The sequence below is a fragment of the Macaca fascicularis genome, chromosome 20 (genome assembly GCF_037993035.2).
Source record: "Macaca fascicularis isolate 582-1 chromosome 20, T2T-MFA8v1.1".
Classification (NCBI taxonomy): Eukaryota; Metazoa; Chordata; class Mammalia; order Primates; family Cercopithecidae; genus Macaca; species Macaca fascicularis.
The window spans coordinates 65815602-66068425 of NC_088394.1; the positions used below are offsets into that span (position 1 = coordinate 65815602).

At 46.5% G+C, this 252824-nt stretch overlaps 4 protein-coding genes and 1 non-coding gene across 9 annotated transcripts; 1 reads left to right on the forward strand and 4 right to left on the reverse strand.

Annotated features, from left to right (window-relative positions):
• Positions 1 to 5755: 5755 nt before the first annotated feature.
• Positions 5756 to 5862, reverse strand: LOC123570725 (small nucleolar RNA U13). Its single transcript, XR_006694974.1, has one exon. It is a non-coding gene; the product is annotated as a small nucleolar RNA U13 (small nucleolar RNA).
• A 1052-nt stretch (positions 5863 to 6914) lies between these two features.
• NQO1 (NAD(P)H quinone dehydrogenase 1) lies at positions 6915 to 25691 on the reverse strand. The gene is made up of 6 exons (XM_005592390.4): positions 25562 to 25691; positions 15897 to 16061; positions 15653 to 15783; positions 12535 to 12648; positions 10590 to 10691; positions 6915 to 8786 (listed from the first exon to the last, which is right to left on the reverse strand). The coding sequence occupies exons 1-6, from the start codon at positions 25566 to 25568 to the stop codon at positions 8481 to 8483; spliced, it is 825 nt and encodes a 274-aa protein (XP_005592447.3). The 5' UTR covers positions 25569 to 25691; the 3' UTR covers positions 6915 to 8480.
• Positions 25664 to 240153, forward strand: WWP2 (WW domain containing E3 ubiquitin protein ligase 2). Of its 4 annotated transcripts, XM_065537108.2 has the most exons (25): positions 58351 to 58424; positions 83402 to 83486; positions 94954 to 95101; positions 95446 to 95567; positions 137870 to 138007; positions 139783 to 139879; positions 171330 to 171457; positions 186374 to 186584; positions 206647 to 206736; positions 215754 to 215928; positions 223948 to 224382; positions 224501 to 224657; positions 227994 to 228075; positions 228669 to 228797; positions 229692 to 229767; positions 230049 to 230120; positions 230340 to 230428; positions 232497 to 232656; positions 234348 to 234481; positions 234807 to 234947; positions 235615 to 235735; positions 236054 to 236158; positions 237457 to 237553; positions 237771 to 237843; positions 238271 to 240153. In XM_065537108.2, the coding sequence occupies exons 14-25, from the start codon at positions 228670 to 228672 to the stop codon at positions 238368 to 238370; spliced, it is 1296 nt and encodes a 431-aa protein (XP_065393180.1). In that variant the 5' UTR covers positions 58351 to 58424; positions 83402 to 83486; positions 94954 to 95101; positions 95446 to 95567; positions 137870 to 138007; positions 139783 to 139879; positions 171330 to 171457; positions 186374 to 186584; positions 206647 to 206736; positions 215754 to 215928; positions 223948 to 224382; positions 224501 to 224657; positions 227994 to 228075; position 228669; the 3' UTR covers positions 238371 to 240153. The 4 variants fall into 4 exon arrangements, with proteins under 4 accessions (XP_065393179.1, XP_065393180.1, XP_065393181.1 ...); XM_065537107.2 differs by lacking the exons at positions 58351 to 58424; positions 224501 to 224657 and adding an exon at positions 25664 to 26308 and having other exon boundaries at positions 223948 to 224002; XM_065537109.2 differs by lacking the exon at positions 224501 to 224657.
• NOB1 (NIN1 (RPN12) binding protein 1 homolog) lies at positions 42254 to 55747 on the reverse strand. 2 transcript variants are annotated; one of them, XM_045381511.3, is made up of 9 exons: positions 55670 to 55747; positions 55416 to 55548; positions 52461 to 52591; positions 49867 to 49938; positions 49524 to 49649; positions 49229 to 49429; positions 48544 to 48641; positions 45216 to 45360; positions 42254 to 42984 (listed from the first exon to the last, which is right to left on the reverse strand). In XM_045381511.3, the coding sequence occupies exons 1-9, from the start codon at positions 55730 to 55732 to the stop codon at positions 42715 to 42717; spliced, it is 1239 nt and encodes a 412-aa protein (XP_045237446.2). In that variant the 5' UTR covers positions 55733 to 55747; the 3' UTR covers positions 42254 to 42714. The 2 variants fall into 2 exon arrangements, with proteins under 2 accessions (XP_045237446.2, XP_045237447.2); XM_045381512.3 differs by lacking the exon at positions 45216 to 45360.
• Positions 142422 to 143418, reverse strand: LOC135968838 (protein-L-isoaspartate(D-aspartate) O-methyltransferase). Its single transcript, XM_065537110.2, has one exon. The coding sequence runs from the start codon at positions 143281 to 143283 to the stop codon at positions 142600 to 142602; it is 684 nt and encodes a 227-aa protein (XP_065393182.1). The 5' UTR covers positions 143284 to 143418; the 3' UTR covers positions 142422 to 142599.
• Positions 240154 to 252824: the final 12671 nt, after the last annotated feature.

Genomic DNA, 252824 nt, shown 5'->3' on the forward strand with positions numbered 1-252824 from the left:
GTTATACATTGTTCTTTATGTAAATTCAGCTTAACCTGGTTATCTGTAATCTTTTATTGGCAAAGATAATTTATTCTCAGTACTGCCTATAGATAGTGTATTTTATGTACATACACAATTAGTCTAATTCTTGATAATTCAGTTAATTTAGTTTGGCATTTTCCTACCACTTACTAAAAAGTTTACATTAAATGACTGATTTAAATATATAGGTGCAGTGTTCTATGTTTAATTGTTATGACATTTAAGTAGCGAATATAATTGACCGGTGCTAAAGTCTCCTGTTTATCCATAAAATGGGTACATTATGGGCAGTGTAATACAAGCTTTGTTTTCATTGCCTAGTACTTTACCAGCAGACCACAGTTTTGCTCTGGCTAGACCAACCCTCAGAACAAAATCATCATTCCTTGTATTTATATTTGTATCTGAGATAGTAAACGAGATGGCTGACCAGGTCAACATGGCACCTTATTTTTTTAATAGGTAAAACTTCTTCAAAAGTAACTTGCTTTGTATAAGAACTAAGCTATCAGTAGAGATTTAGCTATCCTTGGAGCTTATGTTTCAGACAAGAATTATTTACTAAAATAAATAATAAACAAGATAATGCATTATACAATTTGGGCATTTCTCCTTTCTCAAGTGTATGCATCAATATAAAGTAACCACCAGATAGGTAAATTGATTCATTTCATTTTAATCTCCTTGTGTAATTCAGTACCTCCATAATTGTTCTAATCTTCTTCCCACTGTTTACAAATTACCAGTTAGTTAACTCATGAAAGAAAAATTCACATTTCAGAATAAAAATAAATGTATACTCACTTTATAAAAATCACTGCTGTCTTTCCTTAATACTAGCAGTGGAAATGTAAGTGGCTTACTCTACAAATTTTGGTGCTGGCAAATACATAGGCAAACTGTTGGGAGCTGCTCTAGCTACATTCCTCCCTTCTTATTCCCTTTTTCTCTTCCCCACTTTATTACATAATATATTCCTGTACCCAAAACATTCTACCACAGTTCTGTTTGACTCCCACTTGTAATACCTCCTTTTAAAAATTCTGTGTTTAACCATATGACCCTGCTTGCTTGCTCATATTCTCCCTCCCTCTGCCCTTCCTTTCTCTCTCTTCCAGAAGTCATCTGCCTGGTTTGAAATATTTTGCAGGGATTGCTTATTATTATTATTTTAGCTGATGAACCTCAGGACAACATATACACACACTTACACACATACATACACACACACAAAAGCTGTTTGAAGAGTGGGCTTGGAATCAGATTTCTGTGTCCAGTAAAAACCTTTCCTGCACAGAAGTCATTGTGACTTAAGTAGTTACAGACTGATTCCAGTGAACTTGATCTAATTTCTTTTGATCTAATGAATGTATCTACTCACATTGTTTCCTTTTAATTGATAAGCTCCAAGTAGTTGCTAATTTTTTGACAACTTTAACTGAGTTTCATTCACTTCTTTTACTTAGTGTTTTAAATATACTATCAATAATTTCATTAACCTGTTCTCAAGCGGTTTAGCTACCATTCTGCCATTTTTAATTTTTATTTAATTTTATTTGCTTGAGCACACTGATCAACCACTGAACTGCCTTCTTCCATTGTCCTGCAATGATATAAGGGTTACATTTTTGTGTATATGGCTTTCATAGTTGGGATTTCAGAGCACTGATACCAGATATTTTCAGTTTGTTCTCTGGGGGAATTTCATTTGCATCTATGTTTTTAGCTATCTGTGATAACTTGTTAAATATTAAAAAGATATTTTGCTTCTATTGGAACATTTGTATACTCGCAACTATATTTCTGTAAACAGCTGCAGTCAAAAATAAAACACTGAAAGTTTTCATTTTGCAGTGGATAGCTGTCTTTTTTTCCTCAAACTTTGTGAATGGAATTGTGTGCATGAATGACAGTTTTGAGCAGCATGAGTATGTGGCTGAAATTATAAAATCATTAGGAAGGAGGTGTGAAATATCGACATATTTCTAAGTAGTTATTTTGTGCCTACCATTTTGTCAGGCAGAGTATAAGTGACTCAGTGTGACAGAATTTTTGTTTTACTTAATTTAAATGTTTCATGTTTAGTAAAGCAATACATGTACATGGAGGTGCTTTTGATGAAAACCAAGTCTCCCCATCCCTCAGTCTCATGCCTGGAGACAATCTCTGTTTATTCTTTTGGTGGTATTTCTACATCTCTAACTTAGTGCATATCAGAGTGTGGTACACAACTAACTGTGGTACATGGATAAACACTATTTTTAAACTTACATGTATAAGTGTTTTGATGTGTAATAGAAAAAAATGTAGGCTGGGCGCAGTTGCTCACGCCTGTAATCCCAGCACTATGAGAGGCCGAGGCAGGCAGATCACCTGAGGTCAGGAGTTCGAGACCAGCCTGGCCAACATGGTGAAACCCCATTTCTACTAAAAATACAAAAAATAGCTGGGCACAGTGGCAGGTGCCTGTAATCCCAGCTACGTGGGAGACTGAGGTAGGAGAATCGTTTGAACCTGGGAGGTGGAGGTTGCAGTGAGCGGAGATCGCACCATTGCACTCCACACTGGGCAACAGGGCGAGATTCCATCTAAAAAATAAAGAATAATAATGTGTCTACCTACCAGAGTGAAGGAAAAAGTGAGTCAAATTAAAGAAAAATATTAAATCACTGGGCTCGGTGGCTCATACCTCTGTAATCCCAGCTACTCAGGAGGCTAAGACAGGAGGATCACTTGAGGTCAGGAGTTGGAGACCAATCTGAGCAACATAGCAAGATCCTGTCTCTATTTTTTTTTTTTTAATGTTTAAATGAAAGGAAAAAGGAAGAAAAATATTTAAAAAGAAAAATAATAAATGCTAATACAGATACATGGGTATCATGAAAATTGTGTCTAACTGAATCTTAAAAGACATTGCTTTAGACAGTATACTTATACCTTCTTATCAAATATAGACAGTATCTGTTGATTCTATGAAGGAGTGACAATTTTTAATACATTTAAATATATATATATCTAAATGAGTTATGATTATATATATGTTTTGTTTTGTTTTGTTTTTTAACAATGCTGCTGTTCTAAATACAGTATTCTTTGCCAAGCATGGTGGCTCATGCTTGTAATCCCAACATTTTGGGAGGTCGAGGCAGGAGGACTACTTGAGCCAGCCTGGGAGTTCAAGACCAGCCTGGGCAACAAAATGAGACTTCGTATATACAAAACATAAAATGATTAGCCAGGCATGGTGGCACGCACCCATAGTCCCAGCTACTCAGGAGGCTAAGGTGAGAGGATCATTTAAGTCCAGGAGTTTGAGGCTGCAGTGAGCTGTCATCATGCCACTGCACTCCAGCCTGGATAACAGAGACCCCGTCCGAAAAAAAAGAAAAGGAAAAAAATAATAAAAATTGTCTTTTGGTGTTTATTGACTTCAACAGCACTGGAAATGAGCAATAACCAAATGAAATGTAGTAAGTATAAATATCAAATTATATATTTTGGTTCAAAAAAACAGCTTATGTGGGCAAAATACTGGTCTGAAGATGGGACTACAATAGTATGGGGCTGCCAGAAAATCTGATGCAATCTCAGTTACATAATTTAAGTACAGTGTCCAGAATAAGAAAGGAATTGTCCTTCTCTACTCCAAGCTGGTAAGAGCCTTACTCTATTAACTTACAAGAAACAAATTCTCTGCAGCCATCTAAGCCTAGAAGAGAACCAAAATATCATTTATCCCTGCTGAGAACAGGGTAGGGACTCTAGAAATCAAAAGATAGCTATAGTTTCTCAACAGCAACACTAATGGTCTTATTCTCAGAAAAAGAGGTGTTGGTTGCGACTCTCATGCTCTATTTCATGGTGCCATCTCTGCTTCTACTGAGGCAATATAACAGTGTTTAAAAGCATAGGCTCTTGAGTTTGCCTACAATATAACCTCCATTCCTCAATTTCCTTTGCTATAAAGTGAAAACAGTAACAGAACCTTCCTTGTAGAGTTGTTGAAAGGGTTAAGCAAGTTAGTCCATGTAAAATTACCTAGTTCCTGGCACAGTTAGTGCCTCCTAAGTGTTTCCTTGTATTAGTATTACTAGTCTTGATACTACTCTGCTCTTCTAGCTCTTGTGCACTACTTCTCACATCCTTCTGTGTATTAGTCTGTTTTCTGTTGTTTTTAACAGAATACCTGAAGCTGGGCAAATTATAGAGAAAAAGAATTTCTTACAGCTATGGAGGCCAAGAAGTCCAGGTGGTGGGGCTGCATCTAGTGAGAGCCTTCTTGCTGGTGAGGACGCCCAAGAATCCCAAGGTGTTGTAAGCTCTCATGGCTAGAGGGCTGAGCACGCACTCCAACCTGGGTAACAGTGAAACCATCTCAAAAAAAAAAAAAATCATGAGGAGGGCCCTGTCCTCATGTATAGATTAACCCACTACTCATGGATTAATGAGTTATCATAAGTGGGCAACCGGCTGAGCATGCAAAGGACTCAGGTCTCTCTTCCTATTTTAAAGTCACCAGTTGCCCACTTATGATAACTCATTAATCCATGAGTAGTGGGTTAATCTATTCATGAGGACAGAGCCCTCCCTCATGATTTTTTTTTTTTTTTTTTGAAACGGTTTCACTCTGTTACCCAGGTTGGAGGGCAGTGGCACAATCACGGCTCACTGCAGCCTCTTCCGGACTCAAGCAATCCTCCCACCTCAGTCCCTACCCCGAGCAGCTGGGACTACAGGTATACCCCACTACACCTGGCTAAGTTATGCGTTTTTTGTAGAGATAGAGTTTCACCATGTTGCCCAGGCTGGTCTTGAAGTCCAGGGCTCCAGTGATCTGTCTGCCTTACCTCCCAAAGTGCTAGGTAGGATTACAGGTGTGAACCACCATGCTGGCTCTCAGTCACCTCTTAAAAGGCCCCACCTCTCAATTCTGCCACACTGGGGATTAAATTTCAACTTGAGTTTTGGAGGGATAAATATACAAACATAGCATTTTGACTTTTTCAAAGATATCCCTTTGTCGTCAGCATCAAAACTTTTCCTCTCTCTGAGTCATTTCTATTGACATATAAATTTGTTGTAATGTCTCTGATCTCTTTTTAAAAATTTGTTCTTTGATCACACAGCCTCCTCCACCCTATTTCTATTCCTCTCCTTCCATTCTCTCTTAAACCCATTCAAATCAGGCTTTCATCACGCCACTCTACTGAAATGGTGCTTCGTCAATGTCATCAATGAATGGGTTCCACACGGCCAAGTCCAGTGGTCACTTCCCAGGCATTGTCTTGCTTGACTTGTCAGCAGTATTTGACACACCTGATCATTCCCTCTTTCAAACTTTTTTTTTTTTTTTTTCTTGGAGACAGAGTTTCACTCTTGTTGCCCAAGCTGGAGTGCAATGGCGTGATCTCAGCTCACTGCAACCTCCACCTCCTGGTTCAAGCGATCCTCCTGCTTCAGCCTCCCTAGTGGCTGGGATTACAGGCACGCACCACCACGTCCGGCTAATTTTTTCTATTTTTAGTAGAAACGGGATTTCACCATGTTAGCCAGGCTGGTCTCGAACTCCTGACCTCAGGTGATCCACCCTCCTCAGCCTCCCAAAATGCTGGGATTACAGGCGTGAGCCACTGCCCCTGGCATCTTCAAACACTTTCTTCGCTTGGCTTTCAGGACACCACACTCAGCTCTCCTGCATCCCTGAACACTGGTTTTTTGTTTGTTTGTTTCATGTCAGATGGGAAAATGTACTGACATCATAACAAGGTTCAAGGGTGGCACATCTCACACATGCACGTGAACACCCAAACATCTCACACTTAGGAACTACAAAAGGATCTGACCACTGCTTTTCAGTCTCATCTTCACCTCCTAACATTGTCGAGCCCCAGAGGTAAATCATCAAATCTCTTCTCTCAAAACTCAATGAGATTGATCCCAGCCAATCTCATTGCTTTCAACACCATCTATATGTTGAAGATTCCCAAATGTGCATCTCCAGCCATAACTTCTGCCTTTTTTTTTTTTTTTTGAGACGGAGTCTCGCTGTGTCTCCCAGGCTGGAGTGCAGTGGCGTGATCTCGGCTCACTGCAAGCTCCGCCTCCCGGGTTCATGCCATTCTCCTGCCTCAGCCTCCCGAGTAGCTGAGACTACAGGCGCCCGCCACCACGCCCGGCTAGTTTTTTGTATTTTTAGTAGAGACGGGGTTTCACCGTGTTAGCCAGGATAGTCTCGATCTCCTGACCTCGTGATCCACCCGCCTCGGCCTCCCAAAGTGCTGGGATTACAGGCTTGAGCCACCGCGCCCGGCCCATAACTTCTGCCTTAACTCCAGGTTCCTCCTATCCAACTGCCTACTTGTCAGCCTCACCTGGCTGTCTTAATAGACGTCTCTTATTTTTTGGAGACAGAGTCTCACTCTTATCACCTAGGATGGAGTGCAGTGGCACGATCTCAGCTCACTGAAACCTCCACCTCCCAGGTTCAAGCAGTTCTCCTGCCTCAGCCTCCTGAGTAGCTGGGATTACAGACAACGAGCCACCACACCCAGCTAATTTTTTAAATTTTTAGTAAAGATGGGGTTTCCTGACGTCTGGTGATCCACCCGCCTCAGCCTCCCAAAGTGCTGGGATTATAGGCGTGAACCATTGCACCCGGCCTGTTTTTCTTCATTTCTATACCACTATCTTTCCTGGCTCTCTTTTAAATTCCCTGAGAGGACTGAATAGGTTGTTCTGTTACCATTTAGTAGGAAGCAGCCCTGCTGGGTGAGTTGTCAAGCCACGTCACCAAGGGGCTTCCAGCTGCAGTTTACGATTGAATCCTCTGATCTGTCTCCCACTAGATTCCACTATCGTTAGCTTCACTGTTACCAATGAGTGTGGGTCTGTTTTGTAGAAATGAATTTTATTTATTCGGATCTTTCAGAAATTGACACAAAATTGCAGTGAAGTTGAAGGCAACAGAAAATATTTTCAAACTGAAACACCCAGCCATCAGCTATTGTGGATACTGTCGAGAGCAAAAACCACCAGTGCCAATCAGCATCTGGTAAAGGAGGTTCTCCAGCTCGGTCCATTCCCTTCCTTTTTCTTGGCAAGTAAGAGGCTGTCTCCCATTTTTCAGGCAACGTTTTCATTATTTCTCAGCTCTTCTTTCAATGCACCACAAGAGGGCAGTGTTTTATCATAGTCTCCTTGAATTATATAATACCAACAGTGGGACGAGATGACTTCCAGAAGTAGAAATTGACTATTATGCCAAAACTGTTCACCAAAGTTGATAAAACTCAAGTTTACAATTGTACCCCAAAGTCATGGGACTGGACCCCATCTCGTGGTAAGTCATCAGTTTAGCAATGATAAAGAAGATAACCTTCCGAAAGTTTGTGTAGATCAGAAATAAAGTATTTTTTGTGGAAGGCTGTTTTTAAGTATTGAAGGTAGTATTTCCTTTCCTGAATTCACATTGCAGATGTACGGTGTGAATTTACTGGTTTATCTCTGCAAATCTTAAAGTAGAAGATTGCAAGGGCCAGGTGCGGTGGCTCACGCCTGTAATCCCAGCACTTTGGGAGGCCGAGGCAGGCGGATCACCTGAGGTCAGGAGTTCGACACCAGCCTGGTCAACATGGTGAAACCCCGTCTCTACCAAAAATACAAAAATTAGCCAGTCATGATGGCAGGCGCCTGTCATCCCAGCTACTAGGGAGGCTGAGGCAGGAGAATCGCTGGAACCCGGGAGTCAGAGGTTGCAGTGAGCTGAGATCATGCCACTGTATTCCAGCCTAGGCAACACAGCAAGACTGTTTCAAAAACAAATTTTTTTTAATTAAAAATAAAGTAGATGCAGTAAAGAAGAGGTTTATTAGCTCTTCCTTTCAAGGTATCTGTGTACTGTATAGAAACAATGAAAGTTGAAGAACAGTGATACTCGTGCTAGGCATATTAGTCACCGCATTGTAATTGAAAGCAAGAAATATCATAAGCAAGTGTTAGATTACTAACAAGTTAAGTCCCTTAGGGCAGGTAGATTCAGTCTTTTCTTTCTCAGAGCAATTCCTTTCTGCCATAAACTACAGAGAGGTGATTAATAGAACATCGGAGAATTGAATGATACCTAGCTAGACTTCACCCTAAAATTTTAGCCCTAAAAAGAGGAATTAAATTGTGTAGATGCCTTTAAAGAACATTTTCTAGCATCTTTCTACATCTTCCCTAAGTGGCCTCTTGAGCCCAGTTGGATTTTGGTTATATGCCATGATAGTAATCATAAGAATCAGTTACATTGAATAATAAAATGATCCCAAAATGCATGAATACAGTCGATTCCCTCTCCTATTTATTCCTTGTGGAAAAAGAAAAACCCAAATCTTAAAAACTAAAGCAAGTCAGGGAAGCCTGGAAAGACACCCAGATTTGATAACATGTTAGAAGGAAATCCAGTCTTAGGAATCTCATTTTCTGGCTTTGATCTGGTTGTCCGTTGGGATGGACTTGCCCAAGTGATGGCCCACAGAAAGGCCAAATTTCTTGTTTTTCTCCTCATCCTGTACCTCTTTTTTCATTAAGAATCCTGCCTGGAAGTTTAGGTCAAAGAGGCTGCTTGGAGCAAAATACAGTGGTGTCTCATCCCAAATATTCTCCAGGCGTTTCTTCCATCCTTCCAGGATCTGAATTCGGGCGTCTGCTGGAGTGTGCCCAATGCTATATGTCAGTTGAGGTTCTAAGACTTGGAAGCCACAGAAATGCAGAATGCCACTCTGAGGATACAAAAAGCACAGAGAGGTAAGTCAACCAATTCCGTGCAGTTGTACTATAAACAACAGAAGTTGGTCTGGGCTTCCCAGTAAGACACTCTGATGAGGAGGCCTCAGGCACCCTAGAGAATCAGTTCAGAGCTGGCGTCTCTCTCCTACCCTATACCTAGCTGTTACCAATTTTAGCCTTCTCAGGTGTGCTCTTCTTTAAATGCATAAACCCTTGAAACTGTGCCAACCTGAATCCTTTGCCAAGAAGGCTAGAAGTTTTCTTACTTTAGGGAGTCTCAGTTTCTTGGCAGGTGACTCACCAAGACCTGCGGTGGGTGCATTTCTCCACCTCTCCATATAACCAGATGGGTCTTTTTTTTTTTTTTCTTTCTTTTTCTTTTTTTTTTTTTTTTTTTTGAGGCAGAGTCTCGCTCAGTCGCCCAGGCTGGAGTGCAGTGGCGCAATCTCGGCTTGCTGCAACCTCTGCCTCCTGGGTTCAAGCAATTCTCCTCCTGCCTCAGCCTCCTGAGTAGCTGTGACTATAGGCATGTACCATCATGCCCAGCTAATTTTTGTATCTTTAGTAGAGACAGGGTTTCACCATGTTTACCAGGCTGGTCTTGAACTCCTGACCTCAAGTGATCCACCAAAGTGCTGGTCTCCCAAAGTGCTGGGATTACAGGCCCAGATGAGTCTTGATAAATGATTTTCATAAGTGGCCTCTCATTGGCTCTTCTCTCCAACCTCCCTCTTTATAGAAATTATCCTGAGGGTCTGGTAACACCAATAAGCCCACCCCAGGCTTCAGTTTTATCCAGTTTTATCCATGTATAAACTGGCTAGACAAATTATTTCTTTTTTCTTTGAAACAGGGTCTCGCCCTGTATCCCAGGCTGGCATGCAGTGGTGTGATCATAGTTCGAGGCTCATCATACTGCAGCCTCGAACTCCTGGGTCTGTCGCCTTAGACTCCCAAGTAGCTGGGACCACAGGTGTATGCTAATTTTTTTTTTTTTTTTTTTTTTTTTTTAGAGAGGAGTTCTCACTATGTTGCCCAGGCTGGTCTCAAAGTCCTGGGCTCAAGCGATCCTTCTGCCTCAGCCTCTGAGTAAATCATTTCTTAAATTGTCTTGGGCTCTAATAGTCTGTGAGACTGTATCAGCAACCTGGAGAAGGACAGGAAGGCTGGAGAGAGATGTCAGTCATCTGGCGAGACCGGGGCCCACGGCTAAACAAATCAAGGGTAGTGATTCACACTAGTCCTTGGCTGGGAGAGAATGCTGTTTGAACACACGCACGTGCAGGTGTATTTCACACACACAGGCACCCGGGAAGGCAGGCAAGTTCCTAAAGGAAGCTCCCGTCATTCTGAATCATGACCACGCTTTCATCTTCACAACTCAAGATCTATTTTCAGATGCTATCTTGAGGTTTTGAACCCCATAGAAGGCTCAATTAATGAATTCCCCTGAAGGTTCGTTGAAAATGAGGTACCTGGCCGGGTGCAGTGGCTCATGCCTGTAATCCCAGTACTTTGGGAGGCTGAGGCAGGAGGATCATTTGAGGTCAAGAGTTTGAAACCAGCTTGGCTAACATGGCAAGACCCCGTCTCTACTAAAAATACAAAAATTAGCTGAGTGTGGTGGCGGGCGCCTGTAATCCCAGCTACTCAGTAGGCTGAGGCAGGAGAATCGCTTGAACCCAGTGGGTAGAGGTTGCAGTGAGCCGAGATGGTGCCACTGCTGTCCAGCCTAGGTGACAGAGCGAGACTCCGTCTCAAAGAAAAAAAAAAGAAAAGAAAAGAAAATGAGGTACCTGAATTGGCCAGAGAATGACATTCATGTCCCCATGGATCCCTTGCAGAGAGTACATGGAGCCGCTGCCACCAGTGGTGACAGAAAGCACTGCCTTCTTACTCTGCAAAAGAAAAAAACAATAACAAACTTCATTCCCCTCCACATCCCCTTGTGACAAGAAGTTAATGAAACAGCTCCAGGGACAAGAACACACAAGTCTGTCCTATTTGCTGTTTATGTTACTTCATACTTTGGCTCCCCTGAGCTACACAGTATGACTCTGCAGACTAGACGGTCTACAGACCAGCGGCCTGGGGCAAACCAAGGATTCCAAACCCCCACGTGTGACTCAGGGCGAGGCTGTCACCACATCCAAAATCAGTGCTTGCTGCTGGCTGCCTAGGTGGAGTTACTGGGCGTTCTCATCCATCCTCCCACGGGCTAGGCATGGCGTAGGACAAGCTCTTTCATCTGGAAGGTCTTGAAGGGTTCCCTATGCAGGATTTGGGCCTCCGAAAAATGAAGACAGGCCTTCTTTTGTTTTTATTATGGAAATTTTTAACACACGTAAATGAGAAAATAGTACTGCATCTATCACTCATCTTCATCTCTCAGTATTTTGCCATTCTAGTTTTAGCTCGACCCATGACCCCCTTTTTCTCTGGAGCATTTTATTTTATTTTATTTTTTCATTTTTTTTTTCTCTGAGACAGAGTCTGGCTGTCACCCAGGCTGGGGTGCAGTGGCACCCTCTCGACTAACTGCAAACTGTCTCCCGGGTTCAAGTGATTCTCCAGCCTTAGCCTCCCAAGTAGTTGGGATTACAGGCACTCACCACCACATCTGGCTAATTTTTGTTTTTGTTTTTGTTTTGTTTTTTTTGATATGGATTCTTGCTCTCTCACTCAGGCTGGAGTGCAGTGGTGCGATCTCAGCTCACTGCTACCTCTGCCTTCCGGGTTCAAGCAATTATCTTGCCTCAGCCTCCCAAGTAGCTGGGACTACAGGTGCCCACCACCACGCCTGGCTAATTTTTTGTATTTTTAGTAGAGACGAGGTTTCACCGGATGGTTTCGATCTCCTGAACTCATGATCTGCCCGCCTTGGCCTCCCAAAGTGCTAGGATTACAGGTGTGAGCCACCACGCCTGGCCTTTTATTTTATTTTTTTAAGACGGAGTCTTGCTTTGTTGCCCAGGCTGGAGTGCAGTGGTGCGATCTTGGCTCACTGTAACCTCCACCTCCTGGGTTTCAAGCAATTCTCCTGCCTCAGCCTCCCAAGTAGCTGGGATTATAGGGGCCCACCACCACACCCAGCTAATTTTTGTATTTTTAGTAGAGATGGGGTTTTGCCATGTTGGCCAGACTGGTCTGAAACTCCTGACCTCAGGTGATCTGCCTGTCTTGGCCTCCCAAAGTGCTGAAATTACAGGTGTGAGCCGCCATGCTCAGCCTCTGGAGCATTTTAAAACAAATCCCAAATATCATGTCATTCCATCTGTAAAAACTTGATCATGCATCTCTGCCAAAGGACCCGGAGCCTAGGCTTAGGATCTAATTGTGCTCAAAACCCTGCATCAGAGCCGGGCGCGGCGGCTCACACCTGTAATCCCAGCACATTGGGAGGCTGAGGGGGGGGTGGATCACCTGAGGTCAGGAGTTCAAGACCAGCCTAACCAATGTGGAGAAACCCTGTCTCTACTAAAAATACAAAATTAGCCAGGTGTGGTGGCCCATGCCTGTAATCCCAGCTATTCAGGAGGCTGAGGCAAGGGAATCGCTTGAACCCAGGAGGCAGAGGTTACAGTGAGCCGAGAATGCACCATTGCACTCCAGCCTGGGCGACAAGAGGGAAACTCCATCTCAAAAACAAAAAACAACAAACAACAAACAAACAAACAAAACCTGCATCAGGACAGACCACCCAGAAGCCGGCTGTCAGAGCATTCAGAACCATCTACCTACCTGGAAGGGTCCTTTGTCATACATGGCAGCGAGCGTGTAAGCAAACTCTCCTACGAACACTCGCTCAAACCAGCCTTTCAGAATGGCAGGGACTCCAAACCACTGTAGGGGGAACTGCAGGACAGAAGACATCATCAAGTTCAGACCAGAGGCTCCCCAAGCCCAGAAGGCGACTCGGGGTGCTGAGCTGCTCCCCATTATGGCTCTGTGGGGGAGCCCCTCTTCACGCCTTTCCCATTCCTCCTGGGGAGTTAGCACTTTAAGGAAAGAGATCATTATTGTCCTTGGTCAGCCAATTGGACAGTCTTCTTTTTCCCTGAAAATGCAAATATTGAGTGGGTCCAAGAAAGCTACATACACAGAAGACTTATTGATATGAAACTTGTTTGTATGAAATCACATTTGTCAGCAAAGTCTAAATAGCAAGGATTGCAAACAAGGTCTGCTTCAGGGTGTCGCCTCAATCAGTATTTTCCCAAGAGTTTGCTTTAGTAGTGTGGTATCAACAATATGACTGTTGGCCAGGCGCAGTGGCGCACGCCTGTAATCCCAGCCCTTTGGGAGGCTGAGGCAGGTGGATCACTTGAGGGCAGGAGTTTGAGATCAGCCTGGCCAACATGGTGAAACCCCATCTCTACTAAAAATACCAAAATCAACTGGGTGTGGTGGTGGATGCCTGTAGTCCCAGCTACTCAGGCTGTTGAGGCAGGAGAATCACTTGAACCTGGGAGGTGGAGGTTACAGTGAGCCGAGATTGTGCCACTGCACTCCAGCCTGGGTGACAGAGTGAGACCCCATCGTGGAAAAAAATGAAGATAGGCCTTCCTCCTTTTATGACTGTCCCTTGTTATCATGGATGAAAAATCGTATCACTTAGAATAAACACAATCACTCAAAAATGCAAACTAATAATCAGTGTGATGGCTGAGTGCAGTTGCTCATGCCTATAATCCCAGTATTTTGGGAGGCCAAGGTGGGAGGACCACTTGAGCCCAAGAGTTTGAGACCAGCCTGGGCAACAAAGTGAGACTCTGTCTCTACAAAAAAATTTAAAAATTAGCCTGTTGTGGTGGTGCACATCTCTAGTCCTAGCTATGTGAGAGGCTGAGGCAGGACGATTGCTTGAGCCCCGGAGTTGGAGGCTACAGGGAGCTGTGATCACCACTGTATCCCAGCCTGGGTGACAGAGCAAGACTCCACCTCTAAATAATAATCATCATCGTCATCAATGTGGCTAGGCGCGGTTGCTCACGCCTTTAATTCAAGCACTTTTGGAGGCCAAGGTGGGTGGATCACTTGAGGTCAGGAGTTTGAGACCAGCCTGGCCAACGTAGTGAAACCCTGTCTCTACTAAAAATACAACAGTTAGTCAAGCATGGTGGCACATGCCTATAGTCCCAGCTACTTGGGAGACTGAGGCAGGAGAATGGCTTGAACCCGGGAGGCGGAGGTTGCAGTGAGCCGAGATCACGCCATTGCACTCTAGCCTAGGCAACAGAGCAAGACTCCATCTCAAAAACAAATAAATAAACAAATACATAAATAAATGAATAAAATGTTAAAAAATAAAAATAATAAATAATAATTAGTGTAACTAAGGTTCATCAGGGACTTCCCGTGAGAAAGTCTTGTCTGACCTCTTATCCTAATAAAAGCAGAGCACGGACTCTACCAGGAGGTTTTCTTATCCTTGATTCATGATTTAAAGATAATCCCAGCCCTTTGGGAGGCCGAGGCAGGCAGATCACTTGAGCCCAAGAGTTTGAGACCAGCCTGGACAAAGTGGTGAGACCCTATCCGTACAAAAAAAATTAAAAGATTAGCATGGCATGGTGGCGTGCACCAATACTCCCAGCTATTCAGGAGACTGAGGTGGGAGGATCACTTGAGCCGAGGAGGTTGAGGCAGCAGTGAGCGGAGATCTTGCCACTGCACTCCATCCTGGGCGACCGTGAGACCTTGTCTCCAATTTAATTTTTTTTAAAGGCATCCTTTGGGGTACTGGCTAGTGGCATGTGGCTTTAATTCCTAGCAACAGGCCTGTGGGTAAAATAAAGGACTTCAAGGATTGGATGTTTTGTAGCTGACTGAGTAACTAAAAAAAAAAAAAAAAAGAAAAAAAAAAAAAAAAGCCACAGCCTATACCACCCTGTTCGTGGTTTCCAGGATCATATACATTCTATGTTCAATATCAAAAGACTGGCTGGAATTGGTAAAAGGAAAGTCATTGAGTACAGTCACATTTATAGGAAAGATCACTGACGAGATTCACGCATAATCCCAGTATTGTCTGCTAAATGGTAAGGCCGCTTCCCGAAGAAGAAAGGCTGTGGTTTGCTGCAGGAACACATTCAGCAGGGTTTCAAAGCCCCCTTCAGCTGGCAGGCTACAATGGCAGAGAAGTCAATGTGTCATGGATTATTCTACAAAGTATTTGGGATTTTTATGGAGAAAGGAGGAGAACTGCAAATTTTGAGAGTCCAACAGGAATCACTAACTGAAGGAATCGCTAACTGAAGGGGAGACTAAGTACATAGAAGAAAGCAAGCTCAAGGGTTGTACATCATCTATGCAGTTGCATTTCTTTCTCTCTCTTTTTTTTTTCTTTTTTTTTTTGAGACGGAGTCTCGCTCTGTCGCCATGTCGCCAGGATGGGGTACAGTGGCACAATCTTGGCTCACTTCAACCTCCACCTGCCAGGTTCAAGCAATTCTCCTGCCTCAGCCTCCAGAGTAACTGGGACTACAGGCACATGCCACCATGCCCAGCTAATTTTTGTAGTTTTAGTAGAGACCAGGTTTTACCATGTTGGCCATGATAGTCTCGAACTCCTGACCTCAAGTGATCCGCCTGCCTCGGCCTCCTAAAGTGCTGGGATTATAGGCGTGAGCCACCGCGCCTGGCCTTGCAGTTGCATTTACATATGCAACAGTAATACAGCCAGATTCCCAATATCTGTGAAATCCATGTAATACTGCACCTTTAAAGTAATCACCCTTATTTGCAGAGAATGCAGTAAAGGGGGTGACTGTTTAAGATCCCATAGCTAATTAGGTGACATGTCTAGGACAATAAGCATGCAAATGCCCCTGACACCACTTCCAATGTCCCACCATACCTGGAATATCACAAGGTCTGCAGCTTCCAGCTTCTTTTGTTCAGCCACAATATCTGGGCTCAGACGGCCCTCTTTATAAGCCAGAGTAGATTCGGCAGCATACTGAAAGTTCGCAGGGTCCTTCAGTTTACCTGCAGAGAAGAAAAAGAGAGGCTGGGGCCAGAGGAGCCAAAGCCGGGCCAGAGGACCCACAGGCAAGGAGATCCGCAAAGAACTAATTAAAAAGGGGAGGAGGAACTCCTACCTGTGATGTCCTTTCTGGAAATGATGGGATTGAAGTTCATGGCATAGAGGTCCGACTCCGCCACCTCCCACCCTTTCTTCTTCAAAGCTGCTACAGCAGCCTCCTTCATGGCATAGTTGAAGGATGTCCTTTCTGAGTGAGCCAGTACGATCAGTGCTCTTTTGCCTACAGAGACACACACAAAGCACCCGGGGAAAACCCATTACCAACCAGCAAGCCTTCAGCTACAGGGGAGTTGCAGTCTGTAAAGGAGGGGGCGGCTTTGTTAGACATTAGGTTATTCCATTCCATCCCCTGCAGCCAGAAATGTATTTTCCCCTTAAAAGTACTGAAGATTAAAGGAAGGATTTAAATCAGTGGCTGATTTAATAAATAGTGTTGACAGCCGGGCTCTGTGACTCACGCCTGTAATCCCAGCACTTTGGGAGGCCGAGGCGGGCGGATCACCTGAGGTCAGCAGTTCGAGACCAGCCTGGCCAACATGGTGGAACCCTGTCTCTACTAAAAACACAAAAATTAGCTGGGTGTGGTGGCGGGCACCTGTAATCCCAGCTACTCGGGAGGCTGAGGCAGGAGAATTGCTTGAACCTGGGAGGTGGAGGTTGCAGTGAGCCAAGATTGCACCAGTGCACTACAGTCTGGGTGACAAAGCAAGACTCCGTCTCAAAAAAAAAAAAAAGTGTTGGCATATCTAATGAGTTATCTGCATGAAAATAAGATGATTCCCCTAGAAAACTATTACAAGTTGACCATCCCAAATGGGAAAATCCAACATTTTTAAGTGCTGACATGACCAAGGAAATGCTCATTGGAGGATTTTGAATTTGGGATCCTCAACCAGTAAATATAATACAAATATTCCAAAATCCAAAAAAATCCGAAATTCAAAACATTTCTGGTCCCACGTATTTCAGATAAGAGATACTCAACCTGCATAGGTGTTAAAACTCAGTTAAGTGGTTTCCCTTGTCTGAGGGTAGTGGCTCAAAGGACACAAAAGGGACGTTGGGGTGCTGAATACATAATTTTTCAGTTTGTGAAAATCCACTTAGAACTTGTGAGGGCTGGGTGTGGTGACTCATGCCTGTAGTCCCAGAGCTTTGGGAGGCCAAGGTAGGAGGACTGCTTGAGCCCAGGAGTTCGTGACCAGCCTGGGCAACATGGCGAAACCCTGTCTCTACAAAAAATGCATAATACAAAAAACTAGGGCCAGGCATGGTGGCTCAGCACTTTGGGATTCAGGTCAGGAGTTCAAGACCAACCTGGCCAAAATGGTGAAACCTCATCTCTACTAAAAAATACAAAAAGTAGCCAGGCATGGTGGCGCCACCTGTAATCCCAACTACTCGGGAGACTAAGGCAGAGAACTGCTTGAACCCGGGAGGGAGAGGTTGCAGTGAGCCAAGATCGCACCACTACACTCCAGCCTGGGCAACAGAGTGAGACGACATCTCAAAAAAATAATAAAATAAAAAACTAGCTGGGCATGGTGACTCACATCTGTAATCCTAGCTATTTGGGAGGCTGAGGTGGGAGGATTGCTTAAGCCTGGGAGTTCGAGGCTGCAGTGAACTATGATTGAACCACTGAATGCCAGAGCGAGACCCTGTCTCTAAAAAATGAACTGGTGCATTTTTTAATGTGTCTATTGTAGTCACCAAAAAAATTTTTGGCTTTAATTACCCCACTAATATATCACATACAACCATAATTTCTAGTAGATTAAAGATCCAAAATTTTTAAATGAAACTATTTAAATACTAAAGGAAGAATGGTAGAATTTGTATAACCTCAGGGTAGAGAATCCTTTATTTAAAAAAAAAAAAATTCTGGGTGTGGCGCAGTGGCTCACGCTTGTAATCCCAGCACTTTGGGAGGCCGAGGCAGGTGGATCACCTGAGGTCAGGAGTTCGACACCAGCCTGGCCAACATGGTGAAACCCCGTATCTACTAAAACTACAAAAATTAGCCGGGCGTGGTGGTGGCCACCTGTAATCCCAGCTACTTGGGAGGCTGAGGCAGGAGAATCACTTGAACCCGGGAGGTGGAGGTTGCAGTGAGCCAAGATTACACCATTGCACTCCAGCCTGGGCAACAAGAGTGAGACTTTGTCTCAAAAAAAAAAAAAAAAAAAAAAAAAGTTTAGCAAAAAGCGCCATAAACAAAGTCAAAAGATACCCACTGGGAGAAGAAATTTGCACTTCTCATCACAGAGTTAAACTCCCAATGAATGCCCACAAATGATTAGAAAAGACAGTGCAATGGAAAAGTGGGTCAAGGATCCGAACACACTGTTCACAGAGCAGGAAAGGCAAATGACAACAAACAAATGGAAAGATGCTCTGCGTGGCCTGTCAGGAAAATCAAAATGAAAACAAGACATTTACCCATGAGTTGACATGGGTACCATGTTTACATTTACCATGAGTTTACATTTACCCACAAAATGTTACAAATAACACCCAGGGTTAAGATTGTATCAACAGAAAAACTGGCGTGTTACTGGTGGGAATATGAATCGCCTCAACTTTTAGGGAGAGCAATCAGGCAGAATCTCTTAAAACTTTAAAGACACATAAATCTTTTATCTCGCTCTCCAATTTGGAGGAATCTGTTCTACAGAGTAAAAGCATCAGGCTATAAGAGCCAAGGATGTGTATTACATCATGCTTTTCATTGGCAAAAATTAGCTATAACCTGATTGTCTATGGGGAACACTTTAATAAATTATGGGCACATCCACACTACAGGATATTTTGCTGTTAACAAGAATGAGTTGGCCAGGCACGGTTGCTTGAGCCTGTAATCCCAGCACTTTGGGATGCTGAGGTGGGCGGGTCATACGATCAAGAGATCCAGACCATCCTGGCCAACATGGTGAAACCCTGTCTCTACAAAAATACAAAAATTAGCTGGACGTGGTAGCGGGCACCTGTAATCCCAGCTATTTGGGAGGCTGAGGCAGGAGAATCGCTTGAATTTGGGAAGCAGAGGTTGCAGTGAGCCGAGATCGTGCCACTGCACTCCAGCCTGGGCAACAGAGTAAGACCCTGTCTCAGAAAAATCAATAAATAAAAGTAAAAAAATATTTTAAAAAGAATGAGTTAAACTGGCTGGGCATGGTGGCACATGCCTGTAATCCCAGCTACTTGGAAGGCCAAGGTGGGCAGATCCCTTGAGGCCAGGAGTTGGAGACTAGACTGGGCAGCATAGTGACACCTTGTCACTAAAAAAAATTTTTTTAGAGACTGTTAAGCAGGTACAGTTGCTCAGGAGGCCAAGGTGGGAAGATTGCTTGAGCCCAGGAGTTCAAGACCAGCCTGTGCAACATGACAAAAGCGAAACCCCTTCTCTACAAAAAGTACAAAAATTAGCCAGGCATGGCGGTGCATGCCTGTAGTCCCAACTACTCAGGAGGCTGAGAGATGGGAGGATCACTTGAACCCAGGAGGTCGAGGCTGCAGTGATCTGTGATCACCGCACTGTACTCCAGCCTGGGCGACAGAGGGAGACCCTGTCTCGAATAAACAAATTTTAAAAATTAAAAAAATTAAAATGGGCCGGGCGCGGTGGCTCAAGCCTGTAATCCCAGCACTTTGGGAGGCCGAGACGGGCGGATCATGAGGTCAGGAGATCGAGACCATCCTGGCTAATACGGTGAAACCCCGTCTCTACTAAAAAATACAAAAAACTAGCCGGGCGAAGTGGCGGGTGCCTGTAGTCCCAGCTACTCGGGAGGCTGAGGCAGGAGAATGGCGTGAACCCGGGAGGAGGAGCTTGCAGTGAGCTGAGATCCGGCCACTGCACTCCAGCCTGGGTGACAGAGCAAGACTCCGTCTCAAAAAAAAAAAAAAAAAAATTAAAATGAATTTACTATATGTAGTGACTCAAAAAGATATCCATGATATATTATTAACTGATAAAAAGGCAAGTGAATATGAATCCATTTTTATTTAAAATGAAAGAAGTGAGAGGAAGGGAGAGAGAGAGGGAAGGGAAGGAAGAAAAAGAAAATACAAAAAAAAGAAAAAAAAAGAAATGACACATATTTGTATGTAGATTTGCAGCACGTTGGTATGAGGGGGAGAAATGTGGAACAATCACATTAAACTTTTTTCTTTTTTTTTGAGACACAGTCTCACTCTGTTGCCCAGGCTGGAGTGCAGTGGCATGATCTCAGCTCACTGCAACCTCCGCCTCTTGGGTTCAAGCGATTCTCCTGCCTCAGCATCCCCAGTAGCTGGGATTACAGGTATGAGCCACCGCGCCCAGCAGATCACATTAAACTATTAACAGCTCAGCTTCCTTTATAAGTAAGAAATGGCAAAGGGTACAGGTAGAAGGGAAATGGGCCTCTTTTATATTAACAAGGTTGTCAGAGGCAGCATGCTTCAATTTGCAAGAACAGTATTTAGTGGATCCTTATAATATGCTAGGCACTGCTCTCAGTGCTTTGCATTCCTTTTTTTCTTTTTCTGAGACAGGGTCTCGATCTGTTGCCCAGGCTGGAATGCAGTGGCATGATCTCAGGTCACTGCAGCCTTGACCTCTCAGGCTCAAGTGATCCTCCCACCTCAGCCTCCTGAGTAGCTGGGACTACAGGTGTGTGCCACCACACCTAATTTTTGTTTTGTAGAGACAGGGTTTTGCCACGTTGCCCAGGCTGGTCTCAAACTCCTGGACTCGAGCAATTTTGCCTGCCTCAGCCTCCCACAATGTTGGGATTTTAGGTGTGAGCCACCACGCCTGGCCTGCACTTTCTTCCTTTGTCAGGGCAACCTGCTATGTTTTAAATACGTCGCCTCCAAAATTCAGGTGCTGCCATTGTGAGAGTATTAACAGATGGGACCTGTGAGAGGTGATTAGGTGAGGGGGTCTCCTTCCTCGTGAGCGGGATTAAGGCCCTCATAAAAGAGACTTTGCCCAGCACGGGGCTCACCTGCCCTTCCACCTTCTACTTCCCACCATCCGTGTAAGGACGCAGCATTCCTCCAAATGCAGCTCTCACCAGACAACCAAACCTGCCAGCACCTTGATCTCGGACTTCCCAGCTTCCAGAACGGTGAGAAATCAATTTCTCTTTTTTATTAACTACCTAGTCCCAAGTATTATGTAGGGAGGCACAAAATAGACTGAGACACACCCTATGAGGTCAATACCATGAGTAGCCCCATATTATAGATGAGAAAACTGAGGCACAGGAGAGAAGCAAGTTACCCAAGTGTGTAGTCATTAAGTGGTGAAACTGGAATAATTTAAAAATGTAGAGAGTGGTTGGGCGTAGTGGCTCACACCTGCAATCCCAGCACTTTGGGAGGTCGAGGCAGGCAGCTTGCTTGAGCCTGGGAGTTTGAGACCAGCCTGGCCAACATGGAGAAACCCCGTTTCTACCAAAAAAAAAAAAAAAAAAAATAGCTGGGCATGGTGGTGTGGGCACCTGTAGTTCCAGCTACTCAGGAGGCTGAAGTGGGAAGATCGCTTGAGCCAGGGAGGTGGAGGTTGCAGTGGGCCAAGATCACACCACTGTACTCCAGCCTGGGCAACAGTGAGACTTACAAACAACAGTGAGACTTATAAACAACAGTGTGCAAGGGCATAGAGCGAAGTGCCAGAGAAAGGACGCTTACTCCCACAGTTGCTCCTGATAGCGTGCACTGCTACTTCACACCCTACCATGAACAGTGGGTGCAGCTGGGAGAAGAAAATGCCTGCAACTTTTTGTGGGGGCGGAGGGGGGATGGAGTCTTGCTCTGTGGCCTAGGCTGGAGTGCAGTGGCACGATCACGGTTCACATCAACTTCTGACTCCCGGGTTCAAGCAATTCTCCTTCCTCAGCCTCCTAACTAGCTGGGACTACAGGCGTGTGCCACCATGCCCAGCTAATTTTTTGTATTTTTTTTTTAGTAGAGACAGGGTTTCACCATGTTAGCCAGGATAGTCTCGATCTCCTAACCTCATGATCCACCTGCCTTGGCCTCCCAAAGTGCTGGGATTACAGGTGTGAGCCACTGCGCCCAGCTGGCATCTGCAACGTTTTTGCACCATGAATGAATAACTACAAATGACTAAAATAACTAGAAAGGCGCATTTAAGCCTTAAGCTCTCTTCCTGCTTTTATTATTGACCACACCTAGCAAGGGAGGTACCTCTTGGGCTAAATTCAGCCAAGTGTAACTTTCAGGGCCCAGTATGCCAAACCAGGGGATTTCCAAACTTGGTCCTGAGGTTTTGGACTCTTGAAACTAAGATTCAGTGCAGTAGGTGTTTGATGGTGATTTACATGCGCTGGAAATGACTGACTTGCTTTGGATAGCCTGGGAAAAGGGAAAGGCAGCTCTGAGGCTACCTCAACAAATTCCTACCTCTTAACCCATGCATTTAACACGATTGGGAGGCAGGTGAGCATATCAAGCTCTAACAGGCATTTTCTTTGTAATTTACCTCGCCGTTAGTCTTATCAGTGTTTACTGAACACCGCTCTGACAGTTTTTATTTTATTGACTTCTCATCAACGTGAACAAGCATTTTCTAAGTAGTGAGACAGTCAAGGTACTTCTCGGAAAATGAACAAGTCAGAATATCCATCTCTTGATCTTTCAAGGAGCTCAGACTCTAATAGCTATAAGCATGCCTGTGACTTTACAATTTTTCATGTAAGGCAACACACAAACAGGAATAATATATTTGTAACAAATATAACCACCAAAGTGCAGTACCTGGAATACGTAGATCCCCAAAACAACTCAAAAGAAAAATGGTCAAAAGAAGGTGGGTGGGGCGCGGTGGTTCACACCTATAATCTCAGCACTTTGGGAGGCCAAGGCGGGCAGACCACCTCATGCCAGGAGTTCAAGACCAGCCTGGTCAACATGGTGAAACCCTGTCTCTACTAAAAATGCAAAAAAAATTAGCCAGGCATGGTGGCGGGCGCCTGTAATCCCAGCTACTCGGGAGGCTGAGGCAGGAGAATCGCTTGAACCCAAGAGGCGAAGGTTGCAATGAGCTGAGATTTCACCACTGCACTCCAGCCTGGGCAGCAGAGCAAGCCTCTGTCTCAAACAAACAAACAGACAGATGGTTGTGAATAGGCAATTAACAGAAAAGAAGTTTTCTGGGCCTGGAGGGTTCATTTTCCCTTCCTGCCACTTAACTAGCTGAGCAACATGACCTGGGAGGAGTTACACTACTAGAGTTTACCCTGAGAGAGGCCACAGGATGCACACACAGATAACCTCTTCAGGGTAGAGTGGCATTAGTGTGTTAGGAGAGGTAAGGGACAAAGTTCAACAGAGGGCTGGGCGCGGTGGCTCATGCCTGTAACCGCAGCACTTTGGGAGGCCGAGGCGGGTGGATCACTTGAGGTCAGGAGCTAGAGACCAGCCTGACCAACATGGTGAAACCCCCGTCTCTACTAAATATACAAAAATTAGCTGGGCATGGTGGCGTGCACCTGTAATCCTAGCTACTGGGGAGGCTGCAGCGCAAGAATCGCTTGAACCTGGGAAGTGCACACCACTGCACTACAGTCTGGACAACAGAGTGAGACTCTGTCTCAAAAAAAACTTCCACAGAGGAAAACTTCAGGACTTCGGGGCTGGCCCGTTAGGAAAGGCCCTCAGAGGAGCTTGCCATTTGAACTGAATCTTGGTCTTGAACTCCTGGCCTCAAGCAGTCCTCCTGCCTCAGCCTCCCAAAAGTGCTGGGGTTACAGGTATGAGCCACCACACCCAGCCAAAAACAATATTTTTTAGCCAGGTTTCAAGTTCTGCTTTGACCAAAAAAATTAGCTGAGTGTGGTGGCACACACCTGTAGTCCCAGCTACTCAGGGGGCAAAGATGGGACTATCACTTGAGCCCAGGAGGTCAAGGCTGAAGTGAGCCCTGATCATGCCACTGCACTCCAGCCTGGGCAGCAGAGCAAGACCCTGTCTCAAAAAGAAAAAAAGAAGTATGTTAAAGGTAAGACTTTGTATCAGTTTCATGCATTCTCCTTCTGCCTTCTCTCTTCACTTGAGTGCTCCAGGGAACATGAGTGCGAATCAGACACATCTATTAGTTGCAAACAAAAAACCTGGATGCTTTAGTGAACCTCAAGATTTGGTTAGCCGGGTACAGCTAAAACTAATGATACAAGATCCAAGTCTTCCTTTTTTCCCTCATTACCAGCTCTCTTTTTTGTGTTTAAGCTACGCATAAATACAGAACATTCTGTAAGAGTGGAAAGTCAGGAAACAGTTCCTGCCCTAGTATTGGAGGAGAGGGTGCCTGTGCCTCGGGGAGCTTAAGAAAGAAATACAAAGGAAATAGCAACCACCGTGTATGCGGCAAGCCTCTCAGCTGTAAGAATCTATTCCCTGCTGTCTCTGCCAGCAACTCATTCTGGGCTACCAATCCCCTGCTTAGTCCCTTTCTCAGAGATTCTGATAATTTCAGTCGGTCAATTGCAAGGGCAATCTTTTCCTCCACTCACTTTGACCAAGATGGGCTTCTGTGTGTGCAGGTGCATTTTTAGAGGCAGGACCAGGTTCACAGGGAAAGAAATTACAAAACGCAGGACTGTGCCCCAGATGAGGCAACAGCTTTCTAAATCTTAGCGCTGTCCAGTCTCAGAGTGAGATTATTTGGGAAATAGCTCTCAGTCCCTGCAGTTGTCTCAGCTGGTTATTTATGCCTTGGGTGGAGCTGGGTTGACCTCTAAGTTCCCCTAGGGCTGATGGCCGAGTGGGGAGGCTCTATCACTGAAATGGACCCAATACTAGAAACGGATCCTGTACGAGCTGATCAGGTTTGCCTAATCCAAGGGCCTCAATGGAAAATACCTCCCAAGGCCAGGCACAGCTGCTCACGTCAGTAATCCCAGCACTTGGGGAGGACGAGGTGGGCGGATCACCTGAGGTCGGGAGTTTGAGACCACGCTGGCCAACATGGCGAAACCCCGTCTCTACTAAAAATATTAAAACTAGCTATGCATGGTGGCGCACTCCTGTAATCCCAGCTACTCGGGAGGCTGAGATGGGAGAATCGCTTGAACCCGGGAGGCGGAAGTTGCGGTGAGCTGAGATAGCACCATTGCACTCCAGCCTGGGCGACAAGAGCAAAGCTCAGTCTCAAACAAAACAAAACAATACAAAACAAAACAACAAAACCTGAGCCTGGCAGCTTGGAGCCGGTTCTGGTCTCTGTCAAACTAAAGGTATCGGTTTCCTCCACTCCTGTCCACCAATCACCAGATATTCTCATTTTCTTCAGAAGCTCGGAATCCACATTTTTAAGTGAAATCACCCATTTTAATGTTTGCAACTTAATTCAAATTGGTTTAAATACTATAGCCCGAAAGAGGTATGGGCTGTGACCGTAAGCCTGATTTGGCCTCCAGCGGCCAGTTTCTGACCCCAGTTTTGGAGGGAATTCCTGCGTCCAAGGTCAGGTTTCTCCTAAATGCCCACTGGAGTTCGTGGGGGTGGAGTGAGGAAGGATCCACAACTCCGGATACAAACAGAAGCTCTCCTTCTCCCGGAGTCCCATCAAGGCTCATCCCAGGACCCTAATCTCTTCCCTTTGTGGGTTTTGACTCAAGGAACAAAACTCAGGGCCAAACCCATACAACCTCCTCCACAGGCACCAGGACTCCGGAGACCAAGCGCCTCGCCCTTTCCAGCACTCACCGACCATGGCGCTGGTGCAGTCCAGGGCGCTGATTGGCTGGACTCGTGCTTGCCGGGGCGACCCTGGCCGGGACTAGGCTCTCACTGGGCCGGGCGACTCCAGCGGCAACCTTGCAGGAGTCGTGTGTGTGGTGCGCGGTGCAGTCTCTCTCATATATCCTGCGCGGCTCATTTGAGTTGGACGTCAACAAGGGCGGGACCCAACGCCTGTATCCTGAGGTGCTGGGCTAGAGGATGCCAAGGCTGCAGCTCCAGGAAGGGAGGGAGCCTGGGGGGTGAAGGAGGAGCCCCTCCACTCCCACCCGCCCCGCCTGAGCAACTGGTGGAAGTCAAGAAAAGTCTCTGGGGGCTGGAAGAGGGGTTCGTGGGGGTGTGTGACAGAGGCCTCAAAAATCTGGCTGGAGGGGCTAAGGCAAGCCCATCTGCGCACTGTGCCCTGAGGTGCAAGGGGATGCAGGGTGGAAGTTGTTCCCAAGAGAGTCCAGGGATCGAGTGGGCCTGCCCTTTGAGCCTTGGCACGAAGTGGAGCAGAAAAAAAGCCGGATGCAGATTACTGTGGTGCCCCAGGCTCAGATTCTGCTGAGTCACTGTGACTGTGGATTTGGAAGGCTGAGAGCACTGGGGAGACATGTTCCGTGGAGATGAATTTGTTTCTTCCTTTGCAAGATTCAGATTCTGCACTTGGGGGCCCATACAACACACTTCCCTGGGTGCATGCCGCTGCACCACCCCTGCTCCTCAAGGCAGGTAATGGGGGAACTAATTGGTTTTGTTTCCCATGAGCTAAAGCAAGGCTGGTGTGGAGATAGCAGTTATAGGGAGGCATATTAAAGAATAGCCAAAACGGAGCCAGGCGCGGTGGCTCATGCCTATAATCCCAGCACTTTGGGAGGCTGAGGTGGGCGGATCACCTGAGGTCATGAGTTCGAGACCAGCCTGGCCAACCTGGGGAAACCCTGTCTGTACTAAAAATACAAAAATTAGCCGGGCATGATGGCGGGTGCCTGTAGTCCCAGCTACTCGGGAGGCAGAGCAGGGAGAATCGCTTGAACCCAGGAGGCGGAGGTTGCAGTGGATCGAGATCGAGCCACTGCACTCCCACCTGGGTGACAAAGCGAGACTCCGTCTCCAAAAAAAAATCTCTATAAAGAAAAAGTTAAAGATGTCAATGAAGGAAAAAGAACTAGAGCTTTAAAGTGGTAATGAACCATCACAAGAATTACAGATGGGGAAGGTGAGGATGACACAGGGCCCTTCCATTGTCCCTCCAGTGCAAAAGTTAAGGAGGTACCAGAATACTGGTGTCCAACTCCCGACTTTAGGTGATCCTAGCAGCTCAGCCTCCCAAAGTGCTGGGATTACAGGCATGAGCTACCGCGCCGGGCCCCATCATGACATTTTTGCATTCATTTTGATGCAACAAGAGAGGACTGTGTATTTACGAATTATTTTGGGAGGCCTAGGCAGGAGGATCACTTGAGCCCAGGAGTTTGCAATAAGCCTGAGCAACAAAGTGAGACCCCATCTGACAAAATAGTATAAAAGGACCTTTTAAAAAAGGGCTAGGCAGCCCTGTCCAATAGAACTTTTCCTATCTGTGCTGCCCAAGTAAGGTAGCAGCAAGCTTCAAGTAGCTATTGAGCACTGGAAATGTGGCCAGCAGCCAGGCGTGGTGGCAGGCGCCTGTGGTCCCAGCTACTCAGGATCTAAGGGGAAAAGATCACTTGAGCCCAGGAGTTCACGGCCGCAGTGGTGCACTTAAAAAAATAGGAAAAAAAAAAAAGTGGCCAGTGGACTGAGGAAGTGAAGTTTTAATTTTAATTACATTGGTTTTTTAAAACTTTATTTTTTGAGGCAGAGTTTTGCTGTGTTGCCCAGGCTGGAGTGTAGCGGCAGGTTCTTGGCTCACTGCAATCTCCATCTCCACAAGCAATTCTTGTGCCTCAGCTTCCCGAGTAGCTAGGACCACAGGCATGTGCCACCACACTCAGCCACGTTTTGTATTATTAGTAGAGATGGGTTTCACCATGTTGGCCAGGTTGGTCTCCAACTCCTGACCTCAGGTGATCCACCCACCTCGGCCTCCCAAAGTGCTAGGATTACAGGCATGTACCACTGCGCGTGGCCTTAATTAATTTAAATTTAGATAGCCAAATGTCACTAGTGTCTGGAAAGACCTGAGCTGATTCAGATCGAGGCCGCAGTGTGCTGGCTAGTCTATCTCCCACTCTTCTAGTGAGATTGTTTTCTCGATCTCCAGTCTCCCCAACCCATCTGGAGGTGGGGCTCAAAGCCCCAAACCTCGAGTGTCATATTCGGTCTTTGGTTTGCAGCATGACCAGCTCCCATCCTCAGTCATCTTGTTAACATGAACTATATAGGGGCCCACCCCAAGTCATCTCATTTAGCATAAACTGTCAGGAGTGGTCTGAGAGGCCCACAATGAATAAGATGGACATTCCTATCATTTGGGATTTAGAGGCTCAGGGGCATGATGATAGTTCACTGCAGCCTCAACCTTCTGGGGTCAAGCAATCCTCCTGCCCCAGCCTCCTGAGTAGCTGAGACAACAGGTGCATGCCACCATGCCTGGCTGATCTTTATTTATTTATTTTTGGTAGACACAGGGTCTCACTATGGTGCCCAAGCTGCTCTCAAACTCCTGGGCTCATGTGATCCTCGCGCTTTGATCTCCCAAAGTACTGGAGTTACAGGTATGTGCCACCACTCCTGGCCAAATTTGTTACTACACAGTGGTAAAGACAGACATCTGAGGTCGCAGTGAGCCGAGATCGCGCCACTGCACTCCAGCCTGGGTGACAGAGGGAGATCCTGTCTCAAAAGAAAAAAAAAAAAAGAAACTTAGTGGCCAGGCACAGTGGCTCAGGCCTATAATCCCAGCACTTTGGGAGGCTGAAGTGGGTGGATCACTTGAGCTCAGGAGTTGGAGACGAGCCTGGACAACATAGAGAAACCCTGTCTCTACAAAAGAAAAAAGAAAAAAATTAGCTGCACATGGTGGTGCTGCCTGTAGTCCCAGCTACTCAGGAGGCTGAGATGGGTGGATCACCCGAGTCTGGGAAGTCGAGGCTAGAGTGAGCTATGATTGTGCTACTGTACTCCAACCTGGGCAATAGAGTGACACCCTATCTAAAAACAAAAACAAAAAAAAAACAAGAAACCCAAGTGGGTTGATTGGGAAGCACAGGAGCCAGAAGTTAAAATCATGAGGAAGCATCAGTGAAACCACAGGGTGTGGGGCATTCTATAGGACATCCACGCTGGCTTATCCCATGATTCAGTGCTATAAGAAAAATGAAGGAGTGCATATCAGTGAGGACTTTCCAGAGAAACAGAACCAATGGAATTTGTATAAATACATAAAAAGCAATATATTGCTGGGTACAGGGGCTCAAACCTTGTGATGGTTAATATTGAATGTCAACTTGATTGGATTGAAGGATGCAAAGTATCGATCCTGGGTGTGTCTGTGAGGGCGTTGCCAAAGGAGATTCACGTTTGAGTCAGTGGGCTGGGAGAGGCAGACCCACCCTCAGTCTGGGTGGACACCATCTAATCAGCTGCCAGTGCGGCCAGAATACAAAACAGGCAGAAAAACGTGAAAAGACTAGACTAGACCTGGCGCCATGGCTCACGCCTGTAATCCTAGCACTTTCGGAGGCCAAGACGGGTGGATCACTTGAAGTCAGGAGTTCAAGACCAACCTGGCCAATATGGCAAAACCCATCTCTACTAAAAATACAAAAAAATTTAGCTGGGTGTTGTGGTGCATGCCTGTAATCCCAGCTGCTCGGGAGACTGAAGCAGGAGAATAGCTTGAACCCAGGAAGCAGAGGTTGTGGTGAGCTGAGATCACACTGCTGTACTCCAACCTGGGAGACAGAGTGAGACTCACCTCACCAAAAAAAAGAAAAAAAAAAAAATGGCTAGACTGGCCTAGCCTCCCAGCCTACATCTCTCTCCTGTGCTGGATGCTTCCTGCCCTCCAACATCAGACTCCAAGTTCTTCAGCTTTGGGACTCGGACTGGCTTCCTTGCTCCTCAGCTTGCAGATGGCCTATTGTGGAACCTTGTGATCATGTGAGTTGATGCTACATGTCTATCTTATTAGTTCTCTCCCTCTATAGAAACCTGACTAATCCACACCTGTAATCCCAGCACTTTGGGAGGGCAAGGCAGGCGGATCCCTTGAGGCCAGAAATTTGAGACCAGCCTGGGCAACGTAGTGAGACCCCATCTCTACAAAACATAATTTTAAATAAAATTAGCCAGGTGTGGTAGTGTGTGTCTATAATCCCACTCACTTGGGAGACTGAGGTGGGAGGATTGCTTGAGCCCAGACAGTGAAGGCTGCAGTGAGCCAAAGATCTCCCCATTGCACTCCAGTTTGGGTGGCAGAGTGAGATCCTGCCTAAAAAAAAAAAAAGCCAGGTGCGATGGCTCACGCCTGTAATCCCAGCACTTTAGGAGGCTGGGGTGGGCAGATCACTTGAGATCAGGAGTTTGAGACTAGCCTGGCCAACATGGTAAAACCCCATCTCTACTAAAAATATGAAAATTAGGTGGGCGTGGTGGCATGTGCCTGTAATCCCAGCACTTTGGGAGGCCAAGGCGGGCAGATCACGAGGTCGGGAGTTTGAGACCAGCCTGGCCAACATGGTGAAACCCCGTGTCAACTAAAAATACAAAAATTAGCTGGGCATGATGGTACATGCCTGTAGTCCCAGCTACTCGGGATGCTGAGGCTGGAGGAGAATTGCTTGAACCCAGGAGGTAGAGGTTGCAGCAAGCCGAGATCATGCCACTGCACTCCAGCCTGGGCAACAGAGGGAGACTCCATCTCAAAAAAAAACGAAAAGAAAGCTATGTTTTATGAGGGATCGGCTCGTTTGACTCTGGAGGCTGAGATGTCACACGATCTGCTGTGTGTAAGCAGGAGACCAGGGAAAGCTGGTGATGTGGTTTTGGTCCAAACTCAAGAGTGAGAACCAGGGGAGCCAGCGTTGCGAGTGCCACTCCCAGTCCAAAGGCCCAAGGACCGGGAACACCAATGCCTAAGAGCAAGAGAAGATGGTGTCCCATCTTAAGAAGAGAGCGAGCCCGCTGACCCGGCCGCCTCCTTTCTATTGTACTCAGGCCCTCGGTGGCGTGGATGATGCCTGCCCACCTTGGTGAGGGCGATTTTCCTTACTCAGCCTGCCAATCCAAGTGCTCATCTCTCCCAGGAACGCCCTCCCAGACACACTAGAAACAATGTTCCACCAGCAATCTGAGCAGTCCTTGCCCAGACTGACATGTAAAATTAACCATCAGTTAATTGTGTTAAAGAATATGAGAGATGTAACAAAACAAGCACATGTCATATGCAGACATTGTTTGGATCTTGATGCAAACAAAAAACTATAAAAAGACATCTTTGGACAGGCGCAGCGGCTCACACCTGCAATCCCAGCACTTTGCGGGGCAGAGATAGGCAGATCACCTGAGATCAGGAGTTCAACACCAGCCTAGACAACATGGTGAAACCCCATCTCTACTAAAAATACAAAAATTAGCCAGTTGTGGTGGTGCACACCTGTAATCCCAGCTACTGAGGAGGCCAACACACGAGAATCCCTTGAACCTGGGAGGTGGAGGTTGTAGTGAGCTGAGATTGTGCCGCTGCACTCCAGCCTGGGCGACAGAGCAAGATTCTGTCTCAAAAAAAAAAAAAAGATATCTTTGAGAAAATTGCAGAACAGATATTAGATGATATTTAGTTAGGTATGATTGTTTTTGTTTTTTTTTTTTTGAAATCAGTTAAACATGCATATTGAAGTGTCTAGAGGTAAAATGAAATTATGTCATGGCTTTGCCTTAAAATATTTCAAAAACAACAGATTGGCAGAATGTTTCTGAGTATTGAAACAGAATGTATGGTACGTGGGGATTCATTATTTTATTCTTAATTCCATGTGTGTAAATTTTTCCAGTGTAAAACGTTTTACAGTGGTGGTGTGCTCTTGTATTCCCAACTACCCGGGAGGGGGAGATCTCTTTAGCCCAAGAGTTCAAGGCCAGCCTGGGCAACATAGTGAGACCCTGTCTCTTAAAAAAAAAAAAAATTACCTGTGCCGTGGCTCACGCCTGTAATCCCAGCACTTTGGGAGGCCGAGACGGGTGGATCACGAGGTCAGGAGATCGAGACCATCCTGGCTAACACGGTGAAACCCTGACCCCACTAAAAATACAAAAAAATTAGCCAGGCGTGGTGGCGGGCGCCTGTAGTCCCAGCTGCTGGGGAGGCTGAGGCAGCAGAATGGTGTGAACCCGGGAGGCGGAGCTTGCAGTGAGCCGAGATCACGCCACTGTACTCCAGCCTGGGTGACAGAGCGAGACTCTGAAAAAAAAAAAAAACAACACAACAAAACATTTTACACAAAGAAAAAGAAACTAGGCTGTGTATTTGAAGTTTTTAAATAAGCATTTTATTTTTGAATAGTTCAAAATGTACAGGAAAATTGCAATGCTTACATTTACATAATATTTACATAAATGTGAAATGTACATTTATCAAAACTATGAAATAAACTAAATATTTTAGTCTCACTGAGCTCTGATTCTCACATCTGTAGAAGGAGAATTGAGACTATTAGTTTTGTTTTTACTTTTTAATTTTAGTTATTGAAGTAATAGATAAATTATCTTTTAAAAAATATTTTTAATTTAATCTAAAGCTTGTATAAAATTTTAAAAGTCACATAATTTCCTGAGGCTTATGATAAACAGCATCCCATACTCCAACCTTCCTGAATTGTCTCCTTCCCAAAACTTTTTTTTTTGAGACAGAGTCTCTCTCTGTCATCCAGGCTGGAGTGCAGTGGTGCGATCTCAGGTTCAAGCGATTCTCCTGCCTCAGCCTCCCAAGAAGCTGGGATTACAGGTGCCCGTCACCATGCCCAGCTAACTTTTGCACTTTTAGTAGAGATGAGGTTTCACCATGTTGACCAGGATGGTCTCAAACTCCTGACCTCAAGTGATCTGCCCACTTTGGCCTCCCAAAGTTCTGGGATTACAGGGGTGAACCACCACACCTAGCCCCAACATTCTTTTTAGTGGTGCCTTGTGGTATTTACCTCCACATTTCTAAGTAATATGCTGGTTTTTGGCCGGGCGCGGTGGCTCAAGCCTGTAATCCCAGCACTTTGGGAGGCCGAGACGGGTGGATCACGAGGTCAGGAGATCGAGACCATCCTGGCTAACACGGTGAAACCCCGTCTCTACTTTAAAAATACAAAAAACTAGCCGGGCGAGGTGGCGGCGCCTGTAGTCCCAGCTACTTGGGAGGCTGAGGCAGGAGAATGGCGTGAACCCGGGAGGCGGAGCTTGCAGTGAGCTGAGATCCGGCCACTGCACTCCAGCCTGGGCGGCAGAGCGAGACTCCGTCTCAAAAAAAAAAAAAAAAAAAAGTAATATGCTGGTTTTTATTTATCATTTTTAGACATTATTCATATCTACTATGAAAGATGAGAATAAGCACTTTAACTTTTCTCCTTTTCCCCTCACTTTCACCTTTTCTCCTTTTCTTCCCAATATGGCAATATCCAAATTTTTGGCTAAATCAATATTTAGGTTTTATTTATGCTATTGTAACAATGAGCCATGCAGTGAATTATATTTACATTTCCTTTTTCCTACAACCTTTTGTTTTCCTAGGGTTAATAATTGCCTCTTGTTTCTTTTTCTTTTGAGATGGAGTCTCGCTGTGTCACCAGGCTGGAGTGCAGTTATGCTCTCTCAGCTCACTGCATCCTCTGCCTCCTGGGCTCAAGCATTTCTCCTCCCTTAGCCTCCAGAGTAGCTGGGATTACAGGCACACACCACCATGCCGAGCTAATTTTTGTATTTTTAGTAGAGACAGGGTTTCACCATGTTGTCCAGGCTGGTCTCGAACTCCTGACCTCAAGTGATCTGCCCACCTTGGCCTCCCAATGTGCTGGGATTACAGGCATGAGCCATTGCGCCTGGCCTTCTCATTAGTTTTCTATGCCACCAGCACTAATTGTTCCCAAACCATCTAAATTGTAAAAAACAAATAAGCACACCCTGTCCCCCAAGTTGCAGTGCAGCGATGTGATCATAGCTCACTGTAGCCTGGAACTCCCACACTCAAGTGATACTGTCATATCAGCCTCCTGAGTAGCTGGGACTACAGGCGCTCACCACCATGCCTGGCTGATTCTTAAATTTTTTTTTTTTTTTTTTTTTTTGGTGGGGAGGGGACGGAATCCCACCCTGTCGCCTAGGCTGGAGTGCAGTGGTGCTATCTTGGCTCACTGCAACCTATGACTCCTGGGTTCAAGTGATTCTCTTGCCTCAGCCTCCCAAGTAGCTGTGATTACAGGCACATACCACCATGCCTGGCTAATTTTTTTGTATTTTTAGTAGAGACGGGGTTTCACCATGTTGGCCAGGCTGGTCTGGAACTCCTGACCTCAGGTGATCAACCTGCCTTGGCTTCCCAAAGTGCTGGGATTACAGGTGTGAGCCACTGCACCAGCCTATATATATTTTTTTTTTTTTTTGAGACAGTGTTTTTCTCTTGTTGCCTAGGCTGGAGTGCAGTGGCGCAATCTCAGCTCACTGCAACCTTTGCCTCCCCGGTTCAAGCGATTCTCCTGTCTCAGCCTCCCAAGTAGCTAGGATTACATGCGCCACCACAACCAGCTAATTTTGTATTTTTGGTAGAGACAGGGTTTCTCCACGTTGGTCAGGCTGGTCTCAAACTCCCAACCTCAGGTGATCCGCCCACCTTGGCCTCCCAAAGTGCTAAGATTACAAGTGTGAGCCGCCACGCCCAGCCCTAGCCTGATTTAAACATTTTTCTCTTTTTGTAGAGAAGTTATCTCCCTAGGTTGCTCAGGCTGAGCTCAAACAGTATGCCCAACTCTGCCTCCCCACGTGCTGGGATTACAGGTATACACCACTGTGCCTGGTCTACTTTTCATTTGGCCAAACATCAGGTTTCTTATCAGTTTCATTTTTCTAGAAAAAGTCTTCCTGGAAGCCTTCTCTCCCAATGTGGGCTCATCGTTCTCTAGGTTTGCTGCACTGCTGTCTTTCTGGGGTTCTTTTTGCCTCTCTCTTATATTGGATCTTATATTTCTTCTTTGGTTTTCTCCTCCCCCACTTTTTTTTTTTTCTGGATTACATTCTCCAGTAGTTCCCTAAGAAAGAATAAGTGAGGCCAGGTGCAGTGGCTCACGCCTATAATCCCAGCACTTTGGGAGGCCGAGGCGGGTGGATCACTTGAGGTCAGGAGTTTGAAGTCAGCATGGCCAACATGGTGAAATCCTGTCTCTACTATAAAACTACAGAAATTAGCTGGGCATAGTGGCACATACCTGTAATTCCTGCTACTCAGGAAGGCCGAGGCAGGAGAATCACTTGAACCCGGGAGGTGGAGGTTAGAGTGAGCCGAGATCGCGCCACTGCAGTCCAGTCTGGGCAACAGAGCCAGACTGTCTCAAAAGAGAAAAGAAAAAAAAGGATAAGTGGAAATAAGTTTTCTGATGCATCCTGTATCTGACTGTTTGGCTGTGTGTAGAATTCTAGGTTGAAAATTGTTGCCTCTTGGAATTTTGAAGGCATCGATCTATGTTCTCTAGTTTTCAGGGAGAATTTCTTACCACTTGCTTCCTGACCATTTGGATGTGATCTGCTTTTTCTCTCCATAAGCACCAGAGGTCTTTGTATTCTGTCTGTCCTAGCTTATCAATCTTCTCTCTTTTTTTTTTCTTTTTTTTTGAGATAGAGTCTCTTTCTGTTGTTCAGACTGGAGTACAGTTGTGCAATCTCAACTCACTGCAGCCTCTGCCTCCTGGGTTCAAGTGATTCTCCTGCCTCAGCCTCCCAGGTAGCTGGGATTACGGGCATGTGCTACCACCACGCCCAGCTAATTTTTTGTATTTTTCAGTTAAGATGGGTTTTATCCTGTTGGCCAGGCTGGTCTGGAATTCCTGACCTCAAGTGATCCGTCCACCTCAGCCTCCCAAAGTGCTGGAATGACAAGCATGAGCCACCGCGCCTGCCCTATACCCCCTGCTTTTTTTTTTTTTTTTTTTTTTTTAAAGACAGAGCCTCACTGTCGCCCATGTTGGAGTGCAGTGGTGAGATCTCGGCTCATTGCAGCTTTGACCTCCCCTGGTTAAGCAATCCTCCCACCTCTGCTTCCCAAGTAGCTGGGATTAACAAGCGCCCACCACCATGCCTGGCTAATTTTTGTATTTTTAGTAGAGACAGGGTTTAACCATGTTGGTCAGGCTGGTCTTGGACTCCTGACCGCAGGTGATCCACTCACCTCAGCCTCTTAAAGTGCTGGGATTACAAGCATGAGCCACCGTGCCCGGCCTTAACCTTTGTTTTTTTTTTCTTTTTTTTTTTTGAGATGGAGTCTTGCTCTGTCACCCAGGATGGAGTGCAGTGGTGCGATCTCGGCTTACTGCAACCTCTGCCCCCCAGGTTCAAGTAAATCTCCTGTCTCAGCCTCATGGGTAGCTGGAATTATAGGCGTGCACCACCAGGCCCAGCTGATTTTTTTTGTATTTTTAGTAGAGACGGAGTTTCACTATGTTGGCCAGGCTGGTCTCAAACTCCTGACCTCGGGCAATCTGCCCGCCTCAGCCTCCCAAAGTGCTGGAATTACAGGCGTGAGCCACTGCGCCTGGCCAACCTTCTATCAGTTGTGTTTTTGGTGTCACATTTAAGAAACCATTGCCTGGCCGGGCGCGGTGGCTCAAGCCTGTAATCCCAGCACTTTGGGAGGCCGAGACGGGTGGATCACGAGGTCAGGAGATCGAGACCATCCTGGCTAAGACGGTGAAACCCCGTCTCTACTAAAACATACAAAAAAAAAAACTAGCCGGGCGAGGTGGCGGGCGCCTGTAGTCCCAGCTACTCGGGAGGCTGAGGCAGGCTGAGGCAGGAGAATGGCGTGGACCCGGGAGGCGGAGCTTGCAGTGAGCTGAGATCCGGCCACTGCACTCCAGCCTGGGCTACAGAGCGAGACTCCGTCTCAAAAAAAAAAAAAAAAAGAAACCATTGCCTAACCCAAGGTAATGAAAATTTATATGTATGTGTTTTTATAAGAGTTCTATAGTTTTTGCTCTTTTATTTAGGTGTATGATCCCCTTTGAGTTAATTTCTGTGTGTGGTGTGAGGTAGGGAATAACATCCCCATTTTACAAATAAGGAGACTGAGACAACAATTGGTTATGTGACTTGTCTGTGGTTACACAGCCACTCAGTGATGTTGTTCAGAATTTGTACCCAGGCCATTGGGCTCCACAGTCAGCTGCCAGCCCCTAACTTGTTCTCAGAGCTAGAGTAAGAATTCTTGAGTTTCATTCACAGTCAGCCGCTAATGCTCTTCTCTGTCTTCATGGTTTCTTCCAGCTTTAATTTGCTCTCAGTACTAAGACCGTACATTTCCCCTGGTCTTTTCTGAAGCAGGCCTCTATCCCAGGAGTATGTACCAGGTATTATGTATCAACTGAAAACAGTGTCCTCAGGGTCCCACTCTGTTCCCAGGGAGCAGGCCAGGACCTCATAGCTGTAGGAAGCTTTGTTGTCTTCATTATCTAGAAATTAAAAGCCGGAAGTACAATAATTCTCAGGAGTCCTCTCTCCTTCTGATGAAAGAACACAAACATCCTCATGAGCCACCTGCTAATGCATGATGTCCTCCTGGGTGGCTGCTTTTCTGCACAAGAAGTCTCCAAAGCCCCTTTTCTTTTCTCTGTGCTGTGGATGATGGACTTTGTACATTAGCTCAGAGCCATTTTTGAGCCTGTCTGGGGACCTGGGTATCTTTTGTCCTCAGTGGTTCCTGTGGATACCAGCCAAGTATTCCTGGGGGGAAAAGGTTCTTGGTATTAGGGTAGAAGAGATTCTTCTACTAGAAACCCTATCCATCCCTTCCTGTCCTCCTACCCACCACTGCTATGGCTATTTCATAGCACTCACACCACTGTGTTGGGCTTCCTGTGTTTTAGTGTGTCCTGCTCTAATTTCTTTAAGTTATGTTTTGCCTGAATTAGACCATCCTTTATTGGGCTTAGAACACTCTGGTTAAACTGAAATTTCTGCCAGGCACAGTGACTCACTCCTATAATCCCAGCACTTTGGGAGGCCGAGGCAGGTGGATCACCTGAGGTGAGGAGTTTAAGGCCAGCCTGGCCAACATGGTAAAACCCCATCTTTACTAAAAATACAAAAATTAGCCATGTGTGGTGGTGTACGCCTATAGTCCCAGCTACTCGGGAGGCTGAGGCAGGAGAATCGCTTGAACCTGGGAGACAGAGTTTGCAGTGATCCGAGATTGTGCCAATGCACTCCAGCGTGGGCAACAGAGTAAGACTCCATCTCAAAAAAAAAAAACCCCAGGCCGGGCGCGGTGGCTCAAGCCTGTAATCCCAGCACTTTGGGAGGCCGAGACGGGTGGATCACGAGGTCAGGAGATCGAGACCATCCTGGCTAACACCGTGAAACCCCGTCTCTACTAAAAATACAAAAAACTAGCCGGGCGAGGTGGCGGGCGCCTGTAGTCCCAGCTACTCCGGAGGCTGAGGCAGGAGAATGGCATAAACCCGGGAGGCGGAGCTTGCAGTGAGCTGAGATCTGGCCACTGTACTCCAGCCCGGGCTACAGAGCAAGACTCCGTCTCAAAAAAAAAAAAAAAAAAAAAAAAAAAAAAAAACCCAAAAACCAAACAAACAAACACAACAAAACCCTAAAATTTCTCTCAAAAAGGACATTCGTTTGTTCTGAAGAGAGACTTGATTCAAGGCAGCAAATTGAGTATTTTTTTTTTTTTTCCCGGAGACTTGCTCTGTCGCCCAAGCTGGAGTGCCGTGGTGTGATCTTGGCTCACTGTAGCCTTGACCTCCCGGGCTCAAGTAAATCTTTCTGCCTCAGCCTCCCAAGTAGCTGGGACTATAGGGACATGCCACCATACCCAGCTTACTTTTTGTAGAGATGGGGTTTCACCATGTTGCCCAAGCTGGTCTCAAACTCCTGAGCTCAAGCTATTTGCCTGCCGAGGCCTCCCTCCCGAAGTGTTGGGATTACAGGCATGAGCCACTGAGCCTGGCCTGTAGTTGTTTTTGCAATCTATTTAGAACCTGATTCGAGTCTGTATCTTTCTACTATTGAACCCCCAAATCAAAGATTTCATTACAGCCAAATAATATGATGTCACATTCAATTAAAATAATCATGTGCTAGAATCTTGGGTTTTTGAGATTAGTTGTTTATTTACTTATTTATATTTGAGAGATAGGGTCTTGCCCTATCATCCAGACTGAAGTGCAGTGGTGCAATCATAGCTTACTGCAGCCTCGAACTCCAGGGCTCACACCATCCTTTCACTTCAGCTTCCCAAGTAGCTCACATTACAGGTGGGAGCCACCATGCCCAGCTGGTCATTATTTTTAAAAAATTTTTATTTATTTATTTTTGAGACACAGTCTTGCTCTTTTGCCCAGCCTGGAGTGCAGTGGCACCATCTTGGCTTACTGCAACCTCTGCCTCCCGGGTTCAAGCGATTCTCCTGTCTCAGCCTCCTGAGTAGCTGAGATTACAGGCACATACTACCAGGCCTGGCTAATTTTTGTATTTTTTAGTAGAGACGGGATTTCAGCATGTTGGCCAGGCTGGTTTCGAACTCCTGACCTCGACTGATCCACCGGCCTTGGCCTCCTAAAGTGCTGAGATTACAGGCGTGAGCCACCATGGCCAGCCTGGTTGTTTGATTATTCTTATTTTTATCTCTAGCTATCTATCTATGAATGACAGTCTCGCTGTCGCCCAGGCTAGAGTGCAGTGGCATCATCTCAGCTCACTGCAACCTCTGCCTCCCGGGTTCAAGCGATTTTCCTGCCTCAGCCTCCTGAGTAGCTGGGATTACAGGTGCCCGCCACCACACCCAGCTAATTTTTGTATTTTTAGTAGAGACGGGGTTTCACCATGTTGGCCAACCGTGTAGCTAGGACTACAGGCATGCGCCATCATGCCTGGCTTTTTTTTTTGTATTTTTAGTAGAGATGGGGTTTTGCCATGTTAGCCAGGCTGGTCTCAAACTCCTGACCTCAAGTGATCCACCCACCTTGGCCTCCCAAAGTGCTGGAATTACAGGAGTAAGCCACTGTGCCATGACTTTTTTTTTTTTTTGAGACAGAGTCTTGCTCTGTCACCCAGGCTGGAGTTTGGTGGCAGGATCTCAGCTGCAACCCCGTCCTCCTCCTGAGCCCAAGTGATCCTCCTACCTCAGCCTCCCAAGTAACTGGGACTACAGGCAGAACCATGTGCAACTAATTTGTTTCACTCATTTTTGTTTGCGGGGTTTCGCTATGTTGGCCAGGCTAGTATTGGACTCCTGAGCTCAAGTGATCTGCCCACCTCAGCCTCTCAAAATGCTGGGATTACTGGTCTGAACCACTGCGTCCAGGCAGGCAGTTTTTCTTCTTTCGAGACACGGTCTCTGTCACCCAGGCTGGAGTGCAGTGGCGTGATCTCAACTCACTGCAACCTCACCCTCTCGGGCTTAAGCAATTCTCCCACCTCAGCCTCCCAAGTAGCTGGGACTACACGTGTGTATCACCATACCTGTTAATTTTTGCATATTTTGTAGAGATGGGTCTCACTATGTTGCCCAAGTTGGTCTCAAGTTCCTGGACTTGAGGGATACTCCCACTTTGGCCTCCCAAAGTGTTGGGATCATAGGCGTGAACCACAGCACCCAGTCCATGACTTTTTGTTTTTGAGATGGACTCTCGTTCTTATTGCCCAGGCTGGAGTTCAACAGCACGATCTCGGCTCACCACAGTCTCTGCCTCCCGGGTTCAAGCGATTCTTCTGCCTCAGCCTCCCAAGTAGCTGGGATTACAGGCACCTGCCACCACGCCCAGTTGTGTGTGTTTAGTAGAGAAGGGGTTTCTCCATGTTGCTCAGGCTAATCTTGAACTCCTGATCTCAGGTGATCCACCCACCTCGGCCTCCCAAACTGCCAGGATTACAGGCGTGAGCCACCGTGCCTGGTCCAACACTTTCTAAAATTACATGAGGCCTGGCGTGGTAGCTCACGCCTGTAATCCCAGCACTTTGTGAGGCCAAGGCAGGCAGATCACCTAAGGTCAGGCATTTGAGAACAGCCTGGCCAACATGGCAAAACCCCATCTACCAAAAAAAAAATCCCTGGGCGTGGTAGCACACACCTATAGTCCCAGCTACTCGGGCCGCTGAGGCAGAAGAATCACTTGAACCCGGGAGGCGGAGGCTGCAGTGAGTTGAGATCGCACCACTGCACTCCAGCCTAGGTGACAGTCTCAAAAAGAAAAAAAAATTACATATGGACTGTTGGCCAAATCCTGGCCAGTCTTACTTAGTAGTCTTATGGCTACTAAATACAGAATGAAATGGGTGGGACTAGGAGAAAGGGAAGGAATTCCAAGATGATGGTGAGAAACGGGTGCAATTAAACTAAAAGCCTTACCCTCTTGTGTTCTCTGGAGATACTCTTTTGACCTAGGCTGTTCTCTATGTCCTGGGCTCAAGTGATCCTGCCTCGGCTTCCCAAAATGCTGGGGTTATAGGCAGGAGTCACCGTGCTCGGCCTCCTAACCTTCCCTCTGTCGGACAGAACAGAGTATGTGGAGAAATGGAAAAGGCACATCGGAGTCGCCCGGGTTCTAACCACTATTCACCTCCCCTCCAGTACCCTGTGCTGCAGGTGGGTGTCAACCCATCAGTCCTCCCAAGAGCAGGAGTTTCACAAAGATGGGGACAGAAAGCGGGCAGTGTTCACCCTCCCTCCTACCATCGCCACTGGTACATTTGTTGCTTAAAAGCACAGATGGGGCCAGGCGCGGTGGCTCACGCCTGTTATCCCAGCACTTTGGGAGGCCGAGGTGGGTGGATCACCCGAGGCCAGGAGTTCAAGACCAGCCTGGGCAACATGGTGAAACCTCGTCTCTACTAGAAAGAAAAAAGAAGAAAAAAAACTTAGGCACGGTGGCACTTGCCTGTAATCCCAGCTACTCGGGAGGCTGAGACAGGAGAATCTCTTGAGCCAGAGAGGCGGAGGCTGCAGTGAGCTGAGACTGAGCCATAGTACTCCAGCCTGGCAGCAGAACGAGACTGTCTCAAAAAAAAAAAAAAGCACAGATGGACTAAGTTGTTATCTTGGTCTAGCCACTCACAGGCTGTGTCACTTACCTCTTGTAGCTCAGGACTTGCTTGAAATAACAGCAGCCATACCCTGTACTAACGTTCTATGGATTAAATGGGCTAATGTAGAGTAAGTAGTTAACAAGTCTGTTTCATAGCTCTTCGCAATGGAACAGTAGGCAGCTGAAGAAAGAACTGATACGGGGTGATTATCAGTGCTGTCATGTTACATAATAGTAATGTACCAACGTGATATTTCTTGAATTTGCTAACTCTACTGTGGTTATGTAAAAGAATATGCTTTTCCTAGACGGCTCATACTTTGTGACTGACTGTGTGTACAGAAAAAGATGAGGCAGAACCGCAGGGAATCCAGGTGAAAGGCCGTCAGGGAGCTCACCACATTGCACCTTCCAGACTAATGGAAACCATTCTCAAAAAAAGAAGAGGTTAAACGAAAAGAAAGATATGGTAGTTCTTAGTTTTATTATAACCTTGTATTTTCTGGCAAAAAGATAAATCTAAATGCATGATCTCTGGGCACACAGCTCAAGCGTCAGCCTCGAGATGACCTAAGCAGCAAAAATTTGGCCTATTTAATAAAAATGCACAGGCGCTTGCAGCCGCATTTACTAGAAAAATATTATCCTTTGGAAATTCCTTTCTCGAAGATTGGCTCCAGGGCGCTGTTCTGTTTGTATCCAATTCCCTTTCCTTGGCAGGCGGCCAGGTGCTCCAGACGCTCACAGGCCATGGGACAGCCCAGTTCCCTGCAGACCCAGCAGGGCATGGCAGGGCAGTGCTGCACTGTGAAGCCCACCTGTTATTTCCATCGGGTGGTCCTGGAGATGACACGGCTGGGGAAATGGGACACCGGACCTCCACAGTGGCCAGAACACCCATCCAGTTTGCCTGCGGGAACTCGCACTTCACCTTTTCTTCACAAACTTCTTTCTGGAAGCGTTGGGATTCAAGCGTCTCCGCCCAGCTCCCAAGGTGCTGTCCCGGACCTGCAGGGTAGCTGAGCGGCTGGAGACGTCGTTCTCCACAAAGGGCGACACCCCGGCGACGTAGTCAGGGGCGAACACGTTGGTTTTCTGCCTGGCCTTTCGGGAGAGTCGCAGCTGAGGGAAGCGCTGATCCTCGGTGAGGTGGGGGTTGACGGCGTATTTGCCCCCTTTGGGAGTGGGAAGCGAGTACTGGAAATAAGACAAGGAAGGGCCATTAGAAGGGGAGCCACAGTCACACAAGGCGCAGCCGACCTTGCAGATCCTGGTGCAGGCAGATGACAGCGGGTGGTAACTGACTGCCTACCATGTGCTACGTGGGACATGCCGCCACCTCCCACCTGATTCCCACCTCAATTCACACATGAAAGACCGAGCACGGTATTTTGACTACGTACCTTCAGCTAAAGACAATACAGAAACAGAAATACAAAACATTCCAGTGTGTATTTATACACACGTGTATATATTTCCTAGCTCTGTCCATTGGAGCCAAGACGCAATGATACCCCAGGACAAGAGACACACCCAGTCTCCAGATCTTTACTTCTAAAAACCCTCCTGCATAAAAAACCAGAGCTCCTGAGAGAAATGGCAGATTCTGGCGCACAGGCGGGAGACGGCTGAGAGGCCGGGAACTTCTTGTTACGCCAGAAAGTTGTGTTGAAAGAGTACCTGGGATCTGTCAAAAGAACACAGGCTCCCACTGGCCACAGGTTGGCACAATGCGAGGCTCAAAATGACAGTGACAGATCACAACCTGTAGACTATAACACAGATCCACAAGACCACACTCATAGAAATCAATACATGGGAATAAAAGGAAAGTTCCTCCTTACAGTAGAATACCAGGCCGTAAACATGGAAGGAATGACAGAAAATCACCATTTGGCAATCATCACTCTAATAACTGTTTCAGGCAACTTTAGTTAAGTTCAACGAGAAATAATATATACATAGTCTCAGTCTCTTTCTACAAATTAAGTATTATAAATAACTTTACAGGGGATGAAGGTAGCAGAAGCCACTGAACCAAGTGATCAAGGTTAGTATCACCAGTACATTATACAACTAATTATTTACCCACTGAAATGAAGTCCTGAGAAGGACACAGCAGGATCACTTCCGGGGTGTTCCTGCCAAAACTGCACAGCCCCAATCTAATCCAATCCCGAGGAAATACCAGACTCGCCCAAGGGGAGGGACATTCTACAAAGGAACGGGCTCATAGTTTTCAAAAGCGTCAGGGTCATCTAAGACAAAAGACTGAGAAAGGACCCCAGACGAAAAAAGACGAGATGACAAAATGCAGCGTGTCACTCTAGACTGGATTCTCCACCCAAAAAATCTCCTTTTGTCAGGAAGTTTGTAGAACAACTGGTAAAATCTGGATTTGGGTTTGCAGATTACACAGTGGTATTGCAGCAATGCTGATTTCTTGATTTAGATAAAGTCCTTGTTTCAAGGCAAAAGGGCATTATGTGCATAATTTACTCTAAAATGGTTCAGGAAAAAAATACGTACATGTATAAAGAGAAAGCAGATGTGGGTACATGATTAACCCTGGGAAATCCAGGTGATGGGTAAACAGGAATTGCTGGCCGAGTGCAGTGCCTGACACCTGTAATCCCAGCACTTTGGGAGGCTGAGGTGGGCAAATCACCGGAGGTCAAGAGTTGGGGACCATCCTGGCCAACATGGCAAAACTGTCTCTACTAAAAATAAAAAAATTAGCCAGGCACGGTGGCGTGCGCCTGTAATCCCAGCTACTTGGGAGGCTGAGGCAGGAGAATCGCTTGAACCCAGGAGGTGGAGTTTCAGTGAGTCAAGATGGCGCCACTGCACTCCAGCCTGGGCGACAGTGAGGCCCTGCCTCAAACAACAAAAAACCCCCAGGAATTGTTTATACTGTCTTTACAACTTTTCTGTAAGTTGAAAATTATTTCAAAATTGAAAGGTTTTCATGCATGCGTGGCTATTTTACTGTTGGGAGAGGCCAGTGCCACTCATGACGCTCATTTGTCCTCCAATCCTTCCCTCCCGGTTCTCTGTTGGCAGCTGCTGCGCATGTAACCCATCAGGCCCTCTCTTCTGTGCTGTGCTTTCCACACCTGTTCCTCTCTGCACCATGGGTGTCCTGAGACCCTGCCCATCCTTCAAGTCCTGCACAAATCTAACCTCTGCCTTACTCCACATGAGCTCCCGCTTCGTGAGCCACCACTGCCGCCTTTCACAGCTACTGCCCGAATGACCGGTCGCTTCTCAGGAGATGGCATGTGTGCATTCTCCCTGCTCCGTCTTGGTACCTAGGTCCCAGGCTTTCAATCCCTGATCTTGCAGAAATGACTAGACTGCTTTTCTTTTGTCCTTTCTGTTCTTTTCGACTCGGGCGTGGGGAGGGGACTGGGAGAGGCGCCACTCACCCGGAGGCCGCGGGGGTTCAGCACCTTGGGGTTGCGGGAGAAGTGCATGTGCAGGGCGCCGTCGTCGCTGACGGTCACGGACACTTTCTTCAGAGTCTTGTTCCCACAGTGAGCACAGAACACTCGGCTCATGTCAGACGTTGTCCTGGGAGACACAAAAGGAGACGATCTGTGCCAAAGCCACAGGCAGCAAACGCCGCCCCAGAGTACAAGGTGGATCCCAGGCCTCAGTAGAAGAAACAGGGAAGGGCTGAATCGCACCACACATGTCACAAAGATGGAGGCCACTGAAGCTGTCAGCAAAGGGTCGCTGCATCCCTGAGGGACAGATAAACCACAGGAGGGCGGGTAAGGAAGCGTGCCAGCAAGCAGGATGCAGTTAGGTGAATCCCGAACCCTTCCTACACACCGCCGGGCTCTGTTCTGTAGGGTTCACGTCACTAGTCCTGGGAGGATGGCACCATCTCTATTTTCCAAATGGGGAAACTGAGGCAAGTTAAGGCAGCTTGCTCAAGGTCACCCAGCTGGTCCATGGCAGATAAACCCAGGCAGTCTGGCTCCAGAATCAATGCCCTTCACATCACGGCACTTTCTCGAGGGGCACCTCGTCACACCACGAGCTACCTTCTCTCCAAATGGCAGCCTGGGTGGTAACTCGGGAGCAGCTCTGGAGGCGGCAGAGCGTATTAATGAGACAGGAAACACACTGCCATGGTTGAACGAAGCCCAGGTGCTGAGGACAGACCCAAGGCCTCCCCCGCCTACGTGCTCTAAGCCCTGTGGACAGTGGACCCTGGACAGGAGGAAGTTGCTGCTGCCAACGGCAAAGCAGTGGCCCTGGTCCCTGTTCTTCTGGAGTTCTCCATCAGTTCCCAATGGTCAAGACACAAGAGCTGGGTGGAATAGCTGGAGAAGCCAAATGCCTTACCCGAAGTCTCTTGTGAGTGAACTAAGCACCGCGTAACAAGTGTTGGGACCTAATTATTTTGTACAGCAAACTGTGCAGTCACGGGGCTAATCTGACAAGAATGAAGAACATTCCAAGTGTTTCTAAGAATTGAGTGTTAATCTGGTGAATTTAGTGCTTTTGTAACAAAGGATGTTGGAGAAAATGGAATTTTATGAAGCCAGGAGCTTTACTGTCATGAGCCTGAAACAGCAAAATGACATGAAGCTTCAGAGGAAGGTGCGGGCCACTCTGAGGAGCGGCAGAGCCACACTGGCTGGCGGGGCTGGGCCCCAAGCCTGAGTGCTGGGTTATGCTCAGGCCTTCAGGGAATGAGGCTTCACACAGGCAACTCCCCGCCCAGTGGAAGAGCTGGGGACCCAGAGAGGCACCTTTGATGATTCATAAAGTTCCTCATGGGCCTCTACAAGGGCACCACCAGATGGATCTACATGATACCCCCAGACCCAGCCTGAGCCTGCAGAGTGGCAGATGCCACCCTAGAGTAGGTCCCAGGCCACATTCCACCAGCAAGGCTGCGGCAGAGGCTCTTCCACGCCAACCAGGCGGTCTCCAGGGTCCCAGAGGCCTCCCTACAGAACACCAGCCCTCACCACAGGAACCATCTCAAGAGTCAGAAAAGCAAAGAGAGGTCAGTGGTCAAGAAACTAACAGTTCACCCGACAGGCACGCTGCTTATGTACCGGATACCACAGAGTCCTTGACACGACTGTCTTCCTAGTTCCTCACAACCACCTTCTCAATCTTATTAACAATCTGATAGGGCCGGGTGTGGTGGCTCATGCCTGCAATCCCAGTTCTTTGCAAGGCCGAGGCAGGCACATCACTTGAGCTCAGGCATTTCAGATCAACCTAGCCAACATAGTGAAACCCTGTCACTACTAAAAATACAAAAAGTTAGCCAGATGTGGTGGTGGGTGCCTATAGTCCCAGCTACTTAGGAGGCTGGGGCAGGAGGATCACTTGAACCCAGGGGGCAGAGATTGCAGTGAGCCTATACTGTGCCACTGAACTCCAGGCAACAGAGTGAGACTGTCTCAGAAAAAACCAAAACAAACAAAAATACGAAGCCGGGCGCAGTGGCTCACGCCTGTAATCCCACCACTGTGGGAGGCTGAGGCGGGCGGATCAGAGGTCAGGAGATCAAGACCATCCTGGCTACCACGGTGAAACCCGCCTCTACTAAAAATACAAAAAATTAGCCAGGCGTGGTGGCATGTGCCTCTAGTCCCGGCTACTCAGAGGCTGAGGCAGGAGAATTGCTTGAACCTGGGAGGCAGAGATTGCAGTGAGCCGAGATGGCGCCACTGCACTCCAGGCTGGGCAACAAGAGGGAAACTATCTCAAAAAAGAAAAAAAAAAAAAGAATCTGAGAGGTGGATGGCTCACGCCTATAATCCCACCACTTTAGGAGGACAAGATAAGAGGATTGCTTGAGGCCAGGAGTTAAAGACCAGCCAGGGCAACATAGTGAGACCTCATCTCAAAGAAAAGAATCTGAAGCACAAAGAAGTGAATCAGCTTTTGCAAAATCACCCTGGCAGCAGGACACAGAATCTGGATTTGAACCCATGTACACTTCTTTTTGTAAACAGAAAATCTCTCATGTATAAAGCAGACAAAACACCATAAACCCCCATGTATCCATCACCCCCCCCCCGCGCCCCGCTTCAAAAACTATCAATTCACGGCCAATCTTATTTCCTCTCCACCCCCACCCACTCCTTCTACTTGTGGATTATGTCAAAGCAAATCCCAGACATTCCAAGGACAGACATTTCAGTATGTGCCGCTAAAGAATGAGGCTCACTGTTCCAGAACCCATGTCCCTAACCTCATGCCACTGAGAGAAGGTGGGAGGCCCCTGGCAACCTCTGTCCCCAAGTTCTCGGCGCCCAGGTGGAGACAGAACCCAGGCCCCAGAGGAATGACAAGGTGGAAGAAACATACATTAACGTAGGGCACTCTTTAAATAAGTCTGTAGAAGAAACAGGAAGAGTGGGCTGGGTGCGGTGGCTCACACCTGTAATCCCAGCACTTTGGGAGGCTGAGGTGGATGGATCATTTGAGGTCAGGAATTTGAGACCAGCCTGACCAACATGGTGAAACCCCACCTCTACTAAAAACACACAGAAATTAAATTAGCCGGGTGCAGTGGTATGTGCCTCTAGTCCCAGCTACTTGAGAAGCTGAGGCAGGAGAATCACTTGAACCCAGAAGGCAGAGGTTGCAATCTCAGAGTGAGCTGAGATTGTGCGACTGCACTCCAGCCTGGGCTACAGAGCGAGACTGTGTCTCAAAACAAAAAAAGAAACTGTGTGTTCCACAGAGGGCACCAGGGCCAGGTCACCAGCTACGTACTTGAAACAGCCGTGGCAGCGCAAGATGTAGCTCCGGGCCTCGCGAATCAGCATGCCGTTCACCGCCAGCACGTGCAGCCCGATCTGCAGCAGAACATTCTACAACCACAAGTTAAAGAAGAACTCAATTTTCTTGTCATCAATTTTCTTTTCACATCAATTTTGTAATCACAGTTATGGGAACTTCACAAACCCTGCGTTGCCCATATTCCTTGGCTTTTGTGAAGGAAACTCAGCCTGGGGAGGCCTCTCAAGATGTGTAAACGAGGACGAAGACTCAGATGTCTTTCTAACACTGTCCTGGAGCCTGTGTTTGTCATTTTCCATGACCTGTCATTAGCAAGCTCTCTCAATGGACATTTTATTTTGTCTGGGGCAAATATACTCATTGCTGGCTGAAAACTGTCTCTCCCTGTCTTAAGAATCTGAATGACCACATGACATTATATACACTGAAGAAAAAAAACATAGTAAACATTAAACATTTAATGTACTATACAAATGTTGTCATCATATCACGATTGTCTAGCCTCTAAGCAAAACTAAAAATCACCAAGGGCACAGGCGGTTTCCAGAACCAGGGAAACAAGTGCTGCGCAGCACCAGCTCCGTGTACATCTGTGCAGCTCGGTAGGACCACTGCCGATGACGTGTGTGACACGTGGGCTCAGGCCCACCCTACCCACCTGCATGGCGAAGTCTGTGGTCACGCAGCCAACCCGCACGTCCTTGGGGACGTCACATTGCTCCAGCTCCTGCTGGATCTGCTTGATGTTATTGGGGGTTATCCAGCCACCCCCGTCGTCATCGCTGTCATCTTTTCTGTCTTCAAACCCGTTTTCTGCCTCCTCCTCCTCCTCGCTTGGAACATCCTCACTTCTGTCAATCTGAAACATCAACAGACCTTTCAAACTCCCAGCCCACAGGAGCAGTGGGGGAGACGTTGAGCTGTCGTCCGAAGACCAAAAGTCAAGGCCTCACCAGCAGCTCCTGCAGTTCATGATCAATGCTGGGCAGAGGGTTTCTCCAGAACATGAAGGAACTAAATTCCAGGTTCTCAGGCTCACAAGCTGGGTGTCCTTTCTCTGCTTCTTGCGGGGATTTAGGCTGAAATCAAAAGAAACAATTTTAAAACCTGAAAATCCATCTGTAGCCTTTCAGGTTACAGATGAAATCACATATGACAAACAAGTCAGATCAGACACGGCTGGACAAACTATGTTATTGGTCCATGTAAATTTAGTTCACTGTGAACACATAACTTACAGAAATGTGACATGTTTCAGAAAAGAACATGAAGAGCCTAGCTTGTCTAAGAAATTACCTTGGAGGGCAGATGGAAACCAGAAATGTGCAGAGGTGTTTCTGGGTGCTGAATCGATGAGCTCACTTTAACCTTTAAAAAAACAAAAAACATATTTTACCTCTTGTTATCAAAGTTAAAGATACCCAGTTTTTTTTTTTTTGGCTGGGCGCAGTGGCTCATGCCTGTAATCCCAGCACTTTGGGAGGCCAAGGTGGGTGGATCACCTGAGGTCAGGAATTGGAGACCAGCCTGGCCAACATGGCGAAACCCTGTGTCTACTAAAAATACAAAAAATTAGCCGGGTGAGTGCAGTGAGCCGAGATCACGCCACTGCACTCCAGCCTGGGCGACAAGAGCGAGACTCTGTCTTAAAAAAAAAAAAAAGATATCCTTTTTTTTTTTTTGAGATAGGGTCTTGCTCTATCACCCAGGCTGGAAGGCAGTGGCACAATCTCGGCTCACTGAAACCTCCGACTCCCAGGTTCAAGCAATTCTCATGCCTCAGCCTCCCAAGTAGCTGGGATTACAGGCGTGTGCCACCATGCCCCACTGATTTTTGTATTTTTTAGTAGAAATGGGGTTTCGCCATGTTGGTCAGGCTGGTCTCAAACTCCCAGCCTCAAGTGATCTGCCCATCTCAGCCTCCCAAAGTGCTGGGATTACACACATGAGCCACCGTGCCTGGCTGACATCCAATGTTTAAAAAAATCACAGAATAAAAATGAAAAAATAGCTGGGTGCAGTGGCCGAGGTAGGAGGATTGTTTTGGGCCAGGAGTTTGAGACCAGCCTGGACAAAAGTGACACCCTATCTCTATAAACAAATTTTAAAATTAGCCAGGCATGGTGGTGTACACCTATAGTTCCAGCTACTTGGGAGGCCGAGGTAGGAGGACTGCTTGTGCTCAGGAGTTTGATGCTGCAGTGAGCTGTGATCAGCGCCACTGTACTCTAGCCTAGGTGATAGCAGGATCCTGTCTCATTAAAAAACAAACAAAAAACAAGTGTGGTAGTTCATTCCTGTAATCTCAGCATTTTGGGAGGCCAAGGTGGGGGGATGGCTTGAGCCCAGGAGTTTGAGATCAGCCTAGGCAACACAGTGAGACCCCATCTCTCTTAAAAAAAAATTTGAAGGTAGTTTCAACTAGTGCAAAAATAGGAGTCCACCATAGTTTTGGTGACTTTAGGCAGAGAAGATTAAGCAATTGTTTGTCAACACTATTGAAAATGAACTATTATTAGGTTAAACTTTTTGGCTTCTAAAATCTTCTGGCTTAGAAATAGACAATGGGCACAGGCACAAATTTATCAGTCTCTTCAACCTAGCCATACTGGGTAAGACCCTAAAAGCACAACAGGAGTCAGAGTTTTGAAGGAAGCAAAGGTTTGAAAAAACACTTGCACATACTTAGTGTTCCTTCTTTTTTACCTCCAGAAAACTCTCTTTTTTTGAGATAGGGTCTCACTGTCACCCAGGCTGGAGTGCAGTGGTGTGATCACAACTCACTGCAGCCTCAATCTCCTGTGCCCAGGTGATCCTCCTGCCTCAGCCTCTCAAGTAGCTGGGACTAAAGGTGCACACCACCATGCCTGGATAGCCTTTTTTTTTTGGTAGAGATGGGGTTGCCCAGGCTGGTCTCAAATGCCTAGGCTCAAGTGATGCTCCTGCCTTGGCCTCCCAAAGCCCTGGGATTATAGGCATAAGCCATAGCACCTGGCCAGAAAGAATTGTGTTTTTTAAAAAATTATTATATACAGATATATAGATTTTTATTCTTTTTGCATTTTCCAAATTTAAACCTTTCCCCAAAACCTAAAGATCAAAAGAGACTAATCAGGAGGCTAAGGTGGAAGGATCACTTGAGCCCAGGAGTTCTGAGACCAGCCTGGGCAACACAGGTAGACCCTGGATGAAGGGGGAAAAAAAAAGGGACTGAAACACATTTGCCAATTGTAATGTATGAACCTCAAACTCTTAACATTTACAGAATAACTGAGGAATGTGAATGCTGACTGGATATTTGATAACAGGCATTACTATTAATTTTGTGTAGGTGTAATGATGGCTTTAAAGTTGAGAGTCTTGATCTTTAGAGACATACCAAGAAATAACTATCAGTGAAATACTACACAATGTCTGAGTTTAAAATACTCAGGGCTGAGGCCTGGCACACTGGCTCATGCCTATAATCCCAGCACTTTGGGAGGCTGAGGTGGGCGCATCACCTGAGGTCAGGAGTTCGAGACCAGCCTGACCAACATGGCGAAACCCCGTCTCTACTAAAAGTACAAAAGTTAGCTGGGCCTGGTGGTGGGCACCTGTAATCCCACCAACTACTCAGGAGGCTGAGGCAAGAGAATCGCTGGAGGTGGAAATTGCAGTGAGCTGAGATCACGCCATTATACTGCAGCCTGGGCAACAGAGCAAGACTCCATCTCAAAAAAAAAAAAGTACTCAGGACTGTGGATCAGTGTAGATGAATACAGACTAGCTATGAGATAACTGGAGGGGGATGATGGGGACCCTGGGTCCATTACACTAGTCCTTCTACTTTTGTGTATCTGATCGTTCCCACAATATAAAGCTTCTAAAAACCTATCCTCTTGATTTACCTTCTGTGGTTCCTGTTTTAGGTGAGACACTCCAACAAACTCTGCTTCCAGCTGGTATGTGAGCGCAAGCACTTGGATGTCCGTGGCAGACAGGCTGGGGTAGTCTCCTGTTTTCTTTGAAAACTCAGTCACTGTAAACAACAGATTTCCATCTTCAGTTAGAGGCAAAAAGCCATATGACCTTGGATAACCAGTGGAAGTATCAAAATGATTTAGAACACATCAAAACAATGGAAGTATCAAAACAATTTAGAAAGGATCACTGTGTCATGAAAAGTCTTAACACTTTCATCCATTTTCTGACCTTTCCCTACACGCAGTTGAGAAATTTGTATTCTCCACCACCAAGACTCATGCCAGTTAGGTTTACTGTAACACCCTTATCAAATGCAGAGGAAGGAGCAGAAAGTTGGCTGGGGCAGGGTGTGGTGGCTCACACCTGTAATCCCAACACTTTGAGAGGCTGAGGTGGGCAGATCACTTGAGGTCAGGAGATCAGCCTGGCCAACATGGTGAAACCTGTCTACTAAACATACAAAAATTATTTGGGTGTGGTAGCAGGGGCTTGTAATCCCAGCTAGTCGGGAGGCTGAGGCAGGAGAATCGTTTGAACCCGGGAGGCAGAGGTTGCAGTGAATCAAGATTGTGCCACTGCACTCCAGCCTGGGTGACAGAGTGAGACTCCTTTTAAAAAAAAAAAGAAAGTTGGGGTGCGGTGGCTCATGCCTCACCATGGGAGGCTGAGGTGGATAGATCACTTGAGGTCAGGAGTTCGAGACCCACCTGGCCAACATGGTGAAACCCCTTCTCTTCTCAAAATACAAAAATTAGCCAGGCATGGTGGCACGTGCCTATAATCCCAGCTACTCGGGAGGCTGAGGCAGGAGAATTGCTGAAACCCGGGAGGTGGAGGCTGCAGTGAGCCAAGATCGTGCCACTGCACTCCAGCCTGGGCAACACAGCCAGACTCCATCTCAAAAAAAAAAAAAAAAAGTTTCAGATTTAGAAGCATTCTGGATTTCAGATCCAGGATGCTCAACTTGTAATTGTAGTAGTCTATGAGGAAACAAAAAGCACTTGCTTAATGCATAATAAATGTCAGCTGTTCGACTGCTGTTATTCTCCAGTCATCCATAATAAACATTTAAAATTTCCTACTTTGGGAGGCCTAGGCGGGTGGATCACGAGGTCAGCAGATGACACCATCCTGGCCAAATAGTGGCCGAGACGGTGAAACTCTGTTTCTACTAAAAATACAAAAAAAATTAGCCGGGCAGGGTGGCGGGCGCCTGTAGTCCCAGCTACTCGGGAGGCTGAGGCAGAATGGCGTTGAACCCGGGAGGCGGAGTTTGCATGAGCGGAGATCGCGTCACTGCACTCCAGCCTGGGTGATAGAGCAAGACCCCATCTTGGGGGAAAAAAAAAATTTCCTGAAACAGGCCGGGCGCGGTGGCTCAAGCCTGTAATCCCAGCACTTTGGGAGGCCGAGATGGGCGGATCACGAGGTCAGGAGATCGAGACCATCCTGGCTAACACGGTGAAACCCCGTCTCTACTAAAAAATACAAAAAAAAACCTAGCCGGGCGAGGTGGCGGGGGCCTGTAGTCCCAGCTACTTGGGAGGCTGAGGCAGGAGAATGGCGGGAACCCGGGAGGCGGAGCTTGCAGTGAGCTGAGATCCGGCCACTGCACTCCAGCCTGGGCGACAGAGCGAGACTCCGTCTCAAAAAAAAAAAAAAAAAATTTTTCCTGAAATTAACAGAGAGATATCTCCTAATACACTGGTACAAGGAACACTAGGTATACTGCTCTTATTTCCTAAAAAACAGACATTAGCAGCAACTACAATTTACTGTCCACTTACTGTGCACTAGGCACTGCATTAAAAGCTTTACGTGTTAATTCATTTCATCCTTTGCCAATCTTCAGAAGTACTATTAGTATTTCCTGGGAAAGATTTAGTAAGTTGGCAAAGATCACAGAGCTACTAAGTTGGTGGAGAAAATCGTAGAAATCACAGAGGAGGTAACATCATCTCCACTATCAGCCTCTAACCTCTAAAACACTTCCAAACACTGAGGGGCCTTTCTTGGGTATCACCTTGATTCCCAACAAGAGAACAACGCTGACTCCTAAGCCAAGAGACAATTGTTTAATTTTGTTTATTTTTTATTTTTTTTGAGACGGAGTCTCGCTCTGTCGCCCAGGCTGGAGTACAGTGGCGCGATCTCGACTCACTGCAACCTCCACCTCCGGGTTCAAGCAATTCTCCTGCCTCAGCCTCCCGAGAAGCTGGGATTACAGGAGCACGCCACCACGCCCAACTAATTTTGCATTTCTAGTAGAGACGGGGGTTTCCCCATGTTGGCCAGGCTGGTCTCGAACTCCTGACCTCAGGTGATCCGTTCGCCTCCGCCTCCTAAAGTGCTGGGATTACAGGCCGTAAGCCGCCGCGCCCAGTTTAATTTTCTTTCACATTTAATACAATGCCTTAAAAGCACTCCCTTTTTAAAGCTCTGTCAGGTGCAGATCTTTATATCCAGTTATCAGCCTAAGCTACTGAAAAGAAATGTACAAGAGTAGTAGCAAGAGATCAAAACTCTTATTTTAAATCCAAATAAATTTATTGCGTGTCTGCAAAGTGTTTAACACTGTGCTGACTGCCATATTCCTCAGTTCATGCTCACAGCAACCTTGGAGACAGATACAATTATTATTCCCATTTTGCAGATGAGGTAAACGAGGCCCAAATTTGAATGTTATGCCCGAGGGCATACAGCTAGTTACTGGCTGACTCCAGACCCAGGAAGCCTGTCTCCTACCACTATCTCCTAGGAAGTGCTGGCTCTAAATCTACTGCTCTGATAAGGCAGCTAGACCCCAACTCGCACCCAAGTGGGTGTCATCTGCGCCCGGGACCCCGGCTTCCCATCAATGCTGGGGCAGAGGCACTCACCCAGCCGCACGTATTCCGGTAAGGGCTCCTTGAACCGCAGCTCGTAGGGCAGCACAGCGAGCCGCCTGCGTGTGGCCTTGTCCCGAATCTCAGTGACCACCTCCCGGATGGTGTAAATGTTCTTCCCGATGTCCTGCGGACAGAACGCCCCAGCTCAGACCCGCCCGCACCAAGTAACGCTCCGCCCGACTCCACGCACTCCCAGAGGGGCGGTCAACCCAGATCTTTCTTGTCCCGCAGGGAGCTCCCCGTACCTGCAGAGCCGCATCCCGCAGGAAAGCCCCAGCGTCCGCCACAACGTGCTCCACTGGAGCCATGTTGGCGGCGTGAGCAGGGAACGCGCATGCGCACGGAGCTTGCGCCTGCTCCTCTGTCCGAGTCTGGGCCTCTGGGAACCAGGAAGAGGAGCCACGATTTGGCTGCGCCTCCTGGCGGCCGCGCCAGCACCTCCCGGCTTTACCCGCGCGCATGTGCAGCGACACCGCCCACACACTCAGAGAAGTGTGGGCGGGGTCAAACCTTGGGGGACACCTGGGAAATCCGCTTCAGCATCTAGAGCTTAGCGCCTTCTTTACCTTTGAAGATAAAACCTGCCAGGTGTAGTGGTGCGCGCCTAGAGTCCCAGCTATTAAGAAGGCTGAGGCGAAAGGATCGCCTGAGCCCAGGAATGTGAGACCAGCCTGGGCAACATAGCGAGACCCTCATCTCTTCAATAAATAAATAAATGTAAAACCTGTATATATTCCTATGGTTAAAAGTCAATCAATACAGATTACCTAATTTCGTTATCACAGCAAAGTGCTGCATAACAGGCTTGAGCCACCGTAGTTACAGTAGTTTTATAAATGAGACTAATACAGGGTTTAATGTACAAAGACAGGACTGTATCTCCTTGAAAGTTAATCTCTTGGATTTGGAGTGGTACTAGAAAAAGAGACTAAGTGTCCAACCTATTTATTTATTTATTTACTGTCGCCCAGGCTGGAGTGCAATGGTGCAATCTTGGCTCACTGCAACCTCCACCTCCCGGGTTTAAGCAATTCTCCTGCCTCAGGTTCCGGAGTACCTGGGATTACCCACACCAGCCACCATGCCCGGCGAATTTTTTTTTTTTTTTTTTTTTTTTTTTTTTTTTTGTGGTTTTCGTAGAGATGGGGTTTCACCAGGTTGGCCAGGTGGGTTTCGAACTGCTGACCTCAGGTAATCCACCTGCCTCTGCCTCCCAAAGTGCTGGGATTACAGGCGTGAGCCTCCATGTCCCACCAGTCAATTTAATTAATATGCATTATAGAATCCATACAAATTCGAAGACCCAAAAATAACAGAATAATTAGTACAAGTCTTTGAGGCTAATTATGTCATTAGTATTAATTTTAATCAATGGTGATTAAACTGAGCCTTCATTCAACTTGTCCAGAACATCAGTCAAGAATGTCGATTTAAAATGTTCTTGGAGGCTGGGTGCATTGACTCACGCCTGTAATCTGAGCACTTTGGAAGGCCAAGGTGGGTGGATCACCTGAGGTCAGGAGTTTGAGACCAACCTGGCCAACATGGTGAAACCCCATCTCTACTAAAAACACAAAAATTAGCCAGGTGTGGTGGTGGGTGCCTGTAGTCCCAGCTACTGGGGAGGCTGAGGCAGGAGAATTGCTTGAACCTGGGAGGCAGAGGTTGCAGTGAGCTGAGATCAAGCCACTGCACTCCTGCCTGGGCTACAAGAGTGAAACTCTGTCTCAAATAAATAAATAAATAAATAGTTATTGGGCAGGCACAGCGGCATTCACCTATAGTCTCAGCAACTTGGGAGGCTGAAGCAAGAAGACTGCTTGAAGCTGGGAGTTCGAGCCCAGCCGAAGCAACCTATCCAGACCCATCTCTTAAAGAAAAACTTCTCTGCCAGGCGTGGTGGTTCATGTCTGTAATCCCAGCACTTTGGGAGGCCAAGGCGGGCGGATCATTTGAAGTCAGGAGTTTGAGACCAGACTGGTCAACATGTGGAAACCCTGTCTCTATGAAAAATGCAAAAGTTATCCAGGCATGGTGGTACATGCCTGTAATCCCAGCTACTGGGGAGGATGAGGCAGGAGAATCCCATGAACCGGGAAGGCGGAGGTTGCAGTCAGCTGAGATAGCACCACTGCACTCCAGCCTTGGCGAAAGAGCGAGACTCCATCTCAATAAAAAAAAAAAAAAAAAAAAAAATGCCTATCATCCATCTACCTACCTACCTACCTACCTACCTACCTACCTACCTACCTACCTACCTACCTACTTACCTGGATTGTAATTCGTTAAGCTGTCTGTGCCCTGTAGATTAAGGGAATGAGATTGGATTAGTGTGGAGGGGGGTTTTATGGATCCAAGCAGGAGTTTTTAAGCTTTTGTACTTTTACGTCACAAGGCTGAGATGTTTGTGGTTCTGGATCTTAGAGCAGTGCCTGCACATAATAGGCATAAGGTTGCCAGGAAATAGAAATACAGATACTCAATTCAATTTGATCTTCAGATAATCAACAAATACTTTTTTAGTATAAATATATCCCATTCTGTACTTGGGACATACATATTACACTGCTGTTTATCTGAAATTCAAATTTAAGTGGGTGTCCTGTACTTTATCTGGCAACCCTAAAGAGCTCAATTAAGTATTTGTTGACTTAATAGACTGAAGGTCTCGTTTCACCTGTAAAATGGGGCTAGTACCTGCCCCTGCCTCCATAAGGTTGATGGGCAGAGTAAATGGCACTCAGTGAGTCCTCAATTTATTTGACTGCCCGGGACCATCCGGTGAGCAGAAAGCCCTTCCACTTTCAAATGCAAAGACGCTAAAAATGCCTCCTCGAGGCCATAAGTGCCCAGGCCAGGCCTAGGTTGCCCGCACCTGCGAGCCTGGCCAGCCTCTTCCGGGTCAGGTGACCGCGCGCGGTCACGTGACCCGGCCCGAGTGCGGGCGGTGGAAGGCGGAAGTAGGAGAGGAGTTGGGCGCCGCTTCTGTGGCCACGGCAGGTAGCTAGCGCCGGCGCGGGGGGCGCGGCGGGCTGACTGCCTGCGCGGGGCGGGCCGGGGGCGGCGGGCGGCGCGGGGTGGGCCGGGGGCGGCGCGGCCCGGGCGCCGGGGGGCGGCGGCTTCCTGTGGGAGGGGCCTGGCGCGGCGGTTCCGGCCTCCGAGGAGGGGTGTCCCGGCTCCCGCCCGAGCGGGGTGGGCGCGCCGCGGCCCGCGCGGGGGCTGCTCCCAGATGGTCGCCCGGGCAGCCAAGGGTGCAGCTGGAGCGAGTCCTCCCGGAAGGGGAGAGGAGCTTAGGTGCCCAGGCATGGAGAGGAGCGATCTTTGTGGAGGGATCGGGACCAGGGGAAGGGGCGACTTGGAACTGAGCTGGAAGTGGGTACCTGAGAATGGGTTTATGGTGTGGAGCCAGAGGGAAGAAGATGCTGCCTGGACCCCCTCTGAGAGTTTCTCCCTTCCTTACTCTTTGGAAATGATTGTTGCCCAGACTTTGATGACGGCCCCATTCAGTTTTTAAACTTCAGGAGGGATCACAGAATCCTGGTCGCTTGCTTTCCTCGCGCCCACTTAGTCCTGCGTGGGTAGGGTTTCCACTTCTTGGGAGCCTAGCCCTTCGGCTCATTTTTCTTTGAGATTTTCCCTGAACAGGCCATCATCGAGGCTTTAAAAAACAAAAAAAGAAAATAAATTAAAAAAAGAAGTGTGCGCACTTTGCTCTGCCCGTAACATGGCTTTTAGCTTACACTGTTGACCTAGCCCAGCGTTACCTCAGCAACATAGTGACTGCTGAAATCTTGGACAGAGGAGTGTCTACCTAGACTGCTTTATGACTTTTCCTCTTTCTTCCGTTTAAATTATTCAGTTTCCCTTAGCGTGTGACTGCTTATCTTGATGAACTGTAACTAGGTAGGGTGACTGAGAGGTCTGTGTTATGTTCCTTAGAACTGTGACCTGGATCATGATTTTGAGATTGAATACTTGTGTTAAAGCCTGTTCATCCTCCTGTTTCTCATGTTTACTAAAATTTGCAGAAGCGAAGGGAGTTTCATGAGTGCAGTGTAACTGGAACGAATGTTCAAACTGGACATTCACAGCAGCCAGCGTTGTTTTGGGTTACAAGTAGGAAAAAGTACTTTCCTAATGTATTAGGAGTTCAAGTTTTTGGAGTTATTTGACAAACATTTAAAAATTAGTTTTTGTAGCAGCTTCTATGAGTGAGGTTGGGAAGGTGTTATTCTCATTTCACAAGGAACAAACAGACTTAAGAGAGACGATTTGATTTTTTAAAACAATTTATTGGTGTTTCTTGTTTGCTGGCCTCTTTTCTTCCTGCTAGATTGCAAATCCTTCAAGGGCAGGTTTCATATTTTCTTTGGCTCCTAGCCTAGTGCCTGGTATGTTGTGGGCACTTGATAAATATTTGGTGAATAAATGCATTTCTAAAAGTCACACTGGCATAAGTGGTGATAAGGGGTTGGAACCCAAGTCTTCTACTCTTTCTCTTGTCAGACAAGCTTGTGATTATCTGTGTTACTGGTCCATATGAAAATAGGCTCGAGAGAAAGACTTGGATTGGCTTCTCAGTCTCTTTCACTTCATGATTACTTTCGCATTTGCAAAGAGCATATACCAACATCTCACTTAACCTTCCCTGTGAAATTGGGGTGGTCAGTATTGTCCCTGTATCACAGATGAAGAGACTGAGGCTTAGTGAAGTCTTTACTTTAGATCCCAGAGCTAGTAAATGAGTAGGCACTCAAGCCCAGGCCCTTAATCCTTAGACCCATTCTTTTTCATTTATTGACACAATGGAAAAATTTATTTTTATTTTATTTTGAGACAGGGTCTCACTCTGTTGCCCAGGCTGGAGTGCAGTGGCACGATCACTGCTCACTGTAACCTTGACCTGCCCGGGCTCGGGTGATCCTCCCATGTCAGCCTCCCAAACAGCTGGGACAACAGGTGGGTGCCACCTCGCCTGGCTAATTTTTGTAGAGACAAAGGTTTTGCTATGTTGCCCAGGCTGTTTTCAAACTCCTGGGCTCAAGCAGTCTTCCCACCTCGGCCTCTCAAAGTGTTGCAATTACAGACGTAAGCCACCATGCCCAACTGAAAGTTTTACATAATTTTTCAGGAATAAAAAGTGTGACATTTTAAGGAAAAAGATCACACAGAAAAAGTTGTGAATGTAGAATGTGAGTAAATGAAGTTTAGAAAATGCTGTACTCTACCATAGCTTCCTCTTCCTGGGAAAACATTCTTTCTTTCAATGAATATTTATAAGTACCCCCTCTGTCTTTGCTAAGCATTGTTGTACAATTCAGTATGGTGTACACTAGCCACATGGGGCTGTTGAGCACAGCAGCTATGCTGTGAGCATAAAATACATTCTGGATTTTGAAGACTTAGCATGAAGAAAAAGTAAAATGTCTCACTGATACCTTTTATGTTGTAGTAAATGATCATATAATATGTGTAAACATGTATGGTAACATTTTGGATTTATCGGGTTAAGTACAACATAATTATAAATAGTTGGTTGGACATGGTGGCTCATGCCTATAATTCCAGCACTTCGGGAGGCCAAGGTGGATGGATTTCTTGAGCCCAGGAACTTGGGACAAGCCCGGGCAACATGGCGAAACCCTGTCTCTACAAAAAATACAAAAATTAGCCAGGTGCAGTGGCGCCCGCCTGGCTACTCAGGAGGCTGAGGTGGGAGGATCACCCAAGCCTGGGGAGGTGGAGGCTGCAGTGAGTTGTGATCGTGCCACTCACTGTACTCTAGCCTAGGTGACAGAGTGAGACCCTGTCTCAAAAAAAGAAAAAGAAAAAAAGTTTCACCTTTTTGTCTTTTTTTCCCCCACTTAACCTTGACTTGACACCAGCACTTTTTTCTTTTTAAAATGTGTTTCCTAGAAAAATAAAAAATTATAAATGTGGCTTGCACTTGTGGCTCCCATCTTATTTCTATTGGACAAACCTGTTCTGAATGCCAGGCATATAGCAGTACAAGAAAGGCAAGGATCCCCACCCTTGCGGATCTTCAATTTCATTAGAGAAGGCCACATTGATAACTAAGTAGAATATGTATTACGTTGTAATAAAGCAGGGAAGAGGGATGTAGGTTGCAGTTTAAATAGGATCCTGGCCAGGTGCGGTGGCTCATGTCTGTCATCCCAGCACTTTTGGAGGCTGAGGCGGGCGGATCACTTGAGGTCAGGATTTCAAGACCAGCCTCAACAACATGGTGAAACCCCATCCCTACCCAAAATACAAAAATTAGCTGGGCTTGATGGCACATGCCTGTAATTCCAGCTACTCGGGAGGCTGAGGCACGAGAATTGCTTGAACTCGGGAGGTGGAGGTTGCAGTGAACCAAGATCGCGCCACTGCACTCCAGGCTGGGTGACAAAGTGAGACTCCATCTTGCTTTTGTAGAGATGGGGAGTGGAGGGGAGGGGGTCTCACTGTTGCCCAGGCTGGTCTTCAACACTTGGCCTCAAGCCATCCTCCTGCCTTGGCCTCCCAAAGTGCTGAGATTACAGGCGTGAACCATTGCACCTGGCTCAGTCTCTTAACTCTAAATACTATCCACATGCTAACAGCTGCCATATGTGTATGTCTAGCCTGGGCCTGTCTCCAGACTTCTAGATCCAATTGCCCACAATATCTTCATGTGGATTCCTATCAGGCATTTTATAATCAACATCAACAAAATTGAGCTCCAACCCTGCCCGTCATCTAGCCTTCCCCATCTCAGTGAATGACAACTCCATTCCTCCAGTTGTTCAAGCCAAAGCCCTTGGAGTCACCCTTGACTCGTCTCTTCCTCTCACACCCCACATCGAACTCAGCTCGTCCACAAAGCCTACTGGCTGTACTTCAGAGTACACGCTGGATGCATCTTTCCCCTGGATGATGGCAACAGCCTCCTAACTTGTCTCCCTCTTCCACCCTGGCTGGCCTTCACTTTCTCCACACAGGACCCGGGCAAGTCTGTTAAAAGGCAGGATGGATCCTGTCCACTCCCCTGCCCAACTCAAACCCTCCAATTGTCCCAGCTTAACTGGAGTGAAAACCAATACCCTACAGTGGCCTGCAAGCCTTCCATGACCTGATCTCTCCTCCCACACCCACCACCATCCCGACCTCCTCTCTCCACTCCTGCTCACTCAATCCCCTCCAGCCACACTGGCCTCCTGACGGGTCCCAAAACCTGCCAGGGGTGCTCCTTCTTTGGGGCTTTCGAACTCTGCCTGGACCCCTTTGCCCCCATTCAGCCACACGTCCCCTTCCTTCCCTCACCTCCTCAGATCTTTACTCAGCCATCACCTTCAGAGAGAGGCTTTTCTAGAGATCCTCTATTTATTTTATTTTATTATTTTTGGAGTCTTGTTCTGTTGCCCAGGCTGGAGTGCAGTGGTACGATCTTGGCTCACTGCAACTTTCGCCTCCCAGGTTCAAGTGACTCTCTTGCCTCAGCCTCCCGAGTAGCTGGGATCACAGGCATCCACCACTATGTCCAACTAATTTTTGTATTTAGTAGAGATGGGGTTTCACCAGGTTGGCCAGGCTAGCCTCAAAATCCTGACCTCAAGTGATCTGCCTGCCTCGGCTTCCCAAAGTGCTGGAATAGTGTTTTTGTTTTTTTTTTTTAATCTTTTTGAAAACCACAAGCTAATGGGTTTCTTTTTTCTTAAGGAGGCTACTCTTCCAACTGTGCATCTTTGTAGCACCCCTGAAATCAATTTGAGTGCCAATTTCTGTAATTAGTCTGGCTTCCTGGGTTGGCATCCAGTTTAGAGGCCTCCAGGATGGATGGATAATGGGCTTTTTATGTTTAAAATATGTATTGGTTTTTTCAAACATGTATTGAATGCATGTTGTCAGGCATCCCACGATTTTATACATTTAACCTTGTTGAGGTGAAGTGACCCTCATGAGGTCAGGTAGCTAAGAAATGAAAGAGATAGCCATTTGAATCTTGGTCTTCAGAGTCCAGATCTGGTCCTTCTACCACTTACCATTAGTAAGATGCGTGGAATGGCTATAAGAACATAAACTCTCATTGGCATCAAATCAGTGAGTTGCTTTTGAGCGACTTTGAGTCCCTTAGGACTATTATGTGTCACAGGCAGAAAGGGAATTTATCAGGTAAAGAAAGGCAGATTTATTAAAGTATGAAAACACGTTGCAAGAAAGCAATGGGCAGCACAGCAGCGAAGGGACTGTCTGCAAAGAGGCAGGGGATGGAGGGAAGTTTTACAGGGTGGTGCTGGAGGGGACTATGTGGGGATCGATGTGTCTGAGGGCTGTTTGTGATTAATCATTTCTCAGAACAACTGTCCATGGTTTTCCCCCACCTGGGGCCCCTTCCTCTTTGCTGTTTACTTATCTTATTAGGACTCCACATTATAGACCCTGAAATTTCTTTTTTTTGTTTGTTTTGTTTTTGAGACAAGGTCTCATTCTGTCAACCAGGCTGAAGTACAGTGGCATGATCATGGCCCACTGCAGCCTCAACCTTTTGAGCTCAAGTGATCCTCCCATCTTAGCCTTCCAAGTAGCTGAGACTGTAGGTATGTGCCACCACGCCTAGCTAATTTTTAAATTTTTTGTAGAGATAGGGTCCCACTATGTTTCTCAGACTGGTCTTGACCTCCTGGGCTCAAGTGATCCTCCTGCCTCAGCCTCCCAAAGTGTTTGGGATTACTGGTGTGAGCCACCATACCTGGCTAGGGCTCTGGAATTTCTGAGAGATGGGAACAAAAGGGAAGATGTTTCCCCCTGGATGATGTGACAGGTTAGATTCTAACCAAAATCTTTTTAGGAGGTTGTGGTTCCCTGTTTTTCACCCCACCGCAGTTTATAGCAAATATTCAGTGATTTAAATCATTACTACTAATAATAACTATTAGGAAAATACCAGCCGGGCACGGTGGTTCACGCCTATAGTCCCAGTACTTTGAGAGGCCGAGGTGGGTGGATCACCTGAAGTCAGGAGTTTGAGACTAGCCTGGTCAACATGATGAAACCCTGTCTCTACTAAAAATACAAAAAATTAGCCAGGTGTGGTGGCAGACAGCTGTAATCCCAGTTACTTGGAAGCCTGAGGCAGGAGAATCGCTTGAACCCAGGAGGCAGAGGTTGCAGTGAGCCAAGATTGCATCACTGCCCTCCAGCCTGGGCAACGAGAGTGAAACTCCATCTCAAAAATAATTAAATAAATAAAAAAATAACAAGTACCAAGACATGGCAGTTCTGACCTAGGGGCCGTCCTCTTCCTCAGGTCACCTATGCCTTTTGCTTCTTGTTTTGTCTTCAGATCTGCCTTCCACTCGGCCTCTTTTATTCTTAGCTTATAATTCCACGGGGCTTCCAATAGTGTACCTCCCTGCTCCCTCCCGTTTTCTCTTTTTCCGTGCTTAGTCTTTGTAAGGATGTCATTTGGCAAAGTTGATTCTGTTTGATTGTTTTTCAATATGGGCCTTTGGAGAATGGAAGGTAGTAACTCAATGCTGGGCAGAGGAAGGAGGCCAAGAAAGAAGCATTAGTGTTGGAGTAGCATGAGCCTGTGAAGAAAATGAGAATCTTTTGGACAGAGCTTTTCCTTGTATATCTTTCAAGAAATGGGTACAGGCCGGGCACAGTGGCTCACACCTGTAATCCCAGCACTTTGGGAGGCTGAGGCGGATGGATCATGAGGGCAGGAGATCGAGACCATCCTGGCTAATGTGGTGAAACCCATCTCTACTAAAAATACTAAAAACTAGCCGGGCATGGTGGCGGGCGCCTGTAATCCTGCTACTTGGAAGGATGAGGCAAGAGAATCTCTTGAACCCAGGAGGTGGAGGTTTGCAGTGAGCCGAGATCACACCACTGCACTCCAGCCTGGGCGACAGAGCGGGACTCCATCTCAAAAAAAAAAAAAAAAAAAAAAAAAAAGAAAGAAGCTCTGCCTGTTTCTACAAGAGCTGGTTAATTAGAAATAAAATCTTTGTGAACCCATGGATTATATTGAAAAAAATTTTTTTTAAACAAGAAATAAAATCTTGATACTAGTGAGTAATTTCTGCTTTTCCCTGGCTCCTTCTACACCGGTCTTTTCATCTCAAGATCAGTGTTCATTGGTTTCTTGACTCAAAGCTGGGTGAAGAATTTTAGGAATTGAGGTGCTTATAATGCCAGAGCCTAGAATTTCAGGACCGAGAAGGGGTTTCGTTTGGAGTTGATATTTGAAGAGCTCTTACTCTGTGTCCTCTGCTTTACCTGAACTCATGTAGTCAGTACAATAATCTTAGAAAGTAAGTACTATTATTATTGGGTTCATTTCACAGATGAGAAAACTGAGATTTAGAGAGGGTAGGTATGATTTTGTGAAATATATATTTAGTCTTCCTCCCCTTTCCTGACCTATAACTCCTAAAATCCTTGAAATCTCCCAAGTGATCAGTGTCTTTTTTTTTTTTTTTTTTTTTGAGATAGAATCTTGATGTGTCACCCAGGCTAGAGTGCAGTAGCGTAATCTTGGCTCACTGCAGCCTCTGCCTCCCGGGTTGAAGCGATTCTCATGTCTCAGCCTCCCGAGTAGCTGGGGCTACAGGCACATGCCACCACACCCAGCTAATTTTTGTATTTTTAGTAGAGATGGGATTCCGCCATGTTGCCCAGGCTGGTCTCGAACTCCTGAGCTCAGGTAATCCACGCGCCTTGACCTCCCAAAGTGCTGGGATTACAGGTGTGAGCCACTGCACCTGGCCAGTGTCTTTTTGTGTGCTAATAATTGACCTTTGGTTGGGGACTCCTGGATAGTCTCAGGATGAGGGGGCCGGTGGCCAGGGAAGCCAGCCTTGTGGTTAGAGTGTTGGAACTTTTAGTCCTACACCCAGCCTCTGGGACAGGGAGAGGAACTGAAGGTTGACTTGATCTCCAGTGGCCAGTGACTTAATTGATCGTGCCTGCGTAATGAAACTTCCATAAAATCCCTGAAGGACTGGGTTTGGGGAGCTTCTGGATGGCTGAACACCTGGAAGTTCTCGGAGGATGGCGTCCCCAGGGAGGGCTTGGAGGCTCTGCACCCCTTTTCACATGCCTCACCCTAGCATCTCTTCATTTGTATCCTTCGTAATATCCTTTATAATAAATCAGTAAATACAAATAAAGTGCTTCCTCGAGTCCTGTGAACCACTCTAGCAAATTTATCCATCCTAAGAACTTTGATTTATAGCGGGTCGGTCGGCAGCACTGGTAAAACAACCTGGAGCTTGCAATTGACATTGCAAGTCGGGGGCAGTCTTGGGGACTAAACTTGTGGGATCTGATGCTACTTCCAGGTGGATAGTGTAGGAACTGAATTGGAGGACACCAGCTGGTGTCTGCCAGCTGCAGAATTGATTGCTTGCTTGGCGTATGGGGCTTCCGCACATCTGGTGTCAGAAGTATGCTGTGGGGCTGGGCGTGGTGGCTCGTGCCTTGTAATCCCAGCACTTTGGGAGGCAGAGGTAGGAGGATCTCTTGAGCTCAGGAGTTTTAGACCAACCCGGGCAGCATAGTGAGATCCTGTCTCTAAATATTTTTTGAAAAAATCAAAGGTAGTATTCTGTGTAGTGAGAGTATAGCAGGAAGAAACTGAGTTTGCTTTTTCCTCTCCATCCTCTCAGTAAGTAACTTGCTCAGGATCACTCAAAGGCAAATGAATGGTTCAGTTTATTAGCCTCCAGAAGATTGACAGGTGTTAAGTGTTGTTGCTGAAGTAGGGTGATAAAAGTGATCAGGTGCTTCAGATATTGCAGGAGCTGCCACGTGCTCAATCTGATGTGTGGTTGTTTTCTCCTGTCAAAAGTTCTTTTTTTTTTTTTTTTTTTTGAGACAGTCTTGCTCTGTCACGCAGGTTGAAGTGCAGTGGTGCCATCTCCGCTCACTACAAGCTTCATTTCCCGAGTTCATGCCATTCTCATGCCTCAGCCTCCCGAGTAGCTGGGACTACAGGCACACACCACCATGCCCGGCTAATTTTTGTTCTATTTTTTAGTAGAGACAGGGTTTCAGCATGTTAGCCAGGATGGTCTCGATCTCCTGACCTCATGATCCGCCTGCCTCGGCCTCCCAAAGTGCTGGGATTACAGGCGTGAGCCACTGCGCCTGGCCCTGTCAAAAGTTCTTTAAGAATTACTATTATTTTTCTTTTTGAGATGAAATCTCGCTCTGTCCCCCAGGCTGGAGGGCGGTGGTGCTATCTCAGCTCACTGCAACCTCTGCCTCCCGGGTTCAAGCGATTCTCTTGCCTCAGCTCCTGAGTAGCTGGGATTACAGGTGCCTGCCACTATGCCTGACTAATTTTTGTATTTTTAGTAGAGATGGGGTTTCACCATGTTGGCCAGGCTGGTCTCGAAATCCTGACCTCGGGATCCACCCGCCTGGGCCTCCTCAAGTGCTGGGATTACAGGCGTGAGCCTCCGAGCCTGGAGGACTGTAGCTTTGTAGTAAGTTTTGAAATTGGAAAGTGTTAGTCTTCAAACTTTGTTCTTTTTCAAGATTGTTTTGGCATTCTGGGTTCCTTGCATTTCCTTACTTTAGGGTAAGCTTGTCAATTGCTGAAAAACAATTCGGTTTTTCTTTTTGTTTGTTTTTTGTATCTGGCTTTGTGGCCAAGGAGTTCCTCAATGGTTGTTGACATTTAGGTGTGAAGTACCCATGGGCTGATCTGCTCTCTGTGCTAGGACCAGTGCAAGTGCAGAAGGTGAGTTGGGCGGGGGAAATTGACCTCTTCAGTTTATAATGTAGACTTTCACTGTCTCCCTGGGTCAGTATGGTGCCTTATCCCTATTGTCAGCTGTGCCTGAAGTCTTGAGTTTGGTTTCGCCTATTGAGAAACTAAAAGTCTTTTTATTTATTTATTTATTTTTTTCCGAGACAGAGTCTCGCTCTTGTTGCCCAGGCTGAAGTGCAGTGATGTGATCTTAGCTCACCACAACCTCTGTCTCCCGGGTTCAAGCTATTCTCCTGCCTTGGCCTATCCCAAGTAGCTGGGATTACAGGCATGCACCACCACGCCTGGCTAATTTTGTGTTTTTAGTAAAGACAGGGTTTCACCATATTGGTCAGGCTGGTCTCGAACTCCTGAACTCGGGTGATCCGCCCACCTTGGCCTCCCAAAGTGCTGGACTAAAAGTCTCTGCTTGGGATTAGGAAGGGGCAACTGCTTGGTTGAACTGGGTGGGGAGGGGACTCTGGGACTCTAATCGTTCCCAAGATAGGCTTTTGCGAGTCCTCCTGTTTTTAGCCTCACTTCTACCCTTACTTTCAGAGGTACCTGGTTACCACTGATGCAGGGCAGGTGAGCGCCAAAACTGGTGGGTTAGTCTGGCTAGGTTCTTGGCTTTGCCCTGGAAAGAATTCAAGGACAAGCTGGTAGTAGAAGAAAACAGCTTTATTGAGGCAGCGGAGTTACAGCTCCGTGACTGCTCCTGCAGAGCAGGGCTACTCCATAGGCAGTGTGTCCTGAGTAGCAGCTCAGGGACAATTTTGCTGTTGTATTTATACCCAGTTTTAATTATATGCAAATTAAGGGGTGGGCTATTAGACATTTCTAGAAAAGTGGGGGTAACTTCTGGAGCATTACCATGGCATTGGCACACTGTCGTGGCACTGGTGGGTGTGTCTTTTGGGGAGGTGCTTTTGGTGCCTCTTCCCTGTTTCAGGCAGTCTTCAGTCTGGTGCTGAGCCAAGACCTGCCTCCTGCCTCAGCACCAATTATTGACGCTTCCTGGAATTCTTCATTGCCAGTCCACTTTCCTCCTGTTGACCTCTCTCGTGGGCAGCTAAGTTTCAGTTTCGACACACTGGAACCATTTTCCAAAATTTTGCTGCTATTTCTGTTGTTTTTTTTTCCCCTCTTTCTGTGGGTTTTCACCTTTTTGTATTGCTTTCCTGTCATTTTGGTGAAGTTTGAGAAGGGAACAGACATAAATGTATGTGTAATCTGCTGTGTGTATTGAGAGCTCCTAGAAGGCTAAGGGAAGAACTGGCCTCTGGGAAGACACAAGTGCTGCTACTACTTTGTTTCCTTAGCAACAGTCCTGATTCCTGATGGGGGAGCTCCTTCATTGTATTCTGTTCCTACTGATACACATTGCTCCTTTTTTTTTTTTTTTTTTTGAGATGAGTCTCATGCTGTCGCTCAGGCTGGAGTGCAGTGGCGCAATCTTGGCTCACTGCAACCTTTGCCTCCCAGGTTCAAGTGATTCTCCTGCCTCAGCCTCCCGAGTAGCTGGGATTACAGGCACCCACTACCACGCCCAGCTAATTTTTTTATTTTTAGTAAAGATTGGGTTTCACTGTGTTGGCCAGGGTGATCTCGAACTCCTGACCTCGTGTGATCCACCCACTTCGGCTTCCCAAAGCACTAGGATTACAGGCATGAGCCACCATGCCTGGCCTCCTTTTTAAATTTATTTTTTATTTTTATTTATTTATTTTTTTAAACAGGGTCTTCCTCTGTTGCTCAGGCTGGAGTGCAGTGGAGTGATTATAGCTCACTGCAGCCTCGACCTCCTGGGTTCCGGTGATTTCCCACCTCAGCCTCCCGAGTAGCTGGAACTACAGGCACGCACCACCATGTCTGACTAATTTTTTGTAGAAATGGGGTTTCTCCGTGTTGCCTAGACTGGTCTCGAATTCCTGGGCTCAAGCAGTCTGCCCATAGCCTCCCAAAGTGCTGGGATTACAGGCATGAGCCACTATACCCGGCTGCCCCAGTTTTTCATTTGCACAATTTTCTATGCAAATTTTTTGCATCTTTTTAGTTCAGCCAAATTAGCTGAGGTCTAAAGTACTCCTTTTAGTGCAGTCACATTAGTTGAGGTTTTAACAAATTCATTAACACTAAACCAGTGGTCCTCAACTCAGCTTCATATTAGAATCACTTGGGGAATTTTTAAATAACACACCTGTCCCTGGCCTACCCCAGACCAATTAGATGGGAATCTCTGAGGGTGGGGTTTGGTGGTCAGTGTTGTTTTTTTTAATGCTCCCCAGATAATTCAGATGTGTAGGAAGGATGGAGAACCACTGCTCCAAGGCATCTGATCCTTCATTAAGGATAATTTAACCTAACTCTACACATTCAATTGCATCTGTTATCTTATTGTTATCCTCTCCATCTTACGTTTCCCGCCAACATTGACCCCTTTCCTTCCTTATATTCCCCAGATATGCTGTCATCTCAACAGCATTTGCTTATACCTTTTATTTTTTTTTGAGACAGGGTCTTGCTCTGTCACCTATGCTGGAGTGCAGTGGCGTGATCATAGCTCACTGCAGCCTCGACCTCCCAGGCTCAAGCGATCCTCCCACCTCAGCCTCCCAAGTAACTGTGACTACAGGCATGTGCCACCATGACTAATTTTTGTGGTTTTTGTTGAGACGAGGTTTTGCCATATTCAGGCTGGTCTCGAACTCCTGGACTCAAGTGATCCACCTCCCTTGGCCTCCTAAGGTGTTGGGATTACGTGCGTGAGCCACCGCAGCTGGCCATCGTACCCTTTTATCTACCTGAATGTTCTGCAGATACTCTCAGTTTCTTCCTTCAGCTTCTTCAGATCTTTGCTCAGATGTCACCTTCGCAGTGAGACCTTCCTGTTAATGCCTTTTCAATGTCTATTTTGGCCAGGTGCCGTGGCTTACACCTATAATCCCATCACTTTGGGAGGCTAAGGCAGGAGGATTGCTTGAGCCCAGGAGTTCAAGACCAGCCTGGCCAACTTGGTAAAATCCTGTCTCTACTAAAAATACCAAAATGAGCCGGACATGGTGGCATGTGCCTGTAACCCTAGCTACTCAGGAGGCTGAGGCATGAGAATCACTTGAATCCAGGAGGTGGAGGTTGCAGTGAGCTGAGATCACGCCACAGCACTCCAGCCTGGGCGACAGAGCAAGACTTTGTCTCAAAAACAAAAAAACAAAAAAACAAAAAAAAACGGTGAAAAGCATGCAAATTTATTTAATATAAATTTACATGACACGAGAGGCATTATAAGGAAATTAAGACCTGGAGAAACAGATGATGTTGTGTATGTATGTTTAGGTTTGATGAAGAGTGGACAATCGTGGAGAAATAGGATTGGACAAAAGGGGTATGATTGACTGGTAATACACTGGGGGAAATTTAACAAGTCCTATTTGTTCAGATTCTTTTCTGTGTCCTATTGTCTTCAGAGATAAGGATATTCCTTTCCTTGGGGTATAAGGAGGGCATCTCTCGAAGGAGGGTCATATGACCTGTTTCAGGGGAAGGTCAGAAAATCTTTCCTAGGCTTTAAGACCTGCTTTAGGGGAGAAGGGTGAGAGGAAGCTGAGAGCGACTTCCTGCTTTTCCTGTTTTCTTAAATGCCAAGGTGTCATGTTTTGGGGTAAGGTATCTTAAACCCCATCAGCCATGTCCTGTCTACTGATGAGCCCATCAAGGCATTCTTCTCTTCTATTACATATAAAATATGTGCATATATGATACATACATATGTGTGTATATATACATATGCATATGCACATATTTTATGTGTATATATACATATGTATATATGCACATATTTTATATGTATACATGTACATTTATTTGCTAAACTTTTTGTGAAATAATGCTTTCCTTAATGTGTGATATACTTTTATATTTTCTTTTCTGTTTTGAAACGGAGTCTTACTCCGTCACCCAGGCTACAGTGCAGTGGTGCCGTCTTGGCTCACTGCAGCCTCCGCATCTTGTGTTCAAGCAGTTCTCCTGCTTCAGCCTCCTTAGTAAGTGGGATTACAGGCATCCGCCACCACTCCTGACCTCAAGCAATCCACCCACCTCAGCCTCCCAAAGTGCTGGGATTACAGGTGTGAGCCGCCACGCTCGGCCTATATTTTCTTTTAAAAAAACTTTTTATTTATTTTACTTTGGTATACAACTTTTATATTTTCTACCCTATTTGTTTATATTTTATTTTTAAAGTGCTTGTCAAGATTTATGTAGAGGATGAGTTCAGAGGAGATATGTTAGTTGTATTTCTATTATATATAAATATGTTATTTATATTTTTGAGACCAAATATGGTGGCTCATACTTGTAATCCCATCACTTTGGGAGGCTGAGGTGGGAGGATCGCCTGAGCTCAAGAGTTCCAGATCAGCCTGAACAACATAGGGACCCCCTTCATCTGTACAAAAAATTTAAAAAATTAGGTGAGTCTAGTGGCTGGTGCCTGTAGTCCCAGCCGTTTAGGAGGCTGAGGTGAGAGGATTGCTTGAGCCCAGGAGGTTGAGGCTGAAGTGAGCCATGATTGTGCCACTGTACTCCAGCTTGGGGTGACACCCTGTCTCAAAAATATATATATATATATATACACACACACACACTTTATGTATATATATACTTTGTATATATACACTTTATGTATATATATACACACATACATAGATACACACACACACACAGATACACACACACATATATATACACACACACACTTATGCTATAGTGTGTGTGTATATATATATATATATTTTTTTTTTTTGAGAAATTTCAGTAGATCTACCAGACTTAGTAAAGGGGAACATTTTGACTTTCCCATCCCCCTCCCAATAAGTCCATTACTTTCTTCAATAATGAAATACTTTGTTCATCTGGTAACCTTTAGTGATATTTTCAACATTGCCCCCCATTCTCCCTCTTCCTGCCCCAAGCTTATGCTCACTCAGAGTTTTGGAGTGATTAGGTGCAATTTCCATGGCTATTAGCAGGGGAGAAATTACTTGAGTACATGTACAGAGTCATCTGTATGTGTTGCTGAGACAGAGTGTAAAGTCCGGGCCTCAGGTTTCCCAAGCTTCTTGTAGTGGACAGTGGGGATTTGGATCTAATATGCATTTGGAACCTTGTCTAAGATGGGAAGCAAAAGCTAAGAGGTTGAAAGTACTTTGATGGGGATGGGATCTGTTCCTTTCTATAGTTATGGTTATTTTTCTTGAGACAGAGTCTCACTCTGTCGCCCAGGCTGAAGTATAGTGGCGCGATCTCGGCTCACTGCAACATCCGCTTCCTGGGTTCAAGCGATTCTCCTGCCTCAGCCTCCTGAGTAGCTGGGATTATAATTGCACCACCACTCCTGGCTAATTTTTGTACTTTTCATAGAGACGGGGTCTCACCATGTTGGCCAGGCTGGTCTCAAACTCCTGCCCTCAAGTGATCCGCCTGCCTCCGCCTCCCAAAGTGCTAGAATTACAGGTGTGAGCTATCACACCTGGCTGGTTATTTATTTTTTTGAGAAGGAGTCTCATTCTGTCACCCAGGCTGGAGTGCAGTGGTGCAATCTTGGCTCACTGCAACCTCTACCTCCCGGGTTCAAGCAATTCTCCTGCCTCAGCCTCCCAAGTAGCTGGCATTACAGGCGCCCGCCACCACGCCTGGCTAATTTTTTGTATTTTTAGTAGAGATGGGGTTTTGCCATGTTGGCCAGGCTGGTCTCAAACTTCTGACCTCAGGTGATCCACCCACCTCAGCCTCCCAAAGTGCTGGGATTACAGGCGTGAGGCACTGCGCCTGGCCCCGGCCAGTTATTTCTCTTTATGCATCAATTGGAAAGGTTTTCTAATTCCAAATGCTTATAGTATATAATGTCAGGGTGGTATCTTGCTAATTAGATCTGGAACTCCAGACGAAGCTCTATAGAATAACATGGATTACTGTTTGTTAACGGTGGTCTGCAGTTTTTTTTTTTTTGAGACGGAGTCTCACGCTGTAGCCCAGGCTGGAGTGCAGTGGCGCGATCTCGGCTCACTGCAAGCTCCGCCTCCTGGGTTCACGCCATTCTCCTGCCTCAGCCTCCTGAGTAGCTGGGACTACAGGCGCCCGCCACCGCGCCCGGCTAATTTTTTGTATTTTTAGTAGAGACGGGGTTTCACTGTGGTCTCGATCTCCTGACCTTGTGATCCGCCCGCCTCGGCCTCCCAAAGTGCTGGGATTACAGGCGTGAGCCACCGCGCCCGGCCTGGTCTGCAGTTTTAAAAGACACTAGAGAAAGAAAACATGGTGATGTTATCTACCCTGTTTCTCCTGCCTTCCCAGTTGTCTTTGTTCCTTCTGAGCCTTCTTTAGAATTTATCTGATTGTTTTAGTTTTGCAGCCATGAAGTGTAGATGAAAAAATCTAGTGTTTTTCCTGTTGAACAGGACATGTATGGGCTTCAAGTTTCATTCTTTAAGAGTTAGGACCAAAGGCTCAAAACTGCTACAGTTCAGGAGAATAAGATAGTTTAAAAACTACCATTAGTTGAGTTGCCTTAGGAAAGAAAGAATCCCAATAGAAGTAAAGATTTCTAAAATATTCTTTTATTTTTAAAGTCTATAAATAATAGATTTCCAGCTTTTAGTGCTTTAACCCCTGTTAACTAAAAGCCCCAAGGCTCAATTTATAATTATTTATAATATTTCCTGCATTATTCAAGATACAATCTTTTGCTTCCCCTTAAAATTATTTTTCAATTATGAAAGAGATCAAACATATAAAATGGTTCAGAGATGAAGATAACAGTCATAAAAACCACCATCTGGATTTAATGAATATGAACATTTTACCGTATTTGCTCCAGAACTTTTTTCTTTGAAAGATAAAATGTTGCAGATACAGTTGAGGTTCCTTTGGTCTCTTTCCTCACTCCGATTCCCCTGCTCCCTCCTCCCTACCCTAGAGGGAACTTCTGTTCTGAACTTGGTGTGGTTCCTTCCCATCGTGCTTTTACACTTTTAAACATTTGTGTGTTCACAACAACAACATATATAGTTGTTCTGTGTAAGCTCAAGTGTACGCCGTAGATATTGTACTAAGGCTGCCATGTGCTTTTTTTTTTTCCCCCTCTTGACATTATCGTTTGGGATTTGTACATGTGGATTAAATTCATATATTTCAGGTACTATATACATAGCTTTCCATTTTAGAAATATATCACAATGGGCCGGGCGCGGTGGCTCAAGCCTGTAATCCCAGCACTTTGGGAGGCCGAGACGGGCGGATCACGAGGTCAGGAGATCGAGACCATCCTGGCTGACACAGTGAAACCCCGTCTCTACTAAAAAATACAAAAAAACTAGCCGGGCGTGGTGGCGGGCGCCTGTAGTCCCAGCTACTCGGGAGGCTGAGGCAGGAGAATGGCCTGAACCCGGGAGGCGGAGCTTGCAGTGAGCCAAGATCACGCCACTGCACTCCAGCCTGGGCGGCAGAGCGAGACTCTGTCTCAAAAAAAAAAAAAAAAAAAAAAAAAAAAAGAAATATATCACAATGTATCCATTCCCCCATTGATGGGTATTTAAGTTGTTTATAATTTTTTACCATTACAAATACTGCTATGATGAACATCCTTGAACATGGCCTCTTTTGTGTGTGTTGGAGAATTTCTCCCTCTGCAAATGCCTGGGAGGAGAATCCTGGTGGGTCCAGAATTATGTGTCTTTAACTCTGCCAGAGGTTGTCAGTCACCATCTCATGTGCGCTGCCTCCGCAGGCACGTAAGACTTCTCACCAACGCTTATTGTCAGGCTTCTCATCCCTTTCTAATCTGATGGGTAGCAAAGAGAGTTGACCTTTTTACTGTTTTGCCAAGACAAATTTAGCCTAAGGGAATCAAAACATCTTTTTGTCCTGGTGAAATGGCTCATGCCTGTAATGCCAGCACTTTGGAAGGTGGGGCTGAGAGGATTGCCTGAGGCCAGGAGTTCAAGACTGGCCTGGGCAAGATGGTGAGATCCTATCTCTACAAAAAATAAATACATAAATAAATAAAAAAGGAAAAAAAGTAGCTGGATGTGGTGGCACATGCCTGTAGTTCCAGCTGCTCAGGAGGCTGAGGCGGGAGGATCACTGGAACCCAGGAGGTCAAGGTTGTAGTGAGCTATGATCATGTCACTGCACTCCATCCTGGGCAACAGGGCTAGACCCTGTCTCAAAGAAACAGGTTGGGCCCATGGTAGTGGGTTATCAGAACTTACTAACATTAGTCTCACTGAAGTTTGTATACAACCCCTGAGTGCTAAATTTGACTTTAAAAAAGGGAAAAGAAAAAAAAACTGGATGGTTGAACAGTGAGGAGGCCTGTGTGGCAGGGTCAGAGCATGGTGAGGGTGGGGAGATACTGGGGAGCAGGAAGTGGGCCGTGAGGTCCGAGAGGTGTGTGGAGATGGGGGGAGGGTATTGCATAGGACATCAAAGGTCATTTGCAGGTTTTTGGCTTTTACTCTGTGTTTTTGTTTTTCAGACACGGTCTCACTGTGTCACCCAGGCTAGAGTGCGGTGGCACAATCATTGCTCACTGCAGCCTTGACCTCCTGGGCTCAAACGATCCTCCCAATTCTGCCTCCTGATTACCTGTGACCACAGGCACTTGCCATCACACCCAGCTAATTTTTGTATTTTTTTTGAGAGATGGAGTTTGACCATGTTGCCCAGGCTGGTCTTGAACTCCTGAGCACAAGGTGATTCGCCCGCCTTGGCTTCCCGAAGTGTTGGGATTATAGGCATGAGCCACTGCTCCCGCCGCCTTTTTTTTTTTTTTTTTTTTTTTGAGACGGAGTCTCGCTTTGTGGTCCAGGCTGGAGTGCAGTGGCCGGATCTCAGCTCACTGCAAGCTCCGCCTCCCGGGTTTACGCCATTCTCCTGCCTCAGCCTCCCGAGTAGCTGGGACTACAGGCACCCGCCACCTCGCCCGGCTAGTTTTTTGTATTTTTTAGTAGAGACGGGGTTTCACCGTGTTAGCCAGGATGGTCTCGATCTCCTGACCTCGTGATCTGCCCGTCTCGGCCTCCCAAAGTGCTGGGATTACAGGCTTGAGCCACCACGCCCGGCCCCGCCGCCTTTTACTCTGAGTTAGACAGTGTCTTAATTTCATTTTGTGTTTCCATAATTGGGTAATAGAAATGGGATAATTTATAAAGAGACTAGGTAATTTATAAAGAAAAGAGATTTATTCTTTGTATTTGAGTCTGGGAAGTCCAAGGTGCTGGGCCCACATCCTGGCGAGGGCCTTTGTACTCCACATCCCAAATGGAAGGAAAGGCAGGAGAGCAAGAAAGAAACATGGGGGGCTGAACTTGCTTTTATAACAAACCTGCTCTTGAGATAACGGCCCCAGCCCTGAAGTAGCATCAATCTGCCCTTATGACAATCACCTCTTCAAGGCCCCACCTCTCAACACTGTTAAGATTAAGTTTCCGGAGCCGGGCGTGGTGGCTCACGCCTGTAATCCCAGCACTTTGGGAGGCTGAGGTGGGCGGATCACCTGAGGTCAGGAATTCGAGACCAGCCTGGCCAACATGGTGAAACCCTGTCTCTACCGAAAATACAAAAATTAGCTGGGCATGGTAGTGGGTGCCTATAATCCCAGCTACTAGGGAGGCTGAGGCGGGAGAATCTCTTGAACCCGGGAAGCAGAGGTTACAGTGAGCTGAGATAGTGCCACTGTACTCCAGCCTGGGTGACAGAGCGAGACTCCATCTCAAACAAACAAAGGGATGGCATTCAAAGCCTGAGACAGGATGAGGTAACGGAGAAGAGGTAGAACATCGATTGCTTGAGGTTGAGGAGGGGGCAGGAACCAACCGAGAAGGCTCAGGTGGGGCAGGAGGAGGATGAGGTAGGACTGGTGTCCTGAGAGCTGAGGGAAAAGTGTTTAAAGGACGAAAGGGTGATCAGTTGTGTCAGATGCTGCCCATAGGTCAGTCATGTAAGAGGACAGGGAGATTCGCTGTGGGATTTGATAACCTGGAGGTCTCTCTGGAGCTCTTGATAAGAAGAGTTTGGTGTTGTATTCCATTTGCTAAGTACCATTTCAGAGGTTTCCACTGGAAGTCAAATGCTTATTACAGACTAGTCTAGAAAAACTAGCCACTTTAAATCTTTTTGGAAACTGGATATATCACATAAATAAGACAAATTTGTTCGAGTTTGATAAACATCTTGAAGCATGAAATTGTTTGACTTTAGCTGTGGAAAATGTCAAAATCATTGTCACTTAGCTGTAGCTACATTTATTTAAATTTAAATTTAAATTATAAAATAGAGCCAAGGTCTCACTGTGTTGCCCAGGCTGGTCTTGAATTCCTGGGCTCACACGATCCTCTTGCCTCAGCCTCCCAGTGTGCTGGGATTACAGATGTGAGCCATTGTGCCTCTCCTGTAGCTACATTTAATTCTCATATAAGGGGCTTTTGTCCATTTTTTTTTTGGGACGGAGTTTCACTCTGTCCCCCAGGCTAGGGTGCAGTGGCATGATCTCAGCTCACTTCAGCCTCTGCTTCCCAGGTTCAAGCAATTCTCCTGCCTCAGCCTCTGGATAGCTGGGATTACAGGCGCGTGCCACCACGCCCAGCTAATTCTTGTATTTTTAGTAGAGATGGGGTTTCATCATGTTGGCCGGGTTGGTCTCCAACTCAACCTCAAGTGATCTGGCTGTGTCGGCCTCCCAAAGTGCTGGGATTACAGGCGTGAGCCACCGCTCCCGGCCAAGGGCTTTCATTCTTAGAGTAATATGGTGAGTTCATAACCATGTTTTAAAGCTGAACAACTCTTTAAGATAAGTCAGGCACTGGGCTTGGTGGTCTGAACCTGTATTTCAGCTATTCAGGAGGCTGACGCAGGGGATCCTTTGAGTGCAGAAGTTCGAGGCTGCAGTGAGCCATGACTGTGCCTGTGAGTAGCCACTGTACTCTAGCCTGGGCAATACAGCCAGACCCTGTTTCTAAATAGTAATAATAATAATACTGAAGAACAAAAAAGGAAATGGGAAGTCAGGGAGAGAGGTCACATACAAATAGAATGACGGAAGGTATTAATGATGTTGAATAGAACAGGAATTTTGACCAGGCTTGGTGGCTCATGCTTATAATCGCAGCACTTTGGGAGGCTGCGGCAGAAGGATAGCTTGAAGCTAGGAGTTTGAGACTAGTCTGGGCAACGTAGTAAGACCCTGTCTATAACAACAACAACAACAACATAGTAGAGTTGTGGTGGCACATCTATAGTTCCAGCTACTTGGGAGGCCACGGTGAGAGGATTGCTCGAGTCTAGGAGTTTAAGGCTGCACTGAGCATGTTCACGCCACTTCACTCCCAGCATGGGCGACAGAGTGAGATACCATCTCTAAAAAACATAAGATACAAAGGCACAATAATTTAACAGCATCAGTTCTCAAGTGTGGTCCTCAGACATCGGGAGGCCTCCCAGACTCTTTTAGGGTTTTGCAAGGTTGAAACTCTTCTTTTTTTTTTTTTTGGAAACGGAGTCTTGCTGTTGTCGCCCAGGCTGGAGTGCAGTGGCATGATCTCGGCGCACTGCAACTGCCTCCCAGGTTCCAGCAATTCTCCTGCCTCAGCCTCCCAAGTAGCTGAGATTACAGGCACCCACCACCATGCCCGGCTAATTTTTGTATTTTTAGTAGAGGCGGGGTTTCAGCATATTGGTCAGGCTGGTCTCGAACTCTTGACCTCAGGTGATCTACCCACCTTGGCCTCCCAAAGCGCTGGGAATACAGGTGTGAGCTACCGTGCCCGGCTGAAACTATTTTCATAATGACAGTAACACTTTGCCTTTTCACTGTGATCCCATTTGCACCAGTGGTCCAGAAGCAAAGGTGAGTAAAGCAATTGGTGCTAGCACCAATTGGGCTGTTGCTGTGGCCATGGTATTCTTCACCATACATACTCTCAGTATAAAGAAAAGAAAAAGCCAGGTTCACCTGAGAATGTCCTTGATGAAGTGGTAAAATTCATTAATTTTATGAAGTCTTAACTCCTGAGCACGTCTTTTTAATATTCTGTGTGCTGGCACGTATGTTTATTGCAACACTATTCACAATAGCAAAGACTTGGAACCAACCCAAATGTCCATCAATGACAGACTGGATTAAGAAAAGGTGACACATATACACCATGGAATACTATGCAGCCATAAAGAAGGATAAATTCATGTCCTTTGTAGGGACATGGATGCAGCTAGAAACCATCATTCTCAGCAAACTATTGCAAGAATAGAAAACCAAACCGCATGTTCTCACTCAGGGGTGGGAATTGAACAATGAGATCACTTGGACACAGGAAGGGGAACATCACACACCGGGGCCTGTTGTGGGGTGAGGGGAGCGGGGAGGGATAGCATTAGGAGATATACCTAATGTAAATGACGAGTTAATGGGTGCAGCACACCAACGTGGCACATGTATACATATGTAACAAACCTGCCCGTTGTGCACATGTACCCTAGAACGTAAAGTGTAATTAAAAAAGTTAAATGAAAATGCTAGAAAAAAAAATATTCTGTGTGCTGAAATGGGCAATACTTCAAAAGCTCTTCTGCCTCCTGTTGAAGTATAATGGTGTGTTGGGAAAAAGCACGGTTGTTTGAATTGAGAGCTGAATTAATTGCTTTTTGGGTGAAGTACCATTTTTACTTAAACATCTAACAGACAAACGTGTTACTAGATTTGGGTATTTGGCAAGCCTTTTCTTGAAAACGAATGAAGTGAGCCCGACACTTCAAGGAAAACAACACGGTATTTGCTACCAATGATAAAATATGAGTTTTTTTTTTTTTTTTTTTTTTTTAAGAAAGAGTGGTCGAGTGTAGTGGCTCACACTGGTAATCCCAGCACTTTGGGAGGTTGAGGCGGGCAGATCACTTGAGGTCAGGAGTTCGAGACCAGCTTGGCCAACATGGTGAAACCCCATCTCTACTAAAAATACAAAAATTAGCCAAGTGGTGCTGGTGCCTCTAATTCCAGCTACTCAGAAGGCTGAGGCACGAGAATCACTTCAACTTGGGCGGTGGAGGTTGCAGTGAGCCAAGATTGTGCTACTGTACCACTCCAGCTTGTGTGACGGAGTAAGACTCTGTCTCAAAAGAAAAAAGGAAAAAAAAAAAGACAAAAGACAAGGTAGCAGAGATGATAGAAGGAGGGAGGAAGGGGGAGCAGATACGAGTTTTTAAGTGAAAGTTTTTAAGTGAAAGTCAGACTTTTGGAATGCTTATATCTACTACCAAGAGCTCAATGGCTTCCCAATGCTTAAAGACTTATCTGATGAGATCAGTGGTGACATTCACAAATGTGATTTTTGGATATTGCATAATGAAATGTGTCAACGTTTGGAAAATCTGCATAACTCAATGAACCAATATTTTTCAAATGTCAAATGATGATGTTCCAAAATCACATACAAGTAAAAGATCCATTCAAAGTACAAGATAGACTTGCTTCTAGCCAACACAGAATGACAGGGACACCTCATGGCTAATGATGCTGCACACCTTTTTGCTTTGTTTTTTTGAGACTGAGTCTTGCTCTGTTACCCAGGCTGGAGTGCAATGACATAATCTCGGCTTGCTGCAACCTCCACTTCCCGAGTTCAAGCAGTTCTCCTGCCTCAGCCTCCCGAGTAGCTGGAATTAAGGCATCCACTACCACCCCCAACAAATTTTTTGTTTCTTAGTGTCGATGGGGTTTCATCATTATGGCCAGGCTGGTCTCAAACTCCTGACCTCAGATGATCCACCTGCCTTGGCCTCCCAAAGTGAGCCACTGCACCCAGCCTACCCATTTAAAGAATTATATTAGTTGTCTTCTTTTTCCCTTTCCTTTTTTTTTTTTTTTTTTTTTGCATTATACTTTTAGCAAGGATTACTATCAGATTCTACTCATTTGGCCAGAGACCCTCCTTGAGGTGTTTGCAGCCAACTTGCTCCATAGGTAACACACTAGATTAGCTGTCTTTCTGCTGTGAATCTGTGATGTCTTTTTTTTTTCTTCTTCCTTTTTTGAGACAGAGTCTTGCTCTGTCGTCCAGGTTAGAGTGCAATGGCACGACCTCGGCTTACTGCAAGCTCCACCTCCCAGGTTCAAGCAATTCTTTGTCTCAGCCTCCCGAGTAGCTGGGATTACAGGCGCCTGCCACCATGCCTGGCTAATTTTTTTGTACTTTTAGTAGAGATGGGATTTCACCATTTTGGCCAGGCTGGTCTTGAACTCCTGACCTCGTAATCTACCCGCCTCTCAAAGTGCTGGGATTACAGGCATGAACTGCGCCCAATCTTTTTTTTTTTTTTTTGAAATGGAGTTTCGCTTTTGTTGCCCAGGCTGGAGTGCAATGGCCGATCTTGGCTCACTGCAACCTTCGCCTCCTGGGCTCAAGTGATTCTCCTGCCTCAGCCTCAGGAGTTGCTGGGATTACAGGCATGTGCCACCACGCCTGGCTAACTTTGTATTTTTTAGTAGAGACGGGGTTTCGCCATGTTGGTCAGGCTGGTCTCGAGCTCCTGACCTCAGGTGATCCGCCCATCTCGGCCTCCCAAAGTGCTAGAATTATAGGCGTGAGCCACCATGCCTGGTGGAGATGTCTTTTTTTTTTTTTTTTTTTTTTTTTTTTTTTTTTTGAGACGGAGTCTCGCTCTGTCGCCCAGGCTGGAGTGCAGTGGCCAGATCTCAGCTCACTGCAAGCTCCGCCTCCCGGGTTCCCGCCATTCTCCTGCCTCAGCCTCCCGAGTAGCTGGGACCACAGGCGCCGCCACCTCGCCCGGCTAATTTTTTGTGTTTTTTTTTTTAGTAGAGACGGGGTTTCGCCGTGTTAGCCAGGATGGTCTCGATCTCCTGACCTTGTGATCCGCCCGTCTCGGCCTCCCAAAGTGCTGGGATTACAGGCTTGAGCCACCGCGCCCGGCCGAGATGTCTTATTAGACTCTGCCTCCTCTAGACTTTGCTGTAACAGTCCTGTGTCCTTTCTAGTCTATCCTAAGACCGGTCCAGGTTCATTAAGTCATTATAAGACAAACTATACTCTGGTTGCAGTTGCTTGGACATTTCTATTTTTTTGCCTCTGTCTCTTTAAGCTTAAATATTGAAATTGAGTTCAACTCCTCTGTCTTCTTATCAGATGTTCTCTCAATTCTCTTTCTGTTTGTCTTACAGCTTCACGGTGATGATATGGCATCTGCCAGCTCTAGCCGGGCAGGAGTGGCCCTGCCTTTTGAGAAGTCTCAGCTCACTTTGAAAGGTGAGTGGCACTGTATAACGTCTTTATCTTGTCTACGGCCCGGGAAGAGGGGGAATCTAACCACGCCTTGGTCTGGGGAGCCAAATTTTGTGAGATAGCTTACGGGTGTTAATTATTCTCATGTCATTGTCGTCTTGTAGCTGTAATTCTTGAAGAAGAAAGAAAATAAAGGAGCAGGAAAATAAGGACCTTTTGGCTAAAATTATCTAAAATGGTGATTTCAGGCCAGGTGCAGTGGCTCATGCCTGTAATTCAGCAATTTGGGAGGCTGAGACAGGAGGATCCCTTCAGTCCAGAAGTTCAAGACCGGCCTGGGAAACATAGGGAAGACCTGTCTCTACAGAACATAAAATAATTAGCCAGGCATGGTGGTTCACGCTAGCTGGTCCCAGCTACTAAGGAGGCTGAAGTGGAAGGAGAATTGCTTGAGCCTGGGAGTTCAAGGCTGCAGTGAGCTGTGATCACACCACTGCACTCCAGCCTGGGTGACAGGGTGAGACCCTGTCCCAAAAACAAAATAAAATGAAAACAGTAAAATAAAATGGTGATCTCTTCATGCCCTGGCCCTCGTTGCTACCAACACTCACTCCCTAGGTGCCTCATCCAACCTCATGGCTTTAAATGCCACCAACAGAAGATCACTCCTCTGGGCTTTTCCTCTGAACTCCTGATTTATAACCAGTAGCCAGTTTGTTACCTTCGCTTGAATATTTACTAAACATCTAGAATTTAGCCTGTCTATAGCTGAGGTCCTGGTTTTTCTTCCTCATTGTCTGTATCAGCCTATCAGCATATCTGGTTGACTCGATCCTCAAAATGTGTCACTCAACATTCAGCCACTTCTCACCACCCCTAGGTCGCAGCCTGGTCCAGGCCACCATTGTCTCCACCCTGGGTTAAGGCAGTAGACTCCTGTCCTGTCTCTCTGCTTCTCCGCTTTGCCCTCCTTCAGTTTGTTGGTTACACAGCAGCCAGTGATCTTGTTAAAATGTAAACTGGGGCCAGGTGTGGTGCCTCATACCTGTAATATCAGCACTTTGGAAGGCCAAGGCAGGAGGATCACTTGAGCCCAGGAGTTTGAGACTAGCCTGAGCAACAGAGCGAGACCCCTGTCTCTACAAAAAATTGGAGGCTGAGGCAGGAAGATCACTTGAGCCCAGGAGTTCGACGTTGCAGTAGGCTGTGATTGTGCCACCGCACTCCAGCCCGGGCAACAGAGCAGAGCGAGAACATGTATCAAAAAAAAAAAAAAAAAAATGCAAGCTGGGTCTTGTCACTCCTCTGCTCAAACTGTTCAAGGGTGCTCCATTTCACAGTAGAAGCCGAAGGTCCCATGTGATGGGACCCTTCCCCACCCCGCATTTCTCATCACCTGTTCCTGGTCTACATTCTCTCTGCGCCAGCCTCCTTGCTTTTCAGTGAATACACTGGGCAGGTGTCTGCCTCCGGGCCTTTGCACTTGCCGTTCCCTCTGAGTGAAATGCTTTTCGCTGCCTTACTTCCTTAGGCCTGTTCTCAAAAGCCACCCTCTTCCTGATCCCCTGATCCAAAGCCACCTTCCTCATTGACTTCACATCTATTTCCCTCCCTTATTTATATTTTTCTTCTCAGCCCTTGTCCCTGTTTAATTAATTTATTTCATTTGTTGACTGTCTCCTTCAATAGAATGTATCCACAATAAGATTTTTGTCTGCTTTGGTCATTGTTAACTACCCTAGCCGCTAGAACAGTGCCTGACACATAGTGGGCCCTCAGTCAATAGGGCCTGAACGAAAGAATGTTGCTTCGGGTTCTATAGCTCTGCAGCCATCACAGATGGGAGAGTGACTCTCAGTATCTGAGCTCAGGGCCCTCAGCCTAGTCCTCCAGAGGCAAAATTGTGTCTCTTGGGAATATTTTTCTTGAGTATTTTTGAAATGTAAATGTTATTTATATAATATACTCATGTAGTTTAAAAATCTTAATTTTTAATGTTATTTTATTTTGAGACAGTCTTGCTCTGTCGCCCAGGCTGGAGTGCAGTGGTGCTATCTCGGCTCACTGCAACTTCTTCCTCCCAGGTTAAAGCGATTCTCCTGTCTCAGCCTCCCAAGTAGCTGGGATTACAGGTGTGTGCCACCATGCCCGGCTAACTTTTTGTTTGTTTGTTTGTTTTGAGATGGAGTCTCGCTCTGTTGCCCAGGCTGGAATGCCGTGGCATGATCTCGGCTCACTGCAACCTCTGCCTCCCGGGTTCAAGCAATTCTTCTGCCTCAGCCTCCTGAGTAGCTGGGACTACAGGCGTGCGCCACCACGCCTGGCTACTTGTTGTATTTTTACTAGAGACGGGGTTTCACCATATTGGGCAGGCCAGCTTCAAACTCATAACCTCGTGATCTCCCCGCCTCAGCCTCCCAAAGTGCTGGGATTACAGGTGTGAGCCACCGTGCCAGGCCTCCTGTAGTTCAAAATTCTTTCCTCCAGTCCTTCAGTGCTCCTGCTTGGAAGAAACCAATAGTATGTTTCTTGTGTGTCTTTTCCAAGATACACAAAAAGGGATGCATTTTTTAAATTTTGAGAGCCAGATTGCCTTCCTTGGAAGGAATACTCTTCTAGCAATGTGCGAGAGTGCCTGTTTCCCCACATCTTTACCAGCACAATGTTGTCAGACTTTTAACTTTTGCCTGTTGCATTGGTGCAAGCTTGTGTTCTCAGTATAGTTTTGTTTTTTTTTTTTGAGACAGAGTCTCGCTCTGTCACCCAGGCTGGAGTGCAGTGGCATGATCTCGGCTCACTGCAAGCTCCGCCTCCCGGGTTCACGCCATTCTCCCGCCTCAGCCTCTAGAGTAGCTGGGACTACAGGCGCCTGCCACCACGCCCGGCTAATTTTTTTGTATTTTTAGTAGAGACGGGGTTTCGCCGTGTTAGCCAGGATGGTCTCGATCTCCTGACCTCGTGATCCACCCCCCTCGGCCTCCCAAAGTGCTGGGATTACAGGCTTGAGCCACCGCGCCCAGCCCCAAAACTTTACTTACAGCCTACTGTTGACAGAAAGCCTTGCCAATAACAGAAACAGTTGATTGGCTGGGTGCGGAGGCTCATACCTGTAATCCCAGCACTTTGGGAGGCTGAGGCAGACAAATTTCCTTAGGTCAGGAGTTCAAGACCAGTGTGGCGAACATGGTAAAACCCTGTCTCTACTAAAAATACACAAAAAAATTAGTCAGGCGTGATGGGGGGCACATGTAATCCTAGCTACTTGGGAGGCTGAGGCTAGGAGAATTGCCTCAACATGGGAGGCCGAGATTGCAGTGAGCCGAGATCACACCATTGCACTCCAGCCTGGGCAACAAGAATGAAACTCTGTCTCAAATGAAACAACAACAACAACAAAAACAACAACAACAAAAGTGGAAACAGTTGATTAATGCGTGTTTTGTATGTTACATGTATTATATACTGTATTTCTAGAATAAAATAAGCTAGTGAAAAGAAAATCATAAGGAGGAGAAAAAGCATTTACTATTTATTCAGTGGAAGTGGGTCATCATAAAGGTCTTCACCCTCATCATTTTCATGTTGAGTAGCTGAGGAGGAGGAGGAAGAGGAAGGATTGGTTCTGCCGTCTCTGGGGTGGCAAAGGCAGGAGAAAAATCCATGTAAAAGTGGGCCCTCATAGTTCAAACCTCTCTTGTTCAAGGCTCAACTGTATGATGTTTAGCATCTTTTTTGTTTGTTTGTTTTTGAGACAGTCTCACTCTGTCACCCAGGCTGGGTTGCAGTGGTGTGATCTTGGCTCACTGCAACTTCCGCCTCCTGGGTTCAAGCGATTCTGGTGTCTCAGCCTCCCAAGGAGCTGGGCTTACAGGCATGTGCCACCACACCTGGCTAATTTTTGTATTTTTAGTAGAGATGGAGTTTTGCTATGTTGGCCAGGCTGGTCTTGAACTTCTGATCTCAAATGATCCGCCTGCCTCAGCCTCCCAAAGTGCTGGGATTACAGGTGTGAACCACTGTACCCGGCAAAAGTGTTTAGCATCTTATATATTTAAGGGCAGTTGTATTTCCTTTTCTGTGGATTGCCTGTTCATGTTCTTTGCCTGTTTCTTATTACATTATTGATTTTTTTTGTAGTCTTGAAATATTTTAATCATGTTTCTTGGAGTCTTTTGCCTGCTTCTGCCCTTTTGAGTAGGGAGATGAGTTAGAGTGAACGGATATGGTTTTAAACTGGGGACTACAGACTTTATTACCTTAGCTAATAATTAGCAAGTCTAGCTCAAAGCAGAAGTCGGCCCATTGGACCTGGTAACATCCTGAGGTCTCTGTTTTGAGGCCATGTTATTCAGCCATGCACACTCATTTCTCTTCTTTTCTTTTCGTTTTTTTTTTTTTTTTTTTTGAGACGGAGTTTCACTCTTATTGTCCAGGCTGGAGTGCAGTGGTGTGATCTTGGCTCACTGCAACCTCCGCCTCCCAGGTTCAAGTGATTCTCCTGCCTCAGCCTCCAGAGAAGCTGGGATTATAGGCTCCCGCCACCACACCTGGCTAATTTTTGTATTTTTAGTAGAGATGGGGTTTCACCATTTTGGTCAAGCTGGTCGCAAACTGTTGACCTCGGGTGATCCACATGAAGAAAGCTGATAGTGTAACCTGTGGGGTGTGACTGCGCGGTTTCCACCTCCCTTGTGCCTGCCCACAGTGTGATCCTGGTGTTTTAAGGTATATTTTTAAATGCATCGAGGCGCTTAAATGTAGGCCAGCTATTTTATTTGATATTTTACTAGAGAAACACTGAAAAATTGATCTCTGAAAAGCATAGTATAATAAAACAAAAAACGAGCTGTTTGGAACTTACTGAGAGCAGATGCCAGACTCTATTGTGGTCCCTTCTTAAGAGCTTTTTCAGTGTATAATTTTGTCATTATGTGATTTTTGCCTGATTTGTTGACTTTAAAAGCTAAATCCCACATAAAGTCGTGACTCCGTGTGTAAAGATATATTTCATGAAAGAGACTTTCTTTTTTTTTTTTTTTTTTTTTTTTTAGAGACGGAGTCTCGCTCTGTCGCCCAAGCTGGAGTGCAGTGGCGCGATCCTGGCTCACTGCAAGCTCCGCCTCCTGGGTTCACGCCATTCTCCTGCCCCAGCCTCCCGAGTAGCTGGGACTACAGGCGCCCGCCACTGCGCCCGGCTCATTTTTTTGTATTTTTAGTAGAGACGGGGTTTCACCGTGGTCTCGATCTCCTGACCTTGTGATCCGCCCGCCTCGGCCTCCCAAAGTGCTGGGATTACAGGCGTGAGCCACCGTGCCCGGCCATGAAAGAGACTTTCTAGATAAACTTGCTCATGTCTTTGTTTTGGCCTGTCTTTTAAGAACAAGAAACATTCAAAATATCACCCTGCCTGTTAACTGTAGGTTACAAATGTGTCAGAGGAGAGACCTGGCCAACTCCACATTAAGCAGGGGTTCAAACTTAGTATCCCCAGTCGCAGGACAACGTAATGTATGTGATAATAGGTACATGACATAACTTATGTTGTAGTATTCTTTCTTTTGAGTCAGAGTCTCACTCTGTCACCTAAGCTAGAGTGCAGTGGCACAATTACAGCTCACTGCAGCCTCGACCTCCTGGGCTCTGGGAATCCTCCTATGTCCCGAGTAAATGGAACTACAGGTGTGAGCCACTACACCTGGCTAATATTTTATTTTTTGTAGATTTGGGGTCTTGCTGTGGTGCCTAGGCTTGTCTCAAACTCCTGGGCTCAGGTGGCCCTTCTGCCTCAGCCTCCCAAAGTGCCGCGATTATAGGGTGAGCCACTGTGCCTGGCCTTTAAACTGAGTCTAATCATGAGGAAACAATTGTAATCACCCAGTAGATTCTTCTTGTCCACTCCACAGACAAAATAAATTCACTGCTGGGCGCGGTGACCCATGCCTGTAATCCGAGCACTTTGGGAGGCCGAGGCGGGTAGATCACGAGGTCAGGAGTTCAAGACCAGCCTGGCCAAGATGGTGACACCCCGTCTCTACTAAGCCAGGTGTGGTGGCAGGCGCCTGTAATCCCAGCTAATTGGAAGGCTGAGGCAGAGAATTGCTTGCACCTGGGAGGCGGAGGGTGCAGTGAGTGGCGATGGCACCACTGCACTCCAGCCTGGGTGACAGAGTGAAGCTCTATCTTAAAAATAAAATAAATAAATTCGCTGAGACTGTAGCATTGCATTAGAGAAAGAGTTTAATTGACACAAAATAGGCTATACGGGGGACAGAGTTATCACTCAGATCAGTCTCCCAGGAGGCTCAGAGGTTAGGGTTTTTATAGACAATTTGCCAGGCAGGGGACTAGGGAAAGGGTGCTGCTCATTGGTTGGGGATGAGATTATGGAAGTGTGGAAAACGGTCCTCCTGTGCTGAGTCCACTTGTGGGTGGGGCCACAGAATAATTTGTGTCATGAGTCAAGTCACAGGCCCAGGCAAGGTTAGTAGATTGCCAGAAAGTCAGAAAAAATCTCAAAAGACCAACCTTAGGTTCTGCAATAGCGATGTTGTCTATGGGAGCAATTGGGGAAGTCACAAATCTTGTGACCTCTGGCTACATGACTCCTGAGCAGTAAGGGATTATAAAAACTACCTACCTCTTATTAGAATTCAAGCCCCTCCCATAATCCTAACCTTGTGGCTATTGATTAGTTTTACAAAGGTGGTTTAGTTTTGGGAAGAGCTGTTATTATCCTTGCTTTTTTTGTTTTTGTTTTTTGAGACAGGGTCTTGCTCTGTCACCCAGGCTGGAGTGCATTGGCGCAATCTCAGCTTACTGCACCTTCTGCCTCCTGGGTTCAAGCGATTCTCGTATTTCAGCCTCCCGAGTAGCTGGGATTACAGGTGTGCACCACCACGCCCAGCTAAGTTTTGTGTTTGTAGTAGAGATGGGGTTTCACCAAGTTGGCCGGGCTGGTTTCGAACTCTTGGTCTCAAGTGATCTGCCTGCCTTGGCCTCCCAAAGTGCTGGGATTATAGGCGTAAGCCACCATGCCCAGCTATCCTTGCTTTAAGATTAATCTGTAGGCTGGGTGTGGTGGCTCATGCCTGTAATCCCAGTACTTTGGGAGGCTGAGGTGGGTGGATGGTTTTGAGCTCAAGCTTAAAGTTTGAGACCAGTCTGGGCAACATGTAAACCCTGTCTCTACAAAAAATACAAATATGAGCCAGGCATAGTGGCTCACACCTGTAGTCCTAGCTACTTGAGAGGCTGAGGTGGGAAGATCGCTTGAGTCCCAGAGGTGGAGGCTTCAGTGAGATGAGATTGCACCACTGCACTCCAGCCTGGGCGGCAGAGGGAGATCCTGTCTCAAAAAAAAAAAAAAAAAAGAAAAAGAAAAAGAAACTATAAACTAAATTTCTCCCAAAATTAGCTTGGCCCTTGCCCAGGAATGACCAAGGACAGCTTAGACATCAGAAGTAAGATGGATTCAACTATGTCTGATTTCTCTCTCATAATTTTGCAGAGGCAGTTTCACAATCAGAAAAATGTAGAATTTGGTGCATTCTTTAAAACAGCTGGTGGAAGTCTTTAAAAATCATTGTTGCCTTGGCAAAGCTGCTGGGATTATAAAAGAAAAAAACCAAAAAGTTAAACAAACAAAAATCATTGCCATGGAAAAGAAGGGAGGATGTTCTAGATTTTAAAAGATTAAGGAGATAGTAGCCACAGGCAATTTGTATATATTGATTAGATGCTGAATTGGGGGAAAAATAGCTTTAAAAATATGTCTGGGGACTGGGCAGTGGCTCATGTTTGTAATCCCAGCACTTTGGGAAGCTCTGGCGGGTGGATCACTTGAGTCCAGGCAGACTCCTTGAGCCAGGAGTTCAAGATCAGCCTGGCCAATGGGGTGAAACTCCGTCTCTACAAAAAAAATTAAAAAGTTAGCCAGGTGTGGTGGTGTGCACTGGTAGTCCCAGCTACTCAGGAAGCTGAGGTGGGAGGATTGCTTCAGCTGGGGAGGTCGAGGCTGCAGTGAGCTGTGATCGTGCCACTGCACTCCAGCCGGTCTACAACTTACTTTTAAATGGTTTTACCAAGGAAAAATAGTGTGGACACACACACACAAAGACATAGATGGCATTTATCTATAACCTGTGGTGTCCAATAGAATAGTCACTGAAGCCACATAGAACTATTTACACTTAAATTACAATTATAGAGCAATTAAAAATCATGTCCTTATTTGCACTAGCCATATTTCAAGTGTCAGTAGCCACATGTGTCTCATGCAATGTTTTGGGCAGCACTGAAAATGGAACATGTTCGTCATCATGGAAGTTCTCTTGGGTAGTGATGCTATAGACACATAGAACAGAAAGCAAATGTGGCAAAATGATAACAATTGCTGAAGAGTAGAAGAGTATACAGTATCTATTATTCTATTTCAATTTTTCTATAGATTGGAAACTTCAAAATCTAGTCAGGCGTGATGGGGGGCACATGTAAGAGTTTTTTTTTTTTTTTTTTTTGAGAGAGTCTTGCTCCATCACCCAGGCTGGAGTGCGGTCTCAGCTCACTGTAACCTCCGCCTCCTGGGTTCAAACAATTCTCATGCCTCAGCCTCCTGAGTAGCTGGGACTACTGTTGTGCCCCACTATGCCCAGCTAATTTTTGTATTTTTGGTGGAGACAGGGTTTTGCCATGTTGCTCGGGCTAGTCTCAAACTCCTCGCCTCAAGTGATCCACCTGCCTCGGCCGTCCAAAGAGCTGGGATTACAGGCGTGAGCCACAACGCCCTGCTTCAAAATAAGAGTACTAAATACCACATATGATCCTAGATTAGGGCCTCGACCAGAACAAATTTTTTTTTGCTATGTTGGGCATTGATAGGACAATTGGCAAAATGTGAATAAAGTCTGTAAATTAAATCTTAGTATTATAAAAAGTTAAATGTCCTGATTTTGATAATTGTGCTATTGGTTATGTTAGAAAATGTGTTTGTTGGGAAATACACCCAGAAGTATTTAGGAGTAAAGGGGCACAACGTCTGTAGCTTACTCTCAGAGTTTCAGGAAAAAATGTGTATGTGTATGAGCACGGATACTCCTCAACTTACAGTGGGGTGACGTCCTGAAAAATCCATCATAAGTTGAACATATCGCAAGTTGAAAATGCATCTGATGCTCCTAACCTGCCTAGCATCATAGCTTAGCCTAACCTACCTTAAATGTGCTCAGGACAGCTAGGCAAGATCATCTGGTGAAGGGAGTACACGGCAGAATATCAGTTGTTTGCCCCTGTGATCACGTGGCTGACTGGTGTTGCGGGTCACTGCCGCTGCCCAGTAGTACCGCATATGACTATTCTGCCAAAAGACCAAAATTCAAAATTTAAAGTACAGTTTTTACTGAATGCATATCGCTTTCGCACCATCGTAAAGTCAAACGTCCTAAGTCGTGCACCATTTGTAGTCCCTGTTTTTTTTAAAGGCATGTAGATCCATGCTCTTACCACCAGGTGGCCTCAGTTAACCTTGGTCCCTGTGTAAATCACTGCACCTCATTTTTCTACCCTGGGCCATCCCTCAGTACCACAAACCTTTGTTCCTAGTACTGTTCCTTTGTCGCTTCTGAATCTTAGCCACAGCTGATTTTTTTATCTGTTGCCTTCTTCCCTTCCGTTCCTTTGGGGCCTGGGGAAGACGTTTACTGCTATAAAAAATCTGAAGGCGAATTTGGCCTTTGCTAAGTTGTAGACACCATTGTAGGACTGTCACCTTTCAGAAGAGTCTGGGAGGGATAGATTTGCTTGTACTCAAACAGGGAAGCTCAGGCTAGGATAGACTTGCCATTAGGGGCAAGGGAGCATCAGTTGTATCTCTGATTTGGCGCAGGATGGGAGATGTCTAGATGTGTTGTACCGTAGCGACCTGGCGCTTCCATCAGGGGTAATATACACTAGGATGTCTGTCTACTTCCTCGGCATGAGGCTTGCGTGGCTTTGTGCTCCGTGAGTCTTTGGCTTCCTGGTCTCAAATGAACATCAAAATTGTCGCTACATGAAGGCTATGAGCGGAAGAAGAAATGTAGATGGCTAATGACACATGGCAAAAATATTCAACCTCACTGGTAATCGAAGAACAGCAATAGAACAAATAAGTAAAATTCAATAATGATATGCAGCATGGTGTGGAATCAGGCCGGCTGGGTGCCCAGTGTGGCTTGTAGCTCCCTGGCTATGTAGCCTGGGGCAGTGACCTCACCTCTCAAGTCTGTTTTCTCCTGGGTAAAATGGGGCGATGGTATATTCCCTGCCTCATGGGTTTGTTGTGAGGATTCAGTTAGATAATGTGTGCACATGGTAGAGGGTCTTTAATGAGTACTCATAAAATCTTAAATATTATCTTTATTTCAATTAAAATTTATAAATTGGCCAGGTGTGGTGGCTCACACCTGTAATCCCAGCACTTTGGGAAGCTGAGGTAGGCAGATCATCTGAGGTCAGGAGTTCGAGACCAGCCTGGCCAACATGGTGAAACTCCTTCCCTACTAAAAATACAAAAAGTTAGCTAGGCATGGTGGCGGGCACTTGTAATCCCAGCTACTCAGGAGGCTGAGGCAGGAGAATTACTTGAACCTGGGAGGCAGAGGTTGCCGTGAGATGAGATCGTGGCATTACACTCCAGCCCGGGCAACAAGAGCGAAACTCTATCTCAGAAAAAAAAAAAGAAAAATTATAAATTTTGTTATGTTCCCAGGCTGGTCTTGAACTCTTGAGCTGAAGCAGTCCTCCCACCTTGGCCTCTCAAAGTGCTGGGGTGCTAGGCATAAGCCATCATGCCCGGCCTTAGCTGTAATCTTTACACTGTGCGTTTTTAACTCATGTGATTTGCAAAAAGTGAACGAGCATATCCCTTAGCCCTCTGTGATGTCTGGTGAAATGAATATACTCCTGTAGCACTGATGGGAGGCTCAATGGGTTTTACCTTTCTTGGAAAGGAATGGGCAGTTTTAAGAACTTTAAAAAGTGTTCATATCCTTTGGAGGAATATTCAAGAAAGGCATGCAGATGTGTGTGTTCATGATAATTTCCCCAGAGCGAACAATTGCAAGCATTCTATTCGACAATGAAAGAATAGTTAACATATACCTATTATGAGCTTATATTGCAGTCATTTAAGAGTGACTTATGGGGGCGAAGAATTTTTAAAGAATTGAAGCAGTAAGAGATGAAAATCTGGAAGGCAGTTTATGGTGAATTGGTAATGATGGTCACCGGCAATTATCCCAGTGGTTTCAGATTAGGGATGATTTTTTTTTTTCTTACACTTCATATTTTTTTGGTGTGTGTATTCACGTTTCTTTAAAAAGTTTTTAGAATCAAGACAAAAATTAAAGTATTGATTTATTTTTTAAAGAAATAACGAAAAAGAGTCAGAACATCTGCCACAGGGGGGCATCTGGGAGCCCTGGGACTCATCTTTGACTTTTTCTTTCTTTCCCAGTGGTGTCCGCAAAGCCCAAGGTGCATAATCGTCAACCTCGAATTAACTCCTATGTGGAGGTGGCGGTGGATGGACTCGCCAGCGAGACCAAGAAGACTGCAAAGCGCATTGGGAGCTCTGAGCTTCTCTGGAATGAGATCATCATTTTGTAAGAGAAAGCCCCTTCTTCTTGAATGCAACAAGATGGGGAAAGAGAGAGGGTGCTCTGAGGGGGTTGTAGGAGGTACAGATTCCCGGTGGCACCTCCGACTTTTTCTGCCTATGGTACCCAACGTGCCTCTCTTTAGGCGTTCCTGCACCATTGAGCTCATAGAGCGTTCATTATTAGCTAGAGGGTTACAGGGTCAGCTTTTGTGGGGGAAAGGAAATATGTGGGTGTCTGCCTGTTTTGGTTCCCCCTCCCCAAGATGTCAGCAGTTTAGTTTAAATGTTTTCTTCTAAGTTATAGGAATGATCTGCTTGGATGTAATGAATCCGGTATTTGTTTTCCAGGAATGTCACGGCCCAGAGTCATTTAGATTTAAAGGTCTGGAGCTGCCATACCTTGAGAAATGAACTGCTAGGCACCGCGTCTGTCAACCTCTCCAACGTCTTGAAGAACAATGGGGGCAAAAGTACGTATGATGAAGGGGGTGCCGACGTGATTCATTGATGGGGATGGGAGGACCTGGCACATCAACCTGGTGTTGCAGTTTCCCCCAGGACTGGGGCTGCGGTACCTCTGTTCTCCTTGGATGCTGAATTTGGAGTTTTAGGAAGGCTGAGGGCTCCTCTCTGCCTCCAGTGCAGAGTTTAGCCCTCTCTGTCCAGGGCCTGTAGCAATGGGATGCAGTGGTGTGTTGCCCTTGACCCTTCCTTAGGGACTGGAAACTTTCTGTCTGCCTTTGCTGCTCTTCCCGTTGCAGGAGATGTGTGATATGTTGAATGAAACTGTCAAATGCCTCTAGCCTAAATCATTGCTTTTCTAGCCTCAGCCCTAAAACAGAACAAAGGAGCTGTGTATATACGTATATGTGTGTGTGTGCGTGCCTGTGTGCGTGTGTGCACGTGTGTGTCTGGGATAGTTTTACAAATAGTGCCCTGTGCTTACTTGGCATTCAGTAAACATTTACTGGATGTTAGAACGTGATGGACGCGCCATCTGAATTAGCCAACGTGCCTCTACGTCACAGACATATAAATCCTCATCTATTTATTGCTGTTTGTGGTCAGTGGCATGGCCCATGGCTGTGGTATTGGACCCTCCTTCATAAGGCCTCTATTCAGAGTGGTACCATATGTGGCGAATGAATGGCATGTTAAGAAAGGCTCCTTTTTCTCTTGATGTCTAGAAAGTATTTTCTGAAAGTGGATGTAGCTTAAGAGAGAAGTGGGGGCAGGGAGCATTGCGTCCTAGCGAGCGTGTTGCATTCATTTAAGAGTCTTTCTTTTCTCTCCAAGCCTTTCCTTTTAAGCAATGGGCCACTTGAAAGGTCTTTGAGCCTCCTCTGGTCTTTTCTTTTCTGCTGGGCACATGGAGATGTGCTGAACCGATTCTGGCCCGAGGAACTGTTTAAAACCAGAGATGTGCCTCCACTTTAATCCTGCAGAGAACTCCCTGATTGCTTTGTCTTCTGAGTTGGTGTTTATTTTCCCAAACCCTAGCCAGCCTTTTGTAATTTGATCATCAGGGAGAATTCTATTTATTTCAGTATTTGGAAATCTACTTGTGGATAGCCTCACATTAGGATGCAACAACCAGCATGAGGGTCCTTTTTTCTTCTTCATTTGCCCAGCCAATATGCTTTTCCTTTCAGTTAGCAAAAGTCCTCGGAGAAATTGTGAGCTACAGAAAAGCACATGGATACACAAAGAAAACAAAATTTGCCCATAATCACAGTACCTAGTAATAGTTACGGTACTGTTTTTTCTTTTCTTTCTTTTCTTTTTTTTTTTTTTTTTTGAGATGGAGTCTTACTTTGTTGCCCAGGCTGGAGTGTAGTGGCACAATCTTGGCTTATTGCAACCTCCACCTCCCAGGTTCAAGCAATCCTACTACCTCAGCCTCCCAAGTAGCTGGGATTACAGCTGTGTGCCACCATTCCCAGCTAATTTTTGTATTTTTAGTAGACATGAGGGTTCACCATGTTGGCCAGGCTGGTCTTGAACTCCTGACCTCAGGTGATCCGCCTGCCTCGTCCTCCCAAAGTGTTGGGATTACAGGCGTGAGCCACTGTGCCCAGCCTGATAGTTATTCTTAATATTTTTTTAAAAGCAATTTTATGGCCGGGTGTGGTGGCTCATGCCTGTAATCCCAGTACTTTGGGAGGCTGAGGTGGGTGGATCACCTGAGGTCAGGAGTTTGTGACCAGCCTAGCCAACATGGCAAAACCCTGTTTCTACTTAAAAAAAATACAAAAATTACCCGGGGATGGTGGTGGGCTCTGTAATCCTGGCTACTCAGGATGCTGGGACAGGAGAATCGCTTGAACCTGGGGGGTGGAGGTTCCAGTGAGCCGAGATTGCACCATTGCACTCCACCCTGGGTGACAGAGCAAGTCTCAAAAAAAAAAAAAAAAAAAAAAAGAGGGATTTTACTTTAATTAATTAATTTTTATTTTTATATTTTATTTATTTATTTTTTGAGACAGGTTTCTCACTTTGTCACTCAGGCTGGAGTGCAGTGGTGCGATCTCGGCTCACTGCAGCCTCTGCTCCTGGGCTCAAGTGATCCACCCACCTCAGCCCTCGCCCCCTAGTAGCTGGGACTGCGGGCACACACCACCATGGCCTGGCTGTATTTCATATTTTTAATAGAGAGTAGGTCTCATTATGTTGCCAGGATGGTCTGGAACTCCTGAGCTCAAGTGATCCGCCTGCCTTGGCCTTCCAAAGTGCTGGGATTACAGATGTGAGCCACTGCGTCTGGCCAATTAATTAATTTTTTTTTTTTTTTTGAGACGGAGTCTCGCTCTGTCGCCCAGGCTGGAGTGCAGTGGCGTGATCTCGGCTCACTGCAAGCTCCACCTCCCGGGCTCACGCCATTCTCCTGCCTCAGCCTCCCGAGCAGCTGGGACTACAGGCGCCCGCCACCGCGCCCGGCTAATTTTTTGTATTTTTAGTAGAGACGGGGTTTCACCGTGGTCTCGATCTCCTGACCTTGTGATCCGCCCACCTCGGCCTCCCAAAGTGCTGGGATTACAGGCGTGAGCCACCGCGCCCGGCCCAATTAATTAATTTTTAAATTGAGATGGGATCTCGCTATATTGCTCAGGCTGGAGTGTAGTGGCTGTTTACAGGCATGGTCACAGCTCACTGTAGCCTCACACTCCCAGCCTCAAGCCATCTTTTGCCTCAGCCTCCGGAGTAGCTGGAACCACAGGCGTGCATCACTATTCCTGACTATTGTTAACATTTTGACGTATACATTTTTGAGCTTTTTATCTTTTAAATAATTTTTTCCCCTCAGATCCTTGTTCTGATCTTCTTTTATGTTTGTAGACATATATTGATGTTTATGACATCAGTGAAACTAAATTGAGGTTATACATGAATATATTTTGCAATATGCCTTTTTCTCTTTAAAAATGTATCAATATATCTTTGTTTTTATTTATTTATTTTCTGAGATGAAGTCTTGCTCTGTTGCCCAGGCTGAAGTGCAGTGGCGCGATCTTGGCTCACCACAACCTTCGCCTCCTGGGTTCAAGCGATTCTCCTGCCACAGCCTCCCGAGTAGCTGGGACTACAAGCGCCAACCACCATGCCCGGCTAATTTTTGTATTTTTAGTAGAGACAGGGTTTCATTATGTTGGCCAGGCTGGTCTCGATATCCTGACCTTGTGATCCGCACGCCCCAGCCTCCCAAAGTGCTGGGTTATTACAGGCGTGAGCCACCATGCCCGGCCTATATTTATTTTTAGTTGTGATAAAATACACATGATGTAAAATTAATCTCGTTTATAAGTTTTAGGTGTAGTTTAGTAGTGTTAAGTACATTCACCTTGTTGTACAGCCGTCACCACCATCCATCTCCAGAACTCTTTTCACCTTGCAAAACTCAAATTCCGTGCCCATTAAACCATGACTGCCTCTCCTCCCGTCACACCAACCCCTGGCAGCTACCCCTCTACTTTCTGCTTCTGTGAATTTGACTTTTCCAGGTAGCTTATGTTAGTGGAACCATACAGTATTTGTCCTTTTATGACTGACTTATTTCAGTCAGCATAATGTCCTCAAGGCTTATTCGTGTTGTAACACGCATCAGAAGATTTTTCTTTTCTTTCCTTTCCTTTGTTTTTTTGAGACAGGGTGTTGCTCTGTCTCTCAGGCTGGAGTGCAGTGGCGCGATCTCAGCTTACTGCAACCCCTGTCTCCTGGGTTCAAGTGATTCTCCTGCCTCAGGCTCCCAGGTAGCTAGGATTATGACAGGTGTCTGTCAGCATGCCCAGCTAATTTTTGTATTTTTAGTAGAAACAGGGTTTCACCATGTTGGCCGGACTGGTCTCAAACTCCTGACCTCAAGTAATCTGCCCACTTTGACCTTCCAAAGTGCTGGGATTATAGGCATGAACCACCGCATCTGGCCCAAGATATCTTATTATGTATGTGCAAATATACCAAAATCTGAAATCTGAAACACTTCCAGTCCCAAGCATTTCAAATAAAGGATACTTAAGAGACCTGTACAATTTACCTTCCCATCAGCAGTGGCTGAAATTGCTGGTCTGTATTGTACCTTGGCATATATTGGATATTACTTGTAAAAAAAAAAAAAACACCTTTTTTTTTTCCTATTTGATAACTATCAACATTATGATGGATTTTCTTTTTCTTTTTCTTTTTGGATGAATTATTTTTATTTTCTTATTTTTTACTTTTTTGCTCTGATCTCCTGGCCTTTCACTAAGAAGTATTTTAAAGTATATTCTAGATGTCCTGACATATTATCCTAGATTCTTCAGCATGCATCTTGTTAAAACAGGACATTTTCTTTATTTTAATTCTACTTTTTTCTATTTTTTTTTTTACTTTGAAACATTTACATAAAAAAACAGAACATTATCTTACACAACTACCATATCATTATCACATCTAGCAATAGTGACATGAATTCCTATTTATGTCCAATAACCTGTTCATAGTTTCACCATTTTTCTCAAACATGTCGTTTTGCAGTTTTACATTTGGTTTGCTTGAACCTGGGTTTGGGAATGTCCATTCATTGATTGTTCTATCTCTGAGGTCCCCTACTTCCACCCTACTTTTTTTTTTTTTTTTTTGTGAAAGCAGATTTATTAAGTAAAGGAAGGCAGGGCGTGGTGGCTCACACCTGTAATCCCAGCACTGGGAGGCAGAGGCGGGTTGATCACCTGAGGCCAGGAGTTCGAGACTAGCCTGGCCAACACAGTGAGACCTTGTCTCTACTAAAAATGCAAAAATTAGCTGGGTGTGGTGGCGAGTGCCTGTAATCCCAGCTACTCAGGAGTCTGAGGCGGGGGAATCACTTGAACCTGGGAGGCGAAGGTTGCAGTGAGCTGAGATTGTGCCACTGTAGTCCAGCCTGGATGATAGAGCAAGACTCTGTCTCAAAAAAAAAAAAAAAAAAGAAAGTAAAGGAATAAAGAATGGCTACTCCATAGGCAGAGCAGCCTCCACCCTATTTTTTAAAGCTATGATTTGTTGAAGGATACTGAATGATTAAAAAAAGTGTTTATTGCCCTATTCATGTCCTTTGCTCATTTTTATATTGAAGTGTGCATTTTTCTCTTTTGGTGTTGAAATAACTCTTTATATGTTAAGGTTATTATTCTTCGTCTTACCATTGGTAAATGTTTTTCCCATTTTTCTTTTGCATTCTAACTTCGTATGTTTTTAACTTTTTGTAGTCCAATCTGTCACCCTTTATGTTTTCAGCATTTTCTTTCATGCTTTGGAAGGCATTCCCCCTTCTGAGATGAGGTAAATGGTCACCTCTGTTTTTCCCTAGGTCTTTATGATTTTATTTTTTCACATGTAATTCTGCATCCAAATGAGTTTATTTTTGTGCCTAGTATGAGTAGGGATCTAATTTATTTTTTTCCTTAATATGTAACTGATTGGTTTAGCACTACTTATTGAATAATCCATCTATTTCCCAAATGACTTGAGTTGCTTCAGCTTATATTAAAAACATATGTGTACTTGGGCCTGCTTAGGGACTTTCCATTTAATCTATTGTTTTATTAGCCTTTCCAAATCACTCTGTCTAAGCTGTTGTAAAATTATGTTTTAATACCTGGCAGTTAAGTTTCTCTTTTTTTCCCAAAGTCTTCTTGCTTCTTTTCTTTGCATACATCACATCACTAGATGAACCTTAACAATTTCGTCAGACTCTCCCCTCTTCATACTCCCCATGCACTCCAAAAAAATCTCTTGAGATTTTATGGAGTCCTGTCATATGTAAAGTTAATGTAATGGGGAATTTTCATACTGAATCTCCCCACCTAGGAACATGGAATGTTTCTAAATTAATTCAAATAATTTTGAAGTTATCTTTAAATAGATTCCACTTTAAATTTTAAAAAGCTTTGATATTATTTTCAGTGGGATCTTTTCTTATTCTGTCTACTAACTCAGTATTGTTGGTAGATGGCTGTTTCTGCATTTTCTTTGTAATCTGTCAGTTTACTGAGTTCTTTAGTATAGGTTTGCAGTAGTTTCTTTTGAGTTTGCTTGGTAGACTTTTTTTTTTTTTTTTTTTTTTTTTGAGATGGAGTCTCACTCTGTCACCCAGGCTGGAGTACAGTGGCATGATCTTGGCTCACTGCGACCTCCACCTCCTGGGTTCAAGCGATTCTCGTGTCTCAGCCTCCCAAGTAGCTGGGATTACAGGCGCCCGACACCATACCTAATTTTTTATTTTTGGTAGAGACAGGGTTTCACCATGAAGGCCAGGCTGGTCTCGAATTCCTGACCTCAGGTGATTTGCCCACCTCGGCCTCCCAAAGTGCTGTGATTACAGGCGTGAGCCACTGCGCCTGGCCTGCTTGGTAGACTTTTATGTGAGTTGTGACACTGATAATTTTGTTAATCCTAAGAGATAATTATGTTTCTATTTTGTGTTAGTTGCTTTGCATAAAACTTTCTGTTTTAGTGGTGATAGAGAAATGCCCTTTAGTAAATCACTTCTAGGTGTAAGGTTGGGTATTAGTAGCCTTTTTCTTTATTCTTCTTTTTTTATTTTATTTTTGGCACCTTTCTGACTGGGAATCTTTTTGACTTATTAATCATTGCAGGTTAAAAAAAAAAGTCAGGAAGGATGTTGAGTTTTTTTTGAGACCGGGTCTTGCTTTGTTGCCCAGCCTGGAGTGCAGTGGCGTGATCACCATTCACTGTGGCCTCTACCTCCCAGGCTCAAGCAGTCCTCCCGTCTCAGTCTCTGGAGTAGCTGGGACTATAGGTGTGTTACTAATTTAATTTTTTTTTTTTTAAGAGATGGTATCTCACTGTGTTGCCCAGGTTGGGTGTTGACTTTTTATCAAATATCTGTTAAGCAACTGTTGGAATGATGATATGATTTTTCATCTTTAAATTATTATATTAATTTTCACGACTGGGCACAGTGGCTCCTACCTGTAATCTCAGCACTTGAGAGGCTGAAGCAGAAGGATCACTTGAGGCCAGTAGTTCAAGACGAGACAGGACAACATAGCAAGACCCTGTCTCTACTAAAAATTAAAAAAAAAAAATTAGCCAGGTGTGATGGTGTACACCTGTAGTCCCACCTGCTTGAGTGACTGAGGCAGGAGGATCACTTGAGTCCAGGATTCTGAGGCTGCAGTGAGCTATGACTGTGCCACTGCACTCTAGACTGGGCAGCAGAGTGAGACCCTGTCTTTAGAAAAGATTTTTAAAAATCTATTGTATTAATTTCCTAATAGTAATTATCTTACAATTTCTAGAATATACCTAGTCGCTCAAGGTAGACTATTCCTTGAAAATTTTGTTAGAATTGTTTGTTAATATTTTATATTGGGGTTTTCCATCTGTATTCATTAGTGGTATTTGTCTGTAGCTTTGGTCTATTTTTGTCAGCTTTGGAATCAAGGCCAAGCTAATTTTATAAAGTAAATTGATGTGCTTTCCAACTTTGGGAACAGGCTCTATAACATGGGAATTATCTGTTCCATGAGTGCAGCAAAGAGCTCACCCATAAAACCAACTGGGTCTGGCATCTTGCTTTGAAATAATTCTTTGATGACTTTTTTTTTCAGTTTCCCCCCTCATAATTCCTGGTTTGTTCAGCTTTTTTGTTTCGTCTTAACTCAATTTTGTTAACTCATTTTTTTCTGAGAAAATCGGTTCATGAGATTTTCACATTTATTAGAATAAGGGTTTTAAATATCATTCTCAGTTTAAAAACGTCTCTAGTATTTCTTACTTTAAGTTTTTGCTATTTGTGTGTTTCCCCAGTTTTTTTCTTGACTAAGTTAAACATTTTTGGTTTTAATTTTTGCTTTTAAATTTATTTTACATAAAACAATTTCTTCGATTTGTCAGATATACCATATTTTGTAATATTAATTTCTGTCTTTAGCTTTATTTTTCTACTATTTTCTCTAGATCTGTTTTATTTATGTATTCATTTATAGCTTTTCACGTGGCTTTGTCTTTTTTTTTTTTTCTTTTGAGATGGAGTTTATCTCTTTTTGCCCAGGCTGCAGTGCAATGGCATGATCTTTGCTCACTCCAACCTCTGCCTCCTGGGTTCAAGTGATTCTCCTGCCTCAGCCTCCCGAATAGCGGGTAGCTGGGGTTACACACACATGTCACCATGCCCGGCTAATTTTATATTTTTAGTAGAGATGGGGTTTCACCATGTTGGCCAGGCTAGTCTCGAACTCCTGACCTCAGGTAATCCACCTGCCTCAGTCTCCCATACTGCCGGGATTATAGTCATGAGCCACCGCTCCCGGTCTATCTTTGTCCATTTTTGTTTAATAATGAAAACATGTTTGCTTTGTACTTGTCTTTGAATTTTCCCCCTGGATATTGAATTTTTTTTCTTTCAATGTAGCAGTGAAAACCCATCTCTACAAAAAATAAAAAAAATTAGCTAGGTGTGGTGGCGTGTGCCTGTGGTCCCAGCTACTTGGGAGGCTGAGTTGGGAGGATTGCTTTGAGCCCAGGAGGCTGAGGCTGCTGCGAGTTGTTATTGTGACACTCCACTCCTGCCTGGGCGACACAGCAAGACTCTTTCTTCAAAAAAAAAAAAAAAAAAAAGAGAAGCCAGGTACAGTGGCTAATGTCTGTAATCTTAGCACTTTGAGAGGCTGAGGTGGTAGGATCACTTGAGCTCAGGAATTTGAGACCAGTCTGGGCAACATAGTAAGACCCTGTTTCTACAAAAAAGAAATAATAAAAAAAAATTAGCCAGGTGTGGTGTTGCACACCTGTAGTCCCAGCTACTTGAGAGGCGGTGGTGGGAGGATGGCTTGAGTCCGGGAGATGGAGGCTGCAGTAAGCTGTGATCATGCTGCACTCCAGCCTGGGTGACAGAGCAAAACCCTATCACAAAGAAACAAACCAAACAAACAAACAAAAAAACAAACCCCAAACATTCTTAAGTGTTACAACTTGAGTATGTACATGGTCCACAGCTGTGTAATCATCACCCACATCAAGACACAGAATATTTCTAGCATCCCCAGAAATTTCCCATTGTCCCTTCTAGTTAATTTCTCTTCCCTGAAATAACCACTCTTCTAACTTCTATCACTATTATTTAGCTATGCCTAGTATTGAATTTCATATTAGTGAGAACATGCAGTATGTTTTGTCATGCCTGGCTTTTCATTTTCTATCTTTGAGATTAAAGATATATGACCATTTTTTTGCATGTGTAAACAGTCTGTCTTTTTTTTTAAATAGAGATGGGCTCTCACTATATTGCCTAGGCTGATCTTAAGTGATTCTTCCACTTTGGCCTCCAAAAATGCTGGGATTATAGGCATGAGCCACCATGCCTGGCCTGTCTTTGATTTTTTTGTTTGTTTGTTTTTTTGTTTTTGAGATGGAGTTTCACTCTTTTTGCCCAGGCTGGGGTGCAATGGTTCTGTCTTGGCTCACTGCAACCTTCACCTCCCGGGTTCAAGCAATTCTCCTGCTTTAGCCTCCTGAATAGTTGGGATTACAGGCACCTGCCACCATGCCTGGCTAATTTTTGTATTTTTAGTAGAGACGGGGTTTCGCTATGTTGGCCAGGCTGGTCTTGAACTCCTGACCTCAGGTGGTCTGCCTGCCTTGGCCTCCCAAAGTGTTGGGATTACAGGCATAAGCCACTGTGCCTGGCCATGACCTGTCTTTGTATTTGGGTGTAGTATTCTGTTTTATGAATACACCATAATCTATTTCTCCATTCTCCTACTGGTAGATATTTGAGTTGTTTCCAGTTTTTGGCCATCATGAACAAAGCTGATATAAACACTCTTTGGACATGTATTTTGAAGGACACACACATGCTTTTCTGTTGTGTATGTACACATCTAGGAGCTTTGGTTCATAAGGTGGTTGTATGCTTAGCTTTAGTAGACACCATCAGTTTTCTAGTGTTGTACCAATTTGCCATCTCGTAAATTTTACTGTGCTCTGCTCGTTTGTAATTACTGTTGTGATTTTATCTTCAAACCCAGAGTTATTTAAGTGGTTGTTTTCTATGTTTTCCAGTGTTTATATTGTTTGTGGTATTGGTTGTAGCTATTGCTGCTGTTGCTGGCACCAGCCGTAGCACATTGTGCGTGTGGCTGGGTTGGGTAGCAGGCAAATCAGATCAGAGTCTGTTGGAAAATGTGGATCGCAACAGGGCAGTGGGCTTTTTCTTAGAAAAACAAATCTTCTAGGACGACTGTGGCGTACGTAGCCCATGTACCTAACATTCCAGCCACGTTTCATAAAGCCTTCTATTCAGAGCAAGGTTATTTCTGGTAATTGCAAATCTTCCCTAAGATGGGGAGGTTTGAATCTCAGAGACGGACCACAGAGACCCTGTTTCCTGATGCGAGACCGTCTTGCCTAAAGGGAAGGCAGTTCTGAGATTGTTTCAGGAGGGAATTCTAGGATGAGACAAATGCAGAAGCTTTGAGGGTGTCCAGGCACGGTGGCTCATGCCTGTAATCCCAGCACTTTGGGAGGCCAAGGTGGGTGTATCACCTGAGGTCAGGAGTTCAAGACCAGCCTGACCAACATGGTAGAACCCTGTCTCTACTAAAAATACAAAAAATTAGCCAGACTTGGTGATGCATATCTGTGATCTCAGCTACTCGGGAGGCTGAGGCAGGAGAATCACTTGAACCCAGGAGGCAGAGGTTGCAGTGAATCGAGATTGCGCCATCGGACTCTAGCCTGGGTGACAAGAGCGAAACTCTGTCAGAAAGAGAGAGAGAGAGAGACAGAGAGAGAGAGAGATAGGAAGGAAGGATGGGAGGGAGGGAGTGAGGGAGGGGAGAGAGAAAGAAAAAAGAAAGAAGGAAAGAAAAGAAAGAAGCTTTGAGGTTGGTGGAGTGGGGAAGCTGTCGTTAACATGGGACATTTCAGCCCCAAGGTCCTGCCCCTTGCTCTTGGTATGGAACTGCTGGGCTGACAATGCTTGCAGAGTGGTGTCAAATCGTGCATACAGCTGTTTGGTCACAGTGCGTTAGGTAACTCCTCTCACTGTGGCCTAGTCTTCCCGCAGCATCTTTTCCTGGGGAAGGACCTGATGGACAGTGGTTGCCCTAACTGACATTCTCCTCTTCCACGGACAGAATTTGTTCTTTCATTTGCTCCCTTGTTTCCCCTGGGTGGACTTGGACATTGGCTGGGAAACTCAGCTGGCTGTTTTCTGCCTCCCTTTGGTAGAGGGATGCTGTAATGGAGGGTTTCACTCAACTCCCGCAGTGGCGGATGGTCAACCTGGGCTGTCTGTCTCTTTGGGGACATTGCCCTGGCCATGGCTGCAAAGAAGGCTTGCCCAAAAGTGCTGATTTGGCTCTTAAAGGTAGTTCTAGTCATGTCTGGGTAGAACCCAGTTTTTGATATTGCCAACTGAGTTTTTAATATCTTTTTTTTTTTTTTTGAGACGGAGTCTCGTTCTGTCCCCTGGGCTGGAGTGCGATGGCACGATCTCGGCTAACTGCAAGCTCCGTCTCCCAGGTTCACGCCATTCTCCTGCCTCAGCCTCCTGAGTAGCTGGGACTACAGGCACCTGCCACCATGCCTGGCTAATTTTTTGTATTTTTTTTGGTAGAGATGGGGTTTCACTGTGTTAGCTAGATGGTCTTGATCTCCTGACCTTGTGATCTGCCTGCCTTGCCCAAAGTGCTGGGATTACAGGCGTGAGCCACTGCGCCCGGCCTTAACATCTTTTTACTAGAGGAATTTTCTTTTTCTTTCTTCTTTTTGAGATGGAGTCTCGCTCTGTTGCCCAGACTGGAGTGCAATGGCACAATCTCCACTCACTGCAACCTCTGCCTCCCAGGTTCAGGCAACTCTCCTGCCTCAGCCTCCTGAGCAGGTGGGATTACAGGTGCATACCACCATGCCCAGCTAGTTTTTCTATTTTTAGTAGAGATGGGGTTTCACCATGTTGGCCAGGCTGGTCTCGAACTTCTGACCTCAAGTGATCTGCCTGCCTCGGCCTCCCAAAGTGCTGGGATTATAGGTGTGAGACAGTGTGCCCGGCCGGAATTTTCAAACATAATTTTCATGATGCAGCTTCAAGACTTACCAGCATGTTTCATCTGTCCCCACCCACTGGCTGCTCTTAATTTCTCCCTATATTGTTAGCAGGTAGGGTCTAATACTCAATTTCCTCTTGTAGCTCCCAGCTCCTGCAGCTCTCCCCAGGAACACTGCAGACTTTGGCTTTCCCAGAATCTCCTCTTTTCAAGGAGGTGAATGTAGCTTGAAGTAGGTTTTTTCCCTCCCCAGTTTTTTTATTTTTAAGTAATTTCAGGCTAGGTGCGGTGGCTCACACCTGTAATCCCAGCATTTTGGGAGTCTAAGGCAGGAGGATTGCTTGAGTGTGGGAGTTCAAGACCAGCTTGGGCAACACAGTGAGACCCATGCCACCCCCCATCTCTACAAAAAATAAAAAATAGCAGGATGTGGTGGCTCATACCTCCCCACACTTTGGGAGGCTGAGGTGGGAGGCCCTCTTGAGCCTAGGAGTTTGAGACCGGACTCAGTATTATAGTGAGACCCAGTCTCTACAAAAATAAAAATGAAGAAAATAGTTGGGCATGGTGGCATGCAACTGTAGTCCCAGCTACTTGGGAGGCTGAAGTGGGAGGACCGCTTGGGCCCAGGAGTTTGAGACCAGCCTCAGTATTATAGTGAGACCCCCTCTCTACAAAAATAAAAATGAAGAAAATAGCTGGCTATGGTGGCATGCAACTGTAGTCCCAGCTACTTGGGAGGCTGAGGTGGGAGGATCACTTGAGCTCAGCACTTAGAGGCTGCAGTGAGCTGTGATTGTGTTGCTGCACTCTAGTCTGGATGACAGAACCAGACCCAGTCTCAAAAACATAAAAAATTCAAATTCAGAGAAATGTTACAAGAATAGAACAAAGAACTCCTCAGTGTCCTTCACCCAACTGTTAAAATTTGCTACATTTGCTTTCACTGTGTTCTTCTGAGCCATTTTAGAGTAAATTACAAACCTCGTGTTTCTTTTATCCCTAACTACTGATGTGTCTAGTTCCTAAAGGAGAAGGATACTATAGTACAATTAACAAAACTAAGAAATTTACCATTTTTGCAGTATTGTTAATCTAATTCAGATTTCCCAGCTGTCACATCCAGGACCTCATGCAAGATGCAGTGTTTAGTTGTCCTGTCTCTTCAAATTCGGATCTGGATCAGTTCCTTAGGGTATTTATGTCTTTCATGACATTGGCATTGTTGAAGAGTACAGACCGCTTTTTTTTTTTTTTTTTTTTTTTTTTGAGATGGAGTATCTTTCTGTCACCCAGGCTGGAGTGCAATGACATGATCTTGGCTCACTGCAACCTCCGCCTCCTGGGTTCAAGCGATTCTTCCACCTCAGCCTCCCGAGTAGCTGGGATTACAGGCACCGCCATCATGCCCAGCTAATTTTTGTAGAGATGGGGTTTCATCATATTGGCCAGGCTGGTCTTGAACTCTTGACTTCAGGTAACCTGCCCGCCTCGGCCTCCCAAAATGCTAAGATCACAGGCATGAGCCACTGTGCCTGCCCCCAACCCCTATGTTTTTTTAGTTTAGTTTTTTTTTTTTTTTTTAATTGAGACAGAGTCTTGCTCTGTCGCCCAGGCTGGAGTGCAGTGGTATGAACACGGCTCACTGCAGCCTCTATCTCCTGGGCTCAAGCAATCCTCCCACTTTGGCCTCTCAGTTGGGACCACAGATGTGTGCCACCCTGCCCAGCTAAATTTTAAACATTATTTGGCAGATTCCCCTCAACTTGGGGCCGTCTGCTTTTCCTCATGGTTAGATTCAGAGTGTGCATTCTTGGCAGGAACACCCAGGAGTGACTTTGTGTTCTTCTCAGTGCAGCATATCTGGAAGCACGTGACTCAGCTTGTTTTATTATTGATGCCATTAACTTTCATCACTTAGTTAGGGTGCTGTCTGCCAGGTTTTTCTACTGCAAAATTACTGTTTCCCCTTGACAATGAAAAGGTATTATAATTTACAGGGAGATACTTTGAGACTATGTAAATATCTATTCCTCATCACACCTTTACCTGCTAGTTTCTGCATCCAGTGATTTTACTCTGATGCCTATACATTTTTATTTTTGAATTCCATCCTTCCTTCTGCATTTATTAATTGGCATAGTGCAAAGAAGGGCTTTCCCTTTTCCTGTATGCATGCGTGTAGGTATGTATTATCAGCTTCTACTTGTGGGTTCAGATTTTATTCCATGGGTTATAACTTGTTTCTGGTGTAATTTTTTTTTGTTTTGTTTTGAGATGGAGTTTCGCTCTTGTTGCCCAGGCTGGAGTGCAATGATGGCGATCTTTGCTCATCGCAACCTCTGCCTCCCGGGTTCAAGCAATTCTCTTGCCTAATCTTTCCGAGTAGCTGGAATTACAGGCATGCGCCACTACACCTGGCTAATTTGTATTTTTAATAGAGTTGGGGTTTCTCCATGTTGGTCAGGCTGGTCTTGAACTCCTGACCTCAGTTAATCCACCCGCCTTGCCCTCGCAAAGTGCTGGAATTACAGGCGTGAGCCACTGCGCCCGGCCTTTTTTTGTTGTTGTTGTTGTTTTTTGTTTGTTTTAGACAGAGTCTTGCTCTGTCGCCCAGGCTGGAGTGCAGTAGTGCAATCTCAGCTTCCTGAGGTTCAAGCAATCCCCCCACCTCAGCCTCCAGAGTAGCTGGGACTACAGGTGTGCACTGGCTACTTTTTTTTTTTTTTTGGTATATTTGTAGAGACAGGGTTTCACTGTGTTGCCCAAGGCTGTTCTTAAACTTCTGGGCTCTAGTGATCCTTCTGCCTTGGCCTCCCAAAGTGCTGTAAGATTACAGCTGTGAGCCACTGTGCCTGGCCTCTGTTGTTGATTTGATGCTAAAATGATCTCTGGCTTGGCCAGTGGCTGCCTCTTCAAGCTTGCTGCTGTATCTTTTCACATGTCGCCATCATATATTTTTGTCCCAACATAATCCAATATAGATAAAATTTACTATGTGATAAAGATGGCATTTAAAATCAGAAGAGAAAGGCATACAAGTGGCATTAGGATCATCAGCTAACCCAGTGGTTTTTGAAGTGTGATCCTGAGGCCAGCAGCACAGGCATCTCCAGGAAGTATGTCAGATGTGTAAATTCTCAGGCCAACAAGCCCTCGAGGGGATTCAGACACACACTCGTTTGAGAACCACTAAACTAACCACTTGGGAGAAAAAAAGTCAGGTACCTTCCATACCCAAATGTGGGTCTTTTTTTTGTTTGTTTGTTTGTTTTGTTTTTTTAAGACAAGGTCTTGTTCTGTCATCCAGGCTGCAGTGCAGTGGTGTGATCGTAGCTCACTGTAGCCTCAAACTCCTGGGCTCAAGCGATCCTCTTGCCTCAGCCTCCGGAGTTGCTGGAACTACAGGCGTGTGGTCCTGTGCCTGTCTTCCGAATTAGTGTATTAAACACTATGAATTTGTACTGAAGCCACCAATCCACCAATCCCAACTTAGCTCCACAGGGCTCTTCCTAACCTTTCTCCACTCTCATGAGAACCCTGGCACTCAACACTATTTATGTATTTACAAATTCCTTCACATCTGTAATGCACAGAAGGCGATTTGAGAATTGCTGTGCCCACACTGCCGTGAAAGGTGAAGTTGATTTTGAAAAGCTCCGTACTTTACGCTGTCCATGTTCTGTGTGTGTTTCTTCTCTTTCCCCATGTGTGTCTACCAGATTCAAAAAGAGAAAGAAAAAGAAAACAACCCCCTATTTATTTAAAAATCTTTTAAGCAGAGGGTTATTACAGCACTTTACATTCCAAGAACAGACGGGCCAGTCATGAGCAGTGGGCCTCCTCCCTCATCGCTCTGTGAGGATAGAGTGTTCTGGTGGATGGGCCGTGGGTCTTGAGCAGCTGTGCCTGACAGTGTACGCATTTATTTTAAAGTAAACACAGCACTGTTTTTCCAGTTTTTCAGCTGGAAGATAAATAAAACTACTGAACCTTGGAACTTGAGTCAGAGGGAGAAGAGAAGAAATTTTTAAAAAGTTGCTCTTCAGTTAAAAACAACTTTAAATTTATTTTTATTATTAGCTTTTTTTTAAAAAAATATTTATTTATTTTTAGTTTTTTGAGATAGAGTCTCACTCTGTCACCCAGGCTGGAGTGCAGTGGCACGATCTTGGCTCACTGCAACCTCCGCCTCCTGGGTTCAAGCAATTCTCCTGCCTCAGCCCCCTGAGTAGCTGAGATTATAGGCATGAGCCACCATGCCTGGCTAATTTTTGTATTTTTAGTAGAGACAGGGTTTCACCATGTTGGCCAGGCTGGTCTCAAACTTCTGACCTCAGGTGATCCGCCCGTCTTGGCCTCCCAAAGTGCTGGGATTACAGGCGTGAGCCACTGCACCTGGCCTAATTTTTATTGTTAGGTTTTTAGAGACAAGAACCTACTCTGTCACTCAGGCTAGGGTACAGTGGCTCGATCTTAGTTCACTGTAACCTTGAACTCCTGACCCTAGGCCATAGATCATGCAGTGAGCTATAATCATGGCACTGTACTCTAGCCTGGATGACAGAGTGAGACCCCGTCTCTTTTTTTTAAAAAAAGGGGGAAGGGCGGGGGCTGGGTGCGGTGGCTCATACCTGTAATCCCAGCACTTTGGGAGGCCGAGGTGGGCGAATCACAAGGTCAGGAGTTTGTGACCAGCCTGGCCAATATGGTGAAATCCCCATCTCTACTAAAAATTCAAAAATTAGCCAGGTGTGGTGGCAGGTGCCTGTAGTCCCAGCTACTTGGGAGGCTGAGGCAGGAGAATTGCTTGAACCTGAGAGGCAGAGGTTGCAGTGAGCCAAGATTGCCCCATTGCACTCTAGCCTGGGTGACAGAGCAAGACTCTGTCTGGGGGGGGAAAAAAAAAAAGGCAGTGGAATCATACATACTGTATATTATGGCCTCAACACATGGTCCCACTTTCCTTTCTCTGCTTTCTTTTCTTTCTGAGTAGCTGAGACTACAGGCGTGCACCATCATACCAGGTTAATTTTTAAATTTCTTGTAGAGTCAGGGTCTTACTATGTTGCCCAGGCTGGCAATTTTAAACTTAAATTGGATAAATTACTCACCATTCTTCAGCTGAGGAGGCAGCAAGGGACAAAGGTAAAAGGCAGCTACAGACCCTGGTGCCTCGAACAGGCTTCATGGTAGAAACTGCTAACCCAGTCCTGCATACCCAGCTAGTTTTTTCAACCTGGTAAACCACTATTTCAATCTCATGGAATGATTACAATAATACTAGATTCTGAGAGTTTTTCTCTTGCTCCCGAAATTGAACATTATTAATATTTTGTATGACTGTAAAAGCTATGTAAAATTTCATATCACGTATATTTTACCACAATTTATAATAATTACTCAGCCCAGTGCAGTGGCTCACACCTGTAATCTCAGCACTTTAGAGACTGAGGTGAGAGGATGACTTGAAGCCAGGAGTACAAGACCAGCCTGGGCAACATAACGAAACCCACCACTCTATTAAAAATAAATAAATTAATAAATTAAAAAATATATATAAAATATATAAATATATACATTTAGTGTATATATATATATACACACACTAAGTCATTCTTGAGCAAGCCAATAAAATAAAAAGTAAAAGCAATACATGCTCATAAAATTAAAAACATTATTAGTATGAGTATTTTTCTGATTATTATTATTTCATGCATATTACTAAAAAGACAATATTCTGAGTACTTAGTATGTATCATTTTTCTGAATTCTCTCATATGTATATACATATACACACATATACATATACACACATATACATATACACACGTATACATATACACACGTATACATATACACACGTACATACACACATGTGCATACACATACACACATACACACATATATACACACATACACATATATGTATAAACTCATTTATTCTTCCTCCATACATTCAAGGTAGATTGTGGTGCCATCCCCTTTGATGAAGAAATGGAGGCAGAGAGATGCTATGTAACTTGTCCAAAGTTGTCTTATAAGGAGTTCGCAGAGTTAGGATTTAACCCAGGTCTTTTGTTCCTAGAGCCTTTGCCCGTAACCTCTATACATTCTGCCTTCCAAGGAAGAAGGTTAAAATCACTTGGAATTCTGTTATTCAGACCTAATCCAGTTAATACTTTGTAATATGGCCACTGTTTTGGGGGGCATATACTCATATTTGTATGTATGCCTTTTTTTTTCCCCAAATGAGAACTCATTATACATATTTCTTTGTAACTTGATTTTTTCACCCAGTTTTTTCCACATCAGTAAAACTAGGTCAGTTTTAATGGCTACAGTAATGGGTGTGATTTGTTTTGTTTTGTTTTTTGAGACAGAGTCTCATTCTGTCATCCAGGCTGGAGTGCAGTGGTGCGATCTTGGCTCACTGCAACCTCGACCTCCTGAGCTCAAGCAATTCTCCCATCTCAGTCTCCCGAATAGCTGGGATTACAGACGTGCACCACCACGCTCAGCTAATTTTTGTATTTTTAGTAGAGACGGGATTTTGCCACGTTGGCCAGGCTGGTCTCAAACTCCTGACCTCAGGTGATCCACCTGCCTTGGCCTCCCAAAGTGCTGGGATTACAGGTGTGAGCTACTGTGCCCAGCTAGGTGCTTTGTTTTTGTTTTGTGTAGATGCACCCACAGTTTAACCAATCTTTCATTCTCGGCCCTTTCTATTTTTTTTATAATTACTAGCAGCACTTTTTGTTCAACCTTTTTTTTTTTTTTTTTTTTTTTTTTTTTTTTAAGAGATGGAGTCTTGCTCCGTCACCCAGGGGCGTGATCACAGCTCATTGCAGCCTCGACCTCTCGACCTCCAGGCTCAAGTGATCCTCCCACCTCAGCCTCCCGAATAGCTGAGATTACAGGATTGTGCCACCATGCTTGGCTAATTTTTGCATTTTCCTTCCGCCTCAGCCTCCCAAAGTGTTGGGATTACAGGTGTGAGCCATTGCACCCAGCCTAAATTCTTGTAAAGATACCTTTATGCTCCTTTTTTTTTTTTTTTTCCTATGGTAAATTCCTAGGCATGCAGTCACTGGGTCAGAAGGTGGGTGTGTTTTAAGTTTTTGATGCCTGCTGCCTGTGTCCATGGCAGAGTCTGGACCAATTTACACAGTGTAAGGGTGCCACATACCTGTTTCCCTGTACCTCCGACAGCACTGGGTGTTGTCAGTCTTTTTAACTTACATTAGTCTGTTAGGCAAAGTGATTTCTCTTTGTTATTTTACTTTATTTTGTTTTATATTTTATATTTTATTTATTTTATTTTTTTGAGATGGAGTCTTGCTCTGTTGCCCAGGCTGGAGTGCAGTGGTATGATCGCGGCTCACTGCAACCTCTGCCTCCCGGGTTCAAGTGATTCTCCTGCCTCAGCCTCCCAAGCAGCTGGGATTACAGGTGCACACCACCAGGCGAAGCTAATTTTTTTTATTTTTAGTAGAGACGGGATTTCACCATGTTGACCAGGCTGGTCTCGAACACCTGACTTCAAGTGATCTGCCTGCCTCCGCTTCCCAAAGTTCTGGGATTACAGGTGTGAGCCATGGTGCCTGGCCTCCTTTTCTTCTTGAGGAACCTCCAGTGAGGTGTTCTGCTGCTCTGCTGCATTTGCTTGTCCCGAGGTCGCCAGTGACCTCCGTGTTGCTAAACCCAGTGGTCACTTCTCAAGCTGTAATCACTGGCCTTACAGATTGGATACAATGAATTGATCCTTCCTGCTTGACATATGTTCTGCCTTGGTGTTCAGGGCACCACACTCTGTAGGTTTTCTGTCCACCTCTCTGGTCACTCTTATTCAGTCTCCCTTGCTGGTTTTCCTCTTCCCCAGTCTGCAAACATGGGGGTGCTCCATGGTGGCTTTGTCCTGTGTTCACTTGTTAATTTACCCCCCTTTCATTCATGAGCACATCCAGCCTCCTTGCTTTAAATTTGGCCTATACGCCCCAAACTCACAGCTAGGGCTTCTCCCCTGGCAACCAAAGACAGTATTTACGGCTAAATAACATCCTCAAGTGAACTGTTGAAATCTGAGTCACCTGCTTCCCACAGCTTTCTGCGTCTTGAAGCAGTGACAATTCTGTGTCACTCAGGCTAAAATCCTCTGTGCCTTCCTTGACTTCGTTTTCTGTCCCATCAGCACCTCCTGTCTGCATTGCCTTTAGGATGTATTCTGGGATCCAACCATCTGTCACTATGACTGCTGCTGTCACCATTGTCCAAGTCACTTCTTGACTGTTATTGCAAAGGCTTCTTAATGGGTCTCGCTGTGTCTGCTGTTGTCTTCCTATGGAACAGTTCTGAATGCAGCAGCCAGAATAATTCAAACCAGAAGTCAAATCGTATCGCTACTCCGTAAAAACCAAAGTCCTTCCCTATGGGCCCACCTGCCCTCTGTGATGCCTTTTTGTGTGTCTGTTACCTCTCTGTTACCTCATCTCAAACATGCTCCTCCGCTTTCCAGACCCCTCAGGCCACAGGTCTCCCTGCTGTTTCTCCAGCCCAGTGCTGCTCTCCTGCCGCTGACCCTTGGCACTGGCCTTAAATCTCTCCTGAAACTCACCCCTTCCAGTCCACTGAAATAATCACCTCAGTGAGGCCTTCTTTGATAATACTGCTTTCATTTTAATTTAATTTTATAGAGATGGGATCTCACTATATTGACTAGGCTGGTCTCGAACTCCTGGCCCCAAACAATCTTCCTGCCTTGGCCTCCCAAATGCTGGGATTACGGGTGTGAGCCACTGTACCTGGTCATGCCTTTTAAAAAAAGGCATGTAATTCAGTGATTTTAACATGATTTTTAAAAAATCATTAATTCAGTGATTTAAAAAAAAATTACTGAGTCATCCAATCATTGCCATGAATTTTTCCATTGCCCCAGTGAGATCCTTTGTGTCCATTTATAGTGAATTCCCCTTTCCACCTCCAGCCCTTGGCAACCACGAATCTACTTTGTGTCTCTATAGATATACCTTTCCTGGACATTTTATAGAAATAGAATCATACAGCTGGGCACAGTGGCTCATGCCTGTGATCTCAGTGCATTAAGAGACTGAGGTGGGGACAGGGGATGGATGGGGTTTGAGACTAGCCTGGGCAACATAGCGAGACCCTGTACAAAAAATAGGAAAATTAGCCAGGTGTGGTTATCCGCACCTGTAGTCCCAGCTACTCAGGAGGGTGAGGCGGGAGGATCATCTGAGCCTAGGTAGTTGAGGATGCAGTGAGCTGTGATCATGCCACTGTACTCCAGTCTCGGTGACAGAGTGGGACCCCTGTCTATTTTTTATTATTATTTTTTTGAGACGGAGTCTCACTCTGTCGTCCAGGCTGGAGTGCAGTGTTGCATCTCAGCTCACTGCAACCTCCGCCTCCTGGGTTCAAGCGATTCTCCTGCCTCAGCGTCCCGAGTAGCTGGGATTACAGGCACGTGCCACTGTGGTTGGCTAATTTTTGTATTTTTAGTAGAGATGGGATTTCACCATGTTGGCCAGGCTGGTCTTGAAATCCTGACCTTAAGTGATCCACCCACCTCAGCCTCCCAAACTGTTGGGATTATAGGCGTGAGCCACCACTCTTGGCCCCCTGTCTCTTAAAAAAAAAAAAAAAAAAAAGATCACATGTATCGTATATTATGGCCTTGACAAAACTGTCTTAATTGTGACTACTCCTCCCCAACATTCCCTCTTTCCCTTCTCTGCTTTATTTTCTTGTAAGCAGTTATCCCCATATACTACTGTTTATTTTGTTTATTTTTCTTATTCACTGTCTTCCACAAATAGAATGTAAGGTCTATGGGGGCAGGCGTTTTGTGAATTTTGTTCACTTTTGTGTACCTACAACACAAAACCATGAATACATGCATACATATGCACACACACACACGCACACACGACGTTGAAAGAATGACTTTCTCCTCTGATTACTGAGGATGCATGTCTTTTCCTGTGACTTAGATCTTTGTGGCCAGCGTCTGGCTCACCTTGGAGGCCGACAGCAGGACCAGTGTGGTGCGTGCCGCCCACTTGGGGGAGGCTGTGGGCTGAGCCCGGCTCCAGCCTCCAAATGCAAGCCGTTGTTTCCTTTTGCCCTGATCGAGTTGCAGTTACATCAGCCACTACTGTTTTTTTGATTGGCACCAGATGCCACGCTTTGGGATTTCAGGCTGCCTCTAGCAGTCTCTGAAAAGCCCTCTGTGTGTCGCTTTCCATCATCTGCACCTCAGGCAGATACGCCCAGGCCAGAACCTCAAGGAATTCCTGAAGATGCCAAAAGCAACCCCCTCCCTCAGCCCCACACCCTCAGCTTCTCAAAGTTACAGCCGGGGCCCATTTCCTGGCTTTGGTATCAGCTGAGAGCTGTTGGAAAGAAAAGGTCCTTTTAGCCACAAGTCTCGAAAAGTAAACACGGAGGCCCTGCAACGAATGTTCCAACAAACCTGCCCCGTGTGTCACTGAGTGCTGGCTGAGAGGCTGCCTTGTGGAGCCTCACCTGAGAGAGAAGAAAAGCTCTCTGTCAGGATTACCTTCTCCTGGTCCAGGCTGCCGCCTCCAGAGTGTTCTGTGAGGTGTCGGCTGTGGAAGTTGGTCGGCCTCGTGGGAACACATATTTGAGCAGAGGGTGATTCTGCTCCAAACGCTGAATGCTGGCCAAGGCCGTTCCTCTTACTCCTTTTCTACAGGTATATTGTGACTGTTTGTGTTTTAGTCTGCAGTAGGTGGCCAAGACATTTTTTCTCCCCTTTCTTTTCTTTCTTTCTTTCTTTTTTTTTTTTTTTTCCCTTTAAAGAGATGTAGTCTCGCTGTGTTCGTCAGGCTGGTCTCGAACTCCTGGCCTCAAGCAATCCTCCCATCTCGGCGTCCCAAAGATCTTGCATTACGGCATGAGCCACCATGCCTGGCTATATATACATGTATTTTTTAAAAATAAGAGACAGGGTCTTACTCTGTCACCCTGGCTAGCGTGCGGTGCCATCATAGCTCAGTGTAGCCTCAAACTCCTGGCCTTAAACTTTAAGGTCCTCCCACCCCAGCCTCCCGTGTAGCCAAGACCGCAAATGCACACCACTATGTCCAGCTCATTTTTGTATTTTTTGTAGAGACAGGGTCTCCCTTTGTTGCTTGGGCTGGTCTCAAACTCCTGGGCTCAAGCAATCCTTCCACCTTAGCCTCCCATAATGCTGGAGTTACAGGTATGAGCCATCGTGCCTGGCCCCTGCTTTTCTTTCCTTCTTAGACTTAAGAGTTTCTTAGTGTTGGGTCAGGGTTTTGTGTGAGAGTTTATTTCTCCTCTGTAGGGCATTTTCTTAGGATCATGAGACTTGCTTGCAACAGGGGCAGGGCCTGACGCTGATTTATCAACTTTCATGCAGTAAGCACCTTTGAGTTCCGAGCTAGAGGCTGGCGCTGAAGTGGTGAACAGTAGACAGCATCCCTGTCCTCCTGGAATTTAGGCTCTAGAGAGGAAAACAGAAAGTTGAACAAATGGTGCAAAGTATTCCAGTTGTGACAGATGTGATGGAGGAAAGTACAGGATGATCTGGGAATGCATCATGGGAGACTTTGGCCTGGGTGGGGTGTGTATGTGTGTGTGTGTGTGTGTGTGTGTACATGCATGTGTGTTTATCAAGGAAGGCTTCCTGGAGGAAGTGACACCTGGATACCAGAAGGAGAAAAAGGAATTGTCTAGGGGAACAGGAGAAAAGCATTTTAGGTGGAGGGAAGAGCATGTGGGAAGCTTTGAGGCAGGAACAAACTGGTTGCTGTCAAGTCACACAGGAGGCCAACAGCAGGGAGGAGGCAGATGCTAGATCAGTGCTGTCCAATAGAAACAGAATTCGAGGTGTGTGTATAATTTAAAATTTGCTAGTAGCCATATAAAAAATAAGTAAAAACATAGGCCGGGCACTGTGGCTCACGCCTGCAATCCCAGCACTTTGGGAGGCTGAGGCCGGTGGATCATTCATTTGAGGCCAGGAATTCAAGACCAGCCTGGCCAACATGGCAAAGCCCCGTCTCTACTGAAAGTACACAAATTAGCCAGGCATGGTGGCACGCGCCTGTTACCTTAGCTACTTGGGTGTCTAAGGCAGGAGAATCGCTTGAACCCAGGACGCAGAGATTGCAGTGAGCCACGATCGCGCCACTGCACTCCAGCTTGGGCAACAGAGCGAGACTATGTCTCAAAAAAGAAAAAAGTAAAAACAAAAACACAGGTGAAATTAATTTTAATAATGTATTTTATTTCCACATACGAAAATGTTATTTTAACATGTAATCAGTATTTTTAAAAGTACTAATGAGATATTTTACATACTTTTTGGCCTCAGGTGTGTCTTTGTGACACACAGCACATCTTAATCCATACCAGCCACCTTCTAAGTGCTCCGTGGCTGCAGGTAGCTGTGGCCCCCCTGTTGGACAGTGCAGGTCTAGAGGTTGAGTCCCTGGAGGAAGACTGGGAAACTTCTCTTCTTTTATTTATTTATTTGTATTTACAAATTTTTTATTTAAATTTTTTCTTTTTACTTTTTTTTTTTTTTGAGATGGAGCCTTGCTCTCTTGCCCAGGCTGGAGTGCAGTGGCATGATCTTATTCACTGTAGCCTCTGCTCCCGGGTTCAAGCGATTCTCCTGCCTCAGCCTCCCAAGTAGCTGGGATTACAGGTGCACACCACCACGCCCAGCTTATTTTTATATTTTTGGTAGAGAAGGGGTTTTGCCACATTGGCCCTGCAGGCCTCAAACACCTGACCTCAAGTGATCCAACTGCCTCAGTCTCCCAAAGTGCTGGGATTACAGGCTTGAGCCATGGTGTCCGGCCAAAAATTTTTGTTAAAATTGTCTTCAGAAGAAACTTTTCTTTGAAATCAGGTTACCATTAGTGTAGGGTTATATTTGTACAGTTCTAGAAACTTCTTCCATTCCTCTTGAACCTATGGCACAGGGGCATTGGGCCATCTTCTCCAGGGCCTGTGCCGTTTCTCATCAGCTGTGTAGTGTTCAGGCCCTAAATGAACACCTGCTGCAGGCCCAGAATGGTGGCCTTGACCTGGTGACAGGAAAATGAGATGGTTGCCTGAATGTGAGCTGTTTCCTTTCCCTTGCCAAAAACAAAACTGAAACACTTCATCTGGTGTTTGGGCCTCTGCTCTGCACCAGTCATTCGAACGGCTTCCGCCTGACCGTCCATTCCAGCCTTCCAGGTTCTCCCAGGGGAGGTGCTGCGGCTGCTGGAATAGCCGTGTTAACATCAGACCTCATTTATCTCCTTGTGGTGTTTGATGTTCTCTTTTCCTCCAGACTACCAGGACTCTTGGAGTATTTTTCTTAGTGTAGGAGGCTTATTCTTTGTGGGAGAGTGGTCTGTCGAAAGGGAAGGTAATCCTGGACCAGAGTAAGAGTGTCACAGTCACATAAGTGGGCAATTAGTGCTACTGTTAGGTACAGAGTGGGACTCTGACTTCAGTGCCTGACCTGGCCTGGGGGTGCTGTTTATTACATACAGGACAGTAAGGCACACACTTCTCAGAAAATAATATCCTTCCCTCCCTCCCTCCCTCTCCCCCTCTTCCCTTCCTCCCTCCCCCTCTTCCCCCTTCCGCCCTCCTTTCCTCCCTTCCTTCCTTCCTTCATTTTTTCCTTGCTCTTGCCCCTTTCCTCTCTCCCTCCCTCCCTCCCTTCCTCCCTTTTTTCCTTCCTCTTGCCCCTTTCCTCTCTCCCTCAATTAATTAATGTTTATAACACATGTATTTTATGAATTCATTCTCTCGGAGGGGGATCCCCAAACACTCATGAATGGATAGATTGCATCTGTATATGTTTGAAAAGATTCGTAGATTACAAGTGAAAAATCAAAGGGCAGAGCTTTGGGCCTAGAATGACAACTTTGCATCTGTTGTTGTTTTTCTTTTCTTTTCTTTTTTTTCTCTTTTTTTAAAAACAGATTTCACTCTCTCGCTCCGACTGCAGTGGAGTGGTGTGATATCGGCTCACCGCAACCTCCACCTCCCAGGTTCAAGTGATTCTCCTGCCTCAGCCTCCCAAGGAGCTGGGATTACAGGCATGTGCAACCATGTCTGGCTGATTTTTGTATTTTTGGTAGAGATGGGGTTTCACTATTTTGATCAGGGTGGTCTTGAACTCCTGAGCTCAGGGGATCCACCTGCCTCAGGCTCTGGGATTACAGGTGTGAGCCACCGTGCCCGGCCTTGCATCTGTAGCTTTTATATGTATATTTCTGCTTGTGTTTGCAATGACTTCATACAAAGTTGTTCAAAGTGGGTGATACTGGCCGGGTGCGGTGGCTCACACCTCTAATTCCAGCACTTTGGGAGGTTGAGGTGGGTGGATCATTTGAGGCTAGGCGTTATAGACCAGCCTGACCAACATGGTGAAACCCCATCTCTAATAAAAATCCAAACATCGCCGGGTGTGGTGGCGGGCGCCTGTAGTCCCAGCTACTCAGGAGGCTGAGGCAGGAGAATCGCTTGAACCCGAGAGGCAGAGGTTGCAGTGAGCTGAGATGGTGCCCCTGCACTCCAGCCTGGGCAACAGAGTGAGACTCCATCTCAAAAAAAAAACTAAACAAGGCCAGGCGTGGTGGCTCACGCCTGTAATCCTAGCACTTTGGGAAGCCGAGTCGGGCGGATCACGAGGTCAGGAGATTGAGACCATCCTGGCTAACATGGTGAAACCCCGTCTCTACTAAAAATACAAAAAATTAGCCCGGTGTGGTGGCAGGCACCTGTAGTCCCAGCTACTCGGGAGGCTGAGGCAGGAGAATGGTGTGAACCCGGGAGGCGGAGCTTGCAGTGAGCCGAGATTGCGCCACTGCACTCCAGCCTAGGCTACAGAGCCAGACTCCATCTCAAAAAACAAAACAAAACAAAACAAAACAAACCCCAAAAGCTAAAGTAGTGATACCATGGGAAAGGCTTTGGAATGTGTTTGTGGAGTAGGTGTCATATTTTACCTTTCTGTATTTGAATTTTTTAAATGAGCACATTATTTTTTATTTTGAAAGCTAATATTATTTATTGTAAAGATGATATTATATAGCAGAAGCAGATTTTTTTTTTTTTTTTTTCCGATACATGGTCTTGTTCTGTTGCCTAGGCTGAAGTGTAGTGGCATGATCACAGCTCACTGCAGCCTTGACCTTCTGGGCTCGAGTGATCCTCCCACCTCAGCCTCCCAAGTAGCTGGGACCACAGGAGCATGCCACTACACCTGGCTAAGTTTTTACATTTTTTGGAGAGACAGGATCTCCCTATGTTGTCCAGGCTGGTCTCAAACTGGGCTCAAGCAATTTTCCCACCTTGGCCTCTCAAAGTGTTGCGATTATCGACGTGAGCCACCACACCCTGCCTGGAAAATTCTTTTTAAACTTTTTATTATGGAAAATTTCAAACATAAATAAAAGTAGAGAGAAGGGGCCAGGTGCAGTGGCTCATGCTTGTAATCCCAGCACTTTGGGAGGCTGAGGCGGGCAGATCACCTGAGGTCAGGAGTTTGAGACCAGCCTGGCCAACATGATGAAACCCCTTCTCTATTAAAAATACAAAAATTAGCTGGGTGTGGTGGTGGGTGCCTATAATCCCTGCTACTCAGGAGGCTGAGGCAGGAGAATCGCTTGAACTGTAGAGGCAGAGGTTGCGGTGAGCTGAGATTGCACCCCTGCACTCCAGCCTGGGTGACAAGAGTGAAACTCTGTCTCAAAAAAAAAAAAAAAAAAATGTAGACCGGGCGTGGTGGCTTGTTCCTGTAATCCCAGCACTTTGGGAGGCTGAGGCGGGCAGATCACAAGGTCAGGAGTTTGAGACCAGCCTGGCCAACATAGTGAAACCCTGTCTGTACTAAAAATACAAAAAAATTAGCCGGATGTGATGGCGGCTGCCTGTAGTCCCAGCTACTTGGGAGGCTGAGACAGAAGAATTGCCTGAACCCAGGAGGCAGAGGCTGCAGTGAGCCGAGATCATGCCATTGCACTCTAGGCTGGGCAACAGAGTGAGACTCCGTCTCAAAAAAAAAAAAAAAAAAAAAAGTGGAGAGAATAATGGACTATTCAGCACCGGTTACCCAGCTTTAATGATAACCAGCACACATCTACTTGTCTTTCATCTTTAGCGCCCATCTTTTGGGGACGTATTTGCAAGAAAATCTCATGCCTTGTGTCATTTCACTTGTTGACACTCCCGCATACATGTCTAATGTTTAACGGACATGGAAATTATGGAAAAAAATCCGCTATGGAATTAATGGAAATTGACAAAGAAAATCTTTATTTCATAATCTTACTGCTCAAACACAACTTATCATTTTTCTCTGGTTCATTTCTTTCTTTCTTTTTTTTTTTTTTTTTTTTTTTTTGAGACGGAGTCTCGCTCTGTTGCCCAGGCTGGAGTGCAGTGGCCGGATCTCAGCTCACTGCAAGCTCCGCCTCCCGGATTCATGCCATTCTCCTGCCTCAGCCTCCCGAGTAGCTGGGACTACAGGCGTCCGCCACATCACCTGGCTAGTTTTTTGTATTTTTTAGTAGAGACGGGGTTTCACCATGTTAGCCAGGATGGTCTCGATCTCCTGACCTCGTGATCCACCCGTCTCGGCCTCCCAAAGTGCTGGGATTACAGGCTTGAGCCACCGCGCCCGGCCTGGTTCATTTATTTCTTTGCCCCTTTGTATACTTATTTTTACATGGTCTTAATAATAGGGTGCATTCTATAACGTCAGAGGTTGCAGTGAGCCGAGATCGCACCACTGCACTCCAGCCTGGGCGACAGAGAGAGACTCCATCTCAAAAAAAAATAAAAACTTAACATTGTGGTATGAATAATTTTCCATGTTGTTGTACGCTCTTTATAATCACTAATCTCAATCTTAGTTGGGGCACAGTAGCTCCCTTATCTGAAATTATAATTTGTAAAAAAAAAAACCCAATTTATAAAAAGGGGAATTTTTTAAAAGCAGAATTATAACTTTAAAAAATAATTTTCTAAGAGAGCTCCTACATTTTGCTCTGCAAAGAACATTTAAAAGGGGGTTTGTTCTTTGGAAGGTGTTTATAAACATGGCTTTGATACCTGGCAACTTAGAGAGTTGGTTGTGGCCGCTGCGGTTCCCTGAGGGCACAGAGCATGGGTGATCTGTTGGGGCTGGGCAGGGCCTGGGCATGGCGATTAATGGTGTGGCGGGGACTCTCCCTCCCCCTAGGAGAAGAGGAGGGCTAATGACAAGGCAGCAGTAATGATGTGAACTGATAATTTATTCTAAAGACTTAAGCTTCCAAGATCTGTATTTATTTCCCCTAAGTCCCTTTTAAAAAATTAAAATATGCTATGGCTTGAGAGATTTACCAAGATGGATGAAGTCTTTGTATCCTGTTTTAAGGGAATCCACAGCTGGTTCCCGAGACTCCTTCTGGGGTGCCTTGTTACACGGGTGACTGTGATGGATAACGTGCTGACTTGTGTGTGCATATGTACTTTTTTTTTTTTTTGTAAGTAAAGGAAAATGCATGTAGCTGCATGGGTCTTGGCTGTAGAGTACTGGGACCCTGAATCAGGAGAAATAAAGGGTGGTCGTGATTGATGAGTCTGTTATGTACCGAAATGAGGACATGAGTGCCGAATCCACCCTCCTTTCTTTCTCTCCTCCTGTGAAGGGCAGATGCCCCATCCATACTTAGAGGCCCCCCTTCCCTGCCTTCCCAGGAGCCCTTCCTGATCTTCCCTCCCACCTCTCCAGTTACTCTTCTCTGTCTTCCTTGCAAGGTCGTCATCTATTATTAATTTTTTTATTACTTTTTTTTTTGAGACAGAGTCTTGCTCTGTTGCCCAGGCTGGAGTGCAGTGGTGGAATCTCTGTTCACTGCAACCTCTGCCTCAGGTTCAAGCAGTTCTCTGGCCTCAAGCCTCCCGAGTAGCTGGGATACAGGCGCCCGCCATCACGCCCAGCTAATTTATATATTATAAATATATATATATATATATATATATATATGTATTTTTTTTTGAGATGGAGTTTTGCTCTTGTTGTCCAGGCTGGAGTGCAATGGCGTGATCTCGGCTCACCGCAGCCTCTGCCTCCTGGGTTCAGGCAATTCTTCTGTCTCAGCCTCCCAAGTAGCTGGGACTACAGGCAGCTGCCATCACATCCGGCTAATTTTTTTGTATTTTTAGTAGAGACAGGGTTTCACTATGTTGGCCAGGCTGGTCTTGAACTCCCATCCTCAGGTGATCCATCCGCCTTGGCCTCCCAAAGTGCTGGGATTACAGGTGTGAGCCACCGCACCTGGCCTAATTTTTATATTTTTAGTAGAGATGGGGTTTCGCCATGTTAGCCAGGCTGGTCTTGAACTCCTGACTTCAGGTGATCCGCCTGCCTCGGCAAGGTCATCATCTATTTAACTGTTAAATATGAGAGTTTCCTATCATTCCATCCTTTTCTTCCATGATCTCATCCTTATTTGAACTTCCTCTCTGTGCAAACCACCGTGTGCAGGTGAGCCACAGATTTGAATCACTTCTGAGCTCTCTTCCCACATATCTGACGACTCTTGGTGTCTCCCTGTGGTTATGTCAGAAGCACCTCAACACGTGCAAGTCACCTCCTCCTCAGGCTTGGTCCTGTTCCCATATTCTAGATTTCATCGTGTAGATTCTCCATTTGTCCAGTTAAGTGCGTTAGGAACCCAGGAGCCGTCTTTGATACCCGACCCGTTTTCTAATCTCTTTAGATTCTCTTGATTTTTACTTTTGCAAGTCTGCCCACTTTTTCAGCTCCACTTCTCCCGCTTTAGTCCTTTCCTGGCCGCCAAAATTTTTATCTGTGGCCTCCTGTCTGCTCTGCCTGTTTCTGTCCTTCCTTTCCTCCAGCTTGTTTTCCACACCACAGCCAGAATGATTATTAATCCAGCAAGGCTGATCTTGTCACACCTCAATTAAAAAACCCTTTAGCACTGTGTGGTGGCTCTTAGGATACAGAAAAACTCTATAACTCAGCATGTCACAAGCCACTGCAACGTCTAGTGACCACTCAGCCCTCCCACCCATTTGGATCTCATTCCAGTCCAGCCCCACTCATCTCTGCCCACTATCCTGAATGCACCCAGCTCACTGTGCACAGGGCCTTTGCACACAACATTGCCCCTGCCTGGATGGTCTTCCTCCCTGCCCTGCCCTACCCTGTTAGCTGTCTTCTCGAAACTTAGATGACAATTATCAGTTTCTCGAGAAACTTTTCCTCATGTCCTGACCAGGCCAAGGATCTGGCTGCTCAGGGGACCGTATGTTGATATCTCTTGAAACCTTTTCTTACAGTTGCAACTTTACATTTCCTTGTTACTTCCACTTCTGCCACTGAATTGTAAGCTTCCTAAAAGCAGGGACGACATCTGTTTCCATTCTTCATGATAACATAGCTTCAAGCACTGTCTGGCAGATAGTGGGCACCCAGCAAATGTTACTTGAACTTCCTGGGTTCAAGTAATCCTCTTCCCTCAGCCTCCTGAGTAGCTGGGACCACAGGCATGCGCCAGTACGCCCAGCTAATTTTTTTTTTTTTTCTGGGTAGAGTCTCACTCTTTGGCCTAAGCTGGAACGCATGGTGCAACGTTGGGTCATTGCAGCCTTCGCCTCCTGGATTCAAGTGATTCTCCTGCCTCAGCCACCTGAGTAGCTGGGATTACAGGCACATGCCACCATGCCTGGCTAGTTTTTATATTTTTAGTAGAGATGGGGTTTCACCTCGTTGCCTAGGTGGGTCTTGAACTCCAGCGCGCAGGCCATCTGTCTGTCTTGGCCTCCCAAAGAGCTGGGATTACAGGCATGAGCCACCATGCCTGGCCTAATTTTTTTAATGTTTTATAGAGATGAGGGTTTCACTTTGTTGCCCAGGCTGGTCCCAAACTCCTGATCTCAAGCCATCCTCCTGCCTTGGCCTCCCAAAGTGTTGGGATTACAGGGATAAGCCACTGCGCCCAGCCCAGGAAATGTTTCCTGAATAAATGAACAAGAAACAGAGAAAGTTTGTAAACCGGCTTTGTAAAAATGAGGCTGTTTTCTCTAGAAGAGTTCATGCAACCCCCAGGAGACCAAAACTTTCATTTAGCAATGATTCCCAGTGGTAGTAGCCCAAAGAAGAGACTGCAAGGCCAAGCCAGAGTTCTCGTTACATTCTGTGTTCTGAGTAAGACCCTGCCAGAGTGTGAGTGTTGGGGGCCGTGGGGAGGTGGAGTGAGCAAAGTCAGCATTGTCGCCCCAACAGGAATACCAGTGTTCACTGCTGGCCTAGCTGGGTACAAGAGACTTTCTCTTGTTAGGCTCTGGCTAAGGTTGGAAGCCGAAGAGCCCTCGTCACAGTAAATCCTGGAATCATCTGGCTTCCTTTCCTGCAAAGGAAATGTGAAAGAGCCTTCTCTGGAGACCTGGGGTAGACTCCAGCCTGTGTGTGTCTGAGTTTCAGGGAACTGGGGAATAGAAAGGAGACTGTTGACTCTCTGCCCTTCTGGAATTTCCCCCGGTTCCCTTCCTCTGTGTACCAGTGTTTGCAGTTATGTGTAGAATGAACACGGGCCGGTTAATGAAGGTGCTGCTTACTCTCACCTGCTTTTGATGGGCCTGTGGGATTGAGGGAAGAGGGAGGCAGGAGGAAGGAGGTTTGTTCCGCTAAGCAGCACTATGTGAATGGCCAAATCAGTCACGTCTTCGTCGGGCTTCAGAGACTCTTCATCCTGGCGTCCTTGGCCTCCCTTTAAAAAAATCCTCCTTTCTTTCTTGTTTCATGTTTCTCAAATTTCCAGGTAAAGCCTAACATTTGTATTCTGAATTAGGAAGAAAAAGAAAACAGAACTTTTTTTCCTTTTAAAACATCTAAGTGTGGACATGACCTGCACAGACATTTCGATGGTATAGGGTGGGGAGGGACAATAATGAGAAAAGACCCCAAACTAGAAAGTTCTTTCATACATTTGCAGTGAAACTGTCCAGGCAAGTGTTCTGGATTTTGTAACGGAATTGCATTATAGTAGCATGGTTTGGCAGTTACGGTTTATGTAATTTTTTTTCTTTTGTTGGAATAAGGACGGCAATTTCCATGCCCTATTTGTCTATATTTATTAGTACCACATGCAAACAACATATTTTTAAAAATCCAGGTCAAGAAAGGGAAAAAGTAACTCTTAGAAAAATATGACTCATCCTTGCTGCACGTACAAACTCTTCTCAGTAGGAAATTATTAACTTGAAGCCACTTGCAAATCTGAGGCTCTGAAGGGAGGAAAAATAAGAGTAAGAGTTATTCCCCAAACAGCTTGACTGATGTGTCTTCTACCTTTTTATATTTTAAACTATATTTTGTCAAAATCTTGCAAGTTTTTTTTTTTTTCTTTCTTTATAGTTGCTGTTAGTGCCTTGGGTGTCCTGGCATGGAAAAACACAAAAACTTCTTTTTTTATTTTGAAACAGTCTCACTCTGTCAACCAGGCTGGAGTGCAGTACCCCGATCTCAACTCGCTGCAGCCTTGACCTCCTGGGCACAAGTGCTTCTTCTGCCTCAGCCCCCCAAGTAGCTGGGACTATAGGCAGGCACCATCATGCTTGGCTAATTTTTGTGTTTTTAATAGAGACAGGGTTTCACCCTGTTGCCCAGGTGGGTCTTGAACTCCTGAGCTCAAGCTAGCCATCTGCCTCAGCCTCCCAAAGTGCTGGGATTACTGGTGTGAGCCACTGCGCCCTGCCTTCTTTTTTTTTTGTTAGTGGCCAGTTACTAGAACAAAAACTATTATAGGAAATGTGAAACATACACAGAGGTGGAAAAATAGTCGGTGAATCCCCATATGCCATTACCCAGTTCAGCAGCTGTCTATGACGGGCCATTCCTGTCTCATCTAACTTCCCATCCCATCCCCACTGGATTAATTTTATGAAAATCCCAGACATGCTTCAACTACAAATATTAATATTTTAGTGTATTTCTCTAAGAGATAAGGACTCTTAAAAACCCAACCCATGATGCCAGTTTCATACCTAGAAAACTCAATGGTAATCATTTCATATTTTGAACTATCTAGGCAGTTTTTACATTTCCCCAGTCGTAGTGTAACACTTTCATTTTATTTTTAAAAATTTTTTTAATATTTTTTGAGACAGAGTCTCACTCCATCACTCAGGCCGGAGTGCAGTGACGTGGATCTCAGCTCACGGCAACCTCTGCCTCCTGGGTTCAAGTGATTCTCGTGCCTCAGCCTCCCAAGTTAGCTAGTATTACAGATGTGTGCCACCACACCTGGCTAATTTTTGTATTTTTAGTAGAGATGGGGTTTTGCCATGTTGGCCAGGCTGGTCTCAAACTCCTGAACAAAAGTGATCTGCCTCCCTCAGCCTCCCAAAATGCTGGGATTACAGGTGTGAACCACCGTGCCGGGCCCAAGCTTTTTATTTTTTATTTTTATTTTTCAAGACAGGATCTTGCTCTGTTGCCTAGGCTGGAGTGCAGTAATGCAAATATGGCTCACTGCAGCCTTGGCCTTCTGGGCTCAAATGATCCTCCTGCCTAGCCACCCATGTAGCCACCCATGTAATCTGAATTGAGATTACAGGTGCCCGCCACCACACCCAGCTCATTTTTCTGTACTTTTAGTAGAGACGGAGTTTCACCATGTTGGCCAGGCTGGTCTCAAACTCCTGACCTCAAATAATCCGCCTGCCTTGGCCTCCCAAAGTGCTGGCATTACAGGCATGAGCCATGACGCCTAGACCCCATGTAGGTGGGACCACTGGTGCATGCCACCATGTCCAACCAATTATTTTATTTTATTTTTTTACAGAGATGGGGTCTCACTTTGTTGCCCAGGCTGGTCTCAAACTCTTGGACTCAAGTGAGCCCCCTGCCTTGGCCTCCCAAAGTGCTGGGATTACAGGCATGAGCCACTGTGCTCAGCCATTTTAAGCCATCGGTTTGTTTGAGTCAGGAACCAAACAAGATTGATATGTCTCTTCAGTCTCTCTTAACCTAGACGTTGTCCTCCCTCTTTTTACTCCTTGCATTGTGTTACTGAAGAAACTGGACAGCGTGTCCTTTACAGTTTCCCACACTTTGGATTTTGCTGTGTGTCTCCCTAAAGTGTGGTTCTGCGTGTCCCTCTGTCCCTCATGGGCAGATCTAGAGGCTGAGACTGACTTTGGTTCTTTTTTTTCTCTGGTGTGGTGATGTGTGTTTCCATCAGGAGGCACCTGGTGTCTGTATGCTGGCTTTTAAAGGGCTGTCTTTCAAAGGGCACAGTCCCTGGGACTTCCCAGAGTCTTTTTCCCTAGATTCTCATATTCAGCCTTACTGCTGTCTGTTGACCTCCATCAAGTAGTATTAGAAGGTATCGGTAACCAGTTATTACTTAGAACAGAAGGGTTCAGTCGTATAGCTGAAGAAGTATGTTTGCTGATTACTGAAGTTAGCATGAGCTCAGGCCTTTGACTTTCTCGGTGAAACCTAAGCCTGTGCCAGCTGATTATTTTCATTATATATGTTCTATTTAGTCCTAATTGAATCAGACTTCCTCTAGCCATGCTCTAAATTGGCACGGTTTGCAGCCCCTGCCTATGACTTGCCCAAAGCTTTGATTCCAAGACATCAGTGGGCCTGCGGGGCCTGGCTGATGTGCTTGGTGGGGAGTCCTGGGGCTTTCTAACTCATGCTAGGGAGGAGGCCAGGGTGGAATCTTCTTAGACACAGTGTTTCTTAAAGACACTGCCATCGCCTTTGCCCAAACCACCATCTGCTCTCGCCTGGATTACCACAGTGACCTCCTACCTGGTCTTGTGTACCTCAGCCCTTCTCCTGTAGCCAGACTGATTGTGCTGCAGCAGGAATCAGGTCACTTCCTTGCTCAAAACCCTGTAACGGAGCCGCATCCCATGTTGAGCAATTGTGAGGACCTTGCCCCAAGGCCTGACTTGGAGGCTCTGGCTACCTCTTGCCCTCATCTGCTCCTCTCTTCCCTCACTCCACTCCAGCTGCCCTGGCCTCCCTGCCATTCCCCAGACATGCTAGGCATGCTCTCATCTAGCACCTCTGGGCTTGCTTTTCCCTCTGCCTAGAATATTCTTCCTCCAGATACCCACGTGGCTTCCCCTATCCTTTACTCTTTGCTCAATTGTCACCTTCCCAGGGAGGTTTTTCTTCTCTACCCCACATCCTCTCCCAGCTTAGCATTCTTCATCCCCCTTCTTTTATTTTTTCCTATTGCACCTGCCACCACCTTCTTTTTAAATTTTTTTTATTTCATTAAAAATTTTTTTTTTTAGTTTTTTTTTTTTTTTTTTTTGAGACGGAGTTTTGCTCTTGTTGCCCAGGCTGTAGTGAATGGCACAATCTCGGCTCACCACAACCTCTGCTTCCCGGGTTCAAGCGATTCTCCTGCCTCAGCCTCCCGAGTAGTTGGGATTACAGGTGCCCGCCACCACACCCAGCTCATTTTTCTGTACTTTTAGTAGAGATGGGGTTTCACCATGTTGGCCAGGCTGGTCTCAAACTCCTGACCTCAAATGATCCGCCTGCCTCGGCCTCCCAAAGTCCTGGGATTACAGGCATGAGCCATGGCGCCCAGCCTGCACTTGCCACCTTCTAACAGATTATGCAATTTACTTTTTTTTTTTTAAAGAAGAAAAGAAAAGACATTGCTTATTGTCTGTTTCTTCCAAGTAGAATGTAAATGCTTTTTGCCTATCTTGTTCCTGTTGAATCACAGTAACTAAAATAGTAGGTACTCAAGGCACAGATGTGAACAGCACGAATGCAGATAGAACAGGGCCTGATGAGCTTGAGAGGAGCTGGTGAGCTTCCTATATGCTAAATCAGATTCCAGTTATGGAAATGGACTCACTAAACCTACTTTTTCATGGGTTTCTTGATTTTGAGCAATGCCTCTAAAGGCAGCAGGAAGACATACTGGAAGAGAAAGGGCCTCTGTAGAACCGTCTGCACAGCTGTAGTGAAAACAGAGGGCCCCAGAGGTGAGGTGGCTAAGACTGCTATTTATAACTAAGGTTCTAGTATATGTTTTCCAGCCACACTTACGCCTTCCAGCCTCCCCTGTATGCACGAATCTGTCACTCAATTAGCTAACGGTTTCTTTAGTCCCATTGTATATTATAGGGCTCCTCTGGCTCAATTTTTTAAAAAAGTGAATAATGAGGTGTTCTGTTCTCTGAAGTTTAATTTTTTAAATAACCTTGCCAATTAAAAAAAAAAAACCTTTCCCCAATGTTTAATTATGAAATTTGCAAACATACAGAAGAATTGAAAGAGTGATACAGTGAACACCCAAATGCCATCCACCTATTTCTGGCACTTGTTAACATTTTTTTTGCCAAATTTGTTTTGTCTATATGTTATTATAGTGTATGGCTGGGTGTATTTTTTTTCCTGAGCCGTTTGAAGGTAAATTGCAGATATCGTGACACTTTACTCCCCAAAACTTCACCCTATTCTTCTAAAAAGTCACTTGAAAATAAATGCGTGTATCATTCTCATCTACTCTTGCATCTCCCAGGAATGAGACATTCTCATATAAAACCAAAGTGAATTTTTTTTTTTTTTTTGAGACGGAGTCTTGCTCTGTTGCCCAGGCTGGAGTACAGTGGTGTGATCTCGGCTCACTGCAAGCTCTGCCTCCTGGGTTCACGCCATTCTCCCGCCTCAGCCTCCCAAGTAGCTGGGATTACAGGCGCCCGCCACCACGCCTGGCTAACTTTTTGAATTTTTGGTAGAGATGGGGTTTCACCGTATTAGCCAGGATGGTCTCGATCTCCTGACCTCGTGATCTGCCAGTCTCGGCCTCCCAAAGTGCTGGGATTACAGGCGTGAGCCACCACGCGCAGCCTTTTTTTTATTTTTGAGACAGAGCCTTGCTCTGTTGCCCAGGCTGGAATGTAGTGGCACGATCCTGGCTCACTGCAACCTCCGCCTGCAGGGTTTAAGTGATTCTCCTGCCTCAGCCTCCCAAGTAGTTGGGATTACAGATGCGTGTCACCACGCCTGGCTAATTTTTGTATTTTTAGTAGAGATGGGGTTTCACCATGTTGGCCAGGCTGATTTCGAACTCCTGAGCTCAGGTGATCCACCCACCTCGGCCTCCCAAAGTGCTGGGATTACAGATGTGAGCCACTATGCCTGTCTGTAAAACCATAGTACTGCTATTAAACCTAAGAACTTTAACAATTATTTCAAACATCATCTAATATTCAGTCTGTATGCAAATTTCTCCACATATCCCAAGAATATAGCTTTTTCAAACCAAGGTTTAGTCAAAAATTCGTGCATGGCATTTGTTGGTTTTCTTTAAATCTAGAGGAGTCTCCATCCTGCCTCTTTTTTTTTTTCTTTAAATGAATTTAATGACATTGACTTTTTCAGGAGTCTGGGACAGTTGTCGTATGGATGTCCCACATTCTGGCGTCTGATTGCTTCCTCATGGTATCGTTTGACGTTTCTCCATCCCCCTCTTTCACATGAAGCCTGTGGCTTCAGGTTGCCTTGCTCTCGGTGACAGTAAATTAGATCACTTGGTTATCATGGTGATAGCCAGAGGTCTCAAATAGAACAGAGGAGGGTTATGTTCTCAAAAGTTTAGTTTAAAGAAAAAAGGCCCTCCCCCTCCCTATTGGCTATTTAAATTAAAATTAAATTTATTTTTTGAGACAGGGTCTCACTCTGTCACCCAGGCTGGAGTGCAGTGGCGCAGTCTTCGCTCCCTGCAGTGTCTGCCCCAACCCAGGCTCAAGCAATCCTCCCACCTCAGCCTCCCGGGTAGTGGGGACCGCAGGTACACCCCACCAGGCCTGGCTAATTTTTTGTATTTTTAATAGAGACAGGGTCTCACCATGTTGCCCAGGATGGTCTCGAACTCCTGAGCTTAAGCGACCCACCCATCTCAGCCCATCTCAGCCTCCCAAAAGGCTGGGATTACAGGCATGATCCACCATGCCCAGTCCTATTTTATGTTTTTGAGACAGAGTCTCATTCTGGTTGCTTAGGTTGGAGTACAGTGGCGTGATTTTGGCTCACTGCAGCCTCGACCTCCTGTGCTCAGGTGATTCTCCCACCTCAGCCTCCTCAGTATCTGGGCTACAGTAGCTTACCACCACATCCAGCTAATTTTTGGTATTTTTATTGGAGATGGGGTTTTGCCATCTTGCCCAGGCTGGTCTTGAACTCCTGGACTCAAGCAATCCACCCTCCTTGGCCTCCCAAAGTGCTGGGATTAACAGGCATGAGCCATTGAGCTTGGCTGGCTCCTTTTAATTAACTTTTTTGTAGTGACAAAGTCTCACTGTGTTACTCATGCTTGTCTTGAACTCCTGGCCTCAAGTGACCGTCCTACCTCAGCCTCCCAAAGTGCTGGGATTATAGGCATAAGCCGCCGCACCCAGCCCATTGACACTTTTTGAAGGCAAAGTGTGTCTCAATGTGTTGTATGGTGGCTTCTGAGCCTTCAAATATATAATGATTCCACTGGAGACAATGAGTAGATAAACTAGATAGAAGAGCTAACTTGGATCCTTGGGACGAGACCATGGAGAGGAAAATGCAGGCTATCTCTCTGGCTTCTGTCCAAGGCCATGGCACTGTGACTGTCACAGGGGTAGAAATGAGCAGCGAGAGGCCTTGGGTTCCTCCACTCTCCTGTTGAACATTATCAGTCCTCCAGGAAGGAGGCAAAAAAGTGTCCACACTCCATTTATGAAATGACGACCTTTGAGGTATCAGGACAGGAATCAAGGAGCCCTTCTGGAATGCTCATCCCTCAGCACACTTCCAACAGTGGTCTGTGTACTGGAGCCAGAAGGCTGGGCGCCTTTAGGAGATGACCTGAAAACAAGATAAAAAGACAGTTTGTCTGCGTGATGGGTCTGTGGCTTACCTTGGAAGATTCTGTGGTCACAGCCCAAAAAAGTCTCAGAAGGACCAGAAGGATCAAGAGAAGAATGACTAAAATGAATGAAGGCTACGGTGCAGTGGCTCACTCCTGTAATCCCAGCACTTTGGGAGGCCGAGGTGGGAGGATTGCTTGAGGCCAGGAGTTAGAGACCAGCCTGGGCAACATAGTGAACCACGTCTCTATAAAAAAAAATTTAAAAATAAAACAAAAAACAAATACGGTGAATGAGAAATTAGACCAAGAGGAATTAGGACTCTTCAGCCTAAAAACAGGAAAGTCAACAGGAAGATGATAAAAATGACAGCTTATTAGGAGCTCAGTAGGTGCCATTTACTTCTTTGCAAGAGTCCTCTGAAAAAGGTGCCATGATTTCCCCTGTTTTGCAAGTAGGGAGACCGATGCTCAGTTTAGGTCATTTGCTTCTTGCTGCACAGCTCTCAGGGACTGTGAATTAAACTCAGAGTGCTTGACCACACCCCCTCTTAACCCATGTGCTTAATATCCCTACTGCCAGAGACTTAGGCACTGGATCTTGGCATAATGGAGTAGGGAAACCCTCCTTGACTTAAAAAAAAAAAAGCCCACAATAATCAACATTTATGATCACACAGTTTCAGGGGGCTAGATTTGGCAGCAGCTTAGCTGGGCAGCCTGGCCTGGGATCTCTCCCGAGGCTGCATTCAGGATGTGAACTAAGCTGTAGGGTTAGGCTCTGCTGGGGCTGGAGCAGGTGCTTCCCAAGTGGCCACTCCCAGGGATGACAAGTGGTGGCTGGGGGTTGAAAGGTCTCAGTTCCTTTCCATACTCCTTGGCTTTTGAAGGAACTCATTTCCTTTGGAAACTACAAGTGTTATTTTATAGAAACATTTAGTACTCACCAAGGCCCTTAGTGGAACTGGCTGAAAATAGCAGCAGACTCACTCAAAAAAGAGTTGGAGAGATCCATGGCAGGGAAGAGAGATTAAGGGAAGGTAGAGCGCTTAGGAGAGCTTGAAAACCAAAGGGTAACTGGTTTCTATCTTATTATAATAGATCCTTGAATTGATCTAGAATTTTCTGCTAAGTTCTTAAAGGGTTGTATCTGTAGAGGGATTTAGAGCTGTCTTTTTTGCGGGGGTGGAGGAAAGGGGGGTTATCTGTAGAAAATGCTCAAATTTACCTTAGTGTGCTTATGGAGACATTTATACATACTCTACCTTGTTCTAGAAAACAGGTAAGATAGCTTATTATCGTGCAGTAGCAACTAAGAAATAAAACAAGGTGTTGGACTGGGTGGGGTGGGTGGGGAGGGAGGTTCAGATACGTGGCACTTGCCTGGTCTGGTTTTGTAAGGTGTGGTGTGGACAGACCCTGTGGAAATCCTCATAAAGGCTGATTCCCTTTTGGTAATTATTTAACAGCCCTGAACTAAAGGCCGTAACTCCTGGCTGGACTGAACTGAAGGGAACTGAAGTATTCAGTGTGGACTAAACACTTAACTAGACAGAAGCTATTCAGCACAGCCAAGTTCAGTAGCAGGGTGGAGGGTGTGTGTGCAGCAGTTTCTAGCCTGCCTAGGGCTTGGTGCTTCTGCCTCCAGTCAGTTTGTTCTGTTTTTTTTTGCTACAGTCACCCACAGGACTGAATCTACCTGGTATCCTTGGGGACAGGGTGCTCTGGGCCACTTCTCACCTCTCTCTCCTTCAGTCAGTGATGGGGCCGATTAGCCTGCATTGAAGTTTCATTGTTGTAACTTTTTTCCCTTATTTCAAGGCAATACATTTTCAGGATTGAAAATTTAAAAAAACAACAATATGTTTTAGCACAAATAAGAAAAGAATAAGCCCCTGCAATCCCTCTCCAGATGGAGATGTCTCCTGTTGACAGTTCCTTAGGGTCTCTTTGGTTTCTATGGGCAGGGGGATATTACTTGCAACTATTTCTTCATCTGTACACCATCAGTATCCCTGTGGTTTTCTCACAGTCCTGCAAGTGTAAACAAACTAATACATCAGTAATGTGGAAATTATGTTGCTGATCTGGTGATATGAAATGTTTAGAAAGAGTACACCTTCCCCTCCAACCTGATACAACAGTGATTTCATTAGACATATTCCTTCCCACTCTTTGTTCCATGCGACGAGGCAAAATTTGAAGATGCGGGGAAAGCATTCTCAGGGAAGCCAGCGAAGGTGAAATGGGAGCTTCTAATTTAGAGAATCTTAACTTGGGGTGCATTTGCTTTAGCCCATCCATGTTGCCTTTTGTACCCCACAGTGGAGAACACGCAGCTGACCCTGAACCTGCAGACGGAGAACAAAGGCAGTGTTGTCTCAGGCGGAGAGCTGACAATTTTCCTGGACGGGCCGACTGTTGATCTGGGAAGTGTGCCTAATGGCAGTGCTGTGACAGATGGTGAGTGCCGCCCTGCTCCTCAGGGCTGTGCCGGGACGGGGTGGGGCTGGGCAGGGGCCAGGAGGTGCTGAGAGCTTGGTTCTCTACTAGGCATCTTGGTTTGATTACCACTCAGCCTGGCCCATAGCTAGCCCCGACTCTTCTTAGCACCGTGGATCAATATCACGACATGAATTTTCAAGGGCCACTTTCTGATCAAGGGCCACAGTAAATGTCCAGTCTCTGTAAATTGTGTAATTGTTTGGTTTGATAGCAGAGAAAAACATCTTTCATCCCATGTGGACTTTGGAAAATGAAATATCTTTATCAAATGTGACTTTGGCCCATTTTCCTTCCCAATACAGTTACACTTTTTGGGGAGGTTGAGGGTGTTTTTATGAGGAGTTGGGAAGGGGACCCTGTGTTTTCCTAGAGATACACACTAGCAAAATACAGACAGAGCTGGGAATTTGGAGAGTGTCCCCTTCTCTGTCCCGAATATTGGTAGTTTGTTTCTTTTGATCTAGTCTGAAATTAGTCACCTTTGGATCTAGTAGGAAATTATTTCATGAATAATTCTGAGGTCTGAAATGGGTTGGGTTTCTCCATTAATTTTTCCCATTAAATGTTTTCTTAGATGTGATGTAATCATGGCACTTTCCAGGCACCAAGTAGGATTTCTGTAGCTTCAAAGGGGTGCAGTTTGAATTCCAATTCAAGGGCAGTTGGTTGGAATCTCAGTGGCTGGATGGGCCTTGACTGTGGAGAAAAATCCAACTGCACTGATCAGTGCTTGGGGTGCTTTGGTGCTTGGAGAAAAACATGCGTCATTCACTCGTTCAACACATATATACATAATTGTATCCCTGGTATGCACTAGGTCTTAGACCAGGTGCCAGCCGGATGGCAATGGGCCAAATTCACATGGTCTCCACTGCTTGAGGTTTACAGTCTACTTGATGAGGGCAGGGGAAGTTAGACATCAAATGAGTAAACACACAGGTAATTACATAGCTGTGATTGTGACAAAAGCTATCAGTGAAAACCACAGGGTGGCATGAGATTCCTGTACTTTGTTGGGGGAGATCTCATCTAAATTGAGGGATCAGGGACGGTTTCTCTGAGGAAGCTGAGACCTGGAGGACAAGGAGTTTAGACAGGCCATGGTGGGGGTGTGGGGTGAAGGGGTGGCTTGGCCTGTGATGGGAACAGAGGCAGTCAGTGTGGTTGGATTATTAGGAGCAAGAAGGAGAGAGAATGGAGGAGGTGAGGTCGGAGAAACAGGTCAACTCAGATCGTGCAGCCTTGAAGCCCTTGGTAGGGATTTTGAACCTCATCTTGAGAAACAGAAAGTTGTTGAAGGGTTTCTAGCAGAAGACTATGATGATCTGATTTGGCTTTGTAAAAGCTCTCTGGGTGTGTTATGGAGAAATGCCCCCGATTCCTGGCCCCTACTTTGCACGGTTAGCGTTTGTTCTCTATCTCATGTTTTTGAGGCTGAGATTCATTTAATGGATAAGGCAATTTGCTTGTAAGTGCCTTGGATGCTCTTGAATGTCTTGGAGAAGAGAAGCTGTTTCCAAGGTTTGAGCCCCACTGCTCCATGGCATGGATTGGATCCTGTGTGATCGTCCCTGTTCCTCTCCTTCTGGTGGCTGCAGCTTGCTGGATGTCCGTATCCTGTGGTGGTGGCAACTCTAACACACAGAGGGAGTTCTGTTCCTAGCTGTCAAATCTCGAACATGAGTTGAGCTCCTCAATGCTTCTGTCTTTTCTTGTGATTGATTCCTTTCTAGGATCACAGCCACCTTCGAGAGACTCCAGTGGAACAGCGGTAGCTCCAGAGAACCGGCACCAGCTCCCCAGCACAAACTGCTTTGGTGGAAGATCCCGGTAAGACCCCCCTTGGCTATGAGAAAGAGCTGAGAAGATGCTTAGAGCTATTGAAAACATGTTGGGACATGGCGGGGAACATTTTATGGTAGAAACTGTTGGACATTTCCAGAGATCTTGTAACTGACTCAGTGGTGAAGGAGGCTAATAGAGGAGTCCAGAACTCAGGATCCTTTTTTTTTTTTTTTAAATTGAATTTAGATTTTTAATTTTTGTTTTTATTTTAGATTCAGGGGGTACATGAACAGGTTTGTTACATGGGTATATTACATGATGTTGAGGTTTGGGCTTCTAATGATCCCATTGCCCAGATAGTGAACATAGTACCTGATTGGTAGTTTTTCAATCCTTGCTCCTCTCTCCTTGTTCTTGGAGTCCCCAGTGTTTATTATTTATATCTTTGTGTTCATGTTTACCCAATGTTTAGCTCCCACTTATAAATGAGAACATGTGGTATTTGGTTTTCTGTTTCAGCATTAATTTGCTTAGGATAATGGCCTCCAGCCTCCGGCTATATTCATGTCGCTGCAAAGGACATGACGTGATTTCATTCTTTTGTTTTGTTTTTTGATATGGGGTCTTGCTCTGTTGCCCAGGCTGGAGTGCTGTGGCACCATCACGGCTCACGGCAGGCTTGACCTCCTGGGCTCAAGATGCAGACCCACCTCAGCATCCTAAGTAGCTGAGACCACAGGCATGTGCCACCACGCCTAGCTAATTTTTAAATTTTTCTAGAGATGGGATTTTACCATGTTGCCCAGGCTGGTCTCAAACTCCTGGACTCAACTGATTCTCCTGTCTTGGCCTCCCCAAGTGCTAAGGTTATAGGCATAAGCCACTGTGCTATAATCTAGCATAAGCTAAGATTATAGGCTTACTTTTTATTCATTTTTTATGGCTGTGAAAGAATTCAGGATTCTTAGAAGGGTCAGAGGCTCCTTGACGAAGACTGGGACTAGCTAAGTAGGTTATTGGATCAAAGGAACCGTCGAACAGGAAACTCGACTGCTCTTTTGTATGTCAGGTGCTGCTGCCACAGTTATTCTTCCAGGACACACTTAGAAATGCTTAGAGCAATGGTTCTTTGTGAGATTTTCTGTCGTGCATTCTGCTTTAGGGGGTGGCCCAGGGTTCCCTTGGAGTGTTGGTTAAGACCTCCTACAGGCCGGGCGCGGTGGCTCAAGCCTGTAATCCCAGCACTTTGGGAGGCCGAGGCAGAAGGATCACGAGGTCAGGAGATTGAGACCATCCTGGCTAACACGGTGAAACCCCGTCTCTACTAAAAATACAAAAAATTAGCCGGACGTGGTGGCGGGCGCCTGTAGTCCCAGCTACTCGGGAGGCTGAGGCAGGAGAATGGCATGAACCCGGGAGGCGGAGCTTGCAGTGAGCAGAGATCATGCCACTGCACTCCAGCCTGGGCGACAGAGCGAGACTCCATCTCAAAAAAAAAAAAAAAAAAAAAAAAAGACCTCCTACACTTAGAGTCCAAATATTATACTTGTTATACATTTTACAAATGACATAATTTAATTTACCGAAATTCCCATTTTATACCTGTGTTAGTGGTGCAAACTCATTTCCATGGTAACTGAACATCTAGGCAGGAAAATAACTCTAAGTATAGAGAGACGAGGGAGAGGGTTGGCACCTTTGTTTATTGTTTATTGCATGTGCAAAATCACCAGATATTTAAAGGACATTTTGAGGAAAATAATCTTAAAAGTACAAACTACAAATATGTTTGTAAATCTTTATTACCTGCAGAGAGTAGGTAAGTAACTGGCAGTAAAAATCTTCCTAAATGAGGCCAGGCACAGTGGCTCATGCCTGTAATTCCAGCTCTTTTGGAAGATCAAGGTGGGAGGATCACTTGAGGCCAGGAGTTCCAAGACCAGCCTGGGCAACATAGGGAGACTCGGTCTCTATAAAAGATAGAAAAATGAGCTGGGCGTGGTAGTGTGTGCCTGTAGTCCCAGCTACTTGGGAGGCTGAGGTAGGAGGATTGCTTGAGCCCAAGAGTTTGAGGCTGCAGCTGCACTGAGCTAGCAACAAGGCACTACACTATAGCCTCGGTAACAGAGTGAGACTATGTTTGGTTAAAAAAAAAAACCAAAAAACCAAAAAACTTCCCAAACAGATCCCAGGGAGGGGGAATAATGCTTTGAGAAATGGAATATGATTTTAGCCAATACCCGCAGCATCTTAAAAGATCCCTCTGAGGACAGCCGTCAGCTTCTCCTGATTTGATTGTTTTATGGGCTTATGAGGTTGCAGTGACTGGCAGGTGGCGGGAGCAAGACAAGATGTACATTCGGATCTTTTTTCCGTACCCTTATTAGAAGCAGAGATGCCATTTCCCCATTCTCTTTTTTCCAAGTCACTGTAAAGGCGTTGCCTCGCTCCCGAAGACCAGTCATGTTTTCTGTGTCTCCGTAGGTGACTTACAATAGTTGGGTCTCACGGGGTGACAAATGACAGTGTAATTGGCAAATCTTTTGTCAACAAAGCCATGATGGGCACCTGGAACTGGAGGAAACAGTTTCTTTTTTTTTTTTTTTTTTTTTTTTTCATTTTTCACATTTTTAATGTAATGAATTTCTGATGTTATAATGGAGGAGCATAAAGGTGACAACCAAAACAGCTCTTGTAATCTAATGTCTTAAAATCCACACCCTTTCACCTTGCATGTGTGGAAGAAGAAAGAGCAGAAGATAAAATCACTTCCACCTGGACCACTGCTTTTCTTTATCTGTTAAAGGCACGTATATCACCCCCATCAGAGGCTTCATTTTGACGCTGCCATCTTGTAGCTTGTCATACTGCTCCAACATTTGGTTTCCACCTGCAGGACCAACTGGCAATATCAATCTTCCTCCAGGCTTTAACTGGTCTATTAGTGCCTGGGGTACAACAGGGGCTGCAGCTCCTACATGAATGGCGTCATAAGGGGCTTCTTCAGCATATCCCATTCTTCCATCCCCCACAACAAGCTGTACTCTCCCTGAAGACAGAAGTGTTGGATCGTCCTTCCTGACATTATTTATTGAGTCATCTACTAGCTCTTTAATGTGATCAATTCCTATGACTTTTCCAGTACATCCAACCATACGTGCAAAACATGCAGTAAGGATTCCACTTCCAGATCCTACATCAAGAGCTTTAGCTCCTTCATGCAACTGATCAAATAGAAGTTCTAGTGCATATGCATGCATGTGTGGAGCACTGATTGTTGCTTGGAAACCTATTGATTGTGGAGAATCCATGTAAGGGTTACATTTTGCATAGTGAGAGCGGTCTGTAGCTAGCATCACTTCAAATACTTTATCTGTCTTGATGATTCCGTTTTTGCGGAGATTGTGGATTAGCTCCGAGTGGCTGGCGCCGCCGGATTTCCAGGCCATCGCTAAGCACACTCGGAGCAGGTACAGAACCACCTTCAGCGCAGCGACGGTGCCCAGCAGTTTTCCCAAGAGTGAGACCACCTCCCACACCGTCACCGCCCCGCTCGCGTCCCCGCTGTAGCTGCCGCTGTTACTGCCGTCGCCGGAAACAGTTTCTTAAGCTAGAACAGCAGTGGGCGAGGAATACTTGAACATTTCACTCTTTAGAGAGGGAAGAATACTTGAGTGAAATCATTCTTTAGAGAGTGATGCCTTCTCAGCTTTGGTGCTAGTAACTGCATCTTAGTCTTTTAGCTGAGTTGGAAAATTTGTCTCAGACACACCCATATCACTTAATTTGGGGCTCAAAGTCAGATTCAGCTCTTAACAAGTTTGTATCTAAATTCTTGACCTATTTACTGGTCTCTGAATTCCTCCAGTTCATCGACCTTGCAATTCAGAGATCCTGTTAAAACTTATTTGTTGTCATTGGTGTTGAGAATGACACCAGGTCATTGGTGTCGCAGCAACCAGGCTGCAACAGGAAATCGGATTCATTTTGGCCCATCACACGTGGTAGACATTCAGTGCTAGTTAGATGGTGAGCAAGGTACCTTCCAGATAGTGTAAGCCGTATCGGAGTCCTCTGCAGTCTGTTAGCTGCTGCAGGCTTTTACTACGTGTAGCGTCTGAGTTTTCCCGGGCCTCTGCCATTTAGGTAAGTATTCATTCTGCACTCACGTGGAACCTGTTGCCATTCAGCAGGAAACACTTTTGCAAATATTACCCAAAGACTGTCTCTTTGCCTCCTTAAAGCCCCCTTTCCACTCTGCTGTTGCAGGTATGAAGGTCACTGTACACACGTGCTTATGATTGTAGGTGGTGGCCGAGTAGTCTGTTGGATAACGGTGTAGGGCTTTGGAATCAGGAGATAACAGATCAAATCCTGGCCTGTCATTTACTTGCTATGTGATTTTGGATAAGTCACAAAACCTCTCAGATGCCCATTTTTTTTTTCAGGTGTAAAGTGGGGATATCACCTGCCTCACAGGGTTGTTGCAGGGTTATTGTGGGAATGAACTGAGATAAGGCATGTCAGTCAGAGGGCCTTACGCAACCAGAGCACTCGGTGGAAGTGGCAGTGGGTTTTCTTTGTGTCTGGAGACTGTCGTTTGTGCACACCTACCCCCCTCCCCGCTAAGCCTGGGAAGTGAGGCGTTACCGGTGCATTTACATCAAGGACTGTAGTTGAGAGGTGATGAATCAGACCTTTGGGATCAAGGGCAGTCCTTTGCTGTCCTTGCTTTCTGGGGGCAGAGAGAATGATGGGGCTTCTGCCTGCTGCCTCCCAGACTAAATATTTAGCTTTTGCTGTCTGAAGGGTAGGTTTTTCTTGGACTTGGGTGCTATTCACTGTGATCAAACAAAGGTGCTCTGACGTGCCCATGAAGGTGAAGACTGCAATGTCAAAGCAACCCTTTCCTCTCCTTTCCCCTGCTTGGTAAAGTGTAGAACTGGAACTGTGAAACGGTTTTGTCTGAGGGGTTCATTCCTCCAAGCTCATCCCACAGAGCACCATTTGCTTGCTAAGCAAGGTCTCACAGCTCCATTTCTTAGTAGGATCTTGCCTCCTCTTCAAGAATAATCAGATGAAGCCTGGGCACAGTGGCTCAAGCCTGTAATCTCAGCTCTTTTGGAGGCTGAGGCGGGCAGATCACTTGAGGTCAGGAGTTTGAGACCAGGCTGGCCAACATGGTGAAACCCTGTCTCTACTAAAAGTGCAAAAATTAGCTGGGCATGGTAGTGTGCACCTGTAATCCCAGCTACTCGGGAGGCTGAGGCAGGAGAATTGCCTGAACCTGGGAGGCGGAGCTCGCAGTGAGCCGAGATCGTGCCACTGCACTCCAGCCTGGGCGACAGAGTCAGACTCTGTCTTAAAAAAAAAAAAAAATTATCTGGTCTGGCACATGGAAGCCAACATGAGACTGCCACCAACAATTCATGTGGCATAAATTTGTTTGCCCACAGATTATGTTAATATGGAATCAGAGGTCTGATTGTGTAAAGAAAGAGTTTATATCATAAATTATCATATACTCCTATAATGGAATACTCTCTTATAGTAAAAATAGGTGAAAGATGGTTATATCCATATGGTAAAATCTTAGAAACATAATGTTGAATAAGAGAAGCAGGTCATAGAAAACAGTGTGTAGTATGATGTCATATGTAGAAAGATGAAAAATGCAAAGTCAAACAACACATGTTGTATGCGTACCTTCAGAGGCAGCAAAACTGTAAAAAATGGATGGGGCTGGGTGTGGTGGCTCATGCCTGTAATCCCAGCATTTTGGGAGGCCGAGGTGGGTGGGTCACTTGAGGTCAGGAATTCAAGATCAGCCTGGCCAACATGGCGAAACAACTTCTCTACTAAAAATATAAAAATTAGCTGGGCATGGTGGCGTGCACCTGTAATCCCAGCTATTTGGGAGGCTGAGGCAGGAGAATCACTTGAACCCGGGAGGTGGAGGTTGCAGTGAGCTGAGTTTGCACCACTGCACTCCAGCCTAAGTGACGGAGTGAGACTCTGCATCAAAAAAAAAAAAAAAAAAAAAAGGCCGGGCGCGGTGGCTCAAGCCTGTAATCCCAGCACTTTGGGAGGCCGAGATGGGCGGATCACGAGGTCAGGAGATCGAGACCATCCTGGCTAACACGGTGAAACCCCGTCTCTACTAAGAAATACAAAAAATAGCCGGGCGAGGTGGCAGCGCCTGTAGTCCCAGCTACTCGGGAGGCTGAGGCCGGAGAATGGCGTGAACCCGGGAGGCGGAGCTTGCAGTGAGCTGAGATCCGGCCACTGCACTCCAGCCTGGGCGACAGAGCGAGACTCCGTCTCAAAAAAAAAAAAAAAAAAAAAAGGGAATAATGACCCCTGAGTTCAGGAGGTGGTTATCTCGGGAGGAGGAAGACAGGTATAATGAGGAAAGAGTACAAAGAAAGTTTCTAAGGTACTGGTCATGTTGTTACTTTGCCTAGGTGGTGGGTCCCAAGTGTTCATTATTTTATTCTTCTTCAAACCAAATATATATTTAGAGTCTTGCTCTGTCACCCAGGCTAGAGTGCAATGGCACACTCACAGCTCACTGCAGCCTCAAAATCCTAGGCTCCAGTGATCCTCTTGCTTTAGCCTGCCAAGTAGCTGGCACTACAGTTGTGTGCCAGGCTCCACACCTGCTGCCAGCCTCTATTTATTTATTTATTTATTTATTTATTTGAGATGGAGTCTTGCTCTGTCACCCAGGCTGGAGTGCTGTGGCACAATCTCGGCTCACTACAAATTCCACCTCCTGGGGTCAAGCAATTCTTCTGTCTCGGCCTCCTGAGTAGCTGGGGCTACAGGCACATGCCACCATGCCTGACTAATTTTTGCATTTTTAGTAGAGACAGGTTTCACCATATTGGTCAGGCTGGTCTCAAACCCCTGACCTCAGGTGATCCATGCACCTCGGCCTCTCAAAGTGTTGGGATTACAAGCGTGAGCCACTGTGCCTGGCCTTTTTAATTTTTTAATTTATTTTTCTTAGTTTTTTTATTTTTTTGAGATGGAGTTTCACTCTCGTTGCCCAGGCTGGAGTGCAATGGTGCGATCTCAGCTCACCGCAACTTCTGCCTCCCAGGTTCAAGCTATTCTCCTGCCTCAGCCTCTCGAGTAGCTGCCTGGCTAATTTTGTATTTTTAGTAGAGATGGGGTTTCTCCATGTTGGTCAGGCGGGTCTTGAACTCCTGACCTCAGGTGATCTGCCCGCCTCGGCCTCTTAAAGTGCTGGGATTACAGGCGTGATCCACCGTGCCCGGCCAGGCTCTTTTTAATACCACATTCTTGCGGGTTCCCAACAGAGAGAACTCACTCACCCCCGTGAGAGGACATTAATTTTTTCATGAGGGATCCACTCCCATGACCCAAACACTAGGTCTCACCTCCCAACTCTGCCACATTGGGAATCAAATTTCAACATGAATTTTGGTGGGGACAAGCTGCATCCAAACCATAGCAGGGAGTCAAGTTGGAATGAAGCCCACAGGACTGTCTGTGAGTGGAGCTGCTCCTCCTAGCACCTCACGATTTCCTCTGGCTTGAATATCTGGTGCTTCTGTCTAGAATCTCAGTAAAATTTCCATAGTCATACAGGGAAATGGAACAACAACAACAACAACAAAAAAAAACGAGAAGAATGCATTTAATTTTCTTTTTGGTTCATAAAATTTTTCATTAATATGGATTAATGTAAAGGATCTTAGTAGAAGCTGTTGGCTGGGCACCATGGCTCAGCGCATGGACTGGGTTTAATCCCAGTACTTTGGGAGGCTGAGGCGGGTGGATCACCTGAGGTCGGGAGTTCGAGGCCAGCCTGACCAACATGGAGAAACCCTGTCTCTACTAAAAAAAAAAAAAAAAAAATACAAAATTAAACGGGCGTGGTGGTACCTGCCTGTAATCCCAGCTACTTGGGGGACTGAGGCAGGAGAATCACTTGAATCTAGGAGGCGGAGGTTGTGGTGAGCCCGGATCGCACCATTGCACTCCAGCCTGGGCAACAAGAGCGAAGCTGCATCTCAAAAAAAAAAAAAAAATAAAATAAAATAAAAAAGAAGCCGTCTACTATAGCTAGGTGCAATGGCTCATGCCTGTAATACCAGCACTTTGGGAGGCTGAGTTGGGAGGATTGCTTGAGCCCAGGAGTTTGAGGCTATAGCGAGCAAAGATGGAGCCCCTGCAATCCAGCCTGGGCAACGGAGCTAGATGCTGTCTCAAAAAAAAAAAGAAGCTATATTTAGAGGCTTGAACAATTTATTTTCCTTTCTTAACGTGTATATGTATTTAAGCTATTTTGTTTAAGAGTGCATGTGAACGCGCATGAGATAGAGTGTGTGTATATGTGTGTTTGTGTGTGCGTGTAGGGCTGGGGACCTTGAATTTGCCGGTGGCCATCATCAGCTGTCAGTGGTGGCCAATGCTGGTCACAATCTGCATTTTAACATGTCCTTCCCAGTGATTTTTTTACATGGAAAAGTTTCAGAGCCTCTTAGATAGTTTTCTTTCTCCCTCCTGTACTCTTCTTTTTTGCCCTGCTTTGATGAAAACATATCAGATTTATTGGCTCCCTTGCCTTGGCATTAAAGGCCTCTGAAGATGTAAAAGATCTGTAATCTCGGAGACTTATAAAGCCTAACCGTCTCTGGTGAGCTCTAAATAGACCATCAACTGTGTCTGCAGACAGCCTATCCCAGAAAGGAAAGAAAAATAAACTCACGCGGGTGTGAGTCCACTGTGAACACTTCAGGAAGTCCTGGGAGGGCCGGGAGAATTGGGAAGCAGAGCTAGCAGGGAGGAGGGGTGGAGGGTAGATGGGATCTGAGCCTTGGGCACTAGGCCATTCTCACAGTCATTGTCGGCTGGCGGTTGCTACCCCTCCTTCCACTGAGGTGACTAAAGGCTGCTTGATTGGGAGCTGCAGTTATTTAGAGATGTTGCCCTGTCAGCAGGAAAGCCCTCTCATGTAATAGCTTATGCTTAAAATCTGGCTATTGCCTCATTTCTGTAGCTGGGGAAGACAATGGAGTAAATCTTGTTTATTTATTTATTATTTATTTATTTATTTATTTATTTATTCATTCAATGATAATTAAGACATAGTCCATGCTTAAAGTCCCTGCTTATAGGCAGGGCTTTCTTCTGAGCAATTGGTAAATATGGAATAGTATTGAGACAGTGATCAGGCATCCCACTGCATTCTCCAAGCCAGACATTGAAAGGTAATCATGCCTGGGCATGGTGGCTGTGTGGGAAGCTGAGGCAGGAGGATTGCTTGAGACCAGGAGTTTGAGGCTGCAATGAGTTATGATCGTGCCACTGCACTCCAGCCTGGGCAACACAGGGAGACCCTGTCTCTTAAAAAAAAAAATCATGGGCCGGGCGCGGTGGCTCAAGCCTGTAATCCCAGCACTTTGGGAGGCTGAGACGGGCGGATCACGAGGTCAGGAGATCAAGACCATCCTGGCTAACCCGGTGAAACCCCGTCTCTACTAAAAAGTACAAAAAACCAGCCGGGCGAGGTGGCGGGCGCCTGTAGTCCCAGCTACTCGGGAGGCTGAGGCAGGAGAATGGCGTAAACCCGGGAGGCGGAGCTTGTAGTGAGCTGAGATCTGGCCACTGCACTCCAGCCTGGGCGACAGAGCGAGAATCCGTCTCAAAAAAAAAAAAAAAAATCATGGAGATTAATTACAAATTCATTTATACATTGGTTTATTAATTTTGCATCAATTAAAATGATACACGGTACCTTATCATACATTTATTTATTGAATAGGTATTTATTTGACATTTATTCTGTATGAGCCTAGAGAGATGTTTATAACGCCAGATGTGGTGTGCACCAGGAAACTGGTTATAAACTAGGAGTAAGGAAGACAAATCTCTGCTGTTGAAGGTAATATTCATTTGATATACATGAATGCGAGGCTCTGAGCTAGGTCGTGGTGATTAAAAGATGAAAAGTCAGGGTCCCTGACATCAGGGAGTGTCTCTAGTAGGAGACAGATGCATGGATGACACTTAGAGTCTAGTGTGATGGATCCGTGGTGATGGTATATACACATGCAAGAAGAATGTAGTGGGACATTACCTAGATCTGCCCGGGGGATTTGGGGAAGACCTCCCACACTTGAACTGTATTTTGAAGGAGTTTGCCTGACCAACGAAGTGGGGGTCAGGGATGTCACTGCAAGCAGAGGGTACAGCATGAGTGAAGGCAAGGAGGAGTAAGATAACTTGACATATTTGAGGAAACAAAAGTCATTTAGTAATGTTGACGTGTAAGATATTAGGGATGATAACATAGAAAACTAGAGTTTGCAGGTCAAATCCAGCCTGCCACCTGCTTTTTTGTTGGTGTTCTTGCTTGTTTGTTTGTTTTTGCTGGGTGAAATCTGCTGTGATTTTTTTTTTAGAGCACTTTTAGGTTACCCCAAACATACATACCCTCTTCCCCACTGTCAGCATCCCCCACCAGAGTGGTACATTTGTTAGAATGATGAGCCTACATTGACGCATCATTGTCACTCAAAGTCCATAATTTATGTTAGGGTTCACTCTTTAATTTTTTTCTTTTGGACAGAGTCTTGCTCTGTCATTCAACTGGCTGGAGTGCAGTGGCGCGATCTCAGCTTACTGCAACCTCTGCCTCCCAGGTTCAAGTGTCTCATGCCTCAGCCTCCTGAGTAGCTGGGATTACAAGCATGCATCACCATGCCCAGCTAATTTTTTTGTGTGTTTTTAGTAGAGATGGGGTTTCGCCATGTTGGCCAGGCTGGTCTTGAACTCTTGGACTCAAGTGATCCACGTGCTTTGGCACTGACATGTATCCACCATTACTGTGTCATACAGAGTAGTTTCACTCCCCTGTGCTTCGTCTATTCACCTCTCCCTCCTGTCCCCAGCCCCTTGTAACCACTGATTTTTTTATTGTCTGCATAGCTTTGTCATTTCCAGAATGTCATATAGTTGGCTCATAGAGTATATAGCCTTGTCAGATTGGCTTTTTTCACTTAGTAATTGAGATTTACATTTCTTTCACGTCTTCTCATGGCTTGATTTTTTGAGTACGGAATAATATTTCATTGTCTGCATGTACCACAGTTTATCCATTCACTTTTACATTCCTCCTTCACAGTTTATTCATTCATTTACTGAAGGACATCTTGGTTGCTTCTAGGTTTTGGCAATGATGAATAATAAAGCTGCCATAAACATCAATGTGCAGGTTTTTGTGCAGATAAAAGTTTTCAACTCGGTTGGCCACTGTGGCTCACGCCTGTAGTCCTAGCACTTTGGGAGGCCGAGGCGGGCAAATCGCAAGGTCAAGAGATCCAGACCATCCTGGTCAATATGGTGAAACCCCGTCTCTAGTAAAAATACAAAAAAAATTAGCTGGGCGTGGTGGTGTGCTCCTGTAGTCCCAGCTACTCGGGAGGCTGAGGCAGGAGGATAGCTTGAATCTGGGAGGTGGAGGTTGCAGTGAGCTGAGATCGTGCCACTGCATTCCACCTTGGCGACAGAGCAGCGAGACTCTATCTCAAACAAAACAAAACAAAGTTTTTAACTCACTTGCGTAAATACAAAGAAACATGATTGCTGGGTCATATGGTAAGAGTATGCTTAGTTTTGTAAGAAACTGCTAAAGTGTTTTCCAGAACGACTGCACCAGTTTGCATTGCCACCAGCAATGAGTGAGAGTTCCTGTTGCTCCACATCTTCACCAGTGTTTGATGTGGTCCGTTTTCTGGATTTTGGCTATTCTAATGGGTATCTAGTGATATCTCACTTTAATTTGCACTTCCTGGATGATATATGATGTGTAGAGTCTTTTTTTTTTTTTTTTTTTTTTTTGAGACAGAGCCTCACTCTGTTGTCCGGGCTGAGTACAATGGTGCAATCTCGGCTGCCTGCACCCTCCACCTCCCGGGTTCAAGTGATTCTCCTGCCTCAGCCTCCTGAGTAGCTGGGATTACAGGCACCTGCCACCATGCCCAGCTAATTTTTTTGTATTTTAAAGTAGAAACTGGGTTTCACCATGTTGGCCAGGTTGGTCTTGAACTCTTGACCTCAGGTGATCCGCCCATCTCGGCCTCCCAGAGTGCTGGGATTACAGGCATGAGCCACTTTGCCCGGCCTATGATATGGAGAGTCTTTTCATATGCTTATATTCCATCTGTATATCTTCTTTGGCAGGGTGTCTGTTCAGGTCCTTTGCCCATTTTAAAAATCTGGTTGTTCATTTTCTTATTGTTGAGTTTAAGCATTTTTTGTATATTTTGGATGGCAGTTCTTTATCAGATATATATTTTGCCAATATTTTCTCCCAGTCTGCGGCTTGTCTTCTCATTCTCTTTACCATCTGTTTTGGGAAATACAATTTTATTTTTATATGGCCGTACTCACTTATTTTCATATTGTCTGTGGCTACTTTCATGCTACGATGGCATGTTAAGTAGTTAGAACAGAGATCATATGGTCAACAAAACCTAAAACATTTATGATTTGGCTCTTTGCAGAAAGTTTGCCAGTCCCTGCTGTAGGAGATGGTTTGAAGGCAAGAGCAGTTCACAAAGGGCCTTTTGTGTTTTACTGAGGACTGTAGATTTTATTTTTTGGAGACAGGGAACCAGTGGATTTTGAGCTAAGGGTATGGTAATGCTATTTCTGCAGTGAATTATTCAGGAAAGTAGTCTAATGGATGAATTCAGAACTGTATCAGTTGGGGTTCATTGCAGGAAACAGAAACCACTCTAGGTATTTTAAGCAGAAAAAGGATTTAATATGGGGAATTAGATGCTTATAAAAGTCACTGGATGGGCTGGTGCAATAGGAGTGAGGGGTCTTCCTGAGGTCTTTGGTTTCAGGCTTACAGGCTTGCAGCTCCAGTTCACATGCCAAGAAATTGCTGCGCCCTTGTGACCACTTTACATGTATGAAGCGGGTGTCCAGGCGATGAGACATGGAGTCTGCTGGAGCCCCTGCCAGTCACCACCACCATAGGACAAATGGCTTCTGCCTTCCTTCTGCTTTCCAACTTTCCTGCAAGAACTTCTCATTGGTGCAACCTAAATCACACCCAGAGACTATCTGCAGGAGGGTCTGGAAGTCTTCTAGGCCCCGCAATGAGTCAGGGCGGGCATATAGGATAGAAGAGGGTGGGAACGTCTGACACAGTGGGGCTGAGACAAGACTCAGGGACTGATGAAGAGGACTCTTGAAGGAACTGGTGAGGTTGCAATTGATGACTAGTCTTGGGCAGTAGCGAATAGAGAGGAGACAAGAGAAATACCTAGGAGGTGTAATTAAGCAGGACTGCATGGCTGGCTAATGAGACAAGGTGAGCGTGGGGGGACTCCCAGATTCCTCTACTGTGCTGTCATTCATGAAGACAAGAGATGCAAGAGGTGGGGAGCTAATGAAGATGTCACTTCAAAACCACATCCGCCATGATGGTTGGCTTTGGTGTTCATCAGACTTTATGAAACGTTGGTACTGCCTGGCTCCGGGACAGAGTCATTTCTCTGAAAGTGCACCCATAGGAGGAGAAATGAAAACCTAACTGAAGAGACACAGAGCAAAACATTGTATTCCTGACAGTGAACCACAGGGGCACAATAAGGGCCGCCACAATTCAGGGCATGTGAGTGCTAGTTCTACTTGAACCAGATCTGTATCTGGATTCTACGACTTCTTGGTCCTAGAAAATCATGACTGAAAGGAGAAAAGTTTAGAGAGAAGCTAATAAAAAGAGTATGGGTCTTGGAGAAATGACTTTCTAGTCATGAGAGCTTGGCAGCTTGGCCACGTGCTGATGGAAGACTGGAACAGAACTACTGGCTGCAAATGCTTTGGACAGACGTGGATGGCAGGGAAAGAGGGGTGCTTCAGCCTTGGTGTTTGTGGCTGTGGTTTGATGAGATGAGGTTCGACTTTTCCTTTCGGATTCTGTTGGAACTGGATGGCTCCTTTTAAAGCGCCAAGGTCTGTGGAGGTGGTGATTTGGGGTTTGGTTTAGTGACTGCCTTTCTGATGGCATTTAAATAGCCTAAATAGAACGACTCGTTTCAAACGTCGAATCAATTCTGTATGTAGGCTTTTCTTTTTTTAAGTTTGTTTATTTTTGAGATGGAATATTGCTCTGTTGCCCAGGCTGGAGTGCAGTGGCACGATCTTGGCTCACCGCAACCTCTGCCTTCTGGGTTCAAGCGATTCTTTTGCCTCAGCCTCCTGGGTAGCTGTGACTACAGGCACCTGCCACCACGCCTGGATAATTTTTGTATTTTTCGTAGAGGCAAGGTTTCGCCAGTTTGGTCAGGCTGGTCTCGAACTCCTGACCTCAGGTGATCTGGCCGCCTTGGCCTCCCAAAGTGCTGGGATTGCAAGTGTGGGCCACCACTCTTGGCCTCTTTTCTTTTTTAAAATTTTGAGACGGAGTCTTGTACTGTCATCCAGGCTGGAGTGCAGTGGTGCAATCACGGCCCACTGCAGCCTCAACCTCCAAGGCTCAAGTGATCCTCCTGCCTCAGCCTCCCAAATAGCTGGGACTATAGGTGTGCACCACCATGGTAAGCTAATTTTTAAAATTCTTTTGTAGAGATAAGGTCTCCTCATGTTGTCCAGGCTAGTCTTGAACTCTGAACTCAAGCAATCCACCAGCCTTGGCCTTCCAAACTACTGGGATTACAGGCGTGAGCAGCTGAGCCCAGCCGGCTTTTCATTTTGTTTTAGATAAATATAGTAACAGAACTAAAATCTAGAATTTATATTCTGCTTCACATGTACTGGGTTTCATGAAGTTTTTCTTCACCCTTAACTTATTAAAAATATAGTGGAGGTATTTGTCTCAATATTCTTGGGGTCTGCCATCCTTATTTCTTAAGTATTTTTTAGTTCACTTCAGTCTGCCCTCTGCCTCTATCATTCTGCTGCAATGACAGTCACCAAAGCCCCCCGACCTGTCTGCCAGTTTAACATCGTGGACTAGTCCTCTCTAGAAACATTTTGTGCCTTGGTTTCTATAATAATGCAGAATCCCAGAATGTTCCTTTTTTCCCTTGGTTTTATTGATTTTTATTACTTAAAAAATGAGTTTGATTCATGCAAAAAATATATGTAAATGTATCATAGAAGAGCCGGTTGCAGTATTAAATAGGGCAGTCAAGAGATGTGTTGTTGAGAAGGTGACTTTTAAGCAAAGATTTGAAGGAGGCAAGGAATGTAACCATGAGGATATCTGGGGAAAGAGTGTTTGGGCAGAAGAATGGCTGTTGGGAAGGCCTTCAGTTAGGAATGTGCCTTTGGAATTGAGGGAACAGTGGAGAGGCCAGTCCCACTGGAGAGGAAGGGGAAGTGAAGTCACAGGAAGAGATGGGTAAAGGGTAGCGCCAGATCATTCTGATGAATTTCTGCTTTATGTATTTCAAGGTTATTTCATTGGATCTAGAGTACAATTTGACATACGTCTTACTGATGAATCGAACTTTTTGTCCTTATCTTGTCATTCTTTTTTTTAGTGCTTTTTCTCTTAAAATTTATTTGGTTTGAAGCCAGGCACAGTGGTATGTGCCTATAGTCCCAGCCACTGGGGAGGCTGAGCTGGGAGGATTGCTTGAGTCCAGGAGTTCGAGTCTAGCCTGGGCAACATAACAAGACTCCCATCTCTAAAAAACATGTATATTGAGGCCGGGCGCGGTGGCTCAAGCCTGTAATCCCAGCACTTTGGGAGGCCGAGACGGGCGGATCACGAGGTCAGGAGATCGAGACCATCCTGGCTAACATGGTGAAACCCCGTCTCTACTAAAAATACAAGAAAATTAGCCGGGCGAGGTGGCGGGTGCCTGTAGTCCCAGCTACTCAGGAGGCTGAGGCAGGAGAATGGCGTGAACCCAGGGGGGTGGAGCTTGCAGTGAGCCGAGATCACGCTACTGCACTCCAGCCTGGGGCACAGAGCAAGACTCCGTCTCAAAAAAAAAAAAAAAAAAAATATGTATATTTATTTGGTCTGACAAATAAAAAGTAACCTAACAATGTGAATGACTCTTAAAAGTATTAGGCTAAGCTTAAGAAGCCAGACATAGAAGCTTAAGTTATGTATGATTCCATTTATATAACATCCTGAAAAAGGCAAAATTCTAGGGACAGAAATCCAGTCTGAAGATGTCGGGGCATTGGAGGAAGGATTGACCGCAAAAGGGCACAAGGAAGTTTTGGGAGCAATGGGAATGTTCTGTGTCTCCATTGTGGTGATGGTAACATCACTATAAACATTTGGTAAAACTTGCCAAACTGTACCCTTAGAAAGGGTAAATTTTACTCTATGTAAATTATACCTTAATTTTAAAAATCATTAAAAAACCCATTTGGTGGCTAGGTGCAGTGGCTCACACCTGTAATCCCAGCACTTTGGGAGGCTGAGGCGGGCAGATCACGAGGTCAGGAGATCGAGACCATCCTGGCCAACATGGTGAAACCCCATCTCTACTAAAAATACAAAAATTAGCTGGGCGTGTTCCATCACCATGTTGGCCAGGATGGTCTCAATCTCCTGACCTCGTGATCCACCTGCCTCAGCCTCCCAAAGTGCTGGGATTACAGGAGTGAGCCACCACGCCTGGCGTTACTTTCCATTTTAAGCCTGTGTTTGGTATGCCTTTTCAAGAAAAGTCTTGATGGGTTGAAGGTATCTTTGGCTCCCTGATTATTTGATAATGGAGTGTTGAAATTCTGCATCCAGTGGTGTGAAGAGAACAAGAGCTCATTGATTGGCTCATGGCCTGAAGATTTTCTGTTTGGTCTTATGCTGAGTTTTATATACAGCATGTCTATATGTTGGGTCTACTTTGTGTGTTTTGTGTTTTCAAACGACCTTTGAAGGTCAAGTCTTTTTTTTCTTTTTTTGAGACAGGGTTTCACTCTGTCACCCAGGCTGGAGTGCAGTGGCACCATCACAGCTCACGCAGCCTCGACCTCCCAGTCTCAAGTGATCCTCCCACCTCAGTCTCCCAGGTAGCTGAGACTACAGGTGTGTGCCACCATGCCTGGCTAATTGAAAAAAAATTTTTTTTGTAGTGACAGGGTCTTCCTGTGTTGCCTAGGCTGGTCTTGGATCCTTTTTCCTCAGCCTCCCAAAGTGTTGGGATTATAGGCGTAAGCCATCGCATCCAGCCTAACAGGACAACTCTGTAATGACCAAATGACACAAAGAAAATATAATGAAATTAGTGAAAACTTAGAGTAGGATGTGGTGCAGATACTCATCATTTTGTAGTGGAGAATGGGGGATTAGGGCCCAGTTGGTTTTGTTCCTTTTCTTTGAAATTTTACCTTTAGAACCAGTAAAAAAAAAAAAAGTTTCCTTTTAAGTAAAGTCATACATTTTTCTTTACACTTAGAAAAAGAATGATGAATTGGAGACTTCCGAGGAGTTATTTCTTCTACCTGGGTTGTTGTTTTTTGGGGGAGGAGGGGGCTTGGGGGAAGTGGTGCTGAAGCTTTCACCCAAACACCAGGCCACGGCTCTGTGTGCCTCATTCATCTTTGTGTCCCCAGCAGGACCTAGAATAGTGCCTCACTACACGTAGTAGCAGCTCAATAAATATTTGCTGAGCTGAAAGAGTCTCGTGTTCCTGCTCTTCATTCGCCAAAACTTCTGGGTGGGTCCTGCTGCTGGTTCACATTCCCTGGCACCCTGACTCCTGAGATGCCATAATTTGAGGACCACAGAGAAGAGGGGGTGCTCTTTATCAGAACCGCCTTGTGCTTGCAAGGTGAACCACCAAGAGCGTGCTGGGGTCCCACTGCCTGCGCAGTCTTTGTGGCTTCGTCTGTTTGTTTCTTCATGATTGGTATTTCTGTGTTGAATGCTTTTCACGGACTGTTCTTTTCAAATCCTTGCAGCTTTTAAGGTTAATATTGGAATCAGAGAAGAATTGACACATAAATAAGTCTTGTCTGGGAAAAGAAGGTGTAAAGTCTGTGTACTTCAACTCTACCAGAAAAGAATGTTACCCTCTAAGAATAGGTAATATCTCATTTATATCTAGGTGTTCAAATTCCCAAGTGATTGTTGAATCTTAGGAATGTGTGTCTTGAGGACATTAGGATCACTGGAATGCTGCTCCTTCGAGATGGATCCCACAGAGTGATGTCATAACCGTATGAGGGCTTCTGAACTAGACCAGCAAGAACTGGGTCAAGGCTGTTCCCTAGCCATACATGTATTTGAGAGTTCCATCTTCTACCGTGGAAATTGAGTTGTCATTTATTTGCATTCATTTTCTATTGCTGTGTAACAAATCACCACAAACTCAGGGCTTAAAACAACACCGTTTATTAGCTCACAGTTCTGTAGGCCGTAAGTCCAGGATCGCACGGCTGACTTTTCCCCTCAGGGTCTTACAAGGCCAAAATCAAGGCTCTGGTAGAACAGCATTCTTATCTGCATACACTGGGGAAGAATTCGCATCAAAGGTCATTCAGGGCCAGGCACAGTGGCTCACGCCCGTAATTCCAGCACTTTGGCAGACTGAGGCGGGCAGGTGGCTTGAGTCCAGGAGTTTGAGACCAGCCTGAGCAACATAGCCAAATCCCATCTCAAAAAATACAGAAATTAGCTAGGCATGGTGGCACACGCCTGTCATCCCAGCTACTCAGGAGGCTGAGGCAGGAGGATCACTTGAGCCCAGGGGGGTCAAGGATGCAGTGATTGCACCACTGCACTCCAGCCTGGGCGACAGAGGGAGACCCTGTCTCAAAAAAGAGCAAAAGAAAAAAAAAGTTATTAGGGGTCCTTAGCTGAATTTAATTACTTGCAGTTGTAGGACTGAGGTGCCTATTCCTTGCTGACCATCATTGGGGGTCTCCCTCAACTCCTTAAGCTTCCCACCCACCGATCCCCTGCATTGCTTCTCATGGTGCCCCCTCTACCTTCAAGCCAGGAAAGGAGTGTCGGATGTCCCTGTGATTTGAATCTGATTTTCTCTCCTGCCACCTGCTGGAGAAGGCGCTCTGTTTTCAGGAGGTGATGTGATGCTAATTAGACTGGGTGACCCCTCGGATGATCCCCTTTCTTAAGGTCCATTGTGGTACACGACGACATACTCAAGGGTGTGGCACCTTGTCATATTCACAGGTTTTAGGCATCGGAGGGGGGCTAGAGTGGGAGGGAGGTCATTTTAGAAATTCTCCCCACAGTAGAAAGACTCTCTCAAATGGGCCAGCCATGGCGGCTCACACCTGTGATCCCAGCACTTTGGGAGGCCGAGGTGGGGGGATCACTTCACCTCAGGAGTTCGAGACCCCCATTGCTATAAAAAAAATATCAAAAAATTAGCCAGGTGTGGTGGTCCGATTCCATTTTTTAAAGGGGTTGGGGAGGTGATGAGTGACTGGACTGGAAAGAATATGCAAAGTACTGGAGATTACAGGCCCAAGAGTGATTTTGAACCTGACAGCTTGCATCTTTCCTTCATTCAACAAATGTTTCCTGAATGCCTACTGTGGGCCAGGCACGCACTAGGTGCCAAGTCTCCAGAGGTTCACAAAACAAGACTTGGTCCCTGCCCTCATGAATATGTAATGACACACAGCAGTGCCATAAAGGGAATGATTAGGATGTTATGAGAGAGTGAAAGGAAATTTACTGTAGCCTGGGAGATGAGTGACATTTAGACCGAGATTTGGCCTAGGAGTTTGGCCACCTGGGTGGAAAGTCCAGGAAGAGTATTCCTGGCAAGGAGATCAGCAAAGGGTCTGACTGCCCCTTGGTAGGGGTCTAGAGAGGTATTTTGAGGAATGTCCATTGAACATATTCTTTTTGGATCCTGCCTCCCTCCTGCTGAATTCCTGCCTTGTGATTTGTCATGTCAGAACACTTAGAAATAATGCTGTACCCAGCTCATGCGTCTAATCCCAACACTTTGGGAGGCCGAGGCCAGAGGATTGCTTGAGGCCAGGAGTTTGAGACCATCCAGGACAACATAGCAAGATTCTATCTCTATTAAAAAAAAAAAAAAAAAAAAAGAGAAAAGGAAGAACACTCTAATATACTGTAGTCCCCCATTCATTCAAGGTCCTGTGTCGTCCTTTCTGGTCTGGAGCTATAGTAAAAGGAGGCAGTGAGTGGGCCAGATTCAAACAGGGATTGATGCCGATAGCAAGAAAGTGAAGACGCTTTTCTGGCTCACCTGGACAGGTTGTGCTCTGCATTCCTTGGGGGCCAGCCCCATGGAGATTCCTCCTGTGCGCAGTGGAGGTTGATGGGCTGGGATGCTCATCTCCTAAGCGGCGACAGTGTCCTATGCACTCGTAATTCAGGGTCAGGGGATGTCAGGTCATAGGACAAATCACAGGCTGCTGTCTCTGTTCAGGGTACCTCAAGCCATCGATGGCCGCGTTGAGCAGGTGAACACTTCCCCTCTGAACTCTCTAGCTGTCTTTCAAGTTTGAGAGGGCGTTTGCGCACTCTTCTCAGCTAAGCCCAGCATACAGCCTGGAAGTAGATTGGACAAGTCACCATTGACTGTACATTCTCTCTCAAGGTGAGTTTTTTTAGTCTAATAAAATTGCCACCTTTGAGAAGGTTGCTCTGTTCTCTAGGGTGAGCAAAAGGAAATCGTTTGTCTTCCGGAAGTCTTTCAGTAATTTAGAATGGACTTGGCAGCGGTTTTATTTTTACCTTCCCTGTCATTTGTGAGGCTGGCAGTCCAGAGTAGGGTGTGGAATGGAGCCGTAAATTGCCTTTGCAACGACTGGAAGGGGCCGATTTTAACTCTAATTGTGCCTTTCCTGGTTCGCTTCTCCTTTTACCCACCTTCTCCATTTTTTTTTTTCTAATCCACATTTGAGTGGGGAGGAAGAATTGAGGGGGGTGCAGGTGGGAGTAGGTTTATTTATTGGTGCTTCTCAGGGTGGTGGACACTGTTTCTTTTCCCATTACGGCTTCCTTTTTTTTTTTATTTTTTCATGCTTCTATTTTAAGTGCCTGTTTCTTTCTGGTTCTGTCTCACTGGAAACTGGCCCAGCTCCACTGAATTTTTTTTTCCATGCAGCTATTAAAAGACAATGACCAGTTAAGAGTGTGCTCAGAGGAAGGACAGACGTGAGGTGGGGAGCCCTCTTGGTTCTAGTAATCCTAGGCAAATACCGCTCACCCGGATTGGAATGTGAGAAGAGTTTTATTAGGCAATTTTACTTTTTGTGGCTGTTTTATAGAAGGAAAATCAATAATCAGGTTGTTTTGTTTTGTTTGTTTGTTTTGAGACAGAGTTTCGCCCTTGTTGCCCAGGCTGGAGTGCAATGGTGTGATCTCGGTTCACCGCAACCTCAGCCTCCAGGGTTCAAGCGATTCTCCTGCCTCAGCCTCCTGAGTAGCTGGGATTACAAGCATTCATCACTATGCCTGGATAATCTTGTATTTTTAGTAGAGACAGGGTTTCTCCATGTTGGTCAGGCTGGTCTCGAACTCCCGACCTCAGGTGATCCACTCACCTCCGCCTCCCAAAGTGCTGGGATTACAGGCGTGAGCCACCGCGCCTGGCCCTTGTTTTGTTTTTTTGAGATAGAGTCTTGCTGTGTCACCTAGGCTGAAGTGCAGCAGCAGGATCTCAGCTCACTGCAACCTCCATTCCCCAGGCTGGTCTCGAACTCCTGACCTCAGGTGATCCACCTCGGCCTTCCCAAGTGCTGGAATTACAGGCATGAGCCACCATGCCTGGCTAATAATCAGTTTTTATACCTTGAAACTTCTCTTTTGCTGAACTTAGGTATCAGTGGGCCTGAATCTGGGGTCAGTGAACCTCCCTTTCATATTCTGGGCCTCTTTTACCAAGATAGAAAAGTATGCTTAGAACCTGGTATCCAGCCAGCCACGAATTCCTTTTTTTTTTTTTTTTAGAGACAGGATCTCTCGCTCTATTGCCCAGGAGAGAGTGCAGTGGTGTGATCACATCTCACTGCATCCTCGACCTCCCGGGCTCAACTGATCATCCCACCTCAGCCTCCCCGCATAGCTGGGATCACAGGCACTTGCCACTATACCTGGCTAAGTTAAAGCAACTTTTTATGGAAATGAGGTCTTCCTATGTTGCCAGGCTGCGTTTGCACTCTTGGGCTCAAGCAGTCCTCCACACTTGGCCTCCCAAAGTGCTGGATTACAGGTGTAAGCCGCCACCCCCAGCCTAGCTATGAATTCTCAACATTCGGGAGAGATGTGTCCCTAGTCTATATAGAATCCCTACATGTATTAATCCAGAAATGTTTGTAGGGTCTTGAATTTTTCCTGAATCACATTCCCATCCACATTCTTGCTGTTTTTTGGAGCATATCCTCACGCCATACCTGCTTTCTACACCTTTTGCTTACTTGTATATTTTCTCCACCAATGGCTTTTAAAAATTATTATTTTACTAAGGTATAATTTACAAATAGTAAAATCCACCCTTACTAGTGTATAGTTCTGTAACTTTTGACAAAAGCATACAGCCAGGTAGCCACTATCGTAATCAAGATACAGAAAGGCTGGGCCTGTGGGCTCATGCCTGTAATACTTGCACTTTGAGAGGCCGAGGCGGGTGAAGTCCTGAGGTCAGACTTCAAGACCAGCCTGGCCAACATGGTGAAAACCTGTCTCTACTAAAAACACAAACATTAGCTGGGCATGGTGGCAGGCGCCTTTAATCCCAGCCACAAGGGAGGCCGAGGCAGGAGAATCGCTTGAACCTGGGGGGCAGAGGTTGTAGTGAGCCGAGATTGTGCCACTTCACTCCAGCCTGGGTGAAAGAGTGAAACTCCGTCTCAAAAAAAAACAAAAAAGATTCAGAAAGTTTCATCACCCCAGAAAGTTCCCCAGTGCCCCTTTGTAGCTAGCTCCTCCTTCTACCCCTCACTGCTGGCAAGCATGGATCTGTTTTCTTTCTCTAAGTTTGATCTCTTCTTGAATATCTTAAAAATGGAAATGTACACTGTGTAGCCTTCGGTGTCTTTTACTTAGCATAATGCGGTTGTGACTCACCTCTGTTACCACATGTACCGCACTTCATTCCTTTTATGCATTGAGTTTATTCCACTATGTGTACTACAGTTGGTCTATTCATTCACCAATTGAAGGACTTGGAGTTGCCTACAGTATTTGGTGATTACAAACAAAGCATCTATGAGCATTTGCATACAGGCTTTTGTGCAAACATGTTTTCATTTCTCATGGGTAAATACCTAGGAGAGGCCGGGTGCGGTGGTTCACACTTACAATCCCAGCACTTCAGGAGGCCAAGGAGGGTGGATTGCTTGATCTCACGAGTTCAAGATCAGCCTGGGCAACGTGGTGAAACCCCTTCTCTACCAAAAATGCAAAAATTAGCTAGGCATGGTGGCACGCACCTGTGATCCCAGCTACCTGGGAGGATGGGGTGGGAGGATCGCGGGAGCCCAGGAGGCTGCAGTGAGCCATGATCACGCCACTGCACTCCAGCCTGGGTGACAGAGCGAGACCTTGTCTGAAAATAATAATTTTAAAAAGTACTTAGGAGTGGGATTGTCAGTTTGCATGCTGAGTATATATTTAACTTTATGGCCGGGCGCGGTGGCTCAAGCCTGTAATCCCAGCACTTTGGGAGGCCGAGACGGGCGGATCACGAGGTCAGGAGATCGAGACCATCCTGGCTAACACGGTGAAACCCCGTCTCTACTAAAAATACAAAAAAATTAGCCGGGCGAGGTGGCGGGCGCCTGTAGTCCCAGCTACTCAGGAGGCTGAGGCAGGAGAATAGCAGGAACCCGGGAGGCGGAGCTTGCAGTGAGCCGAGATAGCGCCACTGCACTCCAGCCTGGGCGACAGAGCGAGACTCCGTCTCAAAAAAAAAAAAAACAAAAAACAAAAAAAACTTTATAAGAAACTGCCAAACAGTTTACAAAGTGGCTGTGTTCCCGCCATCAATGTATGAGAATTCCAATTACTTTGCATCCTAACCCGGACTTGTTTTTTTTTTTTTTTTTTGAGACGGAGTCTCGCTCTGTCGCCCAGGCTGGAGTGCAGTGGCCCGATCTCGGCTCACTGCAAGCTCCGCCTCCCGGGTTCACGCCATTCTCCTGCCTCAGCCTCCCGAGTAGCTGGGACTACAGGCGCCCACAACCGCGCCCGGCTAATTTTTTGTATTTTTAGTAGAGACGGGGTTTCACCGTGGTCTTGATCTCCTGACCTTGTGATCCGCCCGCCTCGGCCTCCCAAAGCGCTGGGATTACAGGCGTGAGCCACCGCGCCCGGCCGGACTTGTTACTGTAAGTTGTACAAAAACTCTGTCCATTCTTTTTGTTGTGAGAGACAGTGGCACAATCTTGGCTCACTACCACTTTGGCCTCCCAGGTTCAAGTGATTCTCCTGCCTCAGCCTCCTGAGTAGCTGGGATTACAGGTGCCAGCCACTATGCCTAAATTTTGTATTTTTTTTTTTTTTTTTTGAGACAGAGTCTGGCTCTGTCGGCCAGGCTGGAGTGCAATGGCTTGATTTTTAATAGAGAAGGGATTTCACCATGTTGGCCAGGCTGGTCTCAAACTCCTGACTTCAAGCGATCCGCCTGCCTTGGCCTCCCAAAGTGTTGGGATTACAGGCGTGAGCCACCGCGTCTGACCTAAAAAACCTTTGTCTGTCCTAATACATATGTAATGATATCTCATTGTAGTTTTAATTTGCACCTCCTGAAGAACTTATGATGTTGAGCATCTTTTTTGTGCTTATTTGCCCTCTGTAGCTCTTCTTTGGTGATGTGTCTGTTCGAATCTTTTTTTTCAGTTGGAGTTTGGCTCTGTCGCCTAGGTTGGAGTGCACTGGTGTGATCTCGGCTCACTGTAACCTCCCCAAGCTCAAGCCATCCTCCTGCCTTAGCCTTCCAAGTAGCTGGGACTATAGGCGCTTGCCACCATACCTAGCAAATTTTTGTGTTTTTGTAGAGACAGGGTTTTGCCATGTTGCTCAGGCTGGTCTTGAATTCCCGACCTCAGGTGATCCGCCTGCCTCAGCCTCCCAAAGTGCTGGGATTTCAGGCATGAGCCACCACACCCAGCCTCAAATCTTTTGATTATTTAAAAAATATTGGGGTTGTTTTCTGATTGCTGAATTTTAAGAGTTCTCTCTCAATTCTGGATAAAATTCCTTTATCAAATATATATTATCAACCATAAAAATCACAAACTCCATAAATTTAGAAGAGAGAGCTTCATTTCTAAAGGGGGATACCATAACCTGCAGGCAGGAAGTGGAGCCTCCGCCTGAAACCAAAAAGCAGGCACTTCAAGGGAGGGAAGGATGAGACAGTAATTTACGCTAAACTGGTTGGCTAAGTTTACATATTTATCAGGTTATAGGAGAAGCTATAAATATTTACCAAGGGGACACACATGTGTGCATCATAAACTAACACGTTTGTTACTTGTGTCCCTTGTTGCCCTTTGGGGTGGACGCTTAATATTTAAATGTATTATGGTTAGGCCCTGTCCGTCAGAAGGTGAAGCAGAGGATGGAAAGATACTCAGTGCACAGCCTCCGTGGCCTGGCCAGAACTACACCGTGGTCAGTGGCCTCTTATCAGGAAGGAATGCTGGTCAGTTGCTGTGTGGAAACCACAAAAGGGAAGGCAGCATGAGGCTGCTGGTTGAAATCAGCAGTGAACAAGTCGTTTGAGAGGGTTGATTTTTGTTTAACACTGAGGAAAGAAAGACTCATGATGGCTAGGAAGGAGGGGGTGTAACGAGGTATGTCTGACCTTGCATCTCGTCATGGCTGAGAATTAAGGTTTTCAAGGTTTCTCTGGGGTCCTCTTGGCCAAGAGGGGGGTCCATTCAGTTGGTTGAGGGGCTTAGGATTGTATTATTATTTCTCAGTATTATGGAGTGTCTTTTCATTTTTTTGGACAGTGTCTTTAGAAGAGCAGGAGTTTAAAATTTTTGATGACGCCACAAAATGCTTTTAAAAAAAATGTTTCACATTTTATTTATTTATTTATTTATTTATTTATTTATTTATTTATGGAGACAGAGTCTTCCTACGTTGCCTGGGCCAGTCTCAATTGATCCTCCTGCTTCAGCCTCCTCAAATGCTGGGATTACAGGCATGAGCCACTGCACCTAGCCTCATTTTAATAGATATTTTTGCTTTCTACAAATTTCTTCCCTATTTCCCCCTCTCCCTAGCTCCTTGCAACCATCATCCCGCTTTCTCACTCAGTTAGTTTGACTACTCCAGGTACCATTTAAATGGACCCACACAGGATTCTTCTTTTTACCGCTGGCTTCTTTCACTTAGCGTAGTGTCCTTGAGGTTCATCCATGTTGTAGCCTGTGTCAAAATTTCCTCCCTTTTTAAGGTTGAGTAATACTCATATGTGTGCATACACCATACTTTATCCATTCGTTGAGGGTGGGTTGCTTCTACCTCTTGGCTATTGTGAATCATGCTGTTGTCTACCTGTGTGTGCAAATATCTCTCCTGAGGTCTTGCTTTCAGTTCTGTTTTTATTTTTTATTTTTTGAGACAGAGTCTCGCTCTGTCGTGCAGGCTGGAATGCAGTGGTGCAATCTTGGCTCACTGCAACCTCTGCCTCCCGGGTTCAAGTGATTCTTCTGCCTCAGCCTCCCGAGTGTCTATAGACATGAGCCACCATGCCCAGCTAATTTTTTCTGTTTTTAGTAGAGATGGGGTTTTGCCATGTTGGCCAGGCTAGTCTTGAACTCCTGACCTCAGGTGGTCCACCTGCCTCAGCCTCCTGAAGTGCTGGGATTATAGGCATGAGCCACTGCACCTGGCTAAGGCTTTTAAAAAACAAACAAACAAATAAACAAAGTCCTGCTTTATTTAATTACTTCACATGAACCGTTGCATAAGTGACAATGGTCAACAAGGCTGCACTGAGGTGACACTGTCACGTGGTCAGCCAGGCTCACTCACCAGCAGGTGGCTTCCCCAAAGCAGCATTGTGTGCCGTGATGGAAATCTGTGTCTGAGCAGAATTACACATCACAGCATTTCCACTAAGGTGGAAGCTCCTTGAGGTCAGGGACTCTGTTTTGTCTCTAGAACGGGGCCTAACACTCAGGAAAGGATGACTGAGTACAATTCTGCAGCCCTCATGAAGGGCGAGGCCAGATGTCCCATGACACCCAAGGCTCTGACTGTCAGGGTGTAGCTGAGGATGGAGGCCAGAGCTATGACCGTCAAAGCTTAAATGCCAAGTGTCAGTGAGCAGCCTTGTCCTGGGGACCTCATCTGCATCAGAACTGCTTTGGGGAGCATGGGTCCTGGTTGTGACTGGCCTGCCTTCAGGAGGCCTCAGTTCTTGAGAGAGGACCTTGGGTGAGGACACACCGCCTCCTGAGAAGGGTGTGCTACAAAGAGAGCTGAATTTCTATAATGAGTTGACTTAAAACCATTTGTGGAGTTTGGCCTGACTGGCACGGCTGTTCTAACTGCTTTCTGCCTGCCTTGGGGGCTATATAACTCCTCCCCTCCCCCTAAATGGTAAGGGGAATCAGACCAAGGTTGAAGCCATGGGCAGAGCCGAGCTCGGCTGTCTCAGCTATCACCCGGCATTTGTCTGGGTGCTATTTTGGTCCACGATGTGTGGTTTCAGCCTCTGGGCCAGCTTTTCATCATGATGTGATCCCATCTTTTATGGGTTGACTGAGTTCTCCAAGAGAGGAAACTGCCAAAGAGAGGAGTCGCCTCAGATGTTGAGGCCTTCTCTTCCTTTAAGTGTCTTATTTTTAAGGTAACACAAGAGCCCAAAACTAGTAACTCCAGATTTAGGGCAAGGAGGGAATCTGGGGAGAGGGGATGTGGCGTGCGTGTGTGTTGGGGGGTGGTGGCTGGCCACGGGCGGGGAGGCAGCAGTTCATGCAAAGTGGTCCCAGCTGCCCCTAGCTTAGGGCTGATCCCGCCCTGCCCTGCCCATCATTCAGGGTAAGCCGCTATCATTAGTGGTTAAGTGTTTCTGAAAGTATTCTCTCTCCACGCTGACCACATGCCCTTTCTGGGAAGGGAGGGCGGGGCCAGGGAGTAATGGGACCCACCCTGTTGTCATGCCCAGCTGCTCTGCAGAGGGACAAGGAACCCAGGGCTGGAATTGATCATGGGCAGGTTCGTCTGAGGGGCTGACAGTGTACTTTTTGCAGGTCCTGCAGCTCCCTGAGGGGTCCAGCTTGCTCCTGGGGGCTATAAGTTCCAAATCAGAGAGGCTTTTTGTCCTAGTAAAGGGTTCCTTGGCATAAACAAAGCTTCTATTAACCAATTTTTCTCTCTCAAGCTCTCTGCCCTCAACACGTACACATATGCACACACACGCACACACATGGACATACACACACACACAAATATACACGCACACACGCGTGCACACACACACCAGCTTGCTGAGGGCTGCCTGCCTTTCCCTTTGGAACTCATTTGTGCTCGTTCCACTTTTGAGGAGGAGCTGTGGTAAAATGCTTACGGTGAACATTTCTTCCCATGAAGTGGGAACTTTGAAATACTCATCTTTGACTGAGGTGTGGTTGACAGCTTTTTTGTTGTTGTTGAGACAGAGTCTCCCTCTGTGTTGCCCAGGCTGGAGTGCAGTGGCATGATCTCGGCTCACTGCAACCTCCACCTCCCAGATTCTAAGTGATTCTCCTGCCTCAGCCTCTGGAGTAGCTGGGATTATAGGTGCGTACCACCACACCTGGCTAGTTTTGTATTTTTAGTAAAGATGAGGTTTTGCTATGTCGGCCAGGCTGGTCTCGAACTCCTGACCTCAGGTGATGGACCTGCCTTGGCCTCCCAAAGTGCTGGGATTACAGGCATGAGCCACTGCGTCCAGCCAACAGCTTTTGATTTATGAAATTAGCTCAAGGAAAAAGTTAAGATGGAAAAAGAGAGTCCACATTGAGTCTGTATTTCCACAGCTCTGTCGTGCGCTGTCTCTATTGCCACGCAGTGTTTAGGTATGAGGGACTCCAGAGTTTGCTACGTTTCTCCATTTTTCTCCTTTTTTTTTTTTTTTTTTTTGTTGGGGGTTGGGGGCAAGAAAAACTTAAAAAGAAATTTTTTTTTTTTTGAAACAAAGTCTCACTCTTTTGCCACGCTCTCAGGCTGAAGTGATCCTCCTGCCTTGGCCTCCCAAGTACCTGGGACCACAGGGGCATGCCACCACACCTGGCTAATTTTTTAAAATTTTTGGTAGAGATGAGGTCTCCCTGTGTTGCCCAGGCTGGTCTCAAACTCCTGGGCTCAAGTCATCATCCCATCTCAGCCTCCCAAAGCGTTAGGATTACAGGTGTGAGCCACTGCACCCAGCCAAAAATTCATGTTTTTTTCCTTACTCACAAGTATACAAGCTCAATGAAGGAAGCTGGAAAAATCTAGAAGAGCACAAAAGGGCTTCTGTATTCCCAATATCCAAATATAATGACCGTTAAGATTTTGGTTTATGTTCATCTTGTCAAATTCTGTTTCTTACTTTAGAGAAGGTAGTTGGTGAGGGTGGTTCATATCCCTCAAGGAGCCTCCTGTTGACCATCCCAACACGCTGGACCAAACACTCGCAGCAGGGTTGTTCTGCTGGGGGTGGATCCTCCCAGTGGGGAACTTTCTATTATAGCTCTTAATTTCACCATTGTCCAAATGACCAGCAAAAAAATAGCCCAAGAGGAATTCAGCTTGAGTTCAGGCTTCCTGTCCCATCTTCTGACTTAAGAGCCTGAGCTCTTCACGTTAAACTGCCTGGATATGAATCTTTGCATCCTTTGGCTTACTTTCTGCAGAGCTTCTCTGTGTCTGTTTGCTTATCTGTAAAGTGGGGATGATAATAGTAACCTACCTTTAGGGTTCCCATGTTAAATGAGAAAATATATGTAACGTGCATAGCACACACAGTACCTGGAACATAATGTTAGAGTCAGTGAATATTACATACTTCTATAGCCATTATTATTACCTTTATTTATTTATTGACTTTTTTTTTTTTTTTGAGACACTCTCATTCACTCTGTCACCCAGGCTGGAGTACAGTGATGTGATCTTAGCTCCCTGAAACCTCTACCTTCTGGGCTCAAATGATCCTCCTACTTCAGCCTCCTGAGTACCTGGGACTACAGGCATGCACCAGTAGTGCAGCTAATTTTGTTTATTTTTTGTAGAGGCAGGGTCTCATTATGTTGCCCAGGCTGGTCTCAAACTCCTGGGCTCAAGTGATCCTCCTGCCTTGGCGTCCCAAAGTGTTGGGATAACAGGCGTGAGCCACTGTGCCCAACCACCTTTATTGGTGAGAGTAGTCTTATCACCCCGTGTTGCATGGTACAAATTGTCTCTGGGCCTCTGTTTCTCTGCCTGGAGAGGGGTGATCTTATCTTCACTGGATGGTATTTGAACCATCTCACAGTTGCAAAGTAGTAGATGCTTACTAAGTAGTAGAAGAGCCTCCTTTGGTGAAACAGATGAACCGAAGGACAGGGAGGCTTAGACATTTTCACTGAGTGGGCAAAGTCAAGCTACAGAAAGAACTTGAGAGCGCATGCTGCCTGTTGCCTTGTGTTCTCTGAAGATGCCTGATAGGTTTTCTGCTGCTAAATCCCATAGTTTTCTTTGTGATTTGGGTCCATTTCTGTATTGCTTCTCATTTATTTGGATGGATTGTTGAGTCCTCTTTTCTACATAAAACCTATCTAGGCCAGGCACAGTGGCTTATACCTGTAATCCCAGCATTTTGGGAGGCTGAGGTGGGAGGATCGTTTGAGCTCAGGAGTTCGAGACTAGCCTTGGCAACACAGCAAGACCCCATCTCCCCAAAAATAAAAAAAATGAGCCAGGCGTGGTGCTGTGCGCCTGTAGTCCAGCTCCTGAGGAGGCTAAGGTGGGAGGATCACTTGAGCCCAGGAGTTTGAGGCTGCAATGAGCTATGATCGCACCACTCCAGCAGAGTGTGACCCTGTCTCTAAACAAACTAACAAGTGAGCGACAACAACAAAAAGCGTCACCATACGCATTGACTAAACGTTGTTTAATGCCCCTTGACTTTTATTGCCAAGGGAATTATCTTTCTAGCTATAGAGAAAATTGCTTTGGATAAAAGCTCTTCTTGCCTAAGGGGGGAAATTTTCATCTGAGCCTGTCAGTGATTCTTGTTTATTTGTAACATTTGAGCCCAATAAAAATAATGTGATGGTCACAGGATATTTTGCCAATTATTTCAGATGCAGGGGCAATTCACTCTGGATTTATTTACTTGAAGTGGAAAAGTTTACACAAAGTTACCTTCTGAGCTTTTACCAAAAAGGAAACTTCCCTGGGTCTCTCTGCTTGGAACCAGCTTCTGTTGAGTCCAAAACTAGAGGGGCTATTAAAGGTCTTGTTTCCAATAAATGGCAGGAGAAGGGAATATGATGACTTAGGCAGGAAACACTTCTGTCCTTTTCAGTGACTTATGTCTCTCTGCTTTCTACTTTGAACCCCCAGGACGCACAGACATTCAGGTGCTGCAGCCAGAACAACCCCAGCAACCGGCGAGCAAAGCCCAGGTGCTCGGAGCCGGCACCGCCAGCCCGTCAAGAACTCAGGCCACAGTGGCTTGGCCAATGGCACAGGTGAGTGATGGCACTGCACGCCAGCCTGCACTGAAGCCGTGGGCTCTCACCCGTTCTAACGTGGACACGGGATCCTGCCCACTGTGTCAGAATAGAGGGTGGGCATCAGAAGGCTCTAGGACTAAACTGGATTTGAATCCATCAGTCTTTCTACTGACCCATCTTCTTCTATCTCTGGCATATTGTGTACAGCCGTGGTTATTCTCCATATGACTGCACTTTTCTGAAATACTCATTTGCACAGAAATAAAAAGTCCTGTCTTCTTTTTCTTTTTTTGAGATGGAGTCTCGCTCTGTCTCCCAGGCTGGAGTGCAGTGGCACGATCTTGGCTCACTGCAAGCTCCGCCTCCTGGGTTCACACCATTCTCCTGCCTCAGCCTCCCGAGTAGCTGGGACTACAGGCACCCGCTGCCATGCCTGGCTAATTTTTTGTATTTTTAGTAGAGATGGGGTTTCACCATGGTAGCCAGGATGATCTCTATCTCCTGATCTCGTGATCCGCCCGCCTCGGCCTCCCTAAGTGCTGGGATTACAGGCGTGAGCCACCACGCCCGGCCTTTCTATTCATTTCTCATCAGCATTAGATTTCATGTTGGGGAGGCTATCTCATTTATACATGGCATATTTTTGATTTCCTTCGCGTAAGGGAATTACCAGACTAAGGAAATATAGGACTAAGTATTGTTGCTAAGAGCTGAGTCAGATGATGACACCACCGGTGAATAGGTTGAGATGCTGACTAGGGCAAAGCCAGGTAACTACTTGGGGGTGTGCTGGGGCCATCCTGACAGGGGCCCCATTTGAGAGGAGACAGTCCCGTCCACGTGCGCACAGAGCTTCCCCACACTTGGCTCTGCTTCCCCGTAAGTGAGACGGGAAGGACCTATTTCAGAACAACTCATTTTCCGTCCTGCTCTCCCTCTCTCTCATCAGGACAGAGTCAAAAAAGAAAAAGAAAAAACAAACCCATTCATTTCTCTAAACTTCTCAAAGACTGTCAAATCTTTAGTGACTGCTGGTCGTTTGGTAGTTTGTCTTCACTTGGGGCAGTTGGGCAGGGACGTAGACATTTTGCTTCCATGCACTGTAGGTAGAGGAATGCTGGGGTTGAAACTGGTAGTTGACGCTGAGATAGTTTTCTAATGCTCGTGACAGCAGAGGTGTGGCGTGAAGGCCAGGAGACTCAGAGCAGCGTGGCTCTTCATGGAAGTGTTGTTGTGGCATTGTTAAATGACCTCTGTGTGACAAACTTACTGAGTGGAAGAAATTGATTTGAGTTCCTTTGTAATACCCTTCAGTTCTCTGGCAGCACCATATGGGGGCTTCAGAGTCCCTGTGGCTGCTGCTGTTGCCTGGATACCCTGTCGTCTTCAGTGGACCACGAGATGGAGTGGTCTGTGTCCTATAAAGCACACTGTGAGTGCGGTGGCCTGACCTCCTCCCTGAAGTTTGGGACCTGCCTGAAGGACTTGAGTGAACTGACTAGCTCACCCTGAGCCTTGGGGATGAGGAGGAGCTGCAGGTGGGGAGTCCTGGGGCTGCCATCTCAGCCGCCTGGTGCCCCTGGACCACCCACTGTATCCTCGTGCTGGAACATCCAGTGGTAGCTGAGCCTGGCCTTCCTGTCTGTGTGAAGGCGACAGCAAAGTGATGGCCGTGAGCCATGGTATAGAGAACCATAGGCAGCTCTGCGAGCATTTTTCTCTTAGAAAACTCAGTGGCTGTGGAGGAGGGCAGTGTTTACAAATGGGGACGGGGGACTGGCTTTTAGGAACCAACTGATTGCCAGGTGCCGTGGCGGAGCTACCAGTGGCTTTGTTCTGCCAGGGGCCTGTGTTACTGGGATCATGGTTTCCTGCAACTACTTCTACTTTTCCTATAAAAACTATTGGTGAATTGACTTTCTTTGGTGATAGTCCTTGAGTCACTCTTAGACATTTCAATAGAGCTGTATTTCCCCTACATTTATTTTTAGGTACCGTTACTTACTGTCCTTATCTCTAGGAACATTATGTTCTAGCAGACAAGGCAGGTGCCAGCTGTGTCTTCAAGAAGCCGAGTGTCTCTAACCTCGGACTGCCTTGGACACGTTTCATGGTGTTGTCTCTCAAAGCCCAAACCTGTTCCTAAGATCTGTCTCTGAAGGGCAGTTGTATTTTAGGGATTTCTGCCCACTCCAGTGCTGAGGCCTTGATGTCCATCTCTCCCCTTTCTGCTGTGATGGTGTTTCACCTTTACCTCACAGGCAGCCTGTACTTGATATAACGTCTGCCCCAAGGGTACAGAACTGTGTCACCTTTGCCGTGGGGAGCTGCTGAAGCTCCTCTCTTAAGTAGCGCAGTACCAGAGGGGGTTTGAGGGTGTGAATGAGGACATCTTCATCCCTCAGTCTGCTGCTGTGAGAACTCTGAGGACCAGTTCCAAGATGGTGGTGGTGGGGAGCTCTGCCTCCTGGAAGAGTCTCCACAGACTTGCGAGATTTATTTAGCAGCCTTTTTTGGCTGTGTGCTGCAGTTATGCATGAAAAAGAAATTTGGGGCCAAACCGGAGCTGGATTCCAGGTGGTTTTTTTATGTTGTCACAACCATAAAGTATCCATTTTTATAAAACAAGAGTGAATGGCAGCCTGTCTGTATAAATATTATATTTCTAAGTTTTAGAAGTGGTGGAATCAAGAAATAGACTAATGGCGTAGCCCTTCATAGAGACTTGTATGGAATGATTTACTTGCTAATTCTTTATTGAAGACTTTACCCCCAAATTTACATATTTTACTTCTTCCCTAAATGTAATTTCCATACACATCAGTCAGAAGTTGCATCAGCTGTGGTCAGGTTCCGGTTCTTCATCTTTAATGTGTTTAAGGCCCAGTGACTTGCTGGGTCTTAGTTTTCTCATTTATAAAATTAGGGCAAAAGTTGGGCGTGGTGGTGACATGCATTTGTAGTCCCAGCTACGCAGGAGGCTGAGCCAGGAGGATCGTTTGAGCCTAGGAGGCAGATGTTGCAGTGAACTGAGATGGCACGACTACACTCCAGCCTGGGTGACAGAGTGAGACCCTGTCTCAAAAAAAAAAAAAAAAAAAAAAAAAAAATTACAGCAAAAGTGTATATCTCATAAGTTGTTATAAGGAATAAATTATAGACATAGCTTCAAGATATTATGGGTTTGTTTCCAGGCTACCACAATAAAGCAAATATCACAAAAAAGCAAGTCACATGAAGTTTTTGGTTTCCCAGTGCATATAAAAGTTACCTTTACACTATACTGTAGTCCATAAAGGGTACAACAGCATTATGTCTAAAAAATGTATATACCTTAATTAAAAAATACTTTATTGCTAAAAATGCTACCAATTATCTGAGCCTTTAGCCCGTGGAAATCTCTTCGCTGGTGGAAGGTCTCGCCTCGATGTTGATGGCTGCTGACTGATCCGGGTGGTGGTAGCTGAAGGTCAGGGTGGCTGTGGCAATTTCTTAAAATAAGACAACATGAAGTTTGCTGTGTCAGTTGACACTCCCTTTCATCAAAGATTTCTGTGTAGCACGCGACACTGTTTGATAGCATTTTATCAACAGTAGAAAATCTTTCAAAATTGGAGTCAATTCTTTCAAACTTTGCCACTGCTTTATCAACTAAGTATACAGAATATTCTAAATCCTTGTTGTCATTTCAACAGTGTTCACAGCATCTTCACTAGAAGTCGATTCCATCTCAAGAAACTGCTTTCTTTGCTCATCCATAAGACACAACTCCTAACCCATTCCAGTCTTCTCATGAGATTGAAGCAGTTTAGTAGCATCTTCAGGCCTACTTCTTATTCTAGCTCTCCTGCTGTTTCCACCACACCTGCATTTCCTTCCTCCCCTGAAATCTTGAACCCCTCAAAGCCATCCATCAGGGTTTGAATGAGCTTCTTCCAAACCCCTGTTGTGTTGATATGTTGACCTCCTCCCATGAATCACAAATGTTCTTAATGGCATCTAGAATGGTGAGTCGTTTTTAGTTTTTATTTTTTTTAATTTTTTAATTTTTTTTTTGAGATAGAGTTTTGCTCTTGTTGCCCAGGCTGGCGTGCAATGGCATGATCTCAGCTCACTGCAGCAACCTCCATCTCCTGGGTTAAAGTGATTCTCCTACCTCAGTTCCAGGAGTAGCTGGGGTTCTAGGCATGTACCATCACACCCAGCTATTTTTTGTATTTTCAGTAGAGATGGGGTTTCATCAGGTGGGCCAGGCTAGTCTTGAACTCCTGACCTCAGGTGATCTGCCTGCCTTGGCCTCCCAAAGTGCTGGAATTGTAGGCCTGAGCCTTTAGGAGGTTTTTAATGGGTTTTTGCCCCCATCCATCAGAGGAATCATGATCTATGGCAGTTACAGCCTTATAACATGTGTTTGTGGGTTTTTTTTGTATTTTTTTTTCGTCTTTTGTTTTTGAGATGGAGTCTCGCTCTGTTGCCCAGGCTGGAATGCTGTGGCATGATCATAGCTCACTATAACCTCCACCTCCCGGGTTCAAGTGATTCTTGTGCCTCAGCCTCCAAAGTAGCTGGGATTATAGGCATCTGCTACCACATCCGTCTAATTTTTGTATTTTAGAGACAGGATGTCATCATGTTGGCCAGGCTGGTCTCAAACTCCTGACCTCAAGTGATCCACTTACCTCGGCCTCCCAAAGTGCTGAGATTATAGGCCTGAGCCCCTGTGCCCAGCCATAAATTGTATTTCTTAAATAGTAAGACATGAAAGGCAAGATGACTCCTTGCTCCATGGACTACAGAACGGATGTTGTGTTAGCAGGCGTGAAAACAACGTTAATCTCCTTGTATATCTCCATCAGAGCTCTTGGGTAACGAGGTGCATTATCCATGAGCAGTAATATGTTGAAAGGAATCTTTTCTCCTGAGCAGTATATCTCAACAGTGGGCTTAAAATATTCAGTAAACCATGCCGCAAACAGATGTGCTGTGATCCAGGCTTTGTTGCTCCATTTATAAAACACAAGCAGAGTAGATTTAGCATAATTTATAAGGGCCCTAGGATTTTCAGAATGTTAAGTGAACGTTGGCTTCAACTTAAAATCACCAGCGACGTTAGCTTCTAAGAAGAGAGACAGCCTGTCCTTTGAAGCTTTGAAGGAATTAACTTCTCTTTAGTTATGAATGTCCAAGATGGCATCTTCTTGCAATAGAAGGCTATTTTGTCTACATTGAAAATCTGTTGTTTAGTGTAGCCAACCCCGTCTGTTGTAAATATTGGTTTATAATTTTTTGCTAATAGTATTAAGTGCCACCTCATTGGTTAAAATGTTTAACCTTGTTGCATTTCCTCATTTACTAGTTGCTTAACTATTTCTTTTTTATTGTGTCTCTTTTCATAGTATTTGATCATTTGTCCTTCAAAGATTTAGAAGTTTATTTTAGAGGTTTATATAAGCTCTTAATATATTCTAGGTACAATTTTAAAAAATTGTAGTAAAAAACACACAACATGAAATTTACCATTTAAACCATTTTTAGGTGTGTAATTTGGTGGCATTGAGTACAATCACAATGTTGGGTAACTGTCACCACCAGTGTCCGTTTCCAGAACTTTTTCATCATCCCAATAGATTCTCTGTATCCATTAAACAATAACATTTCCCCCCAACCTGCCCGCCCCTCTCCCGTAGCCCATGGTGACCCCTAATCTCCTGTCTGTTTCTGCATTTTCTTGTTCTAGATACCTCATTTAAGTGGACTAACGTGTCCTTTTATGTCTGGCTTATTTCACTTAGCGTGGTGTTTTCAAGATTCATCCATGTTGTAGCATGTATCAGAATTTCCTTCCTTTTTAAGGCTGAATAATATTTGATTGCGTATACATACCATATTTTGTTTCTCCATTCATCTGTAGATGAACGTTTGGGTCATTTCCACCTTTTGGCTATTGGAATAATGCAGCTGAGAACTTGGCTGTACAAGTATCTGAGCCCAAGCTTTCAGTTCTTTTGGTTGTATACCTAGGAGTGGAATTACTATGGTAATTCCACTAACTATGTGTAGCTGCAAGTTTTATCTGTTATATTTATGATTATAAATTTTCCCATATCACTGTTTTGCATTTTATCTTATTTCTGTGAGTATTGCAGAAAAGGATTTAAGAATTTTGAAAATAATTAGGCCTGCGCAGTTAAAAAATGTGTATAATTTCACTTCTTGCGTCAATAATGTAAAAGTTCTTGTTTATAAAATGAGATACTTTTTTTTTCTTTATGGCCACATTGGATCTGCAGAGATAAATACTTCCTTCTGTTTTCACTTGCTTTCTTCATGATGTTATGTTATCAAAATAAATATCCCATTGGAGTTTATAGTGATAGATGTATCACTATAATATATAACTATAAATATATATTTATACATAATATATATTATGTAGACATGTACGTATATACAATGAGGACTGGGTCTAAATTATTTTCTATACTGGGATCCTATTATCACAGAGACATTAAGTAAACAGTGTCATTTTTTACTGTGATTTTATTTGGTGTTGATCACTTTTCACATTCTTACATACGGTGAGAATTTGTTTCTTGTTTTGAGTAAGTCCCATATGATTTGTATTACTGATGTGTTATTGTATTTTCTTTAATGTCTGGAAGGGCTAGTTCTGCCTTTTTTTTTTTTTTTTTTTTACTCCATGATGTTCTTTGATCGTTCATACATTTTCTTTTTTTTTTTTTTTTTTTTGAGACGGAGTCTCGCTCTGTCGCCCGGGCTGGAGTGCAGTGGCCGGATCTCAGCTCACTGCAAGCTCCGCCTCCCGGGTTTACGCCATTCTCCTGCCTCAGCCTCCCGAATAGCTGGGACTACAGGTGCCTGCCACCTCGCCCGGCTAGTTTTTTGTATTTTTTTTTAGTAGAGACGGGGTTTCACCGTGTTAGCCAGGATGGTCTCGATCTCCTGACCTCGTGATCCGCCCGCCTCGGCCTCCCAGAGTGCTGGGATTATAGGCTTGAGCCACCGCGCCCGGCCTCATACATTTTCAAAACAAATTTCAGACTTTGAATTCTTTGAAGCACAGTGGGATGTAAGTAGGAATCGTGTTCATCCGTATATAAACCGGGGAAGGATTTTACCTTCCCATCAATCAGGTAACACAGTATGGCTTTGTCCATTTTTAAGTTTTGCTCCTTTTTCCCCCGTGTAATATAACTGTTTTTCTTTATATGAGCTTCAGTCATCCCATGCCGTGCTAATTACGAAATCTTGGTCTGGTTTTGGTTGCTCTCGTGAAGAGCTGACTGATCAGCTGCCTTGGCAGTGCAGTTGCTTGTGTTTCATGGGTGAAAGACACCAACTGCTTTACCGTGGCCCACATGGTATGAGCTGATCTTCAGTAGAAAGAGCTTCTGTTGTTATTGGTGCTGGCTTTCCACGTGCTTGAGTGCAGGGCCGAAAAATCCTGAGTGTCCATGAGCTTGTGATATACCATGCACACCTAAGCATCTTGGTACACACAGTGGGCTGGCAGTGTCTCTAGGATTAAGCAAAAGAATTTCCAATTCCTGATCTTTTTTTTGGCTGTGACTAGAGTGTGTCTCAGTCCTGAATGAATATGTGATTCATAAAGTTAGAATGTTTAACCAACATCACAGAGGGAACCTTGTGAAATATCCAAGGTTACAGAAAGCAGAGGCCATGTAACTGCCATCTTACTGCTTACCATTTGGTACCCCACTTTCTCTCCTTGGTACTCTACTTTCCCGGTCCTTGGTACCCCACTTTCCCTCCTTGGTACCCCACTTTCCCTCCCATTTGGGAAACATTGAAGCCGTCTTCGCTCCCTACGCCCACTGTTTTTACTTCATGGTGTTCTGGTTTGAGTACTGGTTCTGCTACTTGCTGACTGCACACGCCTCTCTGAGTGGTCCCTCTGTGAGCCTCAGTTTTGTCTGCAGTGAAATGGGAATAATAATATCTTCCTCATAAGGGCATTGGGAGGATCAGTGAGCTAATAAAAGTGAACTTGCTAAAGGCAATGCAGGTTCCTGGGTTGGATCTTGGAACAGAAAGAAAACGTTAGTGCAAAAGCTGGTGAAATCCAAATAAAGTCTGGACTTTAGTTAATAGTAGTATACTAATTATTATTTTAGCGTTGGCAAATATGCCATGATTCTATAAGATAGTATTATTAAGGGAAACTGGGTGAAGGGCATACTGTCTTCAGATTTTCTGAAAATAATATCCAAATTAGTGCAAAATAAAACAAAAAGTACCCGTTTGTGTGTGCTTTTTTTTTAGAGGGAGTCTCACTCTGTCACCCAGGCTGGAGTACAGGAGTACAATGGCATGCTCTCAGCTCACTGCAGCCTCCCCATTCCCGGGCTCAAGCGATTCTCCTGCCTCAGCCTCCCGAGTAGTGGGGACTATAGGCACGTGCCACCATACCCAGCTAATTTTTTGTATTTTTAATAGAGACAGGGTTTTGCCATGTTGGCCAGGCTGGTCTTGAACTCCTGACCTTAAGTGATCCCCCTGCCTCTGCCTCCCAAAGTGCTGGGATTATAGGGGTGAACCACTGTGTCCAACCTAATTTTTGTAGAGATGGGGTTTTGCCGTGTTGACCAAGCTGGTCTCGAACTCCTGGCCTCAAATGATCCGCCTGCCTTGGCCTCCCAAAGTACTGGAATTACAGTTGTGAGCCATTGTGCCCGGCTTAATTTTTGTATTTTTAATAGAGATGGAGTTTCACCATGTTGGCCACGCTGGTCTCAAACTTCTGACTTCAGGTGATCTGCCTGCCTCAGCCTCCCAAAGTGCTGGGATTACAGACGTGAGACACTGTGCCCGGCCAAAAGAACCTGTTTCGTAAATGATAGTGTTATACAAATGTCAGGTGGTTTTATTTTGAATATCTTTCTTTAATTTTTAATTTTTTAATTTTTAATTTTTAAAATTTTTATTATTTATTTATTTTTTCCGAGATGGAGTCTTGCCTGTCACCCAGGCTGGAGTGCAGTGGCATGATCTCAGCTCACTGGATCCTCCGCCTCCTAGGTTCAAGCAATTCTGCTGCCTCAGCCTCCCAAGTAGCGGGGATTACAGGTGCCCACCACCACACCTGGCTAATTTTTGTATTTTTAGTAGAGATGGGGTTTCACCATGTTGGCCAGGCTGGTCTCGAACTCCTGATCTCGTGATCCGCCTGGCTTGGCCTCCCAGTAGTTTTTATTTTTTATTTTTTTGTATTTTTTTTCTTTTCTTTTCCCTTTAAAACTCTTCTATCCAGTCAAATAGCTTTCTTTTGCTAGATTATTGGGGTTATTGAACAAGTGTTTCTTGAACAAATATTTAGCAAATGTTAAGCACTACAGACGATGGGAAGCAATATAAGAGAAGGTCTCTGCCCTACGATCTCGTTCCGGAGAAGTTGAAATCACACCTCAGCAAAGTCAAAACAGCACATGTCACAGGGGCTTGTGTGGCTGAGGAGCTGAGGCCACGGGTACTGTGGGCTTCACAGTGTGGAATGCTCTCCCTGGGCTGCAGGGGTGGGGAGGGAAGATGGCTGATGTGGGCAAAGAGACGAAGCAAGAACACAGGAGACAGAGAGTAGAAGTAGTGAAAAATGCGGGAAACAAATCTGCCCTGGCTCTCAAGATGGGTGCAGTCCTTTTGGGGAGATACGGGTGTACCTCAAATAATTAGGATTAAAAGTTAGAGAACATTGGCTATATTGAATAGAGTTAAAAGGTAATACAGCAGACCGGGTGTGGTGGCTCATGCCTGTACTCCCAGAACTTTGGGAGGCTGAGGCTGGCAGATCACTTGAGGTCAGGAGTTCAAGACCTGCCTGGCCAACATAGTAAAACCCCATATCTACTAAAAATGCAAAAATTAGCCAGGCGTGGTGGCACACATTTGTAATCCCAGCTACTTGGGAGGCTGAGGCAGGAGGATCGCTTGAACCCGGGAGGTGGAGGTTGTAGTGAGCCAAGATCATGTCACTGCACTCCAGCCTAGATGGCAGAGTGAGACTCCGTCTCAAAAAAAAAAAAAGGTAGTACAGCAATTCTGTAAGGCATGATGGACTTGTAACTCCTTGTCTTTGACAATCCAGTTTTTCTATTTGAAGCCCCATTGGGGTTGAGTATGGTACCCTGTCACTGGTTGACTAGCATGATGCTGGGCCAGTAATGCGTTGTTAGAACTTAATTTATCCTATGAGCTGTGATGGGGTGGATTGACTTCTGAGGTTCTTTCAGTCTCTCGTGTTCTAAGAATGTGCGCGCGCGCACACACACACACCCTCTTTGAGAGCAGGAGAGGGGTATTCGTGAATACTCATGGGCACAGAAGGCTTGTCTATGCTAGGATATCTAGCCTTCATATTTCTCTGTTTCCAAATCTGAACTCAAGGTGTAGCACAAACTTTTTTTTCCTGCTTTTATTTTAAGTTCCGGGGTACATGTACAGGATGTGCAGGTTTGTTACATCGGTAAATGAGTACCGTGGTGTTTACTGCACAGATCAACCCATCACCTAGGTATTAAGCCCAGCATCGGTTAGCCATTCTTACTGATGCTCTCCCTCCCCGCACCCCCACCCCGCACAAACTCTTAAACAGAAGAGCTACTATGGGTGAGCTAGGGTGAGTCACAGGCTCTTCGTTAGGCCTGTGGACACGTACAACCCTGGAGGGAACCCTTGTAACTAGATTTGCAGCTGCATGAACAGTCAGATCCAATTAGTGGTCATTGGAGGATCTCCTCCCCTGGCATGCCATGGGGGCTCTGCTTTTGGTCTTTTCATGGTCAACTATTTCATAATAATTATTTTTAATAATAGTACATATATGTTACTAAAACGTTAAAAAAAAGAAGCTTAAACAGTATAAAGAATGTCTTTTTCCTATTCTGCTAACCTTCAGTTTCCTACCCCAAGGCTCACTGTTGTGTTTCTTGTGGTTCTTTCAAAGATTCTTGGAATATACAAGTATCTGTATATATATTCCTTGAAAAAACACACACGTGTGTATGCACACAAACTCACAAATGATAGCACATGTACACATTGTTCTGCACTTTCTCATTTAGTAATTATCTTAGAATTTTCCCACGGTATTTGAAGCTAACTTGAAGAGCTTCGTTCACCTCCCCTTTCCCCAGTAAGTCCAACCAAGGATGGAGACAATTTTAGGATCAAAAAGAATATTAGGCTGGGTACAGTGGCTCACTCCTGTGATCCCAGTACTTCAGGAGGCTGATGTGGGAGGATTGCTTGAGCTCAGGAGTTTGAGACCAGCCTGGGCAACATGGTGAGACCCTGTCTCTACAAAAAATAAAAACAAAATTTAGCCAGACATGGTGGCGTGAGCCTGTAGTTCCAGCTGCTTACGAGGCTGAGACAAGGGGATTGCTTGAGCCTAGGACGTCAAGGCTGCACTGAGCCATAATTGCACCACTGCACTCCAGCCTGGGTGACAGGGCAAGACCCTGTCTTAAAGCAAAACAAAACAAAACAACAACAAAAAACAAAAAACACAATGGATTGAAATATTTTACAACATATTTAAATCCAGTGCCTCATAAAGATTCTTAAACAAAATGAAACTTCATTGTTCATTTTCTGAGGATGCAAGAAAATAAACTCATTCTAAAAACTGGTAAACAAAGGGAAAGAAGCAAGCATTTCTCCTGCCGTTTCTTTACAAACTGAACCTCTAGGTAGCCGAATAGTTGATAAGGGGAGGTTTCTCTTTATAGAAGTATTATTAGCTGATAAATGAAGGTGTGGTAGAATTAGAATATTACTATTTTACAGTCTTCTGTGAATTATTTAATTATTTAAGCCTATTTCTGGACTTCCTTATTGACACACCTATTCATGTATCAGTACCACATTGTTTTAATTGTTGTAGCTTTGTAGTATGTTTTAATACTTTAGAAACTCCCCCTACCCACACAAACACACACACACCCCCCACTGTTTTACAAACTCCCCCTATATACACACACACCACTCTTCTTCTTTAGAATGTTCATGGCTATTCTTGTGTATTTAGTTTTCCTAATAAATTTTAGAATAAATTCATCTAGCTCTGAAAAAAGTTGTGGTATTTTTTTTTTAATTGAGTAAAATGTGTAGATGTGCATAAAGTGAATTGCCATCTATTGTGTTTTACTGGCTTGCCTGAGATAGAATAGGAATATAAATATCAAGCCTTGCATTTCTGTTAGGGAAACATTAATTGCACAAGATTTAGTCATTTATTAAACAACTAATTTAGCTTGTGTGAAAGGCAATATTTTATATACTTCAGAGAAAACAAGTGAATAAATCGTAGGCAATTTCTAGCATCAGCCTCCTACCCATTTGTTAAGATCTAGCTTGGCGTCCATCACATCATATGAAGAAATATGACTTTCAGCTGATCACGAGTCCCATGTGTGCCAACAGGATCATGTGGTCGCTAAGAGTTATAATCTTTGGTTGAATTAGAGGATGTGCAGAGAGGGAGAAGTAGAGCGTAGTGACAAGTGATTTAGGCTCTGGAGGCAGACAGCATGGTGTGAATTAGGTGCTATATGACCTTGAGAGGTGTTGTAACCTTTTGAGCCTTAGTTTCCTTAAGTGTTAAGTGGGGATATCAATTGTAACTAACTTGTGGGGTTGCGTGTGAGGCCTAAATGAGATAATCCAAAGGGCTTTGCACCTTGCCTGCACATTCTGGTGTTCTGGAAATGTTACCTGGTATTTAAGTTGGTAATCTGACTCTGCTGGCCTCATGGTATCGGATTTATTATGTTCAGTTCCTGATATGATTATCTAGAAGAGGCAGTAGACGATATCTAGAAGAGGGCAGCCAGATGATCGGGAAAGGGAGGCCGCCTAAAAACACTGAAGAAATGGTAGGCCTCTTTACTAGAAATGAGAATACTAACATGAAACAGTGGCCATTCATTGCTTGATTGATTGATGGGTCTCACCCTGTCACCTAGGCTGGGGTGCAGTGGTGCAATCATGGCTCACTTCAGCCTCCACCTCCTCAGCTCCAGTGATTCTCCCTCAGTCTCCTGAGTAGCTGGGACCACGGGTGGGCACCACCATGCCCAACTACTCTTTTAAATTATTTGTAGAGATGAGTCCTCGCTAGGTTGCCCAGGCTGGTCTGGAACTACTGGGTCAAGCAATCCTCCGGCTTCAGGCTCCCAAAGTGCTGGAATTAGAGGCAAAGTATCTAGGTGTCTGGCTTAGATACTTTGAATTGCTTTGGAGATAGAGATGGGGAGACTCAGACCAGGTAATACAGTCAGCATCATATGAAGAGGAAAAAAAAAAAAAAAAACTTTCTGGGCCGGGTCCTCTGGCTTATGCCTGTAATCCCAGCACTTTGGGAGGCTGAAGTGAGCATATCACTTGAGGTCAGGAGTTTGAGACCGGCCTGGGCAACATGGCAAAACCCTGTCTCTACTAAAAATACAAAAATTAGCCGGGTGTGGTGGCGCACACCTGTAATCCTAGCTACTTGGGAGACTGAGGCATGAGAATTGCTTGAACCCTAGAGGCAGAGGTGGCATTGAGCCAAAATAGTGCCATTCCACTCCACCTTGGGTGACAGAGTGAGACTCTATCTCAAAACAAAACAACCCCCCACCAACTTTCTGGCAAGTACATCTGTTCAACAATGGGATGATTCTGTAGTGAGCTCCCTGTGAGAAATGTTCAAGAAGAATCTGCATAGCCACTTCTTAGGGATACAACAAAAAGAATTTCTGCATTAGGAAGATGAGGCTAAGTGATGATTAAGGCGTTAACCTGTGAAATTCTAGTCTACATGTACACATATGCAATCACATACATGGAAAATTCTCTGCATATAGCTTATCACTTCCAAAGAACCACGGTTCTTTGAAACCTTATTTGATCTTTTTTTGAGTTAGAGGATATTGCAATGCACCTTGGGGTCCTTGTGAACATAAGTGATCATCAAAGAAGTGAAGAGATGGTGAAATAGGGAGACTTGGAGACTAGCGTGTTTCAGTTCTGTCTCATTGTCTGTTATCTCAGGGAGAAGACCCTTAGCTGTGAGCCATTCTTGCTTCCTACTTTGAGCGTGAGCCTTTAAAAGAATGAGCACAATATTGGAAGTTTTCTGCCTCTTCAGTGTGTATGAGCTTTTTGAAAGAAGGTGCTAGTCATGTCTAGCAAGCAAATGACAAATTTAAAGAAAAAGATGTGACCCTATAAACTTGGCCTTGCTGCATTTAGCCCCAACACTTTTTTTTTTTTTTGAGACAGAATTTTGCTGTCAGGCAAATTTTTTTTTGCCAGGCTGGAGTGCAGTGGCATAGTCTTGGCTCACTGCAACCTCTGCCTCCTGGGTTCAAGCAATTCTCCTGCCTCAGCCTCCCAAGTAGCTGGGATTATAGGCATGCGCCACCATGCCCAGCTAATTTTTGTATTTTTAGTGGAGACGGGGTTTTGCCATGTTGTCCGGGTGGGTCTCGAACTCCTGACCTCAAGTGATCCACCACCCCCCCCTCAGCCTCCCAAAGTGCTGGGATAATAGGCGTGAGCCACCGAGCCCAGCACCAACACATTCCTGTGATGTTGATCTTTCCTGCTACTCTTTTGTTGCAATAAATGTAAATATAACCATAGTATGTTAGAAAAACTTGATAAAGTTATGTAAAAAAGGTAGTGTTAATATATTTATTTCAGATTCATCCTGATTTCCTTTGGACAGGCATTAATGACTTTACTGTACTTTCCAAAGTCATGTTTTGTAAAATTTTTTGCTCTCGCCCAATACATGTAGGATGACATTATAGATACCATGTTAGCCTATTAAGTGAAAAACCTAGCAAGTATAAATAAAATTCTCATTCTCAGTTGATCTTTAAAGTATGATTTGTGCATCTTCAGTGAATGACGAACCCACAACAGCCACAGATCCCGAAGAGCCTTCCGTTGTTGGTGTGACGTCCCCACCTGCTGCACCCTTGAGTGTGACCCCGAATCCCAACACGACTTCTCTCCCTGCCCCAGCCACACCGGCTGAAGGAGAGGAACCCAGCACTTCGGGTACACAGCAGCTCCCAGCGGCTGCCCAGGCCCCCGACGCTCTGCCCGCCGGGTGAGTAGCCTTCTGTCCCATAAAGATCTCTCCTCCCCAAAGACTGAGGCTCCTTTACGGGGGCAGAAACAACGTGATTATTTATTACCTAGTGGCTAGTAGCCTCTGGGGAGGCTGCTGTGCGTTGAAGCAAGGGAGGTGTGGAAGAACTGCTTGTTCTACATAAATCTTAAAAAGAATCTGTTGCCTGGGGCAGAATCAATGCTACCTTGTACCGTGACTTGAAATGAACAGCTTGACTCAAAAAGTGTGGCTTTTATGGAACAAGGAGCTCATTTTGCTTTCCTGAATCATTGGAGGGTGTTCACCTAGATCCTACCTAGAAAACAGCTTTTCTCTCTAGAATTTTATCAGCCCATGCAGGAGTTGGGCTTTAGGCTGTGAGTATTGCTGTATGTTATTCTCATAACTGGGATTTCAGTTAACAAAAACTGCAAGTTTTCTTGCCATCTTTTTTTTTTTTGAGATGGAGTCTTAATCTGTCACCTAGGCTGGAGTGCAATGGCATGATCTCATCTCACTGCAACCTCTGCCTCCTGGGTTCAAGTGATTTTCCTGCCTCAGCCTCCTGAGTAGCTAGGGCTACAGGCGCACACCACCACGCTGGCTAATTGTTTTGTATTTTTAGTGGAGCTAGGGTTTCGCCATGTTGGCCAGGCTGGTCTAGAACTCCTGACCTCATGTCATCCACCTGCCTCGGCCTCCCAAAGTGCTGGGATTACAGGCATGAGCCACCACACCCGGCCCTCTTGCCATCCTTTAGTTCATTCAGATGGTGTGGTGGCTCATGTGCCAATCAATTCCAATGCTTTGGGAGGCTGGGGTTGGAGGATCACTTGAGGCTGGGAGTTTGAGACCAGCCTGGGCGATACACACACACACACACACACACACAAATTTGGGGACAGTGACCTGTGCTTGTAGTCATAGCTACTGGGGAGGCCAAGGTGGGAGGATTGCTTGAGCCAAGAGTTAGAGGCAGCAGTGAGCTATGATCATGCCACTGTACCCCAGCCTGGACTACAGAGCGAGACCCCTGTCTCAGAAATAAAAATTAAATAAATCTGACAGCAAAGACCTTGGATGATAAGAAGACGGCCCCTGTAAGCCAAAGGGAAGTTCGAGTTTGGTTATATCGTGAGTGGAGATTACAAGCATGGACCTGGGAATCAAATAGCTCTGGGTTTGAAATCCCCCCACCATGTGACCTTGGCCAAATTACTTAGCCTCTTGGTAAGGTGGAGATAATCATCATACATATCTCCCCAGGAAGTTAAGGGACTCAAATAAGATGGTGAGCATGAAGCCCTCACTGACTGGCAGGTGTTACACCTGGTAAGTGATATTTTTCAAGTGGTTGTGAAGGGGCCCTAAAGGAAGGGAATGCTTCTGAACCAGGAGGTGAAGCCCTTTCTCAGCAGCTCTGATCACAGTTGGGGCCAGCTCCCACTGCCCCTCCTGGTTATCAGTTTGGTGCGGAGGAAACCCACATCTGTATCACTCTAGTTGCTGGTGATCCGGCTGACGATGACTTGGCAGTGTGTGTCCTGTGAACCCTTGTAATTCATGAAGGAAAAAGGAAGGGTGTAAGGCCTCTTACTTGACTACAAGGTGTTGTATTATTCTTTTTTTCCCCTCCCTTATCCCATCTCCTTATTCTGTTATTCTTAAGCCACTTTCTTTGTTGTTGTTGCTGTTGTTGTTTGAGACACGGTCTCACTCTTTTGCCCAGGCTGGAGTGCAATAGTACAATCTTGGCTCACTGCAGCCTTGACCTTCTGAGCTCAAGCTATTCTCCCACCTCAGCCTCCCAAGTAGCTGGGACTATAGGCCTGCACCACCACGCCCGGATAATTTTTGTTATTATTATTATTATTTTTTTTTTTTTGTAGAGACAAGGTTTCACCATGTTGCCCAGGCTGGCTTAAGCCACTTTCAAAAACCCAATTGTCAAAACAAAAATCCTTTACCTGAAGGCATATGTGACCTTTACCACATACGTATTGTTTTCCCAGCATGCACCACGCTACCTAACTCCGTCTCTTCAGAAAGTCCTGTTCAACATTCCTTCGCACCTCAAACCTGGAGAGAATTGGCAGGATTGACAGGCAGCTCTGAGACGTTTTTTTGTGAGGTTTTTGATTTTAGTGAAGGTTAAAGTGAAGAGCTCACTAATCAATTGCTTTGTGTCCAGCTACTCCCTACAGAGATATTTCTCTTTTGTATGTGGTAAGGAATACTCGAAAGACCTTTGTTTGGTTTATAATTTGAAGCCTGTATGTTATAATTTGGGGGGAACAGAGCAGAATCATGTTGGCAGAAAGGAGAGAAAATGGCCGCCTGTGTCCCCAGTGAGCTGTTTGTTTTCTTTCCGCTGAGCGAATGCCTGGAAGGCCGGCCTCACTCCTGTGTCAGTCACAGGCAATTAGGGCTAATGGCTCAACATGTCTTTATGTAGGGCGTGTGTGAGGGTTACTGTTCTCGGGGATTGGGCACTTCCTGTTTCCAGGCAGCTGGAAAACTCCAGGCTCTGAAAACGCTCTTTATTCTAAGTCTGGCAGATCAAGCAGCCCAGGGAAGCCGATTCCCCTCCCTCATCCTGCCAGAGGCTGAAACATGTTTCTGAGGTAGAGCCTGAACAGCATCTCCTCCTTGGGGCATTTAGAACGTGATGAGGCCCACGTGTGGGCCTGGGGAGGCTGCTCCCCACTTGAACATCTACGATGGCCCGGAGAAGGGTGTCGGAGACCCAGTTTTCCAGCCCAGATGGCTTCCACGTGCCCTTCTAAATGACTAGGAGGGCTTTGCGGGCTGACTCAGGGCCTGGAGATCATCAGCCACCTACCTGGAGGCTGACTAGCACTGCTGAGTGTCTAAGAGGGAGCACGGCAGGCTTTTGGTTAGCTGATGGAAGCCAGAGAGAGCACGATTTCTGCCAGCGATCCTTCCTGTTCATAGGCCTGCCAGCCCCACCCCAGCTTACTTAAAAGTTTAGGAGATCCAGGCAAGGCAGGTTATTAACTTACTCCTGGTGTTCAGAGTTAGGGGACCAATGAGAGAATGAAATCTGTCATTTCTAATTCCAATACCAACAAAGGGTGTATTGTGGCGCAGGGATTGGAGTGCCATTTCATAGGAACTGCATCTTCTTGAGTTTGCAGAATGCCTTTATCTTTTATGAGGATATATAAATGCAGCGTCTGAATTGAGTATCTACTAGTGCCTAAGTTCTATATTCGAGGTTTTACACTGTTCATTCTTTCATTAGACAAATATCTGTTACTATTTAAGAGATGGCAGGTCCGGTGCCACGTGGCTATTTCAACCCAACAGAACTCATCATCTTACCCATCCCATCCTGGCTAGAACCTGGTCCTCCTCCTGGGAATGGTGCCACCATCTGCCCAGGTGACCTTCAAGCCATACATCTTTCCCCGTCCCTGACATCCATTCAGTCATCAAGCCCTGCCTCTGGGCCTCCAGACTGTGCTGTCTCAGCTTCCCATGCTGATCCTGCTTTGCGTTTATCACAGGTATAATTTGCATACCATTTATTGAGTGACCATCTCCTCCACCATACTCTAGGTGCCATACGGGCAGGGATTGTGTCTTTCTTATTTGCCTCTGCGTGTCCAGCACCTAGCACGTATGTACCTAGCCTGGCACATAGTGGGACTCCAGGAAATAGTTAAATGAAACAATGAGTCTCTCTTTTTTTTTTTATTTAAAATTTTATTTTACGATTTTTTTTATGACGCTTTAAGTTCTGGGGTACATGTGCAGAACATGCAGTTTTGTTATGTAGGTATACATGTGCCATGGTGGTTTGCTGTACCCATCAACCCGTCATCTACATCAGGTATTTCTCGTAATGCTATCCCTCTCCTAGCCCCGAATCCCTGACAGGCCCCGGTGTGTGATGTTCCCCGCCCTGTGTCCATGTGTTCTCATTGAAACAATGATTCTCTTAAACAACTCTTACATCTGCCCACGTGGCCACATGCTTTTGCAGTATTCCAGTCCAAATTACCATGATCTGTCACTCAAGTGACTGTTTTTACCCTTTCCCAATCTATTTTAACTTTTGTTTTTTTGAGACATGGTCTCACTCTGTCACCCAGGCTGGAGTACAGTTGTGCAATCTTGGCTCACCGCAGCCTCAGCCTCATGGGCTCAAGTGATCCTCCCACCTCAGCCTCCTGAGTAGCTGGGACTACAGGCGCCTGCCACCACACCCAGCTAATTTTGTTTATTTTCATAGACACAAGGTCTCCCTATGTTTCCAAGGCTGGTCTCAAACACCTAGGCTCAAACAATCCTCCTGCCTTGGCCTTCCAAAGTGCTGGGATTACAGGCATGAGCCACTGTGCCCAGCCCTGTTTTAACTTTTAAAAATAAAACTCTGATCATGACCTTTCACCACTTGGAATGCTCCAGTGGCTTCATATTGTCTTTGTGAATAAATCCCCAAATCCTAGGCCTAAAAAGGCCTGTGTAATATGACCACACCTACCCCTCAAGCCTTCAGTGGGATCCACTCCACGTCTCTGCCTAAGCCATGATAACTTAACTTTATTTATTTATTTATTTATTTATTTATTTATTTATTTATTTATTTTTGAGACAGAGTCTCGCTCTGTCGCCTGGGCTGGAGTGCAGTGGCCGGATCTCAGCTCACTGCAAGCTCCGCCTCCCGGGTTTACGCCATTCTCCTGCCTCAGCCTCCCGAGTAGCTGGGACTACAGGCGCCCGCCACCTCGCCCGACTAGTTTTTTTGTATTTTTTAGTAGAGACGGGGTTTCACCATGTTAGCCAGGATGGTCTCGATCTCCTGACCTCGTGATCTGCCCGTCTCGGCCTCCCAAAGTGCTGGGATTACAGGCTTGAGCCACCGCGCCCGGCCAATAACTTAACTTTAATTTGACAAATGCATCACCCTCTCTCCGGACTTAGGACCCTCCCCTGTGCTGGTCGCTCTTTTTGAAACCTTCCTTGCCATCTTGTCCATTAATTCCTATACATCCTCAAGTGTCAACTTAAATCAGTAAATCCTCTGGGACTCCTCCCTGATTCCTGGCAGACAAGAGGAAGCGTGTCCTTCCTCTGTCACTCTTCTCACACCTGTCATTGCTTGTTTTCTGCCTCTCTGCTGTTCTTGGCTCTGCACGCCAAGGTGGCCAGGAGCCTGGCAGAGAGTAGGCCCCCAAGACTTGTTTGTAATGAATGGATGAATACTTTTAAATGCCATCTTTTTTTTTTCTTTCCTTCACCTAGATGAATGTTTTTTGCTTCTTTGATGCCTCAAAGAAAGAACAACTATGACAGCAATATTGCATTTTCTTCCCAAGGGCAAGAAAGTTGAGCCTAATGCTGTCATTCACTGGGTTGACTGGCTTTGGGTTCAAATATGCATCTCTTGTAGTTCAGAATACTATTTTTTTTTTTTTTGAGACGGAGTGTTACTCTGTTGTCCAGGCTCCATCTTCCAGGTTCAAATGATTGTCATGCCTCAGCCTCCCAAGTAGCTGGGAGTACAGGCATGCACCACCATGCCTGGCTAATTTTTTGTATTTTTTGGTAGGGCCAGGGTTTCACCATGTTGGCCAGGCCGTGCTCGAACTCCTGACCTCAAGTGATCCACCCTCCTCGGCCTCCCAAAATGCTGGGATTACAGGAGTGAGCCACTGCACCCAGCCCTCAGAATGCTCTTCTCTGTTCATAAAGGATCGCGTTTCCCGCACTGGCAGATACTGTGCAGCACGGCTCATCTTCACTGAGGCAATTGAGCTAAGCTTGATTGCTTTCTGGGCCCTCCAGGGGACTCTGTCTTTCTAACTTTATCTTCTCAGCTCATCCAATTTCCCTTACTGAGTGACAGGAGCAAGGTTCTCTTGAGGATCTAATGGCTCTATTTTTCAGGTTACTGCTTTTTTTTTTTTTTTTTTTTTTAAATTGAGATGGGGTCTCGCTCTGTCACCCAGGCTGGAATACAGTGGCATAATCATGGCTCACGGCAGCCTCAAATTCCCAGGCTTAAGTAATCTTCCTGCCTCGGCCTCCTGAGTAGCTGGGACTACAGGCGCATGCCACTATACTCAGCTATTTTTTTTTATTTTTTAATTTTTTTAGTAGAGTGAGGGTCTTACTCTGTTGCCTGTGTGGATCTCAAACTCCTGGGCTCAAGCGATCTTCCCGCCTTGGCCTCCCAAAGTGCTGGGATTCCAGGCATGAGCCACTGCGCCTAGCTGCGTTGTCTTTTTGAAATACGCAGCAGATGAGACTTTGGCCATATGTGGTTACACGCATCAGAACATTTTAAGAACTGAAGGCTGCTGAAACCTGGGCTGCAGAGGTCCAAATACAGCACTCCCCATCCCTTTTTCTCTGTCCCCATCTGTAAGCCCTCCTGCTTTCCATAACTTTTAAATTAACTAGCATAAAAGAAGCCAACTGGAGGGGTATGAAGTTTTCAGGTTGCAAATGTCTATGAAAGGAGGGGTGCCAGGAAGGTTTGGGGGGTCCTGGTGAGATAGTGGTTCAGGTCGTGGGCAACGGGAAGCGAGGCTGCTTTGGTCTGTGGGCCGTGTATTTGTTTTTTTTTCAGTGCTTAGCCCACTTTGGGGATCCAACGCTCATTATCAATGAGCCAACTGTGTGTACATGGCTTAGATAAACTCCAAGCGTGTCCCTTACAGTCTTTGCAGCTCCCTCGGTCCCACACACACAGAGGCACATTATTTTGCCCTGGCAGCCAGCACGCCACTGTGGTTTCTTACATAACGGAGGGCGTTGTGTTTGGACTGCTGACTTACCTCAGCTCTGCCATTTCACACCATGCTTTTTCTCCCGCAGCCATTGGCTGCCCCGTCTATTTCCTGCCTCTGAGTGGAATTAATTGAGGAGGGATGTTTTCTAGATCTTTCGGATTTGCCATCTCCTCTACCCCCCTGCCCAATTATGGATATCCAGAGGCACTCTCTTGAGATGGCCCTTAAGACACTATCAAGGACGATAGCCTTGTAAGAGTTCTTGGATGTTTGCTTGTGGGGACACTCTAAGAGATGTTGGAATTTGGAGCTTCTCTGCTAAGTTATAAACCAGGCGCTGCCATTGAATTTCATTCCAAACTCAACTTCAGCACTAGCCAAAGAGCCTTACCCAAGAAGTTTTAAAACTGTACTTCTCAAAACTATTTGTGAGAAAACAGTCCTTTTTGGTTGTTGTTTTGTTTTAATTTATTTTAAAATATTCTGTCTATTGTGAATCCTTTTATTCTATACTCTGCTCAATGAGACAAATCTATTGAGCACATATGTGCATATTACAGTAGTGTCAGATTGGCACAAAAGTTCCTAAAGTGGGCCAGGCATGGTGGCTCATGCCTGTAATCTCAGCACTGTGGGAGGCCGAGTCAGGAGGATTGGTTGAGTCCAGGAGTTTGAGACCAGCCTGGGCAAATTAGCAAGATTTTGTCTCTACAAAAAATACAAACAAAAATATCAGCTGTGTGCACCTGTGTTCCTAGCTACTCTGGAGGCTGAGGCAGGAGGATCGCATAAGTCCTGGAGGTCGAGGCTGCAGTGAGCTGTGTTCAAGTCACTGCTCTTCAGCCTGGATGACTGAGTGAGACCCTGTCTCAGTTAAAAGAAAAAAAAGTTTCTAAGTGCTTAGAAACTTCAGTACTTTTCTGGTCGCAGAACAGTAACAGTTTGGCCTGTGGGCCATTCTTTGAGTAGCTTCAGATTAAAGGATTACACTGCGAGCATCTGTATCTTTCCTCCAGTTTGTTTCTTTGCTTACTGTGGTTTAGTTCATGACTCTGCAGGGATTATTACATGCTTAGGTCACATGGAATAGTGCATGTTTCTGGCTTCCTCATCACCGTCTCAGAACTTAAACTCTTATTTCCAAAGATTCTACTGTTGTCGGAGGCTGGGCCATGAAATGTCTTCACCTTATGTGTGTGTATTCATGCATAATTACTCATTTTCATATCTACTGCACCTTCTTTCCTTTTTTTGGAGACAGGATCTCATTTTGTCACCCAGGCTGGAGTACAGTGGCATGATCATAGCTCACTGCAGCCTCAACTTCCTTAGCTCAAGCAATCCTCCTGCCTCAGCCTCCCAAGTAGCTGGGACTACAGGCGTGCACCACCATGCCCAGCTAATTTTTGTACTTTTTGTAGAGACAAGGTCTTGCTATGTTACCCAGGCTGATCTCCAACTCCTGGAGGCTCAAGAGATCCTCCTATCTTGGCCTACCAAAGTGCTGGGATTACAGGTGTGAACCACCGTGCCCAACCTTACTACGCTTTCTTGAGAGCTTCTCAAGAGCAAGGAATATTGTGTCCGTCTTTGTGTTCCCTGCACCCAGCACACAACTTGGCTTCCAAGGAGAGGGAATGATGTGTTACATGAGTGGGAAAATGATACCACATTCTCAGTGGCCCTTAACATTTTTTAAAGTTTCTTTTTGATCTTATTATAAAAGCCCATTGATGGAAAATTAGAAAAAAATAGGAGGCAGGAGAAGAACAATACATAGCATAGTACCAACAGTTAACAAACACCCACCCAGATCTGACCATTGGTATTTCTTTTTTTTTTTTTTTGAGACGGAGTCTCGCTCTGCCGCCCAGGCTGGAGTGCAGTGGCCTGATCTCAGCTCACTGCAAGCTCCGCCTCCCGGGTTCACGCCATTCTCCTGCCTCAGCCTCCTGAGTACCTGGGACTACAGGCGCCCGCCACCTCACCTGGCTAGTTTTTTTGTATTTTTTTTTTGTTTGTTTTTTTTGTTTTTTTTTTTGGAGACGGAGTCTCGCTCTGTCGCCCAGGCTGGAGTGCAGTGGCGCGATCTCGGCTCACTGCAAGCTCCGCCTCCTGGGTTTACGCCATTCTCCTGCCTCAGCCTCCTGAGTAGCTGGGACTACAGGCGCCCGCCACCGCGCCCGGCTAATTTTTTGTATTTTTAGTAGAGACGGGGTTTCACCGTGGTCTCGATCTCCTGACCTTGTGATCCGCCCGCCTCGGCCTCCCAAAGTGCTGGGATTACAGGCGTGAGCCACCGCGCCCGGCCATTTCTTTTGCACCTTGCGTGTATTTTTTTTTTTTTAAACACTAACTACAGCTATTGTGTATCATAAGTGTTTCTAATGTGCTGGGGACTGCGCAGTTTCCTACGTAGATTATTTCATGCAGTCTTCCCTCTGTGAGAGAGCTACTTTTATCCTCATCTTGCAAGTGAGGAGAACTTAAGCAATTTGCCAGGCACCACATATGCAGATACACATATAACACACATCTACCAAAATGTGATAATCTTCCAATATATGCTTTTAAAATTCATTCATTTTTATTGTAAAATATTGTAAGCATGCAGATACAATTGGAGAAGAATGTAAGAAATACCTGTGGCTTACCATCTTTAGCTCTGTGCTGCATTTGCTACAGGTCTCCCCCTGTTTTTCTGTTTGTTTGTTTGTTTTGTTTTTGAGACAGAATCTCTGTCACCCAGGCTGGAATGCAGTGGCATGGTCTCAGCTTACTGCAGCCTTTACTTTCCAGGCTCAGGTGATCCTCTCACTTCAGCCTCTCGAGTACCTGAGACCACAGGCACATCCTACCATGCCAGGCTAATTTTTGTAATTTTTGTAATTTTTGTAATTTTTGTAGAGGTAGGGTTTTACTGTGTTGCTCAGGCTGGTCTCGAACTCCTGGGCTCAAGCGATCTGCTCCCCTAAACCTCCCAAAGTGCTGGGATTACAGGCGTAATCACCGTGCCCAGCCCCTGAAGAGGTCTTTTAACCACTTGTTTTTAATCCCTTGATGTGTAAGATGTTACCAGTACAGCTGAAGGTTCCGTGAACTCTCTGATCTCATTCCCTGTATACAGTGATACATGGGACTTGGGACATGCATTTAAACTGCTATACGGTATTCTGTTAATGAATAGATAAAAATTTACCCATTTACTTGTTTCTAGACAGCTATAAACAATGGCTGCAGTAGGCCGGGCACAGTGGCTCACGCCTGTAATCCCAGCACTTTGGGAGGCTGAGGTGGGCAGATCACAAGGTCAGGAGTTCGAGACCAGCCTGGCCAATATGGTGAAACCCCATCTCTACTAAAAGTGCAAAAATTAGCCGAGTGTGGTGGTGCATGCCTGTAGTCCAAGCTACTCGGGAGACTGAGGCAGAAGAATGGCTTGAACCCGGGAGGAAGAGGTTATAGTGAGCCGAGATTATGCCACTGTACTCCAGCCTGGGCGACAGAGCGAGTCTCCATCTCAAAACAAAAAAAATCAAAACAAAACAAACAGTGAAACAATGGCTGCAGTAAGGTTTTCCTGTGCATGCCTTTTTGTGTACATAGTTTTTTCTTTTTCTTTTTTTTTTTTTTTGAGACAGAGTCTTGCTCTGTTCCCCAGGCTGGAGTGTGCAGTGGCACAATCTCGGCTCACTGCAACCTTCGCCTCCCAAGTTCAAGCGATTCTCCTGCCTCAGCCTCCCAAGTAGCTGGGATTACAGGCGCCCACCACCATGCCTGGCTAGTTTTTGTTTTTTTTCAGTAGAGACACGGTTTTGCCATGTTAGCCAGGGTGGTCTCGAACTCCCAGCCTCAGGTGATCTGCCCACCTCGGCCTCCCAGAGTGCTAGGATTACAGGTGTGAGCCACTGCACCTGGCCAGTTATTTCTTAAAGGTTTGTACAGTAACTGGAATTTCTGCATTATAGGAAATGAAGATCTTCAAGTGTAGTAGATATTATCAAATTGCCTGAATCACCTAACCAGTTCGCACTCCTGTGAACATGCGTAAGCATTCCTGCTAAAACTTAGTGTTGTCAGTTGTGTTTCATGTGGGCCAGTCTAATGGGCGTGAATGGTACGTCTTTGAGGATTCAGTTTGAAGTTCCCTGATTACTATTGAGATTGAACCTCTTTTCACGTGCTTTTATTAGGTTCTTTGGTTTCTTCTTTTGTAAATTGCCTATTTATTTTTGTTCATTTTTAAAATTTGTCTGTATATATATTTATTTTTAATCTGCAGGATTCTTTTTTGTTGTTTTTGTTTTTTTTGAGATGGAGTTTCACTCTTGTTGCCCAGGTTGGAGTACAATGATGTAATCTTGGCTCACTGCAACCTCCGCCTCCCGGGTGCAAGCAATTCTCCTGCCTCAGCCTCCCGAGTAGGTGGGATTACAGGCATGTGCCACCACACCCAGATAATTTTTTTTTGTATTTAGTGGAGATGGGAATTCACCATGTTGGTCAGGCTGGTCTTGAACTCCTGACCTCAGGTGATCCACCTGCCTCGGCCTCCCAAAGTGCTGGAATTACAGACATGAGCTATCACACCCGTCCAATCTGCAGGATTCTTAATAATGCTAGATACAAATTGCTTCTCAATTATATGCATTGCAAATATTTGCTGCCAGTCTGTGGCTTGTCTTTTCACTTTGTTTATGGTGCCTTTTATTGTACAAGAGTTAATAATTTTAAATAGCCAAATCTGTGATCTTTTTCATGTGTCTTTCGTGTTTTGTCTAAAATTTTTCCCTACTCCGAAGTTATATAAAAATGTTACAGGCCACACTTGGTGGTTCATGCCTGTAACTTCAGCACTTTGGGAGGTTTAGGCAGGTAGATTGCTTGAGCCCAGAAGTTCAAGACCAGCCTGGACAGCAAAAGGTTAAAAATAATTTTTTAGAAGCTGGGTGCAGCGGCTCACGCCTATAATCCCAGCACTTTTGGGAGGCTGAAGCAGGAGGATTGCTTGAGCCCAGGAGTTCAAAACCACCCTGGGTAATATGACGAGACCCCGTCTCTATTTTTCAAAAAGAGAATTAAAAGGATTTTTTATAGATGCATATATTTTAATGTTGCCAACTTTTTTTTTTTTTTCTTTGAGGTGGAGTCTTGCTCTGTCACCCAGGCTGGAGTGCAGTGGCGCAATCTCAGCTCACTGCAACCTCCACCTCCTTGACTCAAGCGATTCTCCTGCCTCAGCCTCCAGAGTAGCTGGGACTACAGGTGCGTGCCACCATATCTGGCTAATTTTTTGTATTTTTAGTAAAGCCAGGGTTTCACCATATTAACCAGGGTGGTCTCAAACCATTGACCTCAGGTGATCTCCCCGCCTCGGCCTCCCAAAGTGCTGGGATTACAGGCGTGAGTGCCTGGCCAGTGTTGCCAGCCTTTATGGAGGAGCTTGGGCAAAGATAAAAAAGATAGGAAGAAAGAGTTAATTCAGGAGCTTTGGTAGCTGCTCCCATGCCATCCTGTGTTTGGAAGGCATAAAGTGCTGGTTGTTGAGTTATTAAAAGGTTAGTGTGCTTAGATTTAAAGGCTAGTTCCTTATTTCAGGAAGGGTCCTTTGGGGAAGGACTGAGTTTAACACATTTCCCACCCAGTTTACAAAGGACCTACTGAAGCACTAAACACAGTGCACAGGAGGTATGTTCCATTGCAGACAGATTTCTGACTCATAAAACAGCCTGAAAAGATTCCTACAGAAGAAATACATCTTATGGTTCTCCCCGGAAGTGGCGAAAGCTTGGGGGAAGAACAGGACTTGGCTCAGAAACATTTATTATAGGAGCATAGAGTAAGAAAATGTGATTTTATGTAACTTTTGCCTGTGGGGAGCTGAACTTCTGAAGAGGCAGCTTAAAGAATACTTGAGTACTTCCAGTGTATTCTTCCTAAGTTTAATTTTTGTCTGAGTAACCAGCAAGACGTCTTTTCTTTAGGGCGTGAAAGGGTTCCGATGTGGTCTTATTTTCTTTTTTTTGAGATGGAGTCTCGCTCTGTCGCCCAGTCTGGAGTGCAGTGGCGCGATCTCGGCTCACTGCAAGCTCCGCCTCCTGGGTTCATGCCCTTCTGCTTCAGCCTCCTGAGTAGCTGGGACTACAAGGCGCGTGTCCCCACACCCGGCTAATTTTTTTGTGTTTTTAGTAGAGACGGAGTTTCATGTGGTCTTATTTTCTAATGGAGAGAGTGGATTTTGATTGAGTTAGCTTTACTAATAATACCCAGTGCCTGTGTCAATAAAAAGTAAGCAAATTAATGAATAATACAAGCTGATAATGCTCCTACCAAGACTGAAATTTGGAGCATTTTGGTATACAATTTATAAGGGCCATTTGAAGAGAATTTCTATTAGCCAGGTGTGGTAGAAAGTCCCTGTAATCCCGGCTACTTGGGAGGCTGAGGCAGGAGAATCACTTGAACCTGGGAGGTAGAGGTTACAATCAGTCAAGATTGCACCACTGCATTCCAGCCTGGGTGACAGAACGAGACTTCGCCTCTAAATAAATAAATAAATAATTTCTCTAATATTCACTTGAACTCTTTGCCCAGCTTTAATCCCTTTTAGCTTAATCCTATTCTTGGTGAAATGGTGATTCTCTTCAAACAAGTGAATCTGACCAAGAAATATGGTGATCAGAATGGCTGAACACATACTGTAACAATGGGTAATTGAGCATTAATTTCCTGAAGACATATAGGAAACCTTTGACAGGAAAACGTGGTTCAGAAGACCAGACAACTTCCTTTCCGGTAACATGAGAGAGATGTTGATGTTGTTCTAATAATGAGATAGAGATATTTAGCCTTTAACCTGTTAAGATGGCAGTTGTGAGTGAATTGGGATGTGGGGGTGGAACATGGTTCATATACAACTGAACCAAAGGTAGCTAACATCCATCAGAGCAAAGGTAATTTAGGGAAAAGAAAAAGTACCTAAGATTAATTGCAGTTGGAGACTGCTTTTAAAGTACTTTGAAGTACAAAGACCTCATGTAGTCCATGATCCAACCAAATGTTACTCATTGAAGGCCAAGGAGCAATGTGTTGGGTAGGGACTTAAAACAAGCTTGGTGCTTTGAACACTGTTCCTGAAAGCATCAATGGAAGCTATTGAGGGGGACAGGAGATGACCCACGTGACCAAGATGCAGTGTTGAGACCCATGGGTAGTTTGATTGAAAAGCCTTTTAATCTCAGTGTGAACGAGTTGCTTATAAGGGACAGAAATGTAACCTCTGACAGGGATGTGCTGATGAAAAGTTGATACCAGTGTCACTTTCTTGGCATGGGGGGACCAAACCAAGACAGTTGGAGGCTCCATCTATGTGGGTCAGTGGCCACTGAGGAGGAACAGGAATCAGGAGGCTCGTCTGGTTGCTGATAGAATCCACCGACTGTGCTGTGTGAATGAAGGGGAGAGATTTGTGTGAATTATGAATAGCCGTGCAGGTGAGGGAGGAGTGAGGTTCTGTGAGAAAGGAAGGAAGGTCAGGTCGTGGATCAGGGAGGACCCACAGGGACATTTAATCTGAGCAGGGGTCCAGTTGCAAAAGGGAAAAATGTAGATACCAAAAAAGGTGATGGAAGAAAGCTCTTGTTCCTCTGGTAACTATTCTTCTCGCTAAGCCAGTTGAGGGGGGTTCATAGAAGGACATTGAGCTTTGTGGGACAATAATAGTCCCTGAAAGAGAGACTTTCATTTCCAGCATCAGCTGCGATCAAAGATGGAAGGGTGGGCCTTATCTGGGCCTGTGTCCTCTGAAGACCTGCTGAAACTGTTGAATATAAGGGAAGAGGACTCAGCACTGATTTCATTTCTGGCAGTGTGTGGGAATACCACTGTCAATTACAGACATTTATTTCATGGAATTTGAAGCGTTACCCTACCTTCATATTAAAACATTAGCCAAAGTGTAATCAATGTTTCTCTCCTTGTCTCAAATGAACATAAAAGATGTCAAAAGTGGAGACTGCTGATAATATGAAAGTTAAAAGAATTTTTTGAATAGAGAAAAATGGCTGGGCGTGGTGGCTCACACCTGCAATCCCAGCACTTTGGGAGGCCAACATGGTGAAACTCCGTCTGTACTAAAATACAAAAAAATTAGCCGGGTGTGGTGGCACATACCTCCCAGCCACTCAGGAGGCTGAGGCAGGGGAATCGCTTGAACCCAGGAGGTAGAGGTTGCAGTGAGCCGAGATTGTGCCATTGCACTCCAGCCTGGTGACAGAGCAAGAATCCATCTCAAAAAAGAAGAAAAAGAAAAGAAAAGAATAAAGAAAAATGTGTTTAAGTTTTGTTTTTAAACTCCAATTGCTACTCTAACAGATATTTTGTCTTTAATAAAAGGGGCAGCCCCTCAAATATTAGTTTTCCAAATAGTGACTGAAAAATGAGCATACTAATATTAGGGCTTTTGTGCCACAAAACTGCCCAAAGAACTGTTTTCAAGGAAGGGAAGGATGCAGCTAAATTCTTAGGGAGTGCTGGAGAGTTCTCAGCTACTTAAATCGCATTAGGAGCAGATGTTATAAAAGAGAGGCTTGCTGCCGTTGGCGCTCAGCGCTTTCATTTTTTAATACTTACCCTTAAGCCAAATATCTTTCTCAGGACTTTCTTCATTTCCAAATTCAGATGAACAAAGAGGGTATCAGATTTGCTCCTCTGTTACCGAGCAGACAGAAGGTATTTGGAGAATACTGTAGTATGTCGGCTGCCTTCTGTGCTAGAAGGCCCTGCCAAATCCCCACAGATGGAACACCAGCCTCTTGAGCTGGCAATATTGTTACTCCTTTGTCTTCAAATCAGAAGGGCATTCAGAGGGAGAAGATCTTTGACTATTCCTAGTGCATATTTTCTTTCTTTCTTTCTTTCTTTTTTTTTTTTTTTTTTGAGTTGGGGTCTGTTGCCTAGGCTGGAGTGCAGTGGTATGATCATGGCTCACTGCAGCCTCCAACTCCCGGGCTCAAGTGATCCTTCTGCCTCAGTCTCCTGAGTAGGTATGATTACAGGTATATGCAAGCACATCTGCCTATTTTTAAAAATTTTTTTATAGAGATGGGATCTTGCTATGTTGCCCAAGCTGGCCTCAAACTCCTGGCTTCAAGTGATCCTCCTGCCTCAGCCTCTCAAAGTTCTGGTACTGCAGGCATGAGCCACTGTACCTGGCCCTAGTGTGCATTTTCATCTGACCACTTTTGCCAGATCCTGCCCTTTTGGTAAAATACTAAAGGGAATATGAAAATCTCCCTTTTGCAGTGGGAGGAACCAGGGCATCTGTGTCAAATCCCCAGGATTCTCATCAGTCAGAGCCTTGAGCAAGAATGCCCAGGAGAGAAAACATCCCTAGGTGCTATTTAATGGTGTTTGCCATGTTAAATAAGTGAGCAAGAGGCCATTAGCCTGAGGCTGTCTCTGTACTTCAAATTCTTACATAGTGAACTACAACCTAACTTACTACGGAAACCAACCAAAACCCAAATTAGGAGTGTGTGTTTTTTGTAACAAATAGCTGGGTTTCAGCCAGTCACAGGCAGGTGGCTGATCAGACCATGCCCAGTTAAGGCAGATGCCCAGCTGTAGCCATTTAGATGATTTCTCTACCTTGCTTCCATGTTCAGCCTCTAAAGACTTGCTCCTCTCACTGCGTGGCAGTGCTCTTCTGAACCTCTCCTGGTTCTGAGTGCTGCCCAGTTCATGGATCATTCTTAAATAAATTTGGTTAAATTTATTTTGTCTAATGTTTGTCTTTAAACAGTAGTGCTCTGGTCCTCAACCAAGAGTTGTCCACTTTGGGGATTGTGTAGAACCTCTAGATCTCACTGTTCTTGGGGCCAGGCCTCCTAGTGGTGCAAAATGTGTAGCTTCGTCCAGAAAATCAGATCTGAGCAGAGGATTGTGATTAAAATGGAACCTAGAAATGAAGACTGTGGACCCATTACAGGTTGAGCGTTTCTGTGCTGAAATGCCCCCAAATCCAGAACTTTTTGAGTTCTGACATGATGCTTAAAGGAAATACTCATTGGAGAATTTAGGATTTCAGGTTTTCAGATTAGGGATGTTCAGCTGGTATGTATTCTGCAGATATTCTAAAATCTGAAAACGAAAGTCCAAAATCTGAAACACTTCTGGTCCCAAGCATCTAGAGAAGGGCCTACTCAACCTGTATAATTCCTCCCTAGTCATTTCGATCCTACCTCGATGCCAGTGCTAGGAAAACTGCTCACTTTGAGATCAGCATTGGGAAGGCATCTGGCACATGGTGGCCATGTAGAAGAGCCCCTATAAATTTCAGTTCATCTTCCTTTTCTTCCTGTTCTTCCTTCCTGCAAAGCATGGTGAAATTCATGGGCTTGGGGGGCAGAGCTGAGTTTGAATCTCATTGAAGAGTTACATAGTTTCTCTGAGCCTCAGTTTCCTCAGTGGTGATGGTAATTCCACCTTAAAGAATGGAGGCAAGGATTGCATACATGGTGTAAGCCTGTAGCTCATGGTAGATTCTCAGTGGTGATGGTGCCTCCTCTGCTTCTTCCTTACCTTGAAAACCTTATGTATCTGTTCCTTTTTTTTTTTTTTTTTGAGACTGAGTCTTGCTGTGTCGCCCAGGCTGGAGTGCAGTGGCACAATCTCGGCTCACTGCAAGCTCCACCTCCCAGGTTCACGCCATTCTTCTGCCTCAGCCTCCCAAAGTAGCTGTGACTACAGGTGCCCGCCACCACACCCGGCTAATTTTTGTATATTTTTAGTAGAGATGGGGTTTCACTGTGTTAGCCAGGATGATCTCCATCTCCTGACGTCATGATCCGCCTACTTCAGCCTTCCAAAGTGCTGGGATTACAGGCGTGAGCTACTGTGTCTGGCCTTATGTATCTGTTTCTGGACTAGCTTCTGAGGGGCTGATCAATGCAGTCCACTAACCAGACATCCCAGTTTAAATGAGAAATGGCATTAAGTACAGGTGGTATCTATCAGTGTAGACACATCAGGCTTAATAGTAGAAGTTAGGACACTTTTGTTCGTATACAGTTAGCTCTGCTCTAACATATGTGCCCCTAAAAGTCACCACGTGATGCAAAATTATGCAGTTAAAACACAGAGGGGCTAGGCACATTGGTTTGTGATACTAGCACTTTGAGAGGCTGAAGTGGGAGGATTATTTGAGCCCAAAAGTTCAGGGCCAGCCTCAGCAAAGCAAGACCCCAAGTCTACAAAATAAAATGATTAGCTAGGCCTGGTGGCATGCACTTGTTTCCCTAGCTACTTGGGAGGCTGAGGCAGAGGTATCACTTGAACCCAAGAATCAGAGGCTGCAGTGAACTTTGATCACACCACCACACTCCAGCTTGGGCAACAGAGCAAGACTCTGTCTTTAAAAAAATAAAAATAAAAATATGTTAAGAGGATAAAAACCACAGGGCTTCTGGGGAAAAATGAGTAGGACGTAATGCTAAAAAAATTTGTCAGTGACACATTAAAAAAAAATAGGAACCTAATAATGATAGCAGTTTTACACATGTTAAATGATTACGAAATAGATAACACTACAGTAAATATGGCATTTTCTCTTGAGAAGACCTGAAGTTTGCTTGTGGAAGCAGGTGTCAGAAGTTGGAGCTTGTGAGTATTACTGTGAACTGGTGCATGCAGGGCTATCTGAAATCAGATGGGAGTTGTAACTCCAGATGTTGACAGTGTAGCCTGTTAATACACTGTAAACTGAGGAGGCTGCTAGATACCTGTGGGTTTTGTGTATTCTTGTGTCACTCGGTTTAGCTGGGGGAAGTTTTCTGTGTTCATCTAGTGTTTCTCACAGACAAAATCATGCATAAGCAAACAGAATTTCCATTATGCTCACATTGTCCGCTTCTCTGTATCAGTAGCATTGGAACAGATTTGCATTTTTAAAACAAGCATTACAGCAGAACTGACTGTAGTAGCTTGCCAGAAAAGGTCAATTTCTCCTAGACAGTACCCAAAAGTAGTAAATAAATTCAGTGTAAAACATAAAGGCCTGCAGTACCATTAATATCCTTGAGAAAGTGGTAAGCATTATATAAATACATTTTTACATCCTTTATATATAGGTTACTATGTTCTGGGGAAGTAGAGTTATTGTCAGACATCATGCAAATAACAGGAGTGTGGAGAATGGGTGGTCCTTGGCTGTATTTTGTACTGATCAGTCTTGTGTCTTATCTCTGAATCACCTGATACTTTGGCATTCTTTCAGTAGTGCAGATGAGCCACCCTCAGCACCTTGAGCTTATATTAGCTTACAAACAGACTTGACTTTATAAGTGGAGCAGTATAAAATAACAATACATTGTGTTTCTGTATTCACCCAGATCTCTTTTAAGATATGCTGTAAATGAATCCTATATTACAAAAATAAATGTAAGCATGAATATATATGATGCTCGGAGAACAGGGGTAGTCATAGAACCTGACTTTAAGCCGGGTGCAGTGGCTCACTCCTATAATGCCAGCACTTTGGGAGGCCAAGGTGGGCGGATCTTCTGATTGAGCTCAGGAGTACCAGACCAGCCTTGGCAACGTGGTGAGACCCGTCTCTATCAAAAATTAAAAAATAAAAATAGCTGGGCATGGTGATGTGTGCCTGTAGTCCCAGCTACTTGGGAGACTGAGGTGGGAGGATTGCTTGAGCCTGGGAGGTGGAGGCTGCAGTGAGCTGAGATTGCACCACTGTACTTCAGCCTGGGCAACAGAGTGAGACCCTGTCTCATTAAAAAAATAAAGAATCTGTGACTTTAACAGGTTGGGTAGATGAAAAAGACTGGAGGGCCTATAGATGATCTTTTGGAGGGGTCTGTGAAACCCAGAAATTGCAATACAAATTTTTGTCATAAGTGCATTTTGAAGGGAAAGGGTCCTCATCTTTCATCACGTTTCCAAAGGGACCTTTGATTGTGAAATGGTGGAGAAATGCTAAATTGATTTTTAAATCCATGGAATATATATTCCTACGGGTCATTTAGGGAAATTTAGAGTGATCTATAGTGGATGCTGGTCCATTGATTCCATACAGGGGAGCTATTATAGTTTCTTCAAGAAGCACTCCTGGCTGGCACCCTCAGCCACGCAGGAACCGGCTTCACCATTGGGTCAACCTCACATGTCATCTTTGATGCTTCTTGTAAATTAGCCACATGAGTGGTGAAGGTCTTCCTTTCTAACAGGGGCCTATGCCTTTCCACTGTGTGTCTCATGCTACCCTTGACTTTATTTTTCAGATGGGAACAGCGAGAGCTGCCCAATGGACGTGTCTATTATGTTGATCACAATACCAAGACCACCACCTGGGAGCGGCCGCTTCCTCCGGGGTAAGTCATCCCCTGAGAAGACCTGAGACTCTGGAACTGACACCATGAGTCACCCAATGGCTTCTTGAAATGGTCCCTTTCTGCAGAGGTAGCATAGCACAGTGACGTTTATTCCGGGTCACTTGATTGCTTTTCCTATCCACTTACCTTAATATTGCTCCCATGTCTTAGGACATATTAGAATTATTAGGCTGGGCGCGGTGGCTCAAGCCTGTAATCCCAGCACTTTGGGAGGCCGAGGCGGGCAGATCACGAGGTCAGGAGATCGAGACCATCCTAGCTAACACGGTGAAACCCCGTCTCTACTAAAAAGAATACAAAAAAAAAAAAAAAAAAAACTAGCCGGACGAGGTGGCAAGCGCCTGTAGTCCCAGCTACTTGGGAGGCTGAGGCAGGAGAATGGCGTGGACCCGGGAGGCGGAGCTTGCAGTGAGCTGAGATCGCGCCACTGCACTCCAGCCTGGGTGACAGAGCGAGATTCCGTCTCAAAAAAAAAAAAAAAAAAAAAAGAATTGTTAGAGGATCTCTGGGAAACAAAAGGCGCATGGAAGGCCAAGATAGAGCATTGCTGCGTTTCACCGTGCCCTGTGCCCCGCCTGTCCCTAAAGGCAGAGTGCTTCTCATTTGGCAGGGCTTTGTGAGAATGCCGCCAAGTTATCCAAAACCAAAGGATGAGAGAGGCTTCCAAGACAGGGAAGACTGTCCAAGTTCAAGGAGAAGGGATTTGGTTCCCTGTCTGCCAGGGACAGAAAGTTCTTTCCACATGTGTCTCCTGGTCCCGAGAGCTTTCAAAAGGGAACGTATTCTGCTTCAAGAAAGAATCACCTCCCAGTGAAGTAACCATGAAGCGCTCCTGTATAAAATATACATACTTCCCCCTGCCCTGAGTTTGTGGAGGGAAAGGCTGTCAGAAGTGGGGACTCTCAGGAGAGCCCACGTGGCTTGTTTGGTTCAGCTGTCAGGAGTGTGCCACACACATCCCACCTCATCTTCTGGTCCGTGGATGGGCTGCTTTTAGCTCCAGTTTTCCAGTAGAATGCTTGAGTTTTCCTTTTTTCTGTACCTCCTGGAGGATGAAACTCATAACCTGTCATCATCAGTGCTCACTCTGTTTTCCACTTTGACTTGAAGTCAAATAAGTTACGAAAGTTAAACATGGACTTCTCAAATTAAATAAATAAATAAATAAGAGTAAAAAATAAAAACAGGTTGAGCGTTTTGTTATGAAAATTATGAAAATGTTCTTATTATGGAAAATTTCAAATAGATATAGAGAGAATAATATTACAAACCTCCACATAGTCAACATTTAGCTTCAAAAATTATCAACTCATGGCGGGTTTTGTTTCATCTGTACAAACTAGTCGGCACACTATGATGGCCTGTGGGCAAAACCCAGCTCTCTGACTGTTTTTGTAAATAAGGTTTTATTGGAACACAGCCACACATATTTGTTGACTTATTGTTTTTGGCTGCTTTTGTACTTCATTGGCAGAGTTGAGTAATTGCAGCAGACTCTATGGCTTGCAAATCCTAAAATAATTACTTTGTGTGGCCCTTTATAGAAAAAATTTGCTAGCTCCTGATCTGTAACCCTCCACCCATCCCCCACGCTCTGATCTAGGTAATTTTGAAGCAAATCCCAAACACGAACACAAACACATCATTTTTCCATATTTCAGTATATATTTCTAAAACATATTCTTTTATTAAAAGTAAAGCTCCAATATCATTAGCGGTATTTTGTTTATATTATCAAATACCCAGTCAATATTTGACTTTCTATAATTGTGTCACAAATTAAACATTGACTTTAACAGTATGTATTACACACTTGTACTTTGTGTACTTTATAACGTGCACTTTAAAACAGCAGGAGCTCTGTGTACTGTGGCTTTTTTTTTTTTTAGACGGAGTCTCGCTCTGTTGCCCAGGCTGGAGTGCAGTGGTGCGGTCTCCGGCTCACTGCAACCTCCACCACCTGGGTTCAAGTGATTCTCCTGTCTCAGCCTCCTGAGTAGCTGGGATTACAGGCGCCCACCACTATACCCAACTGATTTTTTGTATTTTTAGTAGAGACAGGGTTTCACCTTTGACCAGGCTGGTCTTGAACTCCTGACCTTATGATTCGCCTGCCTCAGCCTCCCAAAGTGCTGGGATTACAGGCGTGAGACACTGCGCCTAGCCTACTGTGGCTTCTTCTTAACCTTACTGGTCTAGGAGGGATGTAGGCCTTGACCCAATGAACATTTGCATGGAATTTAAGTAAAGATATGCAGTGATATCTTCTAAGGATGGCTGGGGACTTGCTCTCCTCCCGGTGTTGAGGTGGGACACTACTAATCAAGCTGTCTTATTTCCAGGGTAGTTTTCATGTTTTCCTGGGAGATGGCTCACCTGTACACCCTGCATAGCTTATTAGTTCTTCCTGAGTTTTAGATCAAGAACTTTGGTCCTCTAGCTCTCATTTCTGCTCTGTAATCACAGGGGATCCAGAGAGAACAGAATGAATGCTTAAGCTTTCATTTCTCATTAATGGCAGAAGTCCTGCCTCCAGGGAAGTATTAACCATGATGAAAACAATTTTGAAACTACAGATGGAGCCATGATCTCTACAGACCTAGTCCCTGGGGAGCAAGATTGAACCAACGATTCACTTTGTCATGGCCATCCCTGTATAGGAAACCCATAGGAAACTCGTATGAGAATGGGTCCTTCTATCCAGGAGCAATAAGTATTGGACCTAGTAGCTCAGGGTGAATGCAACCATTTGCTCATCAGTCACTCTTAAGCTATGCTCAGACCAGAGGTAAGCGAAGAGTGATCACTGCGAAACAGCAGGATTGAGGAGGCCTCACAGAGGGAAGTGGCTCCAACTCCTGCAGGAAGATGATCCAGGTTGTGGGGACAGCGGAGGTGGCTGCGTGCATGTGGGAATGGAAAGGATATGGATGGGGAAGGATGCACGGGGCGGTTATGCTGGAGTGGAAGGGTTGTATGAAGTAAAGATGCTCAGAGTGTCCCCAGAGGGGCTCTCAGGTTTGGGGAAGATGCCCACTGGAGCCAAAGAGGGTGGAAGGGCTGACTGGGCCTCCAGTCACTGTTCTGTGCAATATTTCAACTGAAATAAAGAGTGCAGTTGTGCTGCTTAGAAGTAGAAATTCAACACAGCAGAGCACTTCTAGTTAAACATGTGGCTTGAACATGTGTTCATTTCTGTTCTTCCTGAAAACCCACTAAAATAGTTATAAAGGTATTAAAAAGGCATAAACCTTCAACAGTAAAGGAATGGAGGAGGAGAAACAGCATATGGGAGATGTTAATCAAAGTTTAGTTTCTGGTAGATAAATGGCAGAGCTGAGAGAACCGAAACCCACACCTGCAGGATGAGGAATCCACCAAGAAGCCGGCTGATTTGCACCATGGGGCCCTGGAAAGCCTCAGTGATTAGAGGCACCAAGGATGGGTGTGGAATGAGATTAAAACCTTGGCTGGGCACGGTGGCTCACGCCTGTAATCCCAGCACTTTAGGAGGCTGAGGTGGGTGGATCACGAGGTCAGGAGATTGCGACTATCCTGGCTAACACGGTGAAACCCCATCTCTGCTAAAAATACAAAAAGATTAGCCAGGCGTGGTGGCACACACCTGTAGTCCCAGCTACTTGGGAGGCTGAGGCAGGAGAATTGCTTGAACCCGAGAGGTGGAGGTTGCAGTGAGCTGACATTGCACCACTGCACTACAGCCTGGGCGACAGAGCAAGACTCCATCTCAAACAAACAAACAAACAAAACCTCATTGCTTTTAGATCAGTGGGAAGATAAGTTGGACGTTTGTGCAGGGATTTGGATTCACACACACACACACACACACACACACACACACACACACACACACACACACACACACATATACAGAGCCTCATGCCTGCCTCTGACATTGAGAAGCTGCAGAGAGAGCGGGAGGACCTGGTCTGAGGACACAAACTATAGCTGAAGGCCAGGATGAACTCAGAAACAAGAGATTAAATGCAGATGGTATCTCCATTCCCCAGGCTGAAAATTGGAGGGTAGTTTTGTTTGTTTGTTTGTTTTTGTTGGGGAAAGTGGTCAGTCTAACAGAAAGAAACATAGATTGTGATATTTGGGAACCTTCTAGTGAAATAGCTGAGACTCTTCCTGGTCACTCTGTAGTTTGTGGCGCCCAGCTGAGGATACAGAAGTTAGTCAGTGTTTTAGTGGCTCACTGTTAAATGTGACTGAACACAGCTGGGCGTGGTGGCTCATACCTGTAATAGTAGAACTTCCAGCGGCCAAGGCGGGAGGATCACTGGAGTCCAGGAGTTCGAGACTAGCATGGGCAACATAGAGAGAACCAGTCTCTACGAAAAAGAAAATAATAATTTTTTTTTTGAGACATAATTTTTGCTCTTGTTGCCCAGACTGGAGTGCAGTGGCACAGTCTTGACTCACTGCAACCTCCACCTCCCAGGTTCAAGTGATTCTCCTGCCTCAGCCTCATAAGTAGTTGGGGTTATAGGCACATGCCACCATGCCCAGCTAATTTTTGCAAATTTTTTTTCCAGTAGAGATTAGTAGAGATGGGGTTTCACCATGTTGGCCAGGCCGGTTGGCTGGTCTCGAACTCCTGACATCAGGTGAGCCACCTGTTTAAGCCTCCCAAAGTGCTGGGATTACAGACGTGAGCCACCACCCCGGCCAAAACAAAAAAAAAAATTTATATTAGCTGAGTGTGGTGATGCACGCCTGTGTTCCCAGCTACTCAGGAGGCTGAGGTGGGAGAATCACTTGGGCCTGGAAGGTTGAGGCTGCAGTGAGCCGTGATTGTGCCACTGCACTCCAGCCTGGGTGACGGAGCAAGACCCTGTCTCAAAAAATAAGAAGAAGAAGTAAAAATAAATGTGACCAAACAGCCAAAGATTAGCAGACAGAAAAAAGAGACTTGGTGAAAAGAATATAGGAAGCTGAAAAACAACTTTGGAAAGGAAAATCAAATTATAATTGATATCCTCAAAGATTTGGAAGAAAATAATGGCATCTGTGCAACAAGAACAGGAGGCCATGAAATGGACCAGGCAGAAAACAAGAGCTTTTAGAAATTAATATATATGACAACAGAAATGAAAAATTCAGTAGAATTGTTGAAAGATAAATTTGGGCCAGGCACGGTGGCTCATGCCTGTAATCCCAGCACTTTGGGAGAGCGAGGCAGGTGGGTCACCTGAGGTCAGAAGTTTGAGACCAGCCTGGCCAACATGGTAAAACCCCATCTCTACCAAAAATACAAAAATTGTGCCAGGCGTGGTGGTGCATGCCTGTAATCCCAGCTACTCGGGAAGCTTAGGCAGGAGAATCGCTTGAACCCAGGAGGCAGAAGTTGCAGTGAGCCGAGATGACGCCAATGCACTCCAGCCTGGGGTCACCGAGTGAGACTCTGTCTCAAAAAAAAAAAAAAAAAAGAAAAAGGAAAAAAAAATTAACATCTGAAGAATAGTTCTTTAGCAAGAACTTGCTGAATAGCAAGAAAGAACAGAGAAACAGGCAATAGGAAATGATTAGAAAAGAAAATTGCCAGGACTGAAGTATCCAGATTCAAACAGCTCACCACATGCCTAGCCCAGAGGACAAAAAAAGACTCACCCCAAGGCTCATCTGATTGAATTTCCAAGTGTCAAGAGACAACCTCAGAACTTCCAGTGGGAAAAAACAGAGTACCTAGAAAGGGTCAGGAACCAAGAGTGCCATCCTTCTCAACAGCTGTAGAGCAGGACCTTCACAACTCCGATGGAAAATGATTTCCTGCTGGGCGCAGTGGCTCAAACGTCTAATCCCAGCACTTTGGGAGGCCAAGACAGGAGGATCGTTTGAGTCCAGCAGTTCAAGACCAGCCTGGGCAACATAGTGAGACACTATCTTTTCGAGAAACAAAAAATTAGCCCAGCATGGTGGTGTGTGCTTGTAGTCCTAGCTATTTGGGAAGCTGAGGTGGGAGGATCACTTAAACTGGGAGGTTGAGGCTGTAGTGAGCCATGATCATGCCATTGCACTCCAGCCTGGGCAACAGCAAGACCCTTTCTCAAACAAAAAAGAAAATGATTTCCTGTCTAGAAATCAACTTTGAGTTATTTTAACATTTGAATGTGAGAGTAGAAATAAAGGCATCTTCAGACATTCTGGGCTTCAAAAAATTAACCTTGATACATCCTTTCTCGAAAGCTACTCCATGATTTATCCCACCACCAAATCCGACCAGGAAGCCAAGAAAGAAGAATGAATGGGATGCGAGACACAGAGAACTTAACCCCAAGGCCGTGGAATCTCCCAGGAGGAGGAGAAGGGAAGGCGAGTCAGGTCAAGGACACAGAGCAGGTGTAAGATGGACACACAACTGTCCACGTCAGATGAGGGAGAGATGTGGCCGAGAGAGCAAGGCCACTGCCAGGCCACCTGTCCTGTCTGAGAATCTGGGGATGCGTCAGTGATAGGTTCTTGAAAACCACACAGAAGGCAAAAAGGACATTCTTACCTCCAGAAAAAAGAAAAAAGTTGTTACAAGTAAGGAAATATACTTACAGTATTCTACATTGTCATAATCCAAACTCTGAATATTGATTTAATGGTGATTTTCCATATTGAGGGGACGAGGGGAGGAGATAGTTGAGGGATGGAGTACAATACCTACATCCTCATTCCTCATCTTTGGTAGTGGAAAGTCCATAAGCGATAGCAAATAGGGCAACCCCCCCCCCAAAAAAAAAAACAAAAACAAAAAAACAAAAACAAGAAATCATGAGCCAGGCTTGGTGGTGCACACCTGAGACTACTCAGCTACTCAGGAAGCTGAGGCTGTAGGATAACTCCAGCCCAGCAGTTCAAATCCAGTTTGGGGAACATAGTGAGGCCCTGTCTCTGTATTAAAGGAAAGACAAAAAGCAATGAAATAGGCATGTTATTTAGAGACACAGATGTACACATATACTAGTAGAAGCAATTGAAAGTTGAAAGTGGTTGTCCATGGGGAACAGGAGTCAGCAATGGGGCAAGAGACTGTGGTTTTTCATTATATTCCCTGCAGTCCTGTTTGTGTTTCAAAACTATATACATATGGCTTTGGGCCAGGTGCAGGGGCTCACACCTGTAATCCCAGCACTTTGGGAGGCTGAGGTGAGAGGATTGCTTGAGCCCAGGAGTTTGAGACTAGCCTGAGCAACACTGGGAGACTCCCATGTCTACAACAATTTTTTTAAAAAAACTAGTTGAGTGTGGTGGTGCATTCCTGTGGTCCCAGCTACTCAGGAGGCTGAGATGGAGGATTGCTTAAGCCTGGGAGGTAAGGCTGCAGTGAGCCATGATCCTACTACTATACTCCAGCCTGGGGTAGACAAATTATGAGAAAGCTAGGAAGGTTCCAGATTTTTGTGAGTCTTGCGTACTTACTAAAGGATTTTGACTCAAGGGCAGTGGGGAGTCAATTGAAGTGTTGTTGTTGTTTTTTGAGACAGGATCTCACTCTGTGGCCCAGGCTGGAGTGCAGTAGCATAACCATAGTTCACTGTAGCCTTGACCTCCCAGGCTCAAGCAGTCCTCCTGCCTCAGCCGCCCAAGTAGCTGGGACCAAGGGCGTACACTCCACCACCCCCAGCTAATTTTTAAAAAATATTTTTGTAGAGATGGGGGTCTCCCTCTGTTGCCTTGGCTGGTCAATTGAAGTTTTTGAGCAGGAGTGTGACCCAAGGGCTCAGTCTAGTGGTTTACTCTGATGGCTGTTTATAGGCTGGATGGAGTGGGGAGGTTAATTCCAGGGTAGGTGCAGTAGTCCAGGGGTGAGGTGATACAGATCTGGACATAGGAGTGGAAAATGGAAAGTCAGAGGCAGGGAGACAGTGAAAAAGCAGTAGTTAGGCTAAGTGATTGACTGATAGCAGTGGGAATGATGTTGGCCTGGTTTCATCCCTGGGAGGAGAACTGACACGAGGAAACTGAGGAAAGACCTGGGTGTGGGGACAGAGCTGTGGCATTCAATTGAATGAAGGGTGACAGCCAGTCATGAAGGTGAGGCACTCCAGCAGGCAGAATCCAGACAAAACCTGGGAACTGACTGTGGGTCCTAGGAACCATTTGAGGGAAAACCATTTTTAGGGAGGCCTTGAGTTAAAAAAAAAAAAAAAATCATTGAGGCCAGGTGCAGTGGCTCATGCCTGTAATCTCAGCACTTTGGGAGGCCGAGGTGGGGGAATCGTTTGAGTCCAGGAGTTCGAGACCAGTCTGGGCAACATGGTGAAACTCCATCTCCACTAAAAATATAAACAGTGAGACTCTGTTTCAAAACAAAACAAAACCAAAGACCATACAACATGTTTTCATTGGCGCCTTATATCAGGAGAGTTTCAGTTGCAGGTAACAAAAGTTGTTATCAAAGTTGGCTTAAATAATGAAGGCAATGTATTGGCTCATGTAATGGAAAATTCTAGATATCCTGATTCCAAGCGAAGCTTGGGCTACTCAACAATATCACCAAGGAATTGGCTTCTCTCCCATTTTTCTGCTGTGCCATCCACTGGGTCAACTTCCTATTGTCTCTGGGTCCTAAATAATAGCCAGTGGCCCCCAAGACCGCATGCTTACACAGTCATATTCAGAAAAGATGAGCGACTGTTAGTTTTCCTAGATTTGCTAGCAGAAGTCCTGAGACTGGCTGTGGCTGGCTCAGCATACGTCACATGTGCACTTCTGGTCCAGGCAACCATGCAGCTCTGAGGTTGGGAACAGAGTCAGCTTCCCCAGAACCACATGGATCCCCAAATTAGAAATTGAGAGCTAATGGCAAGGAGGGATTGGGTGCTGTGGAGGCAACCACAGATGTCTGCTATCGCCAGCTAAGCCCCAGCAACCTCTGTGACAGGGCCTGCCTGGCTGTGCTAGGCATCCTGAGACTTTTCTAGAATTGAGGGATGGGAGTGGGGTTGTCATTATATTCATTCTGAGGTTCCTGTTTCCAGCTGGGAAAAACGCACAGATCCCCGAGGCAGGTTTTACTATGTGGATCACAATACTAGGACCACCACCTGGCAGCCTCCGACCGCGGAGTACGTGCGCAACTATGAGCAGTGGCAGTCGCAGCGGAATCAGCTCCAGGGGGCCATGCAGCACTTCAGCCAAAGATTCCTCTACCAGGTGAGAGGGCAGGCGCTTGGCCTGAGGTGGGGGCGCCTCCCTGCCCTTGCGCACGTGCAGCCTCACCGCGTTCTCTGTTGACCTGCTTGGTGAGCAGGGAAAACAGCGTCTGGCAACGTCAGCGCTCTGCCCCTGGAGATTTCACTCATCACAGTGAAATTCCTCAAATTCCAGCGTTCCTCACTCAGCAGCTCCGTGTCTAGCCTCTGTGTTTAAGGAATCAACATGTCTAAAACTGAGTTCCCCATCTTTCTTCCAAGACCGGCTTTCATTTCTGCCCCCTTCATTCAAGTCCATTTTCCCTGACTTGCACCCTGAAGGTCAGCTTTAACTTCTCCCATCCCTCACCTTTCCAGATCAAAGCAATCACCAGGCAACATAGTCAGACCCCCGTCTCTTAAAAAAAAAAACACACAAAAAACTGCTACTGTTTTTTGTTAGATCTTTATTATCTGACAGATTCTCAAGGATGAAAGATCCTTGGGCTCATCTAGATCAGGGATTGGCAAATAATAGTCCATGGGCCAAGCTGGCCTGCCACTTCATTTTGTTAATAAAGTTTCATTGAAACATAAGAACACCCAGCAGTTTACATATTAATGGTGGCTGCTTTCGTGGTACAAAAGAGTTGAGTATCACAATAAAGACTGTAACTCAGAAATCCTAAAGTAGCCTAAGCCTACTGTCTGACCCTTTGCAGAAAAAGTTTATCTTTAGTCTAGCTGAGCCTCCTGTCTGGTGCTTGATCATCTTCTGCCCCTTCCCATCTGAATTGCTAGAGCAGCCTCTAAGTTCTTCTCTCCATTGACCTTCTCTCTCTTCCAGTCCATCTGGCCTATTTCCTCCAGAGCAGTCTTCAAATGTTATTGTCATTGCATCCATTTACTGGCTCAAAACCTTTTGTGGTCATTACCTAAAGAGTAAATTTAAATTTTCTTTTCTTTTTTTCTTTTTTTTTTTTGAGATGGAGTCTTGCTCTTTTGCCCAGGCTGGAGTGCAGTGGCACAGTCTCAGCTCACTGCAACTTCTGTCTCCCAGGTTCAAGCAATTCTCCTGCCCCAGCCTCCCAAGTAGCTGGGATTACAGGTGCCCGCCACTACACCTGGCTAATTTTTGTAGTTTTAGTAGAGATGGGGGTTTTACCATGTTGGCCAGGCTGGTCTTGAACTCCTGACCTCAAGTGACCTGCCCTTCTCAGCCTCCCAAAGTGCTGGGATTACAAGCATGAGCCACCATTCCCATCAACATTTAAATTTTCTTTTCTTTTCAAGACGGAGTTTCGCTCTTGTTGTCCAAGCTGGAGTGCAGTGGCACAATCTCAGCTCACTACAACCTCCACCTCCTGGGTTCAAGTGATTCTCCTGCCTCAGCCTCCCAAGTAGCTGGGATTACAGGTGCACGCCACTATGCCTGGCTAATTTTTTGTATTTTTAGTAGAGATGGGGTTTCACTATGTTGGTCAGGCTGGTCTCAAACTCCTGACCTCAGGTAATCCTCCCACCTCGGCCTCCCAAAGTGCTGGGATTACAGGTGTGAGCCACCACGCCCGACCCACATTTATATTTTCTAGTCCAGAATTCTGGGTGCTCTGGTTTCAAACTAACTGCCTGAACAGTCTCCCATACTGTGTCCCTTTGGGAACCCTCCCAGTTCCACCTGCTGGAGTCTCCATCCCATTAGAGGGTCCACAGTGACCTGGACTTGGGGAAGCCCAGCCGCACAGCCTCTTTGGTAGGGAGATGTGGGACTGCCAAGTTGGCTGATTATCTTTTCTCAGAATACTTTAGGTGTGAAGGTTGGGATCTACAGCAGAACTAACACAGGGTATGATGGTGCCTTCCAGGCTGGAAATGTTTTGAGCTGGGCCCCTGACCTTTTTTTTTTTTTTTGAGACAGGGTCTCATTCTGTGTCACCCAGGCTGGAATGCAATGGCATGATCATGTTTATTGCAGCCTTGACCTCCTGGGCTGAAGCGATCCTCCCACCTCAGCCCCCTGAGGTAGCTGGGACTACAGGCATGCACCACCACACCTGGCTAATTTTTCGTATTTTTAGTAGAGATGGGGTTTTGCCATGTTGCCCAGGGTGGTCTTGAACTCCTGGGCTCAGGCTATCCACCTGCCTTGGCCTCCCAAAGTGCTAGGATTACAAGTGTGAGTCACCGCACCCAGCCGATGGACCTCCGACTTTTGATCATCAGCCATAAGTCACTGTAGCATCTCCCTTGGTTAGTTCTGTCTGTGGGGATGGATTGCTCATCATACAGGGAGGAAACCATGGAGGGCCTCAGTTTCCTTAGCAGGGGTCAGCAGAAAGTGTGGTGTTTGTCTTAGTAAGTTGCCTGCAGGGTCGATGGTCATGCCTGTCTCCAGCCAGGGCCCCGCTGTCTAGCCCAGTGCAGCACTGCACACTTTCTTGGGCCAGGCTTCCCACCCATGCCTGCCACACATGCCTGACATCCAATTCTGGCATGTTTCAGAATTGGATGGAATCTTCGTCTTTCACCACATTTCAGTGATTGCTCCTTTTGAGCTGGGCCCCAAAGATTTTGCCTGCCATTTTCTTGGGTGGCTGTGGCTGCAAAACTGGGAAGGTCTGGGGCATCTTTCTTCTTTGACCTATCTGTCTTTTGACTTAGAGACAAGGACATATTTTAGGAGTTTCACATGGTTTTTGTCTGCCTGATTATCCAACTTTTCTCATTAAAAAAAAAAAATTGAACTGAGTATTCTGATACACACCTGTAATCCCAGCAACTCGGAAGACTTGGGGGTGGGAGGATCGCTTGAGCCCAGGAGTCTGAGGCTGCAGTGACCTATGATCGTGCCACTGCACTCCAGCCTGGATGACAGTAAGATCCTGCCTTAATAAATGAATGAATAAAATAAGATGCATTAAAGCAATTTTTTTCCCCCTTAATAGCCACCAATTAGGTTCTGTAGGTTGATCAAGATGTTGGTGTGTGAAAGGGAAGAGTCCCAGATTCAGGAGCTCACATCTGCCTGGTCTTTTGGAGTCTTCCTTCCTTTTGCCTGCCTCTCTTAGCAACATTATTCTGGGTTTTTAGAGATAGAACTTTGACTTGGAGGGTTCCCTAGAAGTAAAAATTGAACACTAAAAAATTGTTCTTTCTGAATACGCTAAAATGGTTTTCTCAGCCTCGCTGGGGATGTGGGAGGGTTCTGCATGGAGGTGATGGTTACCTTTTCTCCATGAAACAAGACTCATATTGAAAAATGTGGCAGGAATCTTTCTTTGGTCTGCTTTCAATGTCTCTCTGTTGATTTTCCTCCCCCTCTGGCATTGGTTTTCTCCTCTTGTTTGCTATGGTGCCATGTCCTGGTTACAAGCAAGAAGGGTTGCTTTCATATAGTTATTTTGGGGTTTGGCTTAGGCCCAGAGTTTGACTCGGAAGACTTAAGATCCAATACCAGACTAGCGGCCTCCCCTCCTCCTCTTGCTGGGCTTCGACTGAGACCTTGTTCTTCTTTGCTGTACTGCAGACACCACGAAATAGAGTTCAAAATGGAAATCAAGGGAATCCCAGATTGCAGTCTCCTGTAATTCCTTCCTGCTGTCTGCCTCAACACACACCTATTCCAGTTCCTCTAAATCCTAGTTCTTAGTTTTTCTGCCATGTTTCCCTTTCCTAACTCACGAATGTGCTAATGTTGCCCACGATCATCATGTATCTTTTCGTTTGCTTGTTTCACCCTTGCAGTTTCCTTTTGCCCTCTTGTGTCGCGTTCCTGCTAGGACCCACTGAAGATGCCCGGCACAGCCTTGCACGTTGTGCTGTTGTGACGGGACCTTCACATGGCCGGCAACTTCTGGGGCATCTCTCTCTGCAGTATTGAAACAGATTATTTTGACCGGGCGCGGTGGCTCACGCCTGTAATCCCAGAACTTTGGGAGGCTGAGGCAGGCGAATCACTTGAGGTCGGGAGTTCGACACCATCTTGGCGAACATGGTGAAACCCCGTCTCTACTAAAAATACAAAAATTAGCTGGGCGTGGTGGCGGGCACCTGTAGTCCCAGCTACTTGGGAGGCTGAGGCAGGAGAATCACTTGAACCCAGGAGGCAGAGGCTGCAGCGAGCTGAGATCGCGCCACTGCACTCCAGCCTGGACGACAGAGTGAGACTCCATCTCAAAAAAAAAAAAAAAAAGAGGAAAAGAAACAGATTATTTTTTGGCTCTTAGGGTGTGGAGTCCATTATCGAGAAACAGACAACTTGTTTCTTACTTTGCAGAGAGCCCCTTGCATTGGATTCTCAAGCACCTGGATTTTGTTCTGCGTCCGTCTAGTACATCCTTAAAAAAAAAAAAAAATGCCCGCCTTCCACGCTGCAACCTTTATGCCCTTCCCAGACCTTTCTTACCCTCAACTGTATTTGCTAGACATTCTTCATTTCTGAGTTTGTATCTTAAAATATTACTGGAACTTCGTGCTTAGTTCCCAAGGGACTTGAACTCTCATGAGCTCTCTGGCTCATGGCCTGCACCCCAGATCTCCCAACCCAGGGACCATTACGCGGGAAGAGGATTCCAGTGTTCTTTTCTGTTCCTAGTGATAGAGAACGTCCAGGATCTCCCTTCTGGCTGCAGAGTCCTGCTTTCCCCCATCTACATCCTTTATCTGCTCCAAGTAACACCTTGACATCTCTCATTTTAGGGGAATGTGGTAGAAGAGGAGGGAGCTGGTTGGCCCATTGGAGATGTGGGGTTTTTGGCTTTTGGTTTTCTGGCCATGATGCATAGTTTTTATTTTTCATTTCTCCTTGTTCACGTCCTCCCTTCTGGCTTTCTTTCTTTTTCAACTTGTACTGTGTGCCTGAGGAAAGACGTATCCAAAATCGTCAAGTGCTTCGATTTAACAATAAGAAGTAAATTGTTGTGAGGATCAGCTCCCATTGATTCTGATTTTATCACGTTGGTGCAAAAGTAATTGTGATTTTTGCCATGACTCCTTTTTTTTTTTTTTTTTTGAGACGGGGGTCTCGCCCTGTCACCCAGGTTAGAGTGCAGTGGCGTGATCTCAGCTCACTGCAACCTCTGCCTCCCGGGTTCAAGCGATTCTCCTGCCTCAGCCTCCTGAGTAGCTGGGATTATAGGTGCCTGCCACTATGCCTGGCTAATTTTTGTATTTTCAGCAGAGACAGGGTTTCCCCATGTTGGCCAGGCTGGTCTTGAACTCCTGACCTCAAATGATCTATCCGCCTCCGACTCCCAAAGTGCCAGGTTTTCAGGCCTGAGCCACGGCACCCAGCTGCCATGACTCAATGGCAAAACCACAATTACTTTTGCACCAACCTAATATGTGTTGTTTGTGTTTATCAGTCTCTGGTGTCTCTCCCTTTCCTGTCTGCCTCCTCTTCTCCTCGATTCTTACAGGTGTGTGTGGTGGAGGGTGCGGGGGCCTGTCTGCCTCCTCTTCTCCTCGATTCTTATAGGTGTGTGTGGTGGAGGGCGCGGGGGCCTGTCTGCCTCCTCTTCTCCTCGATTCTTATAGGTGTGTGTGGTGGAGGGTGCGGGGGCCTGTCTGCCTCCTCTTCTCCTCGATTCTTACAGGTGTGTGTGGTGGAGGGCGCGGGGGGCCTGTCTGCCTCCTCTTCTCCTCGATTCTTACAGGTGTGTGTGGTGGAGGGTGCGGGGGCCTGTCTGCCTCCTCTTCTCCTCGATTCTTATAGGTGTGTGTGGTGGAGGGTGCGGGGGCCTGTCTGCCTCCTCTTCTCCTCGATTCTTATAGGTGTGTGTGGTGGAGGGTGCGGGGGCCTGTCTGCCTCCTCTTCTCCTCGATTCTTATAGGTGTGTGTGGTGGAGGGTGCGGGGGCCTGTCTGCCTCCTCTTCTCCTCGATTCTTATAGGTGTGTGTGGTGGAGGGCGCGGGGGCCTGTCTGCCTCCTCTTCTCCTCGATTCTTATAGGTGTGTGTGGTGGAGGGTGCGGGGGCCGTTCTGATAGAATAATAATCAGGATACCAGGGACATTTTTTAAAAAACACTTTAACAAAAGAGCCTACGTTGCATAAAGGCCGAGATTTTTTTTTTTAAAGGCAAGGATTCAGAAAGGGGCTGATCAGTATTTTCTGATCCTAGTTCAGTGCTAGTCAGGGGGGCTGTCGATAAAGACCTTTTTGGTCTGTTGATTTGTAGAATTAAGCAAAAGATGACCGTGCCCCCGTGGAAGCCAGGTTGGTACCAGCTGGTTGTCGATTTCCCATGAGAGCCCTGAACACTTTACAGATGATCTACTCACTCCAAAACAAGACCTGAAGCAGCAAACACTTTTACACCAAATGCGTCCTCTTTTAATGTCTTAAAATAACCTTTTCTATAGTCCTTCCCCTTTGCAAGGTCATTGCTGTAGCTCAGCACTTACCAAGTGCCTTTGGCTCCATGATGTAGAATACGTGTGTTTTCACATTTGTTCCCATGCCTCTGTTGCCGAATGTTTTTAATGTGTTAACTACAAAACAGAGTTGGATTTTATGAGATACTGTACCCTATCTCCCCCAACCCCCCAACACACAGACACACGCCCACATGACTTCTGTGAATTCGGGAGCTTTTTTTCAGTAATGATTCAATATGATTTGCGATGGAGAATTTTAAGCTCGAGATCAATGATAAGGGACCCTAAATCAAGGTGAGCTTCCCCCACCTCCATGCACTTGCGTTCTGTGTGGGCGGGAGGCCCTGCCCTGAAAGGGAGCTCCGTCCTATCAAGGAGCCTATGGTTTCAAGACTTAAACCTCTTTGTTGGAACTTGCTTGGAAGAGGGGCCTGTGTTGCCACCTCGGAAAGAAAGTTTCTCTGTCTTTCAGCTGGGCGTGTAGGGAGGGCTGTGGAAGGGGGCTTGCTGGCAGTTGAGTTCCACCAATGTTTTCTCAAGCTGAGACTGAGCCCATTCATCCTCCTGCCCGTGTGTGGCTCCGGCACCCCCAGACGGGGCCAGCCCAGCAGCCTGAAGTCCGCATTTAGAACTTGATCCCCTCTTATAACGATCACATTTTAGTAAGTAAAATAAAAATGCTTCAGAAAGAAAAAAAAGAAAAGAAGAAAGAGGGGAACAATACTTGTTTTATTTAATGACCAGAACTTTTTGACAGCACCCCCCTTCCCTGCAGGATATGAGAACTCCTGGTCCACTGCAGTCCATCCCCAGGGACCTCGAAGCAGAATTTGGCTGAAGGGGGTGCGGGGGGGATTCTAATGTAAACAGCGACCCTGAAGTCCTGGAGCCGGTGGCCCCTTCTTTCCCGTCTCCCCTTCTGTCTTGCTGCCCCGCCCCCAGCCCCAACCCCCCCCCTCCAGACAAACACAGAACACTGAGCAACTTCAGGTTCAGGCAGGGGAGGAATAAAGGTGCTTTGTGAAGGGGAAGGAAAACATTCCTGGAGGAGGTGAGGGCTTGGGGCATGAATGTGCCCTCAGTCTGGGTGGACACTGCACACCCAGATGGGAGGTTGGGGGGGACGCCGAGGTGGAGGGAGGAGGGCCAGGCCCCAGCCAGGAAGCTCTGGGCGTGGGCAGGGCTTGTGGGAATGATTTCATTGGAAAGGCCTGCGATATTTTTTCCCCTCCTGCGTGTGGTTCTTGGAGAAAGTTGGAGGTGGTGGTGATTTCAGTCGCCTTGGCCGCCTCGAGCCGGAGCTGAGCGGAGGCACTGGGCCGAGCCTGCTTCCCGGGCCTTTCTGCCCCACCGGGGCTGCTCCCTGCCTCCACCACCCTGGCACACCTTCACCAGCGTGCCGCCTCCTCCCCATCGCTCTACCATTTCTAAAACTCACTTGGGCCCTCCGTGCACAGGGTTCTTTTTTGGTTTTTCTGTAAAAATCAAAACAAAAACCAGAGACTTTTGAGAGGAGCAGATGCTACCTAAAGTCCCACTGCATTCCCTGCAGAGCGCTCAAATGCGGAAGCGAGTCGTTGGCATTTTTATTTTTTATCGATTGATTTATTTTTTCACCAGTGGCTTTTTGTAACCTCTGTGTTCTGCTGTGTTTCTTGTGTTTAGTCTTCGAGTGCTTCGACTGACCATGATCCCCTGGGCCCCCTCCCTCCTGGCTGGGGTAAGTACTGAGTTCTCTTCCCGGCCCTCGGCCTTCTGTCAGCCACGGTGCTCTGTCCTCTCCTCCCGCGTGTCCTCCTTCCCTGTTCCTGTCCGTCTGTTTTCCATCTCTCCCCTCTCCAGCACACTCTCTGGGCATGCCCCGCCACAGCAGTTACAGGTGATGGAGCCGGGCGGCTGGGAAAGTAACCAAGCTCCACCGAACCACTGGAGCATCCACCAAACCCACCATCGCTAAAGGAGTGGGACCCTAAGAAAGATGTCCCCGAGCAGCTGGGGGACTATTGGGCTTTGGTCTTGAGTTTCAAGGTGTCTACTCAAGTGTCCATGCTACACTAAGATATTTTGACACTGCCGAACTCCCACATGGATTTGTTTCAGGTCTGTGACCATATGCTTGGAATGATCCACCTTAACACATCTTGCTTTGCAGCTGAGATGTTGGCGGACTTCGGTCTAATTTTGACTAATAGAAGCCACCTTTTTATTTCTGACATAGCTGTGAAAGAGGCCAGAGGCAAGCAGATACGAGAGTTGAATGCCAGGTGGTGACTCTGGAAACGCATCGCTGCTAGTTAATAACGCCGTGTAGATTTCTCCTCGCCCTTGGTAGCCGCCTCTTACCTATCCCAGGTCCTTGACGTGATTTGCTAACAGTGAGTTAAGGGATGGACACCCATGACTTAGGAGAGATTATAGGCTTCATGGCTATTCTAGGAAGGAGTAGCCATGCAAAAAGGGTCATTAGAGATGATGAGACTTAGCGCATTTGATAGAGAGAGCTGGGGCAGAGTTTTATTTAATCTTGTAAGAGTCACTGAGAGCAGAAGAAGGCAGTTTTTGCGGGAACCAGCATGTGTTGCGTTTCATTTATGGATTAGGCCAGCAGAATACGGTAAACGTTGGTTTGGTGGTGTTGACAGATGGTGTGAAACTGGGAGGGGGTGCACTCGACAACAAAGATGGAGAGGTGCATCCTGGGAAGTTGACAATGATAGGATGGGCTTCTGATGCCTGGAAACGTGCAGCTTTGGAGCTGGACCTTCTCGGTGCAGACACATCTGCTCTCGGGTAGTCATTTAAGAGGTTGTGTCAACCCTCTTATACCTGCAGGGTACCACTTAGTGAATGAGCACTGCAGTCCAGGGTCCTAGAAGGGCCTTCTGGTCCTTCTGGTTGGAGATACCATTTAGTGAAGCTTCCACATATTTGTTGACTTTCAGCTCAGGGATCCCTTACGCATACAGCTGCCCCACATGGCTCCCTGGATCAAAGAAAGGTCATTGGTATCTCAGAGATTGGCAGCAGCTCCAAAGTGAGAGAGTAAAACTCTGAAGACCCCGCCTCATCAGTAGGCAGGGGAAAATGCGTCAGATTAAACAAGAATCTGTACTGCTGTTTGGTGACCAGCGGCCTAGAAGCCGGGGACTGCTAGTGTGTTTCAGGCTCTGTAGAGGCAGGTGGTGTAGCGCAGTCAAGTGTGTTTTCATGCCAGTTCTGCTGAGTGATGGTCACCAGGTAAGCACAGCTGATGGAGACTTGAAAGCAGCTCTCGAATGCTAAGTGTGGAAATTTTTGAGATGGAAATGGAGGAGCCGTGGTCAGAGTCGATGCTGTTAATGAACAATCAGAAAAAAGCCCACCAAACTGTCATAGTCCAAACTTAAGAGGAAGAACATTCTGGCTAAAGGCCAGGGCTCCTTCTGAATTGCAGATCCTTGGGGATCTGTGTTGGCTGCCCCAGGGCTGTGGCAGGGGCCGCCTCCCCAGGGCTCGCCGAGAATGAACAGAAAGAACAGCCAGACTAAGTGAGAATGGCACTGAGCGGCAGCTTGCTAACCAAGCCTGCTGGTGTCCCTCTCTGCTGCCCCAGGAGAGACCCTGCATCTTCCCCACACACTGCTGTGGGACTCAGGACACCTCGGGTTGAGATCCACATCTGCCCTCGGTGGCCCTGACCCTGGGCCTGTGGCTGAATACGTCTGAGTCCATTTGCTCCTAAAATGAGGTCGAGCCGGTGTTCCTTCAAGGTCTTTCCCAGCCCCCTAACTGAAACTGAAGGCTGCGAGGCAGTCAGCCGGCCTTGGGAGGCCTCCACGCAGCAGCCGTGCCAGAAATGACGACACAGGCCTCAGGCCCGCTGGACAGATCCCCCTGGCCCTGTGGTTAGCCTTGGCTTTGGCCCTTAACAGGGCAGACATGAGGATCTAGTTCAAAGCAGTAGCTTCTGGGCTGGGAGCGGCCCCCTCCCCTGGAAACCTCTTGGGAAGCCTTCCTTCTGTGTGTTCTGAGGTGGTGGTAGCTCCCTGACAGCTCTGGGCACCTCCTGTTCTTTCTTTCCTTTTGTCTTCCTTTTATTTATTTTGTATTTATAAAAAAGAGATGAAGTCTTGCCATGTTGCCCAGGCTGGTCTCAAACTCCTGGGCTCAAGCGATCCTCCTGCCTCAGCCTCCCAAAGTGCTGGGATTACAGGTGTGAGCCACCGTGCCCAGCCTGTCTTTATTTTTATTTTATTGTATTTATTTGTTTTTCCAGCTTTATCGACGTATGATTGACAAATAATGTCTGTTTGTAAAATTTCAGACGAGTCATAGATACCAGGTAAGGCAGAGAGTGGGAGGGAGACTGAGGCCTGGGCTGGTGTTGGGAGCACTGCAGCTCGAGTCTTGGTAGGGAGTGAGGAGGGGGTTGTTGCTCTTTCCTGTTCTGCTCCTTTTTCAGCTTTCAGGTTCCCTGTAGCTTCTGGAACTGATTATTTTTTATTTCTTTAATGTTACTCTGTCTTGTAAAAGGAGAGCCATTAGCATCATTTGTTTTCGGGAGAGAAACAGATTTGAAGGCTCAGGAACTTCCTGGGAAAGGTGACCTCTTTTGGGCCAAGAGCTTTACCCCCTAGTTTTTTTTTCCCCTGTCTACCTGGAGCTGAGAGGTTACCCCTTTCCATCCCTCTCAAGGTCCAGAATCGCCAGCTCGGGTTGGGTCTGCCCCTGGAGCCCAGACTCCTCCCTTGGGGACCCCAGAGCCCTTATCAGTGTATCAGTAAAGGGCAAGACAACAGAGATTGTTGAGAGCAGAGGAAAAGTATATTTGTGCCCCAGCCCCTATGAACACTCCCCTGTCTCAAAGCACATACTTAGGTGTAAGAACAGGATAGGCAGGCCAGGCACGGTGGCTTATTGCCTGTAATCCCAGTACTTTGGGAGGCTGAGGCGGGAGGATCACTTGAGGCCAGGAGTTCGAGACCAGCCAGGACAACATAGCGAGACCCTGTCTTTATATATATTAAAAAAAAGGTACATGTCTAAGAAGAGGCTGGGCAGTGTAAGTGTCCTCAGCCCCAGATATCATTTATTTGCTCATAAGCAAGAAAGAGATGTGCCAGGGTATGAGAGTTTTAGAACAAGACTTAGCCTGTAAGTGGGAGAAGAGGGAGAACTTGGAGGGTGCAGGGGCGCAGGGTGCAGAGCACTGATCAGAGAGGTGCGAGGGAGATGCAGCTACCCCATAAGGACCATGCCCTGTGGGACAGAGGCGCCCAGGTCAGCTGCATGCAGTGCAGAGGGTCCCAGGACCAGGGATCAGCCGTGAGGGACTTGGGTGGGGGGCCTGGCGGGTTGGGGACTGCCCGGCTTCCGTGCTGCACACAGCTGGGAGCAATTATGCCTCTGGTTTGAGCTGTGCTGCTCCCTCCGGGTGGCCACACCACCCCCTCCCTCCAACTGACCAACCAACCAAAGAAGTGCTTCATCTCGAGTTGGAAATGTGTCACACACCCCCCCTCGCCACCAACAACAACAAGAAGGAAGGACCCTCTTTGTCCCTTTCCCAGTGACAAGTGTGAGTGAGCTCGGCTTTGGCTGGTTCTTCTCTAACAGGCTGACAACAGGGAGAGAAACTCAGACCCAGCATCCAGGAGGTGGGAGCCGCGGGGAAAGGACACCGGCTCTCCATGTTTGAATCTGATGGTTCTTTCTTTCTTCTCATGTGGCAGAGAAGAGACAAGACAATGGACGGGTGTATTACGTGAACCATAACACTCGCACGACCCAGTGGGAGGACCCCCGGACCCAGGGGTAAGGACTTGGGCTGAGAGGGGGGCCGGGCCAGGCTGGGTCTGTGTGCAGCTCCAGCATTAGGCAGGTGGTTTTGGACTGCATCGTCCCAGAGGGCTGATGTCAGGGACCTGTAGCCACACACAAGTGTCTTGAGACTCTCACTACACAGATACACTGTTGGCCTGATGACAACTTAAAAGTGGTTTCTTAAACAGACCTTCCTGGTGGATGGAGGGTGGCCTGGCTGGCGGGTGTTGCTGGTCTCCATACTGATTGTGCAGGCTGCTGATAATTGCAAAAAGGTTGAGGGATCCTGGTTTCCCAACACCCCAAGTGAAGCCGTGCTGGGGCATGGAGTGTCTCAGGATTGCTGGTGGCCATTCAGTCCAGTGCCATCCATGCAGGGCTGCGTTTTTGGCCATGAGATATTAAATGACCTCTCTGTGCTGCAGAACTGTCCTCACGACTTGGGTCATGCTTCTTGGGTGCATGTCCTCAAGGTCCCTCATGGACTCTGCAGAGACAAAGCCACACTTTGAGGACCCAGCCTCCAACCACCAAGGTCCAGAAGGTGGGGCCAGCCCTTCACCCTTTTCTTCCCATGTTTCCAGGATGATCCAGGAACCAGCTCTGCCCCCAGGATGGGAGATGAAATACACCAGCGAGGGGGTGCGATACTTTGTGGACCACAATACCCGCACCACCACCTTTAAGGATCCTCGCCCAGGGTTTGAGTCGGGGTAAGGACTTTGTACAGGTAGCAGCAGCGTCCAGGAGCCGAGACCCAGGCCGTCCTTGTTCTGGCTCTGAGAGGCCCACTTTGGGCGGCCCCTGCAGTGCGTTCTACTGCCCTTACTGCCCTCTAGTGGCCAATGTTGATGTCATATTGAAGGGGATGGGAGGATAGCTTGAGTCCGGGAGTTTGAGACCAGCCTGGACAACATAGTGAGACCCTGTTTCTACAAGAATAAAAAAGATTAACCAGGCTGAGAAAGATGTCAAGACTCCATCTCTATAAAAAAAATTTAAAAATTAGCTGGATGTGGTGGTGCCTGCCTATAGTCCCAGCTATGTGGGAGGCTGAGGTGGGAGGATCCCTTGAGCTCAGGAGTTTGAGGCTGCCGTGAGCTATGATGGCACCACTGCACTCCACCTCAGGTGACAGAGTGAGATCCTGTTTCTAAAAAATAATAATACATTTAAAATTAGCTCGGTGTGGTAACACACTCCTGTAGTCCTAGCTACTTGGAAGGCTGAGGTGGGAGGATCACTTAAGACCAGGAATTTGAGGCTGCCGTGAGCCATGATCACACCACTGCACTGCAGCCTGGGCGACAGAGCAAAACCTCGTCTCTAGAAAACAAACAAACAAATAAATAAGATGGGATGGGGAGGAAGGGACTATCCTGTTTATTCCAAGTGACACTAGTGTTATTTCTCTAAAAACAAGAAGTCTGGCTTTATTTCTAGATTCTCTTTTTCATTCTTCAAGGATCTTAATGACAGTCACTTCCTCGCCTTACATTACTCATCTTTAAATTAACATAGCACCAGCTTTCCTTAGGGTTGACAAAGACAAGTTGTTCATTTTCTGAGAAATGGCATGAACCGCCGAACACCTTTGCTCTTCCCAGGACGAAGCAAGGCTCCCCTGGTGCTTATGACCGCAGTTTTCGGTGGAAGTATCACCAGTTCCGTTTCCTCTGCCATGTGAGTTCTGGTACTGGGGCTCCCGTGGCAGCTGGGGTTATTGAGTTATTTTGGTGTGAGTTCCCGGCACAGCAGCAGGTATCAGAATGTTTGTGTCTTAGGTGGGGGCCAGACACTTGTCTAACCCCAAACTGGCTGTCTCTAGGAAGCGAGTTTTCATTCCTAGGGGACGTGCTGTCCCCTCCTGGCCCATCGGGCTGGGGGCTGCCTGTTCATACAGACAGGAGAACAGATGATCACTTGAGGCTCAATTTGAAGTTATTTTCTTTTTTTTTTTTCAGTCAAATGCCCTACCCAGCCACGTGAAGATCAGTGTTTCCAGGCAGACGCTTTTTGAAGATTCCTTCCAACAGGTTAGATCATGGTGCCTGAAACCAGGGCCAGGCCGACGCCCTCCTCCCAGCACCCCATCTCCTATTGCATGGCCTGTTAAACCCACACTGCAGACTTTCCACGGCATGGGTCTTGGTGACTGTGTCTGCTGGAGAGTAGGCCTTAGAGTCCCGTCCCTCCCGCCCCTGCCTGCTGTGAAAGGGAGAGTGGCAGGCCGGCCCGATGCTCTGTCTTCCCAGATCATGAACATGAAACCCTATGACCTGCGCCGCCGGCTCTACATCATCATGCGTGGCGAGGAGGGCCTGGACTATGGGGGCATTGCCAGGTGAGCTTGAGTGCCCTGGGAGGCTGCCCTGTACCCCGCTTCCCCAGGCTACAGCGTCCATGGCCAGAAAGCTGCCTGCCCCCTGCTCACATTCCCTCCCAAAGTTCTCATGCATCTTCAGGAGTGGGCACAGTGTGGCATTCAGAATACGTGAATCCGCCAGGTGCGGTGGCTCACGCCTGTAATCCCAGCACTTTGGGAGGCCAAGGCCAAGGCCTCCCAAAGTGAGTTTGGGAGTTCGAGACCAGCCTGACCAACATGGAGAAACCCCATCTCTACTAAAAATACAAAATTAGCCAGGTGCGGTGGCGCATGCCTGTAATCTCAGCTCATAGGGGAGGCTGAGGCGGGAGACTCGCTCCAACCTGGGAGGCAGGAGGTTGTGGTGAGCCGAGATCGTGCCACTGCACTCCATCCCGGGCAACAAGAGCGAAACTCCATTTCAAAAACAAAACAAATAAAAAACCAAAATACATGAATGCATGTGGCCAGTCCATTGAGCCTGGAACAGGGTCCTGGGGTGCCCTGCTGGGCTGGGCGTTAAGCCTTTAGTAACTGGGTCATGAGGCGACGGAGGACTCCCGGGAGGGGTGAAAGCTCAGTACAGTGGCTCTGTTATCTACCAGTGTGTCATGTTTCTGTATTTTAACAACCAGGCCAGCAGCATTTGGGCAGTTGAATATCAGGGCTGTGTGGTCATCCATTAGAGTTGACCCTGGGGTCCCCTCCCCTTAAGGCAGCCAGGGCAGGTGAAGTCAGGTGTCCCCATGTGGATAAGCTATGTCACGATCCACAGGGCCTTGAGCAGGGCTCAGCTGCATGTCACGTGTCTGGGGTCAGTAACACTGTAACGGCTTATGTCACCCTAAAAAGAGTCCAAAGCATTGTCTTGCCTTCACCCTGGTCCACCCATAAAAGTTAACAGGCCCTCTGGGAAATGCTGCCTCGGACGGCAGGGCAGAAGGGCCCCGGCAGAGAGAGGGAGCGCCTTGGCCTGCGGCGACCTCTCTGCTCGAGACCTCTCCCGGTGTGGGCATGTCTTCTCGCTTGGTGTTGGGTTAACTTGCTTCTGGTCCTCTGTTTGGTGGTGGCGTGGCCTTCTGCGCTGGCCCTGTGGATGGACTGTTCCTTTTTTCCGTGGTGACCTCCTCTCCAGGCTCTGCTTGGTGGGCTTCCCTGGTGTGGCCGCGCCCTGTGTGTGTCTCTCTCTGTGTCCTGCCAGTGGTTTTACCCTATGGTAGGTTACGTCATGCTGTTCTACCACAGGGTAGAACCACGGACAGGATACCGGGGCACCCTCTGCGTCGAAGGACTCCTCGTCTGCCCAGCCACAAACAGCCCAGCAGCCGGGGACTGGCCTCCTTGGGACGTCCCCTTGCTGGTTTAGCTCAAGCCCAAAAGGACTCTGAATTCATGCCTGAGGCTCGCACCCAGGGCACGGGTGTTGATTCAGATGAATGCTTGGAAGTGTGGGAATGGGGATGGTGTTGGGGTCTGGGGTGAAGGGAGGGCAAAGCGCAAGGGTGTGGCGTAGCTGGTGGGTGTGAGGTTTCTAATCTGAAGGCAGCATGGATTACGTTTTCATGGATTGGGGTTGGGAATGTGGTGCTCTGTATTTACATTATGTTGCCCACCAGGTAGAGCGGAAACAGGGTAGTTGCTATTCAAACAGAACCTTTGCAGAAAAATTATTGTCATAAACACGCATCGTGCCCTTGTGTAGTGCACAGCCTATGCAACTGAGCATGGTGACAAGGACCCCCTTTACCATTAGAAGCTCTGGATATTGTGATGTAAAGTCTCGGAACACATCATCTGGGAGCCGACGGGGACACGTTTCCCCAAACATCATCCTCAAATGCAGTTGCCATTCTGTGTAGAACAGAGCCCACCCTGTTCACTGACCAGCTGTTCATATAGGTTAGCGCGGGTGCTTGTCACGGGGCTTGACTCCCTGGGACACGTGTCCCCAGACTACCTGAAACACAACGGTGGAGAGTCACAGCTCCTGTGCAGATGTGCACCAAGGAACCCATTATTCTTGTCTTTTCTTTCTCTTCCCTCACAGAGAGTGGTTTTTCCTCCTGTCTCACGAGGTGCTCAACCCTATGTATTGTTTATTTGAATACGCGGGAAAGAACAATTACTGCCTGCAGATCAACCCTGCCTCCTCCATCAACCCAGACCACCTCACCTACTTCCGCTTTATAGGCAGATTCATCGCCATGGTAAGGGGGCCCCAGGGGTCTGCCTGGTTCCCTCCTCTCCCTCCTCTTCCCTCTCCTGGTGAAGTGTGCCAGGGGCACCAGGGGAATCTGCTCTTTCTCTGAGACCTCCAGGAAGGGGCAGCATTGGAGGAGGCCCTGGGCCTGTTCACCAGGAGGCAGCGTGGCGTGAACAGCAGCCCCCGTGGACTGGCGCGCCCTCTCTGGGCCCCACCCTTCGCCCCCATAGAGCTCGTAACCTAAAAATGTAAAAAGCTGGAGAGAGTTCTGGAGAAACCAGAGCTTTCTCAGTGGCTGTCCCGCAGGTAGTGAAGAGTTTCCACGCTGCTTGTATAGGACTTGTCGAGAGGAAGCCCAGGGTCTCTGGGCCACAGACTTTACTGAACATTAAATATGCGCTCTGTTGAGGGCCTTGGGATGACAGGGCCAGGTGAAAACATAGCTGCCCACCTGCTGCCTGTCTCTGGGAGGTGACACTGTCACGGCATTTGGGAACGTCCCACTGAGACACTAAGCCTTCTGGAAGGACATTTGGAGTCAACACTAGCTTAGAACAAAACCCTAAAGTCTGTGGCCCAGAGACCCTGGGCTTCCTCTCGACAAGTCCTATACAAGCAGCGTGGAAACTCTTCACTACCTACAGGACAGCCGCTGAGAAAGCTCTGGCTTCTCCAGAACTCTCTCCAGCTTTTTGCATTTTTAGGTTACGAGCTCTACGGGGGCGAAGGGTGGGGCCCAGAGAGGGCGCGCCAGTCCACGGGGGCTGCTGTTCACGCCACGCTGCCTCCTGGTGAACCGTAAACTGGCTGGTGCAGGGTGTAGGGACGTATGTCAGAAAGTGGGCCAGTTCTGGGGAGGGGCTTTCCCAGCATCTGTATTTAACTGGAAAGAAGGACACGGTGTGAATAGGGAAAGGGAGGTCCTGCCACGTGCCCCCTGTTGAGGGTCTTGGGAGTGTGGAGAACCCGATTGAGAAGCGGGGACCAGCACGGGAGCCACATTCATAGCTTGAGAAGTTTCAGTTCTCACTTTCCTTCGCTTCTTCCCCTGCCTTCCTGAGCTCCCCTCTTAGGAGGACCCAAGTGTCCCAGGAGCCTGTGACTAAATATGGCCCTTCCCATCGTCGGGGAGCTCTTGGCCAAGGTGCTGGGCTCTGGAAGTGGGCACATTCTTCCCAGGTCTAGAGACCCGCCTGGCCCAGCAGCCAACAGGACAGACCGGTAAAACCCTAGACTATTACTCACCATTGGCCGCCAGCTCTCGCTGTCAGCGGTGTCTGCATTATTTTTGGCTGCCTTTGCCACCCACCCTGAGCGCCAGTGAGTCAGGGCTGCCACCTGGAGCTGCTCTGAGCAAGCCTTTTCTGTGAGCGTGGGACAGACCTTTGCTAGGCTGGGAGCCAGCCGGCCAGTGTGAGGGGCAGATGCGGGCCCGGACGTGGGTTCCCGCGCCAGCTGTCTCTGCCCAGTCCCTGCGGTCTGCAGGGCAGGGTGGGAGTCCCTCTGTAGGTGCAAGTCAGGACAAAGGCGTTGTTTGCTCCCGAGGCCCTCCCGCTGCGTCCGAGGCAGCCGCTGCTGCGGTTCTGTCAGGGAAGGCGGGTGGTGGTAGCGGAGTTTGATACCGAGTATCCGAGAGCCAGTCTTGGCAGTGCCTGGGGAAGGCCCAAGCTCTGTGCTGTGCCTCTTCCTTCCCAGGCGCTGTACCACGGAAAGTTCATCGACACGGGCTTCACCCTCCCTTTCTATAAGCGGATGCTCAACAAGAGACCAACCCTGAAAGACCTGGAGTCCGTCGACCCTGAGTTCTACAACTCCATTGTCTGGATCAAGTGAGCTCCCTCCCCCCTCACCCCACCGCACTGATAGGAGGGACGTCTCTGGGCAGGGAGCAGGTACCGACGGCTTTTATTTTGTCTGCCAGTGTGGCCCCTGAGCTCTTGTCCAGCCTTTAAAAGAGCTAGTGGAGAGGAATGTCCTCTGGGTCCCCCGTGGACAGTTCTAGAATCCCCTCCTTGAGTCAGGAAGCTGTCCCATGTCACTGTTCAGGATTCTAGGCCACCCGTGAACCCTTGGTGTCCCATGGGCAGCAGAGCAGGATCCAGGAAAGACCCTGCCACGATAGACATCTCCCGACTTGGTCTGCTGTGCCCCCAGAGAGAACAACCTGGAAGAATGTGGCCTGGAGCTGTACTTCATCCAGGACATGGAGATCCTGGGCAAGGTGACCACCCACGAACTGAAGGAGGGTGGCGAGAGCATCCGGGTCACGGAGGAGAACAAGGAAGAGTACATCATGTGAGTCTCAGGCGCCGGGGCCTCCGCTCCAGGGGCGGTGCGGAGATCTAGTTGGTTGCAGAGCAAGATGGGCCCCCACCTTGTGGCCCATCGGTCACTGTGGATGCCATCTCCATCTGCCTCGAAGGTGGCTGCTGATGGGCCGTCATGTGATGGCGCGAGCTGGGGGACCAGAGCCGAGGTCCTTAGTTACTGACTCCCGGCTGCACTTTTTCCCCACGTGGGAGACTTCAAGCCTCCAGGGTGGAATTTCTTTGAAGTCGCGTCAAGCTTAGACGTCTGCATCTTTCTCCAGGCCGAGAGGATCTCTGTGGCCTGCGTGCCTAGACCCACCGTCTCACGTGTGCCCGTTCTCCATGCCTGTTCCTCAGGCCTCTTGGTTTAGTCTTTTTATCTCCACGCTTTCATACGTCTGAGGTTCAGTTGGCGTTGTGGGCAGGAGCAGGAGGTGGCGGTGGTGAGGATGACTTCAAAGACTCCGGTGTCTGCAGGTCACTGTGAGGTTTTTAGGGCCGCACTCTAGGGCCTCCAGCAGGCTGGGTCTGGGTGTGCGAAGTGGGCTCTTCTGATCTGGTGGTCCTGCGTGGTAACGGCCACGCGGCCTGGCCAGGAGCTGCCTCTGAGCGATGGGTCTCATCCTCCACCCATGGCTGGTCTTTGGTCTCAGGCTGCTGACCGACTGGCGTTTCACCCGAGGCGTGGAAGAGCAGACCAAAGCCTTCCTGGATGGCTTCAACGAGGTGGCCCCGCTGGAGTGGCTGCGCTACTTTGATGAAAAAGAGCTGGAGGTGAGTGTCTGAGGTTGCTGGGACCCTGAGCCCCTGCCTCTGGGGTGATCCTGCTCTGTGATGCGCTCACTGTGCACCCACAGACACTCAGCAGTGAAACGCCCACTGCGGCAGGGCAGATGGGTTTAATTTGGGATCTCAGGACCCACCTTTCCCCAGATACTTGTTTCAAGAAAACAGGGACTTACATTACCCATATTATTAACGCTGACACCAGAAATGGCTAGTTGAACATGTCTGGGGCAATGTCATGTGCTAGCGAGTGGACGATGCGTGGGGAGGGGCCTGCCAGGGGTGCTGACTGCTGCCTCTCCCCAGCTGATGCTGTGCGGCATGCAGGAGATAGACATGAGCGACTGGCAGAAGAGCACCATCTACCGGCACTACACCAAGAACAGCAAGCAGATCCAGTGGTTCTGGCAGGTGGGTCCTGGGCCCAGGCCTTGGCAGGGACATCTGGGCCATCAGCCAAAGGAAACGGGTCTTGAGGAGACCTCACACGCAAGGACCTTCAGCTTTGACCCTGTCCTCACCTCCCACAACTTGCAAAAGGAGATGGTAGACCAGCCTTGGGATGAACAGGGACAGTTCCAGCTGAGTGGTGGCCAGTGCACGTGACAGGAGGCCGTCAGTGGTCAGCCTTGGGCCAGCTGGTGTGCAGGGACAGACCTGCAGGCAGACAGCAGCTGCCCCTGGTTGAGAGGTCCCCTGCCAGCCAGATGGGACAGGAAGTCAGGGGCTTGGCTCCAGAAAACAGAAAGAGCTGTCATTGTTGTCGTTATGAAGTATAGCATAAAAAAAATGATTACAGATATTCTTAGTATATGTCTGTATGCATATGTATGTATACAAATTTGTTGTGGAGGTGAAATTTCTATAACCTACAATTAACTATTAAATGGTTTTTTTGTTTTTTTTTTTCAATAGAGACAGGGTCTTGCTATGTTGCCCAGCCTGGTCCTGAACTCCTGGGCTCAAGCAGTCCTTCCATCTCACACTCCCAAAGTGCTGGGATTATAGGCATCAGCCACTGTGCCCAACCCATTTAAGTTTTTTAAGATACACAATTCAGTGGCTTTCCACTTTGGGCTCCCTGGTTTCCCACCCAGGCCGAGGTGGGTGGATCACTTGAGGTCAGGAGTTCAAGACCAGCCTGGCCAACATAGTGAAACCCTCTTTCTGCTAAAAATACAAAAAATTAGCCAGTTGTGGTGGCGTACACCTGTAATCTCAGCTACTCAGGAGGCTGATGCATGAGAATCGCTTGAACCTGGGTGGTGGAGACTGCAGTGAGCCGAGATCGTGCCGCTGCACTCCAGCCCGGGCGAGAGAGTAGGGGCTTCCAGTACATTCACAGTGTTGTGCACCTGTCACCACTATCGAATTCTGGGACATTTCATCTCCCCAAAAACCTTATAGCCATTAAGCAGTCACTCCCATATTTAGTCATTTCTGAAAGCAGAACTTGGATGGGAAGAGAATACTCGGTGTCCCTGAGACCCAGAGCTGTCCCATGGACGGGTGGGAATCTTCTGCAGACACAGCCTCTTAGCAGGAGCACTTCCGGGCTTTCTCAGGTTGGGGGGCTGTCATCCCCTGGCCAACCTGGCTCTGTGTCCTCAGCCCCAAAGAGGGGCCCCGCTGAGCTGGAGAGCTCCACGTTCGGGCTAAGTACTGGGCCCGTGGGTCGCCTGACTGTGCCTTGACTTGCGGACTTCCAGGTGGTGAAGGAGATGGACAATGAGAAGAGGATCCGGCTGTTGCAGTTTGTCACTGGGACCTGCCGCCTGCCCATCGGCGGATTTGCTGAACTCATCGGTACATTTTCTCTCGCCCTCTGGTGTCCTGGCTGGCAGTGAGGACAGCTCAGAGGGAGGGGGGAACCTAGTCTTTTCCTGGAAGCACGTCAGTGGGATGGAGAAGAGCTGAGGCCTCTGTGTCCTGGGGCTGAGCCCATCTGTGGGTGGAGCCGGAGGGTCCTGCTTTGGGAAGGCACGTCTCTGTTGACATGGGTGTGTTTTACCTTGGATCACAGGTAGCAATGGACCACAGAAGTTTTGCATTGACAAAGTTGGCAAGGAAACCTGGCTGCCCAGAAGCCACACCTGGTGAGCCTTCTAGTTTTAGTGGGACGTCGGGGGGCCTCAGACCCGATGAGCTCCTGGGACAGCCCAGTGGGTGTAGCAGCTTCTTAGCCTCGAGTCTGACAGCTTTTGCGTGGCCCTGGGGTGTTGGGTTGGAGAGATGGGGCTGTGATGGGCATCTTATCTGCCGGGTTTTACATATGAAGCGCTTCTGTTCCAGTAGTCCAAGAGCTACTGCCCTAAGTGTCCCCCCAACCAATTTCCAGCTGTCCTGGCCCCTCCCTTAACACCCCATGGTCCAGGCACCTGCAGTGTAAAGGCCTGACTGGCAGCCCCTGAGCCCTAGCCAGTGTGGCGCAAGCCCTGTGGCCCTGCTGCAGGCAGGCAGGGTGGGGCTGTCAGGGCCCTGGCCTCCTGGGGCTGACTGTCGTGCTTTCCCCGCTCTCGATAGCTTCAACCGTCTGGATCTTCCTCCCTACAAGAGCTACGAACAGCTGAGAGAGAAGCTGCTGTATGCCATTGAGGAGACCGAGGGCTTTGGACAGGAGTAACTGAGGCCGCCCCCCCACACCCCCCAGTGCACACATAGTCCTGAGTCCTCCCTGCCTGGGAGGCCACCGGCCCTGCAGCCCTTGGGAGGCCCCCGTGGATGTGGCCCTGTGTGGGACGACACCATCATCTCGCTTCTGGCAGAAGAGCCTGATCCCAGGAGGCCCTGCAGTTCCCCCCACCCATGGATGGCAGTCTGGAATAAAGCCCCCTAGTTGCCTTTGGCCCCACCTTCGCAAAGTTCCAGAGGGGTGACCCTCTCTGCAAAACTCTCCCCCATCCTCTAGACCCCACCCTGGGTGTGTGTGTGTGCAAGGGAAGGTGTTGCATCCCCAGGGGCTGCCGCAGAGGCCGGAGACCTCCCGGACTAGTTTGGCCAGGAGACCGGCTCCTGGGGTGGGCTGGGCTGTTCTGGACTGAGAGCCAAGGGTCTTTGCCAGCAAAGGAGATTCTGCCTGATGATCGAGACGAAGTGAAGGTCTGAGGGCGACGGCCCTGGGGCGAGGCCATCTCCGCCTGCCTCCCTAGCAGGCAGCAGCAATGGAGGCTGAGTCGCAGGACGCATGCTGGTCAGTTAATTCATTCTCAGCAAATGAAGGTTTGTCTAAGCTGCCTGGGTATCCATGGGACAGAAACAGCAGACTCCCTCAGACTTTCTTTTTCCATTTATAAACTTGAAGCGGTTGTGTTGTAGGGTTGCAGTTTTTTTTGTTATGCTGCTGTCACTTTCTGTCCAGGAGTTGGCACCCCAGGCGTTCTGAGACCTTGAGGGACCCAGGCCTTTGGGTCCACGAGTTTCCCAAACAGTCACGCCTCTCAGGAACCTGCCTGGTGGTTCCGTGAGCTCAGGCGGGCCTGACCCAGCGGCGCAGCCTGGCAGGGACCTCGTCCCCGAGCCTGGCAGAGTGGGAGGGGTTGAGGTCCCGAGCGCCACTCCTAGCCTTGCCGCCTTCAATAGAGAAGAAATCCCTTTGCTAGATAGGGTCCCCCAGGCAGTCCCCAGTGGCGGGACACAGGGATCCGGCTGTGGAGCTCTCCCGTCAGCCCTTGGAGTTCCAGGTGGGCCTGCTGGTCCCCTGTTCAGAATGGAGTGCGGCCCGGCCAGCGGAAAGTGTCCATTCTGCGTAGGTGCTTTATCTGCACACAGGACGTGGAAACCAGCAGAAAGGCCCTGACCTGCTGCATAGCCCGGTCTGATTTCTGCAGTTCCCACCAGCCTCCAACCCGGGGACTCTGCCATAATTGGAATCTTCACAGGTCACATTGAAATCTTCAAGATGACCATGCCCCCCCAGGATGCTGGGGCAGTAATCATGGCAGACTCCCTGCCCGGGCCCCCAGGATTCTAGGACCCCAGGCAGCCCCTTGGCCTGGTCCCGGGTACCTTCCAAGCACAGTCTCCATGCTCCCAGATTCTCGACCTTTCCCTGGCCGGGGAGGTGCAGCCTGCGTCTGCCTGTGTCATGTGTGCTGATTTGAGTGGCTCAGCTTGCCACAGCGCAACCTCTTCTGTCCCTCTCAGTCATTTGCCGTACTTCCCTGCGGCACGCCACCACGGAAGCCGCTCCAGGGTGGGTCAGGGTGTAAGCTGCTGGTGAGGTTTGGAAGCATCAGGCTCACGGGTGTTCGTGTGTGTTCGTGCGTGTGTGTGCGTACGTGTATATAACTGAAGTGTCTGTACGGAATGCCCTTTGCTAGCCATGGGCTGGTCACCAGACTATTTTGTAATACCCGCCCCCTGCCTCGATATTGCCAGTTTCTTGTGCAATAAACAATCAGCAGCTGTGGGTGGTGTTGGTGTGGATGTTTACAAACCTGTGGTCCTCTAGTCAAGAGGACTCTGGTCCTCACAGACCCTCCAGGCCTGGATAGGGGTGGAAATTCCCTGACCTCGCTGGTTTTGAGAAGCCTGTGTGTCATGGACCGAGGCAGCCCCCAACTTCTGGGCTGGGCAGCTGAGTCCTGGCCCAAGGATCACCAGCTTCAGCCCCTGATCGGCCACCTCACTGCACCCTTTCGGGACCTCTGCATCCCCCTGCCGGACCCGGGGGGTCTCCAAGCAGTTGCTGTGGGGTGCAGAACAATAACAGCTGCAGGTTGGGGCTTCCGAAACTGGCTTGCAGGGAGAGTGTTCTAGGCAGTCATTCATTCAGGAAATACTCAGGTTTCGCAAGTTCCACGACGGTCGATGGTCGAGGGACTCTGTGATCTTGACCTCAGGGTCACGTAAGGGCTTGCCACCCACTTTTTTTGGTTTTGACAGATCACCATGCTGATGGGTCCTGAAGCATTTGACAAGGAAGTGACTTTGTCATGGATCAAGCAGGGCCCCGACCGTGCCTCCAATGCTCAGCGGGGCAGAGGTGTTCAGAGCGGGCTCCCTCCTGGGTTCGTCAGCTGGACTCACTGTGCCCGGCTCCAAAACCTTATTTTCAGGCAATAGGCCAAGGCTGTACTCTGACAAAATTATTGGAAAAGGTCCAGATGTCTCATGATAAATTCAAATAAGACATGCCCCAGTGGAAATCGTTCCCCCAACCCTTGTCCCCAGAGGGACCTACCGCTCACAGTTGGCGGTGGCATTTCCAGACGCTTCTGTGTGGGTGGGCACATCGTTTACACAGAGGATTTTTAAATATGCCAAAAATGGAATATTGTACATACTGCGCAACTCACTGTTTTCATTAAATGAGATGTTATGGACCCCTTTCCATGTTCGTCGAGGTAGATACTACTTAATTCTTTAGCCACTGTGTGACATTCCGTATTCCTGCAGTTCTGTAATACGCTCAGCTCCTTCCTAAAGGGGGTGGCACCTGTGTCCCACAGTTTGCTGGTGGCTGTGGAGCTCTGGGAAACGCCCTCGGGCAGGTCTGCGTGCTGCTGCTGCTGCTCTTCTGCTAGGGGGCGGTCTTAGAAGTTTGATTGTTGATCATGCATCTTTATTTTTATTTTAAAATTTGGTGAAGGTTCAGTTGAAAGATGCAAAGGAGCTGCTGTGTAAGGCCTCCCTTACTCTTCTGTCCCTCGGCCACCCTGATCCCTTCCCGGAGGCAACCATCACTGCTGGCTTCTCTCAGATCTTTCCAGATATACTTTAAAAATCCCAACGGGGCCAGGTGTGGTGGCTCACAGCTGTAATCCCAGCACTTTGGGGATTTTTAGTAGACATAGGGTTTCGCCATGTTGGCCAGGCTGGTCTCAAACTACTGACCTCAGGTGATCCTCCTGCCTCAGCTTCCCAAAGTGCTGGGATTACAGGCATGAGCCACCACACCTGACTGTTTTTGTTTCGTTTTGTTTTTTATTGTGGTAAAATACACATAATACACAACTTACTATCTTAATCATTTTTAAGTGCACAATTCAGTGGCATTAAATACATTCATAATGTTGTGTATCCATCACCACCATCCATCTCCAGAACTCTCTTCATCTTGCAAAATGGAAACTCTGACCCTCCATTCCTCTTCCCTACAGCCCCTGGTAATCACCATTCTCCTTTCTGTCCCTTTGATTGTGACTCCTATTAACTACCTCCTTATGAGTGGAATCATATAGCACTTGTCTTTTCGTGATTGGCTTATTTCACTTAACATAATGTCCTCAAGGTTCATCCATGGGTCAGAATTTCCTCTTTAAGGCTGAAGAATATTCCATTGTATCTTTTTTCTTCTCTGTTCATCCCTCTGGTGGACACTTGTGTTACTTCCATGTTTTAGCCATTATGGATAGCGCTGCTGTGAACACACATGGACAAATACCCCTGAGACCTTGCTTTCAGTTCTTTTGGGTATATACTCAGAAGTGAAATTTCTGGGCTGGGTGCATTGGCTCAAGCCTGTAATCCTAGCACTTTGGGAGGCCGAGGCGGGCAGATACATGAGGCCAGGAGTTTGAGACCAGCCTGGCCAACATGGCGAAACCCTGTCTCTAGTAAACATACAAAAATTAGCCGGGTGTGATGGCAGGTGCCTATAATCCCAGCTACCCAGGAGGCTGAGGCAGGAGAATCGCTTTGAACTTGGAAGGCAGAGGAGCCAAGATCGTGCCACTGCACTCCAGCCTGAGCAACAAGACTGAAACTCTGTCTTAAAAAAAAAAAAAAAAGAAAAGGAAAGAAAAAAATTTCTGGATCATATGGTAATTCTATTTTTTTTTTTTTAGACAGCATCTCACTCTGGCACCAGGCTGGAGTGCAGTGGCACAATCTTGGCTCACTGCAACCTCCGCCTCCTGGGTTCAAGCAATTCTCCTGCCTCAGCCTCCCGAGTAGCTGGGACTACAGGCACACACCACCACACCCAGCTAAATTTTGTATTTTTAGTAGAGATGGGGTTTCACCATGTTGGCCAGGATGGTCTTGATATCTTGACCTCATGATCTGCCCACCTTGGCTTCCCAAAGTGCTGGGATTACAGGCATGAGCCACCAGGCCCGGCCAGTAATTCTGTTTTTTATGTTTATTTTTTAGAAACAGAGTTTCATGCTGTCACTCAGGCTGGAGTGCAGTGGCATGATCATAGCTCACTGCAGCCTTGCACTCCTGGCTTCAAGTGATTCTCCTGCCTTAGCCTCCTGAGTAGCTGGGACCACAGGTGTGATGCCACCATGCTTGACTGATTTTTTATTTTTTGTAGAAATGGGATCTTCCTATGTTGCCTAGGCTGGTCTCAAACTCATGGCTTCAAGTGATCCTCCTGCCTCAGCCTCTCAAAGTGTTGGGATTATAGGTGTGAGCCACCCACACCCAGCGTCATTCTATTTGTAATTTTTTGAGGCACTTCCGTAGTGTTTTCTACAGTAGTGGTACCATTTTACATTCTCACCAACAATGCACAAGGGTTTCAATTTCTCCACATCGTCACCAACATTCGTTCTGTTCTTGTTTTTATTTTTAATAGTAGCTCTCCTAATGGGTGTGAGGTGATATCTCATTGTAGCTTTGACTTGCATTTCTCTAGTGATGTTGGGCATCTTGTCATGTACTCATTGGCCAAATGTATATTTTCTTTGGAGAATTGTGTATTCCAGTCCTTTGTGATCATGGTTTTCTTTTTGATGCTTGCTATAATTTTGGTCTCTTTAGTTGGACTCTGGTGCCATCTTTCTCAGTATATTTGATGGTCTACCATGGGGGTTCCCAACCCGGGAGCCACAGACCATTGTGGGTCCATGGTCTGTTAGGAACTGGCCTGCACAGCAGGAGGTGAGCAGCAGTTGAGTAAGTGAAACTCCATCTGTATTTACAGCTGCTGCCCATTGCTGACATTAGCACCTGAGCTCTGCCTCCTGTCAGATTAGCAGCCTCCTTAGATTCTCAGATGGGGGAGCATGAACCCAATTGTGAATTGCGCGTGTGTGGGATCTAGGTTGCACGCCCCTTATAAGAATCTAATGTCTGATGATCTGAGGTGGAACAGTTTCATCCCAAAACCATACCCCCATCCCAGTCTGTGGAAAAATTGTCTTCCATGAAATCAACCGGTCCCTGGTGCCAAAAAGGTTGGGGACCACTGGCTTACAAGATACTCTATTCCCAGCTTTAGTTGTCTTGCCCAAAACATAGAATTAACTACTCTGCTAGCTGCGTTTGTTCTTTTGGTGTAAAAAAAATGATTTCAATTCAAAACATGGGGTTCTGTCAAAATAGCACAGTGAATTCATGATTTGATCACATCTCTGCTCCAAATAAAGAAACAAACTACAAGAAGAGAAAAAACAAAAGAACTGGTTCAAAAACAAGATAAAGAATTCCACAGGCCAGAAACAGAGCAAAAGCACAAAACGTGGGGCGAGAATGAAGCTGTGGGCTTGTTGCATGCTTGCATTGCCTGGCAATGGGGCTGAGAGTTCAGCTGCTGCGGGCTGAAGGGGTCTGAATAAACTCCAGCATAGAGGGGACAGGGCCAGCTCGCTGTTTCCTCCCGTTTCATGCAAACCAGCAGAGACAAAGGCAAACTGCCGCTGCTGTGTACCTGGGCTATGGCTTTGAGAACAAACGACTAAGGAGATGGAAACTCACCTAGCCAAACCCACTTCATGGGTTCTGAACAGGGTCTGTGTGATCTTCCTAGGTCACCCAGGCCAGGGTCCCAAACTGCCATTTGAAGATCAGCCCCTAGAAGTGTGGGTGCCTAGAAGCACAGGAACAGGTAGCCACAGAAGCATTAGGCAGGGAAGAGCACGGGAGCCCAGGAGAGCCGGTAAAGGAGCAGCTCCCCAGTCAACATCTTTGCCTCCTCCATGGAAGACACCACAGGAGTGGTTCTCTCACCTGCTGGCCTTTGCTGGAAAGGGACTGGGTGGCAAGTGGGCCTTTTCACTGAGGCCCCAGATCTGACTGTTCGGGGCTGTCTATTTCAGGGTGGCTGGTTTCTCTAGAGATGACTCCTCCGGTCTCCTGCCTGGAGAGGAGGACGTGCCTGAGACAGGGTGCACCTGCGTGTAGATTTCTTGGGAACAGAGAGCAGGAAGGAACTGAGCTTGCAGAGCCCAGGCCCCCAGCCTTACCTTTTCTCCTGCTTTCCTGCCCTGCTCCTTCTCCCTGCCTGCAGCTTTGACTCAGGTCTTCAGTCCTGGAGCTGGACTCCATCTCTCGTCTCCTGCAGCTGGGAGTGGGCAGGTAGCCAGACCGTGTGCGGCTTGGAGAGGACCTGGGTGTCCCACTCTTCTGTAGAGGAACTTGTAGCTACCTCAGTTTTCAGCTCTCTACCTCACTCCTGCTTCCTGCTGCCCCCAAGTTCTCAGTCTCTTGCGAGCTCTGCAGGGCTCATTTCTTTTTCTTTCTTTCTTTTTTTTTTTTTTTTGAGACAGGGCATCCAGGCTGGAGTGCAGTGGCACGATCATGGCTCACTGTAGCCTCGACATCCCAGGCTCAGGTGATCCTCCCATCTCAACCTACTGAGTGGTTGGGACTACCCAGCTAATTTTTAAATGTTTTGTAGAGACAGTTTTTTGCCATGTTGCCCAGGCTGGCCTCAAACTCCTGAGCTCAAGCAATCCTCCTGAGTTGGCCTCCCAAAGTTCTGGGATTACAGGTGCGAGACACCACACCCTGCCTTTTTTTTTTTTTTTTTTTTTGAGACAGGGTCTCCCTCATTTGCCCAGGCTGAGTGCAGTGGTGGTGCCATCACAGCTAACTGCAGCCTTGACCTTCTGGGCTCAAGCGACCTTCCTGTCTCAGCCTCCTGAGTAGCTGGGACCACAGGCACACCCCACTGTGCCTGGCTATTTTTTAAATTTTTTGTAGAGACAAGGTCTCACTATGTTGTCCAGGCTGCTCTCAAACTCCTGGTCTCAAGTGATCTTCCTGCCTCAGCCTCCCAAAGTACTGGGATTGCAGGCGTGAGCCACTGCACCTGGCCTGTTTGGTTGTTTTATTTATTTATTTATTTATTTATAAATTTTTTTATTATACTTTAAGTTCTAGGGTACAAAATAATTTTGGGCAGGATGCAGTGGCTCAAGCCTGTAATCCCAGCACTTTGGGAGGCTGAGGCAGGCAGATCACGAGGTCAGGAGTTCAAGACTAGCCTGGCCAACATGGTGAAACCCCGTCCCTACTAAAAATACAAAAAATAGCCGGGTGTGGTGGCAGGCGCCTATAATCCCAGCTACTCAGGAGGCTGAGGCAGGAGAATTGCTTGAACCCAGGAGGCGGAGGTTGCAGTGAGCCAAGATTATGCCACTGTACTCCAGCCTGGGTGACAGAGCAAGATTCTGTCTCAAACATAAATAAATACACACTTTTGGGGCTCTAGTAAGAAGAGATGCTTGATCTGCTCTCTGTTAGCTTCCTCTCCTTTGATAGATGCGCCTGGGGGCAGAAGAGGGTAGCCTGTGCATCGAGGCCCTGAAGGGGCTTGTCTGCTTTTATTATACTGACTTTCAACTAACTTTGCTGCTGCTGCCTCTGCCTTTCTCAGTCCTGAGCCTTTCCAGGTTCTGCAGGGTTCACCAGAGCCCTCCTTGGCTAAGCTCTTTCTGCCTGAATTCTTGGCGAGGGCTCCCTCTGCCTGGCCACTCCTCCTGCCTGACACCTCCTAGAAATGTGTTGAACTCTCTGGTCCACCTCTCAGATGCTACCCCTCAGATTGGGTGAACTGAGTAGAGCAAAATGGAAAAATTTTAATGTTCCTTCACTGCCATTCTGATGGGGTCTTGAGAGGAAGAAAACAGAAACACATTTCGGAATGCAGTTCTTGCTCATTAGCTAAGATGCTTTTTTTTTTTTTTTTTTTTTTTTTTTTTTTTTTTTGAGACGGAGTCTCGCTCTGTCGCCCAGGCTGGAGTGCAGTGGCGCGATCTCGGCTCACTGCAAGCTCCGCCTCCTGGGTTTACGCCATTCTCCTGCCTCAGCCTCCTGAGTAGCTGGGACTACAGGCGCCCGCCACCGCGCCCGGCTAAATTTTTTTTTTGTATTTTTAGTAGAGACGGGGTTTCACCGTGGTCTCGATCTCCTGACCTTGTGATCCGCCCGCCTCGGCCTCCCAAAGTGCTGGGATTACAGGCGTGAGCCACCGCGCCCGGCCGCTAAGATGTTTTTGTTTTTGTTTTTTTGAGACAGGGTCTCACTCTGTCGCCCACGCTGGAGTGCAGTGGCATGATCTCAGCTCACTGCAATCTCCACCTCCCAGGTTCAAGTGATTCTCCTGCCTCGGCCTCCTGAGTAGCAGGGACTACAGACGCCCGCCAGTATGCCCAGCTAATTTTTGTATTTTTAGTAGAGATGGGTTTTCACCATTGTGTCCAGGCTGGTCTTGAACTCTGGACCTCAGGTGACCCGCCCATCTCGGCCTCCCAAAGTGCTGGGATTACAGGTGTGAAACACCGCACCCAGATCATCAGCCAAGATGAACCTCATTGTGCCCACTTCCCCAAGAGCACTGACTGGTTTCCTTATGCTGGGAGAGGGTGGAAGGTGAAGGGCATGGGATGGAGGTAGGTGGATGAAGTGGGGCGGGGAAGGGGAGTAGGTGGGATGGTTTTGCTTTGCTTTCTTATCTCCAAAGCCAATGGTGGCAATAGGTAGTCCTGTTTATAAACAAGAGGGTGGCCAGGCATGGTGGCTCACGCCTGTAATCCCAGCACTTTGGGAGGCGGAGGCAGGTGGATCACCTGAGGTCAGGAATTTGAGACCAGCCTGGCCAACATGGTGAAACCTCATCTCTACTAAAAATAAAAAAAATAGCCAGGCATGGTGCTGGGCACCTGTAGTCCCAGCTACTCAGGAGGCTGAGGCAGGAGGATCGCTTGAACCTAGGAGGTTGCAGTGAGCCAAGATTGTGCCACTGCACTCCAGCCTGGGTGGCAGAGTGAGACCTTGTCAAAAAAAAAAAAAAATTTTACTTCTGCATTTTCCACTAACAGTATTCTCATTCTAAGACATTAATTAGGCACCAAATTCAGAAAACCCCACTGTATTCTATTCTTGATTACCCTAGTGAATTCTTCTTCCTATCTGTGTTAGTGTTTACCAGAAAGGGGGTTCTGATCCAGACTCCAAGAAAGGGTTCTCAGATCTCATGCAAGAAAGAATTCGGGGCGAGTCCACAGAGTAAAGTGAAAGCAAGTTTATGAGAGAAGTAAAGAAACAAAAGAATGGTTTTCCACAGAGCACCGCTGAGCGCTGCTGGTTGGCTATTTTTAGGGTTATTTCTTGATTAAATGCTAAATATGGGGTAGATTATTCATGAGTTTTCCAGGAAAGGGGTGGGAATTTCCCTTTTCTATCATGCACGGTCACTTCTGGACATGGTTATGGCCTTTGTAAGCTGTCACATGCTGGTAGAAGTGTCTTTTAGTATGCAAATGTAATACAATTCGCGTATTATGAGCAGTGTGGATGACCAGAGGTCGCTTTGGTCGCCATCTTGGTTTTGGTGGGCTTGGGCTGGCTTCTTTACCGCACCCTGTTTTATCAGCTGGGTCTTTATGACCTGTATTTTGTGATACCAGTCTGCTAACCTCTGTCCTGTGACTGAGAATGCCTAACCTCCTGGGAATGCAGCTCAGCAGATCTCATCCTCATTTTATCCAGCCCCTGTTCAAGATGGAGTCACTCTGGTTCGCATACCTTCTGACAGTAGGGGAACTTTTTTTTTTTTTTTTGAGACAGAGTTTTGCTCTTGTTACCCAGGCTAGAGTGCAATGGTGCAATCTTGGCTCACTGCAACCTCCACCTCCTGGGTTCAAGTGTGTCTCCTGCTTCAGTCTCCCAGGTAGCTGGGATTACAGGCACCCACCACCACACCCAGCTGATTTTTGTATTTTTAGTAGAGACAGGGTTTTGCCATGTTGGCCAGGCTGGTCTTAAACTCCTGACCTCTGGTGACCCACCCGCCTCGGCCTCCCAAAGTGCTGGGATTACAGCTGTGAGCCACCGCGCCTGGCCTAGTAGGTGGACTTCTTAAGTGGCCTCCAGTGCTCCCCTCCTGGTATTCCCACCTTCATGGGGAAAACCCCTCCCTTTGAGAGTGGACTGCCCTAGGGACTTGCTTCTACCCAGTGGAACATGGCCCAGGTGACGGGATGTCACTTCTGTGATTCAGCTGCAATCTGTCTCACTGACTGTCCCCTTGCCTGCTGGCCTGTGTGCCCTGATGGAGCAAGCTGCTGTGCTGGAGAGGCCCACGTGGCAAGGGACTGAAGGCAGCCTTATGTCAACAGCTAGCAAGGAACTGAGGCCCTTAGGCCCACAGCCCACGAGGAACTGAATCCTGCCAACAGCCATGTGAGCTTGGAGCCGGATCCTTCTGTTGCTGAGCTGGAGGTGACTACAGCCCAGCGGACACCCCGACTGCAGCCGGTGAGCAAGTCAAAGCAGAGACCCAGGCGAGCCATGCCTGGACCCCTGAGCCACAGAAACTGTGAGATAACCAACGCGTGTTGTAAGCAGCTAACTGTTACGGTAATTTTCTAGGCAGCCATAGGTAACCAGTATACCATCCTAGGTCAGATTAAATGTCCTCAGATTAGCATCCCTTCCATTCCCTGCTTCCTGAATGTGGCCATGATTTTTAATACATGAAAGAGCCATGGCAGGGAGATTATCTGTAAATCAACAAAATCATACCAGGAACACAGGCCGATTGCCCGTGTTCCTCTTCTCAGGGAAAGAGAATACTGGGAAGTGGGAGTCATTTTAATCCCTCCCCGAGACCCCAGTTTCCAGCCTGACAACATTTGCCCGGCAGCGCCAATGGTCCCGGGGCCCTCAGGTCTGGCCCAGTCTGCGACTGCGGCTCTCTGCCTTGAGATGTCGTTAGTTCTTGTCTGGGCCTCCAGCCAAACATAGTTGGCAAGAGTTGTGTCCAGTCTCTCAAGGACAATTTTGGGGCCGTTTCCTGTGTAATTATAGGGTGAGCAGCAGGGTAGATGGTGCTATTACAGCAGCAAATTAGCCTGAAGGGCGGCCTCTGCAGCTCTAGGACTCCCACGGAGGCTGGCTCAGGGCAAAGCTCTCGCATCCATGACGGCCTCCCATGAGTATCTGGGGCCTGGTGGGCTGTGGGTGCAGAAGCAGTGCTGCTTCTGGGAGGATATCCATTTTACCCCCAAACCTTTGGATTTTATTTTGTGTTATTTATTTATTTTTGAGACAGGGTCTTGCTCTGTTGCCCAGGCTGGAGTGCAGTGGTGCGATCTAGGCTCACTGTAGCCTCAAACTCCTGGGCTCAAGCGATCCTCCCACCTCAGCCTCCCGAGTAGCTGGGACTAGAGGCACATGCCACCATGCCTGGCTAATTTTGTCTTGTTTTTTTTGAGACAGGGTCTCACTTTGTCACCCAGGCTGCAGTGTACCCGGCTAATTAAAAAAAATTTTTTTGTGTGTGAAAACGGGGTCTCACTATGTTGCCCAGGTTGGTCTCAAACTCCTGGCCTCAAGGGAGCCTCCTGCCTTGGCCTTCCAAAATGCTGGGATTATAGGTGTGAGCCACTGCGCCTGATCTGAATGTCTGGATTTTATAGTCAAGATCTGCCAACTCTCTGTAATTGGTCCACACTGGTTAAAATCTGGAATGTCTGTGTGTGGGGTACATGAGAAATAGCCTGAGTGGTAAATGTTGACTGTTATCCTGTCCCTGTACTCCATACGTGGGACTCACCCCTAAACATCAGCTTTCTGCCAAGGGGCACAGGATGCCTCTTGATAAATATTACATGGCAGAGAAGAGTGCAAGAGAAAGAGTCTACTTTAGATAGGATTTTAGGGAAAGCCTCTCAAAAGAGGTGTTTCAGCCTAATGACCTGAAAGGTAAGAAGGAACCAGAAGGCCGGACATGGGGGCTCACACCTGTCATCCCAGCACTTTGGGAGGCTGAGGGGGGTGGATCACCTGTGGTCAGGAGTTTGAGACCAGCCTGGCCAACATGATGACACCCTGTCTCTACTAAAAATACAAAAATTAGCCAGGCACGGTGGTGGGTGCCTGTAATCCCAGCTGCTTGGGAGGCTGAGGCAGGAGAATCGCTTGAACCTGGGAGGTAGAGGTTGCAGTGAGCCAAGATCGTGCCACTGTACTCTAGCCTGAGTGACAGAGTGAGACTGTCTCAAAAAAAATAAATAAATAAAATAAAATAAAATAATAATAAGAAGGAGCCAGTCAAGTAAAGAGCTGGAGGAGGAATGTCCAGAGTTAGAAGCATCCAGTGCAGCCATCTGAGTGGGAAGGAGGCTGACCTGTTCTGAGAGTGGGTTGGGGCTGGGGTGACGGAGCAGGGGCAGCATAAGAGGAGACCCATAGGTTGGCACAGGTCCAGGTCATGCAGGGACCCATGAGCCCTGATGAAGAGCTTCAGTTTCCATTCTAAGAGCAGTGGGAAGCCACTGGAGGCTCAGGCACAGGACAGGTATGCCCCGAGGTACACCTGAGAAAGATTACCCCAAAGGCAGCATGGAGCGTGGGTCCCCTGGAGCTGGAGGGGATGCAGGGAGGGTGGTTAGGAGGCACTGTGGATATCCAGGAGAGGCAATGGCTTTGGGTTAGGTGTTGACTTCATACGGAGTAGAAAATGGAAAGACTCATGCTGTCTTTGGGGTGCAATTGACATGATTTTGCCAGTGGACTGGAAATGGTGCATGAGAGAAAGAGCGAAGACAAGGATGATGTCTTCATTTTTGGCTTGAGAAACTGGGAAGAGGATGATACCATTTAATCTGATGCAAAAGACTAGAGCAGGGGAGCTGCAGGGGCCAGGGATGAATACTCTCTGGAGGAAACAAAGTTGAATTCCTATCTCTTACCATAAACAAGGTGAAAGTTTTATAAAAGTCTTAACCTACAAGAGCAAAGAGAACATAAGAGGACTTGGTGGCAGACGAGGATGGCTAACATAGTTTTACAAGGCAGACAGCAGGTGGAGGATTGTAATTGATCAAGCAGAGCCGGAATCTGCACTGCAGGGGAGGCCGATGAGAAATGAGCCACTCTGTCTAGTAGACCACTTGAGAGACTTAGGGTTTGGGGGCAGCAAGAAGGCAAGGGTGATACTAGGGCCTAAAAACAACTGGAGTAGGCTGGGCGCAGTGGCTTATGCCTGTAATCTCAGCACTTTGGGAGGCTGAGGTGGGCGGATCATGAAGTCAGGAGTTTGAGACCAGCCTGGCCAACATGGTGAAACCCCATCTCTACTACAAATAATTAGCCGGGCATGGTGGTGTGCACCTGTAGTCCAAGCTACTCAGGAGGCTGAGGCAGGAGAATCACTTGAACCTGGGAGGGGGAGGTTGCAATGAGCTGAGATTGTGCCACTGTACTCCAGCCTGGGCAACAGAGCAAGACTCCATCTCAAAACAAACAAAAACAAGTGGAGTAGTTAAGCATCCGCATACAGAGGAGTTGGACACCCACCTCCCTTCCCAGGCCCCATGCAACTCAGCTACTGCCCGTTCCCCGACTGCTGCAGACCAGAAGTGTATTCAGGCTCAAGGCTTGGGGATTTGAGGGACAGCAGAAGGCTGGGGAGGTACAGAGCTGGAAATTGTCAGATAAACAGAAGTCTTGAAACTTGAAGTGGAGGCTGGGTGCGGTGGCTCACACCTGTAATCCTAGCACTTGGGAGTCTAAGGTGGGGAGACCAGCCCGGGCAACAGAGCAAGACACTCGTCTTGACAGAAAACTAGCTGGGTATGGTAGTGCACGCCTGTAGTTCCATCTGCTTGGGAGTCTGAGGTGGGAGCGTCGCTTGAGCCTGGGAGGTCGAGCCGCAGGGAGCTATGATCGTACCACCGCACCCTCAGCCTGGGTGACAGAGTGAGACCCCGTCTCTCAAAAAGTAAAAATAAAAAAGAAACTTGAAGTGAATGAAAAGATGTAATGTGAAAGGTGAAAATATAAAGCTAATGATGTGTAAGTATGAGAATAGATTTGGGACTTTAAGCTAGGGAACGGCTTCTTAAGTGTGATTCACAAACCACTAACCATAGGGGAGAATGGATCGATTTGTCTACAT

Coding starts and splice junctions, on each gene's coding strand:
- LOC135968838 (XM_065537110.2), bottom strand. CDS start 143,283: ATGGCCTGGAAATCCGGCGGCGCCAGCCACTCGGAGCTAATCCACAAT.
- NOB1 (XM_045381511.3), bottom strand. CDS start 55,732: ATGGCTCCAGTGGAGCACGTTGTGGCGGACGCTGGGGCTTTCCTGCGG. Junction 45,361..48,543: donor CGCTGCCACGGCTGTTTCAA/GTACGTAGCTGG, acceptor TGTGTCTCCCAG/GACAACGTCTGACATGAGCC. Junction 42,985..45,215: donor TGAACCCCCGCGGCCTCCGG/GTGAGTGGCGCC, acceptor TCTTATTTCCAG/TACTCGCTTCCCACTCCCAA.
- WWP2 (XM_065537107.2), top strand. CDS start 26,276: ATGCCGCTGCACCACCCCTGCTCCTCAAGGCAG. Junction 171,458..186,373: donor TGGCTTGGCCAATGGCACAG/GTGAGTGATGGC, acceptor GTGCATCTTCAG/TGAATGACGAACCCACAACA. Junction 236,159..237,456: donor AGATCCAGTGGTTCTGGCAG/GTGGGTCCTGGG, acceptor GCGGACTTCCAG/GTGGTGAAGGAGATGGACAA.
- NQO1 (XM_005592390.4), bottom strand. Junction 15,784..15,896: donor TTCCAGAAAGGACATCACAG/GTAGGAGTTCCT, acceptor TCTTCTCTGCAG/GTAAACTGAAGGACCCTGCG. Junction 8,787..10,589: donor TCATTCTCTGGCCAATTCAG/GTACCTCATTTT, acceptor TTGTATCCTCAG/AGTGGCATTCTGCATTTCTG.